This window comes from Cuculus canorus, chromosome 11 (genome assembly GCF_017976375.1).
Source record: "Cuculus canorus isolate bCucCan1 chromosome 11, bCucCan1.pri, whole genome shotgun sequence".
Lineage (NCBI taxonomy): Eukaryota > Metazoa > Chordata > Aves > Cuculiformes > Cuculidae > Cuculus > Cuculus canorus.
The window spans coordinates 2,616,928-2,844,961 of record NC_071411.1 but is presented as its reverse complement, the minus strand read 5'-3'; the positions used below and the strand labels follow the sequence as shown (position 1 = coordinate 2,844,961).

At 44.4% G+C, this 228,034-nt stretch overlaps 10 protein-coding genes, 1 long non-coding RNA gene and 4 other non-coding genes across 40 annotated transcripts; 9 read left to right on the top strand and 6 right to left on the bottom strand.

Moving 5' to 3' along the window:
• The first annotated feature begins 4,777 nt into the window (after nt 1-4,777).
• On the top strand, nt 4,778-100,645 carry STAB1 (stabilin 1). 5 transcript variants are annotated; one of them, XM_054076526.1, is made up of 70 exons: nt 4,778-4,909; nt 6,107-6,242; nt 11,960-12,096; nt 13,594-13,709; nt 14,876-14,961; nt 16,028-16,097; nt 16,602-16,697; nt 17,147-17,263; nt 17,731-17,927; nt 18,140-18,273; nt 19,809-19,936; nt 20,494-20,585; nt 22,174-22,296; nt 23,806-23,952; nt 25,783-25,845; nt 26,934-27,047; nt 27,442-27,495; nt 29,035-29,115; nt 29,396-29,554; nt 30,431-30,493; nt 31,107-31,208; nt 32,148-32,234; nt 32,582-32,693; nt 33,297-33,480; nt 33,742-33,835; nt 34,700-34,858; nt 35,720-35,815; nt 36,204-36,299; nt 36,892-36,939; nt 37,784-37,914; nt 38,443-38,554; nt 38,764-38,841; nt 39,215-39,316; nt 39,780-39,887; nt 40,393-40,524; nt 40,740-40,868; nt 41,704-41,760; nt 42,497-42,592; nt 43,673-43,868; nt 44,272-44,367; nt 45,095-45,140; nt 45,777-45,856; nt 46,061-46,186; nt 46,668-46,741; nt 47,084-47,158; nt 48,001-48,120; nt 49,075-49,122; nt 49,249-49,332; nt 49,609-49,755; nt 49,921-50,055; nt 50,261-50,320; nt 50,425-50,601; nt 51,116-51,202; nt 51,644-51,790; nt 51,961-52,026; nt 52,607-52,832; nt 53,469-53,618; nt 53,709-53,813; nt 54,241-54,348; nt 54,549-54,742; nt 55,632-55,776; nt 56,188-56,321; nt 56,653-56,818; nt 57,037-57,143; nt 57,358-57,477; nt 57,893-58,045; nt 58,173-58,292; nt 58,498-58,635; nt 59,202-59,315; nt 59,385-59,579. In XM_054076526.1, the coding sequence occupies exons 2-70, from the start codon at nt 6,162-6,164 to the stop codon at nt 59,421-59,423; spliced, it is 7,764 nt and encodes a 2,587-aa protein (XP_053932501.1). In that variant the 5' UTR covers nt 4,778-4,909; nt 6,107-6,161; the 3' UTR covers nt 59,424-59,579. The 5 variants fall into 5 exon arrangements, with proteins under 5 accessions (XP_053932501.1, XP_053932502.1, XP_053932503.1 ...); XM_054076527.1 differs by having other exon boundaries at nt 4,795-4,909; nt 6,090-6,242; XM_054076528.1 differs by lacking the exons at nt 4,778-4,909; nt 59,385-59,579 and adding an exon at nt 79,014-79,727 and having other exon boundaries at nt 5,902-6,242.
• NT5DC2 (5'-nucleotidase domain containing 2) lies at nt 57,952-89,034 on the bottom strand. 4 transcript variants are annotated; one of them, XM_054076551.1, is made up of 15 exons: nt 88,701-89,034; nt 80,606-80,790; nt 79,735-79,809; nt 77,774-77,829; nt 75,997-76,090; nt 72,334-72,462; nt 69,164-69,224; nt 68,416-68,518; nt 67,819-67,920; nt 66,072-66,153; nt 63,241-63,327; nt 62,674-62,814; nt 62,383-62,447; nt 61,662-61,931; nt 57,952-58,066 (listed from the first exon to the last, which is right to left on the bottom strand). In XM_054076551.1, the coding sequence occupies exons 1-14, from the start codon at nt 88,939-88,941 to the stop codon at nt 61,670-61,672; spliced, it is 1,683 nt and encodes a 560-aa protein (XP_053932526.1). In that variant the 5' UTR covers nt 88,942-89,034; the 3' UTR covers nt 57,952-58,066; nt 61,662-61,669. The 4 variants fall into 4 exon arrangements, with proteins under 4 accessions (XP_053932526.1, XP_009567649.2, XP_053932528.1 ...); XM_009569354.2 differs by lacking the exon at nt 57,952-58,066 and having other exon boundaries at nt 61,575-61,931; nt 88,701-88,996; XM_054076553.1 differs by lacking the exons at nt 57,952-58,066; nt 88,701-89,034 and adding an exon at nt 85,051-85,096 and having other exon boundaries at nt 61,575-61,931.
• On the top strand, nt 89,352-91,770 carry LOC104066699 (small integral membrane protein 4). The gene is made up of 2 exons (XM_009569353.2): nt 89,352-89,629; nt 91,404-91,770. Exons 1-2 carry the CDS (start codon nt 89,479-89,481, stop codon nt 91,469-91,471), a joined length of 219 nt encoding a protein of 72 aa, XP_009567648.1. The 5' UTR covers nt 89,352-89,478; the 3' UTR covers nt 91,472-91,770.
• PBRM1 (polybromo 1) lies at nt 93,706-148,442 on the bottom strand. 14 transcript variants are annotated; one of them, XM_054076530.1, is made up of 32 exons: nt 148,354-148,442; nt 145,297-145,428; nt 144,103-144,258; nt 143,272-143,369; nt 142,566-142,713; nt 140,501-140,644; nt 139,774-139,890; nt 139,180-139,248; nt 138,319-138,417; nt 137,084-137,169; nt 134,321-134,419; nt 133,786-133,877; nt 129,222-129,438; nt 127,395-127,536; nt 126,708-126,805; nt 125,861-126,137; nt 124,662-124,767; nt 122,392-123,034; nt 121,412-121,623; nt 120,134-120,319; nt 118,403-118,560; nt 117,269-117,532; nt 115,644-115,789; nt 115,169-115,326; nt 114,349-114,532; nt 112,344-112,554; nt 109,445-109,646; nt 104,561-104,719; nt 100,676-100,831; nt 98,289-98,359; nt 97,142-97,358; nt 93,706-96,867 (listed from the first exon to the last, which is right to left on the bottom strand). In XM_054076530.1, the coding sequence occupies exons 2-32, from the start codon at nt 145,342-145,344 to the stop codon at nt 96,695-96,697; spliced, it is 5,136 nt and encodes a 1,711-aa protein (XP_053932505.1). In that variant the 5' UTR covers nt 145,345-145,428; nt 148,354-148,442; the 3' UTR covers nt 93,706-96,694. The 14 variants fall into 14 exon arrangements, with proteins under 14 accessions (XP_053932505.1, XP_053932506.1, XP_053932507.1 ...); XM_054076531.1 differs by having other exon boundaries at nt 93,780-96,867; nt 145,306-145,428; XM_054076532.1 differs by having other exon boundaries at nt 93,780-96,867; nt 144,103-144,255; nt 145,306-145,428.
• Nucleotides 148,443-148,485: 43 nt separating this feature from the next.
• Nucleotides 148,486-157,470, top strand: GNL3 (G protein nucleolar 3). The gene is made up of 15 exons (XM_054076550.1): nt 148,486-148,581; nt 149,293-149,351; nt 149,714-149,851; nt 150,480-150,590; nt 150,763-150,846; nt 151,327-151,459; nt 152,366-152,469; nt 152,941-153,076; nt 153,562-153,649; nt 153,972-154,155; nt 154,799-154,941; nt 155,777-155,913; nt 156,393-156,592; nt 156,929-157,010; nt 157,096-157,470. The coding sequence occupies exons 1-15, from the start codon at nt 148,569-148,571 to the stop codon at nt 157,185-157,187; spliced, it is 1,704 nt and encodes a 567-aa protein (XP_053932525.1). The 5' UTR covers nt 148,486-148,568; the 3' UTR covers nt 157,188-157,470.
• On the top strand, nt 151,518-151,590 carry LOC128853328 (small nucleolar RNA SNORD19). The gene has a single exon (XR_008451789.1). It is a non-coding gene; the product is annotated as a small nucleolar RNA SNORD19 (small nucleolar RNA).
• On the top strand, nt 153,387-153,460 carry LOC128853330 (small nucleolar RNA SNORD19). Its single transcript, XR_008451791.1, has one exon. It is a non-coding gene; the product is annotated as a small nucleolar RNA SNORD19 (small nucleolar RNA).
• On the top strand, nt 153,817-153,894 carry LOC128853325 (small nucleolar RNA SNORD69). Its single transcript, XR_008451786.1, has one exon. It is a non-coding gene; the product is annotated as a small nucleolar RNA SNORD69 (small nucleolar RNA).
• Nucleotides 154,448-154,523, top strand: LOC128853329 (small nucleolar RNA SNORD19). Its single transcript, XR_008451790.1, has one exon. It is a non-coding gene; the product is annotated as a small nucleolar RNA SNORD19 (small nucleolar RNA).
• Nucleotides 157,471-157,556: 86 nt separating the features above from the next.
• GLT8D1 (glycosyltransferase 8 domain containing 1) lies at nt 157,557-164,705 on the bottom strand. Of its 3 annotated transcripts, XM_054076555.1 has the most exons (11): nt 164,579-164,705; nt 163,600-163,676; nt 163,169-163,220; nt 162,961-163,059; nt 162,092-162,308; nt 161,325-161,442; nt 160,725-160,809; nt 160,376-160,488; nt 159,660-159,826; nt 159,376-159,488; nt 157,563-158,729 (listed from the first exon to the last, which is right to left on the bottom strand). In XM_054076555.1, exons 3-11 carry the CDS (start codon nt 163,182-163,184, stop codon nt 158,539-158,541), a joined length of 1,119 nt encoding a protein of 372 aa, XP_053932530.1. In that variant the 5' UTR covers nt 163,185-163,220; nt 163,600-163,676; nt 164,579-164,705; the 3' UTR covers nt 157,563-158,538. The 3 variants fall into 3 exon arrangements, with proteins under 3 accessions (XP_053932531.1, XP_053932530.1, XP_053932529.1); XM_054076556.1 differs by lacking the exon at nt 163,600-163,676 and having other exon boundaries at nt 157,557-158,729; nt 162,092-162,263; nt 164,579-164,703; XM_054076554.1 differs by lacking the exon at nt 163,600-163,676 and having other exon boundaries at nt 157,565-158,729; nt 164,579-164,703.
• Nucleotides 164,706-164,940: 235 nt separating this feature from the next.
• On the top strand, nt 164,941-168,814 carry SPCS1 (signal peptidase complex subunit 1). Its single transcript, XM_009569349.2, has 4 exons — nt 164,941-165,197; nt 166,411-166,470; nt 166,762-166,848; nt 167,466-168,814. The coding sequence occupies exons 1-4, from the start codon at nt 165,162-165,164 to the stop codon at nt 167,586-167,588; spliced, it is 306 nt and encodes a 101-aa protein (XP_009567644.1). The 5' UTR covers nt 164,941-165,161; the 3' UTR covers nt 167,589-168,814.
• A 150-nt stretch (nt 168,815-168,964) lies between these two features.
• NEK4 (NIMA related kinase 4) lies at nt 168,965-188,829 on the bottom strand. 4 transcript variants are annotated; one of them, XM_054076549.1, is made up of 16 exons: nt 188,419-188,829; nt 180,956-181,222; nt 179,728-179,925; nt 178,808-178,915; nt 177,990-178,144; nt 177,193-177,334; nt 176,007-176,432; nt 175,514-175,567; nt 175,141-175,284; nt 174,123-174,263; nt 173,705-173,771; nt 173,205-173,311; nt 172,078-172,166; nt 171,224-171,426; nt 169,933-170,066; nt 168,965-169,219 (listed from the first exon to the last, which is right to left on the bottom strand). In XM_054076549.1, exons 2-16 carry the CDS (start codon nt 181,067-181,069, stop codon nt 169,127-169,129), a joined length of 2,175 nt encoding a protein of 724 aa, XP_053932524.1. In that variant the 5' UTR covers nt 181,070-181,222; nt 188,419-188,829; the 3' UTR covers nt 168,965-169,126. The 4 variants fall into 4 exon arrangements, with proteins under 4 accessions (XP_053932524.1, XP_053932522.1, XP_009567680.2 ...); XM_054076547.1 differs by lacking the exon at nt 188,419-188,829 and adding an exon at nt 184,479-184,643 and having other exon boundaries at nt 172,078-172,160; XM_009569385.2 differs by lacking the exon at nt 188,419-188,829 and adding an exon at nt 184,479-184,642.
• On the top strand, nt 184,728-204,775 carry LOC104066695 (inter-alpha-trypsin inhibitor heavy chain H3). The gene is made up of 23 exons (XM_054076559.1): nt 184,728-184,775; nt 185,861-185,974; nt 188,331-188,354; nt 189,480-189,646; nt 190,675-190,779; nt 191,200-191,362; nt 192,241-192,351; nt 192,981-193,106; nt 193,661-193,777; nt 194,635-194,803; nt 195,112-195,237; nt 195,492-195,673; nt 196,623-196,808; nt 197,756-197,895; nt 198,299-198,453; nt 200,033-200,038; nt 200,798-200,824; nt 201,065-201,115; nt 201,704-201,817; nt 202,402-202,606; nt 203,250-203,422; nt 204,110-204,221; nt 204,321-204,775. Exons 1-23 carry the CDS (start codon nt 184,743-184,745, stop codon nt 204,448-204,450), a joined length of 2,736 nt encoding a protein of 911 aa, XP_053932534.1. The 5' UTR covers nt 184,728-184,742; the 3' UTR covers nt 204,451-204,775.
• LOC128853256 (uncharacterized) lies at nt 192,386-200,818 on the bottom strand. Its single transcript, XR_008451662.1, has 4 exons — nt 199,405-200,818; nt 196,255-196,563; nt 193,274-193,391; nt 192,386-192,732 (listed from the first exon to the last, which is right to left on the bottom strand). It is a non-coding gene; the product is annotated as an uncharacterized LOC128853256 (long non-coding RNA).
• Nucleotides 204,776-205,240: 465 nt separating the features above from the next.
• ITIH4 (inter-alpha-trypsin inhibitor heavy chain 4) lies at nt 205,241-225,411 on the bottom strand. The gene is made up of 21 exons (XM_054076546.1): nt 225,271-225,411; nt 223,172-223,332; nt 222,640-222,744; nt 221,829-221,991; nt 221,615-221,725; nt 221,402-221,530; nt 220,454-220,570; nt 219,400-219,568; nt 218,315-218,431; nt 216,775-216,956; nt 215,815-215,997; nt 215,120-215,259; nt 214,339-214,493; nt 213,802-213,834; nt 213,448-213,504; nt 212,674-212,724; nt 212,084-212,197; nt 211,260-211,434; nt 209,663-209,817; nt 208,747-208,849; nt 205,241-208,205 (listed from the first exon to the last, which is right to left on the bottom strand). Exons 1-21 carry the CDS (start codon nt 225,343-225,345, stop codon nt 208,130-208,132), a joined length of 2,571 nt encoding a protein of 856 aa, XP_053932521.1. The 5' UTR covers nt 225,346-225,411; the 3' UTR covers nt 205,241-208,129.
• Between the last annotated feature and the right edge of the window lie 2,623 nt (nt 225,412-228,034).

Here is a 228,034-nt window from a genome sequence, read left to right as displayed (position 1 = left end):
GAGGGCTGTGAAGTCCTGCAAATGTATTTCTTTTAGTGATAATTGAATTGCTTGGTTTAAAAAGACCTTTGAGATTGTCAAGTCCAGCTGTACCTGCCCACTACTAAACCATATCCCTGAGCACCTCATCTGCCCGTCTTTACCATCTGTAGAGGGATTTAAGTCTTTTATATTCAAATCTCTTGCAGCTTTTGAGCTTTTGTTCAGCATTAAGATAATATCCAAGTAGCTGAAGTTATGGCCAGATGAATGCGTAGGCAGGTGAGGAGTCTCTTTTCCAGGTAAGTATCTCTTAAACTCTCTCTAGGCTTGCCTGACTTTGTAGCGGGTGTAGATGTGTGCCACCTGAGGAAGACCTGTGTAATTATGTTCAGTGTCGTCTGCTGAGGATCTGGCCAAAGGTTTTAAAACTTCCCTTGTATTTCAGTTGAAAAATCATAACTGAATCCCACTAGGAAGGAAAATACATGAGGTACTGGCCTGAGCTAAACTGTTTTCTTCGCAAGAAGGGATGACAGCGTGACCTGCATCCTGGCTGTCCTGTGTGCCCATTCCTATGGCACTCTGATCTGTTGGAGCTGCTGTTGGAGCACTCTGATCTGCCTGCCTGTAGATGTGCTGAATAGTGTTTACATCAGTCCCTTTGACTTGGTTTCCTGGTCTTGTCAGCTTTGATAGGGAATTTCTTGGGTTTTTTTTATAAAAGCTTGATGTAATGCAAAATGCCACTATTTCTTGTTTGAATGGATCTGATGAAAAAGTTTTTCTGCAGTTTTAATCTTCCACCATAGCAAATATTAAGTGGAGAACGAGCAACATAAGGAAAGCATGAAGTTGTGGTTCAGTGCAGATGGACTACAGACTTGTTTCCTGCTGTCTAGCTGATAATGAAGGATACTTAGTAACTCAGAAAGCTAGAAGTTACTGTGGAACAAAAGGGGAGTATGAGACTTTTTAGACCAAGAACATGCTAAAGAATGCCTGTGGCCAACACTGGAAAAACCCTGCCTGAACAGATGCGTGAAGGATAATAGGTGGAGTTGGTAAGCTGGGCACTAAGCCCTTGTGCTTCAGACCTTATGGTCTCGGAGGGGGTGACGAGATCTCCCTGCATCCCTAAAGTTGTTGAAAAAGCTGAGACAGCGGCATCCCAACTCTTCTCTCTGGCATTGCTGTTTTCAGGCAGGTGATTCAGTGCAGTCCTTGGCAAACTGTCCTACAGCTTCAGTCAAGGGCGTTACAGGCCCTTTCTGTTCTTTATGGATAACAGTATGTGAAGGATAAGCAGCAGCAGCACCACAGGACAACACACTGCTGCTTTGGTTGTGCTGATCTGCGCAGGTGCTGAGTTCTGGCAGCTCAGCCTGTTCAGTTTTACACAGACATTTAGTTCATGTTGAATATCTGCGAGGGGGATTTAGTCCCTGACTCTCCCAGTACAATCCCAGGACATTGCTTAATAGATGGGAAAGGTACAAAAAAAAATCAAGATTGGGAATATGTAGCTGGCTTTCACTGCAGGAGCATGTTTAAAGGAATTGGGAATCAATAGCAATAAATAGGGCAGGACTGTACTGCCATTTGTGCTGCTGCCCTTCGAGGTTTCCAACTAACAGGATGGGAGCAGCTGTGATAATTTCTTCCTGAACCGCGTGACAACATTGTGCTCAGGCAGTTCTACCTGGCTGCTTGGAATTGAACCATTGCATGGGTGAGAGAGATAAACAGTCTTCTACTTGCTTTCCATTTTTTGCTTTTATCAGCAAACTTCTAAATTCCTGTTCCTTCCAACTTGCCAAGAAAAAGAAAACAAAGTAGTAGGATTCTGTCCCAGCCTGTGCATCCACAGCCTCAGGGGTTCGGTGTGGTATCACTGGCCCTTTTCCTACACGCAAACACTCCTGGCTTGGTCTGTTGAATCACAGAATGATTTGGGTTGGAAGAGACCTTAAAGATGTGGGTAGGGACACCTACTCAAAGCCTTGTCCGTCCTGGTCTTGAACACCTCCAGGGATGGGGCAGCCGCTAGCAATCCTGTACTTCTTAAAAATCAGAATAAAAAAGACTATGTTCTTTCCCAGTTTGAGTGGAACAGGAGTCCATTTCTTACTGGGAATGTAATCAAATGGTCAGCTCCTACAGAAGCTGTGTGGCACGGGGAGCTGGATGGCAAATCATTTCTCTTGGCTCTGTAATTTCTGCAAAGATTGCTTAAACAAAAGATTTCAATAGCAGGAAATTGCCCAAGCAAGCTCGGGCTGCATGTGCTTCACAGAGGGAGGCTGGTGACCCAGCGTTTTAAAATGCAGCGTGTGACACAGGCAGGGAGGCTGGAAGCGTTTATAGCTCTATCCTTTGCCTTTACCCAGGCAACATTTTTCCCCCATGGAACAGATTGAGTGGTTTTTCCCCAGAAGTTTCTCGACTCTGAATGTTAATGTATTCACAGAAAAAAATACCAGGTCTGAGATTACATTTTGAGGGCTCAAACTTTCATTCAGCAAAAAGACTGAGTGAGGAAAAAAATCCTGAGTGCTGATGCTTGCAACAATCTGCTAATGGTTTGGGAGGCTCAGGCCACAAGGTAAATTATTAATGTTTTGTAGAAGTTGTCTGTATAAGGGCCAGAATTTGGCGATGATGCTTCTGAGACCCATGTTTGTGACTTCAACTGAAGCAGCCACCTTCTGCCGTGTAGGCAGGAGACACTTGACTGATAAATCAGTCTCCGTGAGTTCCAAAACAAACACAAGTCCACATGCTAAACCTCGCAGATAAGCACTCTGGCAGCTGACAAGTCTTACTGTATGTTTAAAATTGGATTTGCACAATCCTGTTTCAATCAAACATTGGCTAGGATATGAATGAAACCCTGCTACCCTGCCTGTGCAGAGCCATTTCCATATGCTGTCACCAGATCCTGACAAGTCTTGCTTATAAATTTTCCCTTTTCTGTAGGTGATTTTTTTTCCAGTTTTCCTGTCTCACATATTCCTTTATTGCTAGCCACATAGCAAGTCCCGTGGCTTCATTCGTTATCCACTTGTGTATTTCCTCTGTAAATTCTGGACTGTTTAGAAGTCGAGAAGCTCTGACAGACCTCAGGATCTTGCTTCATGGGACTTTTGGGGATTGAAATGCTTTGTGCAGACACCTAGATAGATAAGTTGGTCTCAAATAGAAATGGGTGAGACAGCTGTTCTTTTTTATTTATTGACAATTTTGAAGTGTGTTGGACAAAACTGGAATCAAAACATTGATCCAGTGTATTTTGCTCCTAAGGCGTAAGCTTCTTATTGGCATCATCCATAAGAAAATCCTTCTCTATACCTTGGAGGAATCAATCTCTCAGATGAGAGCAGGAACAGTGTGAGTGGAGCAGTAATTTGTGGTTTTGCCCCCTGTCCTGTTTCCATGCTGGTGTTGCCATCTTTGGCAGTGCTGCCTACTGGGCTGCCACTGCAGGCACTTGACGATTTTCCACTGTGCACCGAGCATTATTAATTGCTCTTGGTCACCCATTAATTTGGAGGTGGTTGGTACTTCACTTCCTTACTTATTCCCAGAATGACACAGAACCAAAGTTGACGTGGATTTTGGTGTTCCAGATCCAGCAGCAGTGGCAGTGATCAGCATAGTAACTTTCCGTTCCTTCTGAGCAGTTTGTATGCAATGGATGAAACATTCTGCCTTGATTAGGAAAGCAGCACCTGATGGTTGATGGCCTTCTGATTTTTCAGTTTGTGCTGTGCTACTGGACAATGGCACTACTCCATGTTTGCAATCTTAGCCTGTATGTTGCTGTTGTATTGCTTGCCTTTAAATGAGGGGTGGTCAGATAAGGAAGCTGGCTGTGAACCTTCTGAGGCTACTGTGCCAGACAGGAATTTCACCAACTCTTTCTTCTTTTCCTACTTTCCTTGCCGTAGGTCAGATACAGTGATGCTAAGCAGCAGTGGAAAGCTCTAGAGTCAGTCTTTGTGTATCCTTTCTCCCCTCTACTAGTCTTAACGTTGAGCCATTTAGAAAACAGTCTGAAGATTCATCGAGGGATAACCATGCCTTGGGGTAAGCCATTCTCACCTTAAAAGTTTATCAGTGGATGCCCAGTACTGGCAACTTTGTTTCTATGTCCTAGAGCCAGCTCTTGAAAGACCATCAAGAAGCACTCGTGATCCGGGAACCGGAGCACCTCTCATTTACAACAGGCTGAGAGAGTTGGGGTTGTTCAGCCTGGAGAAGAGAAGGCTCTCCGGGGAACTTAGAGCAGCTGCCGGTACTGAAAGGGGCTCCAGGAAAGCTGGGGAGGGGCTCTTGATCAAGGAGTGCAGGGAGAGGATAAAGGGGAATGGTTTTAAGCTGAAAGAGATTTGGATGAGAGATTAGGAAGGAGTATTTTACTGTTTCTGTGATCCTTCTAGGATGCCTGGCTTAGCTGTGTGTGATTAACAGGTAGCATGGAGCAAAGACGCAGACTCATCCTTCTGTTTACTTGGCCAGTCAGTACCGTGACTGTAGGTAAATAAAGCGCTGTACAGCTTCTACGCTAATGTCCTGCTCTACAAGAATGTCTATTTGTGACTTTGCCATCTCACCAGAACTGGTCTAAGTTATGTCACAGATCTGCAGGGTACCAAATGATTCCCAGAGCTGTGCAAACCCTCTGACCTTGACAGAGCGCCCGTCTGTTGGGTAGAGATGGTCCCAGGGCTGCAGTTGTCCTGTAGCAGGACAAGTGGGCTGAGTTGTCAGATTGAGTTGTGGGCTGGTTGTTCTCACATGGGTAGCAGTGGATGGTTGTGCCTTATCTGCTTCCTGCTAGCGCAGGATATATAATAGCGCTGGCTGTTCGTCATGCTGGCTGTCTCTATAGGGTGGAAGAAGAGGTAAAGCACAATTAACGGCACGAGTAAGTACAGCAATTTTTAAATACTTTGTACGTTAGCATGTGGTTTTTTGTGTGTACGCCGGGGGCAAAAATTATTAACATTCTGAGTTATTTATGTAAACACAAGAATAGCTTCTTATCCTGGCTTCATTTAAGCATCTTCATGTACTGTTAATGGCTCCAAAATTAAAAGACCCCTCGTTTCTCAGTAGGGTTTGTTTACTGACAGAAATAGTCCTTAGACTGCTCAGTACGTTGGATGATCTTGGCAGTGTAGGGTATCATAGAATCATGGAACGGTTTGGATTGGAAGGGACCTTAAATATCATCCAATTCCAACCCCCAAAGTTGGAGACAAAGGGAGATAAAGTCCATGTAAAATCTGAATATATAATATTCCTTGTATAATCAATTATTGGTTGTTTGTAATGTTCAAAAGGAGAAAATCAATTGCAGACCATACCTCAGGCTAGCGTGTATTTTTTTTTAATCCCGTTTTGGGACGTTCTTGTTCTGAGTGCTATGGAATTGCTCCTTGGATTCATCAAGCTGTCAGCAGAGAGTTTGCAAAATGATGTATTTTGCAACTGCACCTGCAAAATGGGATGCTTTGCTTGATGAGAAACTCAAATATTTTAAGTATTTTAAGTAAATATCAAAACCTACCCAAAGCAGTTGCTTGCTTGATGCAATGTGTTTACATTATTGCTCTGAAATGCAGCACGTCTCTTGCATTGCTTTGTTCATGCGTCGTTTGGAACAGGTACTGGTCAGGTCTATCTCCTGTTTGAGGAGGTGTGGACACAGTAACATCAGTGGTGGAATTAAATTACCTTACCCTTCGTGAATTCATGGTATTTAAGTTTGCCCATTGGGTTTGCCTTCAGTTCAGCATACAGTTAACCTTTTTTCATTCCAATTAGTTGAAACCTAAGGATTTCCTTCCTTCTGTTTTGAACTGATATGTAAGAGGAAATCCGTAGATGTTCCTGTTTTGAGTAAACCTTTTTCTAAGGAGTTCTGCTTGTGCATTCAAAAAAAAAAGAATAGAAAGAAAGAAAAAGGCGATATTGATTCAGACGTAACGCTAGAAGTAGCAGATCCACTTCTGAAGGCTTTGCAGCCAAAGAGCACAGTGCAAAAATGCTCTCTCCCTGTTTACTTTTAACCTCTGGTTTGTCTTGGATCTGATTCTTAGTAGGCGGTCTTATCTTACAGAAATTGTAGCCTCTATCGCCACCCCTTTTGTGGAAAAGGTCCTGTCTGTAAAAGCATGAAAATGCATCCTCCTGGGTTGCTGTTTTTCTTCTTAGCAGCATGCTTCACTCCCACAGCTGACTGCCAGAGCCAGAAGGTAAGTCTGTGAGTCTTTGTTTTAACATTCATTGAATGGTTCTTCCTATTTGGATGATTGCATGTTAAGAAATAGTCCTCCTCAAAACTCCTTTTTTTCATGTACCTTTATTTAGATGCAGAATAACATCCATTATTAAACTTTAGGACCATAGGAATCTTCTCTGCTTACATGTGGGGGGGTTGTGCAGTCTAAACCAAGGAATTAAAAATAAGGTTGAAAGGAGCTGCTTGAGTTTTAGGTCAGATTAAATCTGTATTTATATTCAGCACTGAACATGAAAGTTGTGATATGAAAGGAATTTACTCAGCATCTTCTGTCTTCTGCTGTTTTCAGTACATGTGATGGGAGCTGAGCATCTGACAGGACAGGTCTGCAAGTTTCCCAGGAGAATTGTATAAAGAAAAAAAACTTAAATTTTATCAAATTGTTGCTTTGCAGCGGTGTAAATACCTTTCTTTCAAGTACATTTCCCAGGGAGGAGCGTGGAATACTTTCCATTTTATTTCACTTTTGTTAATTTTCTTTTGATTCCTTTATTTCTGTTCTTGTGTTTAGCAGCAGCATTTAGAAGAACATCTGATGCCTTTGTAGGTCTGTTCTCTAGGCTCCATGGTGAGGCGTCCCAGTTTCTGTAGGATAGAATTCACACTAATTTATACTATATTGTCTTCTGCCATTGCCCTTCTTGTGTCCTGATGTTGGAGGAATGAAGTGGCCTACAAAGTCAGAAGATGTGTAAGACATTTGGGGCATTATTCCCTGGGGATCCAAGCTATGAAAGGGTTGTCTTGTCATGAATGACAAAGAGGTGCCTTGTGGAGATGAACTGACTTGTGCTAAAGGAAGGTGTGTGTGAGTGAAAGGCTTAATTTAGAAAAAGCCGGAGTGCTGAAAAGATGTGTCAGTGCCAGAGCTTTGGGTGGAAGCTTTCGCGTAGAACCTTTCATAAAGGGGCTATAAATGACCGATAAGAACCTCATGAACCTTTAGACTTGTAGGATCATTAAGGTGTCTTCAGCACAAGCACAAAGAAGTGTCTCTACTTGTGGTTTTTACTTGTCTGGAGGCATGGGTTCCAGTATAGTAGTGTGTTCAGGAGCATGGGCTCACATCTTCAACTGCTCTAAGTGGAAATGTAGGTCTTCACTTTGAGACAGTGCATTGAGTTCTGTAATCACTGAGGTGTCTGCCTTGGTGTGAAACAGTTAAAATATCAGGTAATGAGTACCCACTCACAGAGAGGTGAAATGATTTGAGTCACCACTGGAGCAGTTTGTTTAATCCAGGAAAAATAACTTCCTTTTACAGCTTTTTCCCCAAAGGATTCCCTCTTTTTGGAGAAAAGAGAAGAAACATTTGAAAGGTTATAATGGGAGGTAAGGGAAAATAAGGCTCTAATGAAGTCTTCTTTGATAGTTTAGGGTGAATATTGGATCTGCTTACAAAAGGAATGCATTAGTTCCACAAGAGGCCTCCATAGGCTTGCAGGAGCCTTGTAGGGGCCACCAAGAGAGAAAAGGGAGATTTTGACCTAGTTGGTTTTCAGCAATGTTAACCTTGGGGCTCTGATTTGATGGCTCAAACGTGACAGCAAATCTCTTAGCCTGTTTAGGGTTTTGTATACCTTTCCGTATGGGCTGGGAAACATGTGGCAGATGTAAGAACCATGAAAGTGTTTCTGCTGGGAGGAGGCCAGTCCCAGGCTGTGCTGGAGGAGGCGTGGAGGCAGGTGGGAGGCGAGGGAAGTGCTCCCTCCATCCCTGTGCCTCCAGTGCTCTGCAGCAGAGATGGTGGGAAACACCCAGGGCAACAGTAGATCTTGTGTTACGTGATTTTCTGAGCTTGATTGTTCATCTGTGTGCTGAAAAGTGTCTTCCTTGGACAGATCTGTGTGTCCAGGAGCCACTGGTCTGTTTAGCTAAAGAGTTATTGAGAGCTTCTTGGGGAAGTACACGACTGTAATGACTGAAGCATGCGTCTACAGCTCTGTTCTGTAAAGGGCAAATGCACTGGAAACTTGATGATTCATTAGATAATGACCATTTCCAGAACTGACTCCCAGTATTGTTGGAACCAAACACTGACGTCCAAATATGTTTTTCTTTCTTCCTTCAGATTTTGCCGTGCAGTAGGATTTGTGTCGCGCTTTGGGAGGAAAAGATAAAGAGTGAAAATGAGGGGAATGAAACTAGCCCTTAAAAAAACCTCCTCGGCTTATTCTCTTGGGGTGGAATAAGAGAAACTTGAGCACTTGAGAAGTAAGGGCCGTTTGTGTTGAAGGGAGAGGAGGGAAGGAAACAAACACTGCAGCATCCAGAAGCTCCGCTGTCTCAGCGGAGCGCAGAGGGCAGTGGCTGCTCATGCACACACATGTGTTTGAGTGCAGGGAGAGAACACGGTCCAGCCCTGGCGAGACTCAGCTCAGTGTGGGCAGAGGCACCCTGGCTCTTAACTTCTTTCAGCTGCAGCTAAGTGTCTTCTGCTTTAAATGCCTCCTTGAGTTTTGGAGTTGTTTGAGTGTCTTTCTTTTCTGTTGCTTTGTACCCAGAGTGGGATACAGGCTCACAACATCACCTACTCAGGAACAGTGATTGTTTTCACCCCATTGCTGACTCTCGACCCACCAGACAGCATTGCTGCATCCCTGGGGCAGACATTCCTTCTCGCTACTTCCTCTCCAGCATCTTCAAACACAGAAACAGTGGTCACAGATGAGCCCAAGGGGGCAGTGCCTCATGTTTTCCATGAGCCTGTGCCCCCGGAGCCCCCTCAGGCTTCAGCTCTTGTCTAGCTTTCATCCTTTTGAAAATTCAAGGATCCAAACTGTTACATTTCATAGAATCATATGGGACATTTACATCCCTTGATTCTCTCTTCTGCTTTTCTAAGAAGCAAAACACTCCAGAAAAATGACTGCTTCATCAATTCTGTCACTCAAATAAGAAAGGAAATATTTTTTTTATTGTTTTCCGCGCAGCTGTTTTCTTCCTCTTTCCTCCCGCCTGTTGCTGCTGACACAAGCGTATTTCCTTATAAAAAGGGGAAGATCTTACTGGAAAGCTGCCTAAAGCTCACAAAGTGTCCCAGGAAGGTAGGGTAGGGGAGATTCTGTCTCGTAACTGTCTTGTCTTAGAGGCCTGTAAGTAGTTAAAGATGCCAGCAGGGAAGAGTGACAGCTCTTCTCCTCTCCCAGTGTCCATCTCCATTTAGAAATGGAGTCACATTGATGAAGGAAAGAGAAGGAGAGTGGCATAATGTGTGAATAACGGTGTCTTCCTCCACTACCATGACAGAGAACACATTTAATGGCCCAGCTGTATCTGACAGCCGACTCCTGTTGCCTGGAAATAAAGTTGAAATAGATGATAGAAGAGTTTTAATTTAGTGTCTTGTGCTCTACTGTTTGCATGGTGTTTTCCATACAGATAGGGCAGCTTAGACACCTGATAAAAGTTTCTGCAGTAATTCTGACAAAATTAACATCATAACTCATAGGAAGGTGTCCACCTCTGTGTTTCTTCCTTGGGCATCTTCCCATTCTTCTTTCTGAGGCTTTGTCTCAGGGAAGATTAAAGCTGGTATTTGATGGGACTAGAAGGGCAGAAGATGTACCATTCTGTCAGAACCATGTGCCTGGCTTCACCTGGCTCCTTTCAAAAGCCCATCTTTAATCTGGAGTCCTAATTTGTACTTGAATCAGCTGGTTGGATGGGCTTCTTCCTGCACCATCAATAGCACTGCTGTTCTCTTGATACAGAGTGCTCTGGAGGTAGCACCTCATTTATCCATATTGACTGTCTTCTCTGTTTTGCTCCATGAAAAAGGAGAAATCTCCTTTGGTCGCAGTGTGTACCAGTGGGGTGGAAACCTAAGGTTAAACAAAGCTCATCTCTGTCCTGCTGGGTAAAATCCTGTCCATCTCTGTCCTCCTGGTGCTCACAGGAGATGGATAGGTGGATTTGGTGGATCTCAAATTGGTTTTGAGCTGTTTATAATGCAAGAAAGGCTGTGACGTAACAGGTTCCCTGGGGATTCTACCACCAAAGGAAGTGGAGGTTGGTGTATGGTAAAGAAAGCCCCATCTGCACAACTAGAAATTAATATCCATGTGAAAGGCAACCACGAACACAGATATCACTTCTTTGTTCAAAGATGCAAAAAGCTCAGCAAATCCAGGCAGAGGGAACTGAGTGTGAGTCAGGAAACTGTTCCAGGGAGATGTCCCTGTGGACCTGGGACTTGAGGGTTATCTCTCGAGAGGTTTTCCTGACAGGGTCTGCTGGCTATCATCTGGGAGGGCCTTCCTGAGCTGTTGATAACTGATGGGAAGCCATGGGCTTCCTCCCTTGCCTTGAGGCAAATTTGGGCTTAAGTTCAGAGGAAGCAAAGCTGACATTACTGATGGGAATCCAAAACAAGGAGTTCTGGGCACGGGAGAGCTGCTGCGTAACAGGATTGCTCAGGATTAGCTTAAAAAATCCCAGATCAAGGCCTCCTCCCCTAATTTGATCTAACGTTTTTATTTTTAGAAAATACAGAGCCTGCAGAGGCACCGCTGAGGCGAGCTGTGGGGGGGTTCCAGCCACTGACCTTTTGGGGCAAACACAGCTCTTGCCTTCCAGCTTTTCTTTGCCATCATCAGTGTCAAACAGTGTCTTTTTTTAAAGTAAGCAAGGAGGGGTTTGTGCTGTTGCTTTACTCCAGGAGTTTAGAAATTCAAGGAAACACTTTTAAGGTAAAATCGTGAGCTTCAATGACAGCTTGGTATATGATGATGAGGCTGTATTTTTTTTCATCTACTCTGACTGTGCTTCCTTTGGAGGAGCAGAGTTGGTGAGTACAGGGGTACAGAAAAGCCCTGTGAGAACACCTGAACCTCTCAAGTCATTGTGGTTGGGTAAAATGACTCGTGCTGAATTTATCACCAACTGTGTGAATTATCTGGGTCTCCTCCCTGATCGTCCTGCCAATGTTGTGGAGTCTCCTCACCTTGGATCAAAGCACCGCGGGCCATCCAGTTAGCCAGAAATCTGCAGAGCACCTTTCCTTTCATTCCCGCCCCATGTACCTTCTCGAAGACAAATGCCATGAGAAATATTTCTGTGAGCATCTTCTGGGTTCCGGAAAACAAACCGAACTAACGCATTCATTTTTTCAGCCCCGTGGAACAGCAATGAAACCACCACTGAATGGGATCACATCAACAGCATGGAAAAGAAAAATGCAAAAAGAGAAATGTGTTGCATTTTAATGCAGCATCCTCTGGCAAGGTTTATTAATGTAGAAAAGAAAAATGCAAAAAGAGAAATGTGTTGCATTTTAATGCAGCATCCTCTGGCAAGGTTTATTAATGTAGAGCTCGTCCTCACATATCGCTACCACATGTTTGTGAAAGGTCAGCTTAAATTAACAGTGCGCAATTATGATTATTTTAGAGATGGTTAGAATTTTTGCTGTGAGGCGTAGGGGGAGGATAAGATAGCTGTGATCTGCCCTAGTGCCTTCTAGCTGAGATCCAAGCGGAGCAGCGTGCAGCAGCGTGACATGATGGTTTAGCCTGTGTGCACCTCCCCGCAGCTGCACCAGTCACTGCGCTCCCCAGCGACATCTAAAGAACGGTGCAATGTTGATAAAGATATTAAAGGTTGGCAAAACGAGTGGCTTGGGTGATGATTTAAAATGGGGCTTATTTCCATTCTGTTTTTCTTTCTAAGTTAAAATCCATGCGATGCAATGTCAAGACGATGTTTACCATGAATACAGAGTGTACTTCTTGTGCCGCAGCTCCTAAAATGTTATGTCCAAGAGGCTGGTTAAAGACCACCCAAGGATTAGGATTGAGAGACTGCAGGTAAGGCCTGTTTCCTAACCAGGTGAAGGTTTTGATGCAGCCCTGCTATGCAAGTAGTGTGTATGCCTTCAAGAGAACAGTCTTGTTTTGAGCTCTAAAGATCCAAAGACTTTTGTTTTCAGATGCATAAAAGTGGATTTATGGCCCCTATTATTGTTGCTTTTGTCTCTTTGCAAATCCCAAAGACTTTCTGCTGGTTGCAAGATTCTATATTTAAGATTTTACATATTCTCTATGTAAGATTCAGAACAAATTACGTGGTAATTACTTCTAACTTGCTCTACATAACCTGAGTTTGCTAATCCTGCTGTAGCAACTTAACAGAGATCTGTCTAGCACAGAAACCTGTTTCAGACCCAGAATTCCAGAGTGGATTATTAGGAAAATAATATAATGATAGTTGCCCTTGTATATCCTCCCAGCTTCCAGCAATAATCCTCTGAACTTTTTACCTTCCTAGTTCACTTTATGACAATTGCTTGTTCATGTGGTCCTTACTCTTGCTCTGTTGAGCTTGGCTCTGGTAGGAAAAGAGTGAGGGGGGACTGAATTTACCAGGAAGCTTTTAAGAAATTAAACACTATAGATTATTGTTTGTGTATCTGTTCAGCAGTGAATGTTAACTGTTAATGTAGAGCCCCATTGTGTGCTGTTTTCTGCTATTCACTAGTCTGTTGAAATACTTTAAAAATAGCTGTAGCAGTTTTGCAGTTTATAGCAGTTTTTGCCCAGGCGCACACAGGAGTCAGATTGAAGCCAAAGCGGCAGTGCTATTGAGACAGTTTCCAAGTTCCTTTTGGGAAGGATGTTGTGCCAAAAATAAAATGAAGTGTAAGAATAATGTGAGTGTATGCAGCTTTTCGGAGTGTTATCTGCTCCTACCATGGTTATTGGGCAGACTCAATAGTTCTGTACTGTGTACGTGCAGAACAAAAGACGCTGCTACCAAGGGCTTAGCTGTGTGTAGAGGCATTGGATGAAGGGTTGAGAAGAAGATGCTTCTTTTGGGGATTTAAGAGGTTTGTCCAAGATTGCTTAGCGAATCTGAGAATAGCACGGCTATTAAACCCAAATTTCCAGCATCCCAATCTGGAATCTTTGGTGCAAGACAGAAGGGGACAAGTTCTGCAAAGAGACTTTGTTCTTTCAAGGTTATTGAAGTTGAATTCTAATGTTGAGTCACCCCGGAGATCTTAACTTTGTTTCTGTGCTGTCTAATGCTCCAGCATGCATGGTTTCTTTCCTGATGCCCTCAGACTGCTCAGGCTCATATCCAGTTCCCGGCAGATTTCTTGTAACCGATCTTTGAGGCTCCTATCAATGGGCATCCTGAGCAAAGATATAACCTGAGTGCAAACCCTTGCATGCATGTAGGAAACAAGAGTCCTTCCTTCCATTAAGAGCTTTGTGCGCTGCAGTGTGATTGCTTAGAAACCTTCCAACAAGCACATGCTATGTTTATGTTGTAATCGTGGATCTTGGATTGTTCTTTTTAAGATACACTGTCAAGTTAGGAGAAAATACACTTTCCCTGCCAGGGTGCCATCACATATGTAAGAAGGAAATTGAGGAGAAAAAGTGCTGCCCAGGATTCTGGGGTTCAGAGTGCTATGGTAAGTTTTTAATCTTTTTATGATACAATCTTGCTGTTCCATAAGTCAAAACAGTTTTAATGGGAGGCATTAAATATGCGTTAAGGTGATTAATTTTCATTATTCCTCCAACACTCACGAGGTCTCTATTATCTGTCTGGGAGATTCAGTATATAAAGGGGAAGGAATCTTTGCTTCAGAAGAGTTGAATCCTCTTACATTTAACACATAACATAACCTCCTTTGGTGGAACTTCCTTTTGTCTTCTCTTTTAAAATAAGCTTTTGGAAAGGGATGTTTTTGTTCCTCTTTAAGAAAGTTTCCAAAGGAAGAGGAAGATGTTCCTGTAGTCTGCAATGCATGTGCCACATGTGCTCCTGTATAGTCTGGAGTTAGTCAGCCGTTCAGCCACAGAAAATACTTAGCAATTCCAACTCCAGGTGAAAATAACTGAGTTCCCACTCAGGTTTATGCCAAGCAATGAGAATTTGTTTTGTCTTGTCTCAAAAATCCAAAAGCAAGGCCTATGATTGACTGGTTGCTGGAATATGGAAAGACACGCTGCAGTCCTGCAGAAGATAAGATGTCATTGGAGAGCTTGAGCTTGTTCTCACACAGCGGTGGTTTGAATAAGCTATGGACTTTGGCAGAGGAATCGCGCTCCTACAACTTTCAGATCTAGTCCCTAGCGTGTGGAGTTACCCCACTCCAAAGATGTGTGGACCTGGTTTGTCTGAGCGCATTCCGAACTCTTCATGAAGTCAGGGAAAGCTGAAAGTGCGCAGCATCTTTGCAAAGCAGGCTCACACCTGTCCTGAGGTTCAGAACTGCCCGTAGATATTTGATACCGCTTCTCGCCGATGCTGGCAGCAGTGATCTAACTTCAAAGCGTGTTTCAGTGCCTTTGCTGAAATTGAATTAGTTATAGCCCATTGGGACTGTTCCTTAGATTTTTAATAACAGGCTTTTCTTAACTAACAGCCAAATTGCTCCTTGGTGCCTCTTCTGGCCATGTTCACCAACTCTGGGCCAGCATTAGATGTATTGGATAAGCAGGCAGGGACTTCGCTGGTGAAGAGGGCGTTCCTTTTGCACAGCTGGAATGCCTGGGGGAAGAGGAGGTGGAAGAGGGAATGCAGTGCTGGTTGCTGGATGTAGTCTTGTCTGACCTGTCTCTTGCCTGCTAGAGTGTCTGGGTGGCTCTCAAAATCCCTGCAATGGCCATGGGACATGCTTGGATGGTATTCAGCAAAATGGGACCTGCATCTGCAAGGTTAGTGCATGATTTATTGTCAGGGTGATGTGCTTTTGTCAGAAGGAGTTGTATAGTGTCAGTGTGGATGCCTTGGATGAAAGCTGACCTTCTACCTTGGAAGGTCATTAGTGGTTTCTTTCATTCCAGCATCAGTGTCTGTGGTTTTTCTAGAGGATCGGTGTTGTTGGCAGTAGCACTAAGACACTGTTAGTGAGGATTTGGAGTTGTGAAGGATCTCTAGGAAGAAATGAAGAAAGAATGGCATGGATTTAAGCCTCTGATCAGTTGAAATAATCAGTGTCTGTGACTGTAAGAAGCCCTGAAATGCTTGGTTTTTAATGAGCTGCACCTTTTCCAGACTTGGACAATGCATTTCCTGAATGAATGAGTTTTAAACCTCTGCAGACAGATCCATTCTCTCTCTCAGGAAAAGCAAGAGAGAGCAAAAAGAGGATTTAGGGCAGATGTTTATTTTTTTCTTTGCAGCTCTGTATTTAGTTCAGCAAATGTGTGAACAATTCCTATGCATTTGAATATTATAGACCAGTGTTTCTAAAATTTTAGCTTAATAGATCAGTATCAGACTTGAAACTTTCTCTTGTAAACTGTATATTTTTACAGCGTCCTTAATTAATAGTGTTGTGAGTGGACAAGGTAGAATCCTACCTCTTGGGCCTCTCTTTGAGAAAGTTGCTTTTGGACTTAACTCAAGGAAACCTTATCAATTGAAATATGTGCTGAAGGTCCGTAAGCCCTGTAAAATCAATGTCAGAAAGCCCATTGGCACTGGTGAATTCCAAATTCCTTCTTCAGAGAGATAGCAGGAGCCAGCTGTTACAATCCTGACTGTGATAAGGACATGGTTTTCTTGATGCCTACCTCTGTGTTGGCTTATGCTGTGATCTTGCCTGCAGTGGAGGTGGTTGCTCCTACCTAGAGCACCGAACAGATCAGTTTTCTTCACTGTATTGCTTCAGCTGTCACAGAAAATCAGAAATGGGGAGACACTTTGAACTATAACGATGTTTGGGACCATGCAATGATATGGAAAAATAACATCTGGGACATTTGGGGGCTCTTCTAGGAGCAGTACAGTGGCTTTGCCTGCCAGAACTGTCGAGATGAAAATCGTTTTGGCCCAGACTGTCAGTCAGGTAAGATGAGTAATTCAGGCGAAACCTCTACAAAAATACCTGAGGGAGAGCAAGGAAAGGAGGCTGAGTGAAGAAGAGTACTGCAAAGGAGGAGGGGATGCCAACTGGCAATGTTTGATAGTGTTGATATTTTGCTTTTGTCCCATTAAGCAAAATATATGATATATATTTATATATATAATTTTATATAGAGGGCAACAAGGAAGAGGCTAGAAGACAGGCAGAGGAATTACAGGAGTCTGGAAAAGAGTTGGGAAGTGAGTGTGGGTCACTTTAGGGATGTAGGTAGCAGCCTGGCTGAAAAAAAGAGAGGAAATTGGGATAGCCATGGTAAGGGGAGAGATTTGCAATAAGAAAGATAGACTGATTTGAGTGAAAGACTGAGAATCATTTGCTTAATGGGAAATCAGAGTGCCAAGTCCCTGAACGGTTGGGCAATGTATGCCTGGACCTCATGTGCTGCCTTATAGCTGAAGGACACGTTTGTTTGGACTTCCCTTACAGTGTGTGACTGTGTGCACGGGGAATGCAACAGTGGTGTTACCGGTGATGGAAGCTGCACGTGCTATGGAGGCTACACTGGCCCCAGGTGTGACCAAGGTAAACACACCAGGAGCTGCAGAGGGGCTCGTAGCGCTAAACTGTGATATGGCCTTGGATACATGTGGCCCAGGAGGAACTGAGGGGCAACGAATGGCTTGGGAATGTAGAGGGAAGATGATTTGAGCACTGGAGAGCTAGAGAGAGGGGAAAAGCTAGGCTCTGCTCCCCTCTCTGTGACAGTGGCCGAGGGGCACCATCTCTTTGTGCTTCTGTTCTTATTGTGAAAACCAGATAGACCGTTTCTTCTCTCTAAGCCTTCGGGAGATCTGACTACCTAGGCTGCCAGTGCTTTAGAGCTGTTTGCACTGCTGATATCCCTTGCTTATTGTGCCACTTTGGGGCCTCTGGAAACCACATTTGCTTTAATTTCCAAATATTTTGTAAGGTAAGTTGTGCCTTCCAGTAGTGCCCTGTGTGCTCAAAGGGAAACTTTCTTTTGATTCCAGAGCTTCCCCTTTGCAAAGGCGTGACGTGCAAGGGCGACAGCGAATGTGTGGTGAGGGATGGGACAGCGATGTGTGACTGCAAGCTGGGCTACAGGAAGAGTGGGAGCACTTGTCAAGGTGAGAAACTTCTCTGTGACCCTAAATGGACCCCTGTTTGGAAAAATCGTACTGAGCTGTTATTTCTGGATGAATTTGATCACTATGAATACAATACCTGAATATGAATACACTACAGAGGCTGAAGGACGTGTGTTTTAGGAATCTCTTTAAGATTAAGGGCTGAGTTATTGGCTTTCCTCTCAGTTGGTCCAGAAAGCAAGAAATGAATTAGAGTTGCAGGTTCTGTGCAGCACTTGCTATAAGTACACACTGAATAACCATGACAGTGGGGTATTGGTGAGGCTATGAATATGTCACCCAAATTCTTCGGACTAAAAACCCGAACAGTCTGCTATCTAAAATATTTTATTTTCCTGGGAAATTGTCAAAGTTTAATAGTATAAATTTGTTCTGCTGCGCTGCAGGAAGTGCTGTTCTGAAAGCAGAAATTTGCTTACTGTCACCTCTCTTCTCTTCAACTGCAGCTCAGGATCCTTGTGCTTCTTCTCCATGCTCCCCTTTTGCTGCGTGTAAGGTTCTTGGGCCAAGGAATTATGAATGTACCTGCAAAGAAGGATTTCAAGGAGATGGGAAGGTTTGCCAGCCCATAAACCCTTGTGTTGAGAGCAATGGAGGCTGCCCAGAAAACTCGACCATTTGTGTTTACAGACGTCCAGGAGAGGTAAGGGCAGATACTGCACGTCAGAAACCTGTAAGGGTCTGAAAAACAGCCATGTGAGAAGTTCTTCACATGAGCTCACCATTGCAATGGGCAAGTCTTCTCTTCTCACCTTAGATTTTGTAAAGGGAAACCAGGCAGCTCTTTTGTAGGGTAGCTTATTGGGTAAAAGATGATGAATGCAGCTCTATAACCATTGTGTTGCCTTCCCTTAGGCGACTTGTGTTTGCAAGCCCGGGATGAGTAGGAGAACTCCTTTGTCCGAGTGTTCTGCATTTCCCAGCGATTGCCAGCAGTATTTTTGTGATGTGTCTTCCACATGTGAAATCAATTCCCAGGGGAATCCTAGGTAAGCCAGTTTAAAGTTTGCTGCTAAAGAAGCTTTTTCTGCAGCTAGAATGGAAACTGAGTTTGGATGAGCTGAATTCTTAAGAAACTGCGAGCTGACTGGGGAGAATGGGCCAGAATCACCTTTTGAGAAGAGCCTGTTTGTAACGAGCACTTGGAAAGTAAAGAGTTTTACATGAGTCATTGTAAATTTTGGCATGTGGGTCACAAGATGCTTTACATCTGGAGCAGGAGGATCTTCTGTGATGTGAACTGGAGATGTAGCTCCCCCCGAGTTGGGGATAGTAGTAAGGTGTGATCAGTTATTAATCAGTCATTAAAAGGAAGATGTGTGACTCTTGTTTGTTTGCACTTGCCCGTGTTTGATTGTGAGAGTTAAGTCTTTGGCGCTTCTCCCACTCAGGCCTTTAAGCAAGAAATGAATTAGAGTTTCATGTTGACAGGGAAGGGAGAAGTTGAGGGAAGAAACACCACATCGCCTTTAGTTCTCTGGAGCAAAACAGCTAGAAATTGATACCCCTTAGATGGGAAATATTTCCAAATCTAGGATCAGTTTTGCTAATGGCTTCCTAAACGCCAGAGAAAGCGTTACTGAAGATTTTGTGTGTTATTAAGAAAAGGTGGAGCTTCTCGAAGAGACTGAAAAGGGAAAGAACAGTCCCATCTCCTTGACCCTTCCTTCTCCAGTGCTGCTAAAACTGTTAGCATCCATCTGCGTGCTCTAGGCCAGATCTGAAACCCAGTGGCTTCCCCTTCTGAAGATACACTTGCAAAGTGCAGGACGCAGTGTTCAGGACAGTCCCTGCCTTAGTACATCTGTTTCCCAGCAGCTGGCACTCAGCACCGTGAGGCTGGAGTAACGTCACATTCCTCCCGTGTCGCCTGTCTCTGCATCGCTGAACAGAGAGAGCAGAGCCAATACTTGGACCGAACCCAAATGGGAAAAAACATGGTTGTCGGCCAGTGATCTTAAGTAGTCTCTGAGTAATGACTATAAATCCGTGTGAATCAGGACGGAGATTTTCACATGTAGATAAGCTTTTCTGGGAAAGTCATTAGCCTGTCTGGGCCCCTCGTTAAGTCTAAGACAAACCATAGCTAAGTGATGTGCTTGAGCTGGCACTTCTCACTGAAGCCGAGTGGTCACATAGGAGCTGTTCGCTAGATTTTCACTTTGCCTCTGTTTTTTATGCATTATCTCAACTGTTCAGATGCTTTAATGACTGATACTTTCTAGTTAGAAAGGTGTCGATACATGTGTTGTGGGTATCTGTACCCTGAACTCTAAAGCAGACAATCCTTACGTTGATCCTTATCTGAGAAAATATCTTCATTCCCTTGGGGTCCAAATTTGCCTGCACTCCAGAAGCGTGCTTCTTTTTTCCTGTCACTTAGTTTAGGCAGAAGTTACTAAGCTACACCTTAAAGTTGAGATTGCTCTTGTAAGTGTGGATCCTGACATGTTCTACTCACATTTGATGAAAGTGTTGCAAACTGTTTTATAATGGTTTGTTATGTTTCGTTCTTGTCTCTTAGCTGTGTCTGTAAAGAAGGAGAGATTGGAGATGGGAGAAATTGCTATAAAGATCTCTTGAGTGAGATAAATCAGCATAATTCACGAGGAAGGTTTGCTAGGAAGTTAAACGTCGCCAGAAAAATGTTTGGTAAATGCCTTTTGAATTTATTTGGGGAATGGAGGAAACATGGGGACAAGAGTGTGTCAGAAAAGGCTAAAAGCCCTTCAGCAGGGTGGATCTATTTCACAGCGTACGGCCACAGCAAAATTAAACACTTCACATCTATGACCTCCCGTTACTGGTTCTGGGTTATGAATTGAGGAGTTTGTGGATGAGTCTTAGGAATTTGACAGTCCTGATGAAGAATGTACCATATTTGCAGAAGAAGGAAAATGTGCCTTAGAGGTGTGATTCAAGCCCACTTGTATCAAACCACTGGTGTGCCTCCACCCACAGTGTGTATGTTGGAGGCTCTGCAATATTTCAGCTGTCGCTGAGATTTCTACGGTAATGCTTGAGGCTGATGTGCTGTGGGTCCTCTACTTAGTAGCCCAGAGCAGGGGTGGCTGCCCCATCCCTGGAGGGGTTCAGGACCAGGTTGGATGGGGCTTGGAGCCCCTGATCCAGTGGGAGGTGTTCCTGCCCATGGCAGGGGGTGGAACTGGATGTCAAGTAACTACTTCACTTTGCTGCTCCTTTTACAGCTTCTGGTTGCTCAGTGTTGCTGACTAAATACGGGCCTTTCACAATCTTCGTACCATCCCTTCTTCCCATCCAGGATACAATGGAATTTAACGTAAGTTTTCTTGATTTTAGCAAATTTTTGCTGCCTTAGGATTCTTTCCTGCCTGAGTCCTGCAGTAAAAACAGATTGACACAGGAGAGAGGAACCTTAGAAGACAATATTTATAGAAGCAGTCCCTTAGGAAGGCGCTTCATTGTCCGGTTAAATTGCAATCTCACAGAGAACATTCCATCCCTCACATTATTTTAAAACCTCTCTCTTTTTTCAATATTGGCGGAGTTTGTTTTTAATGTCAGGAAGTGTAAGTTTTTCTGATCATTCTTCATTTACAGCTTGAAGCTCTCTGTGTGTGACTGTTCTTGGAACTTTAGGTGTGTTTTCACTACTTGAGGGTGGGGTTTTCAAAAGGGGCTGAGATTTGCATCAAAATATTGAATTTGGGGCCTATGGCCCAAGATGTGGCTGTGGTGGTGTCAGCGTCTAGAGAGAAGCTCATTTTATTCCTGGGGACAGCAAGGACAGCAGGGCTGGAGAAAACTGCTGTGGGAGCCAGGACAAGATGTGGAGAGTCCTAGGCTTCAACAAGCAGGTCCTGCAGGTCATGTTATTATTTTATTTATTAATTAAATTTGGTTCATTTGCAGTACGTTTTGCACTGTTAAGCCCACAACCAGTCTATCCATCATTAGGATGAGAAGGAATATAAGCTATTTTCCCAGGACAGAGCTAAAAATTGATGCATGTGAGCTTACACGTGCAGCTCACACAGTAGGGATTTTAATTGCGTGCTAGGCAAGGTGGCTGTTGTGTTTCAGGTGGCAGCAAGCGCTTGGGTATGAGAAGGTAAATGTCTTAAAAATAATCCAGAAAACCCCCTTTTGGAACATTTCATTTCCAGATGGTTTGGAAATGTTGTTCCTTTGCTTGATAGCAAAGCTATGCATGCAGCAACAGTAACTTACATAGAGTCTAGGGAGCAACTCCTAACCTATAAATGCCAGGGGTATAAGATGTTTCCCTCTACCTTGTTGAGCAGAGATTTCCACTGACACTAGTCAGACCCTGTGCCTGGGTCATCATGGAAACTTCTGGATTCAAAGCAAATACATGAGGAAAGGCCCCTGAGTTACCTAGTCTAGCTGTTTCTATGAGGAGCAGTTCCTCCTAAATCAGTATTGCCAGAGGATTGCTTTAAAAGAACACCAGTGATGGAAAGCCTGGAAAAGAAAGGAAGAAATGAAATGTAAATTGCGACCACTTACATGGTCCAGCATAATAACAGATTGCTTGGTCCACTTACGTGATCCAGTGTAAGAGAAGCTTCAACAAGTGTTATAAACTGGAGCATGCAAGAATAGTTTGTAAATTGTCCGAGAGCAGTAGGTTTCTGTCTAGGGGATTCCTCTGAAGTCGCTTGCAGGTTAACTGGCCTCCCTGTGTTTGAATGCAAACACAACCAGAAGCAAAAGGTTTGCCACAGTGCTACTTCAGTGAACAAAAATGAAGAGGGAAGCTCAATCTTGAATGCTAAGAATTTCTCTGTGTGCATTAGCTGGGAGAATGCAATGCTCTTTCAGTAAATAAGGTTTGTGAAAGAACATGCCATTGATTGTCTTTATGTGGTCTTCATTCCCCAAAGGACACCACTGCCGAGCAGCTGTGCAGAATGCACATTGTTCCTGGTGTGCATTTGGCAGAAGACATGGTGAAAACCAAGACTCTGTGGACCTTGTCAGGACAGCAGTTAATATTCAGTAGCCAGGTAAAGTATCACCTGAACTGAAACTGCTTTCATGTAGGACAGACTGGAGCTTGAGCAGTTCCTTTTGTGCACTTTCTTAAGCAGAAAACCTTTTTCTCTAATCAAGTCTGCCTGTGATCAGAACAATAACCTCCTTTGTGGAGTCCAAAGCAAGGTGATTTAAGAACATGTGCCCCAAGCAACCACTTCTTCTGTCTTGCAGACAATCAGTTAGCCAGAGTCTGACTCCTAAGCTTGTGAGTGGTCTTTCCTCAGTCTGTGTATGTATTCTTGAGAAGAAACCTTTCCCTTGCACTACTAGCAGCTACAATATCCACATGGTTGACATGGAAGAGTCGGCAAAGTCTCTCTTCAAGCTGAGTGCTTCTTCTTAGAGATGGTGTGCTTGGACGCAGACAATGTTCTCTCTTACAGTTTCCCTTTTCCCTTCTTTCTATTTTATTTTTCTTAGTCATCTTAGCAAGGTGTTTTTCATAATTGTGTTCTGATATGGAGGGCTTTTTTTCCCTTTTCCCGTATTCAGTTGACTCATATTTTCCAGCATCCACTGCTCTCTCTCCATCCTGCACTTTTCCTGCATGCATGCTCACAGCTGGCCAGGGGAGAGCCATTTGTTTCCTCCCTCAGGATCCAGCCTTGGCCTTGAGGTCTAGGTCGTAATATATGCACCCTGCGTGCATCGAAAGGACAAAGCACTATTCGAAGCCGGGGAATCCAACCTGAGCTTGTCAATGCTCCTTTTAAATTTCTTTCCTGTTTGTTTACTCAGGAGGAGTCTTTTGATCTGGGAAGTCTGCCCTCCCCTTCCTTTGTTTCAGCCAGAATCCACAGTGATGTGAACTGTAGTTCAGGGCAGGGAGGAGCAGTTCAAGAAATCCATGTGGTGAAATGAAAAGCACAGGGAAGTTGTGCTTGCCTGAACTTGGATTGTGGCTGCAGGCACCAATGCCTTCGTTTTTAGTTTGTAGGTCACCTGTGGAAGACCTCCATGTGCCCAGCTTTGGTGCATGGCTGAATGTGCTATAGAAGGACCAGATGTGCTGTATAATTCAGTGAGCCTGACTGGTCTGGCTTTATTTTGAAGACTCCTTGTTGACATTGTGAGCCAATCAAAGTTGCAATCAAAGCTCTAGTTCCAGGATTGCCTCCAGATTCTGTGCCTCTCTCCTTGCATTTGGCAGGCTGATGCTGCTTGATGGTCACTGCACCCTTTTGTGATCCAGAGCTGGGGTTAAGCATTGATCACACTCAGAAAAACTTAATTCTAGAGTTGACTGTCCCAGGTTAAGTCTTCTTAAAAGTACCCCCAGGGTCAAAAGATTACCCAAACTCAGGTAGAGGTTGGATGTTTGGTTTACACCTCTTATGTTTGCTTTTTACAGAGTGACTCTGGTTGTGCCTTTGTCTTGCTGACCTATAGATGGAGGGCACTGTAAGGAGACATCATTTAGAAAACTATTATGGTACCACAGATATACCACAAGAAAATAATCTTTTGTTATTGTTCAGGTGTACGTCAAATCATTCCGATACCAAGACCTGCCAGGGAAACTGTACAATGTTTTACAACCAAACCTACCAGCAGCCAATGGTGTCATGCATATCATTAACACCCTACGGAAAGAAACCAGCACTGGCAACCTTGGAAACCCACAGGTACACAGGCATTCGTATTCTGTTTTATGGGACAGCAGAATAAACACTTAAAAAAATCTATTTTTATCATTAAACTTCCAATCAGGCTTTTTCTAAAGAAAAAAAAAAAAGCTATTTATTTTCTTTTCCAGCTCCTGATGAGATCTGCTGGGCACTATTAGCATATCATTAACAGTAGCTAATAGCACTGCATAAGCCAGATACCAACTTCACAATGATGCTTCTACAGTGCTTGGATGAGTAGAGAGTTCTACTTTCTTGAGATCACTCCCCTGATAGCAAATGAGCTCTTTTTTCAGGTGTATCTTACAGGATAAATATTGAAAAAGCATTTTTCACCTAAAAAGCGGAAGAAGATTTTCTTTAATCAGTCTGTATTGCATTTTGAAATTATAATCAATTTTGCCTTTGCATTCAAATTATTTAAAATGAGGATGAATAATCATTAGAATTTTGCATTTTGAAGTCATGTCTTGAGTTTAAGACACTGGGCAGGGGTTTCAGGTTCGCCTTCTTTTCTCTGTTAGCTGGGAGAAGTGTCTGCTATCGCTGCTGCATTGCTGTGCCTGAGCAGTTTGATATCATTTCTCTATGCAGAAAGCAGACCTTGTTGCCTTCTACCTCCTTGCAAAAAAAATTACTCATAGAATGGCACAAACTCTCAGATTTGGTAGGATTTTGCTACTAATTTGCACTACTTTAAACCATTGTAATTAATCTATTAAAACAGTCAGACCGTGTAGTATTACGGCTGTATTTTGTGTGTTCAAAAAGCAGCTGGATTGTTGTGTTGAGTGGTGGTAGCTCTTCAGCTGAAGTGCCCTGAGGATGGTGTATCAATTGTACAAGTTCTGGGTGCTCACGTGGATTTGATTCTCCCCATTGGTGATCTCCCTCCCTGCGGCCATGTAAGATCATCTCAGTCTTATGACCTGCATGAGGGCGTTTTCCAAAAAGAAGTGTCTGAGTGCCAGAGGGGAAGCTGGCACTCTGTGTCTGTGCTCAGGGACCTACAGGGAGGGTTTGCAGCTACTTGTCTTTCTCTGGACTCCTTAAGGCATTTCCTTCCCTTGTGATGTTAGCTTTGCAATGAAGGCTGGTGACCACAGGAGCCGCTTTTGGCATCAAATCCCTTTGTACCCATGTCCCTTGGAAATAACGTTCTGTGCCTCTGTGTGTTCTGCGGGAAACACTTTCTGCCAACAACCCATGCAAATTCCTGCAAATAAAGGTCACGCAAGTCTCTTCAGAAGCTTTGGTCCTTGGAGGGACATTGCTCATGTTACTTTTGTCTTAATGGGCAACATGGCAAAAAAGGAAGGTATCAATTTCCTCTGTGTTTTCAGGAATACGCATATGTGTTTTACTTTCTTAGCATTGGAGCTCCTTTGCAGGTGGCAGAGTGATCTCTTGTCCTCAAAGGACAAGGAGTCTTGAGATGGCAGAGCAGCTCCATTGCCCACCAGCCCCAAAGTGACTTGTATCTCACCGGAAGGGGTATATCTCTAGTATTAATGATAGTGAGCAATTGCCTCTTCATTTAATTTAATGTGCAGATGTGAGTAAGGAAACAGAACAGTGCCAAAGTGCATGGTGCTTTGGAAAATCTGGTTTGCTGTGCGTGGGAAGGAGTTTGTGCCTGAGTTACTGCAGGCTCAGTCCTTGCTAGATCAACTGACCAGTACAGAGGGTTTGAAGACTTCGACTGTGGTGGTGTTCTGTAGCTCTTTACATGCAAACCACAAACATTAACTGACCGAAGGCATTCCAGGATGTGCTCAGACCTTACTTCAGCCCCAGCTATTTTTGCCTATTTGTGTCTTCTTGCAGAAAACCATTGGTGAGATCCTAGCTTCAATGGAGATCTTCAGCAGGTTTGAAACTATACTGGAGGTAAGCACGTTTGTGTCTGCCCCATGAATGTGTGTGGCATTGCTGCTGTTGCAAAGCCTGCTGCTGGTTTTGGGTTTTATCTAAATACATCTCAGTGCTTTGGCTTTCTGGATGTTTTTTTTCTGTGTCATTTCTTATTTTGTGCATTTTGCATAAGCAAATGTAATGGAAGAGATCAATTTTCACATCTATAAGGGATCTGGCACAAGTAGCAAACACGCATGCCTCTCCCATCTGCTTTCCCACCTCCCCTTCCCATCTCCCCTGGAGAGTTTATTCTCCAAAGCATGTTTAGTTTGTGACCACTGTCAGGACAAAGAGTGAAAGTTTCATGACTCCCTGTGCCAAGCTACATTGTACCTACCTATTTTTGGGGTGTAGATCTCTAAATAAAAGCAGCCCTCAGGTTATAAACGCTTGAGGTGCTGCCCAGGATTCATTTAGTTAGTATTTCCACTAGGGACAGACTGATTTTCCTTTTACCTCTGTGAGAGTCATCTGGATCTGCTCTAGCATTGTTCACAACTGTCTTGCTTGCCTGTTTTTAGCTCTGTGGCTCTTAGTCATTTACAAAATTCATGAACTGCCCTTTTGATTATAGACCTGGTTCTCTTCTTCTTCCCTTCAGGCAAAAAGTCACAGCTCTATTCTTTGTATGTGTATCTGTGTTTAAAGCACAAAGGGAGCGTTAGCCCAGTTCTCCCCTATTCACATTAGCTGCATTCACACCAGTGGTTTCATTGTCCAAGCTCTGGTTTTGTGGCCTTTATGCCTCTGTTATCATAGAATTGTAGAATGGTTTGGATTGGAAAGGACCTTAAAAGCCCATCCAGTTCCAACCCCCTGCCATAGGCTGGGACACTTCCGACTAGATCAGGTTGCTCCAAGCCCCATCCAACATGGTATTGAACGCCTCCAGGGATGGGGATACATGACATACCTGTCCTTGGTGTCCAGCTGCCTCTTGTATGCACTTGCTTTTCAATAGCTCTGCCTCTACTGGGTTGCTTAGTTTCCTGTCCCTTCCTGGTAGTCCCCCTTCACTAACTTGTGCTAGATCCGCAATGTTACTCTTACTGTTTTTGCAGAACTGTGGCCTGCCGGCAATCCTGGACGGACCGGGCCCCTTTACAGTATTTGTACCCAGCAATGATGGCGTGGATAAGTTGAGAGATGGAAGGCTCATTTATCTTTTCACAGAGGTGAGAGCTTATAGTGCTTTAAGAGGTTCCTGAGCCAACGGCGTTGCACCAGGCTGTGCTGGAATGGCTCGTGCAGTGTATCTGATCATTGCCAAAAGTTGTTCTTCCTGAAGAAGGCTAAACCAACTCTCTGCTTCTGTGAGGCTTTGGGAGGGTAGTGAATGCTGATGGAACCTGCACCTATGACTAGCTAGATTGTTTAAATCTGCTGGTTGGTTTACCTTCCCCGCCCTGGCTTTGGGTAGTGGAAATGAAGGAACTTGTTCGCCAAGTGAATTCGCTGCTATACGGCGTTGGCATTGTCAGTCATTGGTTAAAAGAAAATGCAGTTGCCTCCTCTTACTCCTGAGCCTCTGAAGGAGTATCTCACTTTTATGTTCTCTGCTTTCCTTAGGGCATAAATAAGCTTCAGGAACTCGTGAAACATCATATCTACACTTCAGCAGCGGTAAGGCAGGCAGCTGTCATTCCAGATAACTGGGGCTCTTCGGGCCAGCGTGTTATCAACTGTGTTCTTTGGAATAGCGGTCAGAGTGTCAGTGTCTTCAGCTGCTGCGTCTTGAACTTTCCCTGGAGGAGCAAGGATGTGGTTCAGGATGTGATGAGGCAAAATGTTTACCGTGAAAACGGTTGTTAAAGTGGACAGCTTGTGCTCTTCTATCATGAAATGCTGAGTTTCCTGAGACTGATGGCGCTCCTTAGTTGCATGGCCTTTATAATGAAAATACTGTCCAGCAGAGTTTGCTGTGGGCAACTCCTTTCTTGTTATCACTTTTATTTGTTGAATTATTAATTAGGATTATACTTTAAATATGAACTCCCCAGCCTACAGTTTCCCTAAAACACTAATAGCAGCAACACCAAAGTTATAGCCAAACAAAGAAGTGGTCCAGGCTCCCTGCTCCTTTTCCTATCTCCTTGGCATCCGCCAATGGCTAAAGTTAGAGATGGAGAAGGGGTACAAGTGAGCCTGTGATCTGGAACTGCCAGTTCTTGCACTAAAGATGCTGTGTGCTATAGTAGCAGGGTAAATAAAATCGATACAGTGCATCAACAAGACATTTTCCCTTATAAAATACACAGGAGAAGTGTTTAAAGTTAGACACAAAACCGGTGGAGGAAGAGAGTGCTCAGGCATTATGGTACACCGCCATGTCCTGCATTAAGAAATAGCAATATTATTCCCATTCTTTACTGAGAAGCAAATGTCAGCCCTTGTGATTTTCCTAATTCCAATATGGAAAATGAACAGCACTTTGACAAAACAGCAAAATGTAGTTTTGCTTGCAATTGATCAATAACAACATGGTAACAGGCTGAGCTACTTTTTAATAACCCCTTGGACACAAAATTAACGGTTGTCTTAGTTATCAGAACTTCCTATTTCTCAAATCCTTAAGTTTCTCAGTGGAGTAGCCGTAGTTTACATTTTTTATCCCTTTAGAAATAAGCTTATTTATTAAGGCAAAATGTGTTCTCTCTTATGCTTATGGCTGAGCTTTCATTGTTTATTGAATGTGTCCTGGAAAATTCCCTTATTAGTCTGACCCTACTTGGAGCCGTATCAGTAAGAGACGTGTTAGTGAGACTTGATTTCAGCTGTGTGGGGCTGTTACTTGAACAAGGAATGAAAACCACGTCCTGGATTTCCCTCTAAGCCGTTGTTTGTGTTTATGATATTTCATAGAATCATGGAATGGTTTGGGTTGGAAGGGACCTCAAAGCCCACACAGTCGCACCCCCTGCCATGGGCAGGGACACCTCCCACTGGATCAGGGGCTCCAAGCCCCATCCAACCTGGCCTGGAACCCCTCCAGGGATGGGGCAGCCCCCACTGCTCTGGGCAGCCTGGGCCAGGGCCTCCCCACCCTCAGTGTGAAGAATTTTTTTCCTAAATGAAGAATGAAATGTGAATGTTAAAATCGAGACCCCCTTTAGAAGGCTTTTTAAGTGACTGTACTGAAATGACTCTGTGTTTTTATTTCAGGTGACTGTAGAGAAACTGATAATGATGCCGCACATTGTTACCATGGCTAACCAGATAGTTACCATCAACATCAGTGCAGATGTAAGTATGAATCTAAACCCTTTCTGGAAAACCCTCCTGCTCTAGGTGGAAGTCTGGATGTAGTTCTGCACAATATGGTTTCATCTCATCTCTGCTTCCTCCTCTGCTTAACAACCTGGACTTCATTGAAGTCATTGAATTAGATGGCTTTTCATCTAACCTGTGACTCCTCTAAGAGGCTTGACCATTTGTGTGGCTGCACTTCATGTTGTGTATTGTCTTTATGTAGTTGATGCAGTCTAATGGGCTAAAACGCAGATAAATTGTGTTTCTGCATCAGGGAAGAATTCTGATGGATGAATCAGGGATCCCCTTGAACATGCGAGATATTGTGGCATCAAATGGTATTATCCATACCTTGGATGGTATCTTCATCCCTCCTTCAATAATTCCCATTTTGCCTCACAGATGTAATGAAGAGCAATATAAAATAGTGACGGTAAGTCAGCTTCACCCATTCTCACAGTAGTGGTTGCTGTAGACCCCACGCTCGCCTGGAGAGACAAAAGCAGGCTGTGCAAATTGCATTTGGGAAATATGCTCTCTCTGAGAGGTGCCCTGATGTGAACTGAATGGTGTCAGCACTGGCACTGTTCTGCTAGCACTTGGCGCTACTTTGCCAACAATCAGCAGATGTTCCTTGTAAACTGTTGTTCTTCCCTTGCACCCATCCTGCCTTTGATTCATAAGTTCATTTGCCTTTTCATAAGGTCTTACATGATCTTCTTGACCTTGTAGTTGCTAATTCAGCTGACAATGCTTTGTTCCCATTGCTATCAGTGTTGGTGTCCTGTAGCCTGGACAGGAAGCAGTCATTTGGGAGCAGGAGGTAGAACTGCTGAGCGATAGTCTCACCTGAACAGCTGTGTATCCCTTATTCTAGGTGCTTACTCCCCAGTTTGATTGTTGGTAGGTTACTGAAAAAAGATGAGAATCTGAATAGCGAAGAGGTACCTGATTTGAAGCCACACAGTTAATCCCAAGTGGCCAGAGGTTCTGCATAACTTGCTGTTTTAGTGAGGCCCAAAGTGTTTTCCAGCATAGCTGTATGTCTCGTGGCTGATGGACTTACAGGGTGGAGACAGACCCCATCTTGCAGTCAAATTCAAGCGTCTTCTTGAGACAAAGGAGCCATTTTATTTAAATTATAAACTCGCCACATTTCAGAGTGTCAAAACTCCCTCCTAGGAGTGTTTCTGATACAGGTTGTGATGTTTTGGATGTACACTGGGAGTAGTAGCTCTGTAGCTGTTCTTGGCATGGGGAATGGATTCCTTTGAGAAGATTAAGTTTTCCACTCTTGTTTTCTTAACAGGGCTCTTGTGTGGATTGTGAGGCCCTCAACAACAGCATTTGCCCACCTGGCAGCAGAGAAATGGTAAATACCTGTCGTTATTTCTTCTTTGCCTGATGGCATACATACACACTGGTAAACAATATCTAAGCCAAGCCAGTTCTGTTCCTGTCTAACTTTCTGACATGTCACTGAGCATCATTCCAATATTATTTGTGGTCCTTTCCCCTCTCTCACTCTCTCTATCTCACTTCCTTCTCTGTCTTTCTTACCTCCATCCCCCTTTTTTTCCTTCCTTCCCTTAGTCTCTCATCCTCTCTCTTACTCCCCATCTGCTCCGCTCTCTCTCCCTTAGCCCTTTCCCCTACTTTGTCTTTTCTCCCCTCTTTCTTACCCTATATTTCTCCCCTCGTCTACTCTCCCCTCCTTTCCTTCCTCCCTCCTTCTTCCCCTACCCTCTCTCCCTACTCTTGTCGTCTCCCTTATCATAGACGCTATTATTAGAACAAAGGGGCAGCACCTTGGCGCACACTTGGGGACAGCCGGGAGCAGGAAGAAGCCACCACGTGCCTTCTTTCATGATAGGCATGCCATAACGATATCTCTGTGAACTTCCTCAGCTCGCAGATACGCAGCTCTGCAGCAAAAAGAGCAGAGGGGAAGGTTACAGTGCTGACAACTTGTTTTGTTTGTGCAGGAACCAACACTTTACCCAAAAGAATGCGTCTACATCCATGATCCGCAAGGCCTGAATGTCCTGAAGAAGGGGTGCGCCAGGTACTGCAATCAAACAGTCGTGGTGAGTGTGATGGAAGACGGTGTTCCCTTTGAAAGAACCTCAGTGTTGCTCTTCCTCATTCATCAAGAAGAGCTTTTACTCCTTGAGCTGATGGGGAAAAAAAAGGGAAGCTGTCCCACTATTCCTGGGACCATCATGTGAACTGGCTACCTGCTTTCTCTTTGGCAAACACCGACAGAACACAAATCACCAACTTGCTGCAAATATTCCAGAGCAGCTCAGTTAAACCGGAGTGCAAGCAATAAATAAAGTAAAGCGCACTGGGTGTGACCAGGCAGGCTGGAGGAAGCCACGAGACAAATGGCACAGTGCTGGCTGGGGCACATTTTCTCTGTGAGCGCCCTGGTTTTAGTGTGTCTCCCAAAGGAAACTGAGCACAGGGAAAGTGCTGTAAGCTGTGAAGTGATTGCATCCTGTTTATGAAACGTCGGATGGTTCAGGACAGTCACTCTTCTTCAGTCACGTTTGTCTGCAGCTCTTCAGCTCTCACAGTGCCAACTATATGGAATGATTTATGAGTGTTTCATTAAATACTGCTGATTGTTTGTCTTGTGATTGTTCTTTCTTTGGTCAGTCATGACAATGCCTGTGATCTAGGACTGCTACATCCCTCCAGAGGAATGCAGTCCTCAGCAAGTATAAAGTAGGAGTGAGTGGCCAGCACTATTAAAGAAATAAAGGCTTATGGAAAACATGGACCCTGTTTGCTGAAGTCAGAGAGAGAGGATAGAAAATAGTGATTTATTTTGAGGAGAATGGTCTGTGAGTAGAAAGAGGAGTGTTGTTGATTTAAGTGTAGGAGTACCTAGAAAATAGATGCCAAATGAGACATTTCAATCTGTGGCAGAGGACCGAGATTTCAGAATTATAAGGGCAGGCTGACTCCAGACAATTCTCGTGAAGCCATGTCATAGCTCACCAATTCTGCTTTTGTTTCAGAAACCTGGATGCTGCAAAGGATTCTTTGGTCCAGACTGCATGCCATGCCCAGGGGGATTTTCCAGTCCATGCTATGGCCGAGGGAACGTAAGTGTGGAAGATCCTGCTGTGTTGCAACAAGCAGTCGAGACAGCGTGGTTCGCATAGTTGTAGATAAGCACAACCCAGAATTTGCGCTTCAAGGCTAAATCCACCACAGCGGCAGCAGAAGATGCAGGGAGAATGGTACAGACACTGTTGGGTGTTCTGTCTTGAGCTCTAGTGTGAATCATGTCATGGCTGTTGACAGCTCTGGCTATGTGGGATTTGCTGTTATTGCCACTCCTGTTTTCTACCGCAAGTATCAAAGTGCCTTTGATAGATATGAACATGTTGGCTTTGCTTTGGTTCCCTGAGTCTCAATCAGTTTGCTTTTCTTTTCGTTTTCCTTCCAGTGCAGTGATGGCATACAAGGGAACGGCAACTGTCAGTGCTTTGAAGGTTTCAAAGGAATAGCCTGCCACATCTGCTCGAACCCAAACAAGCATGGCGAGAACTGTGACGAAGGTTGGTTGTTCTGATAGAGAGACTGGAGGAAAATGTAAGGCAAGGATGTAATGCAGGCTCATATATCCTGGATTCCCTTCTGGCAAGACCAGTGTAATGAAAGAAGTGAGAGAAATGTCATAGAATCATAGAACTGTAGAACCTCTTGATTGAAAAAGACCTTTGAGATCATCAAGCCCAACAATACCTGTTCACTGCTACCTGTCATTGTGGGTGTCCTTTAAACAACAGCGGAGAAAACGTGCTGATATGACAGTGGTGATGGGGGTCTTGGAAACATCAGCCAAATTTAGGTGTGGAACTTTGATTTAGATCTCTTCTGCTAGGAAAGAAAAGACAGTTGACAAGGACCTTAAGCTTCGTAGCCTAAACTTGAGCATGTCCTCTCAGCCTGTAAAAAACACAGACCCAGACCGTCACAGGATCTGCTCCCTGACCAGGTTTTGACATCTCTCAGCAGACTTCCCTCTATTGAGAACAAATGGGATGATCTCTTGGTGTCACAAGAGGTTGCGAAGGAAAGTTGGGAATCTGCAAAATGCCATCACTGTGGTGAGTTCACGGTTTTTTGTGGTTACTGATCTTACTCCATGTACTTGACAGATTGTGGCTGTGTCCATGGCATCTGCGACAACAGGCCTGGCAGCGGCGGTGTCTGTCAGTCCTGGTCCTGTAAGGAAGGCTATACCGGCGAATTCTGTGACAAGACATCCAAGAACTGTGGCCCAAGCGGGCTGTCCCAGTACTGCCACCAGAACGCTGTCTGCAGCCTCAATGACACCACGAGGTCAGTCTTTCTGGCGCGTCCGTTTGGGTGGGCGCATTGTCATTGTACAGGCATGCAGCAGCTGTGAGGCTGCCAGCCCTGGAATCATGTCTACATGGCTGCGTACTTGGTGCACAGGATTGTTTGAGTAAGACAGCCAACTTGCTAGAAATTAAAGTCAGGTTCTTGCTTGCTTGAGAGGCTCCAACTGCCTTTGTGCTCTCTGCTGGCTTTCAGAAGGGGCTGCTTTATCCGTGTCCCTTTTGTGCTCATACTTTTAAGGTGCATCTGCATAGATGGATATGAAGGTGACGGGTTTTCCTGCCAGCCCATTGACCTGTGCAGTCAGCCAGACCGAGGAGGCTGCTCACAGAATGTAAGTGGGTTCAAACTATCAAAGCGCGGAGAAGCAGCTCTTATCAATCAAAGCAGAGATCCAGGAGTCCTGGGACTGTTACACATCTTGTGTGCTGACTTTCCCAGCCTGTAAGACGGGGTGGAATAACACATACCTTGACACCTTGTCTTGAGGATGTCAATCATTTGGGTTGGTACCAAAATGCCACGCCCCAGGGAGAGTTTGGCTGGTTTGCACCAGGTATTTTGGCAGCTACTGAGATTAGCAGTACAGGTAATTTTTGGTTTATATTGATTTCCCCCTTAAGCTCTTCTAATGTGTGTTGGTTTTTCTGTTGCTGTGTTCAGGCTGTAGCTTAGCTCTGAGCTCCAACTCTTATTTCTAGTAACCGTCAACACTACGTTATTATCCTTAGTAAAGAATTGTGGTGATTTTTAATGGAAATGACTGCCAAATGGTCATACCTCATCATAATTTAGACTCCTCCTGAGAGAGATCTCTTTCCTAAGAGAGATCTGCACTCCAATGTTGATTCCATCCCACGTGTCCAGGTAGGAGATTGTGCTCCTCCTCTTCTGGGAATATTCCTTTCTGTAATGGAAGAGCTTTAAAGGATGGTAGGGAATGCTCTGGAGTTCTGAGCCACCCTAGACACAAGTGTCTGTCTTTCTGAAAACATTAAAAGTTTTCAGAATCACTTTATTATGAAGTTGTCTAGGACTTTTCTGGAGAAGATGCTTCCATCCCCCACACCCCCTGCTGGAGTCAGAATTGATCAGAAACTCTCCACAGTCTAAGGAAGGAGACTTCTTGCTGTGTTTGCACTACACTCCCTCCCTGACTCTTCTGAGTGTAATTCTTTCTCTCTCCCTTCTCCTGGAGGCTCTGTGCACCAGTACGGGGCCCGGCACCGCCACCTGCCAGTGCAACACGGGCTGGACCGGGGACGGGAAGGCCTGCGTGGCCATAGACAACTGCATGCTGGAGAGCAGAGGGAACTGTCACATGAATGCCGACTGCATTTATATCGGCCCTGGCCAGGTATGATCAATGCTAAGCAGTCTGTTGGTGGACTTAACACCAACTAAGCTGCTCTGACATGACCTGGAATCACCAGAGGCTGAAATTGGGCTAGGGAGAAGCAAAGCCTCCTCGTCTGCTGCCAGAAACACTGGCTGCAGCTAAAAACATCAGTGTGCTCGCAGGAGGTGAGGTTCCGTGCTGTGTTTGAGGTTGCTGTCTGCTCTGGAACTTTCATGCAGCAAAGGGAAGAGACTATGCTCCATAATGCAGCTCAATATAAGGCATCCAGTGTGTCCCATTTGTTCCCAGATCACAGCATTGCCTTTGCGCAATGGTCAAATATACAGGAAAGCACGTGCAGCTGTTCAGGTGGTTTCTGGAGGGAGCTGGGCCAGCAGTTGGGTGTCTTCAGACGGGAGGAGAGCACGCAGAAGTGGCTTCTTAGGGTGCTGCTTCTCCTCACTGAGAAAAGGTGCAGAATTAGCAGATTTTAGTGAGGCGAGTGTGTGCAGGTGCTCTCTGATCTATCTTGAAAGCAGGAAGCTTTGACATTAAGGCCTCTTCTCTTTCTGCATTTCACTAAGTCTATGTCATTCCCTGGAGAGCTGGAAATAAACATAGAAATCGTCTTTGAGTGACCTGCCCACAGCCAAACAGCGCAAGGGATCAGTGCGCTTGAGTAACGAGACAGCATTTGTGCTGCGGTAGAGGATGATGCCCTGCTAAGGAAATATCTCTACGTTTCCAGGTCTTGAGGGACCAGGAAGAAAACTGGAGAAAATAAATTAAGAAATTTTTTTTTTTCTGGCTTAGGCCTTTTTTGAGTGGCAAATGAGGACACTCTGATAGGTCTATAAAATTGAAATGTCTCTGTTGCAGAGCAAGTGTGTCTGCAAGAGGGGTTATGCTGGTGACGGTCACAACTGCGATGCAATCAACCCATGCCTCATGGACAACGGGGGCTGTCATGACTTGGTGAGTAGCTGAAGTGCCGTCCTAAGGCTGGAGTGGCAGTGGAGGTTCCTCTGCTCCCTCACAGAGGTTTTTCAGCCATGGCATCAAGAGAATAGCAAGGATTTATATTACATCATCTTATTGGCATGCCACTGAGATGCTGTGAAGGTCTGGTCTCTGATTTACCCAGGGAGATCCTCTGATTTTTTTGAGTTCACGCAAGCAAAGGCATCACCTAGGCTTTGCTCACAAGGTATAAATTCACTGCCACCCGGCAACAGGAGGAATGTGCTTCTGGGTGCTCCTCTAGCCCAGACCATGGGGGCACACCAGAGTTCAGTTCCTAGATAGGTGTGACACTGCCTAACTTGCATTTCCTCTCTAATTTCTTCTTTCTTTGTATGTGCAGGCGACGTGTGTACCCCTTGGAGGAGGAGAGAGATCCTGCACTTGCCCTGAAGGCTACATGGGGGATGGCATGACATGCTACGGGGACATTCTAAAAGTGAGTAAAAACTAGATGTCTGAAGTCTGTTCTGCCCGCCCTTTCCTTTTCTCTGTTACCTGAATTGGCTCTGTCCCCCAGTACCAGCCTGACAGCACAGCACGTGTGTCTGCCCAAGGCCACCGAGACAAAACTGGTGCCAAGACCAATGTGTTCATAAAACCATTGGCAGTAATTTCTGGGTGCTTCAGCCCTGTCTGTCCTCTTTGTCTGTGCCATAAGTCATCTTTTTTTGTAGTTTGGAAACTATTGCGGCTCAGAGCTGCTAGGCCTCTTTTCTGTCAGTAGAAATATCAAAGGCCATTGTGGATTTGGTCCCTGCCCTTGGTAAACACGAGCAGCTGCAGATGAGTTGAAAAGAGTTTGTTTATTTGGGAATATATGCTTTTTTAACGGCTGGCCTGTGGTTTTAGGAGTGCCCATCCCTTCCTATGACACACAGTGCCTGTAGCGGTTGTAAGGTGGGAGAGGAATGTCTAAGTCATTATTGTCAGACTTGATATTGCAAAGGGCTCGTTTCCCCCACCCTGGGTCCCCAGCTCTGCAACCCCAGTGCACGGAAGGTAACCCTTCTGTTGTTTCCATTTTAAAGGAACTGGCCAGGAATTCCCACTTTGCAGGCTTCTACGACTGGCTTAAGGTAAGAACAGCCCACACGGGTAAGTTTGGTAGAAGTGAAGTCTCTGAACGCTGCTGCTAGAGAATGAGCAACTCCATTTGTCTTTTTTATTAGATAAAAATAAAACAACAGAGAAGGAGAAATCGTTACAGAGCAAGTTTGTAGAAACGCTCTGGCATCTGTGATAGGGTGAGGGTCATGAGTGCATTTTGGGGGCCTTGTTTCTAGCACTAGAGGAAGGTGGAGCTGTGCTACACTTAATTTTCATGGTTGTATCATCCTTAGCCATCATAAAATAGCACAGAAGGGAAAGAAAGAGGGGTAGTATTATAACAGCTATTTTTCCGAAGAGCGTGCTCAGAGAAGTTAGACTGTAGGTTTGTTCCTTTTCTTGTTACTGCTTCCCTGTCTCCAGTGTGACAATAACAGACGCTCCATAGACTGCAGGAAGTCTGTGGAAGCAAGCTGTGATATATGGCATCCAACGGAGCTTTAGCTTATCTGTCCTCCTGCAGACATGGCTTTTGCCAGGAATCAGCTTGGTTTCTCCCCACAAAACTGATATTGAGGGTTCAGAAATGATTTATGGATACCATTGAATGGGTTTGAAGATTAATTGAAGTATGAAAGTAGGGCTTAGAACACAGTTTTTTCCCTTTGCAAAAAGGTATCAGCTGTTTTGGTTCTCTTTGATTGCCACGAGCACTTACCTGCCACGCTCAGGGGAGCCGGCTCTGCTGCTGAGAAGCACTGGCTTTCTACACAACTCTTTCACACAGGAGCGGGATGGCTGGTGGTTGTGATTGCAGTACAGATGTGGCACTAGCATGTCTTATTTGTTCATTTTTTGTGCTTTGGACAACAGAAGTCTCTCTTCAGCATCCCAGCAGGAATGAATGTTACTGTCCTGGTGCCGTCAGAGGCTGCTATCAAAAACTTAAGCAAGACTGAGAAAGATTTGTGGTTGACCTCCTACATGCTGCCATTTTTAGTCAGGTACAAGGAGACTCCTGCCTTTCCTTTATGTTGCCAAACAACAGTAACAAAGCCATAAGCTGGATTTCTGCTTGTACAAGACCAATAGAGAGTTGTCTTGAGATCAATATAGAAGCAAGATTAAGTATCCAGCAGGCAAAGAACATAACAGATCACAGGCTATGGGAAGTGGGTTTATTTTTTCATGTATTTGCAGACAGAGATTTCTCCTGTCCTGTAGATGCAGATGGCATCAGGGACAAGGAATTGCCTCCATCATTCTCTTCACATAGAATCATAGAATGGTTTGAGTTGGAAGGGACCTTAAAGCCCGTCCAGTTCCCATGGGCAGGGACACCACCCGCTGGATCAGGTTGCTCAAAACCCTATCCAACCTGGCCTTGAGCAATTCCAGAGACGGGGCATCCACAGCTTCCCTGGGCAACTTAATTACTTCATGTGAGAGACGTGAATGTTGGGTGGTGTGGTCTTATCTTCCTGGTGTTACAAACAGTGCCCTAATCTTTTCTTTACCTTTGTTCCCTTCAGAGCCCACTTTGTTGAAGGTGTCTTCACTGTTGAAAAGCTCAAAAAGTACGACAGGCCAGAATTATCCACCCTCAACCCACAGACCAGATGGCAGATAAACAACAGGAGCGGCGTAAGGTTTTCTTACAGAGCAGGGTCAAATTAAACTGCTTGAGAACCGCTATATCCAGCAGGAAGCCTGGGTGGGACACCAGTGCACTCAGACAGCTTTTAAAAATTATACTCAGATTGATCACGGGCAACCTTGAACGAACAATGTCTTTGTATTGAACTTGCTTGGCAGTTTCTAACCCTCTTCTACTTCCTCTGATACTTGTGCAGGTATTAACCATCCAGAACGCAAGTATAGTCGTCAGCGACATCCCTGCCAGCAATGGCATTATTCACGTCCTCAGTAAGGTGCGTTGGTACATGCAATCCTGCAAAACGCTGCGATTGTAGCAGCAGGTTTGTGTTGCAGTGTCTGTGATGAGGCCAAAGAGGAATACATGTCTGGACAGTTAGGAAGGGATATTGTGGCAAAAATATATTTGGTTATCACAAGGTCCTGACAGATGTTTCCTGTGCAGCAGTGTCTAATGTTTAAAGTATTTGTCTCTGGGACAAGCGGCAGTGGAGTTCCTCTTCTCGTGGCTGACAGAAGAGTTAATGCTTTTGCAGAATTGTGTAAAATGAGGCCATTTCTAATTGCCTCTCTCACAAGCAGGGCAGGAATGTGATTTCCTACAAAGCCCCTCACCCAACCTTCCTTCTGAATGCACTTTTCCCGCAGGTTTTGTTACCACCTTCGGGAGATATCCCAGCGAGCCCTCCAGGTCTGCAGGAACAGCTCGAGGCAGTTGCCTCATTCAGCATTTTCAAGGGGTTGCTGCAGGTAAGCAGTTGACGTGAGCACTGTTGTGATTGTCAGAACATTGACCAAATGCCCAACTTACCGTGCACTGGTGGGACAAAATTTGGGCTGCCTAGTGAGAAAAGAGAGACCACTTGTTTCCTACCACTGCAGAGTGTTGTTCTAGGAGAGCTCTTTTGAGCAGCCCAGGGGTTGTATAATTGCCGTTAGATCTCTATATCATTGGCAGCAGAAGACAACCTGCTTATTGTGGGCTTGAGAAACCTAGAGGAAAAGGAGGGCTTGTTCAGAGTCAAGAAGCTGTGCTTAGGTCAGCCCAGGAGGATGAGCAACCAATTTGACATGTGTGACTGGATGGAAGTTGTTTGTCCCGTTTTCAAGCATATCCTTTAGCCCTTCTGCCTTTGTAATTGATTTCATGTGTGGTTTAGTTTTCAGTGAGTGCAAGTGTAACTGCTAATCTTACTGTTTGGACATTTTTTAGGAATACCAGCTCATTGGAAAAATTGAGTCCTCTGAAAAATACACAGTTTTTGTTCCTGGCAATAATTCCATTGAGGAGTTCTGCCGTGCTGGCAATGTGACATGCTTGGTAAGCTCACTGCTTGCTTACAGTTTGAATGCATATTGTGATAAGCACGGGGACAAGTACCCTGTCAGATCATAAACTTGTGTTCAGTGGATTTCAGCATGGAGAGGAGAAGCATATCTGATGCTAAAAGTTAGGAGAAACATGGCAGAGCAAAATTGGAGGGTTTCCTGGGCTGTTGCAATGGGATCTGAAAAGAACATTTGGACTCCAACTGCAGATTTCTGAGTAGATTTGAACGTAGGTAGATGGCACAATATGTTCCCCTTTCTAGCTGGCTGTGGTGTATCTGTGGCAATTTTGAACCTTTTGAAAGGTTCCAGAAAACATGTATGACTTCTTCCAGTAGCAGAGTCATCAGGTGTGATCAGTCGTCTGTGGTGGGGAGTTACTAGGCTCCCGAGTTGCTACAGATGGCTTAGGAACTCTACTCATGCCATATTTCTGACTGAACTGTAGTCTAGGAAGTCAAGAGAGTCCTAATGTTTGGGTTTTTTTACTTCTTTAGGACAATGAGACAGTGCAATATCATGTTGTACTGGGAGAGAAGCTCTCACCCACGGACTTGAGAAGTGGAATCCATAAGAACAGCATGTTAGGGCTCTCTTACTGGCTAATGTTTTATCAAAACAGCACCCAGGTAAGAAGGTGAAGACTGTTCTGCCAGTTGAGGATCTAGCTAGACCTATCACTTTCTAAGGCTGGTCTCAACACCCTTACCAAAACCCTTACCAAACCACATCTGGTTGGGTCACCCTTACAGTTTGCCTCCTGTGGCTGTCTTGACAGCTCTCAAGCAGTCCATGCAAAAGATATTGAAGGTGATTGTTTCAGCCATTTCCCTCTCCTTTGCAGAAGTTTGTCAATAATATTCCTTTGGATGGAAAATTTCTTGAGACGAAGAATGGCATGTTGATTGGGGTTTCGCAGGTCCTCCAGATACAGAAGAATCGTTGCACTGCCAATACCACCACCATACAAAAGGTAACAAAGATTGCCAAGGAGCTGACCATCATCTCACAGGGTTTCTCCTCCTGCTGTACTGAACTGATCAATAGCAGAAGACCTACTCATCCTACACGTGAACGTAGCTTGTGATCCAACCCCAGATGAGCCTCATGTGAAATGGGACATCAGGGAGACTTAGTGCTTCCTGGCCTCAGGCTGCCTACTTGTAATGCAGCCGACCCGCAGCTCTTGTGCTGTATGTAGCTCCCGTGCAAATCACGTTCAGGTCTTTTGCTGCATCTCTCTCACAGTGCAAAGAGTGGGGAAGGCTGGTCCAGGAACTCCCAGATGTTCAGCTGTGCAAGTAGAATCCAGCCCCATTCTTGCATGGCATGACCACAAGATTCCTTTTGGTCTGTGTGGGAGTCATGGCCAAAGTTCAGCTCATATGAATGTTGTGGCTTTTGGCCACCTGAAGTTTGCAGGGTCAGAGTGAAGCAGGCCTGCCCTCTTACAGACTAGAAAAAGTCTTTTCAGCCTTGTGTGAAGGAACACCAGACCTGCAGAAAGCCCTTCCCCAGCTCAGAGACTCAGAAGAGGTTTAACATGGAATCTCTTCTGGTATGTTTTGTGGTACAGCCTCTGGAGTGCAGAAATAAGACCTCATGTGAAGCCTTTGAAAGCAGCCAGGGCCTGAGGGCCATGCATTATGATTTTTCTTCTTTTGGTGTTTAAGCTATGGAGATAAATACATCTTTGTCTTTGTCCCAGCCAGCAGCCTGTACAGCACCATTTGTAATTCAAGATTAGTGTCTTGGTGTGACGTGGGTAGAGGGCACACATGTGACTTGTCCTGTTCTCTGTGCCCTAGTCAAGATGCGGCAAGTGTGAGAAGGGGATCAAGTGTCCTCCTGGATCAGTTCTTGTGGTGAGTCTCTGATTCATATAACATCTCATCGACTGTTTGTGGATAGTGCTTTGATACCCTTTTATTGCACTGTAGATGTTGTCTCGATACCTGAAAAAATGCGCCCTTGAATCCTCTGTGTCTTATTCCTTAGAAGGGTTTGTAAGAGAAAGGAGACACCGAGAGGGGGGTTTAGGCAGGAAAAACACAAACATGAACTATATAAGGCCCCTTACAGAGCTGGCGTGAGGCCTCGCCTGAATTTCAGGAGCTCTTTAAAGCATGCAGTGAGGGGAGTTGGCCCTCTTAAGGGGAAAAAAGAGATGTCTCTTGATCTCTACTCTTTTGATATTATCGGCAAGTCTAGGGGTGCCAATAGCGACCATTGATTTATTCCCATAGATGGGCTGGTTGTGCCTACAGCTTCTTTGTGAGTGAGTGACAAAGATTTCCAGCGAGGAAAACGGCCAGATGTTGTATATCCATGCTGGCTATGAATTGCCTTGCAGCCATATCTGGCTTCTTGGGCTTCATTGCTCTATGCCAAACAATTTTCAACTCCATTTTCTCAGCGTCCAAACTGACCTGTGTGTGGTGACCTCATGTCATTGGTCTCGGCTCTGAAAAGTCTGAATTTTTAGGGCTGTTCCTGTAGGATAAAAGGCATTATTCCTCCACCACCATCTGCACCAAAATGTACGATCCGTTTAATTATTGTAATCTGTTCTGTCTGTATTTATGTCAATTATACCTGCAGGAATTGCCAGGTAGCAAGAATCTCGCTCGCTGTGAGTTACGTTCTGAGGATACGGGAATACTTGGTTGCCATTTCACCTGTGCAAAAGTTTCTCTGGTAAGAAAAACATTTGCCTTGAATGCATTTTGACAAAATCGAGATGGGTATTAGAAATAGAGCCATGGGCATAGAGCCTGCGCTGAAGTCCTGGCTGCATTTGTGCCATTGCGTAGCTGAGAGTGAGAGTCACTCCTCATCCTGGAGACAGAGGGCACTGGAGAAAAAAAAAAACCTGCGGAAATGTCTGCACAGTGATGGATTGTGGTTTGCTGCTTTGGTGTTGCTGTGTTGGGTTTTGTCCTGCAGAGGAAGAGAAGGAGTTGAGTGTTTGTAGTCTGGTTTCCTAAGGAAATGAGGCATCAATGGTGGTATTTAGCTTGTGCATGTGCCTTCCAAAATAACTGATAAATTATTGGAGCCAAACCAAAGTGCAGAGCAGAAGGTGTCACAGCTATTATGGCCCTCACCAGTTTTGTGAAAATGTGTGGCTGGGAGAAGAGTTGAAGAGGAAATGGTAATAAAAAGGCTTGTGTGAATTTGAGCTCTTACAGGTATTGGAGCATCTCCCTGGCAAGCTAATAGGAATGGGAGATTGAGGAGAACGGAGAGGCAAGTTGGGCAGATGGTGCCCACAGGCAGAGCTTTGGTCAGCATTTGTACCTCAATGGGCACATCTGTGTTCCATGGCTGGATGATGTTTCTCCTCATCCCTACCATCCAGCTTGGTCCCATCATGGTTCCCTCCCTCCGTAGTTAGATGCAGAAAGAAATGAGAGCAGTTAAACAGGTTTCTGAACCGAATCACCTTCTGGCAGAGCCTTTCTCTGCCTGATAGAGTCTCTCACTCCTGGGGCACAGGCAGGAGACAGGCTGGATGGGCACAGGACTGAACATTTGCATTACCAAATCACTACAGTTGTTGATGTGGCGCTCTAGACATTTACATGAGGCTCAGGGCAACAGAGCACCCTATTTTGGGAGTTCACCCCATTCAAACCATGCCATGTCCTTTCATGCGTTGTCAGAAATAATGGTGATCACATAGTTAAATGAGTAGAGTTGTTTTCCCAGTAAAGCTGTACCTTGTTTGTGCTGGACACGACAGCTCACCCCGACCTGTTCTTGGTGGTTCCCCAGAGGTCCATCTGCTGCCCCGGCTACTACGGACACATGTGCGAGATGTGCCCAGGGAAACCAGGGCAGTGGTGCTCCGGGAACGGGGAATGCCAGGACGGCACGGAGGGCAGCGGAGAGTGCCGGTGCCTGGAGGGATTCCACGGCACTGCCTGCGAAATGTGTGAAGTGGGCCGATACGGAGCTGACTGCAAATCAGGTGACACCAATGGCTGTTGCAGTTTATCTCTACCATTCTTCTTGCAAAGGAAGAAGAGTGGCCACAACTCAGCTTTCAGGACGGGTGGTGGGAGGCAAGAAATGTCCCAATACCTCTAAGACAGGCGAACAGCAGGCACGCCACCAAGAGAGGGACAATAGAAGTAAGCATTGTGCTCAGCCAGAGGAGTGGCCATAGTTTTCATCCTCAAACCAAGGCATGACTGGGCCTTGCTGCTCATCCTGCCGCCATCCAGACTATAGAAAGTGCAGGTGGGCGGTCTGTTCCTGGGCTTTTTGGCCTGGTAGTGAGGGAACAGGAGCAATGAGTGAAATGGCAGCAAGACTCTGCTTGTGAGACCTGGTGGGTCTGACAATGATGAGTGTTTATATTTCCCCTGCAGAATGTGCCTGTGACAATGGCATCTGTAACGATGGACTGCAAGGGGATGGGAGCTGCGAGTGTTTCCCAGGATGGAAGGGTCCTACCTGCCAAGAAAGTAAGTAAGTGTGTGATGGGGCTCATAGTGTAATACTGCCTTTTTGGCAGAGAAATCTGTGCTACCTGAGCAAGGTGACCACGGTTGCATGTGCTCTGCATCCCCCGGGAAGGTTATCGGTCTGCGCTAGCTCATTCCTGCTCAAGAGCTGCATTTGTGGTGTGGCTTCCCCAACAGCACATGAACCTTGGAGTTATTTGGGTGAAATTCACGTAGGGAAAAGCATATCTCCTGATTCTGTCCCCACTGAGATCTGAGGTCCCTCAAGAACAGCCCCTCGCCCTGGGAGAGAGATGGAAGCTCCCAGCCAGATTGGGTGTTCTGTCTACTGTAAATAGAAAGCGTGGAACAGATTCATCTTTATACTTCAAATGGGGCAAGGCCAAATGGCTCTATGTCTGAATTCACAAGGTTTCGGTCCTTGTTTCATTCCTAGCAATGTGAGGCCATGCAGGTAGGATCAAATTGAACCCTTAGCTCAGACAGACAACACTGAATTCACTCCATTGCAAAATGCCAGAAGATAAATTCCATGAGGTTTTCCTGCTGCCATGTAGGATTCAAGAGATAGTAGAACTGCTGCTGTGTCCTGTCATCTGTCGGTCAGGGCACCACAAGTGTGACAGGGGGGTTGTTTGCAGCGTCCTTTAGTCTAGGTGGCAGAAATGTCCCCAGCAAGCGCTGAACTGAAAATGCTAAGTAACATTTTTTTTTTTTTCCCTTGCAGGAATCAAGATTGATTTATGCAATAACACTTGCCATCAAATGGCCAAGTAAGTACAGACAAGGGCTGGGTCATTCTGAGAAACTGTATGTGTTTGGGTGTTTTACATAGAGGTGATTCTGTCTTCAGGGCTTCCCAGAGGGCTGGGAGGAGGTCCGTGCTCATTAAAGCTGCATAAATGCTAAGCCACATCCACATTTTGTCCGTTTAAGCATAAACTCTGTCCAAGTTTTTTCTCCATGTGTGGATGGGAAAAAGCAGAGACTCCAAGGTATTCCAAGTCTGGCCTTATTCGTGGGGCACACCAAACAGCCACTGACAAGCCCTTTCTGCCTTGCCTGCCCCACAAGGGATTAAATAGGCTGCTAGGTGGTGATGAGTCCCTCTTGCTGCCTTCTCCACCTGTTGCCCAGTCTCTGATTTACGGTACCGTGGCCCAGCCACCTCCGTTATACCGAGCCGAAGTACATGGGTGTGGTGATGTGCATCGTGTGGGGTGTGAAGCTCCCTGGCCGGTGTGACTCGAGTAGTTGGTGCTGTGAAGAAATAAACAGCAGCTTCAGGCTTGTTCCTCCTGTGGTCTGTGTGGACTCTTACTTGCACATGCCAGATTTTATAGTGTTTCCCACTGCCCAAGCAAATTAGGAGGTGTCCTCAGTGATTGTTTATCCGTTTCTTGTTTCAGCTGCCTCAATAGCTCTGTGGATTCCACACCTACATGCGTCTGCTCTGCTGGTCACACAGGGAATGGGACCCATTGCACAGGTATGTCCAGCACGGGCGGGCAAGATTCAAGGCTCTCAGATCCTGATGAGGCCCCATGCCCTAAAAGAACCTGCAGTTTCGTGGAGATATAGAGGGATTTTGATAGCATGTTGTGATTTTTGTTAAGATGGATGATCGTTCTGCCACAGTTCATCTTTCCTAGGTGCTCTAGGCTGATTTTGTCTCTCTGGTTTGCGGTCACAGAAATAGATCCGTGCATTATTGATCACGGTGGCTGCTCCGTACACGCTGTGTGCACTAAAGTGTCCCCAGGAGAGAGAACCTGTGTGTGTAAGGAAGGCTACGCTGGAGACGGGACACTCTGTTTGGGTGAGTGCGCAGTGCAGTGTGTGCTTTAGTGACAGCAGGGAGGCCTCTGTGCAAAGGGGAGTTTCAGACTAAAAGCATTATAATTCCAGTTAAAGTGTTAAATAACTCAGTTCTCTTTTTACTCTGTTCAGGCAGTGATTATTTCAAAGCTATTAATTGCTGGCTGATCTTGATTCAACTCTTTCTGCTTTTTCTCAAGGCGTGTGCACACATAGTGTACGTGTGTACATACATAACTGCAGGCATGTGCTCAGCATTCTCCCCGGTCACTGATTAGTGAAGTGGTTGTCACTGTTGTGGCCAGAACTGGGCAGAGAGCCTGCGCTGCTCTTGGCATCCGTCTTGCTGGGTGGCCTCAGACCAGTATCGTGGTCTCAAATGAAAAAAGCCCTGAGAGGTCTCTTGCCCTGATATGTGTGATGGAGAAGTCCAGAGGGTGAGCAGCCCTCAGCAATGATGTCGCCTTATTATTTTGCTGCAGAAGTTGATCGCTGTCTCGAAAGCAACGGGGGCTGCCACTCCAATGCTGAGTGCATTAAAACGGGCCCAAAGAAGGTGAGTAAGATGGGTGTCAGGGCAACATTATTATGGAGGTTGTCACAACCGCGTAGTTCTCTCAGAGACAGTCCTTTCCATGGCAGTGCTCTGCCTTGTGCTTAGTACCTTCCACATAGAAGCATTGCCTGGAAAGGCCATGAAAAGATTGCTGTTTCCTTGAAAGCGGATGTTTTCTGCTGGCCAGAGGCAGTCTCAGGTTATAGTTGTTGTTGACATAAGCATGGTTATTCACAAAGTGTGTGACGGATGTAATAACTCACACTTTCTATGCAGCTCAGTCATTCCCTGGTTTTCTTTATTGGGTTCAAGTTCCAGAGTGAGCATCCCTTCTCCCTCCAGGTTGCCTGCAACTGTCTTCCTGGGTACAGCGGAGATGGTGTGAGCCACTGCAACCCCATCAACTTGTGCGAACAGGTGCGTCTGCCTTTTGCTGTTACCGGCAGTGAAGGCCACAGCCTTTCTGCCAAAAGAAAGAGGAGGATTAGCCTCCTTGTTTAGAGCTGCCTGTCTTGCCTCGTCGCATACTGAAGAGATTTCCTGCTGTGTTTGGTTTCTGTTGCCTCTTGCAGTGAGCTGCACATATCTTGGCCACTTGGCACTCCCTCTTGTGGGATAAGCAGTGTGGAAACAGTGACGAGGGGGGCAGGCCTGTGGGCTGGTTTCTCTGCATTCATTTTGTGTGGAATATGCTCAAAAGCTTAAAAGTAATCGGTGCTTATGGCATTGCTGCTGTGTTGAAATCTCTCTGGATCATGGTGTGATTTTTGTCATCATTTGGGATTCCAAAGAATAAAATCATAGGTTCGTGGAATGGTTTACATTGGAAGGGACCTCAAAGCCCATCCCATTCCATCCCCCTGCCATGGGCAGGGACACCTCCCACTGGATCAGGGGCTCCAAGCCCCATCCAACCTGGCCTGGAACCCCTCCAGGGATGGGGCAGCCCCCACTGCTCTGGGCACCCTGGGCCAAGGCCTCCCCACCCTCACAGGAGAACATTTCTTCTACAATCTCATCTAAATTTCCCCGCTTTCAGCTGAAAACCATTACTTGGTGCAAAAGTTTTTGTTTCACAGTAGGATATGGTGCTGAAAAGCCCTCGAGGGTTTGGGTGAAGTTTATTCTAAGGCACTAGACAGGCAGGAGGACTGGTTTCCTTCCCACGGGGCTGGTTGTAGGGAGCGGGTCCCACGTGCAAGTGGCTGTTCAAACCATTGGTGCTGCCCCTTTGTGCGAGCCTTACCTTTTCTTGTTAGAACAACGGAGGCTGCAGTCCGTTTGGGCTCTGCAAGTACACAGGCCCTGGCACTCGAAACTGCTCCTGCTCTTGGCACAGCGTTGGAGATGGCTTCACCTGCCATGGCAAAGTGCATCAGGTGAGGAGTATGTGCAGCATCTTTTGTGTTGAGGCCCCCCTGCCCTGCAGCAAACCCCTCCCCTCCTCCCCAAGTGTAAGCTGCAGGTGAGCAGACCTGTCGTGTTGTATCAACGCGTGTATGGTGTAGGAGTGGAGAGAGCTGCTTTGAGGCAAGCTGTCCATAAACCCTAGGTGTATCTGGGGGGCCAGGGCGGGGAGAGGATCACAGTAAGGTGATCTTGCTCCAAAGGGAGCTGCGATGTGAACGCTCCACTGCACTGTGAGCAGCATTGGCCATACCTCCAGGGTGCTGTTTTCTTAATATGACAAGCAAATAGGAGTAATTAATTTTTACCCTAAGGAAAACCCTTTCTCTCAGCCTGTGGGATCAGGGCAGGTGTCCCCTGTGGCCATGCCAGGACTTGGGATGCAGCCTAGAGGGTTGCCAGCTCGACAGCTGTTCCTGGGCAAGCTGGTGACCTTTTCTGATAGCGGCAAATAAAAACTGTTATGGCTACAGCAGAGCCAGGAGAAAAGAGATGACCTTGGTTTTGTGCTTCTGCTCTTATTGCATGTAAGCGTGGTAAGGAGAGGGGGTTTGCTCTGCCGAGGCTGTGTCTGCCGCTCTGGGCAACGTCTGCCATGGGAGTTGCAGTACGGTGAGGTTCGAGCAGGTGTTTTGTGAAGCACTCAAGGGCAGCTCAACCTAGGAGACAGCTGCTGCAGAGCAGACAAGCTTTTGTCTCTCCACCCTCTCCACATGGGATGGGAATGGTCCAAGAAGGTGTCACTGCCTGCTTTGTGACCTCCACATCATCTGGGCCTGCAGTGCTGGCAAGGGAGGGAGGGAAAGATCGTTATGGTGTGTCAGGAGAACCAATGTCTCATTGGGGTGAGAGGGTGGAAGGAAGAGGTCACTGTGCTCGCTGGTGGAAGGGACTCTGCTGACTCCAGCTGTTTCTCTTTGTTTAAGGAGCTTGGAAGGATCAAAGATGCATCCGTGTTCTTCAAGATGATGCTGGTTGGTGACAAACAGCTTTGTCCTTATCTCTGTGTGGTAAATCCCACTTAGGGTCTTCTGTAAAGGATCTTGCTAACTGGAACCATGTTTTCTGTTTCCCTTCCCACAAATGCTCTTCTACCACAGGCAGAAAACATCAAGGAGCTCAGTGGGGCAGGGCCTTTCACTGTCTTCGTCCCACAGACAGATTTCATAGCAAACACCACAACAGTAAGTGTCCTCCCAACCCAAGTGCTGTCAGGTGTTTGGCAAGCTCCAGTCATGGTTGTTTGTCCTCCGTCAAGAGACACAAATCCTTGTTTTGTCAAGCTGGATGAAATTTCCCAAAGCTCTCAAATGGTTTTGTGCCTTTTGGGGTGGGACTGGCTTTCCTGCAGGGATGGGCCAGAGGAGTTTTGGGCAATCCAGGATGTCCCTCATTGCCCATGGGAGCTCCCCCAAGGAAAGCACCCCCAGCGTGATCTCATTCTTGTTTTCTCTCTGTAGTTTGAGGAATGGAGGAGCAGAGGTCTCCTCCGGGACCTACTTCGCTACCACATGGTGGGTTGCCAGAAATTCCTGTCCAGTGACCTGGAAGCTCACAAGTCCCTTACATCTTTATCTGGCCACAAAATAAAGATCACAGTGAAAGAGGTAGTTCTCTGCTACAATCCCCTTCCCTGTCCTACTTGTCCGCGTGTCACTTGCCATCATTTGAAGGCTGCTGTGGTTGGGGCCAGTGACTTGCCTAGAGCCCGCAGATGGCTCAGAGGGCAGCGCTGTGGGTGGGAATACCTCACGGCATTCCTTCTCTCTCAGAATAGCATCTATCTCAATGAGGAAGCCAAAGTGGTCGTGAGTGACATCATTGGCGTGAATGGGGTCATTCATTTCATCAACGAGATCCTCATTCCAAGTGACCTGGGGGACCGTAACATCTCACAGATCTCACGGGTAAGGCTGAAGCAGTGACTGTGCCCTGATAACCGCTGTGGTGAGGACACGGCTCAGATCTGTCTCCCCACAGTTCAGATAGTGCTGTCCCCTATAAGGCTTTCCACCCCCACCCTCAGCCCAAGTCCCTTGGGATGTTCTTCCTCCCTCTTCCTAGCTGTGTGGGGCACGTCTGAGAGCAGTTGTTGCTTTCTTCTCTCTGCAGCAAAATATCACGGAAGCGGCAGAGGCCTTTGGGTACAGCATTTATAGCAAGCTGCTGCAGGTGAGCAACCTGATCCTGCTGCTCTGTGGGGAGGTGGTGTCTACATGTGCACATTCAGTTTTGGCTTGTGGCTTTTTCTTTTTATCCCCTCTTATCTTGGACAGGACACGGAGCTGCTTCCTCTGATTAATGACCCCCTGCATAGGCCCTTCACCATGCTGTGGCCCACAGATGCTGCATTTAACGCCCTCCCAGAGAAAAATCAGAGGTGGCTCTACCACAGAGAGCACCGGGACGTGCTGGCCTCCTACCTCAAAGCACACATGATCAGGGATACAAAGGTAAATGTGACAACATAAGGGCTCTCACCTCCTGAGGCCACATGTGGTACCACCACCTGTGTATGGTTACACCAGAGCCGCCTTGTCTGATGTTTTGCTGCTTTAGAACATGCAGCATATTACTTGTCTTGAGAAGATCCAAAGCTATTTGAGCATTTGAGACAACTGCTGCTTCATCGTGAACTTCTGGTGCAGCGTGGCTGAGCAGAAACCTTCCGTCATCAGCTTCCAGGGGAGGCCATGTCACCCCCAAAGCATCAATGTGAGGCACTCAATCAGGCTCTTGTCTGTAGGGTTATGATCAACAGAAGAATCCGGCTGAGCGAAACCAGGGTCAGCTTACGCACGCTGGCCTCTCACTCAGGAATCTGGGACTAACCCTGCATAGTCATGCAGTTCTACCCACACCAGCTTCACATGCTGCCATGTCACACGCCCTCTCAGTGTGAAGTATGAAGCACGAACTGCCAGTTTTGCCTGTCTCTCCCTTCATATTCTCCTCTTTCCCTCTTAGATTGTTGCTGCTAACATGCCCCAAGTCGAATCCATACGGACCATGCACGGCTCCACTGTCTCGTTCAGCTGCAGCAAAACCCACGTGGTGAGTGATGGTGACACTGGGCTCTGCTCTCCATGGAGCACATGTCCTTGGGTATAACCACACGGCAGTGGATGCTCCATGTGTGCACATGGGTCACATGGAGCACCGACAGGAGGTGAACAGAGAGTTGAGGGTGCTTGTGGGAAGCTGAGCCTGTGGGAAGGCTGGAGACTCTGGCCGGCTGGCAGGAAAGCATGGAGGCAGGTGCTACTTGCACATGCACTTCACCATGAGCAGGTTGCAAAGCCAACCATCTGGTGCCATGATCTTTCCATGTGTTGCATGGACAGAGGCCATTTTTTAGGAGAGATGACCATTAAAAGTGGTAATTGGGACCCAGGGGTTGACTGAGAAATGACAGCCGAAAAAAGACAACCTTTGGGTGGTGCAGGCAGGATGTAGGATGTGCCAGGATCTCAAGTTGCTTTCTTCCTCTGGTAGGGGGAGCTTCTGGTGGGGAACGGCGATGCCACCATCATCCAGAGGCACATGGAATTCAATGGGGGCATTGCTTATGGCATTGATAGGCTATTGGAGCCTCCAGATCTGGGATCTCGGTGTGATGAGTTCACCTTTGTTGAGCTGCAGGTGAGCACATACAATGGGGCCAGTGAGGATCTGTGCCATCTGTTGAGCTCCATGCCTGGGAGAAGTGATGTTGGGAGGGCTTGCTGCTCTTTCTCGGCAAAGCTCCGAGCAGCTGAGAGAGGCAGAAGCATATATTGAGTTGTTGTGAGGTTTCTTTCTCCCCTCCACAGGGATCTACAGAGAGCTGCGGAGTCTGTGGCTTTGAGCCACCCTGCCCTGCTGGCTCCGTTCAACGGGTAAAGCTCACAGCTTTGTCACCAAGGAGGCCGGTTATGGGGCTGATGACAATACCCACACCCCCCTCGTGCTTTAGCAGAAAAATGAAGGCACACCTGCATGTGGCGAGTCGCTCAGCTCAGTTGCATTGTCCATGCCTTGCCTCAAGTCACGCGATCCTGTAGAGCAGGACCTGTGTTGAGCAACGTGGAGTCAGGGGCTCCAATGGTCTCTGCTTGGTCAATCCCTTTACGGGTGACAGCAGCTCTAGGGGTCCCTGCAGCAGCACTGAGGGCTCCTCGGGGTGCTTTGTAAGCACAAGGCTTAGTCTGGTCACCGGAGATGGATCGAGGATGCCATGGTGAGCAGCCTTGGGGGCAGTGGTTGTACCCCACTCTCGCTGCATCACCCCTTATCTCTCTCTGCCAGGCTTCCAGCATATCCCACGGGTACCCCTGTGGCTCCTCTGTCACCAGCCCCATCGCGTGTTAGGAAGCCTCTGTTAATTGTCATAAAACTGAATGAGGGCCACAAGAAAAGTCAAGGTGAGATGTCAGTGACCAATGTGGCAAACTCTGTGTTTTGCCTGTTTCCTCACAGGGGGAAACCAGGCGCTGCTACTATTATGGAAACCAGATGTTGAGACACACTTTTCGGTTTCACCGCAACTCCCTGTTGCGGCCATCCTGGTCACACTCCCCGTGGGACTCCTTCAGGAGACACTTCTCTTCCAGGGGGCCTCTGAAACGAGGCTGCAGGAGGAGCTGCGTTTCCGCCCAGTGGGTCCCTCAGTGCTGTGCGAACCACTATGGCCGTGACTGTTGGGGTAAGGAGCCGCGTGACCCTTTCCCGCCCCGGCTCCTTCTCTTGGGGGGAAGGTGGCATTTCTGGTTCAGGACAGATATCTGGCATCCAGGAATGTGCTTCCCCAAGGAAAGGTGGGGAAAACCCCAGGCCTAGTTCATAGACGGTGCAGGGAATGATCCACTGGGAGTGTGTGTGTATGGAATAACAGGGAATTCCTTTTCCTTGGAGAAACCTGTGTCCCCAGGGAGAGCACCGGGCACGGGGCTCTGAGGGGTGGCTCTCAGACCCGGCACTCACTCCTAGACGTTGCCAGTGCTCAACCATTCCCTGGCACCTGCACTTAGTGCATGGACAGCTTTCCCATCCTTGGACCGAGTCTGTTGCCAGGTTAGCACAGGGCGGGCCAGCCCAGGCCCAGCTCGCTGCAGCAGAGTCTTCCCAGGCTGGAAGCTATGCCAGACTTGTCCCTCTTGCCCCCATTCCCAAGGTTTATTGCCATGGGGTGTCCCCAGCACCTGCTCCCCACGCTGCCGCGCAGGCGCTGTGGCCCGAGCACCCCGTGGCACCTGCAGGCTCTGCGCGGGGCAGTGGGTGGCTGCCATCCAGCGCTGGGTCACTTTGTCACCGCACCCTCACTAAGATGCCCCATTTGCAGCGTGCCCGGGAGGGCTGGAGGCGCCATGCAGTAACCGGGGTACCTGCGACGACAAAATCGGGGGCTCGGGGAGATGCAACTGCACCCAGGCTTTCATTGGGACCAACTGTGAGCTGTGTGCGCCAGGCAGATACGGGCCAGACTGCCTCGGTAAGGTGGAAGGGAGCTGCGTCCCGTGGGCTGAGCACAGCCTTTCGCTGCCAAGGCAGATGCGTGACAAAGGTTTTATCCGTTCCTCAGAGTGCAACTGCACCGAGAACGGCGTGTGCAACGGAGGAGTGCATGGTGATGGGTTCTGCTTCTGTGCCGAGGGCTGGACTGGAGACCGCTGCGAAATCAGACAAGGTGAGGGATGCCAAGCCCACCACCCACTGTTCCCTGGGAGCCAGTGCTGCGTGGCCATGTTCCCAGCAGCTGGATTGTTTGAACAGCAGGTCAGAAATATCTCCAAAAAGGAGCTCTCGGTGATGGGGCTCATCCTGAAATCTGGCCCGGGCTCCTGAATTGCACAAGGGTTGGGAGGAGGAGAAAAGCTCCACTTGATCATGAACAAGTCACTGAGCTCAGAGGTGCCCCAGGAAGAGCTCGAGGCCGAGCTGAAGGGCTGAGGTGGATCTGATGGAGTAACAGTCCTCTGTGTTTGGGCAAGGCGTCTGCAGAACGGCACAGGGGGAGAGAGGGGAGAGCGTGAGGCAAGTGGCCTGGGTTGGAGGTGGCCATGCCTGTGTTGCAGCTCTTAGATCATTCTGACCTCGGTATGTTCTGGTTTCAGTTGTGACGCCCACCTGCTCTCCACCGTGCCACCCCCAGGCCATCTGCCGCTCTGGCAACCTCTGTGAATGCAACCTGCACTATGAAGGAGATGGAAGAGCATGCTCAGGTCAGGGAGGGGCAGAAAGGGCTGGGGCAGAGGGGTGGGGAGCAAGGGAGAAAGGGACAACAGGGCAAGACAACAACCAGACCATCTCCTGAGCGGCTCCATGGAGAATGGCTGTATCCGTGGGATGACTGGCAGGACAGACAGACCATCAGGACACCTAGCAAGGTGTTTCCTTTAACCTTACACTTTCATCCCTGCAGTGATCGACATGTGCAGCCAGGACAACGGGGGCTGTGCCAGGCACGCGCACTGCACCCAGGTTGGTGTGAACGTCTCTTGTGCCTGCGCTCCTGGGTACGGAGGTGACGGCTACATCTGTGACCCCATCGACCGATGTGCAGACGGTAGGAATGGGGACTGCAGCCAGCACGCAAACTGCATCAGCACCGGCCCGGTGAGTTCATCCCCTGGGTCCAGGGAGATCTGCTGCTGGGGAGAGCAGGGCAGGTGCCTACTGGGGGATGCTGAAGGCTGGTTTCACTTGGAAAAGACCTTCAAAAGCATGGAGTCCAACCGTAAACCCAACACTGCCAATCCTACCACTAAATCATCCCTGTAAGCACCATATTTACCTGTCTTTTAAAATCCTTCCAGGGATGGTGACTCCACCGCTTCCCTGGGCAGTTGTTCCAGTGCTTGACAACCCTTTCAGTGAAGGAATTTTTCCTAATATCCAGACTAAACTGCCCCTGACACAACTTGAGGCCATTTCCTCTTGTCCTATTGCTTGTTATTGCTTGTGACAGTGTCCCCTCCTCCTGCAGTCGGCTCCTCTGCGGTCCCTCACCTGTTGTGCTCACTCTGTAGGTCCTTGCTGCTAGGCAGTGGCCATGCCCTCGCTCTGCTGCCAGGCGTGGTGATGGGCCTGCTGATGTTATGCTGAGGCCATTTTTTACCATTCCTCTGCCCAAGAGGCATAAGCTATGCCACTCGTGGCATTTCTGGACTGCTCTGGGGGCTCTGCATGGTCCTTTGAGGATGATGCTGGCTATTTTTGTGGAGGAAGCGGAGCAGAAGATGAGACTTGGAAGATGATGCAATGCAAAAGTTGTGAGCCACAAACCTCAAAGCTCAGCTGTTCTTCAAATAGTGCGTTACAAGGATTCAGCGTTGGTAGTTTTTGTGGAGGACACACTGGGACCTTTTGTAGCTCTGTCATAGTCCCGGTGGGCAGTGGAGGCATTTTGAAGGCTCATTCCCCTTCTTCCTAGGGATACAAGGATCCCCAGCTGGCATCTGCATGTTTGCAGTCATACAAATGCCATCCTTCCTATGTGCTGCAGAACGAGCGGCGCTGCGAGTGCAAGAGGGGCTACGTTGGTGATGGGATCCAGTGCCTGGAAGAGGTCGTGCCCCCCACGGACCGGTGCCTGCAGGACAACGGGCAGTGCCATCGGGAGGCCATTTGCACGGATCTGCACTTCCATGGTGAGTGTGCTTATCCCTGCAGTGCCAGGGATGATGTTCCATGAGATCACACTCCCTTCATCCTTCACCTTCCCTCTGGGGCACTCCTCGGGAAGGTGGGATGGCCAAGGGGCTGGGGACCCGACCCTATGGCTCCGTCTGGTTTTCACTTTCCCCTTTTCCCCTACACATCGTGTGGGAGAGGACGAGCCATCCCTCTCTGCTCCTGTGTGAGGTGGCTTCTGGTGGGATTCCCCTGCCAGCAAACCTCTGCCTGCCTCGTGGAAGGCGAGAAGCTCAGAGGAAGCCATGCAGCATCCCACCTTGTCTCCCTGGCGCACTGTCCATGCCCTTGCAGCACCCACGTGGCTGCCCCAGGGCGGCTGCACGCTCTGTGCTGCACTGATGCTCCCTGGCCTTGGTGTTTTACAGATAAGACGATGGGTGTATTTCACCTGCAGTCACCTCAAAGAAAGTACGACTTCACTTACGAGCAGGCTCGGGCGGCCTGTGCCGCAGAAGGCGCCTCCCTGGCCACGTTCCGGCAGCTCGCGGCAGCACAGCAGGTCAGGGGTGCAGCAATGGGGCAGAGGCCGTCTCTGTTGCCTCGTTGGGTGGGACACGCAGTGCTGCTCCCTGGGCCCCGTCCAGCGGCCGCGAGCCTGTGATGTGTGTGTGGGGGGGGGCAACCTCTTATCCTCTCGGCCAGGCCCTGTTTGCTCCATCTATATCCATGACATTAGGACCGCTGGTGGGTCTCACCATTCACATCGAGTGCCCAACTTTTTGAGTGTTTGGGGGGTGTCGGATAAGGCTGCACAATGGGAGTGTCCATCGGGACAGAAAACCTGGGCAAGAGATATTATTTTTAATCTAATCATCTGTGTTCTCTGCTAGATGGGATTCCATCTGTGCTTGGTGGGATGGCTGGACAATGGCACGGCTGGATACCCCACAGCCTACCCCAACCCCAGCTGTGGGTCCAACCGTGTGGGAATCGTGGACTACGGCTTCCGAAGCAACCTGAGCGAGACCTGGGACGCGTTCTGCTACCGGGAGAAGGGTGAGTGGTGTGGGCACATTTCCTGGGGATGGTCCGATCGGGCACAAGCCGTGTCGGAGCAGCCCTCGGAGCACAAGGCACAGGCAGATGGGCACATCACCTTCTCCCCTTGCCCATGTCGGGAGGGAACGTGCTGAGGGACATCGAGAAGTCGAAGGAGAGGGGGTCAGCATAGCCACCATTGGCGAGTCGAGTCAGAGCTGGGTGTTCCTTAACAGATCTGACCTGCGCCTGCCGTGATGGGTTCGTGGGAGATGGGTATTGGTGCAGTGGCAAACTCCCCGATGTGCTCGCCGATGACACTCGTTTCTCCACCTTCTACTCCGTAAGCGATGCTCTCCTGGTTGTTCTCCAGCAGCCAGCAACAAAGTGGAGGGAGGGATCAACCATAACAGGGACAAGCGGTGGTTTGCTCTGCATGCGGGGTGGAGTATGAACACAAGGCATTTTCTTTCTGGAGCTGGGGGATGTTTCCTGGGCTCAGGAAGGTGTCAGCCTCGAGTTCCCTGCTAACGGGGAAGATCTGCCATCTTTTCCAGATGTTGCTCGATTTTGCCAATGACACAGAAGAAGGACTGGATTTTTTCATCTATTTGTCTGATGACTCCGCTCCCAAAACTCTCTTTGTCCCTCTGAACTCTGGCTTCGCAGACAATGAAGTAAGCAAGCAGGGATGAGCGGACGCTCGAGGGTGCATGAAACAAACTCTCAGAGCCCAGGAGTCAAGCAGGAGTGTGCCAAAGCTGACATGATGGTGATGTGAAATAGAGGCTGGGGAAGGAGGAGGTACGAAGGGCAGAAGGCACCGCTGGCAATCTGTAGTCCAGCCCCTCTCCAAGAAAGAGCCATTTAGGTCAGATTGCTCAGAGCCTTCTCCAGTTGAGCTTTGACTGTTTCTAGGGATGGCAGTTCCCTTTCTCTGTGTAGCTATTTCATGCCCTGTTGCCTGTGAATTGAGCTGTTGTGGCCATGGAGAGTGTCCAGGCTTAGACCAAGCGGGGCTGCGACCAGCAGGAGGCAGAGGCAAGAGCCAGCTCGGTTGTTTCTCATCCCTGCTTCCTATTGCTTTTTCAGACTCTGACAGGGGACGAACTGAAGCTCCATGTGTCATCCAGCAATGTTGTGCTGTTCAGCTACAACCTCACAACAGGGACCATCATCCCATCCCAGTCAGGATATGACCTCCACGTGTCAGACCTCCCAGCGGGCAACAGCACAGAGCACGCAGTAGGTTCAGCCTCTGAAGACCTCCAAAAAAAAAAAAACCCACGAGTTTTCATCACATCTCCTTTGAGATGGGGAACAAGGGGGAGGCTCTATGGTTGGGTGACATCATCTCTGTCCTGTGCTGTAGGACACCAAGGGCATCAATGACACCAGGATTGTGGAGTGGGACATCATGGCTTTCAACGGCATCATCCACGTGATTGCAGAGCCGCTGAGGATGCCACCACCCAATGTGCATCTTGGGCAGGTGAGTGTCTGAGGGCACGAATGGGGAAGGGAGGCACCGAAACAGCTGGTGCCACGCCTGGGAACAGGGATGAGGTGACAGAGTCATCCCAAAGACCTCCTACTCTCCTGGCATGGCTCCTGTTGGCCGGGGACAGGCAGCTGTGCAGCCGAGCCCATCGCTCTGCCAGGGCAGTGCCGTAACCCGGTGCTGGTTTCCGACGCAGGTGAATGGTGCAGCACAGGGCTCTGTGGCCACCGGGACGCTGTCAGCGCTGTGCTTCGCGCTGGTGCTGGCTGCTGGCGCCGGTGTCGCCTACTACTGCGTCAAGAGACGGCGGGAGGAGCAGTTCAGGTATTTTCAGGTACTGTGGGCCAGGAGGAGCGCCGTGGATGGGGCCTGGGGGAACGGAGATGGGCTGTGGGGCATCCTGGGGCGAACACCTGTGGGAGTGGGGATGGAGTTGGCCACGTGTGGGACTGGGGATTGGGTGTGGAGCATCCTGGGGCTGGAGCGTGGGAGCGGGGATGGGCCGTGGGGTGTCCCAAGGCTGGGATGGCCACATATGGGACCAGGGATTGGCTGAGGAGCATCTTGGGGTGAACACCTGTGGGAGTGGGGATGGGCTGTGGGGTGTCCCGAGGCTGGAGGGGCACATGTGGGATAAGGAATTGGTTATGGAGCATCCTGGGGCTGGACCAAGGGAGTGGGGTGGTATGTGGGGGTGTCCTAGGGCCAGAGGGGCCACGTGTGGGAGGGGCAAGAGCCCAAGTCCCGCCCCAATCCCCGCCCATAGTAACAACGGCCCCAAGCCCCGCCCCGCCCACCAAAGCTCCGCCCATACCCGCATCACCCTGTCCAAAGCCCCGCCCACTCGCGCCAACCCCGCCCAAAGCCCCGCCCACCGCCGCACCAAGCCCCGCCCCGCAGGCCGATCTCCGCGCGGACGAGGAGGAGGAGGCGGGGCCGCAGCGCTGCCCCCGCGCCCGCCCGCTCGTGGCCATTCCCAACCCGCTGTACGGCACCGACTACGAACCGCTGCAGGTGAGCGCCGCCCCCGCCGCGCCCCGCCGCACCGCCCCCGCCCGCTCACCGCGCTCTTCCCCCCCGCAGGACGCGCTGCTGGCAGACCCCGAGCCCCGCCCGCGCTGAGCGCCGCGCACCGCCCGCACCAATAAAGAGATCGAACCACCGGCTCCGCCCCTGCCTGTTCGACCGAGCCCCGGGACAGCCCCGCTCCGCCACCCCCCACCGGGGCCGCGACACCGGGCATCACCGCCCCAAACGCCCCCTTTGCTCTATGGCGGTGTCCCCCACCTGCACATCAGGGGCACAGACCGCTCCGGGCCGGACCCCTCTGGGACACCCCCCCGCGGCTCTCGGTCCCGGCCCGGAGCGCTTGGCCTGGTTCTGCCCCCGCCCCAGGGCAGGCAGAGGAAGCAAGCGGAGCCGCAGCGCGCTGGTTAGTCCGGCAGTGCCCGTGGGCCGCAGCCTTTTATTGAGCCTCCCCGCTCCACACAGCGCAGGGACAGAAGCGGCAGTGACAGCGAGCGCGGCGCAGCGTGCACGAGGAGAGAGACGTGAGAGTGTGTGTGTGTGAATGGGTGTATCTCACCGAGGGTCGCTTTGGTTGCCCGGCAGAGGGTCCTGCGCGCTGTCCTGGTTCCTCTGCCTTGGCTGCCCCCATCCTGGCACCACGCAGCCCGCACAGTCGCTGCCACAGCCCTGCCTGCCCCTCGCTAATCGGCAGCGACAGCCCTTAGCGCCACACACACGCCGCAGCCCCGAGTCCTGTCACCCACAGTCACCCCTCTCCTCGCCTGGCACAGCCAGGCCCGGCACAAGGAGTGATCCATACGCTGTTCCCTCTCTCCTGTCACCTCAATCCGGCTGTGCCTGTCAAGATCCTGGCACTGTCACCCTCCTTGCCATCTCCAAAGGGTGCGGTGGGGATGGAGGGATGTGGACAAAGGCCACCAACAGCTCGAGAGCCTGTACCCAGAGCTCTGCTTTCAAACGTTCCTGGACAAATCTATCTCCCTTGAGAGCGACCACGTTATTCATTACTCATCTCCTGCGTGCTTTCAGGACAACACACTCCTCCCTCCACCCAAGGACTGCCTGTTCCCCTCCTCATCCCAAAGGTACTGGCTTCCCCCAGTCCCAGGTTTCCAGGGGCCTGACATTCTCCTGGTTCCCAGGCCAGATAGGAGGATGGCACAAACTCTCAGCAAGGCCTACCCTGCCTATCCCTCAGAGCAGGCTGAAGCCTCCCCAAAACCAGCAAAGCTCCAAGCTGGGAGAAGAGCCTGATTTCTGCACCTCATCCTCAAATAGCATTGTCCTGCCCAGCCCTCCACATTGTCACCGTTGTCCCCTGGCATCATTGCTATTGCTGCTCTCCTTCCTCCTCTCCTGCATGCTTTCCACGGCCACACTCCCCTTTCTGACCCATCCAACTTGGCAGCACTCCCTGGCTTCACGCTCGCTCAGCCTCAGGACGCCCTCACTGACCCCTCAGGCCCCATCTCAGTGAAGGAGGGGTGAAGTCCACCACCTCTGCTGACCACCTTGCCCAAAGGGCTGAACAAGTCCCTCTGCAAGTCACAACAGACCATAATACCACACCCATCACCCAAATCTTGCTGTCACATGGCACCAAACACCCCAAATACTGACAGTCCATCGCCCTAAGCTCACTCACAAACCAGCGATGCCACCAAACACTTGTTTTAAGACCTGACCTCCTCCTAACCAGCTCTCACCCAGGCCTTGCACAACCGGTGTGTTTAACTACCAGTTACCAACCAGAGTCACCAGCTGGACAGAGCAGTCTGGCCAGGAGCAGGGTGGGGCTGAGGGCTGCTGGTACCAGTTCTGGACTGGTAACACTGCTCATGCTGTCATCCACGATGCATCCACTGATGCCCTTCACTGGTTGCCCAGTCGGCAACCCTGTCCCCTCACTGTCAACCTTGCAGACTCACTCGCGCTGTAGTCCCCCGCAGAGATCAGGGCAGCCTCAGACCCACCACACCTCATCACACCTCGCGTTGCGGTTACCACACGCCACAGACTCAGGACTCCATTTCTGAGCCACTTTTGCAGGCACAGAGCAGGGACCTGCAGTTCCCCACCACCAGCTCTGGCTCTCCATCTCATCTACTCCTACAGAGGACTTCTCATGGCTCACTTCTGGCCCAGAACAAACACCCATTCTCTGTCCAGATTGCAAAGCCCCTCAGGGGAAGGGATGGAGCCCGTGAAGGGAAGAAAGTAAACACACCATCTACACACGTACATAAGTGTCAAACGCCCTTTAGTGGTGGACAGAGGAGCTGCTGGTGGAGCAGCCCAGCCCTGCGTACAGCCGCCCTGTGCCTGGAGTACCTGGCCCCTCAGCGGATATGCACCATCTCCTCCAGGAAGGGGGTTTTCATGCAGCCCGTGCAGAGCTGATCCATCCAGAGAGGCGCCTCGTGCTGCAGAGGGGTGCGCCGAGGGTAGAAGGTGAAGTTCACGTCGTAGTTCAGCAGGCAGCTGATGGACGCCATGTAGATATCGGAGAAACGCACCAGCCGTCGAGAGAAGTACGTGGGGTTGTGGAAGGTGCGGAAGATGCTTCCAAACTGAGGGTTGAACAGGTTCTTTGTCAGCGACCTGAGAGGAAAGAGATGGTGCTCTGTAAATAAAAGGCCATGGTCTTAGCCGTGGGCCACCCCACTCCCAAACGACATTTTGGCTCACCCTCCCACCCAGGCTGCAATACAGACTGGCTCCTATGCAGCGAGAGCGTGAAAAATATTCAATGCATACTTAAGTCTGCCTTGTCACCATCCCTGGTATGGGCAGTGCCAGGAGCTGTGGCAGCAGCCCATCAACGCCTCCCTGCACGACGTGACACCACTGCCCCTTTCTCACTGTTCTTCAACTCAGTCCAACGTCCCAGCTGCAGGACTGTGCTGCTGCTCCCCCTTGCAACAAGTGACACCAGGGAGAGCCACAGGCCAGCAGCTGCAGCACCACTGTCCCCAAAACAGGTGACAAACCAGACTCGGTGCTGGCCTGGGAGCCCCCGAGAGATCTCATGAGCGAGGGGGACAACGCTCACCTGATCTCCTGACGTTCCTTCATCCACTCCAGCAACACTTGCTTTGACTCTGCATCCTGATACATCTGCAAAGGCAACAGCAGAAAGCACCACCTGTGTCAGTGCTGCAGACCACAGCTCCTTCCCAGTTCCCACTGTAACTCACAAACCCACGAGTCTTCCACACCAGGAGGATGAGATATTTTTGAGACCACAAGCAGGATGGTCCGTGCCCTGATTCCCACACTAAGCCCAAATTGCAGACTCGAAAGGCAGCACATTACCCGCCTCACTTGGACAGGAGCTGTTTACCTGCATTCTCTCCAGCAGCCCTGTCAGAGCCTGCTGCCAGGTCAGGGAGTGCATGTACTGCTCTGTGTTTATGATCCGAATCTCCGTCTCCAGTTCAGGAACGATGGCTCCAGTCCTCCAGCCGTGACGCAGCATAAGGTCCTAGAGGTCAGGGTGAAAAAACATCAAGAACTCAACACACAGATTGAAAGCCAAACACAACCCCAATTCCTAGAAGAGTGGTCTGTTCCCATTACAGGCTCTCAGGGGACCTGCATCCATGGGCCACATCGTTAACACCCATCTCCAGCTTTTTGAAGCACCTAGAAATGTTGGATTCACACAAACTGCTCTCTCAAGTTCACAGACCAGCAGATATTCATTACCTACAGAAAGTACTTCAGGAGCCCTTTCTCCACTGCTTGGTTTTGTGTGACAGCAGAGCGGGGCTGCTTATGTGTCCTGTGTGTGCACCGAAAGCCGCAGCCTGCAGAGCACCCAGCACAGCAGAGACCAGAGCCTGGCCTTACTCGCAGCTCCTGCAAGTTTGCTCCAGGCTGCCTGGAGAGCAGAAACCTGCTCACTTACCGCAAGGTCACTGTACAGATGGTCACCGAAGTACAGCACTTTGGACCCACGCCAGCCTGTCAGCCTCAGAAAATCAAAGAGGTTACCCTGCGAGTAAAAGGAGCACAGAGAGAAACGTGATTATGGGCCAAATGCCTCCATCTTCACCGCACGGTACTGGGCAGCCACCTCAGCAGCACTGCCAGCGCAACGGGACGTGCCACCTTACTGTGTACAGATGTGACCACCCTGAGACATCAACCTGCTCCCTCCCCACCACCCGAACCCAGAGGTTTGTGTGCTTCCCCATCTTTATCTCATTTTCTTCCCCTGTAACACCGCCCTTGCGCACACCTCAGCTTTTCTGAAGTTCCAGAAAAGGGAGAAACTCTACCAAACCCAAGAGGAAATTCATGAGAAGGTCTTTTCTCTAGCACGCAGCAAGGGGACTACTTGGACTGAAAAGGCAACAAAAGGAGGCAGTTTAGAGGCCAAAAGCAAGAGACACCTAAATTAGAAAAGCCTGAGGGATGGAGAGAAAGAACCCCAGCTGTTCTGGGTTTAGCAGCTGTTGGGCTCAGGTGCTAATGGTTTCATCTCACAGGGTGCAAGGAGGTAAGGTGACCACCATCACACAAGGCTTTCAGAGTCAGGAGCACTCGAGGCTGTTCCCACATCGCTGACCACCATCCCAACCGGAAAGATCAACACAACCCACACCCTTCACAGGAATTACTTAAATGAAGCCAAAAAGCCAGGCAGCCTGGGCAGATTCACAGCTAAATAAAACAAACCAAACCCCAAAGCACCAGCAAAAGCACAGAGCAGCTTTCAAAGTTCTTAAAAACTCCATCCACACACAGAGGAGACTTCGGAGACTCCCCTTCCATCTCCACACGAGTTTTCCACATGAGTCACAGCAGAAACAAAACCCACTAGGAAAGGAAAAGGCCCCAGCAGACTCGACTGTGCCAGCACAAGCAATCGGTGCAAACCTGTGAGCCACCTAGCAGCACTCTCTCCAGCCAGTCTCCAGGGTCAGGAGGGAAATAGCACATCTACCCCCCAGCACCAGCCCAGGCAGAAACCCCCTGAGCACTGTAGCCCAGCACGTGGCCACCGAGCAACATGCTGTTCGCATTGCAAAGGGTGCCCAGAACGAGGGTGCTGGGCCTCCCACTGCTGCAGCATCACCAGAGCTGTGCAGATTTCCCCCAACAGCACGAAACCACAGCCGTGCATTCCTTGGACACAACATCGCTGCTGCTCGCTTGAGGGTTGCTCAGGAAGCCACTGGCAAAGCCGAGAAATGGACCACAGCCTTGGGAGGAGGATGGTCCTTCTGCTGTGCTCTGGTCACCCCAACGAGCAGCAGATCTGACAGCCAGGAAACCCGCACTCGGACCTCCGCCGAGCCATAGACCTGTTATGTGACCTCCAGCAGATGACCGTCCTCCTCCCCACCTCCTGCGATGGTGGACGAGGGGAGGGATGGGAGTATGTATGTACCACAAAAAGAAAACACCACTTCTATCAGAGAGGAGAGACTGGAGGACCATCACTCGAATTTCCCAGTCCTTGGTGCAAAACACTGGTCCCTGAGGTCCCATTCGTATGAGATACCCACAGCACAACGCCACACAGCTGTGCTTCAGGGGACAGACGCAAGTCCCCTCAGAGGCCTCTGGCAACATCACCAGCACAGCAAGGTCCATGGTCTGCTTGCCAGAAAGCAGTGTACTGCGGTACTCCAAGAAACCAAAAATGATGGGGACAGGATGGACTAGAACCAGGAAACAAGCTCTGTCACCTCCCAAGAACCACAGTTCTTGGCAGATGAGGGGATGCCAGCAGAGCGCTTTGACAGACCCACTGGACAGCACTACTCAAGGACACGACCTACTTTCCTGCCGCAGGTCAGCTCCCAGCTACTTGACCGCAATCTCACTAATAGTTTCTTCCCGTGGGACTGGACACTCATATAACCAAGAACAAACCGTCCTAAAGCCAGAGGCAACTTGTTCTCTGGGGACAGACCGGCTGCAAGAACACACCACGGCAGCGAGTTCACCAGAGCAACAGCCCATCCTTCAGACATGCTTCTCCTCCAGGAAAGGGAGGCGATGGGATCAAAAGCTGAAACGCTTTTCAGAGGCACGCGAATCACAAAGGGATCACTCCACAGCACAACCAAGAGACACACTGAAAGCACTGAGGGGACAGTGTTGTGCCCGGCCAAGCTCTCTGCATGCGGACAGAGGGAATCACTCAGTGCCACCAGCCAGTGTGGCACACGGACCCTACAGCGCATCGCCTTACAAGTGCTCTCTAACTCTATTGTAGGAGCTTTCTCCAAGGATTTCCATTTTTCACTTCTCAAACATCCGTAAGTGACCTAGAGAAGAACCCTTAATTTTCCACCACCCTGACTAAGCAGATTTTCCTGTTTTCCAGTGACTTCCAGGCTTTTCCAGCACAAGAAAGCTGGGGAGGGACTTTGTAAAAAGGCATGTAGTGACAGGACGAGGGGGAATGGCTATAAATTGGAGAGGGGAAGATTTAGACTGGACATAAGGATGAAATTCTTCATGATGAGGGCGGGGAGGCCCTGGCCCAGGCTGTCCAGAGAAGCTGTGGCTGCCCCATCCCTGGAGGGGTTTCAGGCCAGGTTGGATGGGCCTTGGGCAGTCTGGTCCACTGGTGTCCCTGCCCATGGCAGGGGGTTGGAACTGGATGATCTTTAAGGTCCCTTCCAACTCAAACCATTCTGATTCTATGATTCCAAAACTCCTATGAGTTCCCACCATTTTAGACGCTTGCTTCATATCCCTTATGCACCCAGGCCACTTCACCTCCTTGTAGATCTTTCCTTTCTCCAGCTGGTTGATTTTGTCCCACTGCAGTGAGCCTTTATCATCCAGTTTTCGAAATGGTCTGGAAAAAAAGGGGGGAGATGTCAACTTCTTTTGATTTTTGGTGATTGTTACCCAGCAACCAATATTTGAACTGGGAAATTTGTTTACTTATGTAGCAACTCATAACAAAAGCTCTACAGGAGAAGCAACCTCCTGAGCCTTCCACACTGTTTTCTCAGGGAAAGAGAAAGTGTGAGAGGGAAATATCGATTCAAAATGCTGTAACCATTTCCTGCCAATATCCCTTAACACATCTTTTTGCTTTTCAAAATCAGAGAAGATGAAAAAACCAATAGTAATAAAGACTCCCTCTGAAATGCTAAGACCAGGAAGGCTTTTCCATGAAACACTTTGTGTCTTGTCCCAGTCTGGCTACACCCCAGCCCAACAAAGAACATGGAATGTCTTAATAGGATAAGCAGTCTGCAGAGCGGGTGGAAAGCAGTCTTCATGCTGATCTTGGCAGCTGACCCGAGCCGGCTCCTGAGGGCTTGCGTGGTTACCTTCCACTTGGACAGAAGCAGCAAAACAAAGCTTAAGCTACTTGACCCTCATGAACGTTCATGCTCGATGGGAACATTGCTGCCTCTTGGGACAGGATTTCCAAACTGTGAGCTCTGGGATCATAAGCCTTGGTATGAAGCAATCCAGCTTCTCACCACAAACTCTACAGCCCACCCAGCCAAGGGGCTCCTCAATCATGAGTGGTGTCCAGTGCACACCTGCATTTTCCCTTGGAGAAAATACTTCACAGTTCACTACTGCTCACCATCAGGAGGTTGCTCTCACCTTGGACGTATGTCATTCCTCTGGAGTGGACTTCAGGCATTATGCAGCCATAAGGTTATATGTCCTAAAAGGCCAGATCATCGTAGCTCCAGGCTACATTTAAGACACTTCACCTACACCCCATGAAGATAACCTTTACCAGGTCAGCACAGCTTATAAAGCCATTTCATAGACTCCTGTTTATGCTACTGGCCTGGGAAAGGGGGGAGGAAAATGCACAAAGAGGAAAAGAACAGACCTCTCCCTCAAGGGCAGTAATTCCTGGTCCGTCATAAGTTAAGGCAACAAAGCAGACAAATTCCCAAAGCAAATACTCTGAAGAGCAAAGCGAGGACAGCAGCTTGCCTATCAGCCAGTCCCTTGGCAGCTCCTCACTGACCACAAAACCCAACTGCCACGTACAAAGGCTTCCAGAGCTGCCAATTACCAAACAGCATGTGTCCAGGAACTAAAAAACAAAACCCAAACCACACAGATATTTGCTGTGTGGAACAGGAAAAGGAAAGATTTTGGCACACTTTCATGACCTTGAGCCAAGAAACGGCCAGCATGCATACACACCATTCAGTCCACTCCTCTTTTCTTTCCAAAGATTTAAGTACGTTTTACCTCTAAATATCTAACTTAAGCCCAGAACATGACAACACTGATGAGGTTTAAGACAGCCAATTTTAGAAACATGCTTGGCACCATCCATTTCATCCACTTGTTCCCAGACGGGTCAGTTTTCCTCTCCTCAGGATGTATTGGAGGAGGCAGCAGCAGGCTGGATGCCTACTGGACCTAGACGATGCTTAGAAAACTGGTGCTCTTTTGGAAGGAAAAAGGAGACAGAGCCAGGGTCCGAAACCTCAGGCCCACGTGCAGCAGAGCAGCATGGCCTCAGGACACGTACTTCCGCCGATCCGTGAAGAAGTTGGGCTTGTCAGCTTGCACAATGACCATGTCGAATAAGTCCCGCCAGTTCTTGCCAACCATATGTTTCATTCCTTTGTCCCTAATGGCAAAAGAACAGAAAAGTTAACAATTGCAGTACTCTTTTTCATCCAACACCGCATCTTTACAACAGTCTGTCCTAAATTTACTCTCATTTCAGTAACAGAGAAGAAAATAGAGCTTTGTGAAATCCCCCAAGGCTGTCTTGTACCATGGAGGACTGATGTACCACTGACAGTTTCAAGCTGTCCCACCCTTTCTCCTGTACCACAAGAAGTCCAGAGAAGTCTGTGATGCAGCCAAAGCTGCTAGAGGTGATCCGAAGCGGCGGCTCTGTCACACTGTGGCCAGCCACAGCCTCGTATCTTCCTCAAAAAGCGAGAGTCAATGATGCAGAGCGACCTGTGGGGTGCAACATTCACCACAGCCGTTCCCGGCGAGCACTCTCATCACTGTTGCCACAAAAACCTCTACCACACAACTTTCAGACGCTCACAGGAGCGACCGCGCTGCACAGCTCTTGCTACACCCATCGATGTGCAGTAACGGTACTCACACAAAGCTAAAGGGACTGTTGGTAATGAGGAAGAGTTTCTTCTTGTGGTTCACCAGGCGGTTTAGCACAGCGTAGATTTCATCTCCATGCAGAATATATTGCTCTGTATGGGAAGAAAACAGACATCAATCAATCAATCAAAAAATTTGGCATACACACAACCAATCACAACCACATTTCTTTACAAACAAATCCAAACCCTAGCTCCTGTAATAAGGGATGCAAAAGGCCCGAGTTAGATCCACCTCAGGCAGGTAGTGAACCACCATAGTGACAAAATTGCCTTCCTCATCCTCATGAATCCCACCGAGAGGAAAGAGAAAGACTGAGGATCTGAAAAGGCTAGTAGAAAAGCAGGTTGATACCAACCCACACAAGGGATGGGCACAGCCACTCCAGGTCATGTTGCTACCAGGAGCTTTCTTTCCCTGGAATGACCAGGAAGCCTTCCCAGATGGTGCCTTCGCACATTGACATCATGCCAAGGACTCTCACCCCTCACAGGCTGAAGAAACACAAGCAATGAGGTAGCTGTTTCCTCTTTTATTAAATCCTCCACCTGACTCTAAATACAGCTTGGTTCTAAACACCCCTCAGCTGCCTTAAGCAATCAAGTACTTCATTAATGCCTGTGTCTCCCTGACTTCTGTGATTGCGTGTAGGGCCTAGAGAGTCATCTCACACAGAGCACCACAGAGCACCAGACACACCAAAATGGTTTTGGCATCCAGAGCTCCACTTAACTCACCCATATCTTTTTCAATCCATTTGTACATCACTCCTTTCACGTGTACATCTCTAATAGCATCCTAAAGAAAATGAAGGGGAAAACATGTTTCAGTTGTACGTACGGCATTCCTGTTTCCCAGCAGGCAAACTGGTTGCCACCACTGAGGACCAATATAGTAACGACACATCTCCTCTCTTGCTGAATGAACAAAAGCGATGTTAATGCTCAGCAGAGGAACTTTTACAGCGAGGCTCACCAACGCGCCAAAAATAAGACCACGGTGGCTACAGTAGTTGATGCAGTACAAGAGGAAACCTCAAAACCTACCCATGAAAGCACAGTTCCCTTTGCACTGCAGGAAACCAGCACGTTAACACTCTGTTACCAAGGCAATCAAGACTGTGCAACTCCAAAACCATCTACTGCCCCAAAACTGTACCGGCCCAGACACCAACTGACTCTGCCTCCTCCCTGTGCCTGTGGAAGCTCTGCCAAAAGCAACCCGAAAGATGGGAGCATGGTTGAGGCAAACAGGAACAGAGATGAGCATCTGTGACTCCAAAATGCTCCCCACAAACCACGGAGAGCCAGTGGGCACCGGCAGAGCAGAAGCTTCCACGAGGAGGGTGAGCGTGATTTTGCCAAAACAGAGCTGCCCACTTTTTAGGAGGGAGGCAAGTTAAAACAGATATTGTCAAGGGCATCCAAATATCCCTTCTTTTCCAGGCTAGAGGCCAAGATGCAACACATTTTTGGACACACCCAACACAAGTTCTTCCCAAGTCTCCATCGAATGAGATATGCCAGATACGTAAAACCATTTCCAGAGCAGCAACACATTTAGCAGTGCCTGCACATGCAAACACTTGCCTTAACGGTACTGTTTTCATCCCTGACAACTTACACAGATAAACAATTGCTGCCTTTCCCCAGGACCCTTAAATCCCTGTTACATCACGTGTGCTCCTTAGGGAGCTGCCCTTCCAGGCTGGATTCCCACACTCGCCACCAACATTGCCACGGTGACACTTGCACACACCACTACAGTCACTTGGTCTCAGTGCTGGTGAAACCTGCTCATCACCCCGAAAATAATTTCCTTCCATCTCGGAGAGAACCAGAATTCACAGCTTACGTGAAGGATGATGAAGGAGGAGGCAGTACCTCTTCAAAACAGACTTTTAGGAGTCTCGTCTAACAAGAAAACTTTTTTTTTACCAGCACTGGCACTAAAAGCAAACAAAACCTTGAATTTGTGTCAAAACTATCTAACGTGCAGAAAGATTCCAGTGTGCTCCTTCGCTAAACCCCTGCACCTCACAAAAAGCAAAAGAAAACAAAAAAAAAAAGAAAGGGGAATAATTCTAAGGTTCCTGCAGGTACAATCTTGGTAGCCTGGGGAAATGTCAAACAGGGCTCAAGGACAGCTGCCCAAACTGCGCATTCTTACTCTCAAATACAAAGCAACCAAACTGGTGTGACAGACCACTGGGTCTACATGTCAGCTCCAACCTTCCCCACTGCCTCAGGGTCTGCCCTTTTGACTCAGTCTCTGGCACTCAGCCTGCTCTCAAACACACAGTCTGTCAGGTTTAAACATGCCTAAAGCTGCCGTGAGCGTGTGTGATAGTAACAGCAGGGGCTACACGTGTGCCCTCGGACGCTGGTCTGTGTGGGCAAGAAAGATCTCTGGACTCACATCTGCAAACCATTACTTTGCACGTGCACTCGGGTGCTGCAAAGGGATAAGCTTTGCAAAAAAAAATGCTTATTTATCCTCACAGAACAGAAAAAAGAAGCAAGAATTCCTCTGGTGAGAGCACAGCACAGTTCCTGCCTTTTCAGTATAGATCTCAGGCACTGGCACAGATTTTCTGCTGGAGCTCTCTTCTCCACCTGCCTACGCCAGTTCTCAGCAATAACTACATCCCTCAGCAAAGGATGCGAGACGAAAGCCAGGACTGGCACTTGGGCATTTTGGGCCCTGAGCACAGCTTTTACCCTGTACCAAGTAGGCAACCACCTGCCCGCTCTCAAGATTTCAAACAGGAACAAGTCCATTTTGACCTCAAAAGAAGGCTCAGAGGATACTCTTGACAAAAAGCCTCAGGATTCAACTGTATCCCCTCTTTCCAGTTTTCCATATCTCAAGAGCAAACAAAACAACAACAAACACCCCAGAAGAAACACGTTAAGGAGTTGCATGCTCTTATCAAGCATTAACAGAAGGGCAGAATGGAAGCTGTAACCCTCGGCTGCTGCAAAGCTGACAGCGTGGATCCTTATCACAAAAGCAGCAGCACAGATGTGGAGCCCCACTGCCCTCACAAGAAGACTGAAGAGCATACGTATGGGCTCCTGCCAGTGGATGAGCATAACATTCCCCCAAGGTACAAACCAGAAGCCCTTCTCCGTGGAAAAAAGCACGTGATGTGATTTGGCTACCTAGGAAGATGTATAGGCTGTCAACAGAAGTCACTCAGGGCAGGAAACTCGGGCAGTTAACATCTTGCTTACAGCATTAACTAAAAAGTCAAACGGTACCCCCTTCACAATGCTGATAATCCCAAGGAGCCCTTTCAAATGCCAGGAGTGAAGGCAGAGGGCACAGTTAGCACCTCGGAGAAACTGGCTCTTGAAAGCCACAGGGATGCACTGGAAGAAACCCCACAAGGATCAGACTGCTCTCTAGCTGAAAGGGGAAGGGTGGATTCTCAGAGCAGGCACCAGCAGGTGTTTCGCAACTATCACTGGATAAAGCAAACTGTTTGGTACACAGTCAGACCAAACCTCTTTGAAAAACGAGATATTAACAGGAAAACATGGAGCTTAAAAGCCTGCAGAACCAGCAAACGTTTACACAAGCTTTGTGACAGATTTCCCACGGAAGGACCTTCAATCTAAGCAGCCCAGGCACTGCTGCAAGAGATAACACACAGCAACACCAACTCTGTACCACAGACAGAAACCAAACACGTTCTGAAAATACGCTTTATGGAAAGGGGCTCACAGAATAAGAATATTCCCTAATAATGTTTCAATCTAATAGGGCAACAACGCTATCCTATTAGGCTACTCACTAAGAGCCCCTTAGGTTTGAGTTCTGCAGAACTCTCCGGTGTTAAGAAGCCAAAGAGCTCGCAGTTCTGCCGTGGTGTGAGCTAGGACGCAGCTGATATTTTACTTACAGATATATCCTTGTAAAGATGCACCTGGTCAAACTCAATGCCATGATTTATGAAGTAATCAATGACTGAGGAGAGCAGCGTCATTTCCGGAAGAGAAAAAATGTCCATGAACTGCTTAAGTGATGGACCCTGGAAAGCAAAAAATGAAGGAGACACATTAAATAAAATACTTGGGAAAAAAAAATAAAGCCAACAAACTCATATGACCCAGCACTATCTGGAAGAGTTCCAGGCTAACAAAAGGAAAAGCACTAGTGTGGGAAGTCCCAAGTCACTCAGCAAGTAGCGCTTTTCACCCAACACAGAACCTAATGCATTAATACTTGGCAAGAGAGATGCTTCTCCTTCACAGAAAGCATGAAACAAAGCCAGCATCATTAACACCATGGAGTGAAGGTGGAGGAAGCAGCGAGGCTTAGACACTAACTTTTATTTCAGCTCCATGCCCTCTGCTTCCCACCTGGCCTCTTGGCATCACCACAGCTGCCAAGAGACAAAGCTCTGCTACAGAAGCAGCTGTGGCCCCTCCTGGAGTGGCCCACGGCTTGTCTAAACCAGGCTGTGACACTGGACACATGGGCACTACAGCTGCTCTAACCACATTCCAGGGTGGGCTCACAGAGCAAAGCAGGAATCGCTCTGACAAGCAGCCTGTCAGCGCCTGCCTGTCCTTGAGTCACTGCAGAAGAGAAGAACTTCAGTCCACCCAGCAGTCAGGTGGAAAAGGACAATTACATCCTGCACGAGGAGTAACTCACTTTGCATTAGGCCAGGTTGCAGCTCTTCCATACATTTGCTCTACTTATTGCTTAGCAATCACAGAGCTAACAGCAGGCTGACGGCCACCTTTGGCTCCAGAGTCCGTCCAGTAAAATAAAGCTTTATTCCATGTGTCCCACTTGTGCAGAGGACTATGATGACTCGCCCTGGCCAGTTGAAGCTGGAATCCAGTTTTTCATCATTCACCGCTGAAATGCCAGATCAGCCAAGGGAACCTTTTCTAAGGCCTCGCACATGAAAAGCAACGTATGAGCTACACAGACCTCTCGATGAACGCAGTCACCAGAGCTGCCCTGGCAATCCAGTCTGATCACACATGTGAGCTTGGAGCAATGCATGGCTGACAGCCGCAAAGTTGTAACTCTCTAGGATAATACTGGTCCACCTCAGAAAGCATTTATTACAGCTACGTGAAAGACAGACATGAAAGCAGCTTCTTGAAGATCACAGAAGGTACAGATGGTGGAAGATGACAGAGGGCACATGCTGCCTCATGACAAACATGTGCCACCCACATCGGGATGTACCAACGGTAACATCTCCCATTGAGTCTGGTCTTCTAAGGGTAGAAGAGGAGACTAGCACTCTGTTTGCAGCGCTATCTAAAGGCAATATTGCGACAACACATATTAAGGTCAAGAAAGAAGATGCAAAAGGGCAAAGGAATAACAAACAGCATTTGCCTGAGGTCTGTTACCAAAAATGCTGCGACCAAAAGCTATGTCGGTGTGCTGAGGGTTACACAATTCCTATCCATCCAGCCAGCACAGGACAACTTGACCTACAGCAGAAGAGAACACAAAGAACATCCTCTGGTTTGGGCCACATATCACACACGGTGGTGCTGCCTAGTGACACTCGCTGAACCCTTTCAACAGACTTTTGTCCTTTTGGATGTGTGGTTGCTAAGGGAACATTCCTCCGACTAGCAAAACCAAAACTGCCTGGAAACATCCCCCACCTTTTTTACCCCTGCTCAGGGATTCTGGGAAAGAAGCAAGAGAGACACAAACTGGCAGTTCTTACTGAAATCACTAGGTATGGAATTTAGCAGAGCACAGCAGAGCAATGACCTGTGCCACCAAGATCTTAAGCATAGAGGAGACAGTTAAATGTTCAATGTTAACAGCAAAGACTTACCTTGTAGGTAATCAACCCTGATTTTGGTTGTGTGCCTTATGCCAGGCACACCCTACAGGCAAACCCAGCCTCTCCCCCTCCCTTCAGTGGCCTCAGCTTCCTTCAAACTGACACAATTCAGGGTGAATTGTGCTGTGAATTGGGCACAACACCCACGAGTTCCCCACCTTCACTACAGCCCAGTGCTAGTCCTGCCAGCGAAAGCCACGCTAGTTGTGTTGTCTAACACCAGGTGAGATCCGTGCCCACCTACTGCAGGCAGCGGGATGCCATGAGCCTTCCATGCAGTCTTGCAAACAGAGGATCGAGAAAACCCTTAAGGGAGAATATTTACACACTCCATCAGTCCCACTTGTCTCGTTGCCTGGAATCACTGACCCTCCCGTTACCCATTCAGGTAGTGAAATCACTGTGGCAGAGTAACGAGGACGAGATTAAAGATCCCTGCTAAAGCCTCACTCCACACCAACTGCCCTGCACCTGCCCACACCAGCAGTCATCTCAACCAGCTGCCTTCCCACTAATGGGTTAGCGGCACAGGTTGAACAGACATTGCTGGGTGCAAACATCGTTAGTTGTACATGCTTTTGTTCTCTTTGAGATCCACCCCTCAGTTTATGGAGTTCATTACATCGTTAGGAGAGGAGATTTTCCTCTTTGCAAAGAATAAGCTGCTATCTCTACTTATGTGGTCATGTGTTATACCAAAATTTTCAACAATAACTACAGGAAAAAAGCAAACACCTGGTGCATACAAAGCAGAACAGAAAGGCACCTTGGAATGAGCACCTGGTCCTACAAAAGCCAAAACTCAAAGCAGATTTCACGTTTACAGGTATTTAAAATGAAAGGTGAAATCACCTCAGGTGTGCCAGGAGCGAGGAGGGAAACAACACTGAATACACACTCAAAAAGCAATCACTCAGATTAATTGTTCCCGAGAGAGAGAGAGAGAGAGAGAGAGAGAGAAATCAAAAAGTGACCATGCCGGAGACTTCACACAGCAGACTCGAAGAGGTATTAGGAGAGGAAGTCTGTCCTTCTCCTTCAAGCTTCCCCTAAGGCAACTGAACTAACAACTGGCAAGAAACAAAGCTGTCCTGAGGGAAAAGGGATGTGAATGGCCCTGCTTGCCCACAGGCCAAACTAGACACACGAGGAAGAAGAACCTCTCCTAACTTCCTCTAGGTCAGGCAACCAAAGGATTTCTACCAGTCCTATGGACAAAATGTAAGTGCTTTACTGTGACAGTAAGCTTTTCTGCCTGAAAAAAAATAAAACAACACCCATGGATGCCAACTTTATGAATAACATCCATCCTGAAGATGGAGGGAGATCCCTCTCCTGAAGGAAAAACACCCTACCCAAATGCAAAGATGGAAAGGCACTGTGAGCACCCCGCTGCTACACACACACACTCCTCCTGCAGACACCAGCACTGCGGGCTGCCCCTGGGAGCTAGATTTGGCCACGGAACAAGGAACAGATATCTGCCTGTCAGTCCCCAGAGCCATTCAGCTCTAGGCCAAAAGCCCTAGTGTTTAGGAAAGCTTCACATGCTAAACTGCTAAATAACCTCTGGGGCAAATTCCCACTAGAACAAAAACACACACTGCAGCTCACTAGGGACGGAGCCTTCGGAGTACAAGGGAGACTGGAGTCATTTACATAGTCATACAATTCACTCTCTTTTCCTAGCTGCCGAGAAAGCTGCTGCGCGATAGCAGCAAAGGGGTACAATACCTTGCCATAGAAGTCACTCATCTGGTACAGGGGGATGTGCTGCGTACCACCGTAGAGTTCGATTACCTCTTCATCAGGCACTGGTTTGAGCCCTCTAGACACAAAGCAACAGAAATAGTTTGTCAATAATCACCAGTCCGCACAGAGCTACAAACTGCAGAGAAAGAGAAGACAGCACAAACAGGCTCCTTTCTACAACTCACACGTTCCTCTTGCACAAGAGACAGCCAGAGAGCCTGACAGCTGCATGGCTTCTTAAGATACACGTAAATTCTTTCCCGAGACATTTTTCAGATACCTTGTTTGCTTCTTCAAGGTAATTAAGGGGCTTTATCCACATTCCAGCAGAGTTCAGAGAGAGGCCTCCCCCTGAGTGCTGTCAACCTGCAGACAGAGCTGCCCCACGACCTGACTCTGGCAGCACTGGGTAACTGGTTTGGAGAGGCTGCTTCCACCAGATGCACCCCCATTAAATGAAACAGAGCTTTCTGAAAATGAGGTTTCTTCCTTATTCAGTTTCCCAAAGCAAAACCATGTTCTTCTCTAAGACCACTCAACAGAGATGGCTGTTTCCCAAAGCACCGCAGTCACAGGTGTGGCTGTGAGCTGTACCGTTAGTGAGCAGCAGGTTATCTGACTGCTGCAGGTGTTGCCTCTTGAGCAATTTCTGACCGCCGGTTACTCAAGCAGACAGCAGCTTTCCCCTTCTCCTTTCCTATTCAGTCATGGTACAGCCTCCCAGAGGTTAAAAGCTGCCTCAATTGTGCTCAAAAGCAAAGGAAAATTTAGGAAATGGGCACTTCAAGAAGGACAAATCCAATCTAATAGGGAAAAGAAATTTAAATGTGTTTTAGCTAGAAATCTCCTTATGAAGCTGAAGTGAACTATGCGGCAGTAGCAACCCCTCCTTTCCCACCCCCTCAAAGCTAGCATTCAAAGAAACTAGTTCTCTCTGATTATGAAACTCCCTTCTTAATATTCTTAGAGTGTTTACTGTAACTGAAGCTTAACAGCAAAAGGGCACAGATCAAGAAAAAAACAACTCTGGCTTCCATGCTCAGCAAACACAACAGATTTACAGGAGCTTTGCTACCGGTATCTATGAGTTAGTACTTCTTACCCATCAACTCCACTCCACTTTGGGTCAAGGTGTTCTCCCAGTCTCATGACTTTTTGGAGAAAAGTTTGCTTTTTTCTGTTTCAGCCACTTATTCCAAAGAATACCCAGCTCTCCTTGGAGAGAAGGAAAAACAGGACAACCTAGGCCTTAAACTGAGCCCAGATTCTGATGCATCGTTATTTTACTGGCATGTCTGTGCTGCTTTAAGGTTTTACTTGCACATCAGATCACTCTCCTCTTAGCTTTGTGCCAAGGCAAAGCACACCATTGGTGGGATACACTCTTGCCTGGAGAAGACGAGTACGTGGTCCACTCCTCCATATGTGCTGTCTAGTTGTGCCGTTTGCTCACAGAAGTTAACCCAGGCATACTCTAACTGCAACTCAGACACTACGCAGAGTACGTGACCAGATGTGTCTTTAACCATTGCAATGAGCTCCAGGTCTTCCCACCCACACTTGGCTTGAAATGCTTGAGAAGAATAACCCACTGCCATTATACGCCAGGTAAGCATTTGAAGCAAGTGCAAACAGGAAAAGCCAGATGAGACTGTGCTCTGCTCAAGAAAACCCCGTATGACGTGAACACAGACTCAGATTTCGTAATCCACCTTTGCATAGCTGGGCATTAAGAAAATGACTTTCAGAACTGACAGACCTATACGCCGTCCCTAGCTGCACATAATGGAAAGCATCGATCTTCATCAGAAGGCTCTGTGATAAGGGATAGATATTTACTGTTAGAATTGGGTAGGTGAAACTTATATTTAAGTTTCAAGTTCTACACAAATGACACTTAGAGAATAAAATTTAATACAAACACCCCACATCCATGTACTTGCAGCTGCACTTACTCTTCAGCCACTTTTACACACTATGACTTTTCATTCACCTCCCTGGCAAAAGACCATCTTTCTATGAGCCAAAATACCACCGTCTGCTCCCCTCCAAAGCCTGTGCACAGGGATGCAATTCACAAATGGAGAGAACAATGTTTCTGTGACTCAAGACAGTCTCGTCTTATCTCCCTCCCAAAAGCACACACATTCCAGAGGAGCTCTGTGTGCACAAGAGATCTATTTCTCATCACACATATCTTAACCAGAACAAAGTGGTCAAGTTTTGGTTCAGAGTGCAGCTGAGCCCAATCATTTTCTATACACAAGAGCTCTCCCCTCCACAACCTCTCCCCCTCCACAATAGACATTTAAGAAAAGATCTTCACAGCCCAGACTGGTAACATCAGAGCTTTCTTTGCATGTTTTGTATCAGGCTCCCCTATTCACACGTCATCCCTCCTCCTCCATACATCATTCCGAAGCCGTTAACACAAGCTCTCAGGGTATGGAAAGCAGCCTCACGCTAAACTGGTATGCTCTGACTCGAATAAGGACACAGCATCAAGCTAATCGTGCTGTTTCTACCACACTGCAAGGTAATCGATTCCACAGAGCACTCACAACCTTCAGGCATCTTCTTTTATCACCATACTGTATCAATCAGTCCAGCTTGTTACACCGTGGGCAGACCTCCCAGTGCTCTGTGAGGAGTGCAGGCGAACGTGCTGGAAGATTTATAGGCACTACCTAGCTTTTCATGTGTTTTGCAAACTCTGGTCCTGAGAAAAGTGAGTTCTCACCTTCACTCACTCAAGGGGCGCTTCGCTTGGCTACGCTAGGTTAGTCACCTCTGTGTTCCTCTGATATATCAGCCAGAGATTTAAACAGAGAAAGAAACTTCAGTTTCTCACAGATCCACTTCTTACTTTGTAAAGCGATAGGCAGGAGTGGTCTGCTGCCAGGCTGCCGCCTCAGTTAGGACAAGAGACAAAAGCAAACTATATAGTTGTTTTTCTTCATTCTCTTTTCTTTTTTTCTTCCCCTGCTGCTGGAGAACAGCACGCACACTCCTGCCTGTACTGCCTGCTTCCCTGAATCTGCTCAAAGCTTAGCACAGGAAAAGCTCCTACAGCGAAGCAACTTTCTCTGCTGCGCTCCCACCCGACGTCCCGGCTGCAGCCACCAGCACGACATCACTGTGCATCAGGGAATCGGTCCAAAGCACTGAAAAGGGTTAAAGCTAATGCTTGCACTTTGCCTGCCTGTGCCTCTAAGAGGCATGCATACCAAGCAGCCTGGATCTTTTTCCAAGCAGTCCTATTGGAGGTGGGAGCTGGGGACAGCTTCCTAAAGCGTTCTCCTGACAAGTCACGTCTATTATTAGAGTAACACATAATGCCTCTGCTCCTGGCAAGTACTTGTAGATGCAGAAATGAAGTTTGTTGTTTAAATTGCCTTTAAGACAGAAAGGATCAGACAAACAAGCTGCGTTTTCTATTAATTAGTTCGTGGAATTAACTGACTTTTAAATTGGCAAGGCTGTTTAGCAGAGGTCTTTGCTGGAATGTCCCATTCTGCTAGAGGCTACGCAAACACAAAGGACATCTCTCCCTTGGAGGGCTTAGAAGCAAAAACAACCCCCGCAATGAAAGCCCAGCCACCCACACTCACCGATACTTTGGTGATCCAAGTTATCACAAGCAACGGCAGAAAGTATTTCCACTAAAAACATAACACAATGCAAGACGATGCCCAGGAGACTGAACTGTGTGCAGCTTACCTTTTGTACATCATAGTGAAGTCCACGTATAGCAAACCCTGGAATGTAGTCATACTTCGCAAGTCCTTCTGGATACTGGAAAGAAAGACAGTGACATCATTAAGACGCATAAGCACTGGGTTATCAATAAAATTATTTCAACTTTTGAGCTGGCTCAGTCCTACCAGTCACATCATCTGTGGCATAAACGGACTGAGGAACAGGAGCATTTCCCTTTGCCCCTTCAACAAAGAAGGAGAACAAATGGAGAACGACATAAAGGATCAGGATCCCCAAAACTAGTTTTTCTCATATAAGGGAGACTACTAAAAGGTAACAGGTTCACTCAGGCAGTGAGGACTTCTAGTAAGCTCCATTCAATGCATATATTTGGAAAAGCAAAGGCACTACAGAGCCCCTCTAAAAAGAAAGACACAAAGAGAAGAAAATGCCCAAACCAGTCATCTATGGCAAACAGGGTGTCCATTATTGGATCTGCTGTACAGCATCACCCATTGACTCGCACATTTCAAGTCCTGTATGGCCCTGGAGTTGGCCCACAGTTCATGTTTCTCCAGAATGAGTACCTCCAGCCAGCAATTCCATAGGCATTATTTCCATAGTTAAGCAAAACAGACCAGACCTTTCTAGATTAGGGTTCCTACTTGATAGTTACAAAACCTCAGGAAGGTTAAGCACGGTAATTTGTCTCAAAGGAAATTAATTCCACATACAGACAAAGCTTTCTGCAATCAAAGATTGTGAAACATCATATTTATCTCAATAAAACAAGTAATTGACACATGTACACAGTGTGGCATTTCACAAGCACGTCTGGGGCATCGCAAAGACAGCGGTAAGCTTAGAGAGGAAATTCTTAATGCATCATTACCTTGAATTGTTCTATTAGGATGTCTCTGGCAGTGTTGAAAATCATGGAGTGCAGTAAATTAGAATACTGGGCTAATGTGTAGTCATAGTCAAAGCCGTAGATCTCAACGTCTCCCAGGCTGATCTCATTGTTAGCGTAGATAGCGGCCGGGTTGAGGAGATTGCAGACTCCTGGTGGAAGGAGATCTAAGAGAAGGGAAAGGGGAGAGGTTAGAGAAAGCGAGAGGATCGCTGAAATGTCAGCTTTTCCTTCTGGACACGGCAGCAGCTGGAAGCAGAGCACAGCAGCAGCAGCAAGGCAGCACAGCGCCGCTGCCATTAACCCACTCAAACAATCCTCCCTGGGAAAAACCAGGCTCAAACCTCCGGCTGCGGCGGGTGATGGTGTTAACCACTTTCAGAGTAAGACCGTCCCTTTGTGTCAGGAAGTCACAAAGCAACGTCTGCGGGTCTCTGGCCTACACGAAGCAAAGCAGAGCAGAGATTTTGAAGTGTCAAATTCCCAGCTCACAGCAGCTGCACTTTCAGTAGGCTCAAAGTGAAAGGTGGCTGCGGTGTATCACCAGAAAAACACGTGCCCCTCGCTTAGAACCTGAGCAAGACAAACAGGTTCGCTCTCCTCTTTGAGAAATCGAGATTACTTCAAATCAGAAATGTTGAGGCTTGGGTTTTGGCGTTGGTTTGTTTCTCATAGAAGCAGTCAGACTTCACAGAGCAATCCTGAAGGAACCATTAGGGCTTTTTAATTATTATCATTAATGGGCAGGATGAAACAAGGTTTTGTACAAACACCGAGAAATGTAAAAAAACCACATGAAGCCACACTTGGAGTACACAACACTGAGAGCAACGAGTTATCTGCTTTCCGCTGATAAACAGCTGTGGAGACAGCTCAGTCCTTGCGTGTGGTTTGTCCCTTCACAACAGGGTCACTCTGCCTGTGGTGAACACCACTTTGCTCCCCAGACCACTGGGAAAATGGGGGGTGAGTGCCCTGGGCCCCCCTTTTCAAGCAGAGAGCTTTAACTGCACCACAGTGGGCGAGAGGGGAGCAGACCCTCGCAGGCTTTCAGCTCCACCAGAGCTGTCCCGTTGCAAGATGAGAAAGAGCAATAAAAATAGTTCTGGTAGAAGGTTGCCTGGTCACATCCACACAGGGGGACAGAAAGGAGGAGGAGACATGTCCTCCCCCCTTAAAGACGGGTAATTTTCTCTCTGAATGATAGGAAAAGTGCAGATGTTTTCCAGATCCTACACAGCATTGGCAGTAGGATTTTTTTTTCCTTCCTACCTCAGCTTTCAGCTTTTAGCAAGAACCCCTGTGCTTGTTCTCTAGTGCTTCCTTGCTATAAAACCAAGTTTTACCTGCATCTAGAACTAAAAAACTATTCTTTGAAAGAGATACCAGCCATTCCCAGTACAGACTTTGTCTGGAATGACTACAGCGAGCACTAACCCAAAGAGGTGACCAATGAAACAGCATTCAGATATATCATAATATTTATTTACAGGGAAGAGACTCATTACAAACCACTCCTCTCTCCTAACTCGCTTTCCTTTGGCCTTCCAATGCAATTCATCAGATCAACTAGAAAGGAATCACTAGAAAAGAAAGTGGTATTTTAAGGCAGGAGGGCTGACTTACTGGCGGCACAGCAGGAACAAGAGCCCTCTTTCAGCAGCTCTGCTGGTGGCAAAGTTCCTGGCAGAGGCTGAAGAGAGCCCACGCAATCAGAGTACTCTCCACTGGGATTTTAGAAGACGGGAAATAGAATCCAGACGATCACAACTTTCATCCTCTCATCTCAAATGCTCTCTGCACCATAAACAAACAGGGCGCCGCTTCCTGCCCTCACCTCCAGATCACTTGTGGGAAGATCTTTTCCTGCGCGCGCACACTGGGATTTGCTGGGTGTTATTTTTCTTCCTCGCAAGGAAAATGACACAACTGGATGTGCAAATATGCAGTGCTTTCCTCTTCTAATGACCAAGGCACCCCCCTTGCTGCTACCACATCCCTACAAGGAGCTCGAGCTCTCCCAGTGCTCACCATTAGACAACAGATTCTAACAACACATTTTGAGAGTCTGAGAGCAGCGCAGACCACCATTGCCTGAACCCCTCCTTTCACAGAAGACACGAGACCCATCTAGATCCAACAGCACACGCCAGGCGTTATGTTTGCAAAAATACATCCAGGAAAAGCTAAGGGAGCAGTACGATTTTGTGACGTGGAAAGGGTAGGCCAAGATTCACATGAAGCGAGTCTTATCTGTGATCAGAAGCATAATCACAGTCTGTGCCACAGGATGATTTATGAAGTATATTTAAACCCACCAGATGAAGTCATAGCCCTCCCTGCCAGCCTCAAACGTACAGAGCCTCTCTGCTCCTGTCTCCTGCCCAGATCATCTCACCCTACTGAGATGATTTGTCACTCAACCAGCACATTCTCTCTTACCTCATAAGGGCTGAAAAAAAGATGCATATACTAGCCAAAACGCTTTATCCCCATCGCCCCCCACACAACGTGCTCCCTAAGCACACTTCCTGGACCCCTCCACACCTCCGTGTTGTGGTTCCTATTCAGCGTCACCAACCCAACCGGCAGCAGCTCGCTGACAGCTTGGTCTTTCCACATCGCCTTAAATTTACAGTAGTTTCAAAGTTGCTGCTCTCCTAGAGAGAAGGAAAAAAGCTCTGGGTGTCAGGCCAGAGACTCACGCCACACGCATGGATTGGTGTAAATGTCCTTTTGTAGCATCCTCCTCAATAGAGTGGTAGGAGTCTGTCTCCTCTTTAAGCTCGGACAGTCTCTCACCAGGTTCAAACTACAGCGAGGAGGGGACAGGAGCTGGGAACACACACAAGAAGAGCCCAAATATTCAAGAGGATTTAAGAAGTTTGGGGTTTTGGTTTTGTTCTGGTTTGTTTTATTTGTGGATGGGTTGGTTTTTTTAAAGAGATAATCACCTGGATGGTTACAAAGTCTGAGCGCTTAAGTCCTGGGCTGCAGGTCTGGGTGCTGCTGGGGATCTTTGCCTGACTCTGCCTGGCAATGGTCAAGTCAAAACAAAGACACGACACCCTCCAGAAGCCCATGAAGATGCCATTTTTCACGAACGATAGCTTTTCCTCTGCCTCTGTCCTCTGCTGGACAGATATGATACATTACAGCAATTGAAAACCAAAATGAAAAGCAGTTTTGGTTATTTAAAAAGAATGATAATCCCAACTCCTCTTTCCATCTGGGTCAAAACTGGAAAGGGAGGCACGGTTAGTCACTGTCTACTCAGCACTTCACCCAGAACGTATGATCTAAGGGAGAACCAGCGTGCACACACATCTGAGGTCAGTAAAAAAACCTGCTCTTGCAATAGCTACAAACCCCTGGAATCTGCACGCTTGCACAATTTGCCCCGCTTTGCAACTCTGGTGGTTTTAAGGGAAGTGTCTGCGTATCCACGGCAGACGATGAAACTCGGCAGCAAAGGCAGACCACAAGAAAGCGTGTTTGATCTCGTGCAATTTTTATACCTGGGTTTAAGTGCAAGGTAAACACAGCCTCGGTCATTACGCCACCAGGAGCCTCCGAACAGCTGCTCGAATCGGAACATCTTCACGGCAGCACAAGTGCCTCTTCCCAGGCTATAGCCCACGCTGTTAGGAAGCAATAACACTCAATCCCGAACGTGACAGCAGAGATGGAAACAAAAGCAGATAATTAACTGCGAGCAACAGTTAGAGACGCCAAGACACCATATGGCCCCTTCGGATGTGAAAAACGCTCCGGTCAGGAGGTGCCAAGCACGTCCCTGTGTTTTTCTGAGCTCCCGGGGGTACCAACGGCATCATGCAGGAAACGCTCTTCTCTCAGCCTCACATCCAGCATGCTGGTGAAGAATAACATAAAAAAAAGGCAACTCACACCCATCTCTCGCACCCTTTGTGCTCCTAGAATTTTTCTGTAAGACCAGCGAGGAAAGAACGACCCCAAAAAGCAGCTGACCACCACCCTCCACGTTTTTCATGAATCAAAAAGCTGCCTTTGCTCACACTGATTTCTAAAGACAATCCGCCAGTTTTCCTCCTTCCCAAGTAAGCCTTTATCCTTTTGAAGTGTTGTTTTGTACCGTTTCCTGCAAAGCACTTCAACCAGCCAAAGCAGATGCCTCTACCAAGAGGGCAAAGAAAGGGAAATATTGCTTAAAGAACATTAAATGACAGAGAAACCACGTTAAAAGTGTGCTGAAAATTGCTTTGGAGCACAGTCTGGAATTTATGCCATTTTGCCTAAATATTTTGGGATTTCTTCCCAATGAAATCTACACAAACCAAAAGCAACGCTAGAAAATACCATTTCATTCCAAAAATGACATTTTTATGTACACGAAGGCACCAGACAAATGCTGCTATAGGAGTTCTTTACAAGAAAATAATGCTTACATTTAGGAAAGCAGAATTGGGAAGTTAACATAACTGGTTGCACTTCCCATTCTGGCTGAGAATTATCATTCCCAGTCCCAGCGCAACCCGTAGATGTCACAACTGGTGAAACGTGCGCAGTCCCCGAGCGATTCGCAGGGCATTTATTATCACAGCACTGGACTCGTTTCCCGGTTTGGCAAAGAACGAGCCCTTAAATCTTTGTGCCTGCTTGCGATTAGTGACACAAGGAGAATCAAAACGTGCTGGATTGCAAACACCACCTCTGCCCCACACCAAACCCACCAACGCGGCCATCAGACGGGGCGGTGCCTTCTCGCGCCCATTTCCAAATGCGATGGGCACATGTTGCTGACTGCGGATCGCGTTGTTTAGATGCAACGGTATCTCTAGATCCACACAAACTAAAAAGAGGGACGATTACCTCTGAGCTACACCCTCGGTGTTATCAATGCCGAACCAAGTTCTTGCTATCTGCAAAGTCGTCTCTGTTCCCAGGAGCTTCACATTTAAGCTCAAGCTTGTCAGGCAGAGGCAAGAAGCTAACAGCTGATTTAAAGGTTCCTTAGGAAAGCTGATTTATTGTGGCCACGTTTACAAGTTTGAAAGATCCAGGAAAACGCACACACATTTGCTTACAGCCAAATCCTCGCTCGCTTGCCAGTTCCATCAAGTCTCAGCATTTGTTTCCTAGAGCGTGCAAGGCTTCAGACATTGATTACTGAGAGAGCACATCGGCCTCCCTTGATGCTTCAGATGCCATCAAACCAGAACAAGTCCTGCTCAACACTACCCCACTGATAAATGCAATTATACTTTTCCTTTTGGCAAAGAAAAAAAAAGCACATAAAGTAGAAGCAGTGTTCTCTAATTCATACAGGTAACGAAATTTGGTCTTAAGAGTCAAAGTTGCAAAAGGCAGGGGGAATAATCAAGGGAACGGCTTCTCTTGAGCCAGCTCTAAGGGGAGATCTGATCTCAGCAGCACCGTTTCTGTAGCTATGTTGTGCTGTCACTTGTATCTCCGAAACTCAAGCCTGGAAGAGCAGAGACATGTTTCTACAAGATGAGAACCTCCACTGCCTGGGCTCTGGCCACCAAACCCGTTCCACTATTGAGCTTTACTGCACAAAAGCTCTCATCCTACACATCCTGCCCCGTCCAATTCGGTCAGCATTTATCACTGGAATCCCCTCTGTGCACAAATGCAACATTGCTCTATAAATCAGGACTTCAGCAAGAGCTGCTTTGAAAACACATCATAAATTCTCCTGGCAGAGTAATAACCGACAATATAGCACAAAGGACTTCACAATGGTGGAGTTTAAGAGAAGGAGGGAGAAGGTGGCACCACAAGAGTCTTCTCAAAGTCAACGCCAATGAGCATTAAGACGTGACAACGTTTTCAAATCCATAACCCAACCACAGACATTCGCTTTTACATCAAAGTTAGAAATCAAGAACAAAGGAACAGGCTGACGCCACACTTTGCACAACTCAGTCCAGTTGTCAAAGCAACAGTTTAAACCAACTTGGACCAACTCTGTTCATGTCTCTTCTTGACAAGCCTGGAATAACAGCACGGTCTAGATATTTTGGGTTGGGGAACTATTTAAACTAACAAGGGCCACCTTCTTCTAACACGGGCCACCTTCTTCACCGTGTCTAATAGTTACCTGAAGGTTTGTAAGGAGTCTGCCCTGTAACTGCTCTACTTTGCCGAACTTCATTTGGCACTTAGTTCTGATCAGCTCCCCAACTCCCCTAATTACTGTCTCTCTTGCACCCCAATAAAGCGTTAACTATGTAAATACAAACTTCACAATCTGTCACACTGTAACACGAGCGTTTTCCCAAGGGGTCACATCACAGCTTATTAGCACACCTGCTTTTATGGTTTCAAGAGCACTACGGAAAAGAAAATACGATTTTTGAGGATAGCAAGGTCCAAACACCACTACAGCTCTTGCAAGTTGGAATTTCTTTAAAGCGATGGGGTTAAAAACACAACTTGGTCTTGGAGCAGGGACTGAGTACGAAACTACCGTCCTGTCAGCACACTGTACTGCCTACAGCGGCTCCGGCAAAGGAGCTCACAGCCTGCAAAAGCTGGAATGCAGAGCACCCCATGGATCAGAGGGAATTCCTTTACATTTGTTCACCGTGAAGGACTTTATTTTATGTCAAATGAAGGATTTTATGTCAAATCTCATCCTCTGAAAGGTGGGGGAGGAAGGAACGACAGAACTTGCCAATCTCAGCACAGTGAGGCGGTTCTTCCAGATGCCTGAGACTGGCTGCCTTCTCCTCCAAAGCCTTAGGTAAACACAAGCTAAGGGAGAGTATTTAACAGCAGGCACAAACTCACACTTCCTAGCTCTCTACCACGCTTACCTTCAGCATTCTGATGACCAAGAGAACAGCAAGAAAAAGTTCCTGCCTTTTTGCCACAAAAGCTTTTCTTTCACATTTTTAGAAGAGTTTAATACAGCGGGGATCTGCCGCTGCCAAAAAGACCACAATCCTGTTTTATACGTGGACAGATTTAGCGAGTGGCATGAGTTTCCTCCTCACTTAAGATGTCAACGTATCTGATGGAGCCAGGCAACATCTTGGTCAGAGGAGCAAATCACGCATGAACACATGAGTTAAAGGTGTTTCACATCACCAGCACAAACTGAGCTCAGGGTGGGGAGACATCCTAGCAGCTGTAGCACCAGCCTTCTCCACGCTCATCCTCGTGCCAATGGCGAGTTATAAGTTGGACCCTGGGCTCCTCACCACTCCAGTCAACATCACTGTCTATTTGTCCCTGTCTAACTACGTTTCTGCATGGAAACCAATGGCTAATTAAAGACAAATGCGACAAGCCCTTCATTAAGCCCACTCGCCACGGCGATACCCACATTAGGGAGGCCAGCGGTGAGGAACCCACCTCCTCTGCACATCCTGAACCACTGAGGGACGCCCGCAGAGGAAAGGACACTGGGAGGGAAGCCCACGGGGATGGATGCTCAGGGGGAAGCCCACGGGGATGGATGGAGGGATGGATGGATGCATGCATGCACACTCAGGAGGAAGTTCACAGGGATGGAGGCATTCAGGGAAGCCCACAGGGATGGATGCTCAGAGGAAAGCCCACAGGGACGGATGCATGCACAAAAGCCCATAGGAATGGATGGAGGGATGGATGCATGGATGCATGCATGGATGCATGCATGCATGCTCACGGGGAAGCTCACAGGGATGGAGGCATTTAGGAAAGCCCACAGGGACGGATTCACGCATGAAAGCCCATAGGGATGGATGGAGGGAGGGATGGATGGATGGATGGATGGATGGATGGATGGATGGATGCTCAGGGGGAAGCCCACAGGGATGGATGCTCGCAGGAAAGCCCATAGGGATGGATGGAGGGATGGATGGATGCTCGGGGGGAAGCCCACAGGGATGGATGCTTGCAGGGAAGCCCAGGATGCAGAGCGGGCGCTCAGGCATTCCAGCAGTCTCAAACCAGCGCAGCAGCGATGCAGGCGGGTGGCGTTCCAGGGAGGAGGCTCCCAGGCTGCCCATCCCTCCCTCCGCACCGGGATGCAAAGAAGGGAGAACAAAAAGGAGGTGAAGATCGCAGGCGAGCGGCGGTCCCTTACCGTAGACCAGCTTTTTCATCTCGTGGTACCTGGCCCACAGGTAGGTCTTGCTGTCGGCGCCCTCGGCGGGCAGGGGCTGGCTGTGCCCGGGGCCGGGCTCGGCGCCGCGCCGCGCTCTGCCGGGGTCCCGGGGTGACCCGGTGTCCCCGGAGCACTGGGTGCCTTTGGGGCGGCAGCCGTGGCGGGAGGCGGCGAGGAGGAGCCGGAGGGCCGCGCCGCCGCCCCTGCTCAGCGCTGCCATCGTGGCGGCGGCCGCGGGAACCGGGAGCGATGCGAGCCGAGCGGCTCCCGCGCCGCCGCGAGCCCGGGGGCGGGGCCGGCGAGGAGGGGCGGGGCCTCGGACAAGGCCCGCCCACACACGCCCCGCCCAATCACGAGACGCCAGCGGCTCCCGCGCTGCCGCAGCCCGGGGGCGGGGCTGGGGAGCAGGGGGCGGGACCTCGGACAAGCCACGCCCCATCACAGACCTGCCTAATCAGGCGGGGCCAGGGGCGGGACTGAGGATGGGGGCGGGGCCATAGAGAACCCCCGACACCGCCCTGCCCAATCAAATCAGGGCAGTGGCTGCCTCTCGCATTGAAGACAGTGGGCGGGGCTGGGACGAGGGGGCGCCCCCATGCGAGGCGCTGATTGGCTGCTCGCCCCGCCGGAAGTAAGGTACCGGAAGTGCCGCCATGACCGCCTGCCAGAGCTGTGACCGGGAGGCGTAGTGGCGCGTCGCCTCTGCCTCTCCCCGGCCTTCCCCCGCCTCGTGGGCCCTTGTCCGCCCCGGACGGCCATGCTAGTGAGCAAGAGGGTGAAGCGCCTCTTGCAGCTAGTGCCGGGGAAGCAGCGCTTCGGCGTTTACCGGTTCCTGCCCTTCTTCTTCGTCCTCGGGGGAGCCATGGAGTGGGTCATGATCAACGTGCGCATCGGACAGGAGACCTTCTGTGAGTGAGGAGGGGCGGCCCCGCAGGACAAAAAGCGATACAAGAAGTAGTTAATGTCACAAAAAGTGGAATATTTTGATGTAAGCCACAGTAGAGTTCAGTTTTCATCCAAAGAACTGTAGTTTCTCAAGGTTGGACGCACCATCCCTCTGATAGCACGGGTTTTATTTTAAAACAGTGTTTTTTCAGACACATTCTTTATGAAATGACAGTGTCTTGTCTTCAGTGTGGTCTGTGCTCAACGGATGTCTTCTGTGATCCCCTCTGTTTGCAGCCTTTCCCCATCTCCAAGGCAAGGTCAGGCAGAGCTGGCGCCAAAGCTCCAAATTGGCAAGAGTTTTGACTGTTGTGAAGTTCATAATAACACTAAAATGAGTCATTGGAAAGTAACAGAATATGCAAAAAATTTCCAGGAAAATTTATCCACATGCATGTGAGTGGGAAATGCATCCTGTCCCAGCTCTTGTCCAGCTGCACACGATGGATGGAGATCGCTCCCTGGTGTTGCCAGGCCTGCTAAAGAATGCTTGTTTTCCAAAACAAGTCTTGGGGAGTTTATTTGCAGGCATTTTTGGTATCAGGAGGGGATGGAGCCATCTGGGAATTTGTGTGTCCTTCAGAAAAGGCTCAGCTCCTCTCTCTGCTATATAGGAATGTTCCCCTTTTCATGGGAAATCTAGTCCAGTCTCCTGAGGAATATACCAGCTGGACATGGTTTCCATAGCTGATGAACTCACTGGTAACAAAGCTGCTGCTCTGCCCACTTCTGAAGCCCTGGATTTCCTGTGGTTTTCAGTTTAATAGAATTACCTGTACAGTAATAAGGCTAGGTTAGAAACTAAAGCATGTTTGTGTAGCAGCCATTATTACCATGCACCAGTACATAAAGGGTGTCTGCCAAGAGGATGAAGACTCTCTTGTTACAAGGAGTCACATGGAAAAGATAAGTGGCATTGGGGATCTGTTGATCCTGAGGAGATTCCAATTGGATTCCAGAAGGAAATTTTTCACCATGAGAACAGTTTAACATTGGGATAACTTCCCCAGGGAAGTGGTGGCTTCCTCTACACTGGACAATTAAAGCTCAGCTTGACAGGGTTCCGGGCCATCTCAGTTAAACTATAGATCACCTAAAAACGCTGGGTCAGATGATCCCTGAGGTCCCTTCCAACTTGACATTCTGTGATATTTCAGCTTGAGCCGTATTTTCTTGTTGCCCCTGCTGCTATGCCTAAATGAAACCATACTGCAGTAACAGTAATTATGCAGTATGGTCTGATTACTGCTCTGTAATCCATGCAAAGTGACCACAATCCAAGACTGATCACTTCTTTTTTTTCTTCTGTTAGTGAGAGGTTTTATTTGGTGATGGATATTTAGGGATGATCAGGGAGACGGGAAGAATGCCAGGAAAGATAAGTAAATTCCTATGTTTTGGGTTTGGTTTCTTTGGAAAAAAGCTAAAATACAGCAGTCCTTAGGCATTTACTTTCTGCCTATAATTTAATTTCCCTTTGGCTTCAGCTAGTTTGGGCATATGTATTTTTAATTACCCTCATGGGAAAGAACTTTAGCCTGGAAGGGAGGGAGAACAGGAGCTGTTTTTAAGTGGTAATAGGGATTTCTGTTGGCATGAAGTTTCAGTTGCCTCTTAGTGTCTGCAAGAGAAAAGTGGATTGAAAAGTTTTATTTAAATAAGAGATGACAGGCTTCCTGCATTTAATACTGTCTTGTGCTTGGAAAACTCTAATATAATAAAATCTTTTTCTGGCAGATGATGTTTACCGTAGGAAACGATCAGAAAGGCTGTACGAGGCACGGATGGAAAAAAGTGAATTTTAGCTGAAAGGCCTCAAGGGAAAGGTCCCGAATGCTTCAGCTGTATATTAACACCAGAGAAACATTACTGCCCACATGGATGGGAGTGGAAAATTTTGTCTGCAAGATGAACTCTAATCCACATGTTTGTGAAATACAGTCTTAGATGGGTTTAGCAATTTATTCTACTTCCATGTACTTTGTATCATTAATATTTTGTATTTAAGCCAAATACAATAGAGACAAGTTCATCGTATGTAGGCCTCTGCCACTTATTTAATGTTTATTTAGTACTTTTAAATAAACTAAACTGAGTAAACGGAGTCTGGCTGCCGCTTTTCTTTGCCAAGACCAGTGAGAAAGAAACATTACCCATGGTGTACATCCTATTTGGGCACAATGGGAACAGTAATTTTTAGTTAGTTTCCTTTGTGCTGATAGAAACCCGACTCTCATCTAATTTGTTTTCTTTCCAATGTGGCATAATTGTAACCAGATAAAAAAAGGACAGACTCGCTGCTCAGTGTTTACTCAGCCCACAGTGTTTGGAAAGTCACCCGTGCCTCCAGGCTCTGCTGCCTGCCCGTGCTGTCGTACCCTTTGTTGGTACCCAGTGAACTGAGGGCTTTGGGGAAAAGAGCGATTGTTCACCTGCTAACAGGCACAAGCACAGAGGAACACGCAGCAGCAGCTCAGCAAACCTCTGCAGGACTCCCCTCTCACCAGAGAAGGAAGGAAAAGAGCGCTCACTGCATATCCTGGACAGCTTTTACTTCCCAACACAGTGACAGTGGCTCTTGAGCGCATGGCAGCACGTCAGTGACCGCGTTAGGGTGAGTGGGGCTGGGGAAGCAGTGAGGACCCTACATTAACAACACTGTGTTACTTCTGATGGTTTGCGTATATGCTGAGAGCCCCACAAAGAAGCCAGTTCTTAAAATCTGCCCCAAAACAACTTCGAGGGAGTTCAAATACTCACACGTGTTCCTTCCCGTGCCAACACCTAACAGCCTTTCCCCACAGAAGGAAGTTTTCTTCAACTGAAGAGCCAGTGATAGTTTTGGTGGTTTCACCTTGCAAGCGGAGAACTGCTGTTGTGTCTTCCAAGGACCCGATCTGCAGGACTAGTGCTTGTGTTTTCAGGAGATAAAAAACTGTCAGAGAATTAAAGATGTGAGCCTATTACTACACATTTTGACTGGACAATGAATTGATTACTTGGGAAAACCCCTCATTTCAGAAGAAGAACCTGGATTTTGACTTTAGTTCCAAAAACCTCACACAGAATCATCTTTTTGCAGTCAGATTGTTCTGCTGCAGTAAATCCTGACTGCAGCAACACAGAAAGAATAAAGCATTAGTGAAAAGCCAGATTTTGAAAACTGTTGAGCTTTAGCTCCCTCTACCTTTTCCTCTCGAGCCTTCTGGAACTCTCTCCTGCTTGTGCTCTGTTTCCATAGAACAATAAGGTCCAAGCATCCTTCATCACTTTGCTCCAAGGCTCTCGTTGTGCTTAGCTTAACCCAAGCCACACCAGTTACTCAGGTTGCTGTTTAATTCAGGGCCTTCTCCTCCATTTCTTTTCACATCTCACCTGCTGCCTCCTTTAACAGATGATGATCTGCATGGCCAGACTTCTGCACTAGATTTATGATCCCTCCTGGCACAGGAAGGACCTGAATACATGTTAATTAAATATAAAGCTATCTGTTCTGATTATTTAAATAGCTCTTTATGTGTCAGAGGCACCCTGAGACTTGAGAGGTTGCTATCACTTAATTTTCCTTGCTGTTTGTGGTATTAAGGAAAACCTCTATCCTGTCTTTTTTATTTTGATGTGTAAAAGTGCTTTTTTCCGTATTACTGTTCTCATTTCCTTATTACACAGCTACATAAAAGTTCTGAACCAGGTTAGTTTCTAGTATGAAATTAAGGCTTGCTGTTTATTTTCAAAGCAATTAATGTGGGGGCATCTGGGACCGACTGAATCTTATTATCTCCACTCAGCTTGTTCCCAATGCACCACATATTTTCCGAGGTTTACTGTTCATGCTCCTTATGGTTTAATTTTCAACCATGTTTTTCAGCATCCCTGTTCTTATCACCCACCAGGCACATCTTGCAATACACGAGACAATCTAAAAAGGATTCTTCACCCACGCACAAGCACGCACGTACCAGAGACTTGATAAAATCTGGATCAGCATCAGCCAGAATTACCTGAAATAAAACCCTAATAAAAGTCTTGATGGGACTGGTTAGTCCAAAACACTTTGCAAACTATTTTTATTCAAATTAAAAAGACTCAGGTAAACAAAGTGATGGTACATACATGTTATAAACCTGGCTTGCAGCTTAACCTTCAGGAGTACAAGATCTAACGAAAAGCCAAGCACGGATTAACCAGGTCCGAAAAAGTACGCTGAAAAAAAAAAGTCACCAACATCAACGCTTTGACTTTTTACACAAACAGTAAATTTTCTCATGGAAGGGAAGGACTGAGGAAGAGAACAAATAATTATTAGCTGTCTCCAAGTGGTTTATGAAAATACCGGTCCTAGATTCATCTATTTTTTGCTCTCACAGAAGCCAACCATTTCCGATTCATACTTTTTATTTTAATATGAAAGTTTTGTTTATGCCAGTACAATGAATGGCAGTGGAAAACAAATGAGGGGTTCTAACACCCACAAAGAGAGAAAGACAGACAGACATGTCTTTTTTTTTTTTTTTCTTTTTTTTTTTTAAAACCAGAGTCAGAAAACAGTTTCTTTTGCTGGTTTGGAATTCTAGACTGTAGCCATCATATCCTAAATTTTACTGCAATCGACTGAAATGCCTCCAATATCCAGAGACACGGGTTTGTAATAAATAAACAAAGCTTAAAATAATTGATCAGGGCCAGCCCAGCAGCTTAGCGGTAGCGCTCTGCACTGCCTTGCGGGAGGACCCAGGGGTCGCTTGCACTTCCAATCTCTTGCTCCTGGGCCGGAAAGAGCAGTGAAAGTTGGGCTTCGGCTGCTCGGGCAGGAGAGAGCCAGTGCTGCAAGTCTGCTCGGCACCGACCTTCAGATAAATTAAACATCTGAGTTATACAGGCTCCAAAGGGAGTCCCATCCAGTCCTCAAAAGAAAATAAATAAAACAATAACTTAATTAAAATCCATCCCAGGTTCTTTGGTGTAATTTTTGTTAATGCTGAGAAGCAGGAGAATCCGGTGGTGCGTTAGTACAATCCGTGATAGTTCCAAATACTCAAAAACTAGGATTTGCTGCCTGATTGGCTTCACCGTCCCATCTTTGTGGCTAAAAACTGCAAAGCCAATGGTAATCTAAATACATTTGAAGATGATACCACATATGTGGGGGTAATCTAAGACTATTCAGTTTCTACTTTATTAAACTGGGTCATTTACAAAGGCCAGTAAAGAATTTCTGTACCGTGGGTGTGCTACCTGTAGAGCTCAAAACTCTGATTTCCCTGTGTTGCTCAGCTCCGTTTTCTTCACATCCACTGCGCGTCTGACCTAAGCTGTCCTTAAGTGCCTGCTTGTAATTACATGGTTTTCTGCACAATGACTGGAGGATTGCAATAGAAGGGAAAGAAATTAGCCAGTAAAATTAAATAACAGTTTCTACTTGCACACGTCACTTCCCTCATCAGTATTAACTACATCAGCAAAACAGAACCCAAGATATCCAGTATTTGAAGAGAAGTATTTAACCTCCTGCCAAGTGCACTCAAATAAAAACGCTCTGTGCTATTAAACATTTCCACATGATGAACATCTCTAGCAGAAAGATGAAAGTATATCAATAAATCACTTCTTTTGGACCGAGTCGCAGTGACTGTGTTCGTGCCAGCACCTTTTCCAAACCAATATTGCTATCCCAGTTACTTAACACAATCTAGAAGTATTAATTCTTTTTCTAAAATTAAGTACGTGAAAGGATTTACCTTTAAACAAACAGCCTTGCAGTCCAAAAGGTTGGTTAGTTATGAGGACACGTAATCTGTAGCAGAAGGCAGTCAAAACCTTGAAATTTGGCAAGAAGAGTCTATGCCTACCTTAGCTAAACAAAGAAAAAAACCCAAACCAAGCCCCAACACCCTCTGAAGGCTGCAACGCAAGCGTTCTAGTTCCCCAAGGTACTCGCTATGCTGTGCTTGCACACACCGCACAGTAGCAGTTTACCCTAATGTGTCAAATTTCTCAACTTTTGCATGGCAAAACTTTCACTGATCAATACAAGTGAATCGATACACTTAAAGAAAGCGTACGAGAATGTCTTACAATGCCCAATCGTTAACAGAATGTGTGTGAATTTACAAACGTCATGTTACTTCACTAATAAATCAACTCAGCTTCCCTTCTCCTCTAACTTACCTTCCAAGACCTGAACTGGTTCGAAGTTCTGCGTGCCTCTCCCACAGGCAGACGGAATGGCTTAGGGATGAAGGTTCCCCTTCCACTGCTCAGTGTCAGAGACATCACAGAACCCCCCAAGCAGGTCACGGGAGATAAAAGCTTCACCTCCTAAGGGCACGCCAGCACGCGTATTCTGTTACTGAATTAGGATCACAATGACCTTGGCTACACAATTAAATAACTGGACAGGATCGGACAACATCAGCAGTCGAAACACCCTTGTCCCATCCGCACCAGCCCTTCCATGATTGTTGTGGCCACTCGGCTGCCTTGGGAGTGACTTGAAATGTCATTTTTTTCCCCTAGTGTCAACTCATATCTTACCTTTAGCTTCTTCTAAGAGATACTCCCTGCTCACATCCAAGTGAGATCTCTGCTGGAAGTGGCTAGCGCACACAAGCACATGTACACACATCCCTCTAAGATGTAAACTATGACTAATTTCACATTCCATTGTACCAATCTGTTAATACTTTGTTTTCTTTTTTCTTCTTTTATATAAAAAACAATGGCATCAGATTCTCAGCAATAAAGTATAAGAAAGATGAATCCTTGACTACACTTAACCAATTATGAAATCGCCTTCCAAACCAAGGAAACATATGCAAAAATCTGTGTATTTGATAAAGTCAACTTAATATAACAAAAAGTGAAATATGCTTATTAAAAGTGTCCTTATATAAAAATGGTCTTGCAATGTACAGTAAAATGCAATACAAATTATTGTTGGTTATCTCTCCCCACCCAGTAACTAAAACAGCTATTGTTCCACAAAACTCCTTTATATACCGGTATCAAAGAAAGAAGCAATTACACAACTAAACATTCTCTATGTTGTATGCCTGGCGGATGTTAAGGGTGTCTCGTAGCATCAAGTCTCGCAGACGCCACAACGCATCGGCCATTGTGGTATGAGCCCCTTTACTTTTCAACCAGTGTGAAGGGAGTCGGCTCTCCTGTTCTTTTGATAAGTGGACATCTCGTCTTCGTGCTGGAAGGTCAAGAAACAGTCCGATTATTTATTTGCTTTAGTATTTAAGCCCGTACAATCAATACTTAGATTGATATAATTCAAATTAGCCTGCTGATAATATAGATATTCCCAGTCTGGTAATTTGTTTTGAACAATGAATAGCATCTGTACGTTTTATTAAGCAAGCATCAGATTTATTTAGCGTTTTCTGTAAAAGCAAAAAATATTATTGGTTACAAAGAAGCGTGTTCTGCCTGGAAACGTCCCACTCTGAGGATATCCAAAGCCTTACCTGCGAGGGTCTGGTCCCACTTGCTGATGCTGTTTGATTCAGCACTAAGCCCCTCGATATATTTCAGATAGGCTTCAGAATGAAGAAGCCTCTGTGTCTTTGGTGGAGGGGAGACGAACATGGGAGTTGTGGGCTGCTGCATAACTGGCTGGCTTGCTGGGCTCTGGCCGGGATACGGAGGGGGCGCCTGCTGTCCCGGCGGGCCGAGGATTCCTATCTGCAACAACACAGCGATGGAGAGATCACATTCAGAGGAACCGCAAGGGAGCTGCTTTGCATCCGCGCATCAGGTCCTCCTTTTTATTTCATGCTTTCTCTAATTTGACCATTAACGTGTGGCCTGTGGAGTGCAGGAGCTCCACTCTAAAACATCTAATCCGAACTGATCCTGATCCTTGGACAACTGGGATGCTTCCACAGAATAAATGCTAATCGCCGCCAGGCAAAAATCACAGGCACACAGAAGAGTTCCCACCACTGTGACTAAGCAGGAGCACTGAGAACTCGGCAGAGATATCCTGTGGTCTGGAACAACTCATTGTTACGATATACACATATACTTTACTTCTGGTTTTCTTTACACCCTCTAGCCAAAAACCACATTTGTCTTTATGAAGCAAAAACTTGGTCAATAAAATTGGAAATGTGCTGCATAATTAATCTGAATTAATCACAGAAAAAGAACATCTCATCATCACTGTTCTCCAAGCTCACAAATTCTAAATTGCAAACGAACATCTACTTGGGCAGTCTGTGAAATACAGAAGCGAACGAAACAGGTTTTACCCACTCATCAGTGGCTGAGAAAGCGAGCAGCCTCCTCTCTGCACCGAAGTGTGCAAAACTTAAATTACCAGCAAATTGAACAGTGGGATGAAATGACTTATCTTAGTTTAGCAGAAGGAAAACAAATTAAAACACTGTCTTGCTTATACTGATGAAGTTATCCTACCAGGCAGGACCTAATTAGTGTAATAACAATGCAACCAAGAAATATAGGCTGAGTGTAAGATATTAATTGGTTCTAAACGCTGGTCTGCTTCTCCCTGGGAAAGGCTACATACATCCCTCTGTATCTTAACTGAGATGTTGTTCGAATACTAATTCAGAACCTTAGAGCCTCAGAATTAATGCAGAAGTGACTCACCTGGTGTCCAAAAGGACTCGCTCCGGGTGCTGGAGTGCCTACCATGGGGGTCACATTTTGGCCTATAACACCTATATTCCAAAATATAAAATAATTAGTCTTATTTCAGAGCAGTGCAACCACCTCTTTGGTCTTCTATAGCAAACATTCATACTTTGATATTATTGCTCCCAGTTAAGCAGATGTATGGCATTCAGATATCCCCCTCTCCCCCAGTAAAGAAAACCAATTTAGGAGCTTCTGAATGAGGCGGGGGAAAAAAAAGCCAACATGACAACTAGCAAACACTGATACAGGGCCTGTTGAACTATTTCAATTAAAGAAATGCAAAGTGAATTATTTTTGGTTTTCAGATTTTTTTCATCTTACTTAGTGATTGCCTGACTAAAGCTTTTCACTGACAGCATGTGTCTTTGGCTTGACAAGATCTTCCTGGAATCCTTTAAGAATGGAAATGCTGATTTGCTTTAGCAACACTGACCATTTCCTGGCACTCAGTTTTATATAAAATACATTCACAGCCAGAGGAAATCCAAGCCATTACACAAATTCGGCGAGATCTCACTAATATCAAATGTCACTTGAAGGTGAAGCATCAACAGTTTTATCTATGAGACCAACAAACATTTGAAATAAACTTTAATAAAATAAAAGCTGTTACTTTTTCTCAAACATATCAAGGCTTTTTCCCACTGCACGGTGCGGCGGACACCACCCGTGTCAGTCTTAGATTGAAACAGTTACAAATCTGAATGAGAACCATGCAGTTCCCATATTTTACATGCAGATGCTTTGGTCTCAACGAGTGAGTTATGCCGCCTGCTGCTTTCTTTCTGTTTATGCTGCTCCTCATATTCATTAATTGGAAAAGCAGCAAATTGACTACACCCCCCTGAGGGTTTAATTTGCATGCAGATTCCTGGATCAGCGATCATAAGACGTGCCGCTGCACTGCACAGACTAAAGCACACGTAGAATGCATCTTCCATTTGATGACAGTCTCCATTTTAAATGTATCTGTACTCCCAGCAAATCAGGAGTTGGGAAAAACAGTGATAATAAAAGTTGTAGAATATGACACGGATTTGTTTTGGGAAGAGGTTTGGCAGAGGGCACCCGCACCCTTCCAGCATCGGAGCACGGTTCGCCCCTAGCCCACCCAGCCCGATTTAGCACCGCTTCACCTGTGGTCCTCCATTCCCAGGCATTATTTTTTCCCTAATCCATATCCTCTCAGCTTTAAACACCATACAAGCAGGCCACTTTTCCAGTGGGAAAAAGAAATGCCTTGCCCTGGATTCACCTCCCAAGTATTTGTGCTGGCTGATGGGTGCTAAATGTCATTGCTTTGGTCAGCCGGAGACAGGCTCAGCGACAGGCAGCTTTTCCTGCTCCCTCTACGTGACGTTACAGTCCATCTCACACACCAGCGAAGCTGCATGCTGCACACCGGATACTGATGGATTTTACAAAACCCCCAGGCAAACAAAAAACACCCCCCAAAACCAATTTACAGACAGGTAACGTCTTATCAGAGCTTCTGATAAACACAGCTGCAAGTGGGGTAGGGAGGCAAACGAGACTGCTTTTGCTCACAGCTTAACTGCTGAATACACGGGATGCACATCTCTTAGAGGGGCACGTGAGCTCTCACACGGAAAAGCTGAAAGAATCAGCAGGCAACAGGAGGAGAGGGCAGATGGATATTTTTCTCCATAATGGGGTTAATGGCATTTACACTGGAAAAATGTTTAGGACTCATGCAGATTCAGCCTCACTTTTCATCAAGTGTGGTAAAAAATAGCAAACGTGTAGTAGACCTGCTCGCAAAAAATCGATTCGGAATTTGGCTACCACAGTAAACGGAGTTTACCTTATCCCCAAATGGTTCCAGTTACTGTTCTATCAACGAGGTTTAATCTGATGGTCAGTGCCCTGATGGCCAGGGGGTCATTTAACTGCAGCCTGACACACATTAACCTACCAAAAAAGAGTTTGATAGGGAAATAGAGTAATACATTTCGTTTATAGGCCCACTTTAGATAAGAAAAGGAGCGGAAGGCTGTTGAAATGATTTAAGGATATAAACAGGTTTGTTTCAGCTTTCAGACCTCTGATAAGGTCGAGCCTAGCTTCCAGTTTTGTTGGCTGGAGCCTGTCCCCTTTCTCCAGTCCCCTTTTGCAGCTGGTTTATTCCACATGCGGCTCTGTCACCATTCCACTTCTACTTCATCCATTCCGCAGCGTGCGCCGCAGCTGAACAAACCCGGGGCCGTTCAGAAACACAAGTTCTGACCAAAATAAGCTGCGGATCGTTTCTGTAACAACTGGTTAAATGACAAACACACGGCAATGAAACAAGGAGCAAATGAGGATGACGTTCTTACCGGGTGGTGGGATGCCGGGGATGCCTGGCATACCTGGTGGCAGTTGGTGGGGTGGGGGCACCCCTGGGTGAAGTGGCTGCATGCTGCCCATGCTAACAATGCCATCCACGGGGCCCTGCAAAGGCGGCAGCGCCGGCGGATAGCCACTTATCATGCCTTGAGGGACACAACAAATGTCAAACATGCATCAATAACATGCGGTATGATCTAGACAGTAAGACATGCACTATCCACAAAACACAACAAAAGAAAGCACTTTTAGTACAGCGACACGATACTACAATTAGTGTCTTGCAAAAATGAGTAAAACTTAAAAATAAAACCAAGTTACAAACGTGACACACCATACTTCTGATGAATTAGTGTTTAGTGTATCTGAATGCTTCTCATGGGGCAATAAATGCTGAATATTCGCATACGTTAACACAAGGAATAAATTCAGCCACGATTAAATGTTACTAAGGCAAGCAATTTTAACGCAGCTCAAAGCTCTGCCATCTGCATCCAGACTGTGACCGCAACGCTAACTACACAAGCTCCACGTGCAGCCCTGCTTCGCGGGCTCCTTCAGGGACCAAACAAATGGAACAAGAATAAAATCCTGTATATTTTTCTGCAGTGCATATGCATAATTAACAGACGAATGCCCTACAATGTTTGCATACTTAAAACTAACGGCAGTGACAGGGGTGACTTTTATTAAACCATCTCCACTATGAACTAAGGATGTAACTCAAGTTTAAAACCTGAGAGCACTGGATGTGCTGAACTGCAGCGACGTACGCTCATGGCAGTGGACCGAAGTCAAAGGACTGACAAGGAGGACCTGCAGGTCCTCACATAATTTCACTAACGGTGTTTTCAAGGTGTTTTTATAGGAAAATCAACGATCCAATGAAGTGTTGCTGCTCACAACTTTAATTTTCTGCATGGGAGGGATGACTATTTAGAGTTTATTCTTGTTTTGCCTCAGGTTTGTTGCTGTCCATGAGGTGAAGCTACACAATATAACTACACTGTGTTTATGAGGTCCTGGAAAGTAATTCGCTCGTCTCTCACCTGTTTTCTAGGCTTTTTAATTTAAATGGATGTGTTATCAGGTAACCAAGGAAAGGCGTTGGAAAGAATGAAAAGATGACAGTGGACAGAAGCAGGTCTAGTGAGGTGAGGTAGGAGATTTAGAAATGCCAAACTGCTGGGGTTTCTACAGTCTGTTTCCAGAACCATCCACTGAGTTTTGCTGCATGCACAGGAACTCATAAAAGTAACTTTCAGATAGTTTCTGGAATTTCTGGAAGAACGCACACCAGCTCTGACTGAAAACTAAGCTGTCGTGAGAGCTCAGGATCAGAACGGATCAAGCAGCTTCAAAATACAAGCTAAACTTCTTCAGGAAGAGTTACACAGGTGAGAAACCCAAAATTCCAAAAGCTTTTCATGAAGCTACCAATGAGAAAATAAAGAACTGATCTCCCTCAAGCCTTCGTTTTCCACAGGATGCCTTCACTGACACTTATTAAAGAGGTGCTTGCTACCTATTTCAAATATCTGGAAAGTCATCTGACCTCACTCTTAACAGTGAAACCTGTATTCGTAATGGAAAAAGCAACCAAAGAAAACCAAGAAAAGCATCCCTAGAATAAAGGGCTTTAACTGTAGCTACTGCCTGGTGCTTCCCATGCACCCCTAACTGCAATCACATTTTCAATGCAACTACACATACTTCTGAAGCTTTAAATTAAACAAAACTAAAACAGAAACCTTCAACAAAACAAATCCATATTGATCAATTATGAAAGCTTACTTCTACGCTTCCAAATAAAACACTCACACAACTGCCTGGCTTCATAAAGCTGTCACCAAACCTCCATGAGAAACCAGTTCTTGTAGCTCATCGCAAGGCAGTAATCGCAGCCACTTTCGTACCTCATGTATGAGTTACCGTTTAGGAAACACGGGCAAACTATTTCCACCTCCCATAGGTGTAATTTGTGATGTCTTTCAAACTACCTGTTCTCCCATTTTTTACTACGAAAACATAAGATTAAATAAACTTTTGTAATGCCTAATTTACAAGAAACAAGAGCGTTGAGCACTGAGAGAAATACACCTCAGAAAGCATCCAGATTTCTTGGACCTGTGGCCCATAAAGAAATTCTCTGAACTTCTGCGATGGAGAATTTCTCTGAACTGGAGAAAAGCAATCACATGGCGGAGGAGGATGTGAAAAAGGTCTCAACAGAATAACATGCTCCTAAGCAAGACCTGTGGAAATCGAAAGATGAAAGGTTGTGTTTCTCAAATGAGCCACAAAAATAGAAAGAGTTTAAAAAGAGCCACTTGATCACCCACTTCAAGGAAGTGTTTCATAATGCCAAAGTGAAGAGCTCTGCAGATCTAACTGCTTGGATAAGATGATGGTCTTGAATACAAGTTTGCTCTCGAGGAGGCTGCTGCAGGAAGGAAGTCAGCGCGTGTCGTTTGCAGAACGCACAGTTTATTACTGCCCGTCAATATCCAAAAAAGTGGAAAAGTGATCCAATGCCAAAAAATCCAAGAACCAAACTGAGAAAACAAAACCACAGGAGGACGAAGTTCTATGTGTTCTAGAAGGACTCGCAAAAAAAGATCAGCACTGGAGAACTCCTTTTTCTTAATATACACACAGATATGCGTACACACACACACACAAACACACCAACTGCCAACAAGTCAGGGGAAAATTATCAAGAACTAAGTGAAAAATAAAATAACGAAATAAAAATGCAACTCTGTGTAAACAAACGCTTTGTAGTCTGGAGACCAGGAACCAAGTAAGGAACGTGCCTTCAGTTTAAACATCCATGCAGCCTCTTTACTAAACAGGGATTTAGAGACCGTGATGAAAAATGCTCTGGGCTGTCAGCTCTAAGGACGGCCACAGCCTGCAAGATGGGAAAGAAAGCAAAAAATGACAAAAGAATAAATGGGATAATTGGAATGCCTTATGGGAAAGCTAAAAACCACCCCAAACTCAAAACAAAAATCCTCTGATACTGGTATTTACCTACTTGGCACTATTTTGTCCTTGACTCGCGTTATCTAATTATTTTAATTAGAAATAGGAGGGGGAAAAAAACCTCTTAGATAACACTCAATTTATCTTCTCACTGGTGTACAGCTGATTCACATACAAGGGCCGCCAGGGGACTACAATGTCTTCAGATCCGATCCTGAAAATACTTCGAGCATGCTCCCTATGAACTCAAGTCAGATTACAACTAGTAACGAACCCAACACCCAGCAACAGGGACCTTGTAGAAGAGCTCTCCAAGCTCAGTTCTATTCTGAAAAATCACCTGATAAGACCAGCACTGTTGCTATTCCATATTTGTTTCTGCAGTGGCTCTAGAGCCAACTCTGCTCCACTTACCCCTGTCTAATCAGCAATTCTCTAAGCTTTTGCTTGGTTTTAAAATCTGGTTTGGATTCTGTTTGCCTCTCGCCTTTCTGACAATACAAAAAGACTGGTAATTTGCTTCCTACTTTACCACTTCCCCTGATGCTGCATGTGCTTGGAAGAGCATCTGGCTTACTCTCCTCCTGCTGTAGCAGGGCTAAACACCACCTCTGCAAAGGAGAGGGAATAAACACGACTGCACACAAACCGAACCAAACTCCCGCACACGGAGGAGCCTTTCTCTTGCATTCTCAACAGGCTACTCGCTACCTGACCGAGCCTACCCGGCTGCTGCTGCGGTTACGTACACTCATTACGAAGAAAGACTGAAGAGGTTGAGCTTTTTCTTCCGTAAGAACAAAGTGTGACCCAAGAGAGTGTTCAGAGTTATGAAGGGGGTTGATATAGTGGATGAGGAAAAAATGGTCATAGCTCCTACGTTTTACCTGCAACGGGTGTCAACTGCTGATTGAGCATTCCCATTGGTGTTGGTGGCGGCACCACCCCCATAAGAGCCCCGACAGGAGTGCCTGCCCGGGGGGAGGAATTCTGCTGCTGTGCTGCTCGCTCTCTCTCCTGCTGCTCAGCAACTTTAGCTGCCCGCTCTGTAAAAGTATTTTAGATTTTCAGTTCTGTTTTGTAACCCAGAATTTCAAAATATTATCTGTTCATTAAAAAGGACTAGTCAAACACTGGCATAGTTTAGTCAAATATAAAGTAGAATCGTTTTATACAGCATGTGATTCGATTTCATGTGGCTGCAGCTAAGACTTTGAGAACCTTTCACGAAAAATATTCCACCAAAAATAAAAATAAATAATAAAATAAAAATTTAAAAGGTCAAAGAACAAATTTGATAATAACACCAGTGTTACCGACGTGAAGCAGCAGTCCAGCACTAGGCTCGGTCCATGCTAGGAGAACATGGCAAAACGTTCCCTCTTTTGACACCTCTGGCTCTGCTAAACCAGTTACCAAGACCGGCACCTCTCACATAAAACCCACTGTGGGAATTTTTAAGCACGTGTCTATTAGACGTGCCCTAAAATAAGATGCCGAGAGCAGACAGCAGTGCCAGCCAGCGGCCCGTTTGTTCATGAGCTTCCCACATATTTTACTACTGATGAAAAGCAAAGGCAAAGTTGGGAAGCATTTGCCAAGTTTCCCTAGTGTAGAGAGGTCCTCAGTGTTTGGAACATAACAAGCAGCAGTTTGATGACCCCAAAATATTTTTCTCTGCCTCTCTCTGTTGTTTTCCCCATTTTGGCCCCCTTTGAGCTATTATTTCTTTTTGGGTTTTGGTTTTTTTTTTGCTGAAGATGGCTAACTCACATTGTGCTGCTCACTGCAGGTCATGCCTCTCCTTTGTACGGTGAATCTGGTCATTATCTCAATCAAGTTTCTCACTGTGACTGCAAGAACAAAAGATCTACTGCACAGGAATCTGACCAGAGGAGAATTTTACATTAAGGGAAGGGGAAAGGGTCATGGGAAGAAGAAAGAAAAAATGAAACCCAACCAAACAACCCAAGCAAACAAACAAACAAAAATAAAAAGAGCTACGCCAAATGCCCACTCAGGGTGTTTTGGGGGCATGCAAGTTGCTGGTTTGTTTACTCTGAACACTGTACTGACTGATGCAATGAGGAACAACAAAGAATGAATGAATGCAGCATATATATCCCCAACAAATTTTATTAGCAGTGAATACTGGGGAAGAAGTTCTTTTGCAGTGGTGAAAGATGAAAACTGCCACTAAAACAGCGATCAAGGTCCTGTATCAGTCAAAGGCTAGGAAGTAGTTCATCACGGAGATTAGGTTTTGCATGCTGCCAACATTATCTCCAGTACATGACTTCAAACTTCTATCATTCACCTCCTGTAGAACCTGGTTATTGAGCCCCGAAGCACCGCTTCCATACACTGAAAGATCAATTTCATTACCAAAGGCATTTTCTTCCTTTTTACTTCTGTCATTTCAGGAAGAGATGACGACGCACAGAAACTCCTAAATTTACTACAAGTAATTCATGTGTGATTGAGCACAAAATACATAAGACATTGAAAGGTAGATCCTAAAGTAGAAAAATGAGAGAATCCTCTTCAAAGCAGAACAATTATTTAGGGAAAAGATGAAGCAGCTATTCAGACTCTCACCTATTTTGGGCAGATGAAAAACCAGAAGGTCAGACAAAAGCAAAAAGTTCTGGAGACACTTGGCTGAATGGGAAATTACTGTTAAGTGTTCAGTTTTATCAGATTACGGAGTGCTGAGCTCTGAAAAAAGGATCTGATGTAGGACAGTACTTGAGTTCTACCTAGTCTCTAACCATGCCACAACTGCCATGGAACTACAAGATGGAACAACACTGCTAAAGGGAACCTCAGCAGGTGTCTGAAAGTTTAGCCTTGAGCATTCACCTTCATACTCAATACTGAACCCAAGTCATTTAGGCCAGGACTTGAGATCATTCAAACAACATTTCCAACACATCTCAAGAGATGGGAAAGGAACCTTCTGCTTTGAACAGAGCTTTTCCTTACAACAGCCCTTTGTCTCAATCCCATGCATTGTTTTATTTCATTTTTAGGAGTTTCCATAGTGCCATTAGCCATGCAGGCATCTCCAATACAGCCTGTGCTTTGCTCAGCTATTGCTAAAAAAATGAACTATTGCCCTACATGTATGTCAAATGGAATTTTCAGTGGGTCAAAATGGAGCTAAAATACAAACTACTTTTCATCAGGACACAGAAAGGCATCTTCTCACTGCGGTGTCAAACGATTCCTGTTCTCTGCTCCCTGGCACATGTCCACGCTACAGAGCACATGAATTTTGACTCGTAACAGCGGAAGGAGAGGAGTTTCTCTCCTTTTGCACATGGTAAGCAGACACAGTTTGGACGCTTTGTAATCCCATCCCAACCCCCTCAAAACCAAATAAAAGCCAGTCTAGCTTTGGGCAGAACCAAGCCAGAGAAACTGCCGCCCAAAACACAAAAGCTTTGGAAAATCTTAAGTGAGAAAGAGGATTAAAGTGGAAGCATTTAAGCAATCACTAACAGAGTGGACAAACACTGCTGCTACCAGTACGTTAGAGCTACGCCTTCCTGCAGAAGTGCAAGACATTGAGCTGCTCAAAGCCGGGAAGCAATGATGTCCTAGCCGTCCTACTGCTTAAGAGTGAGGCTGTAAGGAGGGACCTGTCTGTACAAAGCTACCAAGCGCACCTAGAAGGGTATAAAAGGGAGCTACAACAGGAAAAAAAGTAATGTCATCATACTTTCACAAAGAGTGTTACCATCTCCCTTCGCAGCATTCACAAAGACAACTCGCACGTAGTATTACCCTCCAGAAAAGCTAAGAGGCACTACCGCAAATTTTAAAAGGATTGAGACAGCCGAGGGTGGAAAGTGATAGCATGCAGGCTTCTAGTTTGAAGATGAAAGCTGCCTTTAAGTTATGAGTACAGAGAAAACCTATCAAATCTCATTTTTCAAAAAGCAAAGTTATAACTTAATTGGGCAATAACTTCCTTGGGTGGTGAAACTTTTCTATCCAAGTCAGCATTTTCTTCCAATAAAATTGCAACAGTTGTTAAAAAAATGGGGTTTATATTGGAATCGTTGCCACATATTAACTGGACTAGACACTGTGGATGTTAAGCCAATGTGTAGACCTCTTGGGTAAGGGCCTGCAGTTAAAGATCAAGTGTATTTCACTTTAGTCACACTAAGTTGAAACACAATGACCAATATAGGAGAGATAGATGGACAGAGAAAAAAGAGAGGAAAAAAGAGAGAAAAAAGAGAGAAAAAAGAGAGAAAAAGAGGAAAAGGAGAAAAAAGGAGAAAAAAGGATAAAAAAGGAGAAAAAAGGATAAAAAAGGAGAAAAAAGGAGAAAAAAGGAGAAAAAAGGAGAAAAAAGGAGAAAAAAGGAGAAAAAAGGAGAAAAAAGGAGAAAAAAGGGAGAAAAAAGGAGAAAAAAGGAGAAAAAAGGAGAAAAAAGGAGAAAAAATGATAAAAAAGTAGAAAAAAGGAGAAAAAAGGAGAAAAAAGGAGAAAAAAGGAGAAAAAAGGAGAAAAAGAGAGAAAAAGAGAGAAAAAGAGAGAAAAAGAGAGAAAAAGAGAGAAAAAGAGAGAAAAAGAGAAAAAAGAGAAAAAAGACAAAAAAGACAAAAAGAGAAAAAAGACAAAAAAGACAAAAAAGAGAAAAAAGAGAAAAAAAGAGAGCAAAAAGAAAAAAGAAAAAAGAGAAAAAAGAGAAAAAAAGAAAAAAGAGAAAAAAGAGAAAAAAAGAGGAGAAAAAAGAGGAGAAAAAAGAGGAGAAAAAAGAGGAGAAAAAAGAGGAGAAAAAAGAGGAGAAAAAAGAGGAGAAAAAAGAGGAGAAAAAAGAGGAGAAAAAAGAGGAGAAAAAAGAGGAGAAAAAAGAGGAGAAAAAAGAGGAGAAAAAAGAGGAGAAAAAAGAGGAGAAAAAAGAGGAGAAAAAAGAGGAGAAAAAAGAGGAGAAAAAAGAGGAGAAAAAAGAGGAGAAAAAAGAGGAGAAAAAAGAGGAGAAAAAAGAGGAGAAAAAAGAGGAGAAAAAAGAGGAGAAAAAAGAGGAGAAAAAAGAGGAGAAAAAAGAGGAGAAAAAAGAGGAGAAAAAAGAGGAGAAAAAAGAGGAGAAAGAGAAAAAAGAGAAAAAGAGAGAAAAAAAGAGAAAAAAAAAAGAAAAAAAGAGAAAAAAAAAGAGGGAAAAAAAGAGGGAAAAAAAGAGAGAAAAAAAAAGAGAAAGTATGCCTATGCAATAACCCTAGGCTTACTTTAGGATATGAAATCTCTCCACAAAATCAGTTACAATACTTGATTAACACTGAGACTGACGATAGGTCATATTTCCATTATCCAAACAGTATCTTTAGTTTAATTCTACTAAAACTTTTTAGGAATCTAAGCCTTCTTACCTGCTACTACAGCTCTGAAGACCTCGCTGTCCAAAACTCCCCCCAGTCCTCCTTTAAGGAAACTTTCACAAACCATTGTTCCAACTGACTTCCAGCGCAGGGGCTTCATGCCCCTTTACTTCTAATTTGTCCCCATTTTCATGGTCTTTGTTCATTCAGTTATTTGTAGCAAAGACATTTAAATGATCGGTTGTGCACTACATAACTTAAACATGCTCTTTGCTCCTCTTCAGTCCTCTCTCAACATGAGGTTCTCTTTAAGGTACGTCCAGAACACAAACATAAATATCTTCTTTTATTAAACTTCCCATCTGAATAACAGTACTGAATGTGTTGAGAAAGAAAAAAAAAACAGGAAAAGAGTCTAGCATCTTAGTTTTTATTTACCTTCGTATTCTGCTTTCTTTGTTGCTTCCAAGTTTCTCCATTCAGTTCCTACAAGCCTGCTGAGCTCTCCAAAGGAGTAGTCTGGGTGCTGAGCTTTAATCACAGCTCTCATTTCGCTGCTAAATAAGATGTACCCACTCATGTTGATCTTCCTCTTTGATCCCTCCTTCTTGGTGCTGCCCTTAACAGACTTGGGAGTGGACTGTGAGAAAAAGCAGTTATGACCACAAGTGTACAGAAGAGAAGGCTCTCAACACAGAAAATTCAGAGCTCTGAGAAACAGCATTTTAAAATATTCCCGTGCTTCTGTTGAACGTATCTGCACAAGGACCATCCAACCTCACAGCCCCTAAGGAGAGAGTGCATCTATTGATGCACAAGACCATACACACACACTTATGAAAAGTATTGGGGGGGGAAGAAAACATTAGAACCGCAGCGTGGTCAGGGTTGGAAGGGCCCTCTGGAGCTCATCCAGTCCCACCACCCTGCTAAAGCAGGGTCACCACCAACAAGTTGCACAGGAATATGTCCAGGTGAGGTCTGAATCTCTCCAGAGAAGGAGACTCCACAGCCTCCCTGGGCAGTCAGTTCTATTGCTCCGTCACCCTCACAGTAATGAAGTTTTTCCTTATGTTAAGTGCTCCAGTTTGTGCCCATTGTGCCTTGTCCTGTCACTGGGCACTGTTGAGACAAGTCTGTCCCCATCCTCCTGACCACTACCATTTAGATATTGATAAGCATTGATGAGATTCCCTCTCAGTCTTCTCCAGACTAAACAGACCAAGCTCACTCAGTCTCTCCTCACAAGAGATGCTCCAGGTCCCTTATTATCTTCATGGCCTCTGCCAGACTCTCTCCAATCTTTCTTGAACTGTGGAGCCCAAAACTAGATGCAGGACTCCAGATGGGACCTCCCGAGGGCAGACTAGAGGGGGAGGAGAACCTGCCTCGCCCTGCTGGCTGCACTCTTCTTAACGCACCCCAGGATAAAATCTGTCTTCTTGGCCACAAGGACACATCGCTGGCTCGTGGTCAGCTTGCTGTCCCACCAGGTGTGTGCAACTCATCCTGTTTTTTCAGGCAAGTCCACGCTGGCAGAAGGAGAGTTCTCCATTCAGGAACAGAAAAACCTAATGATGTATTTGGCATTTTATAGATCCACATTTCGATACATAGAAGTTTATCAGCTGGTTTTGCTTTTACAGCACTTGCAACAGTTTTGATACCAGTAATTTACTGTAAAAGCCTACCCATCAGTTTGGAAGAGCAAACAGGACTTGGACAAACTGTAAGAATTCTGGATTTGGTTCTTGTATTTTCTGTTCTTTGCATGGCTAATACAAACATTTCTAGATGATCAGAATCTTCTCCATTTGAATCAGATAACTGCACATATTCAATATGTTAAAGAAAAAATAAAGCGGGACCCCCTCCCTCCTTTATGCCTCTTCTCAGCTGTACTGCTGAAGCAAAGAAACAAGTTCCATATATATTTCTTTTTTAGGTTCTCCTTGATTCACAGCAAACGGCAGCAGGAGAGCATCATCCACCTATTCGTCAAGCCCCACAGTACCACGTATTCACTTGTCTTGACTCTTTTTCCTTAGGTGTAGCAAGAGCTTCTTAGTTATCATGAGAAAAAGAAGTTTTAAAGTTCTGGGGTTTAATAGCTGGTAAATAGCATCCTGTTCTTGGAAGTGAACATGAAGCAAATACATGCCTTTCACCTAGGAGCTCTGTTTAAGAGGACACTTTTCACCAGAGACATGAATAGAACAGAGTATAGAATCAGAGTCATAGAATGGTTTGAGTTGGAAGGGACCTCAAAGCCCATCGAGTCTCACCCCTGCCATGGGCAGGGACACCTCCCACTGGATCAGGGGCTCCGAGCTCCATCCAACCTGGGCTGGAACCCCTCCAGGGATGGGGCAGCCCCCATTGCTCTGGGCAACCTGGGCCAGGACCTCCCCACCCTCACAGGAGAACATTTCTTCCTAATAGTCCGTTGCCAAAGTGTCTGAATCTTCTCCTGTTCCCAGCAGGTCACTTCCATTGCCTCTCTAATACTGGAATAAGCTTGGATGTTGCAACACAATGAGACATATAAAAGGTTTTAATCCAGTTGCAAACAAAGTTTTTTGGTTAGGCTAATTAGCAGTTAAAGCAGTTCCTCCCCCTGCTTCAACATTCAGTTACATACATACCAGGGCTTGTGTAAGAAACACAGCAAGAAAGAAAGGATCAGAAGTCCCCCATTTAAGCAGCAGCAATGACTCGCGCTGCATTCAAGCGGCACATAGCCACACGCAATTGCTCTTTATCAGTAAATTAACACTAAAGATTGTAGGACATCCAGTTCTTCTAACTTTTTTAACACATTCTTATTTCCAAGTAAAAATGGTAACTCAATACTAAAAAAGGGATTTTTTTTTTTTCTTAGAGGACAATGCACAGCAATTTTTCATCACATACCAAAATGTAACACCCAAAATACTAACTTTTTTCCCAAAATGTAAGGAAAGCTTAAGAATGGGCATTAGGTAATTTGAGAATTACAATTAAACCCTTACATCCCAACTTCATATTTAATAGATGAAACCGATATTTCTGAACAAGTATCATAGAAAACCTGCGAATTAGGAATAACTTTAACATATTATACAAAAATGTACCCTCGATTTTCCCCAACTGAATGATTACCTTTAATATTATCAACCGGATATCGTATTGGATACGCCAGAACTGTTCTGTGTAATTTATTCCACACACTCCAAATCAAAGAATAAACGTCTTTTCTATATATATCTGATAAAATGTTACTGTTTTTTTGTTTATTTCAGTCAGGGAAAGAACACAGAATATGAAGGCTTAAAGGTTTCTTAAGGAAGACTCTTACCTGTGGTGGAGTATAAGGCATTATATCCAATTCATTGGTTAACGGGGTTTGAAGCTGTGGCATCGAAGGTGTTTCAGTCATATCACCTTCCTCCTCTCCCATCTCCTCCATGTCCTCATCACCTCCTTCCAACTCAGCAAATTTTGCTTCTAACTGCTGAATCTTCTTTTCCAGTAGCGGAGACGGTTCCTTCTGAGGAACGATGGGTTTTCTGAAAAGTGGAGGAAGACAAAGCAGCTCAGAACACACTCCTACTTTACAGCATGGATTTTTGAAAAGAAAATCAACTTTTTTTCCTTTATCATTGAACAACACAGGAACAACGAGGACTCGGGATGTGCTCGCACCCCCTTTCCGAACAGAGCAGAAATCATTCAGTACCTATGGGCAAAGTTTCATTTTACTCACTTGTTAGAAGGATTTTTTTTGGTTTTCAATTTTTTATGAGTTAGATGGTGATTTCAATGCAGCAAATAACTACTGCTGCAATAAAAATCAGTTAACATCACATCTGCCTTAGATCTTACATTTTACTCAAGTTAGAACTTAATGTTTTTATTAATATCAATATTCACCAACTGGAAAGCTATTTGTTACCCATAACGAGGGCTTATGCATTTTAATGACATCCAAAGAATTTACCAAGCTGATAACGTAATGACTTTTACTAAAGTTAGGAGAATAAAAGGAAAGCATCCACTGGTACAAAGACCACAAAAAGACTGATGGTATCTGGACTTCTTTCCAGAAGCACAATTAGTTAAAATTCCTCTTCTCCTACAACCACACTTTCACACATGCCCTGCATCTGTCTGGGATAGAGATAATTTTCTGCTGTGTTACAGTGTTGATAACACATTGATGTTGTAGTTATCGCTGAACAGTGTTAGCACATCCTCAAGGCCTTTTCTTTTCCCCACTCTGTGCCCCCATCAAGTAGAGAGGGGTCAGGCAAGAAGGTGGGATGGGAGGCAACCAGGACAACGAAACCAAGCTGACCAGGGGGATATTCCATATGGCATCGTGCCTAGCCGAAAAAGCTGGGGAGAATGAGAAGGAAATGGGGGACGTTCGAAGTGATGGTGTTCGTCTTTCCAAATAACCGTTAGGGATCATGGAATCATAGAATACTTTGGGTTGGAAGAGACCTTAAAGATCATCTAGTTCCAACCCCCACCACCATGGGTAGGGACACCTCCCACCAGATCAGGCTGCCCAAGGTCCATCCAACGTGGCCTTGAACACCTCCCAGGATGGGGCAGCCACACCTTCCCTAGGAAACCTCGGCCAGGGCCTCCCCATTCTCATTGTGAAGAAATTCTTCCTTATGCCTAGTCTAAATCTGCCCCTCTCCAGTTTATACCCATTGCCTCATGGCCTAGCACCACAAGCCTTTGTGAACAGCCCCTCCCCAGCTTTGTTGTAGCCTCTTCAGGTACTGGAAGGTTGATATAAGGTCTCCTCAGAGCCTTCTCTTCTCTACGCTGAACAAGCCCAACTCCCTCAGCCTGTCCTCATATGGGAAGCACTCCAGCCCTCAGATCATCCTTGCAGACTCCTCTGGACATGTTCCAACAGCTCCACCTCCTTCTTATGTTCAGGATGCAGAACTGGACACAATACTCCAGATAAGGTCTCACAAGAAAGGAACAGAGGGGCAGAATTACCTCCCTCGACCTGCTGGCCACACTTCTTTTGATGCGGACCAGGATAATGATGCTGAGCCCTTGCTCTCCAGGAAACACCTAAACACCTGCCTGCTGATCGAACATAGTGAATTAATTCCTTATTTTACTCTGTTTGCATGTGCAGCTTTGCTCCCCTTATTAAACTGACATTATTTTGACTCCGGAGTTTTCCCTCCTTTTGCCCTTCCAACTCTCTCCCCTATCGTGCTGCTGAGGACAAGCGAGTAGCTGGGTGAGGCTTAGCTGCCAATGGGGGGCAATCCACCACAACACAGGAGAGCGCTCGCGTGACCCCCTCATTCCCATCACGTTTTCACCTGAAATAGTAGATTTCATCATCGACAACTTTCGCAGAGAGTGAAAACCTCTTCAGCCCTTTAAATTTCTTCATCTGTTTGTCGCTTTCATTGTAGCGGCTCTCACAGAGAAAAACATCGTTTTCAGAGATTTCTGTTGGTCTGCAGGAGAGGAAGTCTTTGAATGACAGAACAGCGCACTTCCCTGCAGGAATGAAAGAGCTGGGTAAGAAGGCAGCCATGCTCACAGGTGTTTTACAGAAAACATGGAAACTCAGTCCCAGAAGTCTGGAAGAGTCACAGTATTGGCGCAACTACAGAAACTACACAACTCAATATCCCTGTTACACAACAAGAAACCTAAACAAACTTGATGCTTTCTGATTTGTTCAAAGAACAAGAAAATCTGGAAAATAGTAAAACCCCATGATCACCAGTCAGTTAAGCGTAACTGTTTTGTAGTTATGATGCTGTGCTGAAGTACACGGTCATTATGCAACAAACCAAATTTCAATCTCCTTATAGACTGACTTTCCAGGTGGGAGTAATTACATTAATAAGAATAATGGAGTTTTCTGTTCTCTAGTTGCAGACAATGTTCAATGTGCACTTTGATACGTACACGGAATTCCCGTATTGTAAGAAAGCTATCTCATAGGGAAAATTCTCACTACAGGTCCCAAAGACAGGAAAGTGTATTAGAAATGGTCTGAATAATCTCTCCTCACCTACTCAACATAAAAAACCTCATCCTTGGAATCCTGTCTACACACAGAAAATCTCTTCTGATTGTAGAGGAAAAGAAAGAGTGCCCGTTGGATTTAAATTTGTTAATAATTACCCAAAATGCAAGTCATTGGACAGGTCTCCTCCAAGTTACTCAAGAACACTTCCTTCTTGTAGAACATTTTAGTTGGTTCATGTTCAGTTTCTTCAGGATGGATAAAGATTGGCCCAAAGAAATATGCAGCTCCATCTCGCACCCACATCTTCTCAATTCTGGAAAGAAAACAAAACCACTGACGTAAATGAGAGGCCATCCCTCCTAAATAAGACAGCTGAATGCATTAGGTTGTTCAGGAAGAACACCCCTAGAACCAAGTACGGAAGAACAGCCTATTCCAACCGTACAACTGTCCACCTTTTTATTAGGCAGCTAAACTTCTTCCTCGATCTGTTAAGAGCTTGTAACAATCATTCAGCTTCATTCAGAAGATTTTTTCCTAACCTATTTTATAGCTTTGCAACCAGTCTTTAATCCAAGTTATTTTTTAATAACAATAAAGAAGAAACACCAATAAAGAAGTTGCACCTACCTGCCCACCCGAGGTCGCACTAACCCATGTGATTTTATGAAAACGCAGTCCCCAACCTTAAGCCACATATCATTGTAGCAGAGCTGTTCAAAGTAATGGCAACCAGGTTCTCCATTGGACATTTCTACTGGAACATCTTCTTTGTCCTGCAGAAGAATACACATTGAGAAACTTGTGGAAGAAGGAAAACTAAGCACGTCAATAAAAAGATGCCAGGTGCAAGACCAGGCTGGATGGGGCTTTGAGCACCCTGATCCACTGGGAGGTATCCCTGCCCATAGCAGGGGTGGGACTGGATGGGCTTTGAGGTCCCTTCCAACCAAACTATTCCATGATTCTATGGTAGTACTTTTCTCTATCTTTACCAATAATAGGTAAACACTAAACAAAGCTGTACATAGGAAAGTGAGGAGCAAAGCCAAAGATCCCCTTCACGTATCCTAAGTCTAAATCCTGCGTCACAAAACTGTAATTTTGCCAGAACAGTAATTTTCAGGTCCTTTTTTATTCTATTGCTTCAAAGCTAACCAGCCAAGCCAAGCCTTGTATGTTATCGGCTTATTTCGATGGTTTGTTTTAAGCATGTTATTGTGCTTTAAGAGGCAAGAATTAAGTATAGGCCAAGGTAATGTACATATAAATGTAATGAGTCATCTTTCACAGGCAGTAACGTGAACACTCCATGAATTGCTTGCAAATTCATACCATTTGCCCTATTTAATTTCTCAGTTTCTAGTCAAAACTCACGCTGTGCCTCCTTTGGCCTTTTAGTCTATGATTTCAGAAAGCCAATGCAATCACAGGCACCTCCCCAAGGTGTGGAAGCACCAGACCCCAAAGATTTCATTCTATTGGTAGAAACAATTCCTTCTTTCACCATGATGTGAATAAATACAATAACATTAAGTGTCTGATTAAAGCTGACCATTGCTTCCACACCTTGGGGAGGTGCCTGTGATTGCATTGAGAGTGCTGGGTATTCTTTTCTGAGGTTCTGTAAAGTGGATTTATTTTACAGCTCCAAATTTATTTTAGACAAATTGGAATAAATTGAATTGAATACATTTATTTAAATTTTTTATGACTATAAATACAATAAATCAAACCACTTCACCCGGTATGTTGGACAAATATTCTTAAGCATTTTGACAATAAATTGCTCACTTATCAACCATAAATAGGCCACAAACAACAGAACGTTATGTCTTGCTTACCACTGCCTAGCTACTGACTATTTTACTGAAATCCAACGTAATAAAGAATTTCAGCATTGCCAGGAACTAAAATTAGACTTGTAGATCTACTGATTCTTTAGGCTTGAGGCAAGCTTTACAGGAAAACAATAATTACCTTTTCTGAAGCAGTTAAAAAAAACTCAATCCCTTAAGATGATGGCAAGAAAGCATTTATAGAACCTAGCAAATACGTACACAAGTGTATTTTCTCCCTATTTGTGTTTTGTTTGTATTTATTCACAAATGTGTATAACAAATTATAACAGAAACATTATATTTATTTAGATCTTATTGCACCTGCATGCTGTGAGACCAAAGTCATGAGGGCTTATGTTTTGTTATTCTTTATCCATCAACGATAATCCGATGTTCCACGTGCACCTTAAATACCTTTTCAAGATGGATACTTTCTCCCACTTTGCTGTCCTCTAGTATGTCAGCATGTTTCTCCTCATCCACTTTGTCTGCGTTGGCAAACACGGAAGCAACACGGACCACAGGCAGGGGCACGTCTCGCGGGACAAATCTGACAGAGCTTACAGGCATCGTCCACAGTTTAATCTTCTTAAAAGATTTTGTCTTCGCAGAATAGCGTGACTCGCAGACATAGACATCCTCATCTCTGAAGTTTTCAGGACACAATTTAAAATATTCCTGCAGATAGAAAAAAAAATGAAATATTTCAGCAACGCCTACACGCTCCACCAAGACACACAGCAAACGCCCTCCCATGCTTCCTCTTTTTCTGGTTCAGAAGCACTTTTAGACTAACAAAAGCCTTTCTGTGGAGTTATTTTTTTCCAGATTGACATCCAAGTCACTTTAAAAATTAAAAGCAAAAATCAGTAACTTCTACCCTTAGAGAAGCAGCTAAATTCAGTACAGCTTCTCATGTGAATAAAATTGTTTTTCTTCATTTGCCACAATGGTACAATAACAAGTACAAGACCCGCAGCCTAAAACCACCTTCACAAGATTTCTAAGCTTCGACTGGGGAAGAGGGAGTTGGGGAAGGGGCACAGAATGAACTCCGTGCTCGTTGATAGGTGACAGTGATATCATCCAGTTACAAACTGCCTGACAAAACTGCCTGAGGTACGTATGTTACAAACAAATCAAAAATCCTCAGCACAAGGATGGTGTGGAATCAAACTTGAGACAGAGATGAAAGACTCTCACCAAGCCATTCAAGTCTCCTTCTCTAACAAAGTTAAATCTACACCCTTTTATGGGCACCTCTAAGAATTTTCCTGCAATTTCTCTAATATGTGCTCTGAAAAAAAAATCAGTTAGCCAATTATTTAATAAGCATATGATTCTGCAAACCAACCAGCACCAGGAAACACCATCACTTGGACGAACTACATATTGCATGAAGCAAAGGAAGAAAGCAAACAGTACACAGGAGCAGGTCCTATTTTATTTATTAGTAGAATGTTCCTATGTTAGAATGCCTGTGGCTCTTCGAGAAAATAGCAAAGAACACATTATTTGTTTAATAAATTAGTTTTAAACGTCTCTCACCTTGACAAACATGACCACACATTTGCCTAAAATTTTGCTAACAGGAACTTTATTATAATAATCACTTTTGAAAACTTCTTTCTCCAAGAATTTTCGTGTTGCAAGATGAAACGTTTCATTTGGTCGATAAAACCAACAGCCGTAAAGCCATTTCTCTCCTGTAAAAAAAATAAATAACAAAAAAGAGAATGAAAGTAAAATATGTAAAATGGCGTATTCTCCAGTGCATGGCTAAGAAAAAACAACTACAGATTGCTTGATTAATCAAAATAGCCATGTAACCATTTATACAGAGAGGAAACCGTTTTAAAACAGGACAAGATTTGTTTACTGCTTCAGGTAAGGAAAACCAGGTTGCTCAAAACACCTGCCAACTGTCTTTTCCCCAGTAACACTTGGCTCAAAAGGAGGAATCAGTTATTACTTATAAATCTTGACTTTCAGTCCTTCAAATGGCTTCAAAGTCTACAGAACAATCAGCTGATTACTTGAAGAACCTTGGATAACTGATTCAAAAGCTTTTAAGAACTACTTCTTCCATGCTATGCTGTGACAAATTGGAATTCTTAAAAATTATTAGGAAATTACAAATAAGCACTACTTTTCTAAATCAAAGTAAATCTGTGATCTGGAGACTGAACCAGAACAACAACTGCCATTCACTTTCTCCAACACAGACAAACAAACGTAAGAAATGCTCAACTGGTCAATGGTCCATCTACCCAAAGACACCGCGTCCAACTGCGTGAGCACGACAGGCTACTAGGAGAGTGCATTTGATCTTGGCCAGCCTCCGTAACTCATTCCACTCCTTCTGTAGTCACTGCATGAGGGGTTTTAGAGAGCTATTCTCTTTACCTGGCTATTATTTGCTGGTTATTCCCTTTATTATTTGTTTTAGACCCACTGTATATGGGCTCGTTTCACCCATTTTTGAGCCTGCTGGTATAATCTGCCTCCATAGGCTCCTGGGGAAGCCATGAGGCTCACTACCCACTTTAATAAAAAGCCAAACGCTTTCAAGTGTTTTGATCTGACTGCTTAGTGTCAATGAGTGCCCTCTAACTCCAGTACTGCTGGATTCGTCGAACAGTATTTCTGCATTCACCTTATCTATGCACATCATGATTTTGCAGAACTTAAATGATATCTAGCCTTGCATTTCTCCTCTTCAAATTCAGAGCCCTGGTCTCTTTAACCTGTCCTTCTAACACACCTGTTCCACCCCTTCAAAAAAAAGTGCATCCGAAATGCTTAACTCCACTACATTCCACTGCAGTTCTCAGTGACTGCAGTTTCCAGGAAAAAAACAGAAATTTCAGAATTGAGCTGAATCTAAACAAAGGCAAGTTCTAAAACTGAGTTGTTCTGTGGAGCACTTGCAATCATACGTGTCTATCTTTGGGTCATATTTCTCAGCACAGAAAAAGCCCCTGTATTCTTCTGTGCCTAAGTTACAAGGAGCCCATCCCACATAAAAAAGCCTATTTTCTGGGATGCTTATGATTTGAGGGTAGAGATGAACAACAAGACGTGTGTGCTGATCCAATAATTTTATATTTATAATATTCTTCGGAACAAAAGCAACGCAGAACCAAGAAAAATACTCACCAGTCCACATATACCTCTGCAAACAGAATAACATCTGCATGGAAAACACTCAAATTGAGAGTTTTGAATATTAATGAGAAGTTTCATCATATTGTTTTCCTCTAGCAAAGGCATCCTTACCAGCTGAGTCTTCCCACAGCCTCTCGATACAGACTATGTGAGGCTGCAAGTTGGCTTCAGCAGGCTCCACATAGACATAGTCTCCCACGTGGTACATGCTGTTCTTGAAGCTGCAATCCTGGCTGTAGGTCCGATGCAAGCTTGACAGCCCAGCTGATCCAGAAGAATCTTCACTCTTTTCAGCTTCTTATTTCAAGAAGGGAAAAGCAGATGTCAGTAATGCCACACTTCCACATTAGCCAAGATTGCTGATACAAATCCCCTCACCCTTTGCTGAGCGCAGAAGTGCCACATGACACCAGATGTGTCCTCTCTTGTCACTGAACTTCCAGCATGAAGGAAGGCTTTAAGCATGTTTGGTGCTGCTGAATGTCAAGTTTCTGTTCTTCAGCTGAATTTTATTGAGCTCTCCCAGTGAGCGAAGAGGATCTCACTGAGCTCAGAAGCCTTCAGAAAGGCATGTTTTGCTTTCTTTGGAGTTTTTAGCTCTCAAAGGAAGACAGGAAAAGGGCATCACTGCTATTGTCCCTTATAACATTGAGCTTGGTTGGAGTGACCAAGACTTTACATCAGCTGACATTAGTGCTATGCAGGGAGATGAACAACGTTAGAGGGACAAAGAGCTGAAAGCTCTGCTCCCATCTGTGGAAAGGGGCAATTAGAAAGCTTTATTCATTCTCCTAGACGTGCTCCACAACAATTACACGGACAGTAACAGCCAGGAATCGTGAAACACAAAGGGCCTTCACAGAAGGTCCTAGGTTTTGCCCTACAAAATATTCCAAGCCCACTCCTCTTTGCACTCACAGTAGCCAAGTAGGAAATGCAAAAGAATAATTTAAATACCATTCCTTTAGCAGTGTTAAAAGCATGATCACAGACACCAGCATCAGCACATTAAGAAACCAGTATTTGGCAAAAGAAAATGACTTAAGATGTCAATTGGAATAGTCATTGTGAAGTTCGTTATCAGCAGAAACCTACAGTAAAAGCCTATTGTTTTCTTTTGTAATATCCTTGAAATACGACTACTGGTACCCCAATGTGTTCTGAGTATATGTAAGGTTAGTACCTACCTATGTATCTTTTTTTAAGGCACCCGGCACGGCTGATAAGGATCAAAATAAATCTCTTATAACATTAAACTACAAGACCCTTGGACAAGCAGACCATTAAAGTCCTTTCTGTGGGTGAAGCTGCAGCAACAGCAGAGCATACATCATGGGTATGTGCACGTGTTTCAATTAATACATCTTAAAATGAAAAGAAAGTAGCTACCTCTCTTCTCCTCCTCTCTTTTGAGCTTATCTTCCTCTATTTCTTTGGGCAGCTTTTCCTTCTTCTCCTTTTCTACATCATTGTGAAGATGCTTGGTGGTATAGCTGAGAGCAGGTGACAGAAGAATCTCTCCGTTCTTACAAAGTTCATCTCGGATTTTAATAAAGAACTGCTGGAGTTCGACCGCATCCTCATAGATCTCTGAATCGGTCCTGTACAAAAATGCAACAGGGTAGAAACATAGTTTGTGCAGAGTCAAAGGGGATCCTAAACACAAGCCCATCAATCACCACACTCGGTGATAAAACTGAAGCTTCACTCTAACAACAGATCTCTGTGCTTACTCCTACCGAGCAGCAGCAGACACTGGCAGGTCATGCTCCACCGGCTACTCTGCTGTCATGCGTGTGTATTATAGTTCACCTAAAACAGCATTTTTGAATACACCAGTCCTGAAACACCAGAAAAATCAAAGGTAACTGGTTGCCACCAAAGCTCCTTGCCACGGGATTTCTATCATCCATTAATTTCTGAAGACTTAAGTAATAGCATCATCAGAAATGACTAACTTTACTGCCCATCCCCAAGTACTTCAGCCAATTCAAGTGTTCATAGTTTTTTGGACAACATTGTCATAACTCCTACAACTGTGATTGCTCCAAAAGATTAATTCCCTAGTCAAGCAGACCACGAACAGCTCCTCCTCTTTGTTTTTCAGTCTGAAAGTGAGCACAGACCTGGTTTTCATAAGGTGTGCTTTTGGCAGATGAGCATCAAAATCATCTCATGGCAAGAAACCTTTGTCCTTGTTTTCAAACAAAAGCCTACATTCCCTTCAAGCCCTGACAGCGCTTTAGAGATTCAGTTTTCTAAACACAGCTCAAGTGAACATCTTAAAAACCCTTCAGCCTTTGTCTACCTTAAGATGCAAAATTCATGTGATAAAACAAGCGATACCTGAAAAGCATGGCTTCGCTCACCTGTTCATTCTCCTTGCCCTCTCCAGTACCTCAAACATATTCTCCTGGAACAAATCCAATCTTCTATAGCGATTATTTTCGACATTTTTTCGGATAATATCAAAAGTCAGTGGAGGTTTATTTGGGAAGTTGGGATCAACAGCAGGAATCTCAGCTAAGGAGTCACTGTAGCACCTGCCCTCATCATCCTGGTGGCTCATAACAGATACAAAAAGGTTGTGGATAAGTTCTTGAATCAGCAAAGTGACATTGGGCACGTGAGAATCCTCATCTCCTTCTATCTCTCTTCGAGTTTCAAGCAAAACTTTATGCAGGACCAGAGCATCTTTATAAATCAAAGATTCTGGCTCATTATACGTGCAGGCATTATTGAACATCATTACGAAGTCCTCTACCATGGAATCAATATCCTGGTATTTATTTGCCATCATATGACTTCGGATCTTTTCCATGTCGACAGGCTTTTTAATGGTTACATAATAGTCGGGAAGTTCTGACCGAGATGGCAGCCTCAAGAAGATGGCGCTCAGTCGCCTGCCTCGTTTATCTGTGTAATTCTTAACTGCTTCATACACCTCATTCAGCTTCTGTTGCATTGGAGTCATGTATTTTGATTTCTTAGGAGAAATGCCACTTTTTCTACCTAAGCAGACAAAAGGGAGGGGGAAAGAAAAACGTCATTATAAAGCAGAGCTTGTGCACTTCTTTGCCCATGTCCTTTCCCTTGAAGAACTGCTTATTGAAGAACCACTTTATGGTATGAGCAGAAGAGTCACAACATGAAGCCCGTTCCAAGTTGCAGCTTCCTTATTTCTCATAATCGTATGAATATTTTTTTAGAAGTTATTTTTTGGCAAACTTGTTCAGCCTGGAGAAGAGAAGGCTGTGGGGAGACCTTAGAGCAGCTTCCAGTACTGAAAAGTGCTCCAGGAAAGCTGGGGAGGGGCTCTTGATGAGGGAGTGCAGGGAGAGGATGAGGGGGAATGGTCTGAAGCTGAAAGATTGATATGAGATCTTAGGAAGAAATGTTTTCCGATGAGGGTGGGGAGGCCCTGGAACAGATCTTCCAGAGCAGTGGTGGCTGCCCCATGCCTGGAGGTTTTCAAGGCTGGATTGGATGGGGCTTGGAGCCCCTGATCCAGTGGGAGGTGTCCCTGCCCATGGCAAGGGTTGAAACTGGAAGGGCTTTAAGGTCCTTCCCAAGCCAAACCATTCCATGGTTCTGTGATTCTCTGATACATTCTTGTGTGGTCCACCCAGTGACAGCCTCTTCGGAGTTACGCATGGAAACATCTTTTCCTACGTAATGTTATTAACTCCTCTTAAATTCAATTTGGTCTTACCAGCAATACAGGAATTTCTCTCTACAGTTATTAAAAATGCAGTATTCACAGGGGTTTTGCTATCAGTAAAATTAAGCATTCTAAATATTACCAGACTCCTTTATGACATGTTTGTGCCAAATTAGAGAGGATTATTATAGGTAAAATGTAAAATAAGGCCTCCCACAGGATTATCAGATTAGCTTTTTGATTAATTCAAGATCCCTGTTCACGTACTGCATAGCCTCTGCCTGCGAATCCTCTCCTACCTGTACCTTACCCAAGAGCCACACATTTCTGTTTCGAGAACGCTGTGCACAGTAATTTTCTTTAAGCTTGTCTGTGCAATTTTAACCTCTCAGTTTGCTCAGTTCTGAACACACATTAAGGGGAAGTATAAGATTCAAGTAGTAGCAAATCTAGTTTTAAAGAGCAACAAGTCTAGGAACAGCCATTGTTGAAAATCCTGCTTCTGCATTTTTCATGGCTTTCAATAATTTTGCAAGTAAAGCTCACATTTCTTTTATGATTATCCAGAAATCCCATTTGACCAGGGAAATTAAGAGCTTGAGTTGGTCCGAGAAGCACCTTATTGTAAGCAACCCCAGCAGCACATATTAAGGGTGCTAATGAAGTGTTACTGAGTAAATAATACATCTCACATTTGGACAGCAACACTTGACCCAGTCACTCCAACCATCCCTAAGTTCTCTTCCTTCATTCCAAGCTACTTTTCTTAGAAAAGTCTATATGTAACAACTGAATTCTATTACATGTATGTACAAGCACAACACTGCTGTCATGATTTTGACAATATAATTCTACTTTCCACGTCCACATAAGTTCTCAGATCCTGTCTTCTATTCTAGAAGGAAGATCTGTTAATCTATACTGTCGAGTTTTCATAGGTGTTGAAATGAGACATAGCAATGCATGAGGTTGCCTTACTTAGCTTTAGTTTAGGGGATGCAACATCATCATCTTCAGCTAGGGGTCCCAGCTCTTTTCTTTTTTCTTTAAGGATCTTTTCCAGCATATGGGCATCATTGTATACCTATTAATCAGTAAAGTAATCAAAAACCAATACAAAACAAGGTTTACTGCGTTTAGACTAGTTTAGAACTAGCCCCCAAGAAACATTAAATGTTAGTTTGAAAAAGCTGAACACAAGACCAAGTACTTGATTAAAAAGAAGGGCTTATTTCTCAACTGTACACCTTTAATAGACTTACATGGGTAAGCAGAACTGATGAACACCATTTATATCAGGGAGATATAAATCTTGAATAAATTATCCAACTAAACTGCACTTCTGTTCTAGAGACTACAAAACAGTGAGGTGTACTCATCTTACCAACTTCCTCACCAAATCCTTCAGCTGAGCAATGAAAGATGTCTTGAACCATTGTGACTGCATCAAGGTGTGCAAGGCTAGAACAGTCCGCCCCGGGTCTTCAAATCTGACCCCGGTGAACAGAAATTCACCATAGAGTCTTGTACAGTAGCTGAACAAATTCCTCGTTAGAAATAGCTGGAGGTTTCTTACTACCACTCTGTTCCACACCATCACACTTGCTGGCTGAGAAACATCACAATATAGAAACACCCTCCAATATATTTGTAAGTGAAAAGCATTTTACTTTCAGACTCCTTTGGCTACACTAAGCAAGTCAGGTCTTCTAGTCTGATTTCCCGTGCTCTCCACTTCCATGAAAACAAAGCTGGTTTCTTTCCAAATAAGATATCCCTTCTCAGAGGTCCTCAGCTCCATATCACATACTGATGACCATTCACTGTGCAAATGCTTTCATGTGATTAATTGAGGGTGAATAATGAGAATTTAGTAGCCAGCTTATTTTTTTAAAGCTCACTAGAAAGCATTCAGCTGACATTCTTTGTAGTGGAGGAACAAGTTCAGCTAACTGGAACCAGGTCTAACCTTTGCAGAGGAATGCGTTGCATTTCATGTTTATACAGCTACAGACAAAGACAGAATTTAACACAGCAGCAAAAAGAAAAAGGGACATTTCTACCCTTCAATAAACAATTATCATAAATAATGGGAGTCATAGTCAAAGCCAAACCATCCTACCATAACTTATACCTCTGCAAAGATGCAAAGTGTGACTGCAGAACCAAAACAGTACCTGGGAGCCTTCCTCGTTATAATGCCTTGCGTTTCGGAACATGAGCTTCATGTCCTCAATCATGGCTTCTTCCCCCACGTACTTATCACTGCGGATGTTGTGTTCTATCATTTTCAAGTCCATGGGCTCCAAGATAATTTTATAATAGTCCGGATAGTCCTTTTTGGATGGCTTCACCATAAACAGATCGCAGAGCCGTCTGCCTGTGCCTGGTTCTCGAGCTTCCAGAACTGTGTTGTACAAGATCTTCATTCGTTGCTTTCTTATATTCTTTTTACTGTTAGGTTAAAGAGAAGGACAAAAAGGAAAAGAATAAACATCAGGGGCTCTTTTCTCCACTTGCAACACTAATGTCAAAATGGCATTATCCTCTAACAGGTGAGGCAATAACTGCTAACAACCTGTGAAGACAGTCCACACGTCAGGCTAAGAAAATAACAAAAACACTAACAAAAATCCTGAAATCCACTGACAAATAGCCTAATCCAGTGCAAATACAACATCCATACCACTTACTGAAGTGATGTTGACAACTGCCAAGAGGTCAAAAACTAAAAATCAAGTCAGCAAATAGTTCTGAATAATTAAGAAGCAATGCTTAATGAGGTTAAGTTTCAGAACTACAAATCTTTATACAAATGCTAAAACGCACAGCTCTTTAACAAACAAAAATCATAGAATGGTTTGGGTTGGAAGGCACCTTAAAGATTATCAAGTTCCATGGGCAGGGAGGTTGGAACTGGATGATCTTTAGTGGGCAGGGACACCTCCCACTAGACCACACTAGTCAAGGCCTCATCCAAGATGTAGCAATGTCATGGTCTGCAGGAACCATAGAAGCACATACCTTTTCCTTTTTGAGCTTCCTGTATCAGATGTAGCAGAAGAAATCATACTGTCCCCATCCTCAATGTCGTCTCTCCTAGCAAGCTCCTTCTTCTTTGCCTGAAAAAACGAGAAATTCCTGAATTCAAACTCCCTGCTGGGCATTTCCAGAAAAACGGTGAACATCAGAACAGATCAGATGCACAAAGAAAGATACAAGTATGTGTTTTAAGATTAAACCACCATTGAACTACTTCCAGTGATTAATACAAGTTGGTGGATGTAAAATGGCACTATAATTCTTTTTAACAATATGAAAATGTTTCAGGAATCAATTACAAAACAACGCCGTTCCAGACTGCAGCACTGAGCTGGAACATCTAATGAAATCTGAAGTAATTTAGCATCCTCCAGTTACTCGTAAATCCTAAGAAAAAAAATCCCACATCATCCATTTCCTCACAATTTAATTGAGTTAAGATCCACAGCAAGAAATAAAAGTGACCAAATAAAGCCCAGAAGACAGCAGGCGTGCTGAAGAATGCTCTTCATTCCCGTACTTCCCCTAAGCAAGAAAATACTCCTGCAAATACAGGTCTAGTTAAACTTCTGTATGTATTGTGTTGTCTTTTGGAAAATACGTTCATTAGGGAAATAACTTCATATGTATACGTAAGTCATACCCTTTCGACTGTTCTTCTCCACCCACCTGCATAACTTGCTGCATTTTCAGCACTCTTTTATAGATGGCAGAATTTGGAACATTGTAGCGCTTGGCATTTTCAAACATCAAGTTCAGATCAGCCTCCAATTGATCTAGAGTTTCATATTCATGGTTCTTCAGTTTGGTTCTGCAGAGGAGAAAGGCCAATCAGACATTTCACAAGTTACACATTGCAAAACAGTTCTTTAACATCTTCACTTTCACAATAAATCGATACTCAAGAGCTCTAATTACAGGAATACGTTTTCTTTTTCAACTAATTCTGAGAGCTACTCTCTTGGAAGCTGTGCAGACTGAAGTCCTGGTTTCACACTCAGACGAGATGGAGATGTGGTACAGAGGAGGCAGAAGCACGACCTGCTGAGGCTCCAGCACACTTCAGCTGGGACCTGTAGGGCCCAGGTATGACGTCGTTGCGCCAGGCTGGCTCCGCACAGCCACGAATGCTGCACATCAGTTCAACTCATCTTCACATCAGTTCAACTCATCTTCAGTGAGAACCTAAAGCACCCAACATCTCTCATACCAATGCCCACCAATTTATGTCCTCTCTTAAAACCACCTGCTGTTTGATTGTGCTGCCCATAGAAGTGCTCCTCACAGGAAAACAGTAAGAAAAGAACTACTAACAAAAAAAGTCAGTTTTCACATGCTAAACAGATGAATCGGTGCCCTGTTTGCCAATAACTTCATGTGTTTTGTTCTATTTCTTCACACAAGCAGTGAAAATTCTAACCATCTTTTTTAAACCTTCCAACACCTCATTAAATACAACAGAAAACCTGCAACAATAAAACCACCCCAAAAACCTGTCACAACTGCAAAATGCAGTCACCCTCCTTCACTCCTCTCGTCCTGACCCACCTGCTGGTCGCACCGACCGGTTACGCACCACCGCCACGCCCTCAATGACCATGAGAAAAGCAAGGTGCTTCGGACAAATATCCTAAACATTACATGTGAAGAAAATTATTGGATGTCTTTCTCATTTTAACCAAAACATTTTAGTTTTTGAAGAGTTTAAGACATCGGTATCTTGCCAACATACAGGCAGTATTTTTAGATTGTTTTTCACGTTTCCAACTGAAGCAGCAGATAATCGGAAAGTTTTCCTGTCAGCTTCACTCCTTCTGCCACTCCAAAAACAGATGAGTCACCAATATAAGTTTTCAATTTCATTAGTAAAAACTGCAAATAATAATAATAAAAACCCAAACACAAACACATGGCCAAAAGCAAGAGAGTTTGGGTACCAATTAAATTGCCACCAAGAAGAGGCAAAGTCAGCCTCCATTTCTACCTTGTTAAACTCCAGCAACAATTATTAGCCCATGTTAAAGAATATGTAACTGGTATTTAAAAAAGTCAAAACCAAAATACTCCTGAAATCAGGATTATTTTGCCCTAAACCACTAGTGTACGATGCACACACTCACAAATACTGAGGATAGGCACACTATTTCACGCTCTTGCACCCTCTGGTAACAAACACTACAGGCTGCCCCATAACCTCCCCAGCTGATCGGAACGCTCTCTGGTACTGAAAGCAAAATCCATACCGTAAAACGTATGGAATTGATTTTTGTAGTTCCACAAACATACTGCCAAGCCATTACAGGGCTTTTACTCCAACACCTTCAACTTTTCACTGGCACAATTAATATCTCTATCCCCACCTGAGAACAGAAGATACGCTCTTTGTAGGTACCTCTCAAAAAATCTCCACAACTTGATCACAAGATAGGATTCTGGGAATAAAAGACACCCTCAAATAATTTCCCACCAGATGAAGTCTGCATTTTGTTTTCTTACCTGATCTGCTGCAATGAAATAGGCGATTTAATTTGCTGATAATAGTCAGGATATTTTTTCTTGGAGGGCAGGTGGAAAAAGGGTTCAGATATGAGCTGCCCTTGATTATTTCGGCAACTTCTAACCGTGTCATAAAGCTGGTAAAGAGGATTAGAAGTGTCCATGAATGAAGTAATGCTCTCGGCTTCAGATTCGCCTTCTTCATAACGAGCAGCGGCTACAGAGAGAGAAAGGAAAAATGGGAAGCTCAGCAGGACAACTCAGAGTGGGTTTTCAGTTGACTTTTCAAAACGATAAAGATCAAAACCAGAAGAAAAGGCAGTTTGAGGGTGTTCACCACTCTCTGGCAGTCTGATTCATATCTCAGAAAAGGACATCACAAATAAATCTTCTGAGCCTCAAGCTGGCAAAACCCGCACTTTATCAAGGTATCGCAATCTCTCTTATTAGATGAGGCTTCATTTCTGTCACTGGTAACGCACCCTGGCCACCTACGAGTGCTGAGAAATGTTCATCCATTGAGACCACATAACAGGACTGTGCAGCCACTCACTCTATAAAACAGCGACATCCTTACTTAACCATCAAACCATTAACACCAATGTTTGTGCCAAACACATTTGCCTACTGAACCACTGCCATTCAGCTGTCAGACTAGAGCTCTCTGCAAGAATACAAATTGACAAACCACAGCTGGAATTTTCAAAGGTGCCTCGCCAGCTAAGCAAAATGGCCAATTCAAAAGCAATTTTGCATATGTAACAAAAAAGGTGATTTCAAAACATCTATAATCCTCCAGACCACATTAAACACAACTCAATTCAAAACTTGTCAAGTTTAGCTGAAAAAACTGATGCTACAGCCTGAAGGTGCACCTCTAACATGCACAGCAACAGGAAGGAGAAAGGAATAATTTAGAATTATTACATAATTAGCATAAAAATTTCAAAATAAAGTATTCACAAAGTTCATAGATGACTAGGAAAGTTTTTTATATGAAGCACATATGCTTCAGGATTAGGGTGAATAAAAGGAATGTAATGAAGAACTAACATTTACTGCAGATAAAAATCAGGAGAAACGGTACATGAGCAACAGAAACAACAGGAATGAAAGAATGCTGGCAGTGGGAATACAGGACGGGAAGCAATAAATGTCCATCCCTTCCAGGTTTCTCAATAACACAAGTGGTGTCATTTGTACCTCGCAGACAGGCATAACATAAAATCTGTGTGGTTTTGCACATACTAAATTATTCGCCCTCTTCCCCCGTCTTATGAGTCAGTTTGAAGGAAAGCCTGGCAGATGACACACTGAGTAATTCAGTTACACAGCAAACAGCTCCCCACCACACGCGCCAAGTTTCCAGCTGGCATTTTCATTATTGTTCACTGGAGGCTGACAACGTTTCACGCTTTCTATCCAAGTTCAGTAAAGACATATTGAAGCGATGACAAAGCCAAGGGATGTTCTGACTGCATAACAACATAGTACTCGCATTTTTCCTCTGCAGTCTGGCATTGCATATCTACGCGAGTGTAGGCCATACGAGACCTACCAGACAAGTTAGATGCGAGCTAAAACACAAGCAGGCTTCAGTAGATGTGCAAACACATTACAAAGTCACTGAAAATTATCCTAATTATGCATCTGTAAGCCAGTCAGCATCACTTAATGACCCCGCATCGCGGTAGCCTTCAAAGCAGGGGCTGGAGTAACTCAGGCAGAAACAAAAAGACTGGAGGTAGCATTATGTTTTTCTGTACCTAACAAATCAACCTGAACATGGAGAGAAACGCTAACAGCTATGAGAACGCTATCAGATAAAGCGGTTTCTAAGACAGATTATGCAGCAAAATCATGTCTTTAGTATTATTTATTTAAATGGTCTGGTTCCGAGTGTTCCATCAAACAGAAAAAGCAGAGCAACTCGCTTTTATGAAAGAATAAAAATAAGAAACTAGTCAAGAGTATTAGTGTTCCCTGACATGTGGCAGCCAGCAACAGTCATTCCATACCCTAGACTTCCTTTGTGTGAAAAGTAGACACAAAGCACTACTTAAAATAAAAATCTAAGTAAATTAAACAGGGACTAAAAGGAAGTGTTCACATCATATTGTAATGTGGCTATAAACATTACAATGTGTATGTTCCTTAAAAGCAATGTGTCAAATATTATATATCCTCACTCATTCAGAAAATGATAGTGTTCTCCTAACAGGAAAGCTGTTACCTTAAGAACCCAAGAAGAATGTATTACACAGATCAGAATACAGAAAAATCCACATTTTCTAGGCAACAAAATCTAATAGGGTTCTTTAACCCTATTTAGCAGCACCAGGTCCCATGTCCCTACCGAGCACATGCCAGCAGTGGAGAGGAACAGTTTCATGCAGCAGTTACCACAAATACAGTCAGCAGATACAGGGAAAAAAAACAAGTGCAGTAAACCGTAACCACAAAATACGTGGCATTCAGCAGTCCCAAACGAAATGCATTTCCTGCTGTTCATTCCATGCCACAGTGAGTGCTCCTAATGAAGGGACAGCTTCATAATGGAATGATATTTAATTGACTTCACTGCAAAAGGAGAAAGCCACCTAATTTTCAACTGGAACTGAGCTTAATTATCAGATATAAATGCAATTACTATATATACATGTACTCTTCTTACTCAGTGATGAGGCAGAAAGAGAGGAGAGTATTTGAATGTAGTCTTTACTAAGTGATTTACTTTAAACACCATCTCCTTTGTGGTCCCAAAGCACCTAGACAACAACGAATGCTCAAAGTCTGAAGACAGATGCAAAAGCAGCATCCAGTCTTAAAACATTTTCAAACGAAGTAACAACAAATAAAATAGCTCTGTAAGTAATATCTAATGACCATCTACACTTGCCTTTCCAGGTTTATCATGAGGAGCAAGGGAGCTGCAGGAGCGGCTCATATCCCAGTGCATTTGAGCTGGAAATGCACAAGCTCCATCACACCATGACACCCTCTGAGACTGTGAGGATAAACTCCAAGTTTGAAACAGATGCTGTGTGTTCCTTAGGCAACTGCTACAATCCAAAAGCTCACAACGATTTAGTTCTCTGCATCAAGAAGGAGAAAGCTCCCTCCATGATCAGTCACACAGCCTAGTTCTCATTTATTTTAGTGAGTGTTAGAGGAGGGAAAAAGATGAGCTACCGGGGCAACTAACAAAAACATGAGGTTTAAAGGAAAATCCCTTTCATACAGTGACTGAAAGCATAAGGATATCCAAGTAGTATGGTGGAGGGACAGCAAATCTTTAGGATGGCAGCGATCTGCCAAAAAAATGGTATTGTCTCATATCATAGAATCTTTTGGTTGGAAAAGCCCTTTGAGATCATCAAGTCCAACCGTACCCATCCACTACTGAACTGCATCCCTAAGCATCTCACCTGCCTGTCTTTTAAAGACTTGGATGAAAGCAACAAAGACAGGAGAGCTTCAACAGCAGCACGGCAAAACCCTCAAGATGCACAGGGAAGGCCCCATGAAGATCACAGTGACGTCCATAGCTACAGTGCACCTCAACGTGGTTAAGCCCCTTCAAGAATTTAAATCGCATAAAGCCGTAAAAAGCTGCGTGATTTTACAGAACAACAATTTGTAAAAATAGGAGCTAACGGTCACGCTGAACCAACCTAATAAATACCGCTCACGCCTCCCAGGACGCAGCTGTTCTGAAAGCTTCACTGAACCCTAGGCAAACCACGAATAAAAATGCTTTTGCTTGCACCGAGATCTAAAGTGAGCCAAAAAAAATTCCACAGTGTATCCAGCCACCAGGAAAAACTGATGAGTACAGTTCATTTACCAAGTGTGAAACAAACACCCAAAAAAATATTTACTGAAAAGATGCATCATTTCATATCAATACAGAAATGGTGTAAAGAAAAAAATAAAACAGATCATGTACAGAAACATTTCTAAACCCTGCTCTGAGGTGAACACAAGGAAGTTACTGAGAATGTGGATATCGAGACAAGCTAACTTAGAAGACAACCTATACGGATTTATGACCAATACTGAAATACCAGATATAATTACAGCATATACGCTTAGAGTATAATGCTAAAGTGTGCTGCCTGTGATCCTAACGATGCTGTAGGAAGGGATATCTCTTTACCTGCTTGTGTTTTAACATAAATCTCCATGCAAGATCTCATAACTGTGAGGCTAAACCAGATATTTCTAAATTAAGTACTAACATTTATCTATCCTCATAGAGATTACCTTCACATTAAAAATATAAAGCTTGACAGGTTCTTAGAAGCAGAACCTGAGTAGTTTCCCAAAGCTTGGGTGAGGACAGGTTCTTAGGAGACCCAAGAGCATAAGAGAGCAAGAAAGAACGAGCCAGCGTGACTGAGCCTAAGCGAAATTTCTCTCAAACAACTGCAGCACTGTAAATCTTTTACTGCAAGTAGCACCCAGCGTCTTCTGTTTCATATTAGAAGAAATATAAACAAGTAGCAGTTTCCCAAATCTGAATTATAGAAAATAAATCAATCAATTGCATTCCAGTTCCTACCAGCCAAAGACGCATCCTCCTCACTTTCTGATCCATATTGCAAGGCCATGGTTATTGCTGATAAACGATCCCCTTGGGCTGATCTTTTGTTACTATAAAAAAGAAAAAAAGTATTCAGAACTAAGGGAAAAAAAGGGAGGGGTTCTCATGTTGACCATTAACAGCCAGCCAGGGTGTGCGAGTGAACAAGTAAAGCTCATGACAGCTGCCTCTATTACCAGGAGTACAGGCACGATTAAGAAAAATCTGCAGTGCGTACCAAGAGAAACCGTTTACAACCTGTGAACCTGTGACAGGCGTATTGGAATGTTAAATATAAAATAAAACATGGAAGAGTAATTATGGCAAAGTGACTTATTAAATCATACTCAAAAGATATTTGACTGAACTATATTTGAATCTCAAGTCTTTGAGTCAGTATTGAAGAACATTCTCAAATAAAAGAATAAAAACCCCATATACTCCAAAATCTTAAATTTTGGTATTTCCATAGGACGACAACCCAGCTTTTCCTCCAAGTCCACAATTTACTTACCGATAATATTTGTTAGAAGAATTCCTCTCATCACCAACACTGCCTTTACCCTGTGAGGAAGGACCTGTCAGCTTGGAAGCAGGCAAATTTGATGGAGTCCTTAAGGCAGAAGAGACAAGCCAAGGCAAGGGGAAAAAAAGAGGCCCACCTTAGACCCAAGAAAAGATGCAGCAAGGGTAAAGCTTTTACAGAATTACTTTAACAGATCAGCCAAAAGCTTCAGAGACAGATACAAAATCTTTTAAAGCTAAAAGTAATACTACTGTACATTTAGCGCCCCAGCATTACATCGATTTGGTTTATAAAGCCAGAGGAAGGTAACATTTAGATTAAGGATTAACAGCTATACACACAGCTCAGCCTACAACAGCAGTGAAAGCAGCCAACACAACATTCTTTAGTATCCGGACAAAGCTAATCGTACAGATCTAATCGTGTGCTATCAATACTTGACAGTGCATAGTGTCAAGCAACTTTATTTTGTCAGTTTATTTAAGGGAAGACAGTTAAATGCACCAGCAAAGAGTGATTTGGGAGGACAAGGGATGAGATGAACTCTGCGATAGATTTCTGAACTGAGGAAACATGTCTGTGGAACTTAGGTTAGCAGCGTTAAGATGAATTTGAGCCCGACCCATCAATGACAAAGAAAAACAGATGGAAATTTAGAAGAAAAATACAGTAAGTTAACTCTAAATGAACTCATGGGGGTATTCTACCCCAATCAGCAGTAGGTAAAGTGGCTGAGTCACCACCCCAGAAAGATCTAAAAGGTGGGTAGGTGCTCAGGCATATGGTTTAGTAGTGAACAGGTATGGTTGGACTAAAGGTCTCTTCCAACCAAACAATTCTACGCTTCTAAAAGAGTCCCCTCTTTGAGACGAGTTAGCAGTTAGTAATTTAAATAACAAATAATGACTCTGTGATCCAGACTCAGTGGAAAGAAACAAACCAAACAGAATAATGGTTCGATAAAAAGCAACTAGTGACGTGCAGAACAGCAGGTGAAAGGTTTGGGTTTAATGATACTTCTCTCACCTCATATATTTGGCATTCAGCCCAACATTACTGTAGCCTGCTGCAGGCTTTATAATTTTTTTGCCCAGTTAGAGAAACAAAGAAGGGAGCTGTCAATCATTCCAACATTCAGATTACTGCAGGATTTGCAGGTGTGTTGCGAACACAGTGCGTAAGAGAACATCTAGACAAGGTAGCCGAGAAGTGGAAATGGGTTGGCAGTGCAAGAGAGGAATTCAACTATCAAATATCAGTGTGATTTATCTGTCATCCCTTCTTACGCAAGCAGCTTCATTTTGAAGAAAAACAGCTGAAAGTCTCAAAATTAAACATGACACACGCTTGTTACATCCTGAGCTTCATCCATGGCCAACACAGTGAGAAATGTAAAATAGAATCGCAACTTAAATAGAAAAACCCTTATGCTTCTATGTAATTCTAGTTTGCAAAGCAAACACAAACATACATTCAGTGACTGCAGAATCAAGGTCTTCTGGCACTATAAAAACTTTTAATAAGGAATATTATTAAAATATGTATCACGAATTACTCCCTAACAGTATTTCTGCTTTTATGTTTTCATATGCTCCAACAACGACTCACCCAAACACGGGAAATGGGCTAACGCTGAGCAAGTGAACCCGAAAAACCACTGTATATGTTGAATGTCTCAAAGCACCAAACAGTAAACATCAACCAGGCAACTTGCATTTCTTTCTCACGTAATAATCCCAGGCAATACTTTCAATATGGACATCACCTACACGTTTTTCGGACAACAAAAAGAACTTAGGCTGCCTTTCAGCAAAGCCAGAGAGCGTGAGCATTTTCAGTTGTATCCCACTTTTGCAGGAAATGACAGAGGTTATTTTCCAGCATCCAATACCAGTGAAGACCTCAAATACAAAGAGAGCCCATCTTGTAAGAGTTTGCTAATTCCTTGTAGGATTTGCAAGATGTTGCTTTATTTTCTTATATACAAGACACCGCTCATACAGGCCAATAATATCTAAACCTGCTTTTGAGTGTTACTTATCAGTAAAAAGTTTATCCAAGAATAATTCTAATTGTATTTCAAACCCAAATTGACTGCACTGCTTCTCTGCACACCATGGATTTTCACAGGAAGAAAATGTCATTTTCTAAATAAAGCCACTCTATGAAATAAATAGAGCTACCAACAGCGTTTTATACCTGCTCCTTCAACACCGAATCTATGCTTCACTGACCAGTGAGTGCAGATCTTGTCTCTTGTGCCTCTTTCCATGGACAGAAATTGGTTTTCAAACAAGAGTTTACATAATATCCATTTCCTTCTAAATATCTGTTACCTGAGGTCTTGTTCCTGTGTTTCTGCCCTATGTAAGTAGCTGAGAGCCCTTGTTTCACCTTCTAACAAGGTCCAAGAAGATTCAGCATTTTCCATAAAGCAAAGCACAACGCATCTTGTTCCTCACTGTTCCATTTCTGCTCTTAATTTACAATCACATACGGTGGAAGTTGGCCACAGCTTAAGTCATGAATCCACTGACAATGTTTTCACAACCAAGTACATTACAGAAATATTTCACTACAGAATTATCTAAAGTTTCCTTCCAAAAACTATTTTACAATTTATAATTTTTAAAACAACAATAAATTATATTTTCAAGCAAATATTTCCCACTATATTCCCCACAGTGAAATTAAGGGAAGGCCTAGAGAGATTTTTAAATGAGATTACAAAAAGAACTCTGTTTGCAGTACCTCATCCGGAGACTTGACTTGGCCAACTCGCTGTGCTCAATTTCAGCCTTTTTCATATTAAAGATTTTCTTAATCGCATTTGCATCCTGTCAAGTTAAAGAATTTTTTTGGTTAATGTTGTATGCGAAGAATGTTATAGTCAGGTATCTGAAAACCTAAACCAAAAATGAAGGGGCTTTTACATTTAAAGATAAAATATTTTGGCACCAAAAATGAAGTATAGAACAAAATCATTGTGAAATACACCCACAGTGGCCTGTAAAAATCTGCACAGAACAGTTCTGAGCTCATTTTTTGTCCTTTGCTTTTAAAAAAAAAAAATCTACAATTTGCAAATACACACAAATATCACTTTGAACTAAACAGGCAAACGAGCGTCTTTGCAATCAGAAAGTTACAAGCATTACAGAGCTTTACAACACTTGCTCTCTCTCATTCTTCACCCGTGGATTCAATACTCAGAGTAACACCTCACAAAATAGAGATTACAAGTTTTGAGTGAGGTTCCATGTCACTAAGAACCGAAACTACAATTCAAACAGAAGTGCAACTAGAAAAGTCCGAGCACCACTTACACAATAATGTTACACACACACAAAGTCTCTCTCACTACAAAGCCCCTAAAAACACAGCATACAAAGGAATAATTTATCACTGAAATTCTCTTACTTCCAGAATACATGGAAACAGTGGCATGACAGTTAGTACCCAAAATACTTGTGAACTAAGTATGACAAAGACAGGAGCAATTTGGTCACAAAAATATGGCAAAATGGAAGAGGATCTTCAAAAACTACATAAACAAGGCATGACTTCAGTTTGCAAGCTTGTGATGAAAACTGTAAACAGTTTCTGGGGTCTGGAAAAAGATAACAGCTGAGTAACTACAGCTGAACCTGCAATTAGAGCCACTTCAAGCTCAATCGCAAGCACAGAGATCCTCCATTCCTCCAAAGAAGTCATGGAACTTGTATCCTGTGACAAATTTAATTGGAAAAAAATCACATACCTCAAGAAAAAAAAAAAGCCATAACATACACCCCAATTTTACTAAAAAGAATACAGAAATGAAAAAACACCAATAGCTGTGGTTTGGGGTTTTTTTGTCTTTTTTTTTTTACAAATGTCAACAGTCCGTAGGGCCTTGCACTAGAGATCCATTCAAGGATCAATCAGCACAGAACCTAGCAGAGAAAACCTGAACTCAAATCAAAGTAAGAGCAACTGAAACTAACCTTGAACACTTGGGATCCAGGCTCATTGTAGGTTTTAGCATTTTTTGCCAGGAGATCTATATCCTTGGCCATTGCGTGAATACTTTTGTATGTTCCATTCTACACAACAAAAACCAGAACTGGGTTAAGTGGAAACCTTTGGACAGCAGGAGAGTTAAGTCAGTAGTGAAAAGCAAAGGGAATTCATATAGAACAAAGGGAGCTTTTATAGAAAAAGAACATATTTATAATGAGAATGGATGCGTATCTGGAAAAAGCCACCAATAAAGAAAGTAATAAACATAAGCGCTAAGTCCTTACAGAGCTTACAAATGCTAAGTAATAGATAGAAAAAATACATTAGATTATCTTCATTTTTAAGGGTTCTGACAAAATGCTATTTTACTTTTATCCACCACTTCAATTACTCCATGTGCTGTCCCTCACTATTATACAAAATGCTAGAATAACAGAATATTTCAAATTACTGGAGAAGGACGATGAAAAATGCATCAGTACAAAACATCTATTTATAGCACCAGAACAAAAGTAGGTGATGATAATGCACAACCAATACCTTGATGTTTTACATTAGCAGTACTTGCCAAGGAACTACTTTAAACCATTAAACATCAAGGAACCCAAGACATCCAGGCTCAATGCCAGCAGAGCACAGTTTACAATGTCTGATCCTCAACATAGCTACTCCTGGAGTGCTAACCCAGGACAGAACATTAAATCAGCAAAGTGTGCAGATTTTTAAGCAGCAGAGGAAAAACACATTCCCTTTCCTACTGCCATAAACTTTGGCTTCTAACGATTTCAGAACTCCTACTGTTAAACAAGTCTATACCGTGACACATTAATACACTCATACTGTACCTGTATCCTTTGGGCAATAGTTTTAAGATCTATGGGCTCCTTTATTATTGCATAATAATCTGGATATTGCTGGAAAACAAAGATTGATTATATATTACTATCAATAGTCACAAAGTTAATGTTCTAATAGCTTATAGAATGAGCTATGAGATGAACTGCAAGTAAGAACAGTGTAAGCTTCATAAACACAGTGCTGAGCTTCAACTTGGGCGGGACAGATCATAAGGAAGACACAAGGGTTCATCAATAAACCAGCATAAAAGAACAGTTCTGGCTGAAAGCCAAATACATGGTGATGGGCTCCGGAGTACTTATTTTACTGGTTAAACTTGTTACACCTGGAAACAGTGAAATCCAAGATAATTAAAACACTCTGCCCTAAAAATCCCAATCACCTACACAAGCAGAAGAGGGCACGCCCCAGTCAGCACTAAAGGGCTAGGAAAGAGAAGGTAGGAGCAAAGAAGGGAAGGAAGCTCTAAAAACTTTGCCACTGTAACAAAGCACTGCATCCCAAGTGTGCCCATCGAAGCATAGGACATCAGTTACCAGGCTTCCAACTTCAAACACAACTGACATGACTAAAATACTCACCACTTTAGAAGGAAGTTTCTGAAACAGTTCACTTATGAGGCGTCCCGATGGGTTTGTGGCAACAGCTACAGCCTCAAGAAGCTGTTCAAGAATTTCCTTCAGGTAAGCTGGAGATGACTGATATAAGAAAAGAAACACAAGAAGTTTCAGGAGCAGCTGTAGTGGAGTGCTTCACGTTGCACTGAAGTATATGGATTTACTTTTCACAGACAAAAAAAATCAGCTGCAAAACACAGATGCAGCTTTTGAAAACAACATTGTTTGTACATGTGGGTAAAGGATATGAGAAAACCTTAATTTAACACATTACACAATGTTAGAATACACTTGGTTGCCAACATTAATGAAAACATGCATTCCAACAGCACAAAAACCAGGCAGGCCTGATCTTATCATCATATCCAGCTTAAAAAACACTCCAGGAACAGCTGCATTGACTGGGGGACAACCTGGAAAATGATGTCATTAGACATGAAGTTTGTTTACATCAAACACGCGGGCATGATATCAAGCACATCGTATTAGTTTCAACTAAACCATAACTACGTTTTATCCTTATCAGAAAACCTCAAAACTATTTTTGATAGGCAAAACTGAAACACACACCTGATGCTGTGAAATTATTAAGTACAATGAAAAGATTTAATGCTTTTTTCCCCTCTGGAGGCCAGTCTCCCTCTCAGAGCCAGCTGACGCACACAGCCACAGTCCTTACGCCCACACTTACTAATTCAGAATTTGCCCCTTGATTGTCATGTCCTTCCTCATCTTCGTCTTCCTCCTCAGCATCACCTTTTTGAACAAATTCGTTTTTTGTGCGCAAATACAACTCCCATAACTTGCAGGCAGCTTTATATTCAGGAGAATCAGGCTGCAAAAACAAATCAAACATTCTACTCAAAATTCAGATCGTTTGTATCTGAAGGAAATTAATAAGTTAATAGTTGAAAGGTATTAAACACATTAAATCAAAAATAGAAAACCTGTGAAATTCCCGTTTCAGTCATTCTTCAACAGAGATGTTAAGAAGCACAAGAAGCACTAGGAAACATCTAGCACTCTGAAGGATCTAAGTCTTTCACAATAAAATTCCTTGGGTTGAAGCTTGAACAAGCCTACTAAATCCATCTGGAGAAACCATTATGTTTTGTTGCAGCATAACACTACTGATATTTCAAAAAGACTAAACGTCTATGCCAGAAATGTGATTTCAGCTGGTATTGCTGCCGCTGTGTGGTACTCGAATATTAATTTCTACTGAAGAATAATGCCAGGATATGTGCCAATACCTTTGCAAGCCCTGAAATGATTTACACTCTCTTAACTGTGGGATTCCAAAGAACTTGATGACATGGTACCACCTGTTTACACATCTGGGTATATTTTTAGGCAGAGCTAGAAGTATTAGTCAGTAAATTAAGCTTTGTACATACAGAATCAGTAGTGGCAGACAAGCCATGTGCCGATTAATGTTACCATTTAAGAACATTATGCAGAAGAAAAGACTGATTTTCCACTTTTTCATATTCTTCTTCCCCTTTCCTCTGTCACTTAATCTCTCTTTCAGGTATTCCTGCAGATATGCCACCTTATTATTGCTGATTACGCTCTTATTTCACTCTCTCAACCTCTGACAGCTTGTGATGCAAATGAGAAAAAGCAACATGAGAATTATAGCTAAGCTCACCTTATTAGGCCTAAATATTCTCAAGATGCTAGACGAGGTGTTAATTACGAGGAATAGATTTAAAGAGTATTCTGCTCCACTAGTCTGCTTCCTTCTATATTAATGCAAGATGATCAGAAGTGTAAGACTTAACCGCAATACTAAAAACCCAAAGGTTTCCACTCTAATCTGGCACTGCCAACAAAACACCTGCTGCAACAACGACCTTGACAGTGAATCAGCCGTCCCCGCTTTCTATGCGTCACTGGAACTGTGTGGGTAAGGTAAAAGACGAGGTTATGTTTGTGTGCCATACCTTCTGCTCACAAATCTCTCTTTCTCTGGAAACGTCTGCATCCTGGAAGCATAGCCACCTATTTCTAGTCTGCGTTCAAGATTTTTACAATAAAGGCATAATTTTGAAGCCACTATTATACAGGCAAGGGCAGCGCACATTTTGTAAAACTAACAATTCTCTCCTGCCATCGAGACCTTCTCTCTCACGTAGAAAAAGGCCAACATTAACAAGCGAGTGCCTTACAAAGCTTCAGGAGTACACAATGAATTTGGAAATATTTGTACTTTAGCTACTGCAACCGGAACATGCAAATACGTTAATCCATAAATCTGATTGTTCCTCATAAAGCTAAACACACAAATGGCAACAAAATAAACACTGCTTTTCTGAATGTGACCTGGATACACTGGTTAGGTTATTCAGAAAGCAGTCACCATGGATCATCTCTAAAGTCCAAGATATACGAGAGGTGTTATCAGCAGTTTTAGGTTTGCTATATCATCTCAGTCACTAAATACAATTTCTCTTCATTTATTCACTTTACTTCATTTATTTAACATAGCCTTCCATTAATTGAGATTAATCCAACTTTTTCCCCACTTTCTTAGGATAATTGCAATAAAAAACATTAACATCTAAATTAAAACATGAACCCACTTTGGAAGAATGAACATCTTACAAAGATACAGTCAGCCTGTAACTGCGTGCTCTTCTCCTACTGATAATGAAGGCTACACTGAAAAGTTCTTTGGCCAAACCAAGGAAGAATTTGAATATATCTCTACCACTTTTACAATGAATTTGAGCCTTTATATGCATTTTCCTCACCTTATAGTAAGCCTTTGCATTGTTAAAGAGAAGCTGAAAATCAGCAGTCAGTACGTTCACATCATCGTATTCCTCCATCTTCAGCTTTTGCTGGATTTTCATTAAATCAATCGGCTGAGAAACCACTTCATAATAATCTGGCTGATTTCTGTTGCAGTGACAAAACCAGACATTATATTCCAAGTCGTGAAACAAAACCCACAGCACTAAAGTTTGTATGTGTCTATGACAAAATACAGTAAAGGAAGTCCCAATACATTTTTGTTAGAGCTAAAAGATCTGGACAGTGGTCTGTTAGTAGGTTTACTTTATTGCATCTTCTCTTACCATCCTGAATTTTAAGTTAAATTCAGTCTGTTACGTTATCTACTGTATTTTCCAGGGTCACTTCTATTAATCTTGCCTAGATATGCCCTTACTATTACATTCCACTACTTATGTGGAACATTTTATTGTCAAAGGCAGAGATGTTTTAGGCAAGCATCACAAGAAACATTTTAAATTAATTCGATGTATTCTTTTTTGACTGAAAAGGGCACCAATGTTAGTCTGTCCCACTGAAGAATTACATCAAATATTCAGATCAAACACTAGGACAAACTCAGCTTAAATTTTTCACAGCTATTAATGCTGAAGTATCCTTCAATATCCACTTACTTCCTGCTTAAATCTCAGGTTCAAGGTTTAACCAGAACTATGGTCTTACCTTCGCTTGGGTGCCCTAATGAAAAGCTCACAAAGGAGCCTGCCCTGTTCATCTTTGTAATCTCTGATGGTGTTGTAGAGTTCATGGCATACAGCAATCTAAAACGCAAGAACAATGAAGAAACGTGAAAGGAGGCAGTTTTAAGGTAACAAATCAAAACCCACTCACAACGGGAAAGTCAAGCTGCCAGTTCACAGCGTGCTCCATTGCAGAAGCGTGAAGCAATTGGTGCGTGTCACAGGTTAGTGTGATACCTGCCAAGCATGATAGGTACTGCAGAGTTTGATCTATTTTTCGGTAACATAGGAAGCTTTCTTTCAGGGCCAATTCTAAGTAAACCACACAAAATGTGAATTAATTCAGTACAATTCTTTGAGTTACAGCCATCTAAAACAACAGCAGGGGTTCTTCTGCCCTGCAATTAATTAAAATCAGGCTGCTAGCTGAAAGCCCTAACAGAGACACCGCACACTTCAGCAATCACTGCCTGTGCCATTCCACACTTATCTCTGCATTTGCTATTCAGACACAGCTCTCAATTGCTGCACATTATGATTTCAGCTCCTTCTCCGACATCCTTCCAGCCGCTAAAATCATCAGCAAAGATAAGAAAAGCAGCAGAAGGAAAATGGAAAAGAAAAAGATGAAACCAGGGAGATGAGAACAAGCTAAAGCTGAACAAAATCCTAAACAAAGCTTAGCCACGACAGCAGCAGATTCAGGGCCAGCGCATGTGCTACTTATGATCACCAATTTCACAATCCAGCACTTCCCAGACATAAGCAGTATCCCCAATAGAAAAAAAGTTATGCATAATAAGAAGATACTAACAGGATCTACTGTTGGGAGATTGGAAAGTCTCCTCCTCTTTCTGCTTGGGCCTGGGATATTCGTGGAGTGGTGGCCGTCCTCAAAGTCTCCTCCGCTGACGCTGCTGGAAGGCGAGGTAGCTCTTCGCCTCTTGGAACCCATGGAATCCAACTTCTTCTATAATGAAGAGAGATGTTCTTAAACTCATGTCACTGTTTCCACACTCTCTGGTGAGAGCTAACACTGAAGCCAGCAGTGCTTCAGGACGAGTCACATGTTGGTGATAAACCGCAGCTCAGGTAAGCCACACATCTAAACTCCTTGAAAACTGGCAGGAGTAAAGGGAAATCAAAACGGTCCTACAGTTTTATAGTCACTGATGACAGCAATGTCAGGAAGCCCAGGGTTCACAGTGATGATGATGAATTTATCAGTTCTCATCAGGATATGTTCTTAAATAATCTACATTTGATACCTCACCCCATGTATGATAACTAAGCAAGAACCACTGGAAAGGGCTGTACAAAGAGCTGAACCAAAGGAAAGAGTTGTACAGAGATGAGTGCTCAGTTCTGGTGTAAAAGCATGTCCTTCCACGTCCAATTAAAAAAAACCCAAACAAACAAAAAAATATAAACCACAAAGAAAACAAAACCCTCAAACGGCTACTGAATACCTCATCTTATATTCAACACAAAAACCAAAAAGGTCTGGGCTATCGTGTGACCTATCACTCCCATGTTAGGTCTCAGATCAATGGCAATCATCAAGAAGGGAGAAAAAGCCACCTCCTTTTTCTGGCCATAGTTTTCTATTTATCAACACAAACAGTGACAGATGAATAGCCACCATCTAACAACTGTGGTGATTACGAACAAGGTGCTGGCTCTTTCCCAATTTCCAGAGACAGCATCATAAAAATATCTTTATTTGCAGCTGTCTCAAAGGCTGAAGACAGAATAGATCTATCTATTGCACCCTACACCCATTTCCCAAGCAAACCGAGGAGTTTCTTCTAGAAAGCATCCAGCTGATTTCCAAGGTGTATGGCAGCACAACATCATCATGTTACAGCATTTATGTTAGAGACAGAATTAATTTCAAGCACACAAATGAGATGAACAAGGTAGGAATAATTAACAGCTAGGATAAAGAAAATCAAGAGCCTAAGGCAGAGGAATGGAGGGGACAGTGCACAAACAATCAAGAATTTACCAGATTTACCAGAGTACAACCAGCACCTCGGAACGCCAGTCTCCTCATGGTGTCTGACGGCCAAGAACAGCTGCTGGGAGAAGGTAATGCTCCAAGAGGAGCAAACCAACAATGGTGTTAGTACAGCCCAAACTGGAAGACAAGAGAAAGGAAAGAGAGAATGAAGAAAATTGAGAGTAGATAGAATTAAGGAATAAAATCAGAGAATAAACTGAATAATTCCAGTGACAGAAAAAAGCAAGAAACAGAAGGTAACTTTTTTTAGCCCGGCAGAAACTCTATAAAGTAATTTTCAACACAGAATGCTAGACGTTTGTCATTTTTACAGTAAAAACACATTTCTGTAATGCTCCTGAATACATATTACAGATATCACAGCCACTTCCAAGGAGATGATTCACCAAGCAGAGCAGGGAGAAGCGATATCTGACCTGAGAGTAAAAACCAGAAAGCAGTGAAACTTAGAGAATATGGAGTAACACCATGCTAATAATAAGAAGAAAACAACGTTCAAGGCCAAGGAACATTTAACAGACCCTCTGATAATGATGTACCTCCATCAGCCTTCAGATTTTTATCCTCAAACAAGCAATATCAAGTACCCAGCCATAGAGTTTCACCAAAGAATTTCTAAGCAGTCTCCAAGTCTGATTCTTTTTCAAGAATTCCACGTAGAACATACAGAACCACGTTATGGCAAAACGATTCCTTCTATTTAGTTCAATTTAGTCTTCAATCAAACCCCAGGCAGACTGTTTTCCTATTCAGTATTGTGGACATTTTCATAACACACAGACCCAGAGAAACTTTGTGCTTTATTAGCAGACAGTTCATCTCCAGAGCAGCCAGCCTGTGGCTTTTGGCATTGCCTCCAACTCTTATCTGAGAGCTACAGGATCGAATGGCCAACAGCAGGCATGCACACATGGGGAGGCTGTGGGAAAACACAAGGTCTCAGTTGTGAGAGGTAGTTAGGAGGGACAACTGGAATCTATAATCTTAGTAACCCAAAAGTACCCTCAGTCCAAGCCCATCCTGAAATCAAGATTTGGGGAGCCTCCAGACTGCATCTAGGCTTCTCTGTGGGCATTATCTGAGGGGTGTGCGCTGCAGCTCTCAGCCATCCGCAGACACTGGTGCGCGCTCACATGATCAAGACACCTGGGCATTCTATACGCAGCCTCCAAAACCATCCTTCTCCTCTAATAACCAAGGAAGGTGCAAAACACCTCTCAGTTTGAACAACATCATGAAAACTCAGTGAGAGAACTGCTTCCATAAAACTCCTAAATGTAAGGCTCCAAAACGCAAACCTCTCTCTAGATCTCCAAGCTCAACAACAAAGGTAATTCTACTGCGCGTAGGACTGTTCTACTTAAGAATGCATCTCCTAGAGTTTTCCTCTGCCACGTAGTGGACGTAGTGGACGTGTCCCTGTCCATGGCAGGGGGATGGACCTAGATGACCTTTAAGGTCCTTTCCAACCCAAACTATTCTATGATTCTATTCAGCTACTAGCTCACAAGACTCAAACGCACAAAGCGCCTCCACTGCTACAAACAAACCATCTCTGTGCAACAGGAGCTTGAGAATCTCATTAATAACTGCTTGCAGTGCCCATAAAAATGTCACATTACCACAGACATCTGTATAAGAAAGGCTTTGCTCATTACTAATACATATCTATAGGAATATATACACAACGGGTGGAAGACCGCCTGTCCCAAATGCCTTCCTGGACAGCTCACAGGTTTTACTTCATTAAATGAACAGGTTTTGCATTCGTTTCAGATAACACACTTAAAACAAAGCCCGTAAGGTTCTAGCACACATTTCATTTTCTGCCTAAAAAAAAAGCTAAAAGATACCACAGAAAGCATTTTATCGCTATCGGGATCTCCCACGTTTCAACAGAAATACTCCCTAAATCGGTTAAATTTAGCTAACGGAACAGAGGAGGGAAACCCAGCCAGCGTTTCCCCCGAATTCCCATCGCACCGAAACCAGCTACAGCACGGGAAAGGGGGAGGGCAGCAGCCAGACTCTACCGAGGGACCGAGCCGCCGAGAGGCCCCGCAACGGCAACCGCTTCTGCCGCACCGGCACAGAAACAAAGCGGCAACCCCGGTACCTCCCGCGTCCCTCGCCGAGGCGGCGCTGCCGGCCAGAGGAGACAAAGGAAAACAAACCCCTTCCCGGGCCATCCCGGCCCTCCCGGCAGGACGCGATCCCCGCGCCCCCGGCAGCCGCGAGGGGAGAGACCGGGGCAACCGCGGAGGGGAGGGAGAGACCGGGGGCAATCGGGGAGGGGAGGAGAGGGAGAGACCGGGGACAACGGGGATGAGAGCAGGGGAGAGGAGGGAAGACGGGTGAGACCGGGGGAGGGACCGGCGTCAACCGGGGAGGAGGAAAGACCCGGGGGTAACCGGGGGGAGAGCAGGGGAGACCGAGGGAGAGACCGGGGAGGGATGAGGAGGAGAGACGGGCAACCGGAGAGGGGAGGCGGGGGAAAGGAGGGGGGACGGGAGAAGCGAGGGAGAGACCGGGGGCACCGGGGAGGGGAGGGAGAAGGGGGAAGAGACCTGGGAGGAGAGAGGAGGGAGAGCCCGGAAAGAGGAGGGAGAGACTGGGGTGGAGGAGAATGGAGCCACCAGGGGAACGGGGTAGTTAAAGGAGAGAAGACACCTGAGGACAGCAGAGGAGGCAGGGGAAGAGACCGGGGGCAACCGGCCAGGTAGAGACTCGGGAGGGGAAGGAGAGACCGGGGCGCCGGGGAGGGGCCCGGGGAGCTGGGGGGAGAAGAGGAAAAGCGGAGAGGGGTGGGGGAAGCCCGGGCGAACTGGGGAGGGAAAGACCCGGGCGAACCGGGGGGAACCGGGGAGGAGAAGGAAAGTCCCGGGCGAACCGGGTGGAAGAAGCAGAGGAGGGTCCCGGGGACCCCGGGAAGGGAGAGTGCGGAGAGGAGGGGAGGGAGAGGAGGGGAGGGAGAGCCCGGGAGGAGGCGGCGGCGGGGCCCTCGCTCCTCCCCGCGGCAGCCCCGGCCCTGTCCCCGCTCACCCCGCCGGCCGCGCTCCGCCTGCGGCAGCCGCGCTCGCCGCCCTCGGCTGCCGCCCGCCCCGCCACCGCTACCGCTGCCGCTGCCGCCGCCGGGCCCGCCGCAAAGCGCATCGAGCGCTGCACGACACCGCCGCCCAGGGAGCGCAGCCCTGCTTTACGGCAGAGGACGTCAGGGAAGGGAGCGCGCGCGCGCCACGTGAGGCAGCGGCGGAGCCATGAGGCGGCCTAGTGAGAGAGGGGCACCGGGGACGGGGGGTCGAGACGGGAAGGGGGGGAATGGGGCACTTGGAAGCGGGGGGGGGGGGAAGGGAATGGAGCACTGGGGTAAAGTGGGGGCACCGGGGGAAAATGGGCACCGGGAACGGGGGGGAGGGAGAAGAGAGAGGGAGTGGGGCACCGGGAACGGCGGGAGTGGGGAGACGAGAGGGAATGGGGCACCGGGGGATGGGGGGGAATGAGGGGGGCAGGCATCGGGCCCCGGAGAACTGGGGGGGGTGGCGAGATTGCGGCACCGGGGCTCAAGGGAATGGGGGGCGGGGCGGAACCGGGATCAGGGGGGTTGGAAGGAGGGCGGGAATGGGGCACCGGGACCGGGGGAACGGCGTGGGAGGGTTGGGTGGGAGGATCGGGCAGCGGGGCTCCAAAGAAGCGGGAGGGGTAGGGGGCTGGGGGAGGAACGGCTTGGGGAGGGCGTGATATCGGCACCAGGACTCGAGGGAGCGGCGACAACCGAGCACCGAGGCTCCAGGGAACGGGGCTACGGGGGGCAGCAGTCGGGGAACGGCAGCCGGGGGATTGGTCTCTGGGACTGGAGGGAACAGCAGGTGGAGGAGGGAAAAGAGAGGGAATGGGGCACCGGGAAACGGTGGCAGCTCGGCCCCTTCCCCGGGCCCCGCGGGCAAGCCAGGAGCTGGCGGTGATGAGCGCGGTGCCTTGCAGAGCTGAGGAAAGCCAGCAAGAGGCTGACCTGCCATAAGCGCTACAAGATCCAGAAGAAGGTGGGTGCTGGGGTGGGCGGTCTGTCGCCAGTTAAAGCCACGTGCTGATCAAGTTAACACCAGAAACGCTCTTTATGTACATGTTCACAATAAGGATGTTAAAATGGATATTGAGTCAGGAGTGTAGTAAGGAACTTGCTTTCCAGTTACTGTCGGCTCAAGGAAGAGAAAGGAGTGTAGAAAGGTGTGCGGGTATTTGGCATTGTTTTGGGCTCATATCATTAAGCGTAGCTTTACAATGAGACTTTATGCAACCAAAACACCAGTGTAAAGAGAGAAATGTGCCATTTTTTTACTCTGGAAATAGGAGGGACAATTTTTTTTGCCTCAGACTGAGAAAATATTCTTATTCCTGCCTTCAGATCAGAGAACACCACCGAAAAGTCAGGAAGGAGGCCAAAAAACGTGGACACAAAAAGCCCAAGAAGGATCCTGGTATTCCCAGTGCTGCACCGTTTAAGGAAGAGCTTCTACGGGAAGCAGAGCAAAGAAAGCAGAGGGTAAAATAAAATACAGTTTGTAGTAGAGGACAGGAACCGAGATCATTCCTGTCTTAAAGGAGACTTTGTGTGCATGTATCTAGAGGTGCAAACATAGTAGGTTGCAAATGGTCCTAGGAGAGGTGTAGCTTGAAAAATAATATATTTTCAGCATTGTACAGTGTGTAAGAATTTGCTCTTTCATTTTTAACCTTCATTTCATGCTAGTGTATATAAGCAGGCTGGCAGTGTCACATCTAATTCAAATTGCCTGTGATGCCAAGATACATCAGAACGCTAAAAGTTAAGTCCTGGCATTGTGTGATGATACAGAAAGTAAGGATCAGCTGCCTGCAGCGTGGCGTAATGTGGACAGGAGCACAGCAGCCTTACCAGCTGCAATGTGGTTGCTGCATGGCGGTTATTTTGGGGGCTGACTAGTACATGTATTGCCTCTGGTTTTGACGCAATTGAAGGCAACAGTTTTCAGGGTAGAAAGCAAAGAGTTCCCGGTGTCGCTTGGAGAGCCATGATTTCTAGCTAATCTGTCTCAAGAACGTTGGTCAGAAATAAGTAATCAGGGAGAAAGAACAGTTCCATACCACCTTCCAGTCTCTTTTATGTGGCTTGGGTTTTTGCTTGCAATCAGCTTGAAGAACTAAAACAAAAGCAGAAGCTCAACAGACAGAAGGAACATGAAAAGAAGAGGAAACTTGAAGCTAAAAAGAATGCAGCCAAAGTCACGGAAAAAGATGGAAAGGTATGTGTTGGGTATGATTTTATTTCTTTGAAGCTTACGAAGCAATAAAAGTCATCCTGGAACGACATCTTCTTAAGCAGTATGTTACGTGTTCTATTTTCATGCTGCACATGCACAGTATAATACATTAATTCTCAGTTAAGTGATTCCCTTCATTTTTATTTGCATAAAGGAATCCTCTGGCAAATCTAAAGCAATGGCTAAGAAACTGCCGGATAAAAATTCAAAGAAATCATTCTGCAGGGAGCTCAACAAGGTGAGATGCTTCAACTATTTCTATACAGTTTGACGAGACTCAGTAATGAGACCGCTTGTTGTTTCCCTTCTTTGCATTACTGTGCAACTGCTAGACAGTGTAAAGTTTGCTTGTGATAAACTTCAACACTGAAGTCAGGGATTTTAGAACGGAACTGTGAGGGTTTCAGTCTTGCCTGGCATGAGCTACTGAGGCATCCAGCACTTTGAGGCAGTAGATTTTTGGGCCAATGTCGGTACATCCCGAGTGATCAGAGTCCTGCAATAATGAGGTGCTAGTGGATTTCTTGTATTTGGAAGAAAATTATGGAAATTGCTTCAGCTTTCTGGTTCAGGAGAAAGGAGCTCAAACAAGAAGTGATATGAAACCTCACCAATCACTCTGTGAAATTCAACAGTAACTGTTGTAAGCCACAGCTACTTCAGAGCTGTCAAATTGTTTGTCCTGTCTTATTTGAGTCTTCTCTTTCTTTTAATGCAGGTGATTGAGGCCTCAGACGTGGTTCTAGAGGTTTTAGATGCAAGAGATCCAATGGGCTGCCGGTGTCCTCAGCTGGAGCAAGCTGTAACGTGCTCTGGAGACAAAAAGCTACTGTTGGTTCTGAACAAAATTGGTAAGAAGGACAGTTTCCTTGAAGTGTTACTTGGTCACTGTGACACCCTCTGGTACGTGAGCTATGAAGAAGATTTTAAAAGGATCTGAGTTTCCATTGAAGACATAAGATCCAACGCTGAGCTTGCTGCCCTACTGAAGGGGTCACATTTCTTCCACCTTTTAGTCTAATTCGCTAAGAAAACACCACAGGCAGATAAATGCGCATTAGCCCTTTTCTTTTGCAATAATTTCTGATGGCACTGGCCAGTCTCAGCCAAATTTGACAGAATTTAAAGATCTTACGATTTTTAACATTGGTGTGAACGTCGATGAGTGGGCAGAGGTCACAGTGCAAGTCCCACTGAGGCAATGGTGAGTGAGGGATCAGCAAATCAATGCAACAGTTGTATTTGAAATTGGGCTTTGGGACGTATTTTCCCTCTACTGTCGTTGTGTGAAAGAATCTGTGCAGAAGCAGGTGAAACCAGCTAAGAAGGCTGGGAATTAGATACTGAGTTACCAGCTTAAAAAAAGGGAAATACCAAAGCGACAGCAAGAGCAAAGGGTGTTGTATTAGAGTAACCTTAGCAGGGATGATGGGATAATCCTTCGCAGAACATCACTCTCTACCATACAGATGGTACAGAGTCTCCTAGCAGGACCCCAGCATTAAAAACCTGATGTCATCGTGGTCTATTCTGCTCAAGACAGAAAATAAAGACCAAAACTTGCAACACTGGGTGCCTTTTGGGAACGTACCCAGTACTTTAGTTACTAGAGTTTTCAGCCAAGCATTGTTTGTTCTAAATAAACATGAAATGAAGAAAATGCATCCTGGTTCCTGATTAGACATTACATTTCCTCCATACAATGACATTTAAGATTCAAAGTAGTGAAAGGACTGTGCCCTTTTTTTTTCTTCCAGATTTAGTGCCAAAGGAGAATTTAGAGAAATGGCTGAATTATTTGAACAAGGAGTTTCCAACAGTTGCTTTTAAATCAGCAACGCTGATGAAGGACAAGACTATGGTAAGAGCGCTCCAGGCTTTCTCATGACGAAGTTGTATGTGTTTGCAATTGCTCCGTGAAAAGGACACTCCTGAGAACAGTGCAGAAACTGCAATGTAGAGAGTGGGTTTTGAAATTGAAGCCTCAAGTGAGTTTGCAGATTTAAGGATTCTACAGTCTGAACATACAAGGTTATTCTATGGTTACGTAACAAATCTTCTGTACAGACTGAACTGAAATCACAAGCCATGATTGTGGTCATGTCAGGTCCTTTTTCTCCTAGTAGTTTGTGCTGACCTTTTTACTGTATCTTGTGAGACTCACCAATTTCTTATTAAACTAATTCCTTTTGTTAAAACAAGACAGTAATGTCTAACAGAGGGCAAGAGTTGGAAACATTGTAGTAGATCAATTAATCAAAGCATTTGTATTTATCTTCCTGAATAGCTCCTGACCAGGTTTTGGGTTTTTTTTTTGTCTTTGAATCCTTAGCCAGATCAGTTCACAAAAAGACGTGCACGTGTTGATTTATCGAGAACCACTGAATGTTTTGGAAGCAAATGCCTTTTGAGAGTCCTTCAAGAATATGTCAAGACTCAAAACAAAGCCATTCAGGTTGGAGTAGTAGGTAAGCGATTGGAGAGATGAGGAGTTTCCTTCTCCTTCCATAAAGCTTTGATATCTTGTATTATAAATCGGGTAAAACAACTAACACATGAGTTGCTAAGAGGCTTCCTAACACTTTCATCTAAGACTCCCTACTGTAGTACTTTAGTTGACAGCGATGTATGTGGCACTTCCATGCACGTAGTCCGCAAGGCACATTGTGAGGCCTTACTTCATGGTTACCACTCAGCTTGCACTGCCTTCCTCCTATCACGTAAGATTTGTGGTGTAACATTCGGTGAAGTCTTTTGTGTCCCTTTTATCATCAGTGTGAGAAATGAGGATACAGATTTTGTCTTACTTCTGTAGTGAAGACTTCAGATCCAACTCTGATCTCACGCTTAAGATGTACTTAACTAAGGACACCTGGAAGAAGTAGCTTTGATCAGTGTTACAAAAGCTGAATTTTCTTATTTAACTTACAAGAATTTATGTGTTTTTATTCAGGTTTCCCTAATGTGGGAAAGAGCAGCATAATCAACAGCCTTAAAGGAGTTCGTGCTTGCAACGTTGGCCTAGCAAGAGGCGTTACCAAGTAAGTCCGATTACCTTGAGTTTGTGTACAATTTCTGTCCATTAAGGGCAAACTGTGCCCCTGTGTGCAGTCTGAAATTCAGTTTGCCAGGATGAAAGGTATTGATTTGTGTGAAGGAAGTTGTCACAGGGAACATTGTCTGGTTTTGTACATTGAGATTTCTGTCCTACCCAAAGCAGATGATGAAAAAGCACTGAAGCTGACTCTGTGTGGAGCACATTCAGTCCAACGCTGAGCTTTGTGCCTTGCCTTCCTCACTGTTACCACTCCGTTGTGGTTAATTTATCTTTCATCTACTCACAGTGCGTTTCTCTCTAAATAGGTCCGTGCAAATTGTGCACGTTGATAAACAGACAAAGATGCTGGACAGTCCAAGTATAATTGCAGATCCTACCAACAGCAGCTTGGCTCTGGCCTTGAGAAGCATTATAGATACTGAAAAATCGGACTCGGCAGAGGTGCTTGAAGGAGCAGATGCTATTCTAAATCACTGCAATAAACAGCAGGTGAGCTCCATCTTTTTCCGCACCTGTCACTGCCTTTGACTTCTCTGTAGGTTTCTTAGGCCAATAACCAAATTTCACTTCACTTCAGCTCGTTCTGGTAGTCTTTAGCACTGCTTTCACCTAACCCTACAGCGTGGCAAACTTTGGCTGGTGTATCCAACGCCAAGAGTGATTGTTCATCCCTACAAAGGGGAGGCAGAAGTGGCACCTTGGGATCCTATCAGTTTTCCTAATGACTTCACTGATGTTTAAAAAACCCTGCTTTTAAGATCTCATCATGGTATCGCAGAGTGAAAAATGAGGATATTCTGATTGCCTCCTATTATTACAGTGAAGACCTCAGATCCAACTCTGATTTCACTCTTGCTTCAAGTAGATTGACCTAAGCTTGATTCCATTCAGTTCTGTGATAAAAGTATTTTCATGAACCTCTCTCTCTACCCCACTGCCATGGGCGAGTGGCAGATGAATTTGTTTATGAAGTGAGCATTTTGCTTTGTAACAGTTACTGCCCCGTGCAAGAGAAAAATGGCTCTTCACAGACTTGCTTATGCTTTTTGTAACCCAATTTGATTTGCTCTTTTATTCCCAAAACTGTGAGGAAAAGTGGGTATCTCTGAATGCATCATTTCTTTTGTACTAGGTAATGATACGCTACACTATGCCAGATTTCAGGAACACGGAAGAGTTTTTAACTTTGCTTGCTCAGAAAAGGGGTGTGCTGAAAAAGGGGGGTGTTCCAGATGTAGAGAATATAGCGAAATTACTGCTGTGTGACTGGACAGGGTACGTACACTATGAATTCTGCTTTATAGAATGTATCATAGAATGGTTTAAGTTAGAAGGGACCTTAAAGCCCATCCAGTTCCACCCCTCCCTGCCATGGGCAGAGACACATCACACTGGAACAGGCAGCTCAGGGCCCCATCCTCCTTACCTTTTTCACACTGTTAACCCAGAAAGCAGAAGCTCTGAGTCTCGAGAAGCTCTCGAAAGGGAGAGGCTGCTTTTTCCTTTTTCATTTTCTTATAGTTTTACTTCGGTAAAGGGACCTGGATTGGGTAACATACTGAGAACACCATCCATGGATCATTTGCTAGAGAGGTGAAAGATACATGGAAAGAGTCAAAGCACATTGTGTGTAATTCCATAGCCAGTTTGCTGACTTCTGCTGTAACTCCATTAGGGGAATTTGCCTTCCTCTCAAACACACGAGTCAGTGTTGTCTTTTTTTACAGACAAGAAAGGCTAGGGCGTATTTTCTGTGGAGATTTATAGTGGTTCCAATATTCTGAGACTGGGAGTAAATGTAACTCAGAGTCAGAAATCACGTGTGACTGTTCCCCAAGTGGTTCAGCTGCTTTTACAGCTTATGATTTTACACGCAGATGATTTGTGTAACAAAATACAGTTTCTTTTTCCCCCTCAGGAGTGGGCTGTCCACTCAATACTGTTAAAATTCAGTCACATTTAAATAGCTGCCTAACCGCCCGTAAACGATAATAAACGAGCAGTTAGGTTGAGGAGTGAGAAGTCTTTGTGCTGGGATTTATTTTTAAGTACAGGGATTTAACTGTGTTATTTTTGGTTGGTTTTTAATGCTGATATTTTATTTTCCCAGAGCTAAAGTAAGCTACCACACACAACCCCCAGAATCTCCGAGACCTCCCCCATACCTTACAGAAGACAAAATAGCTGAAATGCGGGACTGCTTTAATTTAAAGAAACTAGAAGAAGAAAACACCACCACTGTTCAAGGTAGGACTGTCACTATTGCGCTGTGGTGGTAGTAGTTTCGGTGCGAGATTTCAAACGGAAGCCCTGTTGGCGTTTATGATAGCTTTGCCAATATGCAGCGACTATGAACCTTTTAAGAAAGAAATATCCTGACACAGTAGAACAGCACCCCTGCTAGTTTTGAGTTTCTGCTCACCTGACCTACCCCCCCCTAAGAAGGAAATGCTGGCAAAGAACACTGGAAGAGCACAAACACGAAATATGTTTTATTCAGTCCAATCTGTACTCAAATCCAAGTCTTTGAGCTCCTCCTAGGAGGAGTCATAGACAGTTGTTCTCAGAGAACTGTTCTACCTGCTAATGTGGGAGTGCTGCTGTGTGGAAGGGAGGGGCAGGACTGTCTTTCTTTAGCCTTGATCTCAAGTGGCTGTTCTCTCAGGGGTACGCATCACTTCCAGTTCTGACAGTGACTTAACAGACACTTCCTATCGTTTTCTCAGCTGTAAAATCCCCCAGTCCGTCAAGCAGCATCATTTTCCAGTCAGATGGAATGACAAATGGGACAATAGAGGAACATAAAGTGATAGAGGAGGCATCGGAGTGGGAAAACTTAGAAACAAGCAAGGAGGAAGAGGAAGAGGAGGATTTCACAGAAAGTGATGATCAAGATGAAGATGAAGAAGAGGAGGATGTTGAAGAGGTAAATCAGGGTTTCATTAGGCTTCTTTTACCTGTTTAGATCCTGACACCAAGTCAGGATTAAGTATGCAGCCCGTATCTTGCTGTAAACTGAGAATGTGTAGGCACTGTGGGGCCACCAGGAATAACAAAAAAAGTCTTTCTTGTGGAGATAAGAGTTGGGCTTTTCTGCTTAATTAAGGAAACAACATTGCTCTAAGCCAGTTGTACAGCAGTGTGTTCCTGACCAGCTGTATATCAAAGGGGATGCCTTCGTCAGTCTCTGTTGAGTTTCATGTGCGTGGGAGACTTCATTAGTGATGTCTGAATAAACACGTCTGACCCCTCTTACTTGTAGGAAAGCAACGTTCCGGTCACCAGGAAAGCAAAGCCTGGAAAACGACAAACGAGTCCTACAAATTCAGAAAAGCAGAGAGCCGGTCAGTATTGAAACCCCTGTCTGGAAACAGGCTCTAGTGCTGCAGCACCTGCACTGGTTTCACTAACGTGATTTTCTTTCCTCAGAAAGCGAACATTCCAATTCACTGTCAATCAGCTTGGATAAGACAGCAGATGAAGATGATGCTTACGATTTTAATACAGACTATGTGGAATGAATTATGGGTAGAGACATGGTTTGGAGACTCATTACTTACTGCCTCTCTGAACAGTCAGGAAGACGTGTGCTGCGGTGGAAATTGGAGGAACGCTGCATACCAGGGCTACTGCAAAGTCACAGTTATTACTGTGTCAAATAATGTACATAATATTGTATCGCCCTTGATCACCCCAGATTCTATACAAGTCTAGGAAACTTGACTGCATTCAGCTTTTAAATCCTAAACTTCATTTCCTGTATTAAAAAGGCCTATTTAAAAAAATTCCTAGTGGACTGAGTTAATCTGTTCACTTCTCCGTATACAAAGATGTTTCAGAAGGATTTTCCATTGGCTTTCTAGTCATGTTTGAGCAATTAAGTTTTGAGGTAAATTTTCATCCTCCATATAATGGAATTGTTTCTCCTAGAGGATCACAGATGCTGAACCCCAGACCTGTGCTTAGGTAAAATACCCCTGTCTAGCTGAAATAAGTTGCATTTTCTAGCAAACCTTTACATGTTCAGAAGTTCCACTGGGAGAGGCAACAGGTGATGATACTGGTGATCTGTCTCCCCTGGGGAACAAACTGCTTGTTCTTGCTGTGCTCTTAAACAAAAGATGTACTTTTTTCCTATAAAGGAAACACTTTATAGGTCAGATGAAGGTTAGCATCATCGTCATTTACCCAAAGTCTGAGTCAACAGGTTAAAATTAGCTTTTATTTTTGAACAAAGTTTTCTCCACCACTTCACAAAACACGTTTTAGTGTTCACTGGCAGTTAAAAACACTTTGCATAGTGAAATAATACTTGAAATCATCTTTCAAAAAAAAAAACAAGACTCAATTTTGCAGAATTCTGCAAGAAAGACACAGAGATGGTCAGGAGATTTCATGCAGGAAAGGGTTGTTGATGAAACTATTTCACAGGACAAGAAAACAAAACAAAACCAGAACAAAACCCAAGCAGCTCTTAATTACAGTACGTTGCTGTGCAAGTTTGGCATGGTGCAAGGACCAGCAGCAGTTAGAGTTTGATCTTATCAAGTGTTTCTTCCTGTAGCTGACAAAATGCCCCTCCTCTAGCAGACTGGTAGTCAGGAGGAGAAGCACCCAACAGACAGAAATGAACGAACCAAAGTGCTCCTTTGTGGAGATCCTCCCTGGCGCTGTAGAGCTGCTGGAGTAACATCTGTCATACAGGCGAGAGGCCTCCTCTGGACCTGTGCCTCTGGCCTGCACGCGAGCGGGTGCACTGCCGTGTGCTCCGAGGCCAGGGCTGCTCTGGGATACAAGTGGGCTAAAAAAAAAACCGTTCTGCTTGGCTCCAGAAGTTTCCTGAGAGAATGCCATCAGTCACCCAGATCGACTCTACTTCGCCTCATAGGCTTCTGCGCGCCTGCGGATCAGGCTGAACTTGCCCGTAGGGTCAGGGATGTACCACTTTTCCCAGACTTCAGCGTATGAAGCTGTTCTTCCCCATGGTTTGAAATGTCCATTCCAGTGCAGCAGCTTGGCAGCTTTCACAAACTGAGGCGAGTACCTTTTTCCAGCACTAGACCCTGTTATTGGAAACAAGCATCAGTGCCTGAAATAAAGGCAGCAGAAACACCAACATATTTTAAGTTCAAAACAAAGGATTCTAACAAAATCTTGTCTTTTATAGAGAAAGGAAGGAGGCAGAAACGAAAAATGCAATCGGGTGCAACTAAGTGCCACTCTGATCTGTCTCGGTATCTTTTCACGTACTGCCTTAACTTCCAAGTTCTCTAAAACCCCATTTATACCCAGATGTATTCCACAGTGGTTCCCTGGAAATGAAACCTAAGAAAGCTCTTCCAGCACTGGGGTTTGACCAGCAGCAAAACAGATCTGAATGTCTGTTCTTCTCGACAGCCTTGGAGGAAGCACTTGGGATCACTTTGGATACAATATATATGTTGAAAAGAAAGGAAAATGAGAATTTGAGAGTAAGTCAATTCAAGAACTATCCTCCCTCACAGTTTGAAACAGAACATGAAGGATCGGGCTCACAAGCCCCAAGATGGTATTGCCGTGTTTCTTACACAAGATGTTTTCTTACAAGATGCAAAGCCGTGTTTCTTAAAGAACAAGGTATAAAATAAGGGAAGAAAAGTCCCATTTGCTCCAGCCACAGACCTGGAAAAACACACTGTGGGAACAGCGTCACAAGTGTTTCATACCTACCGAGATGCCGGACGTTCCACATGGGATCAATACTGGAATGTTGCTTGTAAAATACAATTAGCAGTGGAGGTGTCGTGATGCTGCCAGACAGAGTCCTACTGTAAAGTTCCTCTCTGGAAGAGAAGGTGAAGAGAAGTTGGGAAAAGATGCTTGTGTGGCCCTAAATCAGTGGATTTTTACTTGCAGCTGCATGACGGGAATCCACGGATATATATATACACAGCCCTTCAATTAACAGATAAATGCCATCACCATAACCCAGTCCCTGCCCCTGGGATACTTACGCTACATTCAGCGCCATCCACTTCTCCAGTTGCTGAGTGATGTTCTGTAATTTCCACTCTGTCAAATTGGCAACAAAAACGCCTGGATTGAAAGAGCAGGTGTTGGCTTTCATGGCAAGCTTTCGGATGGTTTCTTTTTTGTAATCCAGAAACCCAATGTAATTGTACTGGAAAAAGAGTAAAAATTAGCTTTAAATATGGCCAAATAACTATTTAAAGAAAAATTTTTTCACAATCCCCAACAGACGAGTGCAACTTGATGTTGTTAAAGTGAGTTCTTTAAAACAAAAGAAAGAAAACTTACGAGGTCTGGCGTTTTAAAACTACAATTACATAAACTACGTATTTTAAGGAATGCTGCATGGTCTTAACATTACTTTATTATTAATATGGTTCCACTTGTAGAAGAATAATTTTCTATGTACTCTCAGATGAAAAACTCTCCCTCCAATGTCCTAAGATTTCCTGCTGTTCCACACTGGGAATTGCTCTTTATAAAGAGCAGTAAAAATACAAAATGCTTTTACTGTGCCTAAACAGAAACTGCATCATTTGTAACCCAAACACCAGAGTAAATTGGTGTGTGGGTAGGGACAGTCATACCTTCGGGTTTGCTGCATTTGGAAGTTGACCTGCAAGAACGTTAAGGCCAAGTGCCTGTTTCTGAAGCTTGAGATCTCAAGGAACTGTTACCACTGAATCAGAATAAAACTAACCTGATTGCCTGCTCCACGGACAGCAACTTTATTAGTGGTTGAGTCACAATCATCTGAAAACGCAGCTGCATGTCCAGGTTTCAGTGGAGTGTTGTAAAGTTCAAGAATGTCATCTGGAAAATGGAAGGAAAGCACAGAGAAATTCAAAGCAATCCCGATCAAGCACTGAATGGCTTTTTGGTCACTCCGCTGCTACAGCAGATAAAACCACTTGGTTTAATCCAACTCCTTCATATTTACAAGGTTTTTACATCTCTCCTTTGAAGGAGAAGTGTTTGGTTACTGTAAGAGCTGGCATGCTGACCTCCGCGCAAGGCCAATGGCAAGAGGCTAAGAAAAGGCTCCATACCTTGCACTATCACATCATCATCCACATAGATGACCTTTTCGGCATGAGGCACCAAAGTGGGCAAGTAGAATCTTGCAAAGGTTAACTGAAAACAAGAGAAGGGATGAACTAAATGAACAATTGTCCATATAAACGTGAAATCAGATGATATTACTAGCACTTATCTATAGCATTGATGCCCAAGACATCTGTCAAGGAAGTAAAAGAAGCAGCGATATCCTTAAAAGTTATTTAAAATAAACAGGTTCCATCAGTTTCTGGTTTCCTATGAATCTTTGCATTGATAAACTAACTTGAGAACTGGCTTGTACATGGAGAAATAGGAAATTCTAATATACATGTAGTATCTCTGAGATGCTGACATGCTTGATGTACACGTGTCTGTGTTCACTGTAGCTCACACCAAAAAGTAATACTGGCATGCACGCGTAGATACTCAAATCCATCCCCCACCAGGTAAAAACTTGATGAAATTTAGAAATCTGATTATGAAAAATTCTTCTACTCTAACAGATTTGGTTTTGATCTCTAGTTGTGTTCAAAAGCCAATATAAAAACATAGTTACTAACTACTAATTGCAAAAAAAACCCCATCCTCACAGGTTTTAAGGTGTCTGCCTTTTGAGGATCCGTTTGTACTTTCCCTTCTAAGACACGGGGGTCAAAATCCAAAATGCGGTATCTCACATTTTTCAGAGCAGTTTTACTGAGCCACAGCCTGCAAACAGGAGAAAGGCACAGATTTTGTTACATGAGAGAAAATCAAATGAGAAGCAAGAGATCCAGTTGGCAGCGACACAGCCCTTGATGCAGCCCCTCATTTCCCTGCCCTACAAACACAGAAGATAACGCGTGGCTGGTGGTGGTGGTGCCCTGGGTGGGCCGCAAGGCATGCGCGCTGCCCGCCCCCGGCACGGCTGGGGCACACAAAAGGTAGGCGGGGGCTTCTGATTTCATTAGAAATTCCTGGTCCCATTATTACAAGTCCTTCACAAAAAGAATCTGAACGAATCTGGGTAAAAATCATAGAATCAATCTAGAAAAATGGAGACATTTCAGTGCAAGCCTTCAAATTGCGTAGATAAAACGCAGAAATTAACTTTTACAACCCCTCTACCAACAAACTCCAACCCCACTGGTTGGGTATAACCCCTCTGGAAAAGATGGCTCTCTTCCATCCCTGAAACATGACCAGAAGGAATGACTGTAGGCCCTCCCCAGCAGTCTTGTCAAACTCTGCAACAAGCAGCAGCAGATAGGACCGCAAATAATTCAGAGGAGAGCAGTGCCAGGAAAGCCAACTCCTCCTCTTCTCAGAGGTACTTCAGTTTTACAGCATTGGGGGAATCTAACGAAAAGATCGTTACCTCAAGTGATCCACGGTATCATTCAAAGTAACAATATGGAAAACCACGTTGGATCTGGTGTTACGGTAAATACTGTTCATGGCTGCAATCGCGCCCCCGAGCCGCTCATCTGATGCTGCAATGACCACAGAAATCTCCTTATCATTCCTTCCATCTGCCAGCCTCTGGGGAACTGCAGGGATGAAATCGATAGGCTGAAGTCCAAGCGGATTTGAATCTGTGGAGCACAAACGGCATCACGTTTTGTTTTATGCAAAAGAAACATCTATGACCATGCTAAAATTCCCAACACCTTCAAGTAGTTCTACTATGCAAGCACTTGGCTGTCTCCGTTGGGGTGTGGATTACAGTGTGCCAGTATCAAACACCAAATACAGCCCCGGCTCTCGAGAATCCAAGATGTTAATGAATGGGAAAACATCACACTGACAAATAATGACATACATTTAAGTGTACGTATTCACACGCACCACAAGAAGGTGCTAAAATGAGGCTTAAACTAGAGTAGGGTGCTTGTACCCTTGGTCATGGCTTTAATCTCACGGACTTTAATCTCACCGACTCCTAAAGCCGGAGGGAACCCTTACAGCTATCTTGCCTGGCATCCTGATCAAGGAAAGTCTTGCTGTTGCGATTGAAAGGACAGCAAGAACAGACAAACCCACCGAGATGAAGTTCCTTGGGTGTAACAACAGGAAAAGATTAATTCGTAAAATAGTACAAAAATTATAACTTGTTATGCAAATGATTTGTCATTATCATACACGTTACCCCAGCAGCATCGCAGTTTCTACCTGGCCAGAGCACGTGCTTTCACACGAGTCTTAGAAGAAATAATATTTTTGCAATTAAAATAAAACCCAACATACCTGACAGCTCCTGTTTCAAGAAGTCACTGAGGCCCAGGAAGTTATGATGAAGAACTAGCAAAAATATGACAACAGCCACTACAAGGATGGAAATGTTCACTGAAAATTTAGAAGAAAAAAGGTTATCAGTGTAACCAAAGGAAGATCAGGAAACTCAGAAAAGAACAAAAGACATTTTAAAAACTTAGATGCACACAAATACAATTACCTTTCCTTAGTGTCATTTTTCTCTTGTTATTTTATTTATTAGCATAAAGTTCCTGCAAGAGAGAAAACGGAGCAGTCAGTTCCTACTCCCAGCATGTGCCTACATGAGACATAGCACCCTCCCATCCCAAGGGTCAAAACAGCTTCCAAATGTGATGTTTCCTTCTCTTTAAGAGATAAAATTCTATGGCATATTTTAATAACTGGGTATGGTATCTCAGTAAGAAGATATCCAAAGTAGAACTCAGGGATAAAAAGGGAGACATACAGATCTTGATAGGAAAAAAACCAACTCCTCCTGCCAGTCACAAGTGATCTAAAAAGAATCTGGAAAATTACTTATGGTTCCTTTGAACCAATTTATTTAACTCTCTGAACTGGCACCATCCCAGCAATCAGGCAAATGATCATCCATTTCCTTCTATACTTAACTGTGAGGGTTTGGCAGGACCCAGTGGTCATAAGAGTTTAAGAAACGGCATTATACATTTTCAAAACCATGAGATTCTCTACGAAAAAAAATGTAAAAGAATATCAGCTGAAGAGTCATCCCAGGAAGAAAAATCACAAAAGCGTGACAGAAGGAATTGCCATCGTGTTACAGATGGGAGTAAATGTACAACACGATGATGCAATTTGGAGATGCAATTCAAACACGTGTACCCGTCCGTTGTTTAACGGTGACTGTGCAAGGCAGTATGAGCGCCAGGCACCGCGGGGTGGGAGGCAGCTCTCGGGTCACACACAGAGCAATTGCCCCGTAACAAGAAGCACAATTGAAGAGCCAATGACAGCTGTACACTGAAACACTCGCAACAGCTCCAAACTAAGACACCGCAAACCGCGCTGTGACTGCTGTGTGTCAGACAGAAGCACCTCCTGCCCGCTGCTGCATTTCTCCCGTGGGGAACACGCATTTATTGAGCTCTCGGCCCCGGGCACGACTCCCCAGGGCTCTCCCCAGCACGGGGGGTTCTCCCGGGCCCTCCCGAGGGCAGATTCCCCCCTCACCCTGGGCACGGCTCCTCCCCAGTCCCTGCACGAACGGCTTCCCCCAAAGACACCGCTCCCCGGCCATCCTCTCCATCACGGCTCCTCCCGGTCCCCCCCATCACAGCTCCCACCAAGGGCGCGGCTCCCCCCGCTCCATCACGGCTCCCCCTGGGCCTCCTTGCTTCCCCCGGGCACGGCTCGCCCCCCGCCCCCGGTTCCTCCAGGAACGGTTCCCCCCGGTTCCTCCCCTCCTGTCTCCCCTCAAGGGCACGGCTCCCTCTCCCAGGGCTCTGAATCACGGCTGCTCCCGGGACCCCCGGGCACAGCTCCCTCCCGGTCCCCAACAGCTCCCCCGGTCCCGGTTCCCTCCGGTCCCCCCTCAGCCCCGCTCCTCCCGTCCCGGTTCCGCCCCCGTCACCTGCTCGGCCGGACACGGCGGTGCCCGCGGGAGGCGCAGCGCGGCGGGCGCCCCGCTCCGAGGCCGGGCGGGCGCAGCTCCCCCCGCCACCGCCTCCAGCTGCCACCTCGGCGCGCGCCGCGCGGGCCGCGGCTGCCCGCGCCGATGCCCTAATGGCCGCGAGGGGCGGAGGCGGCGCAGCCCCCGTCCCGCCGCATTCACGGGGCTGCGGCAGCGGCCGACGGCTTCGCGAGGAGAGCTTAGCCCTCGGGCGGGACGCGTCTCCCCCGGGCTGCTATGTCAGGCGTTGATTCCAGTCAGGCAGCAGCGCGGCCACCTCGCTCCTGCTCGCCCTCAGCCAGGGGTCCTGAGGGTGCTACTGGATGGCGACGCGGCGTGGCGGGCGCGCTTCCGGCCAGCTCAGCAGCCGCTTCCGGCGCTCGGCTGCGCGTCCCGAGGGCTCGATTCCTCCCGCCCCCGAGCACCGGGGCTCAGCTTCGTGCCCAGCACCGGCTCCTGCACGGCCGCGTCCACCTCCGCGCAGCGCCGCCCCGAGGCACCCACCGAGCCCGAGAGGAGCAGGCCGAGACGCGCTCCCGCCGCCATGCTGCACATCTTCCGCTCCATCCCCACGCAGATGGTAGGGCAGCCGCGGCGGGGCCCGCGTCCTCCTCTCTTCCCCCTCTCCTTCCCCTCCCTTCGCCCCCCGGCCAGGGGCGGCTGCGCGGGAGGAGCGTGTGCTCCGCCTTATGTCGATTTGGCGTCTGAAAACGGGAGCTTTACGGTGCTGTAAAGTGAAGGTGGGAACGGAGAAACTGTATCCCAAGCTGTGTCCAAGGCAGTGGGACGAGGGAGGGGATTTGGCCCCTCCAGTCCACTCTGGTGAGACCCCACCTGGAGCCCTGCGTTCAGTTCTGGAGTCCCCAGCGCAGGAAGGACATAGAGCTGCCGGAGCGGGTCCAGAGGAGGCCACGGAGATGATCCGAGGGCTGGAGCACCTCTGCTCTGAGGACAGGCTCAGAGAGTTGGGGTTCAGCCTGGAGAAGAGACCGCTCTGGGGAGACCTTAGAGCAGCTGCCAATAACGAAAGGGGGCTTATAAGAAAGATGGGGAAAACTTTTTAGCGGGGCCTGTAGTGACAGGACAAGGGGTAATGGTTTTAAATTGAAAGAGAAGTTTAGACTAGATATCAGGAACACTTTTTTGCTGTGATGGAGGTGAGGCCCTGGCAGAGGCTGCCCAGAGCAGTGGGGGCTGCCCCATCCCTGGAGGTGTTCAAGACCAGGTTGGATGGGGCTCTGAGCCCCTGATCCAGTGGGAGGTGTCTCTGCTCACTGCAGGGGGTTAAACTGGATGATCTTCATGGTTCCTTCTAACCCAAACCATTCTATGAAACCCCTCCATGCTGTGCTGCCCGTGTTGCAGACAGCCAGGAGGTGAAATGCTTTTAGTGGGAGACACGGTTTCTGAGGTCACGCAAACACAGGTGATGCACAAGTCACGTTGTCTCGAGCCTGTCTCGAGCCTGTGGCGTTACAGCTTTCCCACAGTGACACTAAGCTAACCACAATCATATTTTGAGCTTGTATTATGCGTCCTGAACAGACAGACCTTGCTTTTATTTTTAGAAGATGTGGGCAAGACCATAGGGGGATTGTTAAGTAAATTAAGAGGTGAATTCTTCTGCATGTGAAATCCAGACACTGGAAGAAAAATAATTCCAGTCTTGTTTGAACGTTGAACAAAAAAGCTGAAAGCCTGGTGCTCAAGCTGACTCCAGGCTGTAGCCTGAAAGAGTTTAACTGGTAGGTTTATGGTTTGGGTAACTGACAAAAAAACCTTTCTTTCCACAGGACTACAAGGGCCAAAAGTTAGCAGAACAGATTTTTCAAGGAATCATTCTTGTCTCTGCAGTGAGTATCCTGGAACTGTGGGTCCCTTAAGGGACTTTATCGTTTATTTGCCTTAACTGGGTCACTAAAAGCTTTAAGCAATATCAGAGGGGCTGTCATGGATTGAGACTTCTTTCAGTCTTTTGCTTTCATTATTGGCCTAAAATTTTCAAAAGCAAGATTAGAAAGATGTACAAACTGTGCTTTTGAAAAACCTGCATTGTTCTATTTCACTTCTGCCCCCCTACTCAATCGCAGCAGCAGAAATGGTTTTGTTTATTTAAAGTTTGCCATTTTGGGTTTTTTTTTCAGGTAATTGGTTTCATCTATGGATACATCACTGAGCAGTTTGGATGGACTGTCTACATAGTGATGGCTGGATTTGCTTTATCATGTTTGGTAAGAAATCTTTTCCCAAAATCAGAAAATACACACACTATTTATAACCTGAAATAATCGTTAAATTAAGGGTTTGTCAGCACGGACAAATACTTGCCCTGTGATTCACATTGCTAAAGTGCAGGAAAGACATGGATCTTAAGAGTAAATCCAGAGGAGACCACAAAGATGATTCAAGGGCTGGAGCACCTCCCGTACAAGGGCAGGTTGAGAGAGTTGTTCAGCCTGAGGAAGAGAAGGCTTCAGGGAGACCTTAGAGCAGCTCCCAGTGCTGAAAGGGGCTCCAGGAAAGCTGGGGAGGGGCTCTGATCAGGGAGTGCAGAGATAGGATGAGGGGAATAGTTTTAAGCTGAGAGAGGGGAGATTGAGATGAGATCTTAGGAAGAAATGCTCCTCCTCCTTGCGATGATTTGGGGTCCTTTAGTTGTTCTTACTTAAACACCACTCTGCAGGGTACGATGTAACCTCTCTATAGACGTCTTCATAGCATGAAATTGTATGGACTTTTAAGACTAATCAATACTGTAGTCAGGGAGTGAGGTTTCTCTAATAGGCTGTACAAAACACTTGTCTAGCATCTTGATTCACCTGTTCTGACTTCATTCCTTTTTTCTAAGCTGACACTGCCTCCGTGGCCGATGTACCGCCGCAATCCTCTGAAGTGGCTCCCTGTCCAGGAGTCGGGAACAGAAGAAAAGAAGCCAGCAGACAGAAAGCCAAAGAGACACGCTAAAAGCTAAAAAATTGTGATTCTTCAAGCTAATACTTTGTTAATTGCATTTCCACGGGGAGATACTTCTTGTCTTAGTGTTTCATTTTTTCTTACTGCTTTGTATACTATCATGAGTATCCCAAGACCTGCAGAGAGCCTGAAGGCTCTCAACTCCACCCAAAACCCACTGGGAAGGCAGGGCCAGAGGGGATTAACTTCAGAAGGCTACTGGAAGTCACATCTCGCTCAAGCAGGTTAGTAAAAAGCAACACAGCAAACCAATCAAGTATAGTTAAGCTGTTCTCATTGCCTAAAAGATAACACAGCAGGACTTGTCCTGAAATATTTCTAACCGCAGGTTAAAACAACTGGCAGTGGCATCAGGTTGTAACAAGTGCTGTAAAGCAGTACAGACCCCACAGTTCTGAGCAGTGTTAAGAACTTGAAACCATTCTAGGATAGGAGATGGCAGCGTGGCGTTCTTTGTTTAAAATAAATTTGCCTCAGTAGAGAAAGGAACATCTTGACTCTGCATTATACAATGGCTCTCAAAACCTTGTTACTTGAGCATCTGGTGTGTGAGAGGCAGCAGGAGCTGCAGATACTGCACTTTTCCACTACCAGTTGTTAGATCAGTCTTTCCCGTAAGTGCAGGAGATTACAATATTTAAGCAAGAGGCAAGTTGTGCATTTCAAGTTTTATTTTACAAATTTAATTCCCTTTTGACTTCTTTAAAAAAGAATATGCTTTTTCTGTAGGTTGGTACATGATAGTGCATGGGAGTGTGCAGCAACACAAGGCAGATGCAAAGAAAGGGCAAAGCTAAAACGCCTGTTTCTCCAAGTGACCCTGCTCTTGGGCACTTACATTCCTGAAAGGAATTAGTATTTGTAAGGCAAAGGGGTTTCTCCAGCTGGGACCATGGTAACCGTGGCTGTGTTCCCTTCACACCATTTCAGACTTACTTTATCCAGTTACCAAATACTTTCCACCACCATAGTGACAGCCTTAGCAATAGAACACAAAAGCAAAGGCTGTGCTCAAAGGCAGTAGAGCCACCCCCATCAGCACTTCAGCTTGGCATTATAGAACCTGGAGCGCTTCTGGTGCTACAGAAATTAGTAATTGTTTCTCCCTGCTACATTTTCACAGCTATTTGATATAAGAGCTTACAGCCTATCACACCACAGCCTCTGCATAGATTTTACCATATTCAGTGTGTGACCATACCAATAAACCTTTTGTTATGAAAATTCGAACAAGAACATCATCTTTTTTTTACACACTTCCATATACAAAACTTGGTAAGGGTCTCTCTTTATTTCTATAAAAAACAACTTTTTAAAGTTTCACCAAGAGAATAAAAACTAAACTAAACAGTTTCTCTTCTGAGAAAGTGATAGCCTGGTTCACATTTTAACATGAAAAATATTGCTACAAACTGTAACAGTTTTTGCAAGTTCACCTCCTTATTCCAGCAAAGGAAGTCTGCAGATAAACTTGCTTGGCAAGCTGGTCCAGTCTAGCAGTTGAGCTATAAAAGTCTCTTTCTCACCAAGTTCTGGTCAGAACTTCACATTTTCTTCGAGAAATTTCAGGTGCCGTGCCTTCGCACTGTAACTTGCGTACTTGTCTCCCATATGCTGCCGCAGCTGCAGCTATTGAGAACAAAAAAACCCAAACCCACAACATTTATTGACATTGAAAAAAGCTTAAAAAATAAATATATATATATATATCAAAGTGCTGAACTGAAAGCAGCACGAGAAATTTGACAGCATAGATGGGAGGGAATAACAATGGAGGAGTCTTCCTTGTCTGAAGAGTTCCAAACCCTACTTGACAATTTAAGTAGAAATCAGATCCTCACAGGTTAAACTTACCCATGGCGTATTTCATTTGTAACTATGTTTTGAATCAAAGAAGCTGGAAGTATTGCTCACTCGCCTCTATCAGGAACAGACATTAAACTGTTTCTCACCTTCACTTTGGACATAAGGGGCATTGGGCAAAGTCATGTGAAGGCAAAAAATTAGTGTTCAAAAGAAATTGTTATTGAAGAAATAACACAGAGTAAAATCATTCACATACCCTGCATCTTCCACAAACTCTGGCACCAGGGCACAGTTCTAAAGCTCTACTGCCTGAAGAATTTGAGGCTGAATATAGTCCACGTTCAGAATCAAACTTCTTGAGATTGAAAATGACAATGTACTTAGGCCCTTGCCTGCCAGTGACAATATAAATGCCTTTTGGAATTCAGGTTTGCGCTATTATGTCAGTACCTCAAAAGAAGGGGGGAAGTAGAGAGCTTGCTCATTCATCAAGGTTTTTAAAGAAATTAAACAATTTTATCATGAAAGACACTCGCCTCTCTTTTCACTTCATCCTCCTCCTCCATGATGCTGTACACCTTCTCAAGGAGTTTCACTCCCAACCCTTGCACCACATCAGATCTCAAGATCTCAACCATTCTCCTGATCTTGTCAGGAATTGGTAGCATATCTGTTAAAAAATAAAAAAAGAATCAATGCAATAATAAATACTTTCAGTACAGTCAATTTGCATACTGTGTGCAGAAGAAGAACATGGGATGACTGTATCACCACAGGGTTCCAGCTGCTCATTTCCACAAAATAACTTTCTGAATGGGCTAGCTGGAACCATGAGAGCAGCCCTGCGGAGAAGGACTTGGGGGCAAAACTCAACATGAGCCTGCAAAGTGTGCTCACGGCCCAGAAGGCCAACCGTGTCCTGGGCTGCATGAAAGAAGTGTGACCAGCAGGGTGAGGGAGGGGATTCTGCCCCTCTACTCCTCTCTTGTGAGACCTCATCTGGAGCCCTGTGTCCAGTTCTGCAATCCTCAACATAAGGAGATGGAGCTGTTTGAACAAGTCCAGAGGAGGCTACAAGGATCATCCGAGGACAGGCTGAGAGAGGGGCTTGTTCAGCCCGGAGAAGAGAAGGCTCCAAGGAGACCTTATAGTGACCTTCCAGTACCTGAAGGGGCTACAGGAAAGCTGGGGAGGGGCTGTTCATAAAGGCTTGGAGTGATAGGATGAGGGGCAATGGCTGTAAACTGGAGAGGGGCAGATTTAGACTGGACATAAGGAAGAATTTCTTCACCATGAGAGTGGTGAAGCTCTGGAACAGGAGGTGTTCAAGGCCAGGTTGGATGGGCCTTGGACAGCCTGATCCAGTGGGAGGTGTCCCTGCCCATGGCAGGGGGGTTGGAACTGGAGGATCTTTAAGGTCCCTCCAACCCAAACTATTCTATGATTCTATGATAAACACACACAGTGAATCAGAAGCATTCAGATGCCAACTCCAGACAGTGCAAAACCAGTGCAGATAGAATTTGCACCATTAAGTCCCTGTAACTTCTGCAAATAAAATATCTGATCCAATTAAAATGTTTCAGCTTTGAAATGCAGTATCCCTGTCACCCCAAATGGTAGTAAGCAAATACCTGGAGGATCTCATCCTACAATATTTAAGAGTGAGAAAAACCAAAATTATTTACAAAGACGTTTACTTCTCTAAGTACTGTTGAGACTTGAGAAGAAATAAGCGTGGATTGTTTCCTGTTGCCCACTAGCAGTTTTTCTTTGGTTATTGGCAGCTGACAACCATTCATTTAAAGCAATGACAGAGCAACAGACCTGAAGGAATCTCTTCAAATTTTAATTCCTCTGATTCATCAGGCAATTTTCCATGCAAAATCAGAGTGTCCCGATATTTTCTATGAAGTTTAAACTCTGAGGCTGGAGTTGAGGTTACACAGGACTTGTTCTTCTTAGAGTCCATTTTCAGTGTCCAGGTCATCAGCCGCACTAAGTCATTCATTTCGTTCATGCTGCTTTTTCTAGTAGAGGAGAAATAAGGTGTAATTCAGTCACCATTCATGATGCAACTTCTGCCTTGCATTCAGAGGTCTTTCAGAAAGTGTACTGAGGTGCTGCTAAGTGTTCAGTGTTAAATGACTTCCCTGGTGCAGTTTTATCAATAGCAACATCAGCAATATTTCATCTAACAATGGCTCAGAGCTCGTTCACCGAGCAACAATTCACAATCCTGTTGGCTGCTGCTATCTAGGTTGCTGCCCCTGTGACAATGCAAAGTAACATTTTTGAAACACTGCTTACACCGACAAAATCAACAATAAATACAGAGTCATCCACTGTGGGAATGAAGCGTATTGGCATCTTTGAACTCATGTTTTTAATGCATCCTGACAGTATGTGTCCTCTGATGCTGGAAGACTAGCTTTCTGGGAAGCTACAGTTGACAAAACACAGAGGTTCGCAGCCACATATCCCAGAAAGTTCAGCACAGAAAGTTTATAGCCACAGAAACAACAGTTCAATGGAGTTTCTTATCCTTATGCATCACATAATTCTTCAATCATTATGTAGACATGAAGCATGGAAGCAATTCCTGCTGGGTTTTGTTTTCCACTCTAAGTCAAGGTCCGATATGGCAATGAAAACTTGCATGGTATTAAACAAGTACTTACTTCTCCTTGGAATCTCCATCAGACTTGTCTGTAGAGCTTGTGGATGAGCTTAACTCATCATCAGACAGGCAATGGGTTTCTCTCTTTCTCTAAGCGAAGAGGGAATAAATGACAAAAAAATCTAATAGCTGAAAATAATTCATCACTACAGCATGAATTATTGTCTTACATGGGAAAAACACTTTCAGTGTATATATTTTTACAGACTCAGCTTGATAACATTTAAAAGGTGTAACCTTTGGGTTTAGAAACAAGCTAATACACAGGACATCATCAACATACTTTATGAAATGCTTATTTGACTAACATTACAGCTCAGTTAAAAAATTTAACCCCTATAAATGCTTCACCAAGTGCCTCTTAAAACCAATTCATGTATGTTTGTCAGTTCTTAGCCAACTATATTATAAAGTCATTACCCGTAGCCTGTCTGTTGGTCTTTAATACACATTTAAAAATCATATTTACATAAATTTTATCAGTGCAGTAACTTCCTAGCATTCCCTAAATCACAGAGAGATTTTAACCACTTGTGTCTCTACAGTCTTGTGTTCATTGCATGGCGTAATATGCAAAACTATCCCCAGCACAGACACACACAGCTAGTGTGTTCTAACCTTATGTCATCTCAGATTGTGAACGCAGATTACGTTTGTGCATTTAGATACCAGTTATAAGCACACACACGTAGGTAGAACACGCAAAACGCCTTCCACACAAGTGCTGGGCTGAGGAAAATAGAGCCTACGCTTTGAAATTTCAGAAACGTAAAGCAGACTATGGATCTGTAACTAAAGCACAGTTCAGGATGAACTTTTTCCCTCCCAAAATAAAATAGACACTTCACTTTAGAGAGCCCTTAACAATCAATAAGAGATTGTCAGTTTTCATCTCTGGCAGGTGGAGCGAAAATGCACAGTGAGCCTGGCATTTTAAACTGATCTAGCCAAACAAAAAGGTGGACGAGAGATCCGTATACTACCTCAAGACTTATAAAGCAACATTTACACAGAACTGTGCGCTCTTATTGACTGAGAGTTTCTTCCACACAGATCCTTTAAAATATCGCTTTCCTCCCAAATTGCACCTGCACTGATAGATTTCAAAAGCAGATGACCCCAGTTTACCTGAGAAATACTGGGATCTGATGAGGACTGAGCAACTTTAACATGATTTTCCATATGTGATTTTGCTTCAACTACTGCACTATTTGACGCTCGTCTTGCAGGAATCACTGGAAGGATGACATTTTTACAATATTTATAACTTAGCTGCATGTATTTTGAATTAGTTTCATGCTCATGCAAGAATAAGTCTATCACCTGACAGAAGACAGACAGGTAGGTACTCTGCTAAGAGAAAACACTGAAGCTTCTATCTGAAAGGTGCATGAAACGTACATGAAGTGCAGAATAAAGACTCATCACTAAACACAACTGAACATAACTGAATATAAGCAGAAGAATACAGACATGTTAACAGAAATCTTTATTTAACACCGAACTAGAGCCTTAGTGCATCTTTTTGAAGATGTTAGTAATAAACAGGCAGCAAGTTAGAATTTTTTCACAAAGAAGTTATCAGCCTACTTATACACAGAATGTTAACATGCAAACATATAAATTACCAGAGGGAAACATCTCCTCCTGAGACTGTTTCAGCCTCCTTCGTTCTCTTGCTGACAAGGGCCGCTCCTTCAAAAGAAGTTAATTTGATATTAATTAGCAATCACCACAATGGCTTTTGTTATCTGATGACCTATAAGACAAAAAATCCTTTTCAAAAGCCATGGAAGAGAGGGCTATTAGACTGTATGATCACCTAACAAACGCCTAATTATTACAAAATGGTCTTTGTCTATGAGACTAATGTGCACTCTAGAGAAGCAGATCCTGACCTCTCCGGCTCAGCGAGGCAGCTGCTCATCCCGCACTGACCAGGTGCTTGACAGGATTCCCATAAGGCAGGAAGCCACTCTACATTTCCTTACTCACTATGCATACACTCAGAGAACAAACTGCTAAAAATAAAGTGACAGCACTAACCTTTGAAATGGCAACTTGACTGGTTTTGGTGCCGTTTACAGTTTCGGAGGCATCAGCACCATGTTGCTCTGCAGAGCTCTGTGTTGTCTTTGCATTTGCATCAGAAACAAAAGGTAAAGGCCGGGGAGCAGCTGCTCTGAACTTGAAAGAGAAGTGAGGAAGAATTTGTATCTTTCTTAATAAAAGTTAAAGTACTTTGCAATCTAGAAGACATTCTTGCATGGTAAGGCTGGATGCCAGAGGTTTTGGCTCCTACTGTAACCTGTTCACATTTCCCAACCTCATCCTGCCCTCTCTACACCACTGCTTGCTTCCACTTCCCTTCTCTCCATTCCTACATCTTGTCCTCTCCTCCTCCTCACGGACTATTTTTCAGCCAAGGCCTTTGCAACAACTGTCCCCACCCTCAAATAGCAAAACCTAAGAAAAAAACAGGATATCAGACTGAAAACTATCACCCTCCTCTCTATCCTTGTAAAGCTGGTGCCCTTCCACAAAGAAATTTCCCTGCTCAGTGTGGAAGCATCAACAGGAGCCCTATCTTATCAAGATTTTCTTCCTAGAGTTTGCATTCAGAAGCTCAGGGCAGCCGTTATCTGTCTGTTCTGAAGTGCTGATAATCTGCTATCCGCTACAAGTGACCTTACACACAACAGCCAGGAAAAGTACTGTTATATAATTTGTAGCCACAAACAGGGAGAAGTCCTGATGGAAATGGCTAAGAAAGACTGTAGCACAGCAAAGGCAAAGCCCAGGGTTCACTGCATTGCCCTGCACCCATCCAGCACGCCCATCTCATGCCTGTGAGGGTTATTGAGATGCTCAGATTTACAGTTTGCTTCTGAAGGATATTGTGAGTGTTCCACATTTTGCTACCAGTGAAATTATACACATGAAACAAGAACAGTATAAAAAAAAAAAAAACACCCTTTTTAAAAAAATAGGTACCATTTTTAAAGAGTAAAAAAAAAAAGCTGGAGTCTTAAAGGAAAGAGAATTATTTTTTGAGGATCTGCACCTTCTCTGAAGAGACTCCAGCTGGTTCACTTTTCTTTTGCCGTCGTTGCCGTGAGAGAGAAGGTTCACTGACAGAACTATGAGGCCACAAGTGGGATGCAATTTTTTCCTGAGCATCTCCCAAAGCTCCAGGACAGATGTCATCCTAATAAGAAAAGGTATTTTTTTAAAATGTAAACATGCCATTTTCAGATTTACATATGCACGCATTTTTAAAAGAAAAAATATCAGAGGCCACTTTCCGACTTGGACTGCCTCCACCTCAACACATCACAGTTACAACTGCAATAAGCTCTCACTTTACAGAGAGTTATAAAAAATACCTGCTGTATCAGTGTTTTTAAGTTACTAAATCTTCAAAGAAGGACACTTACTTGAATTATGACGGGAACAAAAGGTGCCAGCAGCTTCTCAGTAGAATCCAAACTCTACAATAGATAATGATTTCTCATCAGAAAAGTATCTACGGAAATCTCACAGTAGACTAAAATGCAATTAAAGACAAACACCACCTATTGCCCTGCATCCAAATCAGGGCCAACTTGAGATCAGCCAGGTCTATCTAGAACATAGAATAAAGAAGTTCCAAAACTTCTCTTGCCATCTCCCTTCTCAGCTGCAGAAGAAAATTATTGTTCCCTGTAAAAACAGTATTCCCATCATCCAGCTGAAAGGCTAAAACTGCTTCGCCGTGTTGCCTTTGCAAATCTGAAGCCAAGGCTCCCAACTACTTAAGCTTCTCAGTAAGGGCAGCATCATCATCCTACCTTGGCAGAAAAACATGTGCAGCCGCTCTCTAAACTTTAAGAGCTGGCCATGACTTAAACCTATTTCAAAGCCTATTTCAAGTAAGCATAAATGCATTACCAGGTCATTGTGCTTTTGGTCCTTTGATACAGGCTGCAGGAGTTTCAAAGTGTCATCACCTTCTTCTACAGCATCATCAGAAGACTGCTTAGACTCAACATTTTCAGCTTTAAAAGCCTGGTTTGTTCTTTGCTGCAGTTCATCTTCCTTAGCCAGTGGGCTACTGGATGTTATTTTAGATTTCCCTGGAACATTTACATTCTTTGCTTTGTTATTCTCTGGAACACGCTCACCGCTACGCTCCTCGCTTCCATACTTCATCCTTTCAGATGGGAAGATATCAATACGCACTTCACTCAGTGTAGCTGAGGAGTCACCCACATTGTTCAAATCATTATTGCTTGGTTTTCTTTCCAACTCAACAGCTGGTTTCTCTGAGGGACAAAATTTGGTGGCTTTATGTTTGACAACACAATCCTCTTCAGTCTAGAATTAAAAGGAAAACAAAAAAAATCAATTACCTTTTTGGTATTATGCACATATGAAAGGATACTCTAAGCACCTTAGGAAAATCATTAACATACCAGAGTAAATAAATTAAAATCAATTACAGATTTAGAGCCTCAGAAAAGCCACAACCAATGTTTTAAAAGAGATACAGACTGTATTTGCAAATTATGTATTTCAGGCACTGGTTTATACTCATGCAGTGCAGCTGCTTTTCATCAGGGCCATGAAAGAGAAGTTGTACTCCTTGGGCTCTTCCGTAAGGTAGGAGCCAACAAGTACCAACAGTTTTTAAGACATACTATGCTATACACGGGCAGTATTTCAGCACTGAAAGCTTAAACCCACAATAGCAGATTCACTACAGAAAACAAAACTCATGCACAAGATTAACCATTACCAAAGATTTGTTCTAAACGCTGGGAAAATGCCAACAATAAACCATTTGGGGTTGTAACTATAATTAGTTTTTCCAGTCAAAAACATGTATTTCAAAATGATTGCCACTCATCATCAAATATTTGATAAAATATGTGACCTTAAATGTTCCACAAGTAATTCCCCAGTGACTCACAAATAAGAAACTGGATGTCATTAACATCTTGCAGTTAAGACGCCGCATTTAGTTTTATTGATCCACAGCTGTTTATTTAGGTCCACTCTTTCCTACACACAATTCCTTCCTTAGTATGAATTTTACAAACTTACAAAAACAAAAAAGAAAAAATATGTATCTCACAATTTTAGATTTCCTGGGTTTCTCAAAGGAGTGGTTTTCGTGTGTAATGTTGCTGCTGTGAGATTCAGTCTTTCCTGAGACCACAGAACAAGGATCTTTAGGTTTAGAATTCACCGTTTTCTTATGACTTCTGGCTGCTTTCCTGTAAACAAAACAGAAGTTGCTCATTCACTCACTAGCAACAAGACCTTAAGATGTTTCTTCAGATTATGCTAATAATAATCCATTCCACTGAACATCTTACAGAGAGTATAAGACACTGGGCTTTTTCAACAGATCGTGCACAACATAGTCATTTTCATCCCTATAAAGAGAGCTTAAAAACACCGTTCAGACTCTGTCAGCAATGTACACTTGTTCAGCACAGCACAAGATCAGCCCTCTTAGGAAGCACTAAAATAATTGACCAAATCTGACAAAGAAAAATAATTTTGGCAGTGAATATCAAAAGGACCTTGGTGTTACAGTCTCAGGTGATAAATGGGCTCAAAAGCACATCTTGTGCTTCCTATCACGTCCTTGAAAATATTGCTGCTACTTTTTTCCTCTTAAACTCTTTGGATAAGCTGTGCAATCTCAATCATTCCACAGTTTCACTCTGCATTTGCAGAAAAAACAAATTGCCATTCTAACTCCTACTGTATTTCTCAGAGGATCTAAAGAAACTCACACACACTTTGTAACTGCAGGTAACAGAACTATTTTTATCCTTCTATAAAGAACAGGAAAAGTTGTAAAACAAAGACTAGAGTAACACGAATATTTTGCACAGAATTGTTCAAATAAAAGTATCTTACGCCTTTGTGGCTTCCAAAACCAAAGAAATTTGGTGCTTGATATACGGCTGTCGCAGAATGCTTTTCACACTAGGTCTTTCCTCGGGTTTTTTACTGAGCATAGTGCGTATTATTTCTACCAGCTGTGGGCTGTAATCCTTTGGCATGGGGGGCAGCTGTAACAGGAAAGGGAATTCTGAAATTATTGAACAGATTTGTCAGCAGGGGGCTACTGCCAGGTTATTTAATGCAGGACAGTTACATTCAGCCAGGTGCTTTGTATAGAAAATAGTCCCATCATTCATATCCTGAAAGTTCCCCAAATACTTAACAACCCAAGAAACAAAATAGAATTTCTAAGTGTTTTGTCTAAGAATTTATCATAATTTTTTATAAATATCATCAGTTAAATGTTTATGCCCATTCATCAAACTTTAAGTAAAATAAATCCACGTTAGCTCACTATATGCCAAAACAAGTAAAACACTTAAATAAGCTATTCTTACCTAACAAAGAAGTGGCACCGCACGTATAGTGATTTATTTCTTTGCACAATGTTTAAACCAGAAGCAAATTAAGAAAGCAAGTCACCTCAAAACTTGGACAATTAATCAATATACTAATTACACAAAAGGGTAACAAGAAACTCTAGCAGTATCTACAAATTGGTAACCTCCTGAGTCTGATATCACATCACACTGCCATCAAATATCAGTCTTACAACACATGTGATGATGCAAAATATTTGTAACCCCACACAACATTTCTGATTGGAAAGGGTTCTCTCAGGCTCTAGACAGAAAATCTAAGCACAGATAGAGAAATGTAGAAGTTTTTACCTTTCCTTCTATAATTCGATAAACCAAAGAGTTCATGTCTTTAGCATTAAAGGCATGTTTCAGTGTAGCCATTTCATAAACGCAGCAGCCTAACGCCCAAATATCTGACTGAAAACAAGGAGAAAAAGAAAGCCTTTTGGGAACTTTGTATTAATTGTAGAATTTTTATCTCCAGACTTAGCCACCTGTTTTCAAAGACACCTTTAATGACAATAAACTAATTAAGATCAAACTCCACTGCAAACTTTTGGCTTCAGTCTCACTCCTTTATTTTTAATTTTGATCAACTAAATTATTTTCTTCCAAATACCACCAGGTTTTTCTGAACAGAAATGTGGAAAGTTGCCACATGTAGGGTTTTGGTTTTAAGTACAACATTGGTTCTAACTGGCAAATGAAAATCTTATTTTGCACAGGAAGAACAGTTTCCCCTCATCTCTTGCTCATTATAAACACTCATCGTTGTGGTACATGTGGTTTGTAGTAAAACAGGTATACAAGACCACTTTTGCTCTACTTTAAATTCACAATAACCCTTCTTATTTCTCCACTTATTTTTTTTAAAATGCTCCTGTTAAGTCTAATACAGACTTTTGAGTATAAAGCTTCCTGTCACATAATATATTTAGAAAATGCAGCTACCTCACAGAGACTGATTTTTTTGTTTACATTGGCACGCTGCAATAGGTACAGGCAGCCTGCTTGAACACCTTGGCTGCGATAACTTAGCATATGCTATAAATTCCCACTGCAGCAAACACAGTTCCAGACACAAAGGGCCGTGCAAATCTCTCCCTAGATTCTTCATTTAGTCTTGGAAGCAATAAGAAATTAAAAACTATAGATAAGATCGTAAAGTTCTCAGACAAACAAAATAAGTTGCGCAACAAAGCAGAAACATTTGCGTTACCATACCCTACCTTGTAGTTGTAGGGTTTGTGAGAGAAGAGTTCAGGGCTCATGTAGTACGGTGTGCCGATGAGAGTGCTGGCCATGTCATACTGGTTTTCCAACACTCTGGCTATTCCCAGGTCACCCACTTTGATTATATTTGTTCGTGTTAGAAAAACATTTTGAGTTTTAAGATCTCTGTGCAGAATGTGCTTTTCATGTAAATACTGGGGGTGAAAAAAAAAACCCATATAAATAGAATGAAGTAACTCCTAATTAGTTCTTCTACACCAAGAAGTCAAATAACATTACACAAATCAAATAGGGAAAATACAAACACAGAAGAGACACATCCATCACTATCAAAGTCAGGAGTGCTCCTGTGAAAGACAGTATTAGTGAATTAACATTAAGAATGACTGATACAGACAAGCACCCAAAACTTGGCCCTGTTTCAGTGAAATCACCTTGTGTGGATGTAAAGAGGCAGCAGAAAAGAAGAAATAAAAATCTGAAGTTAAGACTCAGACTTTTAGCTTTTGCTGCCTCCATGTCTTGACAGCCATGCCTTAGTCTTATTACAAAACTTCAGTGGAAACACAATGTGTAAATAGGGACAGGATATCAGTCTTAGAATAAAGAAAAACAGGCAGTGCTGTAGACTTGTGTATGCCTGATCACAACAGGCAATTTTAAGACAGAATTTTCTGTCCAATTTCTTATTTCTTGGTGTTAACATTCATATCTGGTCTTTACTACTATAAGAATTGCCTTTAAAGTCTGATAACCTCCAAACACTGAAGTTCAACAAACTGAGATAAGGTTTAATGGAAGTGATGAATTAGTAGTCTAAGTTTACCATTAAAAACACCACAAAACCACAGAACACAAAATGCTTCTGAAATAAGCTTTTTTTTTTTTTTTTTAATTTTAACCACATTTTGTACATTTAATCTAAACTTTCAAACGAGAGAAGCATTTCAGACTGGAATGGCAAACGCCCTGGAAGCTACCCCTGCCTACTGTGATATAGAGGTGTAAAGATGAAATGTGATAGCAACTTCTTACCTAAAACACTAAGTTAATCTGACTGCAATAACCTCTGAACATGTTTAATGTACCAATAACCATCGTATTTAGATGCTACCCCAGCCAAACTGTAATTCAAAATCTGTAGTCCAACTGTGGAATTTTTAAATACAGAAAGAGCCAAATGAGATTTATCCGTGAAGGTGACAAAGTCATACTTCATTTTACCTGCAGTGCCATGGCAATCTGGACAAACCATTCCACCACCTGATTCTCAGGCAAAAGTTTGCCCTTCTGCTCTTTCAGTTTGTGATACAGATCTCCTCCCTCGCAGAAGCCCATAACAATATATAAGAGGCCATCTTCCCCCTGCCAGGACTCTCTGTAGGTAACAATGTTTGGGTGTTTCAGTTGGGATAACAACTGTGCCTCTTGTTCTGCTGCTTTCCTCTCTCGGGTGGAAGCGTGTTTAAGGTTTAACTTTTTGATGACATACTGTAAAAGAAATTGCAAGGTTTATCAAGAGAGATGAAAGTAATCATGCAGAACCCTTAGGGAATTCAATAAATCTAAAGGAAACGGAGTATTTGAAATCTCTACATGATATTCTATACAGATTGCAATTTGTCTAGCAGTTATACATAATTTCTACCATTTACTTCCCTAATGTATACAATATCAAACACATTTCTAAGGAATTTCAGATTTTAGCAAAAATATAATTGAAGCTGAGGATGAGACAATAAAATCCATAGCGTGAGTTCATCATACATGGCACCAGTATTGAGGCTTGACCTGGCCCCCTTCCTGATATAAATTTGATGGTAATCACTTCTACGGCATCAGCCTTCCACAGAACAATCACTCCATGGTACACACCTGACCCCACTCTTACCTGAGAGCTTTTAAATTGAAACAGATAAAAAGAACCTTTTACTTACTCAATTTCAGTGTTCTTGGCAATTGCTTCCCAGGCTGGTCCTATTAATTCAGCACAGCACATTTAATTAGTGCAGAGGAAGGCTGCTCCCTGTATGCCCAGGGAACCAATTAAGCAGAAATCAACAGTACCTGGTGATTTGGTGTTTGAAAAGTCTGCTGGATATTAGACAAGCTCCTCAATTCTTATAACCTATAACGCTGCACAGCTCCCAAGGGGAATATAACAAAACTAATTGTGTTCAATGTCACACAAGTTTAAAATAAAACAGAAATGCTGTCCCTACTATGTTCTACGTGACAAGCCAACTGCAACTCTATGGGTGTGGAAACCAGAAGCTTTTCACTTTACCCCAACATCTGTCTTTAGAGGACATACCCCCAAAATGCAAAAAACATGCACAGAGCCTAACTTTAACCCTGGTCCTGGTTGTACTTAGTTTAATGCACATGTAATCCTGTAAGATTCCCATGAAGTCTATTGCAGTGCTCTTCCACCTTCTTTGATACCAAATTGTGTACAAATTGGATTTTTTTGTTGTTGTTTTAAACATTTGGAGCCACTTGACCATCTCCACAAAAAAAGCCCCAGCATTCAGTTAATAACAAATACATTTAAATAAACTATAACTTATTTCACAGGACATGTAGCTCTATAGCAAAGCCACAACAAAAGACCCCAATCATCCTGCTTCAGAAGGTTTATAAAAGTTGGCAGAAGACACAGTGAAACACATCAAATATTTAAGATAAAATAACAACGATAAGAAAGCAAGGCTCTTGCCAAAGTTAATGGTCAGCAGCACGACAAAGAGGTGAAATCCAAGGATCTGTATACAGTTGAAAGTCACCTCAAAGCACTGTTTACTTTTAGGTCAGCAAGGTTAGCAACCCTTTGTGGGCACTGGACTATGAACCACGGGGACTGGCCCAGAGGGAACAAATGCTGTCATCCAACACACGGATTGTAGGGATTTGGCTTCGGAATTCAGCCTCTTCCCTGCCTTCCTCCAGAAAAGACATACCCTCTGATCACTGCTATGCACAAACACTTCACCCGCCATCTCAAGCCAAATCCTGGGCAGATGGCTCACACCCAAGGTCTCTGCTCTGTGGATGCTCTCCACCCCCATCCCTTTATCCTCTATCAAACACGTCTGCTTTGGCCAGGCAAAACAGATTATTTCACATTTCCAACAAAAAGGCAAAGAACAAAATGCTTGCGCTTCAACTTGGATGTAAGCAAAGCTTTGCCAAGTTGTGCTACAGCAGATACAGCAAACACAGCCTCATCTCCCTCCAGCAGAGTTGATGCCAGTGAAAGCCACTGCCAGAAGCTGCATTGTCCATCCTTGCTACCATTTTTATCTCAAGCACACGTGTCTCTTTTTAAAGAGACTACACAAGCCAAGAGCAACCTTTTCTAGTTCACGCTAAGAAGAGCGGGCTGCATTTTCCCGTCACCCAAAGGGCTAACGAAGCCAGATTTTCCTCCCCAAAACAAGGCATTATATATATATATATAAAAAGCAGTTTTATTTAAATGAAAAGAAAAAAAAGGTGGAGATTGGGGTTTAAGGTTGGGGGGAAGTATTTGAGATAAAAAGGGGAGAGCAAAAAAAGTCTTCTCTGTAACTCTTAGTAAAATTCTTCATAGACAAGGGAGGAAAACAGGAATGCCTCGAAGGGCCAGCCTGGCTCATGTGGCTGCAGCCACACCTCAAATCCTGGCCGTGCCCAAGCCCTGGTCATGCCCGGGGCTGTCCATATGCCAAGAATGGGCCACAGGTCACACTTCCAGCCAGGCCATGGCCATTCCCACCCCTCACACTAGGCCACCCCCATTCCTCAGGGGTCTGTACTGGGACCACTGCTGTTTAATATCTTAATCAATGATATAGAGAGCAAGATCAAGTGCATCGTCAGCAAGTTTGCAGATGACACCAAGCTGAGAGGTGCAGTTGTCACACTAGAAGGATGGGATGATATCCAGAGGGACCTGGACAACATGGAGAAGAAGGAGTGCATGAACCTCATAGGGTTCAACAAGGCCAAGTGCAAGGTCCTACACCTGGGTCGGGGCAGTTTGAATACAGGTTGGGGCAGTTTCAGTACAGGATGGGAGACAATGTGATTGAGAGCAGCCCTGCAAAGGACTTGGGGTGCTAGTAGATGAGAAGCTCAACATGAGCCGGCAATGCACACTCATGGCCCAGAAACCAATCGTGTCCTGGTCTGCATCCAAAGCAGTGGGACCAGCAGGGCGAGGGAGGGGATTCCGCCCCTCTGCTGTGCTCTGGTGAGACCCCACCTGGAGCCCTGTGTTCAGTTCTGGAATCCCCCAGATAATGAAGAGATGGAGCTGTGGGAACAGGTCCAGAGGAGGCCAGGAGGATGATCCAGGGCTGAAGCACCTCTGCTGTGAGGACAGGCTGAGAGAGCTGGAGTTGTTCAGCCTGGAGAAGACTCTGGGGAGACCCCAGAGCAGGTTCCAGTGCTGAAAGGGGAGGGGCTCTTGATCAGGGAGTGCAGGGAGAGGACGAGGAGCAATGGTTCTAAGCTGAAAGCGGAGAGATGGAGATGAGATCTTGGGGAGAAATGTTTTCCCGTGAGGGTGGGGATGCCCTGGCCCAGGTTGCCCAGAGCAGTGGGGGCTGCCCCATCCCCGGAGGGGTTCAAGGCCAGGTTTACGGGGCTCTGAGCCCAGTGGTTGGTGTCCCTGCCCGTGGCTGGAACTGGATGAGCTTTGAGGTCCCCTTCAACCCCAACCATTCCACGATTCCCCCTCAGGCCAGGCCCAGCCCCTCGCTACCTGCTTGCAGTCCTGCTGGTGCCGCACCAGGCTCACCTCCCCGTAGCTGCCCTTCCCCACGGCCCGGAGGAAGCTGTAGGCAGCCAGGGGCATCGTCCCTGCGCCTGGGCCGCGCCGCTGCCATAGAGATCCCGCCGCTCCCCTACGCCCATAGAGAGGACGCCGAGCCGCGCAGAGCGGACGCCTGCGTCTCTATGGTGCGAGGGCCCGTCTCTATGGTGCGAGGCCGCCGCAGCCGCCATTTTGGAAGCGGGTGGGGTGGCCATGTTGAGAGTGGGCAGGGAGTGTGAGGGAGAGGTGAGTCGGGCGGGAGACAATCACGGAACGTGGACATGTTGAACCCCTCTGAGTGGCAAATTTACACGACTGCAGTGTGAGGCAATAGACTATTACATAGAATCAGGATGGTTTCTATTACATAGAATCAGTTCCACCCCTGCCATGGGCAGGGGCACCTCCCACTGGATTTGGTTGCTCCAAGCCCCATCCAACCTGGCCTGGAACCCCTCCAGGGATGGGGCAGCCCCCACTGCTCTGGGCCGCCTGCGCCAGGGCCTCCCCACTCTCACCGTGAAGAAATTCCTCCTCATGTCCAATCTTAATCTTCCCCCTTCCAATGTAAAGCCATTCCCCCTTGTCCTATCACTCCAGGCCCTTCTAGAAAGTCTCTCCCCTTTTTGCATCCAAAGCAGTGTGGCCAGCAGGCCTGGAAGGGGATTCCGCCCCTCTGCTCTGCTCTGGTGAGACCCACCTGGAGCCCTGCGTCCAGTTCTGGAATCACCAAGATAAGAAGGTGATGGAGCTGTTGGAACGGGTCCAGAGGAGGCTACAAAGATGATCCGAGGGCTGAAGCACCTCTGCTGTGAGGAGAGGCTGAGACAGCTGCGGTTGTTCAGCCTGGAGAAGAGAAGGCTCTGGGGAGACCTTAGAGCAGCTTCCAGGACTGAAAGGGACTTCAGGAAAGCTGGGGAGGGACTTTTTCCAAGGACCTCCAACACAAGCCATTCTATAATTATGAACATAAATGGGTTGAAGAGCGTGGAGGCTCTGTTACAGCTGCAATAAATTTGAGCCAGGGACAGCCTTAAGAAGGTATCGGAAACAAGACAGTTTTCATTTGGAGAAGAGGTACATCTGGAGTAGAGATCAATCTCATCTGCCTGTACAGAAATGGCTGTTGAATTTTTGTTTGGAGACATTACATAGAAGAGACATGGCTGAAATATTCTGTAAGTTCTGTAACAGTACTCTGCCAGTTATGCCAATTCAAAATTCAGTATTTGATTTTTCCTGAATTCCTAATGTTTAATCCCTCTTTTCACACTGGGTTATTTATTAACACTTGGTAAACAAAGCATTATATATTTATTCTTATCGTTCAGATTGGAACCTTATTTTTTTCCAAGATGGAAAACCATCTATTGCTTTGGATCTTATTACTGATTCCTGCCTTTGCATCATCAGACTTTTTGGTAACACGTATCAGAAATGTCAAGGTAAGTAATCAGCCATGTATAGGGCTAAAATTCTTGATAAGTTAACTTCCTCCCATTTAACATCATGTATCTAACAGTTCATACAGCATTTGCACCAGGAGCTTTGTGTTCCGTTAGTAGTGAACACACGATCAGATTTGGGACTCAGGCTAGTTTACCTCTAGCCAGCTTCAGTTTGGAGTCAGCTTGGAAGAAGCTCTCCTGCCTCTCTTATTAAAAGCATCACTTTTCTCTGTTTTCCCTGCCATCACCACATAACGGTAAAATGGTTTAGTATATTTAAATGTGTAAAACAATTGGTGCTACCAGGGAACTGACTTGAGCACCTCTAAAACAATGCCAAGTACCGGTGAAAAGAAGCAGAAAACAGAAGTGTAACACGGCATCCAGAATAACGTGCCCACTGTTCAAGTGACATGTTAGGATTTCCAATTAGCATCACTTGGAATGATGAAGTCTTTAATGTTGCTGTAGATTTGGAAATAATTATCATGCCTTATTTTTCCTATATAGTACTTAGAGGTATATACAAGTACTGTAACAGGAGCCTTTTTTCCCCTCTCTGTTTTCTTGGTAATTGAAATGTCTTTTCTCCTCTGCTCTCCGATTTCTACAGATTGTTTGCACCTGTGTTCTTTACTGATGCCACAGCAAAACAGAATTAAACAAAAGCAGAATTTGTTACTGTTATAAAACTGAAAAAAAAATTAATAATTGGTGCAACTGGTAAATATGTGGAAATACTATAGAAAGTTTTTGTCAAGTAACTGTTATTACTCAAGGTAGAGCATATTAAAATCTCAGTTTGGTGTAGAATTGCATAACAGTTTTAAAAGAAACACTATCACTTTCTGCCTAAATAGCTTAAAATGACCTTGGAGGTAGCTAGAGACCTCACTATCACTAAGTGAATCATTAAAATGAAATATATATATATATATATATAAAATATATATATATATCACTGAGTCACAGAGTCACTTAATCCACTCCCCTGTGTAGATCTAGGTCAGCTGGACGCGGGTATTGCAGGACGGTGTCCGGATGGGTTTGGGTATCTCCACTGAAGGTCAGCCCAAGTACAGAGCAAGTTGTACCTTTCACTGAGAGGCTTTTCTGTGAATGACAGACTGCCCTCCAAAGTATTTACAGAATCAGGACAGAACTCTCTCAAAACTGTTATAGAACCCAAAATTCTGATAAAGAATGTGCACCACAGCAATTCTGTAAAAACTAAATGCAGTTAATTCAGGAGGTGCTATTCAGAAATGCAGAATTTGTAACCAAAGAATGCATTATTGTAGTTTCTTATTTTCTTAAACTGCTTGGTAATTCCACTTTAAGGAAAAGTTTGTACCAAACAAAGTGACATTTAAGTGACTTCCCACTTTTCATTTCCCAGGGTTCACGCCTCAGTTCGTGTTTTGTAAGGGGACACCATTAGCCATAATGACAGTATAGATAGAGAAAAGATAATTTCACTTTTGGAAAGGAAGGATTTGAATTGCTGCTTACGCTACATAGGCATTAAAAAAGCCCCCAGTGGTTTGTGAAACAGGAGAGACATAAAGATAGAAACCACTTGTATGGCAGTAACAGTTTGAAAGTTGAACCTAAAGAAACATACACAGACTTTTTGGCCAGACTCTTAGAGAAATTAAGAAGCCTCCACCCCCAAAACCTTGCCTTACTATAGATTTAACATAGTATTTTGGAAAATAACTTCAAAATAAACAAAAAAGAACCCTCTGTGTCTCAGTTTCCAGTCTGTAAAACTCCTAGTTGTGGAAGGTAAGAAAAGCCTTCATTGTACCTGAGATGTGTATCTGGCTTGATACTGTATTCTGTCATTACCCCTCTATTTGGTGGAGTAAGTAAACACGCTTGCACAAAATGTGATCCGTGAGGCTCTTGGAGCCAAAAGAGATAAGGTATTTGCAGCAGAGCTGACGGGAACTGTTTCACAAGTTGTTTTTTTAACGTGATTCAGTATGTTTGAGGCCTGCTCTCTCTTTCAGAGGAGAGTACATGGTGTTTTTCTAGAGCGTCTTGATATTTGCACCTAGTCTGGGACTAAATGCGCAAAACCTGAGAAGTTTTAACAGCTTATTTTCCCCTCCACACAGCCCTTCCTAGAGAATGCTGTAAACAAAATATTTATACCTGCCTTAGGTGCCTTACTTGCTCTCCCTCAAAGTTATTTCAGTTTACTAATGAGGACCTTTCTCCACCCTTCTTTCTCCCGGACAACTTCTTTTAACTTTGAGGTGGAAGACAACTACATGCTGAGTGATTTATTTCTAAATGCAACTTTCCTGACTTAATAATGATTTTTCCCCTGTTTTTCTCTTTACAGAAGCGAAATGTGGATAACGACTTGGTGAGTAAGGCTTGATTTTGTCCAGACTACTCAGAGACTTATATAGTGACAAGAATGTTCTTACCGTTTTTGCAACATGTTTCTGTGAGTCCAGTCGGAGCAAATGGGTATTTCAGTCTGTGTGACAAGGGGAGGAACCCAGAATTGCTTGTTTTAGGTAGCAGGACTAATGTGAGTTCCTTTCCAAGCTCTGATGGGAACTCCTGGACAGGAAAAGAGAATGAACAAATTATTTTTAACCTTGTTGTATTTTTATAAAACAAAGTTGTTTGAAGTCACCTCCGTATCTCTAAGAGGCATCCATTCTATGTTGGTTTTACTCTTACTTTTATTTTATGTTGTAGTTATTTCTAAGGAAGACAAGAGACCTCTTCTCTGAGCCTGATTCCACTTGGCACCTGCACTCTGCTTCAGCAATGCTTAAAAGCTTTGACTCTTTGGGGACCTTCTTAATCAACTAGCTGGTTTTCTAGCATGAAAACCACAATGCTTTCTGGTGTTTGAAAGAAGTGGACCTTGTTGTTGTGGAGTTGCCTAAGGAGTCATACCTGCTTTTACCTTATACCAGCAACCTTATACCTGAATATTCAAACAAAATAGATATTGCTGTACTCATTTCCTTGTGTAAAGAACAATGAGCCCAAATAGTGAGGAAATTGACAATAACATAAAATGAATTTTGGAGCCATCTGGAATTATTTAGGTCTGTTTTTAAACAAGTTGACTACTTGTTTTTAAAGAAGTTGACTCCCCTTCTCTAGGAGCCATCCGCTTGACAGATAATGACAGTCACTAAGACAGTGAGGCAGCAGTATGTTGTTGTGCTCTTTTGACTAACCATAAACAGAAGTAACTCTCTATAGAGGAAAAAAAAATGATGCTTATAATGACAGTATCTTTGCTGTGGTGGTAGTATTTTGTTAGAGACTGTAACTACAGCACCATGATGGCACTATGACCCAAGTGCTCCAGTTCTTTTCATACTTTCCTGTTCTGCTTTGGAGTGATAGAATGTCCTGCTGTGATTTCTTTTTTAAAATATGGTTGTAGCTGATTAACAGAGATATTAATGTAACAGCTAGCTCTTTTTCTTCTTTTTCCTCTTTTTCATTTTTCAATCTGCAGGTCGTCAATGGGATAGAAATCTATAGCATGAAAATTGATAGCAAAGTAACTTCCCGATTTGCCCACAATGTCATCACCAGTCGAGCTGTCAATCGTGGAAGTGAGCACAAAGAAGTCTTCTTTGATGTTGAACTTCCTAAGACGGCCTTCATTACCAACTTCAGCATGTACGTAATCTTTACAATATTGCTAGAAAAGACTGAAAATCAGTGCAAATGCAGCTAGGAGGAACTGAACCCAAGTGTTCATTTTAACTTTGCCATTTGATAGATTTCTATGTGCCTCTTGGGTAATTTTCTGGTACTATTAAAACTTAACATGCAAGATACTTGGAGAAAGGCAAACATTGGTACGTCTATAAAAAGTTGACTAATTTTCAATTATTTCTGTTCATCATCATGGACCTTAGGGAACAAGGATCTCCTCTGGAGGCCCATTTACCTTTTCACAAATACCACTTACTTACTGTGGTGTTCTCAAACAGAAAAGTTCCATTACTGATCTTCCCTTATGGCATTATAGCTTAATTTGTCTCTTCATTTAAACATCATATTTGAAAGGAAGGAAATAGAAAGAATTATTCCGTTACATTTGTACCTTTAGTTGCAATAATATGCAATTCTCACACCATGACGATGTTTAATTCAGTTTAAACACGTCCATCTCTGCTAATCACACTATACGTGTCCTATTTGCAGTGAACAGAAACAATAGCTTTTAGGGCACAACTATTCTTAATGCACGTTAGAAATTTTATTATTGGATGAGATGATAAAATGCCTGTTTAATGCTGTGAGGAGTCTAAGGATGAAATGTTCAGCTGTAGACAGCTACGTTTGGATGAATGAGTCTCATCCAGAGAGTTGTCTTGCCGTTAGGTGAGATGACATTGTCAAGCTGCTGAAGTGTAGGAAGACAGCAGATGTGAGTAGTATTGCTATCAGCTCAGCTTTGAGCTAATTAATTTTCAAAGTAAAATTTAGTTTAGATTCTCTTCAGATACTGAGGACAAAGCTCTTCATTCTAACTAAATTCACTGCCAAGACTTGCTTCAGTGAGAGTGCTCAAATCTTGGCAGTATCAGATTCCTGAAAGTGCGTTTAGCAAACCAGTCAATAAGCAGAGAACTGCCTTCAGTGACTTGTTATGTGTTGGTGCAGATCATTCAGCTAAACTGGGACTTTTTCATCTGCAGGACAATTGACGGTGTCACTTATCCTGGGACTATAAAGGAAAAAGAAGTTGCAAAGAAGCAGTATGAGAAGGCTGTTTCAAAGGGACAGACTGCTGGTCTTGTGAAGTAAGAATGATATCTTGTGTGGCTTCCGCACCATCATCCTATAGCAAATGGTGGGATTGGGAATACCTGGTTCTGGCATTTTCCTGAAGTTTGTTTTTTACAGGACCAAAACCAATCATTAAGTTAGAGTTATTGTAGTATAAATGATAAAAAGGAAACACAACTTCTGACCCACAAGCGTATCTGCAATTATGGAAAGACTGTTTCTGCAGCTTTTACTGACTTTTTATGATCTGTTCCTGGGATTAAGCTCACTGAGAAGCTTCAATAAGTTCTATACTGTTTGAATATGATTTTAGCAACAGATCAAAATTTCCATCTTTGTTTTACTCCTTTTTGAAAATCATGCTCCACTAACCCAAACAATAAGCACTGTGAAAGAGGATAAAGATATTCTTTTTCTTACCCACTTAAATACAGAGCTTCAGGAAGAAAAACAGAAAAATTCACGGTCTCAGTCAACGTTGCGGCAGCCAGTAAAGTCACTTTTGAACTCATATACGAGGAACTGCTGAAGCGACAGTTTGGAAAATATGAGATGTTCATCAAAGTAAAGCCCAAGCAGCTTGTCAAAGATTTTGAGGTAAATGATAAACTGTATAGAATCAGAAACTGTAACTTATGAGACGATGACATTCTGTACATCTCTTGAAAGTGGAGTACTATGGTCATTCCCATTGGTTCACTGGTGAGCTAAAGGCACGTGATGATATTTCTAATGAATGACACATACTTTAGTGCAGGTTTTTAATCTTAAGCCTGACCAATTGGCTCAGCTACTAAGCCTCCAAAAGAAATGATATGTGGAAACCTGAAAAAGCCGTAACGATGCCTTGGGGTGAAATAGAAGTCTGTTAGCTTTTCATCAATGACTTTGTAGTATAAACTACATCATTCTCACACCACTGTGAAATGACATAATCTTAAATTACAATACATAAATTGCATTCTAGAATATTGCGGCTTTTGAGTGCCAAAACTTGTCTTTCATCATTCCTATCTGCCTTGCTAAAACCCAGCTCTAAGGCAAAACTTTTCTCCTTTGTATGTCCAGAAAATGCTGTGTAGAAATCATTACAGAACTCAGCATCTATAAGAGTTTATGCAACATTATTTTAAACACACTATGATAGATAGCTGGGTTATATTTTTTAAATACTTGAGTATTTATTGACATTTTACAAAATTCCAGTATTTAGCTTTCAAACAAGTTACGTTTTTATTAATTTTTATCTGTTTCTAGCTTTGTTTTTAACTTCTATGTATAAAAAGGCCTGTTTGGCTGATGGCGTGTCCACACAAGTGTGGATTTGCACTGCCATTATGAATGGTAACATTTTCTTTTGCTTCTACCAAAATCCCTCTTTCACATCTGTAGTTGCCTCCAATCCTCCTGTAAATGCCTAAGTTGATATATTGTGGCATAATCAATGACAATTAATTTTCCATTTACTATTTCAGATTGAAGTAAATATCTTTGAGCCTCAGGGCATCACTGAGCTGGAAGCAGAAGGAACATTCATCACCAATGAGCTACAAAATACCATTAAAAAAACTTTTTCAGGGGAAAAGGTACAATGACTATTGCATTCCATAGATCATTTATTACGGTTATAATAATGTTGCCAAAGGGCTATAGTGGCTGGCGATGGGAGTGAGTGGGGAAAAACAGAGAAAAAGGCTTGTCTGTGCAAATGAGCTCTGAATTCCAAGCTAGCAAAGTTGGAGGCCATCTCCGGGCAGTTCAGAAGCCATGTAGCTCTTAGCATGGTGCCCTATCCAAAGCAGGAGGCCTTGTCCCACCGTGGTGGTTGGAAACCTGGGTACTGATAGGACTATTTCTTACAGAAGAACTGAGCCAGTAACAAGTAGTTTTCTCATGTATGGAGGTGATAGAATTCCTAAGACATAGAGTGTCCAACACTTACCAAAGGTGTCATTCAGAGTAGAGAGCTGAACCAAGGAAGAGCGGGAAATAAATATATGGAGAAAGCTCCAGGTAGCAGCCTTTTGTATCAGTTGTCCATCAATAAATATATAAATATGTATGCATACAAACTAATACCTAACCCAATAAAACAGATTATTCTCATGTCTGGGAATATAAATACAGTAGTTTTGAAAAAATGAAAACTTCTCTGTGTTATGTAGAGCATTTTCAGCTACTGAGGCTGAGATCTAATGAAGGTTTTTCTTTTCAGGGCCATCTCTCTTTCAAGCCGACTCTTGACCAGCAGAGAACCTGTTCAAATTGCTCACAGTCTGCCTTGGATGGGGATTTTATTGTAAAATATGATGTGACGAGAACAACGCCTGATAATTTGCAGGTAAAGCTGGCAGCTGGGAAGTTTGAACTCTTAAACAGCTTAGCTTGTCCAGTAAAGGTCAGGGAGCAGCGAGGACCAACTGTTCCCTAAAGAACAAATTGCTGAATGCGACAATGCAGCTGACAGCGCAGGGGCTTTGCCAGCCAAAAGCCCCCTCCCCACAGTACCTGAGCAAGGCAGTGCCGGAGATGGCGGTCAAATTCAGCCGAGAGTCCGCGTCATCAGGCAAGTTTGTAGTGATGAAACAGCTTGAGGTCTTCAGGGTGGGATCCAGATCAGTGGAATCTATGGACAGGAAAAGGTTTGGCTGTGACTCAGCCCGGGACGGGTATTCTCACAGAGTAGCTCAGGCAGGGACTAAATGCCCAGGCTTGCACTTAAACAAAGCTTCTGGGCCCATGAACAGAGGTAAGACTAGTCAGGACCATTAAAGCCTATTAGTCCACTCAAGGGCTAGATGTTAAATGAAAGTAATTTCTTCTTTATCCATTTTACCTCTATAATATACAAAAGTTGAGGTTTATTTGGTTTTTTTTTTACATTTTATTTTTCAGATTGTCAATGGCTACTTTGTACACTTTTTTGCACCAACAAATCTTCCAAAGTTGCCCAAGAATGTTATTTTTGTAATAGATATTAGTGGCTCAATGTCTGGAAGAGGAATAGAACAGGTAAGTTATTAGTCCTGGTGTCCTGGCTTATAGTGTACGTGTGCTGTTTAAGCTATACCGAGTGGATTTGTGCCGTGCCCTCTCTAATGCTCAGTACCATAAGTACCAGTTTGAAGCGTTAACTGTAGAACAAACTTCTATACATTTTAGGCTGTTTACTTACGCGTGTTATTAGTTCAAAACTCTCAATATAATTTCCAGAGAGCTCTGTCACATTACTGAACAGTTCCAAAATTAAAATGTGCATACAGTATTGTGTGCATTATCAATGTTGTTCATTCTGCCTCTTCTGGGAAGCAGCAGTCCTCTTCACAGTTAAGACTCCTCATCCTAAGCTGTTGCTCAGAATTTTCAGGTTTTGCTGCTGCGTCACAGAATCACAGAATCACAGAATCACCAGGTTGGAAAGGACCCATTGGATCATCGAGTCCAACCATTCCTAACACTCCCTAAACCATGTCCCTAAGCACTTCATCAAAGTCAAACATTCATGCGTCAAAACATCCATGTTTGCTTTCATCTCAGCTTCTCCACCAAACTATAGCTACCCAATTCCCATCACTTATGATTTGCCATGCCAGCTTCCCTTAGTGTAAGCAAAGATCCATGACGTTGAGACTTGATTTTCCTCCCAGCTACAAAGATTTACCAGGTGTAATTGGAGCTGGCTGACTTCACTGGAGTCACTCTGGAATGGACACAGGGACTGGCCAGCACAAAACAAGCTTAGAATTTTTGGACAACATGCTGTGTAAAAGTTAGAAATGCCCAAATGCTGAGAGATTAATCCTGTAGAATCTGTAAGCACCTGTTTTGTTAAATGCTGAATCAGACATTTACATCCCTTTGTCTTATAGACAAGAGAAGCACTTCTAAAAATCTTAGATGACATTGAAGAAGATGACTTCTTCAATTTCATACTGTTTGGTAGTGAAGTGCACACCTGGAAAGAAACGTTAATCAAGGCCACTCCTGAGAATCTGGATGAGGCAAGGAAGTTTGTTCGGGGCATTGACACTGAAGGCAGTGAGTACTTTACTGGACTTGCTAGTAGGTTGTTGATTTATCAGCTCAGTCTGTAAACACAATGTTACAGCTCTTTTTAATTATTATTGCTGATGACACACCCCTAAAACTGCAATTTACTCAAATGTGAGATCTACTTTTCCTTAAGTTTCCAAAGTCCCAGTACTTTTCTTTCTAAACATCTCCGTGATGGCAAACCCAAATCTTTCATTGTCGTATTCTAATGAGATCTTGTCAGATTCCAGTGAAAAATGGACCTTTATTTTCACTGTCTGTGCTGACACCAGGTTTCTATGTCTGCTTTGCAGTGACAAATTTACATGGTGGTTTAATCAGGGGAATTGATATGCTGAACACTGGTCATGAAAGAAACCTTGTGCCCAAGAGAAGTGCTTCTATAATTATCATGTTAACAGACGGCCATCCAAATGTAGGTAAGTTTGTGTCAGAAGGAATAATGGAGAGAGTGGATTAACTAATAAAAAACCTGTTCAGTTAAAATCGGCTTTCATCTTTGATTTCTGGATGTTCTCATTATTGAAATGCTACTATGCCAGCGTCGTATTACCAAAAAAAAAGAACTTTTATTAGGCCTCCTGAGAAATCTGAACGTCACTAGTCACTTTTCATTTTGTGATTGTTTTTATCTTTTATGAAGAAAACTCAAACTCTTTCTGGTTTGATGCAGGCATATCAAATACTGAGGAGATTCAGACACATGTGAAAAAAGCCATAGAAGGAAAATATCCCTTATACAATCTTGGTTTTGGCTATGGTATTGACTACAACTTCTTGGAGAAGATGGCTCTGGAGAATAAAGGATTGGCCCGTCGGATTTATCCTGACTCTGATGCAGCTTTACAGCTCCAGGTAGAGCAACTGCCATTTAAACTAGAATGAGAGATAAATTGATTCAGAGAACTATAGAGACCTTTTTTCTTAAGAAATGGAACTCCTGAAGTGTATTTGAGTACTGAGATATTCAAAAGTCTGCTGTAATCAGAATATTAGATGCATTTAATTTTTCCCTTCCTTTAAATAAGCAGAAAGTGGAAGTAAAGTGAAAGGGAGATACTGTGGGCTATGGAAGAGGATTTAAAACTTGGCATAGGGTGACACAAGTCACGGTTCTGAAGGACACTTTGGTGTGCAGCAAAATTCCTGCAGCTATTATACCTCCCATACTCACAAATCACGTAGCTAATGTTGTATCAGGAGAAGAGAACGACAGAGCGTAAGGGCTCTAGGTATTCTGTCTTAAGGAAGTTACTGCAAGCAGGTTTATCTTACCATATTATTAAAGCATTTTCATAGTCATATAAGGCATGAGAGCAGGTATAGGCAGTACAGAGTTGACCTTTTTTACTTACATTCCAAGAGCACACAGTCAGAAAATTCACCAAAGAATTTAGATACTGGATTTCATTGCAAGCTCTGCCAGAATCCCATACCTGGTCTCCTTTGGGTTCTGTTGTCATTTCAGTCTGCAGGGAAGAGATCTAGAAACATGCTTCTATCAAACAGGGGGAAGCTTGGGATCCCTCTTGATTAACATTGGTGGAACTCATCATCCACAACGCGTTGTCCTCAGATATTTTTCCTCTCTCTTAATGAGCCTGAAGAGTTTCTATGTCCTTTCTCATTTCCATTATTTCTAGATTTTCAGGTCTTCTACTGTGAGATTTAACTGAATATTTAAATATTTCTTCTAAAATACACTTTCAGTTCTCACTGTAGGATGTTTCGGGGTACAGATCTACCTATAAATTAAAGAAACAATGGCAGTTAAATGTTTTCCTTTAATTTTTTTATCTTGTAGGGGTTTTATGATGAGGTGTCAAATCCCATGCTCATGGATGTGGAGTTAAACTACCCAGAAAATGAAATATCAGATCTAACAAAAAACAGTTTTAAGCATTTCTATGATGGGTCTGAGATTGTGGTGGCTGGGCGCTTTATAGACCACCACCAGAACAGTTTGACAGTGAACGTGAGAGGTGAAGGTGTAAGTATGGATTTCTTTGACTTAAAAAAGGTATTTCCTTGCTATGCCAAATGTCTGAATGTTTGAGGCTGGCAATACTTAAAACAATTACTGGTATTTCTTTACTTTGGTAGCAGGAGGTGTTACTGCATACGTGAGAAACTAAGCACGTTAAAACCGTTGGTTTTAAAACTGCAAGTTACTTGCCTAAATCAATGAGGTGTAGTAGGGTCAGTCTGGAACAATTTGTGTGGTGTGACTGGATTAGCTTTGCTAGCAGGTATTTTTTTGTAGTTTAGTCTCTAAATACCCTACCTTGTTCTTTAAGAAGCCCAACGTTCAGTGTGCACAGACACATTGGATGAAGAAACATGACAGATAAGCCCGCTGAATATTTGAAATGCCTTCCTCTTAAAATAGAAGTCTTCTGCTAATATGAACTAAGTTATCTACATAGCTCTCCAGATCTGGGTTCTGTAAAAATATTTGACCCTGATATTCAAGCAACACAACACAAATATATTATAGATCACGTTATCATAAATACTGTGAACTGCATACATGCCACATGCACGGGATGTATTGAACAAGTTATATGAAATTTGGTATATTTCAAATGCAAATAATGTATTATTAGTGAGTTACCCAGCAGATTTGCTTGAACACATTCCTGTATGAAATTGGCATGATAATCAAAGTTCTTTAAAACCTGAGTAGCCGAATTCTAATGAAGAAAAATGCCATGTGAATTTGGAAACTTCATTATATCCCATAGCGTAAATTACTAGCATTCACTGAAGCAATGAAACAAAGATCCTGATACAACACTGACAATTTCCTGAGCAAATGCTGTGTAGGACCAGGCTGGTTTTCAATTTAAGATTTTCAGCTGTCAAGCTCTCGATTTCGGGAGATTCTGGAAGTCCCTGGCAACTTATGATACAGAGAAGCTTCCATATTCCTAACAGGCTAACGATGTGCTGTCATATACTACACAACAAGATGCTGAGCAAACAGCTAAAGGTTTCCAAGAACAAGAATACATATTTGGAGATTACATCGAAAGGCTCTGGGCTTATCTCACCATTGAACAACTCCTGGAAAAGCGGTAATTATATCTAGAATAACATCCTAGCTAGGAGCCCCTTAAGCCATCTGACTGGTGCAACTTCTAGGATCTGAAGCTGGAATTTACGTCACACTGAGGTGCCAATGGGAAAGCATAAAAAACCCAATAAAGAATCACACACACACCCCTATTCTCCACATCACTCTCAGTGTTCTGGTTTCAGGTTGCAAATCAAACATTTTAAATTACGGCAAATATGAAGCAGTTTTGCCTTTTTCTTGGATATCTAGTCGAAATAGAAGTGCTTTAAGACTGTAACAAATATCCCTTATTGATAAATTAGCCACAGAGAAATTAATTCATTTTAAAGAAAGATATTTAATCCAGAGTTCAGTGAGTAATTTAGCAATCATTGATGCTAAGAGTCTCTACCTGTATGCAGTATTGCAGCTACAGGAGAAGAAAAGGAGAATCTTACAGCCGAAGCCCTGGATCTCTCACTGAAATACAAGTTTGTAACGCCACTGACATCCATGGTGGTAACAAAGCCAGAAGACAGCAACAATCAAGATGGGATTGCTGATAAACCCATTGAAGGTACAGACAACTTCCCAATTTTACTTTATTTGAGAATCCAAGTGTTCGTTTGATGTTTCCCTAAAGAAGGGCTTTTGTGTTGGCGCAGTTTTAAACATGTGTCTGAAAAATCTACTTTTTCTACATACTCCTCCTAGGGGTACATGTAATAACATCTTTGTACGTGAAAGGGGAAAATTTGTGTGAGTTCTTCCACAGGCAGGTTATTCAGGTTGTAAAAAGATGGAGATTATATCTATAAAACACAGTATTCATATATAGTCCAGACAAAGAAGCAATTATATTGAAAGTGCATGATTTGTTCTCAGCTCCTCTGATGCTATGGCTATTTATTAACTCCTTGCTCACTGTGCTTCCATACATTTCAGCTTCTTTGTTTAACCTGTGTGAAACAGAATGACTCTATTCCTTTTTGTCAAAGTCAGGCAAATGCCATCTGCTCAGTGCACCCCAAAGCCACTCTGCCCTCATCTATCTGAGTTGCTTGGGCCATCCTCATCTCTTCCTCATTCAACAGGTCTGACAAACCTCTTGTGAGGCTTTTCAATCTCTTTTATTATTTTATTTTTTCCCCAAAACTTTTGCTTAGTGCCCCTAAACGTCCCTCCAAGGCTCCATGTGTGCTCTCTGCTGGCTTCTAGATGAAGAACTTTCTCAATTCCTGAATTTGGCGTGATAACTTAAGGCATTTCAGCATAACAGAGTTGCTTACTGGATGTTTCTTTCAACTGGAGTAATTCCTTAAACCAATTCATTACTAAGTGCCTGTCCTTCAATTCCAAGTAATTCTTCAAGCATTCTGCTGATAATTTTTTTTTGCATTATTTTTCATAACTGTCATAATGGGATGCTGAGATAAAACCACCTTGTGTTTAAATTCACATTCAAGTCTCTGTACAGCACAATGACTTGAAAGTTCACAGCTGGATTCCATAAGATGGAAAAACTTACCCAAACATCTGACAGAAGTGGCATCCGCTCAGAGTGGTCTCCAGTGCTTTGCTTTCCCTTTCCAGGCACTTTTAATACAAAGGTGCTTTTCTGAACCTCTTTCCAAGTAAATCCTCTTTGTATATAGAGGGTGTAGAGCAGTAATAGGAGCAAATACTCAAAATGTTGCTGCTGTGTAAGAAAAGAAAATAATTTTTACGCACCCTGGAGTCTGATTCACAAATAGCATTACTGGATCATCCAGTCAGTATTAACAGAATAGTGCAGAATGCCTTGAAAACCACTAAAGAGTAAAACCCATATGGAACAGCTTGCAATGTGAAAATAGCATAACAAGAAAACAGTTACTAAGAGTGCTCTTGTCATACACTTCATTAATGACAGTTTTGCTGCCCACATAACAGCTTTTGACTTACTTTCAGGGAATTTCTGTTTGTTGATCCATGTCACTGGAAAGAAATGGAATTGTAAAATGCTGAGGATACATGACTGAATTATCAAAGAGTCTTAATTTTGTTTTCTTAGAATGTGTTTTAACAGGGTCAGAATCCTTCCAGTTTAACCATACAACTGAAACTGTACATTTCTCTTTTTCTTCCTCTTACTTCTTACCTGCCCATGGTAACAGCCGAAGGTACGTACATTTCTAATTAAATTTACTTAATGATTTTAACTGATAGAGGTAGATTTCCTTCCTTACCTACTTGATCTAGGATGCAATACTCTCATAAAATTCTTAGTGAACAAAATCAAGACTCTCTTATAAATAGATTAAAAACTTCCCAGATGGAAAATTTTGTAAATACCATTTTCAGTGGAGGTTCCTCCTCTCTCTGAAAGTTGGAGCATTCCATCATCACAAAATTCAGGCCCAGTAACAATAAGTTGCTTTCCAGGGCTAGCGCTGTTGACTCCCCAGTACCTGTGGGTAGCAGTCTCTCATACAGAGGTGTCTTCATTGACACTGATTGCTCCTTCCAGCACAAACCCTGTCTTCAGCCACCTCTCCATAGCTTCAGATGTAAAAAAAAAGACTAGAAAAATGTCAAAGCGGGTGGGTAAACCTTACTGACTTCCCCGCAGTGCAGTTTAGAACGAGATCACACAGAGGAATTGGAGAAGAGCAGGTTGCCCCAGCCCCTTACAGAGCAAACCCCATGCCTTTGGAGAAGAGATATTTTTTCCTCAAAAGCGTGGGGTGCTTTCTGCCTGTTCATGACATTTGCTGTGCTGCAGTACTAAAACGGTTCTGACTAGGTTTTTCTTTTTCAAATGTCTAAAATGTATACATAATTACAAGGTTTTTGAGTTAGTTTTGGTGGAAGGAAGTAAGTAGGAGAGATTGGTTTTTATTCTTTCTATCCTCTAAAATAACATTTTGTTCCATTCACAGCATCGCCTGTCGCAGCTGTTTTGCTGGGTAAGTCATTAGTTTAATTTTCTGAATGGAGCAGCATCTGGCAAAGGAAATTGATTCAGACAACTGAAATTACCAAGGAGATAGAAACTGCCTTTGCTGGATTTACAACTGTATTTTAACAAATGCTACCAAATTCTGCTCACTTCTAAAACATTGCTCACTTTTAAAAACACACTATATATTTATATATTCCGGTTTGATGTGAGTATTTCTAATGTGTTTTTTCTTTACTCTCTGCAGCTCCACAAGTATCTCACCTGTATGCAGCTCACCCCACATGGTATACTAGTGGTGAGTAGTTTGAGTAGTGTCTGCTTAGAAGGAGAACAGAAGAGGGTATTTAAGACTAAATAGCACAATTCTTATGAGTCTTTTAGATAACTCCCTTCCTCAAAACCAGCCATTCTTTATTACCAAGGGGCTAGTATTTTAACTTACTTTGAACATCTCTCAATGTTTTTTAAAAATCAAGTCACTAAGGTTATATATGGTCATTTTCTTAGTTCTCCTTCCCACTGCTGGGCTTCCTTGGTAGCTGCCTGTTCTCTTTTCAAGAGAACTTCCTGCCCTCACTAATACTTTCTTGGCCATCGGAGATAAGCAAGCACTTAGGCCATCCTGAACCTACAGCCCGTGTGCTAAACTTAGCAGTGGTCAAGAGACACAGGATATATGCCACGCACCTGAGAAAGAGGATGGCGAAAAGGATGTAGTTCACTTTGAGGAGCAGGTAGCAGCTTCCTCGGGACCCCACCGCTCCTTTGGAGGATGGGCTGGACCAAGCTGGGCATACAGCAGTTCCATTGCTGCAACGTTGTATTCCTGTGGCACCTTGAACCCTTGTATCCCTGTACAAATACCAGTGATTTGCCTTTGCAGTTGATGGAGATCCACACTTCATTATATCGGTGCCACAAAAAGAAGATGCCATTTGTTTCAATATCAATGAAAACCCAGGCGCTGTGTTAAATTTAATAAATGACCCAGTTACAGGTGAGGTTTTAATTTTTTTAAATGCGGTTGATCGGGGTACTTATAACAAATATCTTCTGTTTAAAGACTATTGCTGTCTTTAACACTGTGTAAGCTATTTAGTAGGAGTTCCTGTAACTGTGGAAAAGTACTGTTACGATGACTGTGTTTTCACTTCTTGGAGCAAAATGAACTTTTAAACATTGTTTGACAAACACTGTGAGAGTTGAAAGACGTGATTTCATGGTTTATCTCAGTGGGGAGGAGTACAAGCAATAAAATAATTCTTAAGCTGCCATTTCATGGAACACCTGGGAAAGAGAGACCAATGGCGCACAGGCTATTTATGCCCATCATAGACTCTCTGAGCTCTGGGAAATATTTAACTTTACTCCACAAAGTGGTAGTTATCTTTGTGGAAATTTGGGGAACATCCCCCAGAGCTTTATTCTATCTTGGCGCAGACATGCACCAGTAATTCTGATCTATTTTTCAACTCATATTTGGTTTTTTTGAATTGTTGTTAAATTTCCATGACACTTCTTGCCATCAGTCGGTCAGGTCCTATCTATTTAACAATTCTCAACATTTTCTTTTTATATTAGGCATCACAGTCAGTGGAGAACTCATTGGTGATAAGAGAGTAAATAACGATGCAAAGATCCAGAACACGTATTTTGGAAAACTTGGCATTGCAAATAAGCAGCTGGGTTTAAAACTGACAGTGACTCCAGAGAAGATCACAATTCAGAATGGCAATGAAAAAACAGGTTTCACCTGGCTGGACTCGGTCACCTTGCAACAGGAGGGGTAAGGCTTACACGAAGAATATCAGGCTCCTGTAGTAGCTTCTACACTTTTTTTTTTGTGTTGTTCAATAATATACTTTTATGGTTTATTGTCTGAATGTACAAAAGGAACTGATCCAAGTGCTGCTGCATTCTGTTCTCTACTTTATGAATAATCATTCAGCTGTTACACAACAAACTCCTCTGCTTGGAGTAAGTGAAGAATTCTCCCTTATTTTCTATTACTAAAACTAAGGTAAAACTAGATTCGGTATTGTGCTTAATGCAACAGTGTCTTGCAAATAGTTAAGTGTAGCCTTGCACATAACGTGTAATCTTTCAGACACGTAATGATGTGCTGTAAACGCTCTCCATTTTGAGAAATGGAAATTGTGATATTTATAGAATAGGTACCTTTTACTCTGTCAGCAGGTGTATTTTTTCTGAGATCTGTCTATTACAGAATCATTTAGACTGGCTCTGAACACACATGGATTCATATGGACCAAACGAGGGAGCAAATCTCTAATTTAAAATTACTGAGCAATTTATAAAACCATGTTTATTTATTGTAAATATTTCTTTTTCTCAAGTTTCTTCTCATTGCTCTTAACTCTGGGAAGCCCAATGCTCTAAGTAAGTCAACTTTTTCTTTTTGTCCTCAGTGTAACTTTGATAATTAACAGGAAAAAAAATCTACTGCTCAAAATGGGCAGTGGTGCCTCCTTTGTTATTGTTCTGCATGAAGTATGGAAGAAACATCCTCTGCACCAAGATTTCCTAGGACTGTATACATTAGAAAGTGATAAACTGTCTGAACAGACCCATGGATTATTAGGTACAACTTCATTTAGTGTTTTCATGCTTGTCTTTCCTTATGAAACAACATAATTTGCAGACACAATCTCGTACATAGCCTTTCTGAACTGAGACAGTAGAGGAAACTGAGATAACATTGATTTAGACTAGAAATAAGGAGGAATTTCTTCACGATGAGAGCGGTGAGGCCCTGGAACTGGTTGCCCAGGGGAGCTGTGGCTGCCCCATCCCTGGAGGTGTTCAAGGCCAGGCTGGTGGGATGTCCCTGCCCATGGCAGCGGGGTTGTAACTAGATGATCTTTAAGGTCCCTTCCAGCACAAACTATTCTATGATTTATGATTGGTCGTATTAAGCTTTCTGACAAATTATTCTGGGCTCAGACTTCAGCTCTATCTCTCCCTTCAATTCCTCTGCTTCCTCTGGTATCTTGAGGGATGACTAGAAAAGGCTCATTTTTACTGTACCCTCAGAAGCTGGTACTGGCATCCAGATGATACGCACAGAATTCTGATTTATAAGAAGAAAATAGTACCATAGGCTTGTTTCAAACCTTACACGAAAAATGGTATTTGCTTATCTGTTCAAAACCTGAGAAGAGATGGGAAACATCACGGGAATGTAGAAATTCTGAGGTTTCTGTTTGGTTTGGTTCAGTTTTAACATGTGAAACAGGCCTGAAATGGTAATTTTGCCTTTTATTTTTAGGACAGTTTTTCCACCCCATTAACTTCACCATACTTGAAATTCATCCTGGGTCTGATCCCAAGAAACCAGATGCTACAATGATTATTAAAAACAATGAACTGATAGTAACAAGGTAAAAAATAATTAACTCCTTAGCAAAGACCTGGGAAAGCTTACCTTGCCGAGGTGCAGTTTCTGGTTCGATGCTCCAATGGCTGTGTTTCCCTTCCAGGGGCTGGCAGAAGGATTTCAGAAGAGATCCGACACGTGGTATTGATGTTCCTTGCTGGTTTGTTCATAACAATGGAGCTGGGCTGATAGATGGTGTTCATACGGACTATATTGTTTCCAGTCTCTTTTAAACAACAACTTCCTCCAAATTCACGGGTACACAGAGTATTTGTCTGAAATAACAGTATTTTTTCACTGTTTAAGAAGTATTAAAAATACATTAGCTTCCCACGTTTGGCAATGCCAAGACAGGATGGATTCACACAGAGTTTTACCTTATATTTGATCAAATCTTATATGCTAAGCAGCTCTTCTGCTTGTGTGCACAGATGTCACTCATTCCCTGAAGTATCCTCATTTTACTGAATTCATTTACTACCTTTAACATTCTCACATTAAATTTTAATGTGTAAAACATAACAGAAACATTCTATCCAACTTTAAATCAATAACGGAGCATCAGGAGTGATTGAAATAAAAGCATCAGTACTTCATGCCTTGTTCTGTTGTTCCAACAGTTAAGGGTGTTTTCATTCCAGTTTAACAAAGCCCAGGATGCCAGATGCATGTGGAAATTCATCCCAAGAGGTCGGTTGACAGACGAAGACATAGTTCAGGATAATTCAGTAGTGCTTAAAACCATCTGAGCGCTTGACTGGACAGTGCTGAGGGCTGCGCAGTGCAGGGCTTCTTATTTCAGGGTTTTAATTTGAACCTCACTTTTGAATGCCCAAATCCTTATAAATTAATGAAATACCATAGTTCTGGACAGTACTCAGTAATAGCAGCTGTCTTTTGGACGGCATCTTTTTTATGTAAGAGCCTTTCTATCTTCCAGTAAAATTCCTTCTGCTGTTCCCATAACAGGATTTATGTACATATTTCAGGGCAGGAAGTGTCCCATGTATTTATATATTCATTTTCTACTGGAAGACATTATAAGGTGTTAGTTCTAAGCAGAAAAATAAGTAGAATTCTTCTTTACTTTGAATTTTCTTTTAATCAAATCAGCCACAACAAGGCAATTGGGGTTTCACATGGCAAAGTAGAAAATTTCCCTGCTGTTACATGGTGAAAAGAGAAAGTCTGTGTGTGGGAAACTGGAATGCACGCACACAGGGAAATAGGAGTGTTGTGGGAAAAACAGAGGTGGAAAAAGACGAGATGGGTTAAATTGAAAGAGCAAAGGTAATGCTGAACAAAAATGCAACAGAAAACTCAAAGAGGAAAGAAATAGAGAAAAATTACACCGGCTGTTAAATTTATGAGACAGATGGTTCTTCTCCAGGAACAAAATTATGTACTAAAAGCAGAAGTTTTGTAGGACAACAACAAAAACCCCAATTCTTGGAGAGGATGGGGGAGGCAGGGGCGGCACCCTGGCTGGACATTCTGCCTGCTAAATTCAAACAAAAATGATGAAAGATAACAGTAGGTTCTACAAAAAGTAACAAGTTACTCATCTAATAAGTTGCTGAAAACGAAGAAGGTAGGCAGAGAAACAGGAAGAAGTGAGAGAAGACCAGAAAATCAAACCCAGTAAGATTAAGTTTACACAGTTGTGAATTTTTATTCTAAAATAATTAATTGGGTGGAATAAAATCAAATAAGGCAATGATCCACTCTGGCTCCTGAGATAGGAGCTGTGGGACTGCCCGTCAGGGCTGGTCCTTGTACTTGCTCCATCAAAATCACTCTTGAGCAAGGGAAGGGAGCAAAGCAAGTCGGAGCCCACCAGAACTCTCTTCAGGGCTTAGAAAGAACAGGAGGAGAATGACTAAACAACAAATTAAGATACAATTCAAGTGAAAAAGAGAGGAACAGAGCCTCTTTAAGGAATGGAAAGCACCTGTGCAGAGGGGAAGCAGTGCTGCGCAATGGATTTGGGAGTTGTGGTAGCCCAGCACATCAGTGGCATGGAGCAGGCACAGAACAGGCAGACATCCCTGCGGGCGCAGCTCTTTTGAGGCAGTAGAGGCTCCATCAGCCGGGAGGGACTGCAAGAGCAGCCCCTGTGCAGCTCTGGGCACAGCACCTCAATGCCGCGTGGACAAATGGATGCAATCCAAAGAGGAGGAAAAGCTTTGCAGAGACATTGTAGGAAGTGTGGAAAAACCCAACTGCGTAAGAAGTCGCTGTGACGAAGGCTGATGTCTGATTTTTTTTTTTCCCTGTCTGTCATGGTTAGCAAGATCTGCTTCTTTGCAGCAAGGGAGAATTGTGTTAAAAGAGCAACAGGCTGCCTGGGGTCCTTGGGGAGCCAAGGATGGTCCACACACACTTGAGCCTCGCTTGAAGCAGAGGAGACCAAGTGAAATAAGCCCCCCAGCCATGTCTTGCTGCTCCCTATTTTGGTGCTCTTTGCTGCCCCTGCAGTGAGCAGGCAGCTGCAGGAGGCAGCAACTGAAAGCCGCAAGTCCTCTGATAAAACCCAGCATCGACCGCACGTAATTCAAGTACCAGGTTCATTTATACTGGAAGGAATCCCCTGCTTTTCACATCGGTAATCGTGTTTATGGTGTTGCAAAGCAAGCAATCTGGTGTTTGCAGGTTCCAGATTCCACACTGTCTGTCATGTCATTTGTCCAGCCAGATCTGCATCCCCAAACCTGCATCTTGCAAGTACAAGCAAGTCACACAAATATCTCATGGCACCATGTCTACACAGTTCTTTTAAGAAACAGACTTCTAATTATATAGTTTGCTTTCTCTTACTGACTTTGGAAAGAAATTGCTTCTCCTTTAGAACACTGCTTTAATATAATAAGGTTTTCCCAGTTATGTGCTGTTGGCAGGATATAAAGCAACTTTGTTAAACCTGCTACAAGTGCTGGCATATTGATGGGTTCAAAGATGCACAGGAACTGAAATTCTAACACACAAAATAATTTCAGAATTAAAATTTCTGAAAAACCCTGAAGACTGCAACTAAAATTGCATTCCAGAGGCAGAGGCTTCCCCCTGTACCATCCTTACCTCCCTGCGTGTTCTTTGGAGCTGTTCATTATTTGTAAAACATCTTCCACTGTTTGCAAAACGTTATAGGGAATGGTGCCAATAAAAAAGCTGCTGAATTTCAGGGTTGAAACGCTGCCGGAGGGCTGTTTCGCAACAATTCAGTGTCTGTGTTGCAGAGGTTTTTAAAGCAGAGCCTCAGAAACTTTGCAGCACTGGATGGGACGGCAGCCAGTGTGGGCTCTGCGTGGGCTAATTTCATCTCCAAAGAAGAGATGGTGTCTCTGCCCATGGCAGAGGGTTTGGAACTGAATGACCTTTAAGCTCCCTTCCAACCCAAACCATTCTATGAACCCTAATAGAGCAAGGGTGCTTTTTGTCCATGAAACGAAACGTGAGGGAAATGGTGAACTAGTACTGCTTTGAACTTTGTACTGTGCTCACCAAACACGTAACTCACCATTTGTAACTGGGTAGAGAGTGCATATCTTAGAACTATCTGTTACTGCTTTTGTGACGTTTGTGGGATTGGGTGATGCCGCTCCTTATTTTTGGAAACCTGAGTCTCTGTGTCCATACCAAACTGTGAGCTGACAATGGCAGTTTTATTTAGTTCATTCATATAAATCTTCAACACCAGAACCAGACTGAATATTATAAACCTTTTTAAATTAATAAACAACAAGCAAGTATGTTCTCATCTTGAAAGCATAATTATTTTGAGGTAAAATATTTGCGACATTTGTCTCTAGTAACAAGTAAGAGCTTAACTGTGTGGGTTTCCTGATGGAGAAATTATAAAAAATATTTGTAAGAACATCATTTGCATAGTTTTCTTTCCCAGAATACTCTTTTCTAGGGAGTTACATCTATTGCCCAGCAGGAAACAGGATGACTGGTGGACTCAAGCCTGTAATCTTTCCTGTATTGCCTGAAACAGAATCAAAACAAGAAAAACTTGTGATAAAATAACCAAAGGGCAGGCCTAGAATCAACCTCACGTTTGCAGATGGTTCCAGGAGCCTGAGGGACTGAGCATGGGCAGAGCTGGCACCTCGGGGACGGGGACACACGGGGACAGCGAGCAGAAGCAGCACTCACAGCATTCCATCCACATCACAGACACTTGCTGACAGCAATCCAGCTGAGGAGACACCCTCCTTCCAGCCACGCCAACGAAGCAGCAGAACCTTACTTTATTTGGCATTTTTTTTATGCAAACTGTAGTGCCAGGGTATAATTTCCCCCTCTATGAAATAGGAGCCTTGAGCCCTGTAGCATCATCACTTAACAAGCAACAAATTCAAGCTGTCAGGGAAAAATTCGAGCACAAGGGCCTGTTATTTACACCAAATAGATGTATTCCTAAGGGAAAACAGTCCCTTCGCTTGACTTCTTTTGATCTCTAGTGTTAGCTGATAAAATACCCATCAAAGCACAGACATCGCTGACCCTTCTTCCACGTGTGTTACCTGGTAACTTTGTGCTCAGATCCAGACATAGTCAGGAGTCTTTCGCCAGCTCTTGGATTGATGTTGGGATTATCCTCAAATTGTGCTTTTGAATAAAATTGACCTAAGCAACAGGCACACAAGTTAGTTAAAAACACAAAACGTCTGTGTTGTTCATTTAACTCAAATGGTAGCACTAACACATGGCAAGCAGCTGTCTGCCTCCGAAAGCAAGCAAACAAATAAACCACACTCAAATCTCCCTTAGAAAGGGAGAAAATTCCCTTGTTTCAGCTCTCCTCCAGACAGGCTGTCACCTTTTTTTTGATGGTTTTCGAATATGCAGCTTTTCTGTTATTGAAAAGTTTTTGAAACAGCTCCAACTTCAGTCCCACTGGGATTTTTGGAGTTGGGATGTTCAGCTGGCTTTCATTTTCCAGCCCTGACTGTTTACCATTTCAGCTCCATTATTTATAGCCCATTACTTGACATCAAATGAATTTGCTGTGTAAATTATGTCGCTCCACAACACTGCTGAGGTTATGCCAAACTACTATTTTAGTCATTTTACTGTTTTCTAACCCCGTAGTCATCTATTTAGGCTTGTACCACCGGTGAGCAGAGGAGCGTTCTGTTATGTCTCAAGGGGAAGACCTCCCCTCCTCGCAGAGTGGGGCTGGATTGCTGTGCAGTAAAAGGCAATGTTAGATGTCTAAAAGTAATAAATTCAATGTAAAGTTTCCCTGTCCTCCCGAATTTCAGCATTCCGGCTGCCTCGCCTGCCCACTGATTTCCACAAGAGCTTGTCAGCACACAGGGAAGTAAAATCTGAATAAAAGCTTCTGATGTGGCTCAAAGGAAAGCACTGTGATTGCATTGCAGGAGCTTAGTTACGAGATCATCCTTCTCTGCTGTATACATCCATAATGATACATACCCAGAACTCCGCTGACTTTGTCAGAAAACCGGTCGATATTCAAGAAATACAGCCCAAGGAAGTCATCATGGTACTTTACAAAGGAAACTTTTACTGTGACTGTATCAGACAACGATGCTGTAATGCTCCTTTCCTTTTCAACTGAGACTCTCAGCCTAGAAAGAAAATTATGACATTATTTCCAAGAAGAATATGAAGAGAGTATATGTATTTAACGAGCTGAAGTTAATTAAATAAACTAATCTAATTTTTGCATATTTTTCTCTTCACAACTGCATTTTTCATGATGTGTTAGTGGCTCTTTTGAAGCTAGAAAATATTAAGTAACGGATCTTTTCTCTCTGTGCTGCACAGCAGGTCTTTCCCGTATCAGGTTACATGCAAATACACCAAAAGAGAACAACTTTTTGCTGGTAAAAACACCTTTTTAGCCATAATGACAGGAAATGCTTGGACGGATAAAAAAAGAGAAAGATTTTTTTGTTGTTTTTTTACAAAAAGATAAGGTAGACTAGATAAAATAGTTCTGTCCATTTTGTGAACAAGTCAAATCCATTTTTCTTGGTGATTTCACAAGTTTTTTCAGACCCCACCTTTCCTCTAGCCGCGAATCTTGCTGATGCCAGGTGGGATTGCAGAGCACAAACATCGCTGTCATTTTTTTCCCTTGTGGTTCAGGTGAGACAAAAGCCCCCCCCATGCGCTGCTGTACAGACACTGTGGGTGCGGGGGCTGGTTTGGAGCAGGAGGAGAATTCTGCTCGGCAGACGAGAAATTACAGCCAGGCATGAATCCAGCATGTCCTTGGCTCCGTTTGGGTTACAAAAATAGTTGAAAACGGTTGTTTTAGGGCAGTCTAGAACTGCCCGTAAGGGAGGGAGTGCTGTGTCCTGCCTACCCCAGGCCAACAGCAGATCCTCACAGAGGTTTATTCCAGTAAGGCAGAAAAAAAAGCTGGTGGAATGAGATAATTTCATCTCTTTCTTGAGCTACAAAAGGATTCTACTCAAACTAGTCAGACAAATGATGCCTATCCTTAAAGGCATCATTTCTCCAACAGTGGGTGTTTACTTACAGACAGCTATTCCAACACTTTATGCCTTCCCTTAAAAATTGTCAGCTACACAGACATGAGTTATAGCTAAAACTGAGACGAACGAAAAAAACTCAGCCTTTGTGGAGCCTGTGAGGTACAAAAAGAGGTGGTAAATGTCAAAGACATCACTTCCTGCGGGTGGAGGAACACCAAGTGCCTGGTGGCAGCCAGCACGGAGATGGCACCGGGGCTGCCGCGCCACAGACGGTCCTTTTCTTTGGAAGATCAATATTCTGCCTTTGTGGTGGAAGCAGAAAGGCAGGCTGGTGGGGTGGTTGTTTTGATTCTCTTACACAGGCACAGAGAATTAAAATCAAATCATTTTTTTATTCTCTGTATTTCAAATGGGGGATTGCGAAGGTGCCCTGCTTACACTCAAGGGGGTTTACTCACCAGATAAGGACACCTGGAAGCACCTCAGAAAAATATCAAAGTGGAGGCCTGAATGAAAGAGGTCTGACACATCTGTGAGTCTGCGAAAGGATGCAGTAACGTTCTTACCCCTGAATGGTGGAGGTGGCTGACTCTGTCCATGGCAGCCGAGTGCTCTTGTTAGCGTGGGTTAGGAGGATTTCATCCGTGGAGACGTGGATTCGTGCGGGGGGATTCATGTAATTCATCTCAAACTGCACAAAGCGATTTATTCGGTCTCCAAGTTTCCCCACCACAACGAGTCCTTTAACAGCATTGAGACAACTTTCAAGTGGCTTTGCTTTTCAGGTAGGTGTGATTTTAATAAAACTGCTTCAGCTTTGTTGCTTGAAACAACTTCAGGGTCTCAAATCTAGTTTTGGGAGGTGCAGTACCCCAGATTTCAGCTCCATGTGCTCCAGCTGGGGGTCACCGGACTCTGTTTATCCCCTTGTTGCTACCTCCTCTCACAGAGGGGCCTCTGCTCCATAACCAGAGCAGCCGACAAACAGCACCTGCGGCCACAGTTGCTCTGAGTGCAGGGACGCAGCAAAACTGTGGCATGTTAACAGCCTGTATCTTTCTGTTAGCATGTAGGGAACGTGGGGTTTAAGGTCTCTGCATCCTAGAAGCCCCCAGGGGCTGTGGGGGGGAAGCTGAAAGGCTGTGGATGTGAGACCAGGAGGAGAAGGAGCTGCCCCACAACCAGGTCTGTGAGAAGTGCCCTCAACGGCTGCACAGTGAGTGTTAGCATGGTAAGGAAAAATTAACTACAGCCTCTCCGATCAGTGCAAGGAGGCAGGTATGATATGTCCCTTCCCAAAAAAGGGGTTATTCCCAAAGACACCAACTGCTCTCGTAGACCAAAGTGACTCTCTTTGTCCTTGGTGTCAGAGGTAATGTAGCTCACTCACCTTGCTCCGGATCGGTCAGTAGGTGGACAGAGGACTGTGCTTTTCCGTCAATATTTAAACAGATTATTTCATTTTGTTTGGGTAATTGCAGGAGAAGCTGTGGATATTCAATAGCTGAAAAGCCAGAAGAACAATGTTAGCATGCAAGAAAAGTCTAGCCTCTGCCCTTTGGATAGGCACAGCGAAACTGCTTAATCAATTTATACCTAAAACATCAGTTACAGCTTTTATAAAATAGAATGATGGAAGCAATTACTGAAAAGCACACCCAGACACGGCATCTTGATACGAATGGAAGCAACAGATTTTTAAACTTGGAGTTTATTGAGGATGATGAGCCCCCAAAAAGACCTGAGGCTGAGGATTTGTTGTATTTTATTTCTGTTGATATATTTATCCTCGAGCTAGAGAGGCTTTTCCATGGGATATGGGAATTTATTTCACTTTTATGGAAAGAACCAGCCAAGGCACGAAGAGGTAAAGGGTTTTCATAGAGTTGATGCAGTCAGAAAAAATCACTATTGTATGCAAAACCTGAATATTACACTTATATTAATTATTAAAATGGGACTAGTATATGCATTACTTACCAAGAGGTTGTGCTCTCATTCTGTCTCTCTTTAAGTCTATTAGCCTAAAAGCTGAAATACTTAGAATTAGTAAGAAGAGTTTAATGAAGCATTTTTCTTCAAGTTGGCAAATTACCCAGGAAGAATACTGTGACAGAAGCCTTTTTAGCAGAGCTCTTCACTGACTTCTATGGAGACCTTTGCTTAAAACAAGATGTGGCCATGGGGGAAAGGACCATAGCGTCTAGTGCCTGTTTTAGGATTTGCCGTGGCACCAGAACACCCTCAGCCTGAGCTGAGGGAGGGTTTAGAGCTGTGTTTTCAGTGGCCGCTACGCAGTATGGAACCCAGTACGCCCACCCAGCTCCTCTTGCTGTGGTGATGAATAACTACCTAGTGACAACATGTTCTTGTTGCTGCCAGATCGGGGCTTGGAGGACCATCAACCTGAAATAAAAGGTTTTTTCAACATTTCATCGAGCTTTGAGGGAAGGGCAGCACCAAGCCCTGTGCTCCCCCCCGAGCAGGTCAGGATGGTCATTGGGCTTTGCTTCTGGTTGGGGAGTTTCCTGCTCTTAAATTCCCCAGGACCACTTTGAAACCTTCAGAGAAGAGGGCAGCATTACACCTCCCACAATACATTTCTGTGAAAGAAGTAGAGCGAATCCAAGGCTCTCCTCACCTGTAAAAGCATTGCTATCGTGATATATTACATTGCTGAGATAAGCAGATTAATAATGCTGGAAGTGTGACATTAATATTCAAACAGATCTCCAGAAAGAGAGAAAAAAATACCTAAATCATCTTCAGGCGTCATTGCAAAATATCTTGATCTGAATTTTTTGAGAGATGCTTTGCACATAGTAGGAAGAAGCAGAAAACATCATTAGCATCGTTTCCTCAATGAAATATTTCTGCTCTAGAGTAAAGACGGTTTTGGCCCTCATGACTTTATGAATGGAAGATTTTCTGTCTTTGACCATGTTATCCACCCAAACCCTGCACAGACCTTGGCAATCATTGCTTATGTTTTGCTTCCCATAGTTTCCCAAATCTCAGATACACCCCTCTGTAGAATAACTATCACATTTCCTTTTTCATTAGAGACTGTTATTGAAATACACAAATGGAAAAGAAGAAAATACTTACCTGTTCCTGGAATAATTCTGGGTTTCTCATTATCTGACACAAGGAAGAAGGACAGATTAGTGTCATACAGTCAACACTAAATGAGTTTACCCTTGTGCAGACCAGAAACCTGGGACAAGGGAGTGCTGGGCTTCACCTGATGAGCTTTTTTTGTGTTTAAGGACAAGTAGATAGAACACATGCAAGACTCCTAGCAATGACACGATTTCCTCCCATTTTTCCACTTCAGTGCTCCAGAGAAAAGCGCAGCAACCCTTTGCAGTGGCAGGGATGCTGAGTAACAACTGTTAAATCACTTTTAGTTAATATTTAAACAAATTATTTCCCATTTCAATAGTAGAACCCATTTCAACACTTCGCCTTGTGAAAATATGCTGTATGCTTTATTTGGAAGGGAAGGTAATCCTTGAACCTCTGTCTCCGATGGGGCTTATTACCGTGTCACATCTCTATAAAATGAACCTACACTGGAGGCTGAACAGCAATTCATCAGACACAGCAGCATATTTCAGGGGGGCTTTTCCATGCTCCATTTACCAGCTTCGGTGGGTTTGTTCGCCAGCTCCGTCTGCTGCTCACCAGTGGGTTTGGTGACCACCATGGAAGTGAGGGGCGTAACGAAGTTGTGCTGCAGAGACAGCTCTAGGGCTTGTGCCTCCAGGGCTTTCTGGTCCTCTTCTTGTGCTGAAATACTAAAGAGTGTGTTAAGGATGAAGAAATAACATATAGAGACTATGAGAAGGTCATCTTTAAATTCTTTTTCATCCTAGCTGTGTCTTAACTGATGTTTTTTTATTATTGAAGCATGAGTAGCCTTATTGGGATAACAGCCATTCATGTGCTTGAAATTACGGAGACGGTTAATCGTTCACAACATTGGAGCTTATGTATGGTTCAAATACATAAAAATAATAAAAACACAATCTCTGAAATGACTTATGGATTTATTGGTTTTTTTGCTGGCTATTGTCATTCACCTGTCTACAGACAATATCTCTGGATGCGGAACAACAGCTCAACAGAACCCATGCAATGAAAATCTATTTCATAATAATGTCATAAAGGACATTTTATGTTATGCTTTTGTATGTGTATATACATCTATATACACACCTTTAATGACACAGCTCTAACAAACTGAAAGGCACCTCATGTTCCTCAAACAGTAATGTAATATCCTTCCAGCATACTATGTTTTTAGTACTATCTGCCAAAATATTTCTGGGTTTTTGTGTTTTCCAGTCATATAATTTGTGATTAAGTAATTTGTGTTTTAAGAAGTTATACATTCATAATATGAAACGTGAAAATATCTTACGATTTTTCCAGAAGCTGTTGAATGGTTAAATAAGCCCATAGTCTCTCTATGAAATTTCCAAAGATATAACTTTGATTTTTAAATACTTGCTCCTTCTCCTTGACATATGCTTCTTCTTTAAGAGTCAAGTCACTAGCATGCTGAAGTGGGAGAAAACCGACCATGAAAAGCACAGTTCCAGATTTTTTTTATAGTCACATTATTAGACTTGAAAGAACATCTTTCGGTGCCAAGGTGCCCTTTTTGTCCTTCAATTTTGTCTTTTCCCATGGGAAAATGCAACTCCAAACTACCAAAGCAGAGCATATTTTGGACGTTTATTTCTGGACTAGAAACAATGTTGACAAAAGGATGTAACGGAATTGGTCTGCTTCAATATTGGAGATGAATAATTCAGATCTCCTTCTTCATTCTAAAAATACAAACCAGTTTCCTAAAAATGCTTGGCCAAAATATCGTATTTTTGAAAGGATTAAAATTGCTCTTTTCTTATTTGTGAATATGTGTCAAGGTTTATATTTTGTAGCAAATTCAGGAGGGGGAAATTATTTGAATTACCAAATATTTTCCAAAAAAGGGAAAACAGCTGAATGCCCAAATATAGAGAACACACATTGCACACAAAAAGTCTCCTATTGCACCACAAGAGACAGAAGGGAGACATGTTTTTCACAGTTAGTAAATTAAACACTTACCGACTGTGCTTTAATTTCTACTGGCAAGACATCAAGATCGTTCTTAATTTTTCCAGATACTATAATTTCAGATCCTTCAAAAAACAGCTTGAAATTGTTCTTAGTTAATCCCTCAACGGCATTTTCTGGATACTGCATTTCAATTTGCATTAATATTGGGGTAGCCACCTCTTCATAAAAGCCCTAAAGAGGGAGAGAGAAAGAGAGAGAAAGAGAGAGAAAAAGAGAGAAAGAGAAAGAAAAAGAGAGAGAGAGAGAGAGAGTGTACACAAATGATTGCGAAATTATGCAAAGCAATATGCTGAGTATCTAAAACCCCCTTAAAAAGAATCCTCATGGTCACCATCCCACCCAGCTCGGTGTTTTACTTTAGCCACTTTTCACATCTGTTTTTTCAAATCTGACTAATCCAGAGGATTAATCTTTCTCTTTCAGGGCTGGGGCTGGTGTTAAGCAAATTCAGTCTCTTCGCACAGCCAAATCAGGCAGAAGTGGCTTCCCAAAGAAGAGGATGCCCCGCAAGTTATAACCCCTCTCCAGATGGACAGGAAAGTCCCAGGCTGGTGCTACTGCAGAGTCAGTTTGCCTGTAGGTACCTCAAGCTACCAGTTGTTTTTTAGGGAAGCCATTGCTAACAGCCTCCAATGACGGTACTTCAGAATGTTTGAAATTGGCTCAAGAGTAGTTTGCCCATCATCACCCACCCTGGACAATTTGTCTTTTTGCAGAGGTACAGAAATGTGAATTTCCAGGTTTGTCCAAGTGCAGCTGATTTGAGGATAACTTCACCTCTGAGTCATGGTTAGAGTACAAACCCCCAGACACCCCCCTCCCTCCCCAAAATTAACAGATAAACTCAAACCCAATTCTTCATCTCAGAAAATCTATAGCTTTCCTGCTAAGACTAAACATAAGCTGTAGCTGATAGATGGCTTTTCTGGCACATTCCTTAGACCTCACCTGGAGCTGCAAGGCTGCATCAGCGGTTTCGTATATACGCCGTGCTATTCCTCCATTGCTTAGGGCCATTTTCTCTAGAAACTTGTAGCCGACATCAAACCCAAAGCCAAGGCAGAAAAGAGCATATTTCCCATCGATTGCTTTTTTAATGTTTTCTTGAATTACTCCCACATTTGTCTCACCTGTAATTGAAACAAAAACATACCCTTGTTTGTTTGGGGTTTGGAAGTACAAAAAGACAGCAGCAAGTGTAAAGGAAAATTCTGCCTAAAGACTTTTTAGAAATAGTTCAGAATAAAACATTAACAATATATGGGGTGGAATTCCATTAGTTGAGTTGGAGATGAAAGCACCACTCTGCATTTGGTGTACCAGAACCTGATTCTCCCTCTTAGTGACCTTTACTAACTTCTACTCACAGTGTCATGGCTAAATACAAAATATTTTACAGGACTACAGGGGCTAGAAGAGGTTTTTAGGACAAAAGAGACACACACTACAAGTTAACAGTGCAAGGGATGGAAATGCTTGATCACGTATTGGAAAGACAAGTGCCATTGATAAAAATTACGTGTGTGAAATCAGAGAAGACTGTATTGGTTAATGGTTAATTCAGACAAACTGCAAATTAACTTTACCAGCCCCTGTCTGACAAAGGGGAAAGATTTTTCACATCATCGTTGGATGAGCTTCTCTATCAGCATTTCCAAGCAGGAACTGTCACTGCCTGTAGCAATATGATGGGAGAAGCTCCAAATTTGCCCTTTCAGCCTGTTTGGCCAAGGAAGGCAGAGTACACAGTCATGCTACACGTATTCACCTGGCATTCCGACTGATTTTTGCCAGCCTGTAGATGTGCATTAAAAAACCCAAACAAATGAACCACCCCAAAGCAGTGTGGATCACACGAACTGAAAGCAGACTGATTTGTTAGAGAGCTTAGAGCTGAATTAATATTGCTGTCCTCGGAGAGATGCTGGTGCCTCACAAAACTTAGACAAACTCCCGTTCAGAACAAGTGATATTGTGCTGAGTTATGATTCATTTAACCCAGTATTTCTATCTTGACCCTCTTGCTATCACAGCTGATCACTAGTTAAGAGCTAGTTAAGAGAATACAAAACAAGAGGCACCTTGAAAATATCTCAAGTCCGGGGCAAGGAGGGTGAAGACATATAAGCAATACCTCTCAAATGGGACCATATATAATATATGCAAAATGTCCATATTTCAGCTCTAAGTCCTTTACTTCCATGTTTCGTCTGTGCCCGGAGCATCTTCAACAATTCCCTTGAGTTTATAAACTAGGAAGCCAATGGTATCTAGCAAACCAGTTCCGAGCTAGACGGCACGCAGCCCTGGGCAGGCAGGCTCTGCCATCGCATCCAGAGCCCACTCATAACTGTCTTCTCTTGGACACAGATCCAGCGGCAGCCCAGCCTGCTTATACCAAAGTTCTTCTGAAACAGGCTCTCTGGGATGCAAGTGTAAAAGACAAAAAAAATCAGGAGAGAGAGAATTAAGGCTAATGTTTACTCACCAGAAGTGGGCTGGCCGTCTGTCAGCAAGATAATCATGGAGACGCTCCGTTCTGGCAGCCCCTCGGCTTTGTCCAGCAAGCTCACGGCAGTCAGCAGAGCACGATTGATATCTGTGCCTGTAATGAGAAAGCAGGCATTGCTCGCCTAAAAGGATAATCCTCTGAAGAAATCGGTGCACTTCATCTGCAAAGGCCCTGCAGAGTTGTTTAAGGTTTTCTGCAGGAAGCAATCTTTTAGAGAGGTGAGGGTTTAGGGGTTAAGCCTACTGGGATTAATTAGGGTGTATTATATTGCAGTGGTAGTGCTGGAGTATTCTTTCGGGATCATTTTCCACGCATATGTCATGGGAAATGCAAACATGTCTGAGCCATTAAAAAGTGCTTGAATAAACACACTGTCATCTACTAACCTACAGCTAAGAAATGGCTCTTAGCCCTATTCTAGAAGTCAAAAAGAGACAAGAACAGTTCGGCTTTATTATATTATCTCCTGGGATAAGAAAACTTAGGTAGATACCAGCAGCATAACGTTAACAATAGGTATAGCCTTTGTGTGCTAAAATAAATAACAAACCAAAGCACACTGCGTGATGCACCAAATGAAATGCTTCATGCCTGTTTTGACTATTTTGTTTCTGTAGCACAACTTACATGGGAGTACAACTTCGGATGCGTTTTATTTTGCAAGGGGACCCTTGATACTAGAAAAACAGAAAATAGCTGTGAAATGCTTGAGTGAATTACTATTTTTTCAGAAATAAAATCTGCTATTGGAAAGTTTTCATCCATCTCTGTTGTAAAAATCTGAACCAAAACTTGGTGGCTTGTGTGGTTCATAGATGTGGTCTCACCATGTCTCCCTACATCCACATCATAATGTAGTCAACACATTGATTCCCATAATCAGCCTTTCTATCCCACTCCTCACTCGTTAATATTAAAAATAATATATGAATTACTTGCTTTGTGAGCACTGATGGTAGTTCTGTAGCACTACATGACTAACAAAAATAATACTTTTTTTCTGAGCAAAATATAACATCGGGTGCCCATTTATGGTTACAGGTGTTGGTGGTGCCTGGTACCTCCACTAGCAGAAATGGTCTGCACAAATCCTGCAGCACTCGCCACGTTCTCTGCAGTGGCTTGCAGCAAAGAGCTCTTCCACTCCACCACTTTGTTGTTAAATGTGATAAAGCCAAAATGATCTTCTGGACGAAGATCTTGCAGAACTTTCAGCAGGGCATCCCTTGTCTGTTGCAAGGAAAAAAAAAACCCATCATTTTGAGCATTGCTACTTCACTGGCAGAACTGGGATTGGAATCGTAGTGTGATGCAGCAGCTTCCAGTACCTGAAGGGGCTACAAGAAAGCTGGGGAGGGACTGTTTACAAAGGCTTGGAGTGGTAGGATGATGGGCAATGGGTATAAACTGGAGAGGGGCAGATTTAGACTGGACATAAGGAGGAATTTCTTATAGCTGAGGGTGGGGAGGCCATGGCCCAGGTTGCCCAGAGCAGTGGGGGTTGCCCCATCCCTGGAGGGGTTCCAGGCCAGGTTGGATGGAGCTTGGAGCCCCTGATCCAGTGGAAGGTGTCCCTGCACATGGCAGAGCGTTGGGATTGGGTGGGCTTTAAGGTCTCTTTCAACCCAACCTATTCTATGATTCCATTCAAGATGCCTTTACTTAACCCTAATGCTATTTTTCAGGTTGACAGAATCAGAAATTCCCATTCAGTGGATTTACAGTCATTAAAAAACATCTATCAGGGCTGCAGAGGGATTGTCTGCTTTCTAGCAAAGCTACACACACAGTCATCGATGAAGGTAAAACAGACAAATTCATTATTTAAACTTCATCAAAGAAAACAGAAAAAAAAACCATTTTGCAGAGGTGGAGGCAGAAGAAGTGGTCTCTGCATCAAGGTATGATACCCATGAGAACAGCCACATCAGGCAAGTGTTACACTTTAATAGCTTAAATCTGTGCATACGTATTTTCAGGTATTTTGATCTGTCTGAAAGTTTCCCTGTGTACACAAGTGGAACGTGTTTCAGGAGTGAAATTCACAGTTGCTTCCTGGAGAGGTTGAGGTGTGTGACTGATTCAAGCAGCGGACAGTACTTTAAGGTAACTTACCTGTTCAATTTTCCTGCCTCCCATGGAGCCACTTCGATCTATAACAAAGATGACGTTTTTGGGAAACACTGGCATTTCGTGGGGTGCAAAGTAATGCACGAAATACCCATTGGTGATCTGAAACAGAGAGTGCGAAACATGCATAAAAGATAACAGATAAATGTTGCATCTTAACATTCTGGCATAGAAAGAAGTGGGTGGGGGTGTGTGCTCAGCTTTTAGTTTTTCTAGATAAGCCCAAAGCAAAGAACTGTTAAAATATATTCCTTAGCTGGAAGCAAGCCTGTCTGTATAGAGAAAATTCTAAAGGAACAGCACTCCTTACATCTCCCCAGACTGTATTGTTTTGGGATGGCTGTAAGAGCACCCCCTCTGCTCTGGAAGGGCAGAATGCAGCTGACCGAAGCCTGAAGTGCATCATCACCAAATCCATCTCGCTCTGCTTTCCCTTTCAAGACTTCAGTAGGAGACATTTACTTTTAAAGGCGATACAGTAAGCGACATACCCTATTCTCTAGTAAATGCATCAACCTATAAATACTTCTAAGTTCCTGCTCTCTTTCGCTATGCCTCAGTTCTCACAAAGAATAGAAGAAAACCAAGCAGTCATTTTAGTACTTACATAAATCACATTCCTCTCAACTTCATTTGCAAGAGGCCACAAACGCAATTTAGATTAGCCAAAATACACCCCCAAAAATGCAAAGAGATATCCAGAAAGTGGCAATGTAGATTTGGTATTGAAACAAAATTTGGAAGACTGATTTTTTTTTACGAATGAACAATTCTTGCAAAGCAAGACAGTCACCATCAGTTCCTGCTGACCCTGGATCAAGAGAAATAACTTTTCCTGTTACTCTTGGTGTTTCAAAGTAAATGTTATTTTTCTGATTGTGTTTCAGATGTATCTGTGATCTGAAAGCATTTCGATTTCTATTTCTTTTTTACCTGTATATCACCCGCAGTGGCACCTCTCTTTACATCATAGCGCACAACAAAATCACCATCCAGGAGGGTTTCATCGAGTTCAGGATTTATCTTCTGTTGATCTATAGTTGGCTTAAATAAAATATGAGCCTACAAAGCAAGGAGAAGTAAAGATTTAAAGGAAAATATCTTAAAGCTCCTGTTGGCAGTAATATCTGGCAGCTGTCGCTTTACCTTGGTTTCACTCTGCACTTTCGTGAGCGCCTCAGTTAACTCATTTGTCATGAAGGTGCTGTTTGCCTCCAAGAAGTTTATGCCTTGAGGCTCAAAGATGTGCACATCAATCTGGAAGCGGAGAAGTCATCAGTGTCAGCATCTCATAGGAATGACAGCCACGCCTGAGCAGTGCCGTGGTGCTCCCTGCAGAGCTCTCGCCAGGGCAGCTCACCTGGAAGCGCTTCACAAGCTGCCTCGGCCGGACCTTGATCAGCAGCTCAAACTTCCCCAGCTGCCTTTTCAGCAGCTCCTCATACATCAGCTCAAAAGTGACTTTGCTGGCAGCTGCAACACTGACGGAAACGTGAAACTGCTCCAGTTTCCTGCCTGTGATTCTAGGGGAGTGAGAACAGAGATTTACCTCCTGGCAAGGAAGGTTTGCGTGCGATGGCCAAAGTTTATGAACTGTGCTAAATAATTGAATAAGTAAAAAATATATAGTAGTAGTAAATCTTATCAAAGAGAATATTTTTTAACTTTGTGGGCAATATTGCATTACAGAAGTGTGCCACAGGTGCTGTGCCTGCGAGCTGAGAGGTGGAGCAGAAGCATCTCCAGGCTGGGATCACACAGGACTGAGACTGACTACATGGGAAGCACAGACTAAATATACCCCAAAAGCGTGATGTCTGCTCAAATGCTGTGGCCCTGTGTGCTTGAGGGGAAGCAGATTCAATGACTGAGCATCATTCCGGTCTGGCAAGCTGTTCCCATGTGATACCAAGTCCCAAGACAACACTAAACGTGATGCCTCCCCCTGAAGCCCATTGCAGGATCAGATATAAATCACATATATGCACACACACACGTGTCTACATATACATGTATATACACTCCCCACATCCCTCTCAACAGGAACTCAAGGCTGCTTTTCACATTTATACCCACTGAGAGGTGGCTGATTCCGGGGTTTAACCCACCCCCAGCTAAACAAGGAGCTGAGGAAGAGCATTGGAACAGCCTTACTCAGGATGGCAACATACTTGACGAGGCCAGCACTTTGCCCGCGTGAGACCGCAGTGTCATATTCCTTCTGAGCTGAAGCCTTCTCCTTTATTATTCCCAGGTATACTTTACCATCAATGGACCTGTTTGGTTTCCATAAAAATTAATTAATATTAGAAAGGAAAGAGCTGGGGAAAGAAGCAAGCAGAACACTGCACTCAGAGCATGAGCAGGGGACACTGTTGGGCTCTCTCATCCCTCCTTGTCCAGAAGGATGCCTGGGGCCACCACCACAACACAGCCCTCCACCTTGCAGGGTCTCAGAGAGACTGGAGCTGGATGAACACCACCACTGAGCACCACTGTCCCTCACCCCGTGCAGCAGGCAGCCTCGCCCCGGCTCTGGCCACTTTCTTTCTAGTTCGCTGCCTACATCTTTACTGCACAGAGCTTTTTGTGCAGTGTTCTCTGGAGCTCAGCACTTCCTAAGAAGAAAGATAACCCTTTCCATCCCTCCTAACCCCTAGAGATGCCTTCTTCACACCACAGGTAAGGAAGGACTGGTCCTACATGGAGAAGTTGGTGATGAAGGCTGTCTTGGGCAGCTCCACTTCAAAGGTTGCCTCTCTAGACTCGTTAGCTCGGTTGACAATTTTGCTGGTGATGATGGTGTGAGCAAATCGTGATGTGACCTTGCAGTCCACATGGAGGCTGTAGATTTCAATAGCGTGCTGGAAAAAAAGCAAACAGGCTGGAAAAGAAAGACTCAGGTTTTGCTTTTGAGCAGTTCTTACTTGGGTGATGCTATCAGGAAAGTTCAATGAGCAGTCAATGGTTAGAAGATCTGGGTGAGATCAGTGATGGTTTTGTGGTCACATACTTTGTACAGATTGACCACCTGCCTGTGCCTTATTCCCCTCTCTGCAGCCACGGCCACAGCCCCATGCAAAACCTGCAGCTACATCTGCATGAGGTCACTCCACAGAAGGCTTCACTCAATCCTTTTTCTGTGATCTTCTCTCCCTGGGGTGCTCTGAAGCAGCTGCTGTGTCACCCCAATACATCCCCTAAGATTAAACTCAGAAAAATCAGATGCGTCTTTAAGAGCTCAGCCCATGGAAAGAGACCTGCTGGCTTTTTGCGCGTCTATTTGCTCTCCCAGCTGTTCACTTTGCTGTATGTTTTTCAGCTTGGTGCCACGTCCCATATGATGTTCAGCAAATTCAAAACCCCGCGTGGGCCTCCAGCCCCTCGCTGGTTGCACAAGCAGGGATGCCCTTTGCGCACTCGTGTCTCTCCCAGCCTGGTGCTTCCAGTCCCACAGCACTCAAGGGAGGAGGGCACCGTCCTGGAGCTGCCTGGGAACACCCTGGCTAAATTGGGAACTGCCCGGAGCAGCTGCCTCTATAAGCACCCTCCGTTTGCATTTGGGATGTCTCTTTTAAAGGCCCTGCCTCTGTTTCAGCAGACACTCAGAAGGGTTGGTCTGGACATCACCATCTACACAGCAGTCCAGTAGTTTATTAAAATAAAAAAGCATCGAAGCAGAGCATCATACTTCTATTTTCACTTTTGGAGCCTCAGTGCCCACGGCGTGTTTAGAGGGGATGTTCTGACATGACTGAGGAGCCCCAAGCCATGGGGCAGCACAGGCACATGGTGTTCGTCACTGCCCATGGAACACCCTTCAGGCGCAGGAGGAGCTTGTCCCATTCAAAAATTACTCTGTGCAAAACACACCGAGCCGCCATGTGCGGAAGGGATGCTGTGGGGGCGAGGGGACGGGGACCTGCAGCCCCCACACTTGCCCTGCCCCAGCAGCATTTTAAGCTGCAACCGGCACGAATGAGCCCACGGCAGGTTGCAGCGTGATAAGGGTCACCACTGTGCTCGTGGTGGTGGAGTTGGAAGAGGAACCGCTCTGGGTCTGTACCTGAAAGCAGTGGGGAGCGATTCGCTGCAGCTTCCCAAGGCACCACAGGCTCATCCATCACACCCACAGCTTCTTGCAGGGTCCTCAGCCACCCCTGCGGCAGCCACAAGCCCCAGTCCTGCCTCCCAGAAACCCATCTACTTTTTGGTTGCATTTCACACTTTTCTGAATAGACACAACGGAGATAAAACCCTTACGAAATCAGACTTCCTCTGTTTCTCTGATATGGATATTTTTAAAACAATACTAGTCCGTGCACCCTTGAGATGATACAAAACACAATTTACTTCTCCAGATGGTACAAATAACTGTCTACTCCCCTCTTCTCAGTTCCATATAAATCATCAATGCCTTTCAGAGACATTCTGGCACTGCAATGGTCCTCATTTGGTCCTGCTGTAACAGCACTCTGTCAAGATCCAAACCTCATCCGGTGGCTGAAGGAGACCCATTGATCCCTCACATTTGATATTTTACATCCCTTGGGAACAGCATGATCAGACACATCTGCAAATATTCCCCTGCCACATTTATACTCTAACAGCCTAAACACATAACCAAAAAGGTCTTAAAAGGACCCAAAGCTCTGAAATCATGACTCCATATGGCTGCGGCTCCACAGGTGGTGGTTACCAGAGGGGTTACCTGCGTTACCTGGCTGCCTACCGCAATACCACCGCATCACCGAATGAGCAAACAAGATATTGTTAAAAAAAAATTAAAATAGAACGAATACCTTTTTTGCAATAGTTTCTGCTACTACTATGAGTGAGGAAAAGATCATCAGTGTGAGCAACGTTCTCTCCTCCATTTTGGAAAGACCAGATTTTTCAAATGAAATCTCAGTTTATCTTAATCAGTTAATGAGTAACTTGTACTTGGGGATATTATGTAGACTTTGAAGAGACCCAGAAACTTAATATTTACATATTAAACATAGGCAAAACTTGGACTTGGTTAACATTTATTTTTCCAACAGATATTGGCTGTTAAACTTTAGAATTTTAATGTTTCGTAATGCATATATTTAAGAAATCTTTATGTTTTCTTTTTAAAGTTAGATCTCACCATGGGATGTGAAACCCCGCGGGCTGATGAACTGGCCCTGTGCAACAAGCTTCACTTTTGGATGCGTAAATCTCTACCATATCCAACAGCAATAATTTGAAAGGACATAGCCTTAACATTACCTCAAACACTTCAGAGGTTTGGAGATTGCCAAGACACGTGAGATTTTACAGCTGGTAACCTCTTCAAACTTAACTGGCTGAAGAGAGGTGCAGAGTGGCCCTCTTGAAACACCCCCTTTTTGTTTCCTCCAACAATCCATAATCCTTGTTTGTCAAGCAGCAAAGTCACTTGTGGCTTGGCTTTAGCTAAACACTAAAACCAAAGTAATCAGACCTTGCACGTCTGGCTTTGTCCAAGCTGTGACATATCCATCTGGGGATTCTTTAACCTGTGCCCTCAGTGGGGCTGTTTGCACAACAACTTAGTGCTGGGAGAACTCCGCACCTGAACGTACCTGGAAACCAAGCGGGATGACTCTTTTCACCTCCTATTTTATAATAAAAATCTTCATCCAATAGGGACTTCCAGCAGTTCCTGTGAAGGCTTTGTTGGTCAAGGGCTGGCTTGTGGCCCTAGAAAAAGAAATTATCGTAAGAGTCCTGTTCAATACACAAATAATTACGAACAGCGTTATACTGATGTGCTGAGGAGAGAAGCAATTCGGAGAGACATTGTCTCCTCTCAGCCTTAGGCAGACGAAGGCTGAACCCTGCCCTCCCACCCTGCTCTCTCTGCGCTGTGCTGACCGCTCCAGGACAGCAAACAGCCCTCCCTCAACTGAACCTGCCATCCCACACAAAACCACTTTGCCATATTGCTTTCCAACAGCAATTTTCCCCTGATGACTTCCTGGTAGGTGATGCCATTTATTGCCCTAAATTAACACAAAGATCCCGTAGAAATAAATAAATCTGTGTTTGTTTCATTGCTGTTTTACAGACAAAGAGTCCATGTGGAGAGCATGATGCCACTCCCCTCGGATTTGCGAGGAAACACTTATGCAGGACACGTTTATTCCTTCAACAGACGTTTACAAGTTCACCATGAAGAGCCTGCTGAGCACAGGCGGGGCTCACAAGGCTTGTGTTGTTAAGTAGCTTGTTTAAAAAAATAAACTTAGCTTAGAATCATAGAATAGTTTGGGTTGGAAGGGACCTTACAGATGATCTAGTTCCAACCTCCCTGCCATGGGCAGGGCCATCTCCTGCTAGAACTTAACTCCTTCTAGGCAGACTGTTCCTACTACCTGCCAAAGCTGTATTGTTTATCCCAGGGCATGTCAGCACGGGTATTTTAACAGAGAGAAGTGAAAACTGTTATACATTTGATTAAATCTTACAATTCGTGCAATGCTTTAATCCCTTAAAATACACAGGATTATACACTTAGCGGCCTAAGATCCCCAAGAGCCAAAGCTTTAATTAAGTGGATCTGTCATTAGTTTTCTAATACCCACACGTAAAATCCCACGGATGTTCTTTAATGCACAGGTTTAGGCTGCATGTTCGGCTCTGCCCTGTTCCTGCGTGCATGGAGCAGCACCCAGGGAAGCAGAAATCCCTCCCGTGCCCCTTTATGCCTCGCTGAAGCAGCTTCAGGAGAATCCCAAGCTCAGCCTTGTCCCCAGCCTCGGGCCCCTTGCCGAGGCCCAGTGCCCATTCCTGCTGGTGCTTCTCACACACCGAGGAATGAACGTGCCATGAAGTGACTTCAGATCAACTTTGAGGAAGGACCTAAATCCACCATCACAACAGAAGATACTCCCGAGTCCAAAATGACCTAAAAACTCAAACCCTGGCACTTTGCTTGGACACTTCTCCGTCACTATTTCTCATTACAGAAATGAGTTAAAAAGAAAAGACATTTTCCATGAGTGGATTGAATAGATTTGCGAGCACGAAGAAAATGATGAAATTATGCACATCACCCTGCTTCTCCATTGATCCAACACAACCTTGAGGAAAAAGCCATTGGGGAATGGGCTGAAAGCCTCCCTTAATGCTGGGCACAGCGACGGACATCTTGGGTCCCAGCAGGGCTGCTGGTGGGCAGACCTTGAGGGGGGGAAAGGCTGGGAAAGGGAAATGGAAAGGGCTGGGAAAGGGGGGGAACGGCGGAGAGGGAGGAAAAAGGCTGGGAAGGAGAGAGAAAAAGGCTGGGAAGGAGGGGGAAAACACTGGGAAGTGAAGGCGGGAAAAGGCTGGGAAGTGAAGGCGGGAAAAGGCTGGGAAGTGAAGGCGGGAAATACTGGGAAGTGGGGGGCGGGTAAAAGGCTGGGAAGGAGGTGGGGAAAAAGCCTGGGAAGTGAGGGGGGGAAAGGCTGGGAAGGAGGTGGGAAAAAGCCTGGGAAGAGAGGGGGGTGAAAGGCTGGGACGTGAGGGGGGGGGCGGGGAAAGCTGGGAAGGAGGTGGGGAAAAAGCCTGGGAAGT

What these genes read in the sequence shown, in the direction of transcription:
- STAB1 (XM_054076526.1), top strand. Translation starts at nt 6,162, where the DNA reads ATGAAAATGCATCCTCCTGGGTTGCTGTTTTTCTTCTTAGCAGCATGC. An exon ending in CACGGATCTGCACTTCCATG is followed by an intron (nt 55,777 to 56,187) that starts GTGAGTGTGCTT and finishes GGTGTTTTACAG; the next exon opens with ATAAGACGATGGGTGTATTT. An exon ending in CCGACTACGAACCGCTGCAG is followed by an intron (nt 59,316 to 59,384) that starts GTGAGCGCCGCC and finishes TCCCCCCCGCAG; the next exon opens with GACGCGCTGCTGGCAGACCC.
- ITIH4 (XM_054076546.1), bottom strand. Translation starts at nt 225,345, where the DNA reads ATGGAGGAGAGAACGTTGCTCACACTGATGATCTTTTCCTCACTCATA. An exon ending in AGCTTGTGAAGCGCTTCCAG is followed by an intron (nt 221,726 to 221,828) that starts GTGAGCTGCCCT and finishes CTCCGCTTCCAG; the next exon opens with ATTGATGTGCACATCTTTGA. An exon ending in AATGAGAGCACAACCTCTTG is followed by an intron (nt 212,198 to 212,673) that starts GTAAGTAATGCA and finishes CTGGCTTTTCAG; the next exon opens with CTATTGAATATCCACAGCTT.
- SPCS1 (XM_009569349.2), top strand. Translation starts at nt 165,162, where the DNA reads ATGCTGCACATCTTCCGCTCCATCCCCACGCAGATG. An exon ending in GAATCATTCTTGTCTCTGCA is followed by an intron (nt 166,471 to 166,761) that starts GTGAGTATCCTG and finishes TTTTTTTTTCAG; the next exon opens with GTAATTGGTTTCATCTATGG. An exon ending in GATTTGCTTTATCATGTTTG is followed by an intron (nt 166,849 to 167,465) that starts GTAAGAAATCTT and finishes CTTTTTTCTAAG; the next exon opens with CTGACACTGCCTCCGTGGCC.
- GLT8D1 (XM_054076555.1), bottom strand. An exon ending in CTTGAAACAGGAGCTGTCAG is followed by an intron (nt 162,309 to 162,960) that starts GTATGTTGGGTT and finishes TGTGCTCCACAG; the next exon opens with ATTCAAATCCGCTTGGACTT. An exon ending in AGGCAGACACCTTAAAACCT is followed by an intron (nt 160,810 to 161,324) that starts GTGAGGATGGGG and finishes TCTTGTTTTCAG; the next exon opens with TTAACCTTTGCAAGATTCTA.
- LOC104066699 (XM_009569353.2), top strand. Translation starts at nt 89,479, where the DNA reads ATGCTAGTGAGCAAGAGGGTGAAGCGCCTCTTGCAGCTAGTGCCGGGG. An exon ending in CATCGGACAGGAGACCTTCT is followed by an intron (nt 89,630 to 91,403) that starts GTGAGTGAGGAG and finishes TTTTTCTGGCAG; the next exon opens with ATGATGTTTACCGTAGGAAA.
- PBRM1 (XM_054076530.1), bottom strand. Translation starts at nt 145,344, where the DNA reads ATGAGGAGACTGGCGTTCCGAGGTGCTGGTTGTACTCTGGTAAATCTG. An exon ending in ATCTCCCAACAGTAGATCCT is followed by an intron (nt 143,370 to 144,102) that starts GTTAGTATCTTC and finishes CTTGCGTTTTAG; the next exon opens with ATTGCTGTATGCCATGAACT. An exon ending in ATTAGGGCACCCAAGCGAAG is followed by an intron (nt 142,714 to 143,271) that starts GTAAGACCATAG and finishes TCACTGCAACAG; the next exon opens with AAATCAGCCAGATTATTATG.
- LOC104066695 (XM_054076559.1), top strand. Translation starts at nt 184,743, where the DNA reads ATGTTGAGAGTGGGCAGGGAGTGTGAGGGAGAG. An exon ending in GAACAACTCCTGGAAAAGCG is followed by an intron (nt 197,896 to 198,298) that starts GTAATTATATCT and finishes ACCTGTATGCAG; the next exon opens with TATTGCAGCTACAGGAGAAG. An exon ending in AATGAACTGATAGTAACAAG is followed by an intron (nt 204,222 to 204,320) that starts GTAAAAAATAAT and finishes TTTCCCTTCCAG; the next exon opens with GGGCTGGCAGAAGGATTTCA.
- GNL3 (XM_054076550.1), top strand. An exon ending in ATCACTGCAATAAACAGCAG is followed by an intron (nt 154,156 to 154,798) that starts GTGAGCTCCATC and finishes CTTTTGTACTAG; the next exon opens with GTAATGATACGCTACACTAT. An exon ending in CTGCTGTGTGACTGGACAGG is followed by an intron (nt 154,942 to 155,776) that starts GTACGTACACTA and finishes TTATTTTCCCAG; the next exon opens with AGCTAAAGTAAGCTACCACA.
- NT5DC2 (XM_054076551.1), bottom strand. Translation starts at nt 88,941, where the DNA reads ATGGCAGCGCTGAGCAGGGGCGGCGGCGCGGCCCTCCGGCTCCTCCTC. An exon ending in TTCACTATGATGTACAAAAG is followed by an intron (nt 77,830 to 79,734) that starts GTAAGCTGCACA and finishes CCCTTATCACAG; the next exon opens with AGCCTTCTGATGAAGATCGA. An exon ending in CAGCTAGGGACGGCGTATAG is followed by an intron (nt 76,091 to 77,773) that starts GTCTGTCAGTTC and finishes CTTTGTGTCTAG; the next exon opens with AGGGCTCAAACCAGTGCCTG.
- NEK4 (XM_009569385.2), bottom strand. Translation starts at nt 184,571, where the DNA reads ATGCCCCTGGCTGCCTACAGCTTCCTCCGGGCCGTGGGGAAGGGCAGC. An exon ending in ATCGAATTATAGAAGGAAAG is followed by an intron (nt 178,145 to 178,807) that starts GTAAAAACTTCT and finishes TTCCTGTTACAG; the next exon opens with CTGCCCCCCATGCCAAAGGA. An exon ending in AACCCAGGAAATCTAAAATT is followed by an intron (nt 176,433 to 177,192) that starts GTGAGATACATA and finishes TTTTAATTCTAG; the next exon opens with ACTGAAGAGGATTGTGTTGT.